General features: G+C 37.4%; 2 protein-coding genes across 5 annotated transcripts; both read right to left on the reverse strand.

Annotated features, from left to right (window-relative positions):
• Positions 1–9,106: 9,106 nt before the first annotated feature.
• Positions 9,107–10,359, reverse strand: LOC137253248 (brachyurin-like). The gene is made up of 2 exons (XM_067789828.1): positions 10,086–10,359; positions 9,107–10,010 (listed from the first exon to the last, which is right to left on the reverse strand). Exons 1-2 carry the CDS (start codon positions 10,355–10,357, stop codon positions 9,446–9,448), a joined length of 837 nt encoding a protein of 278 aa, XP_067645929.1. The 5' UTR covers positions 10,358–10,359; the 3' UTR covers positions 9,107–9,445.
• A 96,502-nt stretch (positions 10,360–106,861) lies between these two features.
• Awh (Arrowhead) lies at positions 106,862–225,065 on the reverse strand. Of its 4 annotated transcripts, none has more exons than XM_067789853.1 (6): positions 224,231–225,065; positions 137,796–137,977; positions 124,205–124,418; positions 113,198–113,431; positions 109,610–109,735; positions 106,862–107,575 (listed from the first exon to the last, which is right to left on the reverse strand). In XM_067789853.1, exons 2-6 carry the CDS (start codon positions 137,961–137,963, stop codon positions 107,514–107,516), a joined length of 804 nt encoding a protein of 267 aa, XP_067645954.1. In that variant the 5' UTR covers positions 137,964–137,977; positions 224,231–225,065; the 3' UTR covers positions 106,862–107,513. The 4 variants fall into 4 exon arrangements, with proteins under 4 accessions (XP_067645954.1, XP_067645953.1, XP_067645952.1 ...); XM_067789852.1 differs by having other exon boundaries at positions 113,210–113,431; positions 124,205–124,422; XM_067789851.1 differs by having other exon boundaries at positions 124,205–124,422.
• Positions 225,066–288,358: the final 63,293 nt, after the last annotated feature.

The raw sequence follows: 288,358 nt of genomic DNA on the forward strand, positions 1-288,358 counted from the left end.
GATTTAAATGAAGCAGTAAAGGTCAAAAAAGGGCAAAAATAAAAAAATTATAATAAAATAAAATTTAACTAAATGTAATAAAATAAAAAAAAACGAAATAAAATAAAATAAAATAAACAAAAAAAATAAAAATAAAATAAAAAAATAAAATGAAACGAACAAAAATAAAACAAACATAAAATATAAAAATTAAATAAATAAAACAAACACAAAAATTTAAATAAAACAAAATAGCATAAAATAGAACAATATAAAATAAAACAAGTAAGGAAGGCTAAGTTCGGGTGTAACCGTACATTACATACTCAGCTGAGAGCTTTGGAGACAAAATAAGGGAAAATCGCAATTTGGAAAACCTGGAATGTGTTTATGTGACATGTGTATCAAATGGACGGTATGAAAGAGTATTTTAAAAGGAGTGGGCCTTAGTTCTATACGTGGACGCCTTTTCGAGATATCGCGATAAAGGGTGGATCAAGGGTGTCTCTAGAATGTGTTTTTAGAATATGGGTATCAAATTAAAGGTATTAATGGGGGTGCGCGGCCACCGTGGTGTGATGGTAGCGTGCTCCGCCTATCACACCGTATGCCCTGGGTTCAACTCCCGGGCAAAGCAACATCAAAATTTTAGAAATAAGGTTTTTCAATTAGAAGAAAATTTTTCTAAGCGGGGTCGCCCCTCGGCAGTGTTTGGCAAGCGCTCCGGGTGTATTTCTGCCATGAAAAGCTCTCAGTGAAAACTCATCTGCCTTGCAGATGCCGTTCGGAGTCGGCATAAAACATGTAGGTCCCGTCCGGCCAATTTGTAGGGAAAATCAAGAGGAGCACGACGCAAATTGGAAGAGAAGCTCGGCCTTAGATCTCTTCGGAGGTTATCGCGCCTTACATTTATTTTTTTTTAATGGGGGTTTTAAACGGGAAAGGCCCTTAGTTGTATATGTTTTTCATTTTCTTCTACTTAATATGGTAGGTGTCACACCCATTTTACAAATTTTTTTCTAAATTTATATTTTTCGTCAATAAACCAATCCAATTACCATGTTTCATCCCTTTTTTCATATTTGGTAGAGAATTATGGCATTCTTTTCATATTTAGTAATATTCGATATCGAAAAAGTGGGCGTGATCATAGTCGGATTTCGGCCATTTTTTGTACTAAGATAAAGTGAGTTCAGATAAGTACGTGAACTAAGTTTAGTAAAGATATATCGATTTTTGCTCAAGCAGTCGTGCGGAAGGACGGACGGTCGACTGTGTATAAAACCTGGGCGTGGCTTCAACAGATTTCGCCTATTTTCACAGAAAACAGTTATCGTCATAAAATCTATGCACCTACCAAATTTCACAAGTATTGGTAAATTTTTGTTCGACTTATGGCCTTAAAAGTATTCTAGGCAAATTAAATGAAAAAGGGCCACGCCCATTTTGAAATTTTATTTTATTTTTGTATTTTGTTGCACCATATCATTACTGGAGTTGAATGCTGACATAATTCACTTATGTACTTTACTGTAAAGATATTAAATTTTTTGTTAAAATTTGACTTTAAAACATTTTTTTTAAGTGGGCGTGTTCGTCATCCATTTTTGCTAATTTTTATTTAGCACACATATAGTAATAGGAGGAATGCGCCTGCCAAATTTCATCACTATATCCATTTTTGGTAATGGATTATGGCACTTTTTGTGTTTTTAGAAATTTTCGATATCGAAAAAGTGGGCGTGGTTGTAGTCCGATTTCGTTCATTTTAAATAGCGATCTGATATGAGCGCCCAAGAACTTATGTACCAAATTTCATCAAGGTACCTCAAAATGTACTCAAGTTATCGTGTTTACGGACGGACGGACATGGCTAAATGAATTTCTTTTTTCGCCCAGATCATTTTGATATATCTATATCGATTAGTTTATGCCGTTACGGATTACCGTTATGCGAACAGAGTTAATATACTCTGTGAGCTCTGCTCAGCTGAGTATAAATACATGTGACCCGGTCTATGAAAAGGTGGCTTATGACCAAAAAAAACAGCTGTTTACAGCTGTTTCTCGCAATTTCTTTTTTGAGTCGTAAGCCACCTTTTCATAGACCGGGTCACATATAATTGGAACGGATTAACCTCATAATAATGACTTTAGAATAGGGACACGAATTTTGATATAATACTTTACTATATCGATGATTTTGACGTCCGATACCGATACTTTATACTCCATACTTTTATGGCGACTCTTTTTGGCATCGACTACTTCAAACGCGCTATCGTATTAAATTTCCCTATAAAGTTTCGCCATTCATGCAAGGAAAGAGTTAGTCGATCAAATTGACAGTTGAATATGTTTTAACCTCTCTCGCGCTGAAGAATTTGCATTATGCTTATTCAGAAAAAGCTGCACAAAGTTACCAATCCTCGCTTTGATAGATGATTTGAATGTATAGTTTAGGTCCGTATAGTTTAGGTCCTGTCCCCTTACACAAAGTGTGTGAAAAGTAAACCCAGCCGAAAAGTACCAAAGTTTGAATCTCTTGAAGCGTTTTTTGTAAATCCAACTCTATGCAATATGAATTTTACACATCCAAAGATACATTTAGGTCTCGTTTCGAAGTGCATTATTGATCCGCACATTTTTCTTGTCATTACTTTGAGTATCGTGTCTTTTTGATTCGATACTATCGGGTACCCGATACTTGATATTTTCCGTTTTCGACACGATGTCTCTACTTCAGAATCTGGAAAAGACATAATCCTAAAAATTTTCAGAAAACCCGACCAAACGCAGTCTAAACAAGCCTAAATAAAGATACAACGAAATAAGTAATTATATTTTACTCAAAATTTTTTTTTCATTAATCCTTAAAAAACTTAAGTAAAATTGAACGCACCATTAAACATACAAACATATAATTATATTTTCTAAATTTGAATTGTTTTTTCTTGACTTGCATATTTCTGAACTAATTTTGCACATTTCTGAATTAAAAATGGAAATTCGGAGTTTGCGTTGTGATTTCGGAATTTAAATTGTAATTATCTGAGCTTCAGTTGCAATTTTCTGAATCTTAATATGAATTGAAACTATATAAATTCAAACTAAAAAGTTTGTTGTACCATTTATGATTCAACGCCAACAGTTGGGAAATTTTTTTCTTAATTTAAATCAAGGTTCGGTATCATCATCTATCTGTGATCTAAGTAACTGATAGAAAGCCAGTTAACGTCAACTAGAGATTGTGAAAACGGTGGTAAAACGGTTTAATATTACAGCTGTTGAAGGGAACGCGACGGATGTATATCCAGATTAAATGTTAATGTGGACGGTTTTCAGAGAGGGGCTTCGGTCTTTGTTATACTACTCGAGGTTCAATTGAAGTAAAATTTCTTTCCATTATAATTAAAAATAACGTTGGCGGTGCTGAAATTGTACCATTTGTCGCTTCATTAACATATGAACTCCAACAAACAAAGACTAGCCCTAGTATCGTACGAATACCCTATCTTACAAAGTTGATGTGGCGAACCAAATAAATAAAATAAATAAATGTAAGGCGCGATAACCTCCGAAGAGATCTAAGGCCGAGCTTCTCTTCCAATTTGCGTCGTGCTCCTCTTGATTTTCCCTAGAAATTGGCCGGACGGGACCTACATGTTTTATGCCGACTCCGAACGGCATCTGCAAGGCAGATGAGTTTTCACTGAGAGCTTTTCATGGCAGAAATACAGCCGGAGCGCATGCCAAACACTGCCGAGGGGCGACCCCGCTTAGAAAAATTTTCTTCTAATTTAAAAAGCTTATTTCTAAAATTTTTTGATGTTGCTTTGCCCGGGGTGCGAACCCACGGCATTCGGTGTGGTAGGCGGAGCACGTTACCATCACACCACGGTGGCTGGCGAACCAAATAGCTCTTTAAAAAACGTAGTTGTGGGTGACAGAAAAAAAAGTTCAACCAACTATACAACCCATTGGCTATTTTCCGCACATCTGTCAATTTCAATGAACTGTCAAATCAAAGTGTAAGTTCATCGTTTTTGGTATAACCGCGTTAAGCCCTCTGACTCGTAACACAACAAACCACCCTATTACATGGGTATTAAATACTATTAAGTAAAATGCTCTGGTGTAAATTAAGCCCAGCGGATTAACGCCCCGTATTTTCTTATTTTATTGTAATTGTTGTTGGTGTACAAATTTCCATATATTCATTGGTGTTTATTATTTTATTGCCCTTTTACAGATTTACGATTTTTTTATGTTTGTGTACATTGGATTTTGCTTTAGGTGGCCCGTTTATTGTCTACTACATGGTACCGCTATAGCTTTTGCTATGAGACTCGCGGTAATCTCTTTAACATATATTTGCATCATTTAACATTTCTATTTGTTAGATTATTTTTGGGGGTGTTATGGGTGAATGTTGTTTTTGACCCTCATTACGTGTTGTAAGTCGACGGGAGTTATGACTTTCGGGTATGTACAAATTCTGCCACATTCTTAGAAATCATTTTCCGTGACGAGTAGTTGCTAGAATAAAGGAACCTGTATCATAAGAGGGTTACAGTGTCACCAAATCAGCCTTTTTTTGTTGGCGCCTCCAGTCCCTCTCCAGATAGTAAGGTGACAGGTACAATTAAAAAACCCTGGTTAGGCAGACAGTGTGTTGATAAAGTACCAACTTCAAAACAACAAAAATAGGAAATCAAGTAGTAGTTAAAATGAATTTAGGAGAGTTATGTCTATACCTCCTTCCTTGTATGGGTATTGATAATGATTCTTAAGGTCGCATTTCCTTGTATGACGGCCACATTTTTCAAAAGACTTTACATTATTGTGAGCCTCATTAGTGCAGTACAATCCTACTGATCTGTCATCTCGTTTTCCAGTATTCCCAAATTAGAGAAACAGAAAAAAATTAGAGATAAAGCGTCGAAGAACTTTTTTATTGAGTGAGTCAATGGCCTTTCTGTTGGGCGTTTAATGTTTTACAAGAAAATCTTTACGGGATGCTCCAGAAGAAAAATATCTAATCTTTTGGCAAGATAATTTTTGTTGACCCGTAATTAAACTGATCATATGAGGGTGTTTCTTAAAAGCCTCCGGTGCCTCTTAACCGATTTTGTTCAAATTTTATGCATAGCCTCATATTAACCGGAAGGATATTTCTGTGAAGTATGTTTTTTTTCGGTAAGTGGACCAAGTATATTTTCAAAAAAAAAAAAAACAAAAAATCCGAATACTTCGCCGCGTCTAACATTGAAAACTTAGCTACTTTTTTGCCAATGTTAAGAGAAAGAGAGCGATCGAGAGAAATGGAGTCGGTACCATTTTGGGATCATTTCGAAAATAGGATTGATAATTGGGAATATTTCAGTGTTACTAAGATATTATTTTTGCAATAACTTTGGAATTTTTCGGGACAATTGAAAAATATTTTGTTCTATTTCGAAATTGTTTCAGCGCTCATTTTTAAACCGGTTCTGTAAGGATAATAATTGAACAACTTCAAGATGTCTCTCGGGATGTCTCTCGGGATAACTTGAAATCATTTCGAGAATATTTCACGTAACATAGCGAGACTTTATCGGAACCACTCAAACTTGTTTTTAAGATTATTTCGGAATTTTTTCCGGGGTCATTTCACGAATGCTTTAGGATCATTAAAAAATTATCTCCTGAACATTTCGTTAATATTTTTATACTCAGCTGAGCAGAGCTCACAGAGTATATTAATTTTGTTCGAATAACGGTACCCGTAACGGCATAAACTAATCGAGATAGATATAGACTTCTATATATCAAAATGATCTGGCCGAAAAAAGAAATTCATTTAGCCATGTCCGTCCGTCCGTCTGTCCGTAAACACGATAACTTGAGTAAATTTTTAGGTATCTTGATGAAACTTGATACGTATATTCCTGGGTACTCATCCCAGATCGCTATTTAAAATGAACGAAATCGGACTATAACCACGCCCACTTTTTCGTTATCGAAAATTTCGAAAAACCGCAATTGTGCGATAATTCTTTACAAAAGATGGATAAAGCGATGAAGCTTGGTAAGTGGGTTGACATTATGAAGCAGAATAGAATATTAGTAAAATTTTGGACAACGGGCGTGGCACCAGCCACTTTAAAAATAAGATAATTTAAAGGTTTGCAAGCTGTAATTTGGCAGTCGTTGAAGATATCATGCTGAAATTTGGCAGGCACGTTACTCCTATTACTATATGTGCGCTAAATAAAAATTAGCAAAAACGGATGACGAACACGCCCACTTTAAAAAATATTTTTTTAAAGTCAAATTTTAACAAAAATTTAATATCTTTACAGTATATAAGTAAATTATGTCAACATTCGACTCCAGTAATGATATGGTGCAACAAAATATAAAAATTAAAGAAAATTTGAAAATGGACGTGGCTCCGCCCTTTTTCATTTAATTTGCCTAGAATACTTTTAATGCCGTAACTCGAACAAAAATTTACCAATCCTTGTGAAATTTGGTAGGTGCATATATTCTATGACGGTAACTGTTTTCTGTGAAAATAGGCGAAATCGGTTGAAGCCACGTCCAGTTTTTATACACAGTCGGCCGGTTGTCCTTCCGCTCGGCCGTTAACACGAAAATTTGAGCAAAAATCGATATATCTTTATTAAACTTAGTTCACAGTTATCTGAACTCACTTTATCTTGGTATTAAAAATGGGCGAAATCCGACTATGACCACGCCCACTTTAGAGATAATGATTCTTAAGGTCGCATTTTCTTCTATGACGGCCACATTTTCCAAAAGACTTTACATTATTGTGAGCTACATTAGTGCAACTCAAGCCTACTGATCTGCCTTCTCGTTTTTCAGTATTCCCAAATTAGAGAAACAGACAAAAAATTAGAGATAAAGCATGGCAGGAAAACTTTTCATGGTATTATATATATAAATAAATTAGCGGTACCCGACAGATGATGTTCTGGGTCACCCTGGTGCACATTTTGGTCGATATCTCGAAAACGCCTTCACATATACAACCAAGGGCCACTCCGTTTTAAACCCCTCAATAATACCTTTAATTTTATACCCATATCGTACAAACACATTCTAGAGTCAGCCCTGGTCCACCTTTATGGCGATATCTCCAAAAGGCGTCCACCTAGAGAACTATGGTCCACTCTCTTTTAAAATACTCTTTAATACCTTCCATTTGATGCACATGTCATACAAACACATTCCAGGGTTAGCCTAGGTTCACATTCCTACATGGTGATTTTCCCTTATTTTGTCTCCAAAGCTCTCAGCTGAGTATGTAATGTTCGGTTACACCCGCACTTTGCCTTAGTCTAGAAGGATCTACTAGCAGTATTTTTATTAAAATGGGGGAAGTCCCCGCCCCTTTTTCGAAAATGGAAAGGGGGAGTCCCACGACCCTTCGAACAATTATTTTTTAATAATTTTTACACCTTATAAATTTATCTTTACTGACCTCCACCAATATTACAAACTCAATAGGTCAAATAAGTCGAGGGCTTACAAAGTAAAAAAGTGTAAAAACGCGGTATGGGTAAAGCTTTTTGGTTTCAATCTTAAATTTTTCATCGAAAATCAAGATGTCTTAGAAATTTCTCAAAATTATTTAGTGGTTTTAAAAGTATTATAAAAAAGCTAAAAATCAGCAGTAAACTTTGCAAGGTTTAAAAAGTAAACAACTATTCTTTACCGTATAAAATAAGTTGATTACATTCATAATAACTTTTTTACCAGCATAACAAAGCCTCGAGTACTTTTTATTTAAATTATTAGTTAATCTAGAGTTTTGATAGGGATCGTTTAGTGACGTAAGTTTTTAATTATTTTCAGACAATATGTACTTAAACAAATTACCACACAAAGATTTTGCTGATTAGATATATCATGTTTTTTATTTTCTAGCCCAGCGGTTAAAACTATCTGACAGGTGCTTCAAAAATAGGGGAACTACAGTATTAAAGTACCCGGCGGACTTGGTTCTTCCCGCAAATTGGTTAACCTATGTTTAAAACGTGAGCCGCTTCCATTTTTCTTCTTAACTGTGCATATCCCTTGTCACATTTACCTTCTCACCACTCCTTTCCCAATTCTAGTCCAATTTTGTGTCCCCGCAAAATGTGTACGGCTGTACAAAGTGAGTTTGAACAACACAATCAGCTCAGTCAGACTTGGGAAGGACCTATACAACCATTCGAAACTAAACGAAATTTCAAAAATTGTATCCAAAAAAAATAGTTCTTTATACTTTGCGGGACAAAATAATGTTCAAAACCGTAGTTCCCGTGTTATTTTTATGACAAAACTTCAAGTTCCATGGAAGACTTCTTAAAATTAAATTTAAGAGGTCAGCCTCTAACAGAATATTTGTTTGGCCATATTCTCTGATGTTTTCGGGTGTGAGCGAAAAAAAATATCTTTATTTATTGCCACACCCTAATGCTGATAACGTTAAGCTTTTTTTGACATAGAACCACTCAGCCTGCTTCCTTTTCGATTAACAATCATAACTTGGAGCAAGTATATGAGCTTGCTGACTTAGGGGTTGCGATGCTTAGCAGGCTTAGATCCAAACTTCATATTAATGTCAACGCCTCAGCATTGGAAAGCGTTGGTAAAAAGAATTTAGATATTCTTACATTACGAAAACTCTTTTTATAATATTGGTTAGACCGATACTAGAATATGAATCGATAGTCTTGATTCCACGTTATCAAGTTTATGCAGATAGATTAGAATCAATTAAAAAATAGTTAACTTTTTGCCGTAAGATACTTTTAATGGGATTCCTTGTATAATCCACCCTCTCATACTAACCGATGAAACTTTTTAATCTTCATACCATTGCCAGCCGTCGAGAGATGCTGTACGGTGTGGTTTCTAGACTTTCATTTACTGTTACTTCTCGACCAATTATATCTCATATATTATTCCACAATGTAGAACCGATTTTAAATTAAATGAGCTCTTCCGCAGACAGTGTCATGATTATAACTCTTACTCAAGCTCACTTTACCGTTCGGACTTGCTTTTTTTATTTTCTTGATAATTAGCGATTCATTTATTTTGCCAACCTGATGATTTTTCTTTACAAACTATTTTTATATAGATGTGTCAGTGATACTTAATCCAATCTTATTAGTGTTTTACTTAGCTGTGAGTTCAAAATGATGCCAAGACGAAATACTTACTATCATCGAAGAAAGAAGCAGCGCAGCCATGTCATTGTTGATGGATATAAATTCGAGACTGTGAATAATTTCGTCTATTTGGGTACCAGTATTAACAACAAAAACAATTTCAGCTTAGAAATCAAACGGAGAATAACTCTTGGTAACAAGTGCTACTTTGGACTGAGTAGGCAATTAAAAAGTGAGGTCTTATCTCGACGAACAAAGATCACAATCTACAATTAAAATTATGTTTGGTTTTTTCAAACATTCAGTCCAGTTTTTTGCTGAATCCAATCTAAATAGAAACTGACGCGAGTATATGCATCGGGTAATCCGACTTCACAACCGTCAGCTGCACCAAATGATGATATACCAATTTGCATCTTTGAGGAAGCCAAAACCAATGGGCCACCAGAATCGCCAGTGCAAGTTGCTGTACCATTGGGGGTAGCAGTACAGAGTTTGCCAGAATAGATTGAATCGATAACGTAGACATTTGCACATGCCGAATTGGAGATCACTTTAAAATCGGCAAATTTTAAAATATCGGAGGGGATTGTTGCCGTATCAGATGTAATACCCCATCCAGTAGCAATAACGGTCTCACCAACATAATCGGGATAGGTTGAGGCGCGCTTCGGCAATACAACCGGTTGAATGCTGTTTGTAAATTGGACAGCTGGAATTTTGATCAAAGCAATATCGTTTACCACTATCTTCAAATTGAAATCGGCATGTACAATTATGTCGCTTTGGTTGACCGCATATATTACAGTAGGATCTAAACGAATTACACTACCAAGCAGCACATTCACGCTTTCTATACTGAAATTTCGAAAAACGTTGCACTTAATTAGTTACAAACTTTTCCAAAGCACTAGAAGTATGCACAAATCTTACTTAAAAGTGCAATGAGCAGCAGTGAGAACCCATTGATTGCTTATCAATGAACCGCCACACCAAAAATAATAAGCTCCATCGAACAAGGACAAACCAACTTGGTAGGGGAATTGATTTACAGCAGCTATTCGTCCATTTGTAATACGTCCATTTAATGTTGGCTCACTCAGTATAGGCAAACGTGGCTTATTATTTTGTGGGATGTTACGTCCTCGCAAATTAAAAGCCGTCACAAAGAAAAATAGAAACACGAAAATTATTATCGACTTCATGTTTCGGCTCTTAAAACAAAATTGAAAAACTGTTAATAAATTTAGGCGTGATAAGGCTATTTATAATTGAATTGTGTGCTAAGTACTTCCGAATTGAATTTATATTATATAGGCTACATTGTTAGCGGCAGCCATGCGTGTGGCGATAGCGTGCTCGCCTAGCACACCCATTTTTATACCCAGCTGTACTTGTACACACGGTATTATAACATTTATTGGATAACGGTTGGTTGTACAGGTATAAAGGAATCGAGATAGATATAGACTTCCATATATCAAAATCATCAGTATCGAAACAAGTAAGGAAGGCTAAGTTCGGGTGTAACCGAACATTACATACTCAGCTGAGAGCTTTGGAGACAAAATAAGGGAAAATGACCATGTAGGAAAATGAATCTAGGGTAACCCTGGAATGTGGTTGTATGACATGGCTATCAAAAGGAAGGTATTAAAGAACATTTTAAAAGGGAGTGGGCCATAGTTCTATAGGTGGACGCCATTTCGGGATATCGCCATAAGGGTGGACCAGGGGTGACTCTAGAAAGTGCTGGTACGATATTGGTAACAAATCAAAGGTGCTAATGAGTATTTTAAAAGAGAGTGGGCCTTAGTTCTATAGGTTGACGCCTTTTCGAAATATCGCCATAAAGGTGGACCAGGGTTGACTCTATAATGTGTTTGTACGGTATGGGTATCAAATTAAAGGTATTATTGAGGGGTTTAAAAGAGAGTGGCCCTTAGTTGTATATGTGAAGGCGTTTTCCAGATATCGACCAAAATGTGGACCAGGGTGACCCAGAACATCATCTGTTGGATACCGCTAATTTATTTATATATGTAATACCTGCCAAGATTTTAAGGGTTTTTTATTTCGTCCTGCAGAACTTTTTCATTTTCTTCTACTTAATATGGTAGGTGTCACACCCATTTTACAAAGTTCTTTTCTAAAGTTATATTTTGCGTCAACAAAGCAATCCAATTGCCTTACCATATATCATCCCTTTTTTCGTATTTGGTATAGAATTATGGATTTTTTTTTCATAATTTTCTATACGAAAAATTGGGCGTGGTCCGGATTTCGGCCATTTTTTATACCAAGATAAAGTGAGTTCAGATAACTACGTGAACTAAGTTTAGTAAAGATATATCGATTTTTGCTCAAATTGTCGTGTTAACGGCCGAGCGGAAGGAGCGACTGTCGACTGTGTATAAAATCTGGGCGTGGCTTCAACCGATTTCACCCATTTTCACAGAAAACAGTTATCGCCATAGAATCTATGCCCCTATCAATTTCACAAGGATTGATAAATTTTGGTTCGAGTTACGGCATTAAAAGTATTCTAGGCAAATTAAATGAAAAAGGGCGGAGCCACGTCCATTTTCAAATTTTCTTTAATTTTTGTATTTTGTTGCACCAAATCATTACTGGAGTTCAATTTTGACATAATTTACTTATATATTGTAAAGATATTCACTGTTTTGTTAAAATTTTACTTTTGAATATTTATTTTTAAAAAAGTGGGCGTGTTCGTCATCCGATTTTATTAATTTTTATTTAGCACACATATAGTAATAGGAGTAAGGTTCCTACAAAATTTTATCATGATATCTTCAACGACTGCCAAGTTACAGCTTGAAAAACTTTTAAATTACCTTCTTTTAAAAGTGGGCGGTACCACGCCCATTGTCCAAAATTGTACTAATATTCTATTCTGCGCCATAAGGTCAACCCACCTACTAAGTTTTATCGCTTTATCCATCTTTGGTAATGAATTATCGCACTTTTCGTTTTTTTGAAATTTTCGATATCTAAAAAGTGGGCGTGGTTATAGTCCGATTTCGTTCATTTTAAATAGCGATCTGAGATTAGTGTCCAGGAATCTACATACTAAATTTCATCAGGATTCCTCAAAATTTACTCAAGTTATCGGGTTAACGGGCAGACGGACGGACGGACGGACATGGCTAAATGAATTTCTTTTTTCACCCAGATCAGTTTGATATATGGAAGTCTATATCTATCTCGATTAGTTTATGCCGTAACGGACTACCGTTATGAGAACAAAATTAATATACTCTGTGAGCTCTGCTCAGCTGAGTATAAAAAAAATTTGATTGAGCCATGTCCGTGTGTCCGTTAACACGATAACTTTAGTAAATATTGAGATATCTTCACAAATTTGGTACAGGAGCGTACCTAAACCCAGAATATATTGGTATTGAAAATGAGTGAAATAGGATGATAACCACGCCCAATTTTTATATATATAACATTTTGGAAAACACAAAAAACCAGATTGTTTAGTAAATAATACACCTAGAATGTGGAAATTTGACGTGTGGACTGATTTTGAGACTCTTGATAAAAATTTGAAAAACAATTTTTAAATGGGCGTGGCACCGCCCACTTGAGATAAAATCGATTTACAAATATTTTTAATCATAAATCAAAAATCGTTAAACCTATCGTAACAAAATTCGGCAGAGAGGTTGCCTTTACTATAAGGAATGCTTGAAGAAAAATTAACAAAATTGGTTAAGGACCACGCCCACTTTTATATAAAAGATTTTTAAAAGGGTCATGTACGAATAAAATAAGCTATATCTTTGCAAAAAGAGCTTTATATCAATGGCATTTCATTTCCTATGTGGATTTATAACAATAAATAGGAAAAAATTCAAATTTAAAAAAATGGGCGTGGCACCGCCCCTTTTATGACTAGGCAATTTTCTATGTTTCGTTAGACACCTTTACTTCTTTTTTTTAACTTCTTATGAATTTAAAGTTAAATACAAATTTATTCTTCTGCTTGCCAACAAATTTGAAAATATATTATTAAAATTTTGTTTTGAAGCAGTCTTGTTAATGTATTTCAAAACTTTTGCACATCTTGAGGACATCTTAAATATTTCACTAGAATCGTTGTGTGCTTAAGCCATCACGTTTGAATTTTTTTCTTTAAAAGTTACTTAGTTAAACTTCAACTATTTGTGCGAGTTAAATAGCAATTGTGCTTTGAATTCTGCAAGCTTACCATACCGAAGATATTCTACATTAAAAGTATATTGCTGTAAGAGCTTTTCATTTTATGAGCAAAAATGGCTTAAGTCGCTTTAGTGATTATTGTTGTATTTGATTCAAAGTTCATACATCCGCGCAAGAGCTTACTTGAGAAAAAAATATCTATTATGACTTAAGCTTTTGATGCTGTTCAGCTAAGATATATCCCCAAAATGCTATACCTATGCGGACGATAGCTATTTAATACTGAAAATATTGTTTAAACTCTCGTACATCATCATATGCCAACTTCTTCTAGCTCTACTTTAATAATATAAGCTTACATATAACAAAGATACTTTTACATTCCATGAGCGCTAAGTAAATACGGGAACGCCTGACATGGCAAGGCTAATGCACAGTGTGATTTTTCTTACACATGTTTCAGACTTCTTTAAAGCTTTTTCCTCTCTTTTAAAATTCTTATGAAAAAACAGGGCATAAAAACGTTGCGAACTCGCTATTAAGATATCGAGGATTTAGTTGAGTATGGGTGTCAAGGGAGTAGCGACAGCGTAACGAAGTATTTCACTTATTTGAAAGAACCTGGATACAACCGTCCACCTGGCGTTCAAAATGTGACTTCCTTATCACGAAATGAACAGCTACATACTTACAAGCGTTTATGCAAGGCAGTTGTTGGTTACCGCTCGCATGAAGGATACACAATGCAGTCACCAAGATATTCTTTTTCTAGCCTACTACCCTACCTCAGCATCGTATTGACCGGCAAATAGAAACATCGATAGAAGGAAACCCCATGACTCATGGGTTATCTGCGACACTCTCATTCTTCTGGATCCGCTACTGATATGCAATCCATCGTCACGTTGCCACTCAGTATTAGTTGCCCAAATGTTACCGCTCTGATAGCCCGCAGTTGGTAGCGAAGCTGTTACCGCCCGACCAATATTATATCGCTGCGCTACTTTTGATGTTACAATACTCCCCCCTTGCTTACTACGATCGTTGGTCGCCGGAGTTGTGTAAATATTACAGTGGCAGTTTATTTACATATTGCAGCCCATCTATCAACTCGTTGTGGGACTAATCTCAGACACCATCTTCTCTCAACCACTCCATCCGTCGCATACTGCGAAGCCACGTCACCTCGTCTTCTCGCTCCCCTCTCTCTTACTACGGAAAGCTGCTGGGCTTCTAACATCTCAAACCTTTGAAAAATCCCATTCCTTAAATGGCCAAAACACCTGCTTAAGCGAAGGATCGAAATATGGCTTAATCAGTTAATTTTTTCTGCCTTCTCGGGAAAAAGAGATGAAAAAACGCGTTAATGCGTTGACAGTCACTTTACTGTTCACGGATATAAATTCGGAACTGTGAAGGACTTCGCCTATACGGAAATTAACGGCAAAAAAATGTCACCATAGCAATCAAACACACACTCTTTTTGTAGCGATAAGGATTCCTCTTGAAAGGTTTATGAAGCTTCACGATGTTCATGATCCTGTGTCGAATATTGATCCAATATGCTCCAACCAGTACGGGAACTATTTTATATGATCACTTCGAAGCTTCAAGGTCATTCAAACGCCTCCTGCCAGGGATTAGCCAGAGCCTCGCCTGCTGAATAAACAGACTTAGCCACGGTTAGGTGAAATTATAAATTACGCTGGCAGCCCCTTGAAAAGGTTGCCCTACACAACCCCTTCAATCCCAAGAATCATTCCTGCCAACCAGTGCTACTTTGTAGTTAATTGAGAAAATCACGCTCTATTAGTTTCTTATCATACCTGTCCTGCATGGGAATATCTTTGGATTATTCGATAGAAATGTTCTCAGCAAGATTAATGGTCTTATCCGTGCTGAAAACGGTGTGTATGAAAGGGGGTTTAAGGATGAGCTGTATGAGCCTTACGCAGGTATGAAAATACTTCTCGTAATAAAGGCCCAAAAGCTTCGCTTTCTAGGTCAACTTATTAGAATAAAAGAAGATACTACATGTCAGAAAGTATTCCAATCGGCAGTCGTGGTCTCAATTAGAGGAGAGATGAAACAAACAATTGGCAGGGACAGTTGGAAGAGGACGTGAGCTCTATGGATGCTCTTAATTAGTGTTAGTTATTACAAAATGGAATATATGAAGTGACTTTTTACATAACGCTCAGAATCTCCTAGGCGAATGAAGCGAAACGAAAAGTCAATAAAAAGTACCACAAATCGAGAAAAAATTGTATTGAAATATCCCAGGTGCGAAAATGGCAGATAGTTACGGAGAGCACCAGATTCGACCAGTAGATTTAATGACTACCTCTGAACTGATGCTAATCGGATGCAGTGTGGGACAAGTAGTAACCACACTTGTATCAACAGCGCTTAAGTCTGAGCTAAATGAAGTTAAATGAATTCCTCAAAGGCAGCGACTATTTCAGAATCACCGACGACTGTACCAATTAAATCCGCGTTGAAAAGGTTTGCAAAGGCGGACAATTGTCATTTCGTTTCATAATGCTAAAAGCGTAAGTTCGAAGCATTGTGAAGGAACATAATTAGAACTAGAACAGTCTTTTAGTGAGATAGTGCTGCGCAGTGTTGCCAGGTTAGCCTTTTCGAGGCTAGATTTAGCCTTTTTTTGCCTTTAGCCTCGAAATTTTGTGTTTAGCTTCGTAACTTTTTTCTAGCCTTTTTTACTCCGAATGTATTTTTAAAAATTTCTAAAATAAAATAATTTCAATAGTTCCTGTGAGCACCTAATACCTAGTAATATGAGTTTTCTACAAAAGATTAATTCATTTTCTGCTGAAAATTCGTTGAAAATTTCAAAGCCAGATGTATTTTCTTACTTTGAAAAAGAGAAGTATAGTTATTCTTCAAGTCAAATAGCATTAATAGAGCTGCAGTGGCGAAAACTTATAACTATACAATGGAAAAATGTACAATCCACCATGGAATTTACATAAAAATGCATTAAACGAACCTCCTTTTTTAGAACTTGTCGAATTCATATTTAGTTTTTTAGTACTACCACTCAGTAACGCGGAGTTTGAAAGAGTTTTTAGTGGCATGAAAATTTTGAAAACTAAATTAAGGAACAAACTAAAAATTAAAATGCTTAATGCGCTGCTTAATATTAGATGCTCGGTCAAACGCTTATCTAAATGTTGTAATGACTTTGAAATTACCGATGATCTCATATCTATGGTAAATAGCCAAACTTTAACCCAGACTTAAGATCTTCTGATTCTTCAGACGGGGAATATTTTATATAAATAATTAGTTTGTAATATTTTTTTTTTATGTATATACACATATGCAATCATTTAAATTAATTCCATGTGCTAGTCAAAGAAAATGTGCCTGATATGTTTTGAAACAGGAAGTTATGCTTAAATTATGTTTATATGTTTTTATTTACAAATGTGTAAACTAAAATATAAAAAAATTTAATGAATTAACCAAAAAAATTCTGGCTTTTTTTAGCTTCTTTTTTTTCTAAATTTAGCCTTTTCTAACCTTTTTTTTTTTGCCAATCTAGCTTCTTTTTTTTGCATCACCTGGCAACACTGGTACTGCGCAAGCTCGAAAGTAGTGTGATTGGCTGCAGGAATGATACGAATTTGAACACTGTGCCCTACGGCATCGAGTTCGAACAACTCAACCGTTAAATATATTTGTGTGCATAGGATTTTGTAAGAAATTTTCTCGTTGAATTGTTTTTAGCGCAACTTTTGTTGTTTACACAAAAAGTTTGGAATAGAAACTACTACGCGCGAGTGACGCTGCTGCCACTTCAGCTAAATCTCGAAAAACATACAAAAGAACAAAAATTTACCAGAAAAGTTACAGCTAAAGTGCACACCTCATCCCGCTGTGTACAAATAAGTTGTGTTCTTTGTTTTTTATTGTTTTGGTATATTTATCCGTTGCCCTCCTACCGTTATGCCATTCTAATCCTTGCTATTACAAGAACCTACATAGTCACAGTCATATTGAGTGCTTACAAATACACAAAAAAAGGCATACACAAATACATTCAAATAGTTACGTGGAATTTCTATTGCACTACTTCTGTGGCCCCGTGTCAACTTCACCCCAAAAAAAAAAGTTTAGTTTGTTAGGAATGCGTTGGGTAGTTTGTAACAAAACAACGCTGCAGGATTTGAAAGTTATATGTAAGTAAGTGAGTTTGTGTGTGTTTAGGCAAGGCAGCGCTGTGAGTTTTTTACAGTTGAATTCACAAAATTGTCACGTCTGTTATTTTTCGTTGTCGAATTTATTTACTCAACTGATTTTGATAACATTCGTGTACATGCAAAGATTTCGCAATTAATTGCAATACAGCGACTATATTTTTATTTACTAATGTACACAAAAACTTTTATACAAACAAAATCGACCTATGTATGTATGTGTAACTAAACAAAAAACGTATTGAATTGTTATTTGTTGATTTTGTTTTGTTTTATGATAACGTTTTTTTTTTATCTATGCGTTCTTAATCGAGTGCAAACTGGTATTGACGCTACGGGTGGCTCAACAACAAATAAAAGTCAAGTTGTTCGATAATAAAAATATATACATACATATGTACATGCACAAATTACATGAACATTATGTGGTTAAAGTTAAGTGCTTTTCATTATATACATAATGTAGCAGTTCCGGCAGATGTTGTCCTGCCAGATCATACTCTTGCGTGTAATAAAATTTGAACTATTCTGCAAGGAGCACTTATACTGTTAAGTATATTGTGGCGAATATTAGCATCACTATTATGATAGTAAATAATCACAACAACAAAAAACTCAAGCAGCCACACTTATGCACAACGAAGAATATTCCACACACATAATGAGATACTCGAAGCGAAGAGTTTATTTCACATACACATATCTATGTAGTCATCAGCTAAGAGCAGAAGTTGTTACTCACACATACACACGCATATAGCTAAATAACCAAGTATGAGATACAACTGTTCCAGAAGGCATGTTTGTGAACGGTCTAGACCAGACATCGGCAAATAATGGCACAATTGTGCAGACTCAATTCACATGTATTCTTTTTCTCTTTAGTTTAGTTGTCGCTGACCATTTGGCGCAATAACATCGATTGTATTCGTTGCTCGCTATGGTGACGAATGTTATTAGCAAGCAACAAGCAAATATCGTTTGTTAGTTTTTTCAATGCGCACAAGCGATCTTGTATAGTTGCGTGCTAGTAAACATCAAGTTATGTGCGCGATTATCGCGCTCTCACTACCACATCTGCATTTCTAATTTGCCGATGCCTGGGGTAGACCTTAGGAGAAATATGCGAGCAAGGCAACAGGTATAAAAGCAGCGCAAGCTGAGGAATAACTAGTCAGTTTAATTTTAAACACGCTATGAGTGAAGTATAATTGTAATACTCCCAAAATAGTGTAAATAAAGACAATTTTGCCATACTGAGTATTGGAGTTCTTTATTCGACAGTTCAGCGATTCGAATGTTAACAGAAGGTGCATAAATATAAGGAGTATTACAAAATTAGTTACAAATTTGTAACGAATTTTAGTTAAATTCTCCTTATTTGCAACCTTCTACTAACGTTCGTATCGCTAAATTTTTGAATAAATAACTCAAATATTCAATAATGCAAAATGGCCTTTATTAAAGTACTTCACAATAACACTGATACTTCACAACCAATAGCTTTCTTAAATCAACTGATTCTATGATTGGTCAGCTTGTGCTCTTTTATACTCTTCGATTTCCTTGCTGGCATATTTCTAGGCGTTTCTATTTCTAGAATTTACTACTTGTTTACCAGCTATAAATTTCTCAGCTATAATTACAGATGCACCATTATAGCTTCTCGCATAGCCATATGCGCGTGTATATGGGAGTGCTACTTCCACCGATGATTGCCGACTTTTGGGAGTATCTCAGATATATGCATGTGTTTGTGCGTTTATTTCCGCTGCTTGTATGTGTAGACATAATGGTTGATTTGTTGATGTGCATACTAGTCACGGCTTAGTATCGGATTAGAGATAATAGTATCCTTAGTGTTGCTAATATTCGTCACAATATGAACTTTTATTACACTCGTCGTGCTTTGTACAGATTATTAACTTTGGTAACGTAACGGTTGGTTGTACAGGTATAAAGGAATCGAGATAGATATAGACTTCCATATATCAAAATCATCAGTATCGAAAAAAATTTGATTAAGCCATGTCTGTCCGTCCGTCTATCCGCGCGTTAACACGACAACTGGAGCAAATATTGAGATATCGTCACCAAATTCGGAAATTGGATGATTACATCAATTATTTTCCTTTTTTCAAGAGGAATTATAACAAGAAATGGGAAAAATTCAAATATTTGAAAATGTGCGTGGCACTGCCCCCTCAATGACTAAGCAATTTTCTATGTTTCGGGAGCCATAACTCGAAGTAAAATTACCGGATCGTGATAAGATTGGGTACATATGTATATTTTCTTTATAGCAGAATTCCTAGTATAAATGGACGGAACAGATTAAAGACCTCGCCTACTTTTATATAAAAGAAGTTTAAAAGGGTCATAGGGTAGAATAATAATACTGATTTGATAACTTTTAAGCCCTTTTTTGCACTATTTACTGCACTTTTCACTCACCTTGAACTCGAGCTTTGCGAAAATAACAAAAATAAACTTCTATAGAAAAAAGATAAAAATGTATTTAATTTGCAATAACGTTGGCACGTAAATTCGGCCGTAGCGTTCGAAGTTTTACAAATTGTGTTTTATGTTTAGATATGAATGTATATGTGTGGTGTGACAATTTATGTGTCTGAATGCGTTAGTGTTGAGGTATGGGGTGTTAAGTGGGTGGCACGGTTGCACCCGACAATGTGCCGGTGTTGTATGTGGCCACGCTCGCTTAGCCACTGATATTTCATTTACCAAGTTTTATTGTAAGAGGAAAATGGGAGAATTTTTTTTTTTAAATTGGCTGTGCCACGTATTTTGTAGAAAAGTAATTTATCTGAAGTAAACTATACAATTGAAGCTTACCCTGAGTATATAATGTTCGGTTACACCCGACCTTAGACACACTTACTCATTTTTATTTTGAAATAGCGTACCCTGCAAACGTTCTCTTGTTCGAAAAGTGGTTTGTATACAATTGAGAAGCGGTCCTTCATTCCCTTCTCACTCTCTATACAATCCTCACCTACTTTATTTCCATATCTTCTCCTTGTTCCTTTCCTTCTCCCATTCCTTTTATTTCCAATGAACACTCCCTGCCAGTCTCACTTCCAACCCCGCTATCTCACCCAATCCCACTCCCACTCCCGTTCTCAATCCCACTTTCACTTCCATTCTAACTCGCACTTCCTCTCAAATTTATCAATTTATCAAATATTATTGATATATAGTTGTCTTCTTTTCCGTGGCTTTATTGGAGTGTGGTTTGATATGGCGGGTCCCAAGCCCAGCGTACAACCCACTCAGCGTGGATGAAAATATTACTTGCATTTTAATATAGCCAGCCCTTGATCCAATACAGACGTCCGCTTGCAGCCTTGTGTCCTTGTGATGGACATACGCTACCGATGAAAATCTCCTAGCTAGCCCCTTAACCATATATGTCAGTAATTCGATGCTGGAGAAAATTATACTAGCTGCTGCACTTAACTGATCTGTAACAATACTGTATAAAAGCGTGCAATTACTGGCGTATGCTGATGACATTGATATCATCGGCCTAAACACCCGCGCCGTAAGTTCTGCTTACTCTAAATTGGAAAAAGAAGCGGAAAATATAGGTTTGATGGTGAATGAGGACAAAACGAATTACCTGCTGTCATCGAGCAAAGATTCAGCGCATTTGCGCCTTGGCAACCATGCCACTGTTGGCAGCCATTATTTCGAAATAGTAAAAGGTATCCTGAAATCAATCGAAAATATTACCACATGTTTCCAAAAACAATCTCAGTGTGCTCACCAATAAAATTATACGATGCCAGCTCGAAATAAACCCTGGCAGTGCCTCAAAGGACCCCAAGTAGTCTCGGGTAGGGGTGTGCCTACTTTTCTAAAGTTGCGCCCCCTTGCAAGGGGCTGCCAGCGCAATTTATAGATTCTCCAAACCAATTGGCAACCTCACCTAAACCTAGGGGTGGAAGAGCGTTATGGCCTAGAAGATTTCATGTGATCATACTGAATCATTCCCGAGATGGCCAGAGATTGCTACCGGTACGTACCGGATCTGTATCCGTCAAAATCGATTACACTCCCCAAAACCTTCGGGGAGCGTCTTTGTCGCTACCATAACAACAACAACGAGGCATAAATATCTCGGACGGGAAGTATTCGACTTTCATGAGAAAGTCCGAATATCAATTCGTGCCTTATTCTAAGCTTAATCGTTACCGTGCAACGACTCACTAAATAATTGAAAGCCACTTTCACCGTTAGAGTATGTGGTAACACAATGCACCAACATAAAAGTGTCAAAGTGAACTGTTCCTTAACTGGACCGCTGGTACCCAACCTTACCCAATCTACACTTACGTTTACATTAAAGATTTGCACATGCAGTGAACAAAGTTATTTACACATCAAGCTTCGTATACGAGCTATGTGAACATTGATCTTGCGAAATAGCCCTCCTTAAATTTTCTTGCCTTAGTGCACAGTGAACTTTGGGCATGAAGAGAAAACTCTATACAATTTGAGTACTTTCCAAAACATTCTCTTCGCCGGCATCATCGATATAAAGGACTTGGCGTGCGCAAAGTTGTAACAGTTTACCTTCCTGTATGATCCTGTATGCTGTTGTTACTCCTGCTGTTACCGCTGTTGTTCATGCATGTAGATATGTTGTTCTTTTACGCCATGTTGCTGTTTATGTACTTGCAATGATCACAGCTACTGTTGTTGATGTTACATGTTGCTGCGTTGTAGTGGTTGTTGTTTTTTGCTGTACAAGTAGTTGCTACTTCTCGCATAGTTGTTTATGAAAATTGTTGCTTTATTTGCATCATGTTGTTTGTTACCTTGTTTACTACTTTGCTTTTGCTCCTACGCCAAGTCAGCCAACAACAGCAGTGAACATTATGCAAATTTTGATGTGTTGTTGCATGCTGTTGCTGTCGTTGTTTTATGTGTATATGTTGCTGATGCTTGAGTGGTAGCAATGTTGTTTTGACGCACCAGTGGCAATTGCTTGGACACATATGGCGCAAGTGAATATGTATATGTATGTTCGTACGTAAATCACAAACAAACGAAACTCAAAAGTTGAAAAGCTGTTGGCTGAAAATGTTGCTGTTGATGTTTTACTGTTTGCTGACGTTGCTGTTTTAAGGTGTTGCTCTGCCACAGCATGCGTGTCAACACGTACACAAACTGCAAACGACATGCGTGCCGTACGATGCCCAAATATCACCCATACATACACACTCACATATTCATAAACAAAAACTGCGATAAACAGATAAACGAATACCGAGAAACCCTGCAATAATCCTTCAATATGCCTGTTGACTATGCCTCTCGATCATTCTGACTTATTGCAATCGGCAGTTGAGTCAGCACAGCGGGTAGCATCAGTACTTATCAAGAATTTATTACAACAACTAATATAACAGAGTATGGAGATAAACGAAAATAATTAGTAGGTTTGAATACAAGCTGAGGGCCTTGAAGATTGTACACATTTTTGAACTAAATTAGAAGAATAGACTTTTACAGAAAACTGTTATAGGTGGTTATATATGTATGTAGATCCATATCAAGGGTTGCTAAGCCCCACCTCATCAGTAACCTTTAACCACTGCTGCGGTAACCATTCGGGTACCACAGCGGAGACTTGCTTGGTTGGGAACTCCAGCCGCAGTTGCCTTGAAGTTGATATGCGGTTGTGAAATACTGATTGCGGTCGGACCTGATACATTATTAAGGGAAGTAAATTTCGCCTTTAGTTATCAATCGGATATGTAATGCCAACTTCTTCATATGAAGGCTTCATAGATAACCGAAGGCCGCTGAAAAGCTTTCGATTAGAGAGGATTGTGTACCACCGTAATTTATAGCTTCTCCAACCAAATGGTCAACCTCACCTATCTGTGGCGAATCTTGTTTATTTAGAATGCGAAGCTTTTGCGATCCAAAGTTCCTCACGGAAAAAGAGGGCTGGAGTTCCCAGGAGGTTCAACGTGGTCATATCAAATCTATAACGAGGTCGTTGGGTTTGTACCTTAACGGTATTTTTTCCGGAACGTGCAGCTTCCATAAGCAGCAAAACCGTGATTGTCGATGGAAATCCTCATAACCTTGGGTTTTTTAAAATTGCATGCTTCTTAAGGTCTCGCGAAAGTATGATGAAATTTTGTTGGCATCAAAGGAGTTAACAGCGCCCTCTATAGGGTTAAATTATTTAAACCGAAGTATAGAGGCCAGAGTAGAATAAGTACGAAGTGTCTGCCGGTGCTACGGGTTTTGCTCGTTACCAACCAAGTCTAGCACCCTGAATCTAGGGTCTGCCTAATAGTAGATCATGCCTATTATTCTTGGGAAACCTGCCCGGCTTGCTAGAGATTTTACTGAATTTGGTGACAAACTTATGCCACAGCGCTCTCGAAATCTCTGTTATGTCAACAACCTTTCTTTGTATTTCTCATGTGGTCGGAAACCTTTTATTTTAACAGTTTCAGTGGTATTTCTACGGTGGCAGTTATAATTGTTAAGTTAACAGAGCTATAGCTTACGTATGATGCGCATTTTGTTTTGTTGATTTGACTGTTGAAACAGTCAATTCAGAATCAAAAAAAAGTTGATTCAACAGATATTTTATACATAGATCGCTTGATTTTACTATATTTTTTTCCTTCAGTGCATTCAATGTGATTCCTTGAAACGGAACTACCGCATTAATTTGTCTACTCTGTTGTACTTTGCTTATTTGCTTACTCTGCCCTTAGGTTAGTACCACAACCTGTCGTTTTCTACGCTGTTGCAATATCCCAGTTGCTCGTTCAAAAAAAAAAAAAACAGTTACATAGACAAACTGCTGCAGACATTACAATTCAATTCCTGCCAGTCTTACACCTTTTTGACATGATGTACACGCATAGGCTGACCAACCGGGCAGAGGTGACCCCACCAGTCAAATTCAACTGATTTTCTTCATTGGCAAGTTTCTCTTTGGTGGTGGTCAAGTTGTTGGATTAGTGATGCTCGTGTTAATGTTTGCAACATATGGCGCGCCCACTCATTTTGTATGCAACACTCATTGCAAATTTGACTCTTTCGCAAAACATATCCACTGCAATGCAATTGTTGTTGTTATTGGTACTGCAACAAGATAAATGCTACTTGTGCGTATTTATTGCTAGTTGCTGCGTGTTTCCACAAAGTTGGGAAGTTCTTCGTTGTAGATTTCAAGTTTGACAGAACAAATTTGTAAACTTGATAAACTGCTTCACTCGTACTTTTAAATGTTGTGGCTGTCAAGAGATCTTGAAAGGTAAACTAATGTAGAATGTAAAGTTAAATTTATAGCAGTAGAACTGCTCCTTTTATTTGATGCAGAAGTAGTCTTGTTGACTTCAAAGAAGGTTTAAATAGTAGAAGCTCCCGGTGGCTATGTCGAAAATAGAGCTCCATGCGAAACTTCTAAGGTTTTGACAAATGGCGTTGGCCAATATCATCAGTTCCGTAAGGATTGACAAGGACTTCACCTGCCCATTCGAAACTAATAAAAACTTCAAATAAAGCGGCTACACCTCGTGCAATTTCTGTATTCCAATCCTGGCAGCAGCAGATCGAAACCGCAATATTACAATCTGTTATAAGAGCATACTATGCCGTTGATATTGATATCATTGACCTTAACAAACACACCGTAAGTTCTGCCTTCCGTATATTGACAACAAAGCCAAAAAAATTCGTTATGTGGTGAATGAGAACAAGACCAAATACTTGCTGTCACAAAAAGAGAGTCGGGTTCGTCAGTCACGTAACTGTTGGTGGAAACAAATTCGAGACTGTGAGGGACTTTGTTTAAATTAGCAGCGACCGCATTATCAGATTAGAAATCAAAAGGAGATTCACTTTTTCCAGCCAAAAGTTCTTTTGATTAACTAGACAATTGAAAAGTAAAGTCCTCTTTGGACGAACAAACATCACGCACTATAAGTCCCTCTTTATAACTTTTCTGATGTAGGAATCGGAATAAAGAACGGTGTCGAGAGAAAATCGAATGGTTCTTTTATAATTCGAAAAAAAACGGCTTGTATTGCATAGTCTGGATTATTTTCTGCGAATGGATGGTGCCGCTCAGCTCAGAAAGCATTCATATCGGCTCTCATATTTGGAGACAGAGGAAGGGACAGACCTCCATTGAGTTGGGAAGGACAGGAGGAAGATGACTTGATAACACTCGGTGCCAGCGTGACTTGGTATGTTAAGGTCAAAATCGCGAACCCAGTTAAGCTACTATTAATGATGATCATTTTCTGCGAATTCTTAGATAGGAATCTTCCCTTCCGTTTTAAGGTGAGCGACAGGCAAGAGAAGCATGTGAGGAGTGTTTTTAAGCTGCGAAATATCGTACATCGCCAGGAGTATTAAGACAACTATATGGGTCTGTTAGTAAACATCGCCATCACTTCATATAAGTATGGAAGTGTACCTTAAGGCGCTTATCGATCCACATTTTCCACAGGAATACAGCTCGGCAAAACCGTCCGACAGTTGGTAAAGTTTTTGTTATACCACAAAAGGGCCGGCCTATCGCCCTCCCTATCAAATTGGGTTTAAATATCGGTTGTGAAGCTTATTCTTATATCAAAAACAAGTAAGGAAGGTTAAGTTCGGGTGTAACCGAACATTACATACTCAGTTGAGAGCTATGGTGACAACATAAGGGAAAATAACCATGTAGGAAAATGAATCGAGGGTAACCCTGGAATGTGTTTGTATGACATGTGTATCAAATGAAAGGTATTAAAGAGTATTTTATGAGGGAGTGGGCCATATTTCTATAGGTGGACGTCATTTAGGGATACCGCCATAAAGGTGGACCAGGGCTGACTAGAATTTGTTTGTACGATGTGTGTATCAAATTAAAGGTATTAATGAGGGTTTTAAAAGGGAGTGGTGGCAGTTGTATATGTGAAGGCGTTTTAAAGATATCGACCAAAATGTGGACCAGGGTGACCCAGAACATACCGCTTATTTATTTATATATGTACGTAACACCACGAACAGTATTCTTGCCAAGATTTCAAGGGTTTTTTTTCGCCCTGCAGAACTTTTCCATTTTCTTCTACATAATATGGTAGGTGCCACACCCATTTTACAAAGTTTTTTTCTAAAGTTATATTTTGCGTCAATAAACCAATCCAATTACCATGTTTCATCCCTTTTTTAATATTTGGTATAGAATTATGGCATTTTTTTCATTTTTCGTAATTTTCGATATCGAAAAAATGGAGTTCAGATAAGTACGCGAACTGAGTTTAGTAAATATATATCGATTTTTGCTCAAGTTATCGTGTTAAAGGTCGAGCGGAAGGACGGACGGTCGACTGTGTATAAAAACAGGGCGTGGAACCGATTTCGCCCTTTTTAACAGAAATAAGTTATCGTCCTAATTATTGTTCCAGAATCTAAGCCCCTACCAAATTTCACAAGGATTGGCAAATTTTTGTTCGACTTATGGCATTAAAAATATTCTAGACAAAGGGCGGAGCCACGCCCATTTTGAAATTTTCTTTTATTTTGTATTTTGTTGCACCATATCATTACTGGAGTTGAATGTTGACATAATTTACGTATATACTGTAAAGATATAAAATTTTTTTTTTAAATTTGACTTTAAAAAATTTTTTTTTAAAGTGGGCGTGGTCGTCCTCCGATTTTGCAAATTTTTATTGAGCATACATATAGTAATAGGAGTAACGTTCCTGCCAAATTTCATCATGATATCTTCAACGACTGCCAAATTACAGCTTGTAAAACTTCTAAATTACCTTTTTTTAAAAGTGGCCGGTGCCACGTCCATTGTCCAAAATTTTAGTAATTTTCTATTCTGCGTCATAAGTTCACCTCACCTACCAAGTTTCATCGCTTTATCCGTCTTTGGTAATGAATTATCGCACTTTTTCGGTTTTTCGAAATTTTCGATATCGAAAAAGTGGGCGTGGTTATAGTCCGATATCGTTCATTTTAAATAGCGAAAAATTAGCAAAATCAGTATATAAGTAAATTATGTCAACATTCAACTCCAGTAATGATATGGTGCAACAAAATACAAAAATAAAAGAAAATTTCAAAATGGGCGTGGCTCCGCCCTTTTTCATTTAATTTATCTAGGATAGTTTTAATGCCATAAATCGAACAAAAATTTTCCAGTCCTTATGAAATTTGGTAGGGGCATAGATTTTATGACGCTAACCGTTTTCTGTGAAACTGGGCGAAATCGGTTGAAGCCACGCCCAGTTTTTATACACAGTCGTCCGTCTGTCCTTCCGCATGGCCGTCAACACGATAACTTGAGCAAAAATCGATATATCTTTACTAAACTTAGTTCACGTACTTATCTGAACTCACTTTATCTCGGTATAGAAAATGGCCGAAATCCGACTAGGACCACGCCCACTTTTTCGACATCGAAAATTACGAAAAATGAAAAAACGCCATAATTCTATGAAAAAAGGAATGGAATATGGTAATTGGATTGGTTTATAGACGCAAAATATAACTTTAGAAAAAACTTTGTAAAATGGGTGTGACACCTACCATATTAATTAGAAGAAAATGAACAAGTAAGGAAGGCTAAGTTCGGGTGTAACCGAACATTACATACTCAGTTGAGAGCTATGGAGACAGAATAAGGAAAATCACTATGTAGGAAAATGTACCTAGGGTAACCCTGGAATGTGTTTGTATGACATGGATATCAAATGGAAGGTATTAAAATGTATTTTAAGAGAGAGTGGGGCATAGTTCTATAGGTGGACGCCATTTAAGGATATCGCCATAAAGGTGGACCAGGGGTGAGACTCTAGAATTTGTTTGTACGATATGGGTATCAAATGAAAGGTGTTAATGAGTATTTTAAAAGAAAGTGGGCCTTAGTTCTATAGGTGGACACCTTTTCGAGATATCGCCATAAAGGTGGACCGGGGGTGACTGTAGAATGCTTTTGTACGATATGGGTATCAAATGAAAGGTGTTAATGAGTATTTTAAAAGGGAGTGGGCCTTAGTTCTATAGGTGGACGCCTTTTCGAGATATCGCCATAAAGGTGGACTAGGGGTGACTCTAGAATTTGTTTGTTCGATATGGGTATCAAATGAAAGATGATAATGAGTTTTTTAAAAGGGCGTGGGCCTTAGTTCTATAGGTGGACGCCATTTAAGGATATCGCCATAAAGGTGGACCAGGGGTGACTCTATAATTTGTTTGTACGATATGGGTATCAAATGAAAGGTGTTAATGAGTATTTTAAAATGGAGTGGGCCTTAGTTCTATAAGTGGACGCCTTTTCGAGATATCGCCATAAAGGTGGACCAGGGGTGACTCTAGAATTTGTTTGTACGATATGGGTATCAAATGAAAGGTGTTAATGAGTATTTTAAAAGGGAGTGGGCCTTAGTTCTATAGGTGGACGCCTTTTCGAGATATCGCCATAAAGGTGGACCAGGGGTGACTCTAGAATTTGTTTTTACGATATGGGTATCAAATGAAAGGTGTTAATGAGTATTTTAAAAGAAAGTGGGCTTTAGTTATATAGGTGGACGCCTTTTCGAGATATCGCCGTAAATGTGGACCAGAGTGACGCTAGAATTTGTTTGAACGATATGGGTATCAACTGAAAGGTATTAATGAGAGCTTTAAAAGGTAGTGGTGGTTAGTTGTATATGTGAAGGCGTTTTCCAGATATCGACCAAAATGTGGACCAGGGTGACCCATCTGTTGGATTCCGCTAATTTATTTATATATGTAATACCACGAACAGTATTCCTGCCAAGATTTCAAGGATTTTTTATTTCGCCCTGCAGAACTTTTTCATTTTCTTTTACTTAATATGGTATATGTCACACCCATTTTACAAAGTTTTTTGCTAAAGTTATATTTTGCGTCGATAAACCAATCCAATTACCATGTTTCATCCCTTTTTTGTATTTGGTATAGAATTATGGCATTTTTTTCATTTTCCGAAATTTTCGATATCGAAAAAGTGGGCGTGGTCATGGTCGGATTTCGGCCATTTTTTATACCAATACAAAATGAGTTCAGACAACTACGTGAACTGAGTTTAGTAAAGATATATCGATTTTTTCTCAAGTTATCGTGTTAAAGGCCGAGCGGAAGGACAGACGGTTGACTGTGTATAAAAACTGGGCATGGCTTCAACCGATTTCGCCCTTTTTCACAGAAAACAGTTATCGTCTAGAATCTAAGCCCCTACAAAATTTCACAAGGACTGGTAAATTTTTTTAGACTTATGGCATTAAAAGTATCCTAGACAAATTAAATGAAAAAGGGCGGAGACACGCCCATTTTGAAATTTGCTTTTATTTTGTATTTTGTTGCACCATATCATTACTGGAGTTAAATCTTGACATAATTTACTTATATATTGTAAAGGTATTTTTTTTAATTTGACTTTAAAAAAATTTTTTTTTTTAAGTGGGCGTGGTCGTTCTCCGATTGTGCTAATTTTTATTAAGCATACATATACTAATAGGAGTAACGTTCCTGCCAAATTTCATCATGATATCTTTAACGACTGCCAAATTACAGCTTTCAAAACTTCTAAATTACCTTCTTGTAAAAGTGGGCGGTGCCACGCCCGTTGTCCAAACTTTTACAAATTTTCTATTCTGCGTCATAAGTTTAACTCACCTACCAAGTTTCATCGCTTTTTCCGTCTTTGGTAATGAATTATCGCACTTTTCGAAATTTTCGATATCGCAAAAGTGGGCATGGTTATAGTCCGATATTGTTCGTTTTAAATAGCGATCTGAGATGAGTGTCCAGGAATCTACGTACGAAATCTCATCAAGATACCTAAAAATTTACTCAAGTTTCCGTGTTAACGGACAGACGGACGGACGGACGGACATGGCTCAATCGAAATTTTTTCGATAGTAATGATTTTGATATATGGAAGTCTATATCTATCGCAATTCCTTTATACCTGTACAACCAACCGTTATCCAATCAAAGTTAATATACTCTGTGAGCTCTGCTCAACTGAGTATAAAAAGCTTTGCAGGGCGAAATCAAAAGCCCTTGGAATCTTGGCAGGAATACTGTTCGTGGTATTACATATATGAATAAATTAGCAGTACCCGACAGATGATGTTCTGAGTCACCCTGGTCCACATTTTGGTCGATATCTCGAAAACGCCTTTACATACACAACTAAGGGCCACTCCCTTTTAAAACCCTCATTAATACCTTTAATTTGATACCCATTTCATACAAACACATTCCAGGTTTACCCTAGGTTCATTTTCCTACATTGTGATTTTCCCTTATTTTGTCTCCAAAGCTCCCAACTGAGTACGTATTGTTCGGTTACACCCGAACTTAGCCTTCCTTACTTGTTTCATATAAGATTAGATATTCGTTTCTTTAATACAGTTCATATTCTTGGTTAAGCACAGTACAAATTCCGTTGATTTCTTTTAATTAAACAGCAACGGTTTCATCTTTTTGCAAGCATCCATAGTGTTAAAATCCCATAACTGTGATCATTAAAACTGAATTAAAATTTCAATTGTGAGTGACCTTATCCACCTCCAGCCCACTCCAACATGAGCACATGACACTTTTCAAACCAATAACTTGCGGCTTATATTTGCACGCTTAAAGGCATCTGTCATTGTATGCAATAGCGCTTTTGAGATTTGCTACAAGTTGACACACAACGACAATGACGTTTATCATTGAAATCCTTAAATTATTGCAATCGTCATTTATAAATTTCAACAATAACAAAACAAGACAGCAACATATTAAATATACATAGGTGCGTATGTGTGAAATAAACGAAATATATGGAAAATGCTTGCAAGTTGCAACATTCAGTGCAAGAAAAGAAAACACTTAATACATCCTGTGCGGCTCTACACACACACACACACGCACTCACACAAATGTGTGTATGAACGTTACTGTTTGGCACACCATCAAATAAATGAATTATGCAGCGTAGCGAATCAACTTAAAGTGCAACCTAACTTGATATAGTACCTACATACATAAATACATACATATATAAATACATCCATACGCATGCGCAATAGCGCAAGAAGTAAAAACGGAGCAACTTGCACAATGTCAAGCTAGAAAGAATGAAGCTTTCGTCGCATTGGAAGAAAAATGTCTTAAATTTTACTTAAGAGCAAATGCCATGAGCATTGTTGCAGGCAATATATGAATATGGCAGCAACAGAAGCAATGACAGAAGCGAAAATATACACGCTTTTATTTTTTAGTATACCAAAAAAAAAAAAATGTTTCACCAACAACACCGACACCACATAACTTTTGGCAAGCATATGTCGGACACACAGCCAATAACCATTCACACCTTTCCATGGCGAAGTCAACTTGCGCACAAACATTCGTGCCCTTAAAGCTTCACACCACCGCCACCATTCATGCCAATGGCCAGTTTGTTGCAAGTAATAATTCATAACGAAAATTTGTTTTATGAACCGCAACAACAGCAAAAATGTTGCTGATGTCTGTAGCGTTGAGCTCCCGTAGCTGCTCCAGCGGCTATTTTTGTTCAAAACCATACTACGCTGCGGCGTTGAAGTACTGAATCGTTTGAGGGCGCGTGCGCATGCGCGACATTTACCCGTAGCGTTTTGTTCTTTATGCGTTTGTGCCAGTGTTCGGACTTTACAGTAATTGAAGTACATCTATATGAAACGAGAGCATATCTTAGGTGTATGTGTGTCGGTGACGCTTGTATGCTTCGAGGATTTGCAGACAGAAATAGACGGCACCATTAGATAGGCCAGTTTGAATTTGTCATTGTCTACCGCAGACTGGCTAGACTCACCGGCTTATTCCATGGCCGTCGAAGTGCAGGTAAGCAACATTAGATTACTGAGTTATTTATCAGTCGTGATGAGATCCTCCCCTGGCCATCGAATCACCGAGTTTGCTAGTATTGCCGCGAAAAACGGGTGTTGTTGTTGTTGTAGCGATAAGGACACTCCCCGAAGGCCTTGGGGAGTGTTATCGATGTTGATGGCCCTTTGCCGATGCAGATCCGGTACGTTCCGGTACCAAGCCGGACCATCTCGGGAACGATTTGTTATGACCAAATGCGACCTTCTCGGCCATACCGCCCTCCCACCATCTATATCCATGAGGAGTTGGGGGTCGCCAGAGCATCGGCTGTTGATGAAACAGGATTCGCCACGGATCCGTGAGGTTGACAATTGGGTTTGGAGAAGCTATATATTGCGCTGGCAGCCTGAAAGGGTTGCGCTACATAACCTCTTGAATCTGGTATTTTAGTCACCTCTTACGACAGGCATACCTACCGCGGGTATATTCTAACCCCTAGCCCGCTGGGGTAGTGAAAACCGGATCATAAATAATGGTGAGTACAAAGAAATGAATTGCTGACGTGGGTAGATAATGGTAGTATCAATCCACGTCAGCAATTCACTTCTTTGTACTCACTAACTCTAGCAAATGCCATAAATTTCATCAGCTACAATATTTCGTAAGTCTGTTCATTCTCATCTTGTGAGCAAAGCCACCATCGGTGATACTTTACGTCCACCGGCAACATAAACTCACTTCAAGCACTCAATGTCTTATGCTGGTCGACTTCAACAAATGTGAGCACATCCTCCATCGTATTTGTCGATGTGTTTTACCTACTGATTCTACCAATTGTTTTCACATCAAAGAGTGTAAAACAAATACGAAATGATGGAGGAAGTAGATTAGACCAGAAATAAAGAGAGAGATATGAAGAGAGAGAGTGAAAGGGGACGAAAAGAAAGCGAGGAAGTAAAAAAAAGTGGAGGGCGTGAGGCAATAGGTGGCTGATAGAGAGATGGGGAATGAGACAGGGAGTGTTTACAGAGAGCATTAATAACACAATAAACAACGGAACGAAAATTTGCAAATGTTAATTGTCAGTTAGCTTTCCGGCGTTTTTTATCAGTTTGATACTCAACGGTTCCTGTTCCATCTAGGTACAACTGTGGCGTGGTTGCAAAGACGCTGAATATTTGCTTGTTGGCAGAAAGTGCCTCTGTTTGTATAAACTACCCTCAATTTTGAGTAGGCAGAACATAGCGGGAAATTGGCAGCTCTCTTTCGAACTGTCTAAAGTGACGAAGAGTGTGTAACTTTTTTTTTGTAGGTTTTTTCCAAAATTTGGGGCATTATTAGATTTACCAGGTCTGAAGCTGCACTGGTAAGGTCCAAGCAGCCGATTCTCGGTGGACCATGATCTTTCACCTAATACGCTTGAAAGGACCTTATATACGATGCTAAGAAGCCTGGCTCCACAATAGTTGGGGCAGTTTGCGGGATCATCCTTCTTGTGGACTGGGTAAAGAACACTTATATTCCAATCGTTAGGCACACACTCCTCCGACCATATTTTGCATAGAAGGTGATGCATGTGCCTAACCAATACTTCGCCACCTTATCTTCGCAGGCAATTTATCAGTGGACGCGCCATGTAGTTTTTTAATCCGATTATTGCTATTCTGACTTTGTCACAAGGGACATAAATTCCATCATCATTGACTGCGGATTTGGGTATTTTCCCTGGGCCGTACATCGCTGTCTCCATTTGTATGGCAGAGGTGTGTACTGTCCGGAAATCCTGCAGGCATGGAGAAGTAAACAAATCTTCTACGAAAAAGTTTCATCTCCAATAATGCTTGTGTTGTCGTAACCGCAAAAAACTCCGGGTGTCGCCTTAATCCGATTACCCAGGGAATGTTTTTTGCTACCTCTTCAAGCCTGACCTGCTTGGGAGGCTCTTCTGCTAATTCTAAGTTTATTTTGGCATAACTGATCTGGTTCCAGGAACATAAGCTTCGACAGCAACCAAGTTTCATGTTCAAATCTAGCACAAGCTTACCGATAATCAAAGTTTTCAAGTCCGAACACTGGCAACGGCAAAAGTGTCGATTTGGTCGCCAATTTTTGAAACAGCTTACCTCCAGCTGTCGTTTTTTCTCGCTGGTCGAGATTTGAGGATGTGTGGCCGCAAAGTTGGCAGCCGCAATTATTTGATTTATAGAGCGTGTAATATAACACGCTGCCAAGTTCTAAAACATTTTCGAATTGGATTTATGTGTTTGATGCATCGATTTGGAATCTTTTTTTTTTCAATTTTGAACATATACCTACTACACCTGAAGTGTCGGTGAACTTCTTACCCCTGAGCAATCGCGCGTTCATATTGGTTATAGCGACAAAAGCGACGAAAATTCGATTTACTAAAAGCGTTACATCCCGCAGTGAGACGATTAAGGGAGATACTATTTGTAGTCCATTGAAATGTTTTTTTTTTAAGTAGCGGTAAGTGCCGCTTAAAAAACTTATCACCCAGCGAATCTGTATTTCGCAAACTTCAAATTCAATATCGTTCATGCTTTCGTTCTGGTATAAACGAATGCATCTTGTCTTACTTAAATAAACACATTTATGTAAGCTGGGTTGCCATTGCCCTTACAGACTTTTGGTTTCTTTTTCGCTTAGCTCAAACCTGCCAAGTACGTTGCGTTACTGCATTACCACCGCCGCTCCAAATAACTCATTTTGACATTATTAAAGCGACGATTTGTAGCTGCGAATAAAATAAATGCGGATTAGACTCCATAAGGGACAAATGCTCAAAGGAAATTTATGTTTACTTCGGCGAGTATTGCAAAGGCGGATTATATAGCTCACATAATTTGCCTTACCTTCAAGCGTATGTAGTTTATGTGAGGGCAGCCATTATTTTCAGTCATGGATCATTCGCTTTCTTCCGCTTTCTATACTCAACATATTTGAATCCAAATTGGGCCACTGTGCATATTAAACCACTTCAACAGGCGACTTTGGAGCTTGAACCGATGAAATTTTTCACAAATGGTTCGATTCCAGAGGAGATGTATTGCTTTGACAGGTTGTAGTATGTTACTTAACTAAAGTCCCAAAAAGTATTAGGTATATATAACGCGCAATATTGTATTCAAGCAAACTTGTTATTCATTGCTTTAATAACTGCTTATATCTAGAAGCTATGTTTATCCTTGCTTGTGATAGAAGGCTGACGGAACTAGCGTTCTGACGCCAGGGATTGGAATACCGGGTGCGTTCTTTCTTCACTATGTAGAAATGAGAAGAAGAGGCCAATCCGTGTAGTTCCTCCAGGAATTTGCAACGGTTGTGAAGCCTTTCGTTATTCAGAGGACTTGATTTTTAACCTTGCGTGCATTATTTTTATATCCAAGCCAGTGTTCGAAGCTCTCGCTATTCTGTCTCATGTTTGTTCCTTCTAAGTAGACGAAACTCTACCCTATTTGCATCACAATAATGAATGATTATGTACTTCGTGCGATGTTGCCCCTGTACACGGAGTGTTCTTGTACTCTGCCTTCCCCTTTTATGAGATGACGTGACATTCTTTATCTTGCTTATTGTTTCTTCGCACTTCTCGTTACATCGTCATGTAGAAGATGGCTCACAGAGAGGAGGTGTGTACGCTGAGTAGAGTCATCATTAGCTGCCTGTTTTGTGAGCACTTTTCGATGCAAACTTTTCGTGTGTCACTACGCTTCACAGTGACGTGTGCCTTTCTTAGAAATTTGGAGGTCATCACTGCGAACATCGCGGCACTGGCAGGGGGATTCAAGGGGTTGAATCCATCTCACCTACGCGAGGGGAATCCTGTTACACATATGAACGTATCATACACATATTTAGCAGGCGAGGCTCTGGTGACCCCAAGTGCCTCATGGCACTGGCAGGTGAGGGGCGGGATGGTCTAGAAGGTTTAATGTGGTCATAAAAGTCGTTCGTGAGATGGTCGGGCTAGTACCGTAATGGCGCTTTGTTACCGGAACGTACCGGATCTCTATCCAGCAATGGACCATCAATATCAATAACATTCCCCAAAACCTTCGGGGAGTGCCTTTGTCGTTAATGCAAGAACAACAGCAAGCAGCCTGTTTAGCAAGTTTGTCTGAACAGATCAATGACGCTTTGGTGTTAGTTCAAAATTGAAAGAATAGGGGCAAGAGATTTGATAAACGCTTGGATGTCTTTATTAATAAATATTTCCATGCCAATAGTGTGTTTTTCTATACAAACCGCTGCTTCCATGATAGCTGATACTTCTGTCTGGGCGCTATCGTGTTATACAATCACGTATCGAAAAATAAAAACAAAACAAACAAGTAAGGGTGTTTAAGTTCGGGTGTAACCGAATATTATATACTCAGCGTGAGTTTCAATTGTACAATTCATTTCAGATAAATTACTTCTTCGAATTTTATTACTAGGAATTTATTTTTTTTAGGCTCTAGAAATGTTGCGTAATGCTTAATCGGAATAGCGGCATGGCACCGCCCCTAATGTAATATATATGCGTGCCATACATGGTTTTTTATTATAATGAATTAGAGAGCCCCCGGCGTGCTTTTACAAGGGGATTGCCTACTCTGGTAATGTTTACTTACAAGTTGTCTTCCTGACAGCGGGAGCTGCAGCCTTGCAGCTTGTCTCCAAATACACCTGCTGGACTGTAGCCGGCACTCAATAAACGGAAAGATGGTTTTTCTGGTTTCGTTGGGATTTCAACTAGGTTGCTTTATTTAACACTTTTTATTCAATTTTACGTTGAAGCACTCTATGCTTTTATTGTTTTAAATTACAATTTGTTACAAGCTAAAACGTAAGTTTAATAATTTGTAAAAAAGATGTGTCCGCTCTAGCTGCCGAAAATATAATGGCCGAGCCACTCACGCACTGGGTTGCATTTTGCCCGTGCTCGCGACATCAGCTGATGTGTGCTTGATGTGTTGAGTTTGAGAAAGGTGCCATTACACTAAAAAAAAATGTTTCCCTTACAATAAATTGTGATAAGGGAAATATTATTGATACAAAACTTTTTTTGCTAAGATATAGCTTATTATTCTAGTCTACGACCCTTTTAAATACCTTTTATATAAAAAAGGGCGTAGTCTTTAACCGATCCGTCGTTACTAGAAATATATCCTGCTATAAGGAAAATATGTGAATCCAATTTTATTAAGATTCGATATTTTTTTTAGTTATGGCTCCCAAACATAGAAAATTGCATAGTCCAAAAAGGGGCAGTGCCACATCCATTTTCAAAAATTTTAATATTTTCTAGCTTTTTGTTATAATTCTATTTAGAAAGCAAAGGTATAGCTTATTATATTCGTCTAAAAACCTCTTAAAAACCTTTTATATAAATGTGGGCGTGGTCCGTAACCGATTTCGTACCTTTCTTCTAGAAATATTTCCTGCTATTAGGAAAATATATGTACCCAATCGCATTACGATGCGTTAATTCTTCGAGTTATTACTCCCGAAACATAGCAAATTTTTTGGTCATAAAAGGGGCGGGGCCATGCCCATTTTCAAAAATCATTTTTTTTATTTTTTATTGCTATAATTCTCCTCACTAGGGTAGGCACCTTGTCGTTGGTGTGAGGGCTTAGCCGAACTCCATAGCGCCCGACTATGAGGCGGAGCAGTTTAGGACTGACATCTACGCCGTTTCGCCTCATTCGAGGGCGGCGGGATGTCGGTGACCAAGAACTGCCAACCCCCTAATCCAGGGTGTTATGCGGACCGTGCCTATTGGACGATTTGCAGCCAGGGGATAAATGCGGCTGTATTCGAACGGAGCCTTCCCGATACCGGGCCACCTCGGGAAGTATTAATGGCCTTACCACAGTAAGGGGTGCTGCTGTGGTGGACGGTTCTTTCCCCGTATATAATACTGGACCGCTGAGCCCGCCTTGTCGGGCAGGTGGTCGTACGACCAAGATGAACGACTCATTACCTAACTGTAATAAGGACGATGTAAAGAGGAGGACTGAGTCGCAATGCAAGGACGACAAATACAAATTAAGGGATGCGTCGGACTCGGGGAGCGAGAGTAGTGCTGATTCAATGAACTCCGTGTTGGAGAAGCACACAAATGAAAACGGAGTAGAAGAGTGGAGAAGGGTACGGAGCAGAGGAAGTAAAAGAGTTATCTCGCACTACCGTGCAGCACTAAGAATTGTACAACGCTTGGGAGCAGTGGTCGACCCAACAGAAGTGGAGATCGAGCGCTTGGAATGGGCCCATGAAGCGGTAGAAGTAGGTCGAAGGCAGTTCAAAAGGTTTGCTGCGAGAAACCCTCGATTCTGCAACCGGTACAAGGAGGAAGAAGCGTCGAATGGCTGAATGAAGACGCAATGTTCGACGGAAGGCGACAAGCCTGCTTTCAAGAGGCAGTAAGGACCCAGTTCTAGAGCCGCGAGGCAGGGCAGTCGCATAGACAAGACAAGTAGGCCCAAAGCTGTAAGACAGATGGGCTCCAATAGCGAGGTAGCAACTACTTCGAAAGCTGCGAGTCAGAGGGAAGTTCCAATTAAGGAAGTAGGAGATAAGCCAAAGGGAGATAACGCTAAGACTCCGGCTTTCTCGGAGGCGCTAAACGGAGATAACACTAAGACTTCTGCTTTTCCCGAGAAGATGAGTGATGTGGCAAAGCAGTCACTGACTGTGGCGCTGGTTGATCACAGCAGTCCTTTCGGACAAATGACTACTGAAAGGTGGAGATCTGTGGAAAGGGAGCTGATTAGCTTAATGCTTAAGATGATGCGGGAACAACCAAGTAAGCCCCTTCCAACCTTTGATTCGGGGGGATGGTATAATGGTGTGAAGATGATAGCGTGCGACAACATCGCGAGCTTGCGGTGGCTGGAGGAAGTGGTTCCAAACCTCCAAAGGCAAGGCACGAACGCACGGTTTGAGGTGGTGGATAAAGCGCAAATCCCCACGGTACCCAAAGTTAAGGTATGGATACCATGCGTGATGAAGTCGGAGGATACACTGCGACTTCTGCAGAATCAGAATCCGAACATACCGACACAGGATTGGAAGGTACTTACTGTATCTCGGCCTACCGAGGATGGTCAGTTCTACATCTTCCAAATAAACAAGCAGGCGGGGGATATTTTGTACACGCAGTTTGGTAAAATGTCCTTTGGCACTGGCAAAATTTACATGCGACTCATCAAAAGAAGCCCCGAGGATAAAAACCCTAACACGCTAGAGGTGGGCGAAGTCGAAAAGGACCTCAAAAGCTTAAGGGAAAAAAGACAGGTGGAGGTCCCCGACGTCACCACGAACGTGCTAGAAGAGGACCAACCGCTAAATGGTGCTGTGACTCGCACAGAGGAACACCCTGCACAACAGTCACGAGAGGCTGAAGGGGACTCGAATATTCTAAACCAAAAGGGCAAGGGGAGGACGACGAAGGTGCTGGAGGGGGACAAACAGCCCAATGGTGCCGCGAGTCCTACAGATAAACCTCCAACACAGTAAAGTGGCGTCGAGCGAACTCCTCCTAACCCTTGAGGAGGGTTCGTTTGACGTGGCGCTGATCCAGGAGCCGTGGCTCTCATCGGGAGGAAAGGTTTCTGGACTTAGCGCGCGCGGGTTTGGCGTTTACTACGCGCAAACGGAAGGACGGGTGCGAGCTGTAATAATGGTAAGGAAACACCTGCATTCAAATATGCTGCCTAATTACACCACTGAGGATCTCGTAGCGGTGGCCGTTGAGCAAAAGAATAAGCAGGCATTTATCCTGGCGTCCTGCTACGTGGCCCATGCTGCGGAGGTCCCACCGATGGAGTGCAAAAGGCTAGTACAGGAGGAAGGGCGCAAAGGGCGGTTGGTCATAGGCGCAGATGCAAATGCGCACCACAATGCGTGGGGAAGAGCAGATACGAACGAGAGAGGCAAATCTCTGTTTTGTTACATCCTGCAAACCAATTTGCAGATAGCCAACAGGGGAAATGTCCCTACATACATTGGTCCAACATCCAGCAATGTTTTGGATATTACATTGAGCTCCGAACGTGATATATCAAAGTATGATTGGATGGTTCTTGATAGACCATCCTTCTCCGACCATGCGTATATCAGCTTCAACATCCCCCTAAAGAGGGTAGAGAAGGGAAGAACGTTTAGAAACCCTAGGTCAACGAACTGGACTAAATTCCAGAAACATGTGGAAACAAAACTGGGACAACCCAAAGAGGTTGCTAAAGTAGAGGAACTGGAGGAGTCGAATGAATTCCTAACAAGGACGCTTATGACTGCGTATAACAAAGCTTGCCCTCTAAGAAGATTCAGAGGAAAAGCAAAGCCGCCATGGTGGAGCAATGAGCTGAGTCTTCTAAGAAGACAGTTAAAAGAAATGTTTAAGCTCGCAAAGACCGCGGAAAGCGAAGCGTTTCGGGACGAGTACAGGGATCTACTGAGGATCTACAAGCGTGAAATTACCAGGGCGAAGAGAAACTCATGGAAAAGTTTCTGTACGGACATAAAGTGCTCCAGCGAAACAGCACGGTTGAAAAAAGTCCTAGCAAAGGGAAACATAGTCCAGGGACTAATAAAGAAAGAGAACGCGGAATAATCACGTAATAGTGATTAATCCCTTGAGGTGCTTCTCGACACACATTTCCCATCGGGAGACGGTTTAGAGGAGCCAGCAGACATCACTCACACTTCGATCACGGAGCTAGTAGTGCCGGGCTTGGTGACCGATACCAAGATCGAGTGGGCAGTGAAGACGTTTTCTAAGTTTAAATCGCCGGGCCCAGATGGTATATTCCCGGCCATGCTACAAGTCTCAAGTAGGGCGGTCGTGGAATGGCTTAAAATAATATTCGATGGGTGCATACGACTGAATCATGTACCGCACTCTTGGAGAACAGCTCGTGTAGCTTTTCTACCAAAGGCGGGGAAGATCGGTCACGTGTATCCCAAAGACTATAGACCCATTAGCTTAACATCACTTCTGCTCAAAACCTTTGAGAGGCTGATAGATGTGTACATAAAGTCCAACGTGGATGAAAAGCTGCTCTCCACAACACAGCATGCGTACACCAAAGGCAAGTCGGTAGACACCGCATTGCATAGGGTGGTTATAAGCATAGAGAAATCCCTGTAATATAAGGAGCATGCTCTATGAGTCTTCTTGGACATTGACGGGGCTTTCAATAATGTTGCAAAATGGGCGATTATGGATGGTCTTAATTACATTAAAGTACATCCTGCCTTAATTAGATGGATTGGCTGCATGTTAAATTGCAGAAAGATTACATCACAATGGGGATTGTACGAGGCCACAAAATCAGTGGACAGGGGCACGCCGCAGGAAGGGGTGCTATCACCTCTGCTGTGGACGCTGGTCATCAACCGACTGCTCAGGCAATTCGATGAGGGACCCGTAAAACTTACGGCTTACGCAGATGACGTTGCAATTGTCATAAGTGGAAAGTGCCTTCCAACGATTAGTTCTTTGATAGATCGGGCGTTTCGCGATATTCATACCTGGGCATCTAATGTCGGATTGAAAGTCAATGCGGAGAAGCCGGATATGGTCTTGTTTACAAAGAGGTACAAGGTCCCAAACTGGACCAGGCCTAAGTTAGGAGGGGTGACCTTACAGGAGAAACCTTGCACAAAATAGTTAGGAATCATCCTAGACAGTAAGCTGTCATGGAAGCTCAACATGGAGGAAAGGGTCAAGAAGGCCTCAGCGGCACTCTATGCATGATTCTTTTACATGGGGTGTACGTGGCGCCTATCGCCCTCTCTTTCTCATTGGGTTTTTACAGCGATTGTAAGCCCTATTCTATACTATGGAGTTCTTGTTTGGTGGAAAGCCACACAAGAAACAACATCCCTCAAAAAATTAGAGGGGGTATGCAGACTATCGATGCTTAGCATTACGGGAGCGCTGAAAACAACCCCGACTGCTGCACTGTATGCCATTTTGCACATCCACCTGTAGACCTGGTAGCAAATAACAAAGCGTTAACGACCGCAACCAGGCTCGGTGCTTCGGGGCAGCTTGAGCGCCGACCATATGGCCATAATAGTATAGCGTCATCAATCACAAGACGAACAGACTACATGATTCCCTATCTGCGCTTCGAGGGAGATCTTAAGGCCACAATAGAGGTGGACGGTTGGCGCAAGGGTGTGCAAATGGCGGATGAGGCGATACATGTGTACACCGATGGTTCCAAAGTAGTGGAAGGAGTAGGGTCTGCGGTATACTGCGCTGATCCGGAAATAAGCAGATCCTACAGGCTGCCGGATTACTGTAGCGTTTTCCAAGCGGAAATATTAGCCGTAACCAAAGCAGTAGAAACCCTGGAAGAGAATAGCTTAAGCTGCAACCGTGTTAACTTTTATATTGACAGTCAAGCAGCAATTAAGGCAATAATCTCGCATAGCACAGCATCTAAATGCGTGTTAGAGTGTAAGCAGTCTCTGGAGAGAATCGGGACAGGAAGAAGCATACATCTATATTGGGTCCCAGGGCATATGGGAATAGATGGGAATGAAAAAGCGGACGAACTAGCTAAAAAGGGCGCATCACTTGAAGCTTGCTCCGTAGATGTCCCAATTAGATTGGGCGAGATTAAGCGAAGTCGAGAGGTGCACATGATCGACCAAGCGGGAAAGGCGTGGGTTCAAGCGCGTGACTGTAAAGTGTCGAAGATTATGTTTAGGCCTTACAACCTTAGACTAACACAGTTGCTCCTATCATTAAAAAGAGAGGACTGTAGACTCATGACGGGTATTCTGACTGGACACTGCCTGCTGGCGTCACATGCCTTTAAACTACGCTTGGTCAGTGATAGCAGATGTAGGAAGTGCGGGTTGGAGGAGGAAACGATCTAGCACGTTCTGTGCTCGTGCCCTGCACTTGCCAGGCTAAGACTCCAGCTATTAGAAGTGATACATCTGTCAGATCTAGAAGCAGCAAGTGGCTTAAATCCTAGATAGCTTCTAGTATTTGCCAAGAGGATGGAGTTATTTTCCAACATAGGTCCTGCTTTTTGATAGGGTTTTTCAGTTTGGTCGTTAAAACAAACTTCTAGTAACACTCCGGCTCAATCAGTCTATGTGAGGTCTTCATGGACCGGCCAGTTCAACCTACCTACTTTGCTATAATTCCACTTGGGAAATAAAACACTATTGATATAAAGCTCTTTTTTTGCAAAGGTATAGCTTATTTTATTCATACACGACCCTTTTAAGAATCTTTTATATAAAAGTAGGGGTAGTCCTTAAGCGATTTCGTTAATTTTTCTTCGAAGCATTCTTCATAGTAAAGGCAACCTCTCTATCGAATTTTGTTATGATAGGTTTAACGGGTTTTGATTTATGATTAATAATATTTAAAATTGATTTTATCACAAGTGGGCGTGCCACGCCCATTTTCAAATTTTTTTGAAATTTTTATCAAGAATCTCAATATCAGTCCACACATCAAATTTCAACATTCTAGGTGTATTATTTACTAAATAACCAGGTATTTTTGTGTTTTCCAAAATGTTATATATGTATATAACAAGTAAGAAAGGTTAAGTTCGGGTGTAACCGAACATTACATACTCAGTTGAGAGCTATGGTGACAACATAAGGGAAAATAACCATGTAGGAAAATGAACCGAGGGAAACCCTGGAATGTGTTTGTATGACATGTGTATCAAATGAAAGGCATTAAAGAGTATTTTATGAGGGAGTGGGCCATAGTTCTATAGGTGGACGCCATTTAGAGATATCGCCATAAAGGTGGAGCAGGGGTAACTCTAGAATGTGTTTGTACGATACGGGTATAAAATTAAAGGTATTAATGAGGTTTTTAAAAGGGAGTGGTGATAGTTTTCGAGATATCGCCATAAAGGTGGACCAGGGGTGACTTTAGAATGCGTTTGTACAATATGGGTATCAAACGAAAGGTGTTAATGAGTATTTTAAAAGGGAGTAATCCTTAGTTCCATAGGTGGACGCCGTTTCGAGATATCGCCATAAAGGTGGACCAGGGATGGCCCCAGAATTTGTTTGTACAATATGGGTATCAAAAGAGAGGTATTAATGAGGGTTTTAAAAGGGGGTGGTGGTAGTTGTATATGTGGTCGCCTTTTCGATATATCGCCATAAAGGTGGACCAGGGGTGACTCTAGAATGCGTTTGTACAGTAGGGTTACAAAATTAAAGGTATTAATGAGGGTTTTAAAAGGGAGTGGTGCTAGTTGTATAGGTGATCGCCTTTTCGAGATATCGCCATAAAGGTGGACCAGGGGTGACTCTAGAATGCGTTTGTACAGTATGGGTATCAAACGAAAGGTGTTAATGAGTATTTTAAAAGGGAGTGGGCCTTAGTTCTATAGGTGGACGCCTTTTCGAGGTATCACAATAAAGGTGGACCAGGGGTGAATCTAGAATGTGTTTGTACGATATTGCTATCAAATTAAAGGTATTAATGAGAGTTTTCAAAGTGAGTGGTGGTAGTTGTATATGTGAAGGGGTTTTCCAGATATCGACCAAAATGTGGACCAGGATGACCCAGAACATCATCTGTTGGATACCGCTAATTTATTTATATATGTAATACCTGCCAAGATTTCAAGGGTTTTTTATTTCGCCCTGCAGAAATTTTTCATTTTCTTCTACTTAATATGGTAGGTGTCACAACCATTTTACAAAGTTTTTTCTAAAGTTATATTTCGCGTCAATAAACCAATCCAATTACCATGTTTCATCCCTTTTTTCGTATTTGGTGTAGAATTATGGCATTTTTTTCATTTTTCGTAATTTTCGATATCGAAAAATTGGGCGGGGTCATAGTCGGATTTCGTTCATTTTTTATATCAAGATAAAGTGAGTTCAGATAAGTACGTGAACTAAGTTCAGTAAAGATATATCGGTTTTTGCTCAAGTTATCGTGTTAACGGCCATGCGGAAGGACAGACGGACGACTGTGTATAAAAACTGGGCGTGGCTTCAACCGATTTCGCCCAGTTTCACAGAAAACGGTTAGCGTCATAAAATCTATGCCCCTACCAAATTTCAAAAGGACTGGAAAATTTTTGTTCGACTTATGGCATTAAAACTATCCTAGATAAATTAAATGAAAAAGGGCGGAGCCACGCCCATTTTGAAATTTTCTTTTATTTTTGTATTTTGTTGCACCATATCATTACTGGAGTTGAATGTTGACATAATTTACTTATATACTGTAAAGATATTTAATTTTTTGTTAAAATTTTACTTTAAAAAAAATTTTTTTTTAAAAGTGGGCATGGTCCTTCTCCGATTTTGCTAATTTTTATTAAGCGTACATATGGTAATAGGAGTAAGGTTCCTGCCAGATTTCATCATGATATCTTCAACGACTGCCAAATTACAGCTTGCAAAATTTTTGAATTACCTTCTTTTAAAAGTGGGCGGTGCCACGCCCATTGTCCAAAATTTTACTAATTTTCTATTCTGCGTCATAAGTTCAACTCACCTACCAATTTTTATCGCTTTATCTACCTTTGGTAATGAATTATCGCACCTTTTCTGTTTTTCGAAATTTTCGATATCGAAAAAGTAGGCGTGGTTATAGTCCGATATCGTTCATTTTAAATAGTGATCTGAGATGAGTGCTCAGAAACCTACATACCAAACTTCATCAAGATACGTCAAAATTTACTCAAGTTATCGTGTTATCGGACGGACGGCGGACATGGCTCAATCAAATTTTTTTTCGATACTGATGATTTTGATATATGGAAGTCTATATCTATCTCGATTCCTTTATACCTGTACAACCAACCGTTATCCAATCAAACTTTATATACTCTGTGAGCTCTGCTCAACTGAGTATAAAAAGTGGGCGTGGTTATCATCCGATTTCGCTCATTTTAAATAGCGATGGGAGATGATTGCCCAAGAACCCATAAACCAATTTAAATAAGATATCGCAATTTTTACTCAAGTTTTTTTTTTTTTGTCGTGTGCACAGACAGACGGACAAAAGGACAGACTTACGGACATGGCTAAATCAATTCCTTTTTCATCCTAGTCTATATTTATCTCGATTCGTGTATGCCATAACGATCAACCGTTATCTTACCGCAGTTAATATACTCTGTGTGCAAAGCACGCTGATTATAAAAATGATAATAAGTTATAGATCTAACGTGTACTGGTAATCACCTTTTCACGTCTTTCTCTAATCCGATTATCCATTTCAGAGCTATTTCGATTTCAAAAATTGATTTCGATCACGGGTCGTATAAAGCGATACGTGCCCCGGAAGTCACTATCATGACGAAGTAGTTTGAAGGAGAGTTGGATGGATGTCGCGGTCCTTTGAACAGATCATTCCTCCCACTCTGACATTCTTCTTTCAGTTCAGCTTTTCAGACATAACTACACCTAGGAATTTGACCTTATCGGCCATATTAGGGCGCACATCATTTAGTTCCGGTTAGTGCCCGTTACCAACTGAATACCTTGAAAGGTGTAACAGGTACTCCACACTCGATGAACTTAAGTTACACTACGGATTCCTATGATTGATGCTAACATTATTTTTCTTTATACCCAACTGCACATATTTATGTACATTTACATAAATATAAATGAATAAATAAGTTCTGAATTTTGAATAAAAATTAAGTGATTTCGTTCACGGTGGATATACTGATTTGATTACAAGCTAAGACAAGACAACCTAAGAAGCTCCAAAGCATTTACATTACATTTCAATAAATATAAAAGTTGATGCGATGGAAAAAAGTTGTTTAAAGCATAGTTTAGATAGAATTATTTAGGTGTCTACATTTTAAAGATTTTACCGCAGAACACCTGCTGCGATTTTATGAAGCTTAGAGCTGCAGTCCATCAGCTCATGGGTAGCAAGAGATCAATAAATGATATATAAATTACTATCAACCAAGACACTTGAGCATTGAAACTTGAGCGCCTAGGTGCACATGAGTATGAGCATATCTTTGACAATATAGTAGGATAAATAAATGTGATGATGAGCATAAAATAAATTTTGAAATCAAATGGGAGCAGATGCTTTGTGGGTGCATTAGAGTGTATATAATAATGGGAAAATGGTAACAAATTAATATTTTAAGAATCAAAAATTCAACCAATTTTTTTCAAAAACTTTAATTTAATTGAGCATTTGGTTTGACTCCAACTCAAGGCACTCACGTTCAAAATTCTCTTACTGCAAAATCCAAATAATAATTGTTTTTGATAAGCAATTTCACATAAAGAATACCCGGGCGGCCAACGTATGTAAGTTATTTCAATTATACCGCGTTCGAAACTTCACTTTTGCTGGAATGTTTTAGATAATGTACCGCTATCACTAGATGTTGTCGTAATTTATTGAAACCAAATGAAGTAGATATCTTCAGATGAGAGGTGTTATAACTAAGTTGTAGTAGCTCAGTAGAAACACTTAATAGAGTTCTTGCAGATAAAAAAGGCGCGGTATATGTATGTACACTGGGTAGGGTCGATTTGCATGGACGAAAGCTAACCGATATCGCGCCATCAATTTTTCGATAGGATTTGGGCTCAGCAAAAAAAGTTCCACTACGCAAACCCAAAAAAATAATTTTCGAGCCTGCGAAATTTAATTTTTTTGACTTTTTTTCGACTTGGATTTTTAAGGTTTTCTCATGACGTATTAAAAAAATTTTCATATGTATACCCTGTCCGACCCAAAAATGTCCGCTAAAATCGTTGTCGATAACAGCTTTTTGAAAAAAAAAAAAAAAAATTTTTTTTGGCTCGGACAGGGTAGGGTATACATGAAAATTTTACAATCATAGTAGGTCATGAAAAAACCTTAAAAATCAAAGTCGAAAAAAATTAAAAAAATTTATTTCGCAGGCTCGAAATCTATTTTTTTGGGTATGCGTAGTGGAACTTTTTTTCCTAAGCCCAAATCCTATCGAACAATCGATGGCGCGATATCGGTTAATCCTCCTAAGAAATTTAGGCCGAGCTTATCGTTCATTTTGCACAGTGCTTCTTTTTTAATTTTTCCTAAAAACTGTGGTACTGTTGAGGGGCGACCTAGCCTGAAAATGTTTGCTGTGTTAACATATTAGCTTATGGTATGGGGAGTCCGGAATGTAAACGTAAACAAAGTGTAAACGTAGGCGTAGTCTTTAGAAACGGTATGCTACTACCCTGCAGGTTAATGTGGGAACAACGTGGAGTTGATATGAGCGACACCAAACAACAAAACAAGTAATGGAAATTAACGAAGACAGAAAAACAAATCAAAGTTATTTGTATAAAGAAAGAAATGAAACGACAAAGGAAAAGAATTAAAAGTAAAGAAGATGAAACAGAAGAGGTGTGAGAAAAAGAACAGTATAAGAACAATGTTCATAATGATTTGTATGATAATTATGGTTATCATGATGGCGAAGCCATGCAAAATACAGGGAAAAAACAGGAAGTAAAGTAGAGGAAAGGAAGGAAAGTAAAAGAAAAAAGTAAAGGAATGTAGATGAAAGTATAACTTAGAAGTCAAAACCGGTACTGCTAACTAGGACGCTGCCGAAACCGAACAGCGTGTTATTAATTAGTTATTTAACTTTTACCGGTTTTTTTATAGATTAATTACACTACTCAACAAATTTTGATCAACTTTAGTCTACAAGAATAAAATAGGCCTTTCCTAAAGTGACATTTTCTCCTGATTCCGAATATAACTTCCATTTTCCTGTGGCAGATCTGAACCTCAACGAGCCTCGGATAAATACACTCTCTATTGATGACGACCATGGCAAACGTTTGAAGGACAATGAATTGAGGGCATGCACCTGGAACGTCCGCTCCCTGAATGGGATTGGTGCAGATGCCCGGCTGGTTGATGCCCTCGTCAAAGCAAAATCTGACATCACCGCCATCCAACAAATGCGCTGGACGAAGCAAGGAAGAAAGAAGATCAAAAATTGTGACATATATTGGAGTGGCCATACGAATAAGCGCAGTTTCGGCGTCGGATTCGTGGTGGGAGAGAGACTTTGTCGCCAAGTGCTGTCGTTCACGCCTGTTGACGAGCGTCTCGCAGCTATCCGAATAAAAGCAAAATTTTTTAATATATTATTCATCTGCGCCCATGCGCCGACAGAGGAGAAAGACGATGAGGTGAAAGACACTTTTTATGAACAATTAGAACGCACATACGAGCGCTGCCCCCGTCATGATATAAAAGTCGTGCTTGGCGACTTTAACGCCAGGGTTGGCAAAGAAGGTATTTTTGGCCCTACAGTCGGAAAGTTCAGCTTACACAATGAAACTTCTCCTAACGGACTGAGGCTGATTGACTTTGCCGGTGCTCGAAACATGGTCATATCCAGCACGAGGTTCATGCATAAAAAGATACATCAAGCTACATGGCTGTCTCCTGATCGAAATACTCGCAATCAGATCGATCACGTTGTGATAGACGGACGGCATGCCTCCAGTGTTTTAGATGTGCGCACGATCCGAGGACCTAACATCGACTTGGACCATTATCTCGTTGCAGCCAAAATACGCACCCGCCTCAACGCGGCTAAAACCAAGGAACAAAAAACACAAGGAAAGCTAGACGTCGAAAAGCTTCAATCACAACAGACTGCCAATGATTTCGCAACTCGACTCTCACACCTGCTCTCTGAGAGCACAACTCATCCTGAGCAGGAGCAGTGGGAGCATATCTCCAAAGCACTTCGTACTGCCGCCGAGGAAAAAATTGGTTACCGGCGGTCACGAAAAAACAACTGGTACGATAAAGAATGCCGCGTTGCAACCGAAAGAAAAGACGCTGCTTACAGGGCTACGTTAAAAGCGAGCGCGACAAGAGGAGTGTGTGAACGCTATCGTGAGTTGAAAAGGGAAGCGAGACGCCTTTTCAGGAAGAAAAAGCAGAAGCAGAAAGGCGCGAGTGCGAGGAGCTTGAGCTGCTAGCCACCAGGAATAACGCCCGAAAATTCTACCAAAAAATACGGCGACAGACAGAAGGTTTTAAGACCGGGGCAAACTCCTGTGGGAATGAAAAGGCGACCTTGTAATTGATGTCCAGAGAGTGCTTAGATTATGGAGGGAATACTTCTCTGCTCTCCTAAATGGAGGCAGCAATTCGCCGCGCAGAGATGAAGAACCCGATCCCGCAATCGATGATGATGGAATATATGTCCCCCCGCCCGATTATGACGAAGTTAGAATAGGAATAACCAGATTGAAAAACAACAAGGCCGTGGACGCTGATGGATTGCCTGCGGAGCTATTCAAGTTCGGCGGCGAGGAGTTGGTAAGGCGCATGCAGCAGCTTCTTAGCAAAATATGGGCGGACGAAAGCATGCCCGACGGTTGGAATCTAAGTGTTCTTTGCCCAGTCCAAAAGAAGGGGGATACTGCAAAATGCACCAACTATCGTGGAATCAGCCTTCTTCATATCGCATATAAGGTCCTTTCAAGTGTATTTTGCGAAAGATTGAAGCCCACCGTGGACCGGCTGATTGGACCTTATCAGTGCGGCTTCAGACCTGGTAAATCTACCATCGACCAGATTTTCACAATGCGCCAAATCTTGGAAAAAACCCGTGAAAAGAGAATCGACACACATCACCTCTTCGTCGACTTTAAAGCCGCCTTCGACAGCACGAAAAGGAGCTCCCTATATCCCGCTATGTCTGAATTTGGTTTCACCGCAAAACTTATACGGCTGTGCAAAATGACGTTGAGCAACACCATCAGCTCAGTCAGAATTGGGAAGGACCTATCCGAGCCGTTCAAAACTAAACGAGATTTCAGACAGGGTGACCCCCTATCGTGCGATTTCTTTAATTTGATTCTGGAGAAAATTATACTAGCTGCAGAACTTAACCGCATTGGAACAATATACTATAAAAGCGTGCAATTACTGGCATATGCTGATGACATTGATATCATCGGCCTAAACACCCACGCTGTTAGTTCTGCTTACTCCAAACTGGAAAAAGAAGCGGTAAAGATGGGTTTGATGGTGAATGAGGACAAAACGAAGTACCTGCTGTCATCGAGCAAAGAGTCAGCGCATATGCGCCTTGACAACCACGCTACTGTTGGCAGCCATAATTTCGAAATAGTAAAAGACTTCGTTTATTTGGGAACCAGCATCAACGCTAGCAATAACATCAGCACTGAAATCCAGCGAAGAATCAATTTTGCCAATAAATGCTACTTTGGACTAGGTAGGCAATTGAAAAGTAAAGTCCTCTCTCGGCGAACGAAAATCATACTCAACAAGTCACTTATCGTACCCGTCCTGCTATATGGGGCAGAAGCATGGACCATGACAACAGCAGATGAAGCGGCTTTGGGAGTGTTCGAGAGAAAAGTTCTTCCAAAGATTTATGGACCTCTACGCGTTGGCGATGGCGGGTACCGAAGAAGATTTAATGATGAGCTGTACGAGCTATACGCAGACATCAACATAGTCCAGCGAATTAAAACGCAGCGGCTGCGCTGGCTAGGCTATGTTATGCGAATGAAAGATGATGCTCCGGCCAAGAAAGTGTTTCTATCGGAACCCGCCTATGGAAGCAGAGGTAGAGGGCGGCCCCCACTCCGTTGGAAGGACCAGGTGGAAAACGATTTAAACTCCCTTGGTGTGACCAATTGGCGCCGGTTGGCGGAGCGAAGGAGCGACTGGCGCGCCTTGTTGGACGGCCATAACCGTTTAGACGGTTAAGCGCCAATTAAGTAAGTAAGTAAGTAAAATCTGAACCTCGTTCCCATTTTTGCAGAACAATACTTCATATAGGTACGGCAAAAATTTGTATTTTTAATTTTTTCGTTTTAAGCTGTTGAATTATACATTATACCAATTCCCATAAACATTTCTTGCCTTCACCTCCTTTCAGTATCTTCAGTAGTTTGGCCACTATGTCAAAAAACGTTGAAAAATTTTGAGAAAAAAAAGAAATTTTTTACAAAATTTCAGATTTAACCACTTTAAAATCGGAAAAATTCTATGGACGAAAAAAAGTTAGCCCTCCTATATTGTAGGTAATTTAACTACGAAAATTTCAAGCATACCAGTACAACAATCGGACGTGCCGTTGAGACTCTAGCCCCGCTAACTTGCAAGCGTCTATCCTAAAATTTTAGTATTACTTTGATAAAATTTGCGAGACATTTCATTTAGTCACTCTAACTTAGGGTCTAATAAATTTAAAAAGACATCAAGTATTTAATTGCCACTACTGTTTGTTGTAAATTTTGTTTTGCAAATTGTAGTGCAAATTTATACATACTATATCGGTAGATGTGTTTACGAAATGGCTTGTTGCAAAAGAGATTTTAACGCCCCGATTCTAGTGTGGTAACAACATTCTTCGCCAGGGTAACGAAATCATGTGGAAACTTTTACTCCCTTTTGGTATTCTATCCGCGAAATTAGCCGGATAATTTTTTACCCACAAAAGTAGGTGGTTACATCGAAATAACCACACAACAGCTGTTGTTTAGAAAAAGGCAAAACTGAAAAATAACGAATTGTAAGCGGAAATAAGTAAAGTTAATAGTAAAGAAGTAAGGAACGCTAAATTCGGGTGTAACCGAACATTACATACTCAGTTGAGAGCTATGGAGACAAAATAAGGAAAATCACCATGTAGGAAAATGAACCTAGGGAAACCCTGGAATGTGGTTGTATGAAATGTGTATCAAATGGAAGGTAATAAAGAGTATTTTAAGAGAGAGTATGTCATAGTTCTATGGATGGACGCCATTTAGGGATATCGCCATAAAGGTGGACCAGGGGTGACTCTAGAATGTGTTTGTACGATATGGGTATCAAATGAAAGGTGGTAATGAGTATTTTAAAAGGGAATGGGCTTTAGTTCTATAGGTGAACGCCTTTTCGAGAAATCGCCATAAAGGTGGACCCGGGGTGACTCTAGAATATGTTTGTACGATATGGGTATCAAATGAAAGCTGTTAATGAGTATTTTGAAAAGGAGTGATCCTTAGTTCCATAGGTGGACGCCGTTTCGAGATATCGCCATAAAGGTGGATCAGGGGTGTCTCTAGAATGTGTTTGTACGATATGGGAATCAAATGAAAGGTGTTAGGTACTGAGCATTTTAAGAGGGAGTGGGCATTAGGTCTATAGGTGGACGCCTTTTCGAGATATCGCCATTAGGGTGGGCCAGGGGTGACTCTAGAATGTGTTTGTATGATATGGGTATCAAAGGTAAGATGGTAATGAGTATTTTAAAAGGGAGTAATCCTTAGTTCTATAGGTGGACGCCTTTTCGAGATATCGCCATAAAGGTGGATCAGGGGTGTCTCTAGAATGTGTTTGTACGATATGGGAATCAAATGAAAGATGTTACTGAGCATTTTAAGAGGGAGTGGGCATTAGGTCTATAGGTGAACGCCTTTTCGAGAAATCGCCATAAAGGTGGACCCGGGGTGACTCTAGAATATGTTTGTACGATATGGGTATCAAATGAAAGCTGTTAATGAGTATTTTGAAAAGGAGTGATCCTTAGTTCCATAGGTGGACGCCGTTTCGAGATATCGCCATAAAGGTGGATCAGGGGTGTCTCTAGAATGTGTTTGTACGATATGGGAATCAAATGAAAGATGTTACTGAGCATTTTAAGAGGGAGTGGGCATTAGGTCTATAGGTGGACGCCTTTTCGAGATATCGCCATTAGGGTGGGCCAGGGGTGACTCTAGAATGTTTGTACGATATGGGTATCAAACGAAAAGTGTTACTGAGCATTTTAAGAGGGAGTGGGCATTAGGTATATAGGTGGACGCCTTTTCGAAATGTCGCTATTAGGGTGGGCCAGGGGTGACTCTAGAATGTGTTTATATGATATGGGTATCAAATGTAAGATGGTAATGAGTATTCTAAAAGGGAGTAATCCTTAGTTCTATAGGTGGACGCCTTTTCGAGATATCGCCATTAGGGTGGGCCAGGGGTGACTCTAGAATGTTTGTACGATATGGGTATCAAACGAAAGGTGTTACTGAGCATTTTAAGAGGGAGTGGGCATGAGGTCTATAGGTGGACGCCTTTTCGAGATATCGTCATTAGGGTGGGTCAGGGGTGACTCTAGAATGTTTGTACGATATGGGTATCAAACGAAAGGTGTTACTGAGCATTTTAAGAGGGAGTGGGCATTAGGTCTATGGTGGAAGCCTTTTCGAGATATCGCCATTAGGGTGGGCCAGGGGTGACTCTAGAATGTGTTTGTACGATATGGATATCAAATTAAAGGTATTAATGAGGGTTTTAAAAGCAAGTGACCTTTAGATGCATATGTGAAGGCGTTCTCGCGATATCGACCAAAATGTGGACCAGGTGATCCAGAAAATCATCTGTCGGGTACTGCTAATTTATTTATATATGCAATACCACTAACAGTATTCCTGCCAAGATTCCAAGGGCTGTTGATTTCGCCTTGTAGAACTTTTTCATTTTCTTCTACTTAATATGGTAGGTGTCACACCCATTTTACAAGGTTTTTTCCAAAGTTATATTTTGCGTCAACAAACCAATCCAGTTACCATGTTTCATCCTTTTTTTCGTATTTGGTATAGAATTATGGCATTTTTTTCATTTTTCGTAATTTTCAATATCGATAAAGTGGGCGTGGTTATGGTCGGATTTCGGCCATTTTTTATACCAAGATAAAGTGAGTTTAGATAAGTACGTGGGCTAAGTTTAGTAAAGATATATCGGTTTTTGCTCAAGTTATTGTGTTAACGGCCGAGCGGAAGGACAGACGGTGGACTGTGTATAAAAACTGGGCGTGGCTTCCACCGATTTCGCCCATTTTCACAGAGAACAGTTACCGTCATAGAATCTATGCCCCTACCAAATTTGAGAAGGATTGGTAAATTTTTGTTGGACTTATGGCATTAAAAGTATTCTAGACAAACTAAATGAAAAAGGGCGGAGCCACGCCCATTTTGAAATTTTCTTTTATTTTTGTATTTTGCTGCATCATATCATTACTGGAGTTGAATTTTGACTTAATTTACTTATATACAGTAAAGATATTAAATTTTTTGTTAAAATTTGAATTAAAAAAATTTTTTTTTTTTAAATAGGCCGTGTTCTTCATCCAATTTTGCTAATTTTAATTTAGCACATATATAGTAATAGTAGTAACTTTCCTGCCAAATTTCATCATGATATCTTCAACAACTGCCAAATTACAGCTTGCATAACTTTTAAATTACCTTCTTGTAAAAGTGGGCGGTCCAAATTCTTACTAATTTTCTATTCTGCGTCATAACGTCAACCTATCTACCAAGTTTCATCGCTTTAGCCGCCTTTGGAAATGAATTATCGCATTTTTTCGGTTTTTCGAAATTTTCGATATCGAAAAAGTGGGCGTGGTTATAGTCCGATATCGTTCATTTTAAATAGCGTTCTGAGATGAGTGCCCAGGAATCTACATACCAAATTTCATCAAGATACCTCAAAATTTACTCAAGTTATCGTGTTAGCGGACAGACGGACGGACGGACGGACGTACATGGCTCAATCAAATTTTTTTTCGATACTGATGATTTTAATATATGGAAGTCTATATCTATCTCGATTCCTTTATACCTGTACAATTAACCGTTATCCAATCAAAGTTAATATACTCTGTGAGCTCTGCTCAACTGAGTATAAAAAGTGTTGCCTCTTGCTATATATTATATATTTGTTTACATTATGTTCTTTTACAGAATAAATTACAATATAACTATACAAAATCTTATGCATGTATGTACATATATACACATCGTCTCGTTTATTCGTTAAGCTGGAGTCATTGGTGCCGTATGTCGTATCGCTGTAACCGTATCCCCAACGTAATCAGCTGTTTATCGTTACGACGGTAAACCAAAACCGAATTGGTTGGCTACGATACGGTTACGACCTTAGCGGCACCAATAATCGATTGCATTGATTTTCATAAGTTTGGTCGAATCAGCTGTTAAAAGGTTACCGATACGGTTACCTATAAAGCACCAATGTCTCCAGCTTTAACCTCGTATCTACGAGTGTCACATTTTCGGTAAAGCCATGGCGGAACCATACAAGGTGGCAGCATGGTGACATACATACAAACATAAATAAAAATTGCATGTACTTTGTGTTTGTAAATTCGATGGACGAATGTCAAAATCGTACTGCGCCGGAAGTTGATGTATCAAATCAAATAAAAAATTTCAGCTGTCGCATGCTGCCACTTTGTATCGTTCCGCCATGGACAAAGCGAAGAAACCCAACTTTCAAATTTCACCACAGACATTGGTGAGTTCTTCGGTGATGACAGCGTTTCCACTTTGGCCAGAATAGCGAATAAAAGAACTGGTAACGATTTTCGGTTACATAATATTCTGGGTACTATTTTACCGGTAACGCTCAGAATCGGCGCGTAAATGTAAAAATAATCCGGATAATTTTTGCTTTATTTGCGAACATTATATTTTCGGAAACTCAGCTCGGAAAATAACTAATTCTGTCAAAGATGCATACTTTCATTATTTCGGTTTCCGTGTAAAAAATCTCGATAAATCTTCGACACCTCATTTTATTTGCGCCTCCTGTAGATTAACTTTAATGAGATGGGTATCGGGTAAAGATCATAAAATGAAATCTGGTGTTCCAATGATGTGGAATGAACCCTTTAACCACGACCAGTGCTATTTTTGCGTGATAGACCTCAAAGGTAAAACGAGAAAAAAGAGGAAATTAAAAAGTTATCCAAATGTGGCATCAGCTAAAAATTCAAAACTACATGACCATACCTTACCCATACCTAGGCCGCCTATAAGTTTTGAATCCTCAAGCGAAAGTGACTCCGAAGCAGATAATTTTGACAGTAAACAAGAAGGAGAGATCCCACATCGAGTCTCACAAGCCGAACTTACTGACTTGGCCAGAGATTTGAAATTATCGAAATTTGATAGCGAAATTCTAGGATATCGTTTGCAGCAATGGGGAAGCCTGGGCCCTTCGACAAGTACTTTCAAATTTCGAAATAGACACAAGACTTTCTCTTCTTTTTTTACTAAAAGTGAAAATATTTGCTACTGCAAGGATGTTCAAGGTTTATTTGAAGCACTAAAATTAGAAAATAAAGTGGATGATTGGCGCTTGTTTATAGACAGTTCAAAGCATAGCTTAAAAGCATCATTACTCCATAAAGGAAATTCCTTACCGTCAATACCAGTGGCACATTCTGAGAATACTAAAGAAACTTATTTAAGCATATCCAATTTACTTGAGCTCATTCAATATAAACAATTTAATTAGAAAATTTGTGCGGACTTAAAGGTAAGCAGTTTCGGTGGTACAATTTAAAATAAATAGTATATGAAATACATCCCAGGTTGTAGCTATAATTCTCGGACTTCAAGAAGGTTTCACTAAATATTGCTGTTTTCTCTGTCTTTGGGACAGCTTTGCTAGAGAAACCCATTATATTCAGGAAAACTGGCCACCAAGAGCTGAGTACGAACCAGGTGCCTTCAATATCGCAAGCCCGCCTTTAGTAAATCCCGAACGAGTTATTTTTCCAGCACTTCACATCAAATTAGGATTAATGAACAATTTTGTAAAGGCTTTAAATTAGGGCGTGCCATCCTTCCAGTACCTAAAGAAATTTTTCCCTAAAATAACTCAATCCAAATTAAAAGAAGGTATATTTGTTAGTCCGCAAATTAGAAAGTTGCTGAGAGACGAAAATTTTGCGAATCATTCATCATCAGTAGGAGCAGCGGCTTAGGACAGCTTTAAGCAAGTCGTTAGTGGATTTCTTGGCAACAACAAAGATCCCAACTGTAGAGAGATGGTCAAAGCCTTGTTGAAAAACTACAGTGCTATGAAATGCAACATGTCCCTCAAAATGCATTTTTTGCATTCACATTTGGATAACTGTCCCGCAAACCTAGGTGCTGAAAGTGATGAACAGGGTGAAATGTTTCACCAAGACCTCATGATTTTTGAAAAGCGTTACCAAGGTTTTTGGAATGAAGAAATGATGGGAGGTTATTCCTGGACAATAATACGGGAGACAAACCAGAAAATTATAAACGGGTAGTTAAAAGTACCCACGTACCTTACTATTGACCACCACGGTAAAATCGCTCAATTTGTCTTTTTTTTAGATGTAGATATGTATGTATTTAATGTTGTTGTCGTTGTTGCTTTTTACTGAATTGCTAATTTATACTCATATTACTCAATTGAATACAGCTTAACGTGCAAACATATGTCTATAATAAAACGTTATAAAAAAATAAAAACGTAGTTTGAATAAAAATTGTCTCTATAAAAAATTGAAGGATAGACGATTGCAAGTTAACGGGGCTATAGTCTCAACGGCACATCCGATTGTTGTACTGGTATGCTTAAAATTTTCGTAGTTACATTACCTATAACATAGGAGGGCTAACTTTATTTCGTCCATAGAATTTTTCCGATTTTGAAGTGGTTAAATCTAAAATTTTGTAAACAATTTGTTTTTTTTTCTCAAAATTGTTTCAACGTTTTTTGACATAGTGGCCAAACTACTGAAGATACTGAAAGGAGGTGAAGGCAAGAAATATTTACGGGAATTAGAATAATTATATTTCAACTGTTTAAAACGAAAAAATGAAAACTACAAATTTTTGCCCTACCTATATGAAGTAGTGTTCTGCAAAAATGGGAATTTTCATATTTTCGCCGATATCTCGGAAACTAGATCTGCCACAGGAAAACGGAAGTCATATTCGGAATCAGGAGAAAATTTTACTTTAGGAAAGGCCTATTTAATCTTTGGATATTTGTTTCGTCGAGTAGTGTTATCGGTTCGTTAAAAGTGTGTTATAAATTTGCTATCGATAGCAAAAGTTGCCAATGAATTAGTTATTTTTTATCGAAAATTTATCGACTAATTATCGAAAAGTTATCGTATAATTATGGAAAGTTTATCAATATGTTGCCAAAAGCTATCGAAAAATTATCGACTTATTGTAGAAAAGTCATAATGATACTGAAGTTTTAAAAATTTTTTATAGGTGTTTTATCGATTTGTTAAAATAATAAGAAACCGATGACGCGACGGTTCTAAGTTTCAAGTGTCTAGCCTACTAGAACATAATTTAAAACTTGATTGTCAAATTTCTAAATTCGAATTAGCTTTGTAAATATCTTTTTCCCCGTGATAGCTAAATTCTTTTCCTCGTATTGCATTGTCACCGTGTTTTGAAGTTAGTTCACCGTTTCAAAACTCTAGTTTAGGTTAGGTTAGGTGGTAGCTGCCCTGATAGTGGAAGTTCACTTGGCCAACATGAAGGTCCGTTGGGATACCACATACAATAAAGCAGGCATGCTTAACGAACGAAACGATATCATTTCGTTACGATAATCAACGCTAATAAACGAAACGAAGTCACTTCGTTTCGTTTATTAACGTTAAGATCGTCAAATTAACGTTAATTTGTCGTTCTTAACGTTAATAAACGAAACGAAGTGACTTCGTTTCGTTTATTAACGTTGATTATCGTAACGAAATGATATCGTTTCGTTCGTTAAGCATGCCTGCAATAAAGTAATGGTGACGGAACTTTAGGTACTTAAAGAATCGTTGCGTGGGAACGATATAGTTTCGACTGAGACCGATCTCAACTATTGGGCAGGGCCCTGTCAAAACCCCAATAACAATTTATAGATAAGCCCAAGTGCATCCAATTATTTCGGCACTTCTGCCGCCAATCGAGGCTCTAGCACAGGAAGTTACTCAAAAATTGATTGCAAGATTCCACAATGTTGTATTTAAATTTGCGGACAAACATGCAACTTACCTAAAATAAGGGAATAAAATGAATCCGGATCATGCCCAATTACAAAACTATTTTAAGCTCGACTAGATCATTATTGAGGTAAATCATGTTCAACGGAGGACAACGCCTCTGTAAAATTGCAACATTGCGCCTATAACTGCTTTGATTCAAGTACGGCTTACAAAACTTTAGAGTTTCTTTTATTACATGTTGGCTGTGATAGGACAATATTCCAAAAATTTTATACATTTGCAACTTTCCTGCAGCAAGTATGGAGGCAGAGTCGCGTAAAGCTACAATATTGAATTACTGGTTTAATGACTACATCTGAACTGGCTATAGTCAGAGAGAGGAAGTATACAGAGCAACATCAAAATTTAAGAAACAAGTTCTTCCAAGCGTATTTTTGCCATGAAAAGCTTCTCAGTGAAAACTCATTTGCCTTGTAGATGCCGTTCAGAGTCAGCATAAAACAAGTAGGTACCATCCCGCCGACTTGTAGGAAATTTTAAAAGGAGCACGACGCAAACTGGAAGAAAAGCTCGACCTAAAGTCTCTTATTAGGTTATCGCGCCTTGTATTTATATAGTTTTATTATTTTAAGCGACTTTCTCGGAGCCACCTTCGACAACTAGTTAAGAACGTGTTCCAAAAACTCTACCAGGGAGTGTGGGGAGACAAATTTCCATTTCGAAGGACAACTCACCAGCTAGTTAAGTGTCTTGAAATATTCCCACTATAGGCATGTCTGTCGTAATAGCCATGCGATTAAATTAACCACTACGGACCAATGAATTAACGAATCAGTTGTTACCGCTTAAAATTTCTGTAATACACATTTTAAACAAATTCTGTTTTCTTTCCAATAACTGAGAAGCATACAAAAAGGCTAGATTCATTCCGTAATAAAAATTTTACATTCATGTCAATTTATTACAATCGGCAATGCAACAAATACTGTAAGCTGCAATCCTTCGACACAATATTATTGCTGCTCATGTCGACGACTTGTTACTTAAACTTCCTACAACAAATCTTCTTCCTGCCATAGCTTGTTGTTTGTCACATTTACACCCCCCGCAAACATTTGTTTCAACACGAAAGCGCAAATGAGACGACATGCGGCGAAGGACTAACAACACATTGTTGTAAAATAGCTACAACAGCAGCGCAAGTAGAAATGTTGCTGACCATTTGCATTTTAGTGTGGAAGATATTTCGATTCACTTGCAGTTTACCTGTAGGAAATTAAATCTCATAATACGGATCTTACTAAATCAAAGTTGTGATTGAGACAAATTCTGATATGGCGAGACGAGAAATTCGTAATCGCATTTGTGGGTGCATGGCTTTTGGCAGTCTTTCTTCATATGGGAAGCAAGTGGTTTTTTGGAGACTAATTAGGAACTAAATGGTTGGATAAACGTGCACCATCGCACTTGGCGACGGCATTCACGATTGACAAAATGTGTTCGAGTGTAAGTCTGGGAAGCTACCACGTACGCCCTCTTAACATAACCTGTTCTAACCTAAGCTGTTCCTACAGGGTGCGGTTATTCGTTTCAGAAATTGGTGATGTGTAACCAATAAAATTAAATGTACAATGGAAGCCACAAATAATAAGTATATATATAAATACTTGATGCAACGTGTGGCAAATGCAAAAATTTGTTTATCGTCTGCAACATTACATTACAAGCGGCAAGCAATAAGTACCAACAACAATATTGTTTAATGAAACAATATAACAATGACCACACTTCGACAAGGGATGCCAGTTTAAAATGAAAATCGATCAGTTTCTTGAGACTCATCGGAGGGCATACATTGATGGATCGATTGGCATGAAGAATAACTCTTGCCGACAAGTTCTATTTTTGACTGAGTTGCCAAATGAAAAGTAACTTCCTCTCTCGATGAAGAAAATCACGCTACACAAGTCGCCCATCATACGTGTCCTGATATATGGCTCGGAATGATGGACGGTGGTGAGGGAAGATGAGATGGCCCGTAAGTTGTATGGTCCTGTTTTTCATGCAGACGGCCAGTATTGAAGGAGGTATTATAATGAGTTGTTTGAGCTTTATGCATATATGAATATAGTGCAACGAATAAAAGCCCAAAAGCCCTGCTGAAAGAAAGTATTTCAATCACCACGGCTATTTGGAAGCAGAGGGTGACCTCCACTGAGTCAGGGAAAGCTAGTGGAGAAAGAATTAATCTCCTTTGGTGGATAGCTGGTGTGTCTTGTTATGCAACGGCCAAAATTGCATATGATGTTAAGCGACAATAAATGATAAGACTTAGGGACCTCTATCTTCGTCTCCCAACCGCCTTTTATCCAAGGTGTTATATGGACCGTGCCTATTGGGAGATTTTTGCCGCCAGAGTGTGTATTCAGCTGTTTTCGAATGGATCTTTTCCAAAACTGTGCTTGAACGAGAATTGACAGTTGTCTTACCACAGCGAAGGGCACTGCTACGGCGGACCGTTCTAAATTTACCAAATTGTTTAACTCAAAACCTTTCAACGAATATAAGGATGAGGAGGGTTAGAGTATGGTGTCTTAAGTCGACGAATAAGATATCATAATAAGACGCAGAAAGTGTGGGAGGGATGAAGGAGTGAACTCGGGGAAAAAGCGACGAATATCGAAAGCGAATATAGATATTGAGTTGTGAAGAAAATGGCTCATGGGGGAAGCCCTATTATAATAAATTAACAATTATCAGTCGATTCAGGGCCGTAATCGCCAGAACGTTATGCGAATGCCGGTCCGAAACAGTTGTCTGACAAAAAAACCGTGGTAAACGGTTTGTGGAGAAAGAAGCCACGTGTGGGGAAAAGTGGTAGCGAACGACAGAAAACGACAATTCTGCTTTTAAGAGGCGGAAAAAGCAGCCACAGTCCTAGGATGTTCCCATAGCTTGGGAAAATGTTCTGGGTTATGGATAGTAGTCTTCTGCTCTTTAGGAAGAGAAGTACTGAGGACAACAATCATACTACGTTGGAAGCAACGGAGTTATAATGGGACTTTTAGAGCCTGTAATTAGCTTGAAAAATTGAAGACGAATACGAAAAGTGCGTAGATATGCTGAAGGGTGACAAACAGCACAATGAAGAAGCCTATTTGAGGTCTTTATTTACCGTCCAAATCGATTTCAACTTAAAGTCTTTAAAACGAAATTTTGTATGAACACCGCATTTTATTTTAATGCAATTTCATTTCGAATTTATTTTCAATTATGGAAGCGTTTATATTTTATGAAATGTTTTGTTGACTTTCGCGATCAATAAAGCACGTCGCGACTGGCGACTGAACGCCAATGTTTGTGGCAACACGTACGCATGCAGCAATTTAATTTTAATTAACGCGTTCAATACCTGCCTGCACATATAATAAAATATACAAACCCATGCAAATCGGAAGTACGAGTATTTTAGAGTCGCCAAAAAAAAAAAAAAAAAAAAATGCGCAAAACATGTTGCAAGGTGTTAATTGGCGAAATTTCCATGTCACAAACATAGCCAATACACGGATATAAATGTGTAGGTATGAATGATGCAAAAACAACAACAACCAATACATTTGGTGCCAAAGTGTAAACCACCCTTCGGATCGAGATACAGGGTGACATATACATGAGTTTGACTTTCAAAGATATAGCGTTGCAGCATAATGTTATATTTGTTGAACTGCTTTAATTTTTTCAAATGCATACACTTTTTATTATTCATGTATATGTTTAAGTGACTAATGTTTTTGTTGTTTTATGTTCATGTTTTCGATACGAAATCCAATAGTGTAAGTGTTTCTTGTTAAACATTTTTACTCATTTAACTATCTTGTAATTTTAACCTTTGTTTGTGGCAGGGATTTTTTAAAATAAATACCCCCTGAAGATGCTAACAAAGATTAGCGAAACGTTGGGATAATAGTGGAATAATCTAGTTTTATTTGCACGCTGGACTTAGATCAGAAAAGCCTGTTATTGATAAATTTTATTTTATAAAGTTTTTATATTGAAAGGCCCATTCAGTTTTGCTTCAAACTTATCCATGTTAACTAATACGCTGCCTCAGATGAGTCTGTGTTAGCCCAAAATACAGGTTACGAGATATAAAACAGTACAGACAGTACCAACAAACTTGCACACTAGAGGCTAATAAAAACTTAGAGATAATGAAAGGTGTTTTGAAAACTACAATTAGGCTGTTTGACTGCAAATGAAGGTAAATCTTCAGACTGTCCTGAAAGGTAGCCAAGAGTTTGTCTTTCGAATTTATAGTTAGCAGAGCTTCCACTAGTAATACCCTATTCTCAAGATCCCGAGGCACGTTCTTAACAACAGCACCAAACTTAACAAAAACTATGTACATATATTTGGCGCTATTTACCCCGAGGATATCTAGGCAGAGTTTTTCTCGCAATCCGCGTCGCGCTTCTCTTAATTTTCTTTTAAAGCTGGCGTACTGAATGTACATGTTCAATGCTGACTTCGAACGGTAGCTGCAAAGCCGATTCATTTTTACTGAGAAGTTTTTTATGACAGAAATACACTTGCAGTGTTTGCCAAACCACTGCCGTGGGGCCATCCCGCTTAGAAAAAATGTGTTCTAATTTAAACAACTTTTTTCTAAATTTTTGATGATGCTTTGCCCGGGCCCTTCAGTGTGGTAGGTGGAGCACGCTACCACCACATTACGGCGGCCGCCAATCCAAACTTCGGGTTGAAAATATGACTTTGGGGGCGAACTATTGATTATCCTTTTCTTGGTTGTGGTCGTTATCTGCTCCACTTTGATAGCTCTATAGCTCAGCAGTTTATAATGTTCAAAGGCACTGCGAGTGCCAATTTTAACAAACTCTTTATTTTTAACGGCAGGACGTTGCGAAGTCTTATTCGACTTTATCCAAAATGGCGTGCGGTCGAGATATTCCTCTATCACTGTGAAAGTATCTCGACTCCTCATTGACTTCGAACTTGTTTGCCGGCCCTACGCCGGAGTGCATATTTAACGGTTCAACCAATAATCTTCTGCCCAACTGCAAGTACAAAGCTATACCTCCCGAATGAAATTTTTGTTATGACAAACTTCCCTTGCAATCACTTTTCCATTATTGGCAAGCCCTTCCAAGACATATTGACAAGTAGAAGTCCGCGTCAATCACGCCGATCTTTAAATCTGGAAATAAGAATGATGTCTCTAATTACAGACCCATTGCTAAGCTCTCAGTTTGCTCTAAGCTCTTCGAAATAATTATTAAGGAAAAACTTTTCTTTGTTGTTAAGAGGATTATAGATTCGCACCAACATGGGTTTGTTTCTGGTCGCTCTACAGTCACTAATTTGACTTCTTTTTCGGACTTTTGCATATCAGCCTTTAAAGTCAGTTCGCAGGTGGATACCATATATATACTTTTCCAAGGCATTTGGCAAGGTGTCTCACCAGCTTCTACTGAAGAAATTGGATTTCATTGGTTTCCACTCGGTATTCTTGAGTTGGTTGAAGTCTTATCTGTCTAATATCTGTTGATATGAAGAATTGTAAGTCGCACACTTTTGTGGCATCTTCTGGGGTTCCTCAGGGTAGTATCTTTGAGCCGCTCTTGTTCGTTCTCTTTATCATTGGTGCTTGCTTTCAGTTTTCCAATTTTCTACTTTATGCTGACCACCTGAAGATCTTTCGTAGGATTGATAGTCCTTCAGATGTTTTCCTTTTGCAGCGTGACCTGGATAATCTAGTTGACTGGTGTAATACTCATAACATGCTCTGCCTAAACGTTAAAAAATGTTTTCACATGTCTTTCTCGAAGTCCAGTAATAATTTTGTTTCACATATCTGTTTAGAAAGCAGTCGCTTGAATGCAGTCAATGAATTTGTTGTTTTCAGTTATTTTCTTCCAAAAGCTTATAGAAACCTTGCTTTCCTTCGTCGTTATGCTAAGGACTTTAAGGATCCCTATACCAGGAATACTTTAAATATTTTCTTGGTTCGCTCAAAGCTCGAGTATGCTTATATTATTTGGAACCCTATTTACAGCTGTCATGCGGATAGAATTGAAAGGGTTCAAAGGAAATTTGTTCGGTTTGGGCTTGGATCTCTTCATTTCGAGGATCCGCTGCCTTCTTATGTGTCTTGGTGTACGTTGATTAACCTACAACCCCTGCACTCTAGAAGAACCCTGTACGGGCTTATGTTCGTGTTTGATCTCGTGGCGGTTCGGTAAACTGCCCTGACCTGCTCGGGAAAATCACGTTCAATGTGCCCAGTAGATTACTTCGTTTTTCTCTACCTTTTTATTTGACCTCTTTCAGAATGAGCTATGTCCTTTTCGATCCTATTCTTCGCTCTCTAGCAGAATTCAATAAACTTTCGAGATGGCTAAATATTGATTTCTCTCAGTCGAGGGATGTTTTCAAGTCCCAAATACTTTTACATTTACATTTAGATATATAGTTTAACTTTTATCTATTATTATGCATATATTTTCTTTAGCTATTGCCTATGCATATTATAATTTTTTATTTTTTTTTTATAATTTCTATATCTAGTATGTAAGATGTAAATCATAGACTGAATAAACTGAATAAACAATAGACATAGATTGCCTTATTCATCAACTTCGTAAATCATTCCCGCCACAGAGGAATCCCACGTATATATCCGATTTTGAGTATAAGTTTCCATGCCCCACAACTATTTGATTTTTTTCCTACTGCGTGCCTGAGGAACGGCATGCCTGTTCTAAAAGACGACTAAAGTCCCAGTTAATTGGTATTGAGTACGATCGCATACTCAACTGGGAGTAAGTTTTGTCCCTGAACTGTCTTTATTTTTTTTTTCGGAAAAGGTGATAGCTGAGCATTTTCATTGCACCTGCACGCCTTTGATATTGTGGTGAATGTTAGCAATTTCGATGCGTCACTATGCGGTTAGTAAATATATGCTATACAACAATAGTAAGCCATATGTATATAACATTGGTCGTCAGCTAGTGAAATAATTATTCTACCTCACATCACACATATTATTATTCTCTTTCCTTTAGTCGTCGCAGAACAAGCATAGTAGCAACATCGGATTTGCGCATTTCTGAAAAGATATTTGGCAAACAAACGCCCACCTTTTCAATTTTGGTGACCACTGATATACACACATGCATAGAAGGAAATGAAGAATATTTCACGCACATAACCGGCAGCTTGAAGCGAAGAGAATACTTCACAAACGTAGACGTCAATAAAGCATATGCCTATGTATATTAGGGTGGAGTGATACCCTATGGATTTTTTTTGTTTTTGTTTTTTTTTTCTGTAATGGCCAAGCAATGAAAAATTATCTTTATAAGAGTTAACCAAAACCACCAAATATTATTTTCGTAGGATGGCGTTTTGAGGTGCCCCCATCCCCAAGAAGTTGAGCAAAATAAGCGCGATTTTGCAAAGCTCATTATTTACATAATTATTTTATTTCTTTTATAGTATACATAACTTTAGTAAAATTATATATTATAACTAAAAGCGACAAATTATGGTGTTTTACAGTTTTTTGTTGATAATAGTATGTTTCTAATCAAGTGTTTAAGTAAAAGTTTTACACGCACATAGCAGGCCATGAAAATCAGTAGGCTTTGAAATCAATGAGCACAATAACAACAAGCGAAAGTAAATCAATGACAACAAAAAAAAAAAAATAAAAATGTGTACCTATCTATCGTTTTCAAAGTTTAGTTGCGTTGGGGCACCTCTAAACATACGATGAGTGAAATAAAAATTTTCAACCTTATTTCTGGTCTAGAAAGGCAACTTTCTGGAGGTCACCCAAAAGCTAAATAACCAAGATGAGACAAAACTGTTCTAGAAGGCATGTTTGTGGCCGAGGTAACCGAGAACATAAAAATAGGGCAAGCTGAGGAACAACGAGTCACTTTGATTTAAACACGCTATTAGTGAAATACGCGATAATTGTAATTCTGAAGTACTACTGCCACAGTAGAGAACATTTTGCCATACTGAATATTGGAGTTATTTATTCGAGAGTTCAGCGATTCGAGCGTTAACAGAGGGTGCAAAATAATCAGGAATCTCGCAAAATTCGTAACAATATGATCGCATAAGAAGCTTTGGCTCTGTAGTCTAACTTCTGCCCTTTCTAGATAAGACTACAGAAAATTGCTTGGGCCTTGGGACAGCTGCATTAGTAGACTACAATCTGAGCTCTTTCGCAACTAAAAATGTACTTTTTTACTACTTAAAGGTATTCGAATTCGGTTCGAATTTATGAAAATTGTGGAAATTTGAAATAGGAGTTGAAATCCGAAACAGTTTTCTAGAAAAAGACTGTGGGCGACGGTAGTGAAATTGCAATTGAAAAGCTCGGCCAGTGGACAGAAATATTTTTACGGGATCCGTAGGCTAACATAATGGTACTCATTTCCGGAACATACCTAATCAATATCTGGCAAAGTACCCTCTTCATTGATAAACCTTTTTGTAATATCTTTATCCCTAGAAGAACAAGAAAAAGAAAGCCAACTGTTTCTGAAAAGGAAACATTTTAGATACTGTTTGCAATACCTTGTAAATCGTATGTCGTTTTATTTTCTTCCTTCAACTTTCAACTTGTGGTTACCTTTAAAAGTCTTTTTTGTTAATAAACTATTTTTATTGCATGTTTTTGCTATTGTTGCAATGCCTGTTGGCGTCTTGCTACTGTTTGTCGCCTTGAAATGTTGTCAACAAGATTTGCTTTATTAGCCTCTTTCGGGTGGTTGCGTATGTTCCATATGCAAAGATGCACCTCCATCAGACCAAATACAAACTCTTTCGCCAGAAACATTACTGATTTGTTCTTGTTGCCTGCAAGTGTGTGGCATTTTGACATTTTGGCCTGTTCTTCTATGTTTTCTTTGCTCTTCTTGTTGTGTATTATTCGCTTTTGGTTTGTACGCACCACTTGCTGTTTGATTTGTTATTGTAATTTTTTAATGAGTGTTAAAGTTAACCTTCTTTTTGGCAGTTAGCAACATGTCGCCACACATTGTCATTGCCCACACATTAATTGGGTAATTAAGCATTCAAGCATTTGTAACAAGCGAGTGTTGTGTTTGAGCAGGCCAGAGCTTACAGCTTGTATGCGACCAAGCCTGGAATATGAATAAATACGAAGACCCTTGGTATACGTTTACTATGTATGTTGAACCCTTCTAAACATGGAAGCCAGGGAATGGCGTCACATGCGTTACTTAACGGAAGTGGTCGTAGTATTCGATTAACATGAGTCTCTACCGATTATTTTATCTTTTACCCTAAGTGTGCGTCATCGCTTATCACATCATACTGTGCTAATTTTTTGTGTCATTCTATCGAAAGCGCTTAGTTTGTTGTTGGTAGCTATACAAAACTAAAGTGATGTTGTTGTAGGCCATAGGGAGCCATTAAAACCATTGAACTGCGTCTTCGTTCCAGAACCCTCTGCCGATCTTTATAAAATTGTCAAAGATCATACGGCAACTTTTTTCTCGCCGTTGTTGTGTTTAGTGGTCGCATTTGAAAAAGGAGTGGCGTTCGCCGTCTATGAGCCTACAAAAAGCCAGTTCGGATTTTCAACCTTGCCCATTCTGTAGAAGCGCAAAGCCTTGTTGCAGCCCGGGTTATGGCCAACAAACCTATATACATAATTGATAGCTCTATTTTTATACCCAGTTGAGCAGAGCTCACAGAGTATATTAACTTTGATTGGATAACGGTTGGTTGTACAGGTATAAAGGAATCGAGATAGATATAGACTTCCATATATCAAAATCATCAGTATCGGAAAAAAATTTGATTGAGCCGTGTCCGTCCGTCCGTCTGTCCGTTAACACAATAACTTGAGTAAATTTTGAGGTATCTTGATGAAATTTGGTATGTAGATTCCTGGGCACTCATCTCAGATTGTTATTTAAAATGAACGATATCGGACTATAACCACGCCCACTTTTTCGATAGCGAAAATTTCGAAAAACCGAAAGAATGCGATAATTCATTGCCAAAGGCGGATAAAGCGATGAAACTTGGTAGATGGGTTGACCTAATGACGCAGAATAGAAAATTAGTAAGATTGTGGACAATGGGCGTGGCACCGCCCACTTTTACAAGAAGGTAATTTAAAAGTTTTGCAAGCTGTAATTTGGCAGTCGTTGAAGATATCATGATGAAATTTGGCAGGAACGTTACTACTATTACTATATATGTGCTAAATAAAAATTAGCAAAATTGGATGAAGAACACGCCCATTTTAAAACAATTTTTTTTTTTTTAATTCAAATTTTAACAAAAAATTTAATATCTTTACTGTATATAAGTGAATTAAGTCAAAATTCAACTCCAGTAATGATATGATGCAACAAAATACAAAAATAAAAGAAAATTTCAAAATGGGCGTGGCTTCGCTCATTTTCATTTAGTTTGTCTGGAATACTTTTAATGCCATAAGTCGAACAAAAATTTACCAATCCTTCTTAAATTTGGTAGGGGTATAGATTCTATGACGGTAACTGTTTTCTGTGAAAATTGGCGAAATCGGTGGAAGCCACGCCCAGTTTTTATACACAGTCCACCGCCTGTCCTTCCGCCCGGCCGTTAACACAATAACTTGAGCAAAAACCGCTATATCTTTACTAAACTTAGTCCACGTACTTATCTGAACTCACTTTATCTTGGTATAAAAAATGGCCGAAATCCGACCATAACCACGTCCACTTTATCGATATCGAAAATTACGAAAAATGAAAAAAATGCCATAATTCTGTACCAACTAAGAAAAAAGATATGAAACATGGTAATTGGATTGGTTTATTGACGCAAAATATAACCTTGGAAAAAACTTTGTAAAATGGGTGTGACACCTACCATATTAAGTAGAAGAAAATGAAAAAGTTCTCCAAGGCGAAATCAACAGCCCTTGGAATCCTGGCAGGAATACTGTTAGTGGTATTGCATATATAAATAAATTAGCAGTACCCGACAGATGATTTCCTGGATCACCTGGTCCACATTTTGGTCGATATCGCGAAAACGCCTTCACATATACATCTAAGGACCACTCGCTTTGAAACCCTCATTAATACCTTTAATTTGATATCCATATCGTACAAACACATTCTAGAGTCACCCCTGGCCCACCCTAATGGCGATATCTCGAAAAGGCGTCCACCTATAGATCTAATGCCCACTCCCTCTTAAAATGCTCAGTAACACTTTTCGTTTGATACCCATATCGTACAAACATTCTAGAGTCACCCCTGACCCACTCTAATGGCGATATCTCGAAAAGGCGTCCACCTATAGACCTAATGCCCACTCCCTCTTAAAATGCTCAGTAACACCTTTCGTTTGATACCCATATCGTACAAACATTCTAGAGTCACCCCTGGCCCACCCTAATGGCGATATCTCGAAAAGGCGTCCACCTATAGACCTAATGCCCACTCCCTCTTAAAATGCTCAGTAACACCTTTCGTTTGATACCCATATCGTACGAACACATTCTAGAGTCACCCCTGGCCCACCCTAATGGCGATATCTCGAAAAGGCGTCCACCTATAGACCTAATGCCCACTCCCTCTTAAAATGCTCAGTAACACCTTTCGTTTGATACCCATATCGTACAAACATTCTAGAGTCACCCCTGGCCCACCCTAATGGCGATATCTCGAAAAGGCGTCCACCTATAGACCTAATGCCCACTCCCTCTTAAAATTCTCAGTAACAACTTTCGTTTGATACCCATATCGTACGAACATTCCTGGCCCACCCTAATCGCGATATCTCGAAAAGGCGTCCACCTATAGACCTAATGCCCACTCCCTCTTAAAATGCTCAGTAACACCTTTCGTTTGATACCCATATCGTACAAACATTCTAGAGTCACCCCTGGCCCACCCTAATGGCGATATCTCGAAAAGGCGTCCACCTATAGACCTAATGCCCACTCCCTCTTAAAATTCTCAGTAACAACTTTCGTTTGATACCCATATCGTACGAACATTCCTGGCCCACCCTAATGGCGATATCTCGAAAAGGCGTCCACCTATAGACCTAATGCCCACTCCCTCTTAAAATGCTCAGTAACACCTTTCGTTTGATACCCATATCGTAAAAGTATTTGAGTTATTCATCTTGCCCGCCAATACAGGCTCAGTGGTCTATTATTAAACATAGAGAAAAAAACTTTCTCTACAACGGCATTGACCTAAAAAACTGTATACTCCAAAAATGTGCGGGAACTTCAAATAAAAGTTCGAAATTTTCGTAAAATTTTCTTGTAAAATTTTTTCACCGTTTTTGTTACGAAATTCATGGAATTCATGGATCGAAAATTACGAAAAATGAAAAAAATGCCATAATTCTGTACCAACTAAGAAAAAAGATATGAAACATGGTAATTGGATTGGTTTATTGACGGAAAATATAACCTTGGAAAAAACTTTGTAAAATGGGTGTGACACCTACCATATTAAGTAGAAGAAAATGAAAAAGTTCTCCAAGGCGAAATCAACAGCCCTTGGAATCTTGGCAGGAATAATGTTAGTGGTATTGCATATATAAATAAATTAGCAGTACCCGACAGATGATTTTCTGGATCACCTGGTCCACATTTTGGTCGATATCGCGAAAACGCCTTCACATATACATCTAAGGACCACTCGCTTTTAAAACCCTCATTAATACCTTTAATTTGATATCCATATCGTACAAACACATTCTAGAGTCACCCCTGGCCCACCCTAATGGCGATATCTCGAAAAGGCGTCCACCTATAGACCTAATGCCCACTCCCTCTTAAAATGCTCAGTAACACCTTTCGTTTGATACCCGTATCGGAGAAACACATTCTAGAGTCACCCCTGGCCCACCCTAATGGCGATATCTCGAAAAGGCGTCCACCTATAGACCTAATGCCTACTCCCTCTTAAAATGCTCAGTAACACCTTTCGGTTGATACCCATATCGTACAAACACATTCTAGAGTCACCCCTGGCCCACCCTAATGGCGATATCTCGAAAAGGCGTCCACCTTAGACCTAATGCCCACTCCCTCTTAAAATTCTCAGTAACAACTTTCGTTTGATACCCATATCGTACAAACATTCTAGAGTAACCCCTGGCCCACCCTAATGGCGATATCTCGAAAAGGCGTCCACCTATAGACCTAATGCCCACTCCCTCTTAAAATGCTCAGTAACACCTTTCGTTTGATACCCATATCGGAGAAACACATTCTAGAGTCACCCCTGGCCCACCCTAATGGCGATATCTCGAAAAGGCGTCCACCATATACCTAATGCCCACACCCTCTTAAAATGCTCAGTAACACTTTTCGTTTGATATCCATATCGTACAAACATTCTAGAGTCACCCTTGGTCCACGTTTATGGCGATATCTCGAAAAGGCGTCCACCTATAGAACTAAGGATTACTCCCTTTTAAAATACTCATTACCACCTTTCATTTGATACCCATATCGTACAAACACATTCTAGAGTCACCCCTGGCCCACCCTAATGGCGATATTTCGAAAAGGCGTCCACCTATAGACCTAATGCCCACTCCCTCTTAAAATGCTCAGTAACACCTTTCGTTTGATACCCTATCGTACAAACATTCTAGAGTAACCCCTGGTCCACCCTAATGGCGATATCTCGAAAAGGCGTCCACCTATAGACCTAATGCCCACTGCCTCTTAAAATGCTCAGTAACACCTTTCATTTGATTCCCATATCGTACAAACATATTCTAGATTCACCCCTGTTCCACCCTTATGGCGATATCTCGAAACGGCGTCCACCTATGGAACTAAGGATCACTCCCTTTGAAAATACTCATTAACACCTTTCATTTGATACCCATATCGTACAAACACATTCTAGAGTCACCCCTGGCCCACCCTAATGGCGATATTTCGAAAAGGCGTCCACCTATAGACCTAATGCCCACTACCTCTTAAAATGCTCAGTAACACCTTTCGTTTGATTTCCATATCGTAAAAACATATGCTAGAGTCACCCCTGGTCCATCTTTATGGCGATTTCTCGAAAAGGCGTTCACCTATAGAACTAAAGCCCATTCCCTTTTAAAATACTCATTACCACCTTTCATTCGATACCCATATCGTACAAACACATTCTAGAGTCACCCGTGGCCCACCTTAATGGCGATATCTCGAAAAGGCGTCCACCGATAGACCTAAGGCCCGCTCCCTCTTAAAATGCTCAGTAACACCTTTCATTTGATACCCATATCGTACAAACAAATTCTAGAGTCAGCCCTGGTCCACCTTTATGACGATATCCCTAAATGGCGTCCATCCATAGAACTATGGCCTACTCTCTCTTAAAATACTCTTTAATACCTTCCATTTGATACACATGTCATACAACCACATTCCAGGGTTACCCTAGGTTCATTTCCTACATGGTGATTTTCCTTATTTTGTCTCCATACCTCTCAACTGAGTATGTAATGTTCGGTTACACCCGAACTTAGCCTTCCTTACTTGTTATTTTTTATTTTTTGAAATGCTATACAATCATTTATGTATTGAAGGTTCCCTCGATTAATTCGACATAAATCACATTCAATAAATATATGACCACACCGCCATCAAAGACAACCGACCGATCAATATTGTGCATAAAGTGTGCGATAACAATAACAATACCTCTGATCACAAACGTCCAATCTTAAAAAATAAGTGTGTAACCAAATCAACACCTACGCATTCAGTGCGCAGGCGTGTTGACTGATTCAGGAATCACTCATGCGCATGCACTTGAGAGCCTCTTTAAAACGAGTACAATATAGATATGGGGCTGTAAGTATATATGTCCCCTACGTGTTTGTCGACTACTGGGTTAGACTTTGTACACATCTTGAGACTACTTGCTGGCGTCAATGCTTAGGAGCCGCAAAACACTTCCTATCTACTCGTCCTGCAGTTGTGATAGGAGTAAATCATCATGATTCTTATAGGCCGGACTCCCACTCTTATCAGATGGTGCCAGTTAAAACCCCAACTAGTAGAGATGGGGACAACAATGGAGCTTAATTTGGGACTTGCTTTTAGCTACGTGTTACGGCGTAGAATTTACTTGATCGACCCCCTCTTTTCAGTAATTTTTTTTTTTGGTATTTCTAAGTAAAAGCGGCCACAAGGCTTTTCTTGTATATACCAATAAGTGAAGCAATGTTTCTCGACTGTTGCTCGCAAATTTAAGGGTACGGGTAGGACGATGCCAGGATACTTGCCTGATCTCGATGACCACCGAAAGATATTAAGTGCTGAAATCAGACGTTATACATGAAACGCTATACAGATATTTATAATAACTGCAGCTCTCCCAGGACACGCTTAGTAGAGAAACTTTTCTTCCAGATAAGCGCCGTGCCTCCGTAATAGTGAAAAAAGCTTGTTTGACTCCACTTTACAGTGTCGCAGGTTAATCTGTGCAATCCCGGAGCATCCTTAGCTACCTGTTCCCCTCCAATACCATCTCCATTGTCGCCATGTCTTCATTTTGTGCCGCCGAATACATGTTCTCGAGTTCCCTTTCTACGTCTTTTGCTTCCAGCACCAATACCGTTGTCCGAGCTATGCGTACAATGCTTCGTTCGATTCCTTGTTTATTTGGTGGATGTAGCGCTGACCTTCCTGCCTGGGTCCACATACTCGATTTACCTTCAAATCGCTATATTCTGGTTTTGATGACGGGACATATTTAACACATCCTCCACAACACATGGGTTTCACTTTACCATCATTCATTGTACCATCCTGCTGAATCAAAGTATGGAAACGGTGTGATTGCTTCGTCCGAAACCATCTGATTATGAGTATTCAGCTTCTTTCTATAGATCTCCACCTTTTAGTAGGCATCTACCTGTAGGGAAACTTTGATTTTTGATTTATTCGAGCCACGGCAAACTGGAGTCTCATCGATAGTATCTTTAACTTGCCAACCAATCGCTATCTCATTGGCGGCCACCGTGGTGTGATGGTAGCGTGCTCCGCCTACCACACCATATGCCTTGGGTTCACACCCGGTCAAGGCAACATCAAAATTTTAGAAATAAGGTTTTTCAATTAGAAGAAAAATTTTCTAAGCGGGGTACCCCTCGTCAGTGTTTAGCAAGCGCTCCGGGTGTATTTCTGCAATGAAAAGCTCTCAGTGAAAACTCATCTGCCTTGCAGATGCCGTTCGGAGTCGGCAAAAAACATCTAGGTCCCGTCCGGCCAATTTGTAGGGAAAATCAAGAGGAGCACGACGCAAATTGGAAGAGAAGCTCGGCCTTAGATCCCTTCGGAGGTTATCGCACCTTACATTTATTTATTTATTCTAATCGCTATCTCATTTCCATCGTGTAGTGTCTTCATTTTCAATCCGCTTGCTGAAGCAAGGACTGCAAGTAGCAAAGTTCTTGTCAGCTCTGGCCGTTGGGTCAACTACGGCTTCCAAGCACTCAGCTTCCAGTTTTCACCTCTCTATCTCGTTCTATTCTCAGCTTTAGTTAAATTTCTGTTCCCCCAACGATCTCACAAATCCCACGCTTATCTCGCTGTCCAAGCCACTCCTCGAAGGTTTTGGTGAGTATTTTTAATGTTAATAGTACTTACCGGATCATTAAGGAAATAGCCGGATTATTTGGGGAACGATTATATGACAACGTCGAGCATCCCAGTTCATCCCCTTTGACAGAGACTCGCCTGCTAAATATGTACAAGTGTACGTTCAAATTTTTAACGGGATTTACCTCGAAGCAAATCTCCCTCTCTTCATCCTTAGTGTTCCTAAAAGTATTTGAGTTATTCATCTTGCCCGCCAATACGGGCTCAGTGGTCTATTATTAAACATAGAGAAAAAACTTTCTCTACAACGGCATTGACCTAAAAAACTGTATACTCCAAAAATGTCCGGGAACTCCAAATAAAAGTTCGAAATTTTCGTAAAATTTTCTTTTAAATTTCACCGTTTTTGTTACGAAATTCATGGAAGTTCTTTCTTAAAATAAAATATCGAAGATAGAAAAAGAAGAATTTAGCTAAAGAAATTTCATGGGAATTGACACTGCCATTTTCCTTCTGTTCTCTGCTGTAAATCGTTCCGTTTGAACACCAAATTAACTCGTAAGTCTCAGCAACCTCAATAAGGCGTTTCTATGGAATGCACTAAATGATGCGTGGAATTCGTGTGCCATCTTCGTCAATGTCCTTTTATATGAAGTTAAGACTTCTTGCGTAAATATGGATGTGTGTGTGGGCGTTGGTGTGTGCCAAAACTCAAACGAGTGTCACTCGCAAATTCTAAATTTGTTTTTAATAAATTTTGCACGCTTATAATAGGTATGTACGTATGTATGTATGTTCATATGTATGGATCAACAAATTCGAATAAAGTGCAAAGGTAAAATTGTTTGAGTTGCCTTGGGCTTTGTCTTTGTCTTCTCCAAATATTCGCAGTGGTGTTGAAAGCATTTTATTTTTCACACTGTTGCTGACCTTATTTCTTGGACTTTTAAGCTTTTGTTAACAGTGGCGTTTTGTATTTGGGTTTTGTTGCATTCTCGCTTTTGAGTTTTGTTGTAATCGATCATCCATCATATAAAAGCATTCAATCAATTTTTCAGTTTCAGTTTTCGGTATTTGAAGCAGGCAGGCACAATTTTTGTTTGTACCTACGTTTTATATGAGCCCAGTAGAAAGAATTGCAGTTTAGGAATTTTTTTTGGGAATCGCTTGTACGGTTTGTTATCAACTCAGTGTGTTTACTCCCTGTACGGATGTTAAAAGCTTACATCAATATTTCTTACCCCCAGCGGGTTAGGGGGCTTAGAATATACCCGCGGCAGGTATGCCTGTAACATTAAGGTACCGGCCGGACCATTCCGGGAACGATTTGGTATAACCACATTAAACTTTCTAGGCCACAACGCGCTCCCACCCCATAGATCCATGAGGAAATTGGTATCGCTAAAGCCTCGGCTGTTAAACAGAGTATTCACCACGGGTAGGTGAGGTGGACAATTGGGTTGGAGAAGCTATATATTGCGTTGTCAACCCCTTTAAAGGGCTGCGCTACACAACCCCTTTAATCAATTTGGTGTTTTAGTCGCCTCTTACGACAGGCATACCTGACGCGAGTATATTCTAAGCCCCCTTCTTCCCATTGTCCTATAGTTGCTGCAATTCGTGGTTTTAAAAACCTCTAAAGCAATTGTTGGGGTAAACCTACGAAATAAAGTTAAACACGCACTCAAACATTAGATGTGCATCGCACGATTTATTAACAGCAACTAACTCATATAAAATGTAAGGTGAAATATAGAAGAGAGAAAAGTGTTACAATTTTGTCAGTGTTGTCGAAGTAAATCAATTCTTATAATTGGGAATTTTACTAACAATCCTTCTCTCAAAATTAGTTAACACTTTTTATTTAAAAAGAAAACTTGGACAATTCAATTCATATGCTTCTTATTTCATTAAAGATCATATAAGTTTATGTTCACTCGAAAAGAAAAAATATATAAATACGTACCTATATGCATATGTACATATATCTAAATTTACATTTTTATTTCAACCCTAATTTTGAGGTAAATTCATTATGTTTTATTTTCTTTAAATTTTTAGTTAAAATATCTGCAACCATTTTTTCTGTTGGCAAATATTTTATGTTTACAAGCGCCTTCTCTGCTACTTCTCTAACGTAGTGAACCTTAATGTCGATGTGTTTTGTTCGAGTGTGGAAAACAGGATTTTTAGCCAACTTTTGCGCACTAATGTTATCGCCATATAAATCTGTAGCATTTTCGACGAGTTCATTGAAACCCAACTCTTCTATGAAGCGCCTCAAATAAACCAGTTCTTTACAGGCTGCAGAGAGAGCGACGTACTCGGCTTCAGTACTGCTGAGGGCAATGGTGGCTTGCTTTTTACTCTCCCATGAAATCGGTGCTCCTGCAATAAAGAACGCAAAGCCCGTATATGATTTACGGTCAACGCAATTTCCACCCCAGTCGGCGTCAACAAATCCTTTTAATTTTTCACGACTCTGGAAATAAGTAAGGTTTAAATTAAGGGTTGTATTAAGATACCTTAATAAATGCTTCTGCAGCGAGCGCTAATACCAAGCGAATTGAAGAATATCTCGCTACTGGTGAAAAGACTTCTTGAAAATCAACGCCATATTTTTGGTTGCAACCTTTAGCTACTAGGCGTGCCTTGTAGCGAACAGCAACGCCATCTTTATCACGTTTGACATTAAACACCCACTTTGATTTTATTGCTTTACGACCACTTGGCAAATCGACTAACGTCCACGTGTTTTTGTGTATAAGGGATTGAAATTCAGACTGCATAGCAGACTTCCACTTGTCTGCATCTTCTCGTTGCATTGCATTTTCCACTGTCAAAGGATTATCAGTTTTCATTAAATTTACTTGTGGGCTTAACGGCTTCCGTGGTCTTAGTTTCATTTTTATGTTTTCGGCTTCAGTGTAACTTGCCTTTGGAAGTACTTCATCTTTATTTTCAGTATTCTCGGCTTGGACGGTCGTATCGCATTCTTCAGAATTTACAAAATCTGTGCATACTGAACTATTAGCGTCGTTTGTGCATTCACTTACTTCCTTTTTGCTATTTACTGCTGGTACTTCGGTCGTACTGTCAAACACATATACATCTTCTGGTGTGAAATCAGCTACCGCCTCGGAACGCTCACCTTGTCAAAATTTTACATCACGTGCAATCACTACTGTTCGTTGCTTCGGGTCATATAGCCTGTATGCCTTTGCTTCACTTGCATAGCCCACCATGAAACATTCTCTTCCTTTTGCCGAGAACTTAGATTTTTGCGGAAATTTGTTCAAAACAATGCCTTTTGCGCCAAATATCTCGAAGTAAGAAACAGCTGGCTTACGGCCAGTCCATGCCTCATGTGGTGTAATATTTTGCAATATTTTTGTCGGCGAACGATTTCGCACGTAAACAGCTGTATTGATGGCTTCTGCCCACAAAAATTCTGGCAATTTCGAATCAAGCAACATGCAGCGGCTCATCTCAACTAACGTTCGATTTACTCGCTCTGCTATGCCGTTTTGTTGTGGCGTGTATGGAACAGTCAATTGCCTGCGAATCCCTTCTTTCTTTAGGAAATTGCAAAAATCATTATTCACGTACTCTCGGCCATTATCCGAATGAAATATTTTTATTTTATTGCCCGTCTCGCGCTCTACAGCAGATTTAAATATCTTAAACTTTTCAAGCACTTCACTTTTTTGCTTTATAAAGTACACAAAGATTGTTCTGGTGAAATCATCGACGAACGATACAAAATATTTAGCACCACTGAGCGATGGAGTACGCATAGGACCACAAACGTCGCTATGAATGATTTCTAAAACACTTTTACTATATTTATCATAATTTTTTGCAAACGGCAATGAGTTTATTTTGCCTTTTAAACAAATGTCACATTCAAATTTTTCCAATGGTTTTATGCTCATTCCGCGCACCATATTGTTCTTTGACAACTGCTCCAAGCTTTTAATATTCAAATGCCCATACTGTCTATGCCATTTAAAAGCTTTAATGTAATTATTTGTTGCTGTCGCAAAGCACAAATTATTTGATTGCATTTCATATATAAAGAGATCACCATTTTTGTTCGCTCGCAATACTTCTACACCTTGAAGTGTCATCACTCTTGCAGTCTCTTTGCCAAATTCTACTTTACAGTCATTCGCCGTAAACTTGCTCACTGATAGGAAATTAGATTTGAGTTGCGGAGCATAAAGTACATCATGTAAGATAATTGTGCTAGACTTCGTCTCTACGCGTACAACACCAATACCTTCGGAGTAAATGAACTTATCTCCTGCTAACTCTATCTTCTCACGATGCTCGGAAAATTGAGTGAAAGACGATTTTTCACAACTCATGTGACACGACGATCCACTGTCCAAAACCCAAACAGACTTGTTCAGCTTATTTCGATGCTGAGAGGCATTGAGCATAGCGCAATTAACACTCGGTTTGCTTATGTTACTTGATTTGCAAGACGAGGCACAATGCCCTCTCTTATGACATTTATAACATTTGCCCTTGAATGTTCTGTTTTGTTGTTGCGCTTGCCGTTGTTGATGAGACTGATTGCGGGACTTATTCGCAAAAAATGCAACCTCATTGGATTCGGACCTCACACACTCAGATTTTCGCCTTTTTTCTTCTTCTAATAATTTGGTTTTAAGTACAGTTGTACTTGGCAAGCTGTCTCGAGACTCGATCGCAACAATGAAATTTTCATAGCTTTTCGGCAGACTGGAAAGCATAACAATTGCAAGTAATTCGTCTTGCAACTTTATGTCCAACTCAACAAGTTTCTCGAACAGATCAAAAAATTTGTTTAAATGCTCTGCCATGGGGTCTTCCTCACCCATTTTCAAGTTGACCAACGACTTGAAAATTGTAATTTTCCGCGCTGGACCGCTAGGTGCATGAACTGCAGCCAATTTTTCCCATGCTTCTTTCGAAGTTTTAGCATTTTTCACATTCAGTAATTGACTCGGTTTTATGCACAAAAGCAATGTAGCTAATGCTTTTCCGTCCAACTTTTTCCATTTTTCTGCAGCAACCTGCTCAGTTGGCTCGACACTTTCACCGGACACATAGCCCCATAAATCGCAATGCACTAACACGGATTTGATCAAAATTTTCCATCCATCATAGTTGCTTTCATCTAGTTTTTCAATTTGATATAGCCCGGAACTCATTTCGGTAGTATTACAAAAAACATTTACCGCGTCAATAACTTTAAAACGCTTTTATTGAAACAGAATCCCGTCTGGGCCCATAACCATTGTTGGGGTAAACCTACGAAATAAAGTTAAACACGCACTCAAACATTAGATGTGCATCGCACGATTTATTAACAGCAACTAACTCATATAAAATGTAAGGTGAAATATAGAAGAGAGAAAAGTGTTACAATTTTGTCAGTGTTGTCGAAGTAAATCAATTCTTATAATTGGGAATTTTACTAACAGCAATATTAGAGCTCTGTCGAGCATGCATAAAGGCCGGTATGTAGTGACCCCATATACCCAATGCATAAGAAACATAATACATTGGTTATATGAGTACTTTATAATTCTAATGCACGGGGTGTGTAAGGTATGCCGACGAAAAGTTTGATACCCCTTGAAAACTAACACTATCTGTTGCTTTTGCCATGTGTTAGGGAATAACCAATTTGTCCCAGATGTCAGCTGACCCTGGGGCTTTATTGTTTTTCAAGACTCTTGAACGAAATCTTCTGCAACAAATGGAGGAGCCTCTTCATGTATGTCGGTGTGGTATTTCCCATCTTCCCTAATTTCCTAGCTGAGTAAAATGTTTTTACGTGGATTCATTGTGTTTTGATTATTTTCTGACAGGGTGCATATATTGGAACGATTTTTTGACATTCTTTACCAAATTTGGTTTAGGATCAAACCGGCTTCGGCGTTATGCTATCCAAAGTGTAATTTTTGTTCTGTCTTTACTTTGTTAAAAATTCTAGTTGTAACAATCAAACTTTGGTGTTGGCACTCCTGGCCCTGATCCTTTTCAGTACTATTATTCCCCCCTTACCCCATGAATCCCTATTGACGACTTTGCTAATTTCTTCCCATTTGGCATCTTGCTGCACCTGACAATGGCCTCTGATTGGTCTTCTTCTTTTTTGTATGCCTCGTCTTAGGCTAAAGTACCTTCGTCTCATCTCCATTTTTTCCTCCGACCATCTACCAAGGGCCAACTAATGAGGTATATTTACTATCGCTGCCAGTGAAGTGTCAAAAGGTATATTTACAAAAATGCTTTCACATACTTTTGGGATATCCGATATTGTTTCTATGTAGCTTGGTGTTCATAAGGTGTTCGATGAGCCGGAGTGTAATCTGACAGTGTAGCTACCATGAGAATCACCAGCTCTTGATCCCGTTTTTGCTATTCCCGACTCCTTCGCTCCGAAGTTAAAGTCACCAACGATAATAAACGCTTGGCTTACTTACATGTCAAGCCGTGTACTTGATATCATCCAGCTTTTGACACTATGGACACATTTAGTCCTTACTGACCGGCCAGTTCAACCATCCAGCTTTTGTTGCAACTCCAGGGTTTCAGGCAGCAGATTATGATTGAGACTAATTAAGCTCTGATGTTTCGGAAGCTCTCCCCGGGTTTCAAATAACAAAATTACATATTCAGGCACTTTAAACCACATCGCGGGTGTACTTCAATAAATTAACTTTTGTTTAACTACTCCATTCCATTTCAGATTTGGACTACATACTTCCTAAAGTAGCACAGATACCTAAATATTTGAACCAACACCAACTGCTGGGTTAATTGACATTTTCGGCACACAGCCAAATGCCAAAACAAAAAGTAGAATGAAAAATGTTACAACATCTACAGTAGTGTTATGCCCAGCTATCGCTCATCATATCAGCATCCTAGCAGGCGTTGCATTTGAAACAATGAAGATGAGCGACCATACATTCTAAGAGCTATCAGTTACGAATGTCTTTCCACACTTATTATTAAGTCCATCGCTCACACACAGTCAAACCCTCCCGAATACTATATTGACTAACTCTTTCGGCAGTCAATCGTTCACACAAACTAACATGCTGAGTCAGTCAGTTTGTTAATTAGTTAGTTCGTCAGTCGGTTTGTGAATGAACTACGCATGAAATACAAATCATAAATTATGAATCATTGCCTTGATGCAAAGCGTCGATGATGAAACATACAAATGGCTATCAGAATAAAGGGGTTGTAGGAATGTAAGTATAATTGTACTAGGGATATCACTGAAGTGACTTTAAGGAACCGAATGCTTGTCACAATCTGACCTGAAATAGTGTGTCTGGTGGAAAACTGTAGACTTAAGGTATAGTTAAGGAAAATAATGACATATTCGAAAAGTCGAACTAGGAAGACAAGAAGGAATTGAACCCAAATTTTTCAGCCGGCCGCCAACCAGTTCCGGTCAGATGGATATCATAACCCTGCAATGCCTAGTGTACGACCAGCATTTGCTTAGCTAGCCCATCTGTACAGGCGGGCCGGAGCATATGTTTTAGCGAAACGTACCTGGAGTTAACCATACAAGGCTATCGGGTGGGGGTTGATCACAACTTCCTAAGCTTTTATGATTAGTGATGGAATCGCGTCTGACAGTTGCACTCTCGTTATCCGTAGCATAAGATACGTCTTAAGGTCGCCACGTACTGCACATTCATTATGTTTAACTTGGGACCTGACGCTGAATAGAACAATTTCAGTCTTCACAGGATTGTGGCCACTTTCACGGCGCCAGTAGCTCACCTAGAGTTAGAAGATGTTTTCCGAATGCTGTTAAGGAATAGTACAATTTCAGTCTTCATAGAATTGCACTTGAAGACAATTTCACGAGACCCGTCTGCCAAGAGTTTCAGTGCGTTATTCAGTACTTTCAATAGACTTCAAGATGATTTCCAAATGCTGTCCAAGTCCAGTCCAGTGCAGTCGAGTCCAATTCAGTCCAGTCCAGTCCAGTCCAATCTAGTCAAGTCCAGTCCAGTTACCGTTCTTTCTAGACTCATTAGTAAGGTATTCTCTGCTAGATTCCATAGTTCAAGGTAGCAGGGTGGTTCTGGAAAATTAACAAGCTGAAAAGGAGTCCACATGACTTTACTCGATAATCCTACTAGTTAGAGTTCCAGAATTCTACAAGTGGCGGATCTTGCTCCAAAGGACTATCAACGAAATCGATGAACGGGGAGCGACCAAGCGGGTATGTGTGTTATAAGAGACTAATGAAATGCACAGGGCCTAAGATATGAGTGGTCAAAATATATTGTTTCCGAGGTATTTGGGCTAGCAGCAAGACATTCGAGTACCGGGAACTGTGTTTGCGGTTAAAACGACAACAGCAGCATGTGTGATAAGCGGAGAAGCGTTTAATGGTTGGCTCGCACCGAATCGACCAATGGAATCGACCAATGCAATGAAATTTTCGAATACGAGGAAGTTGGAAGTTGCGACCTTTCAGATTCGGAATAAAAGTTCCGTAGCTTCCCTATTTTAACCAAAGCCATGGCAATTGTGTTGCGTTTTTCATGATTGTGCGTAAAGTAGTTTTAGTCGTACTTGCATTTACATATACTATGTAGTTGCCCATCTGGTACTCGCAGCAATAATACTTAATCAACAACTTCATCTGCAACTTCAACTTTAACTACAACATCATCTCCATCCACATTATCATCATTCATCCATATCTATATTTTGCTTCAGCTTTGCAATCACTTCATTTTTGATGTTGATCGTTTGTGGCGTGTTCAGCAACATAAAGTCAAACCAATAACACAAGCGATATGGTAAGATCAATAATAAGTATATGTGTACATATTCAAATACGCACATACATACATATCTTTTATTATTGGCAGCAACAGTTTTTTCTAGGTGCAACATATTTAAAAATCTGTTCGTAAATTGACTTGCATGGACAACGAAATTTTTATTTGTTTTTTGTTATTGCTTGACACGGCATATAAATATTTTTGTTGTGTTGTGAATACAACTCAATCGGTTAAGAAAATATTTAACAAGTGTTTGAATGATTTTGAAAAATGATGTACTTCGCGCGTTCACTCTTATTCACGGTTTATTGAGTGTGGTTGCACTATGGGACAAAAGGTATTGAATATTTGGTAAAAAAATACTCATTAAAAGCGAGACGGCTTTCAGGAAGAAGTGGAGGTAGAAAGGCATGAGTGCGAGGAGCTCGAGCCACCTGGAATAACGCCCACAAAATTCGTGAACAGACGGAAGGTTTTAAGTCCGGGGCGCGGCAAACTCCTGTTAAACCGAAAACGGGGACATTTGAACCGATGCCCAGGAATTACTTAGATTATGGAGGACACACTTCTCTGCTCTGCTAAATGGAGACATCGATGTATCACACAGGGATGACGAACCCGATCCCGCAATCGACCATGATGGAATTTATGTTCACCCACCTGATTATGACAAAGTCAGAATAGCAATAACCAGACTAAAAAACAATAATGCTGATGGTGCTGATGGATTGACTGCGGAGCTATTCAAACACGGCGGCGAGGAATTGGTAAGACGTATGCATCAGCCTCTTTGCAAAATATCGTCGGACGAGCACACGCCCGACGGATGGAGTCTGAGTATTCTTTGCTCAATCCACAAGAAAGTGGATTCTGCATACTGAGCCAACTATCGCGGGATCAGCCTTCTTGATATCGCATATAAGGTCCTGACTAGTATATTGTGCGAAAGATTGAAGCCCAACGTAAATCGACTGATTGGACCTTATTAATGCGGTTCAGACCTGGTAGAACTACTATCGACCAAATTTTTATATTGCGCTAAATCGTAGAAAAACTCCGATACACATCACCTCTTTCTTCGTCGATTTTAAAGCCGCCTTCGACAGCACGAAATAGAGCTGCCTATATGCCGCTATGTCTGAATTTGGTTTCCCCACAAAACTTATACGGCTGTGCAAAATGACGTTGAGCAACACCATCAGCTCAGTCAGAATTGGAATGGCCTCTCCGAGATGTTCGAAACTAAACGAGGTTTGAGACAGGTTGAACCTGTGCAGAATTTAACCGCTCTTGAACCATATTCTATAAAAGCATGCAATTACTGGCGTATGCTGACAACACTGATATCATCGGCCTGAGTATTCGCGCCGTGAGTTCTGTTTACTCCAAACAGAAAAAAGGAGCCGAAAAGATGGGTTTGATGTTGAATGAGGACAAAACGAAGTACCTGCTGTCATCAAGCAAAGAGTCAGCCCATTTGCGCCTTGGCCACCACTCCATTGCTAGCAGCCATAATTTCCAAATAGTACAAGACTTGGTTCATTTGGGAACCATAATTAAAACAAATAGCAACATCAGCTCTGAAATCCAGAGATCCGCACTTGACTTAAAAAAACAACTTTACTTTATTTGAGAAGTTTCTGCTCTGCTTCGGAGATCCTTTGTCATATTTTTTTGGGTTGTGAGGGATAATCCACCCTCTTTATCACTCCAGAATATGATTGTTGTGCTCTCCACTTCTCTGATGTCAATTCTCTAGAGAAAAATTTATTTTGTTTAATAAATTCACCAACTTGCACCACTGTTCATCCCATGGCAATAATCAGTCATTTTAGAATGATGAAAAACAACAAAAATATGGACAGATCACATCGCTAAGAAGTTAAATAAATATCGGCAAAAATCAACAGAGGCAGGTTGGAAGGTAAAGGGATGAATTGTAGCATTTTGAGTTGTAAATAAAATTGCAGATGTTGATCTGAGATATGAAAGAAAGATTGTCGCATTCCCGTGACGGTAAATATTGTATGCATATATGTATGTACATACATCGGATTGGCAAATATAAGACATTATTCATTATTTTAAACGACGAACTCCATTAGATTGAATTGTACCTATATAAATAAATATAAATTGATTTAATTTGTGTTCCAACAGAAACAAAAAACTGTCTAACATAAATTCAGCAAATCAGCAACGAGAGCAAAAATATTAAAAATTTGTTTGAAATCGCGGATATTGGTGCAATATTAGGTATGGAAAGTATTTAACCTTAATAATGTCTTCGGGTAAAATTTGACTAATTTTAGGATGAAATTTGCGAAAACTTTTTATTTTGTTTATTTTTTATGACTTTTATTTATAAAAGAAATTACAAGAGCAGCAGTGATTTTGGGGTAACATATTGTCGACTTTTTAAACGGTTTTATTTAGCTTGACTTGACAGGCTGGCCCGCCGGCACGAATTTTGTAATTGAAATTTAAGTAACTTCCCGATAAGCTACAAGCTTGAAACTTGGAATATAGTTCAGAACCCGATGACAATGCAATAATGAGAAAAAAACTCCAATAGGTGGCGCATGGATCGATAGTCATATATAAGACCAACTGAACTGGTTATGTTACGCCTCATATTTTTAGAAATTTCACGCACCCAACGCTTTTATTTAATTGTCTGATCAACGCCCTAGACTGATGAGGAGTGTGATGACTAGTACCTAGGACCTACCTAATTATTTTCTAGCTTTTAGTATTATTATTACTTCGTGTAAGTATTGTTTTCAATAAAACCGTTTAACTTAAACAATTTTTTTTAATTATTTTATTTTGGGTAAACTTTTTTCAAAAACTTGTTTTTGCGTAAAATTTCCTTGCTCAACTATCTTATTGATCAGTTTTCGATTTCTTCAATGTTTGTTATAAAATATTTTAGTATTGTAGAGATTATTAGCATCAGCCACAAATATGTACGTGTAAACAGCAATGCTTAGAACGAAAAGAATATATCGCATACATGTAGTCAGCAGCTAAGGGCGAAGAAGAAAGAGAAACAGTCACACATACTTGTAATCAGCTAAGAGGGAAAATGAATAACAAACTATGTGATACAGAAAGAAGGAATATATAAGCAACTATTCGAGAAGGTGGTTCGTGAAAATTCTAGATTCTAGGATACATAAGCAAACGAGGCAACTAAGAGTATAAAAGCAGCGCGAGGTAAGAAATAGTCAATCAATTTGATTTTAAAGAATTTCCCAAAATTTGCTACAATATGTTAAATTAGTTGTATACTATAAATTTGCATGGGGTCAAATTAGTTCCGACGAACTTAGAGACGTTGATTTCGAAGAAATTACAAGGGTTAAGTTAAGAATATATATGTATTTGCATTAGACCGCAGTAAAATCTAAACTTTATTAGCATAAGAACACTATTCCGAAGAAGACCTCGAAACCAAATTATGCTGGCTCTCTTTTGAACTAATAGTTGACCAATATTTAGTTCTTAGAATCTGCACCCACCTCTTTTGTTGTTCTCGCTGTTTCAATTGTTGTTGTTGCTGTTGCCTCACAGCAAAACCTTAACGAATTAGTAAAGTCCTCTCTTGTCAAAGTGCTTTTCAAGTCACTTGTAACGCCGCAACCGGTTTGTCACGAAACCAAATTTGACAAGGGATGACGGAAAATCGTTCCAATATACATCATTTATCCACCCTGTCGGAAAATCAACACAACAAAATAAGTCACTTGTCGTACTCGTCATGTTGTATTGTGCAAAAACATGGACTCTGACAACAACTAATGAGGCAGCTCTGAGAGTTCTTCGAAAGATTCATATACCTCTAGGCGTTGAAAATGGCGAATTGTTTCTGTTTTTGTTCTTGCAGTAGCCTAAAGGACACTTCACCAAAGGTTGGATAATGTTTACAATGTTGATAGTGGTTGGCCTGACATAGAACCGATTCGCTTCCGAACAAGCACGCTCAGGAAGGTGGTAGCACGAACATTTCAGTAAAAAGGTTTACAGCTGGGTAGAAGATGAAAAGCCAAAGAGTTTTTATTTGTTAAGAGCCGTCACTCGATACTTTGGCAACAACAAGGCAACCAATTCATACCGAATGTTTTCTCAAGGAAGTTGTGGTAAGTTTTGGTTAACAGCATTCTATATATTTATGCGGTCTAGGGATTTAGCTTAATTGCGATTTTTGGAAAGAGAATTACTCAACTATTTTAATGCAATTATTAAAATAAACCTAAATATGACACGAAAATATGTAGAAGGCAATTTTATAAATATGTCTGGAAAAAGAAAAAAAAAAAAAAGCAGCGACTACCTTGAGAAAACATCGAGTAATTTACCAAAGTATTGAGTGACGGCTCTTAACAAATAAAAACTTTTTGGTAAAGCTATAAACCCTTTGAGTCTTCAATTTGTAGGTATGTGGAGGCCCTTCGCATTTCTGAAAGGGACTTCATCCGCTGAACTTTGCGTTTTCCAGGCAACCGTCCGTTCAAATGATCATCATTCTAACTTACGGTCTTTGTGGTTAAGTTCTACAACTTCTACCGTGTCATCAGGTCGGTCACAGTTTTACCACGTCAGAAGCCGCACTAATAACGTCCAACCTAAGGACTTGCTGTAATCTCTCGAATATAAAACAATTCATGAAACCTAATGTAAATTTTTCGTCATAAATTTAAAGAAATTTAATTTCTTTCTGAAAACTTGGCTGGGTATGGAATTTATTTCCTATTTCCAAGAACGCCAAGGAAGAAGTGCAAAATATGTGAGCTACAGATGGCTTACAATAGCTGCACAAAATCTAAAGGATCCCAAAACTCGTTAAAAAATACAAAAAAAAAAAAAAAACTCGCATAGTCGAATCTATCACTATTGGAGGGCCAACAATTAGTCGATTTGTGATATTCGATTATTTTAGCACACAACTTTTGTTAACCGATTAGTCGGGCTCTAGTCCAATAAGCCTGTTCGTACAATATGCCTGATAGGATCTTACATGAGGTACTAAGAAAGCTGATACTACGAGAGTTGGTGCCTTTGCAGGATCTCCGTTCTTGTGGATTAGGAAAACAAAGATTTCAATAGTCAGTTATACACTCAGCCTCTCAGCCGCCTTCGATTGTGTGTTCTGTATCAGCATCATATGTGCTTTATCAAACCCTTCTTTTAAGAGAGAAGAGAAATCGAACCGAATATTTTAGATTGACCATAAACAATCTATGCACTGACAGTTTCAGTATTTTTTGATACGGTCTAATATCAATATTCGAGTACATTGAAATGCATTCAATATTCGTGGCTGACGCAGCAAGTGAGGAGCTTGTCATGGGTTTACTGGCGATTATTATTAATGATGACGATTTGTTGATGTTTTTATAAAGTCCATGATAAATGTTTGCCCGCACCCCTGATATGTAAATTCCTTGTTAAACGAAGTGGGAATGTTGAAATGATACAATAAAACATTCGCATATGAAGATCTCGTAAGATCAAAAACTTTAAATTTACGAAATGAAATTGTCAAATCACTGGTAACTTCGACTTACAGAGTTCATAGTGGTCTGGTGTAAGACTAGTTATAGGATCTTTTATACATAAAGGAAACAAGTTAAAACCAAAGACGGGCACGCAGTGCTTGTTAGGACAAGCACTGCCCGCTGTCCTTAGCACAAGAACTGTTTGCAGGCAATAAAACACTTTTTTATAAATGCACTACTTGCCCTACTTCGTATCATTTAAGCTAAAGTCCCTCAATTTACATATCAAAAAAGCCTAGAAAGCTCATGTCGGCTGCCACTTAATTTGATAAAATCAGTTAAAGCTGCCGGCTTAAGTAAAATTGTAATAAGTTACAATTCTATTTGTTGCCATTGACGGTCATTATGAAACAACACACAGACAGTCAGTCAGCCGCCGATTCGCATTTCTGTGCTGCCCTGTGTGCCGTGGAATTCACTACGTCAGTCTAGTTAAGTGTTCGCTTGGTTAAACACCAGATGATATCATGCGCATGTCCTGTCCGACACGGTTGCAATTCATGCAACGCGTCACGTGATACGCGCCAGTGGTAGCATTGCGCGACATGAATATCGCCACTCAGCAAATGTGCACTACACAAAAATATAAAAAAGAAAGTTGTTTATACCCTTCATGATGCTGTTATTAAAACTGTAGCCTCACTAGTATGGTGGATGTCAGTTTACGCACCGCTGTACTTCTTGGTTGATTCAGAATCCACTTTAAAACCAGCTTTGTAAGAAGGGCGAACTGAATCAGCATGTAAGATTGCTGCTCATTGATTATCTCAAAACTGTCGCCGCCGAAACATAGAAAAATCGACAGAATTGCATGACACAGGAAGTTGCAAAACGAGGTACGCCATAGAAGAGTATTTATGATACCTAAAGAATATACATATTGCTAAAGTTGCCGATCGGATATGGGACCAAATCCTAACTTTTCGGATAGCTAGGCACACATGGTTGGCGATTGGAACCATACATTTACTTTAAAAGGAAGATATATATTTTAGAATTTTCATAGTAACAGACACTGTTTTGAAAGACCAGACGTCGAACTGGTAGGCGTGGGGGCTTGCACAAACTGCTAATATGATGCATTAATGACACCTTCTCTTTAAATAAACACACTCTATCTTACTTACTTTCTAAATAAGCGGCTAACTTTTAAATGGGGTTGGGAGCCCAAAAAAGTGCGTCTCGTGCTTCCATCGGATTGGGGCAGCCCTCTTTCTTTGCTTTCATAAACGGGCTCCGATGCGAATACTTTAGCTAAAATATCCGCTGTTCTCAGGACTTTCCTTCCTGAGGCGCACTTAAGTTCTGTTTATTTGGAGGATTAAGTGCTATTTTCCGTGATTCTAGGTACTCGAAGTACCTTTACAGTACGGGTTGGCATATTCGGGTTATGAAGCTGTAATAGAATTAACGTGTCGCTTGAGTTTACCACATGATATGTGAGTTTTGTAGCCCCAAAAGTACTCCTCAAAAGTTTGTGGTGGTTTTGCGGATGTGTGCAGTCCCTTACAGAATATAACTCGGGTACGCTCCGGTGCTATCCGACTGCTTTGGTACGATTTCTCGGATCACTCGAACCTTTGGGCATGTAAATATGAGACGTCGCATACGATAAGCATTCATTCATTCATTATTCCTAAGCTCTTTACCTCACATGGGATCTATACAATGGATTCCGGTATCTGGAAAATCAGCGCTATATACCTACTGCAATCTTGCGTATTGACCTTGCCTTTGTAGGTCTAGAATAACTTCGTATAATTATTTCATGCTCATGCTAGTATTGCAAGTATTGAAGCGGTGTATTGTGTTCGGCCTGCATCATTTTGATCATGACATAAAGTAACTCAATTACAACAGATCGCTTGCACGAAGTCACATCGCCAGTTTCTTCTTGAATCTCCCTATTAACTGGAGTCTCGTCATTGCTCCCTTTAATTTATCAACCACTTCCCTCCTTTTTTTCTCTACGAATTTCGAAGTAAACGTTTCCTTGCTATTGGTGAGCCATTCCTGCTGTTAACGCTGGCTGTCAGTATAATTGACGGAAATCGTTCTGTAGCTCGCGACCGGTTACCGCTAACTTGACGTTAGGAATTCGGCTCTTGCAAGTGTTAGCCATCTCATCGTTGTTAGTTTGTTTCACGGTCCGGAGACTGGGCTGTTTCCCCTTGCCCTTTCCACTGTTTAAAAGCAATATCAAACCCTTAAGACGATCCCTTCCTCTTCTTCCCGCCAAAAGCTTAATTTGACTAAGCCCCAAGCGCAAATCTTAGTGCAGTTTCTTTTGTCAACTCTATTTCTTTCTCTATGCTCCTAGATTTGAGGTTTTTGTTGAAGGACTACAGAACTTTGAGACAACGTAAATAGTATGTCGGAATACCACCACTCGCTGCCTCATCTTGTACACTCCATTTATAAAGATAAGTCACTTATGCAAAACCTGAAGGGCATAACCGTACCTCGCAAACATAATTTACACTCACCCACCAGTCAGTCGCTTTTATTCTTTTTACGGCATTCACACTGGACACCGGTCTGTTGCAATCTGTTGACTGTCCGTTGCAGCGAGCAATGATCAATTATCAATAATATTGAAGTTGATGATTGTGCGATTGTGTTGTTTATTCACAAATTGATTCACAAAAATTCAGTATCCGTCCGTCTGTTCAGAGCGCGAGATTGTTTTTATAATTTGTTGTTTTTTATTTTCTTCATAAACAAAAACATGCCTTTTAAATACGAGTATGAATGTGCAGGTCCGTTTCAATGCGCTGTTACAGTTTGCCGTCTTCGACTTTTTAAATTTTCTTTTTTATTGTTGTTTAAAGTCACTCGGCGCAACGAACACGATGAAGTTGCCTTTATATTTGCCCTCTAAATATTGCATTTGTATAAGAATTTATATCCAACATATTGCACTTTGGGCACCTACATATCCGCTCGTTCAGTCAGCAGGAAATCTTCATATAATCTAGGCTTATAATTCAATTAAAATAAAATAAATATCAGCCTCCGCCTTGACTGGTCTTTCGCTTCTTGTAGATCGCATGCAGATCGTTCGTCGTTATTAAAGATCTCACCTGGGCTGTTTAGTGTATTAGAATTCATCTGCATGACTTGTAATTTAAGAGATACTTTTCTTTAATATTGCCACTTTTGTAAATTTGTTAAGAAGACACCAAGTCTGCGATGATTGAAAGAGTACGACGCAATGTTTTTTTTTTTTTTTGTGAGTAATGATGACTCATTGAGAATACCAAATATGGACAGTAATAACCACAGATATTATGTACAATGTACAGTTGACCAGAAATGAACTGATTTTTTTGCACCTTTTGTCACGCTATTGTCCAAAAATATTTTCGAGCAGATTAATTGTATTACAAAGTCTTCCAAATTAATAATCTGTTATTCAGTGATTTTCTATTTTTGGTACAAAAGTATTGGCTTCCTGGGTTTATTGAAGAAAACAACTTTTAAAAGTATATGTAGAAGGACCCTACACGAGCTACTAATGAAAAACGACCACGGCCGAGGTTTTAAAAATTATGACTTGATGGAAATCCCAAACCCTTGCAGGTAAAGGCACAGTTGCCCGGCTGGTTGACGTACATATGAAGGCAAAGGCTGATGTCACCGCCATACAGGACACCGATGGACGGCGAAAGGTAGGAGGACTATTGGTCCCTTGAGACGTAAACCGCAATGGCCAAGAAAAGGGAAGTGCAATTCGGGGCCATGCTCTTGGTTTTGGTGGTAAAATACCACGCCACGTAGAAGATGAGAAAGTAACAAGGGCTGCGTTCGACACGACTCAAGAATCATGCTTGGTGACTTAAACGCAGACAAGAAGAGTGTATTTGGTCCTATTGTTGGAAATATCACCCCACAGGATGAATTTGCTTGACTTCACAGCTGTTCAGAAAATGGCCATCAGCAGTATCAGGTTCCAAAATTGATAGTGAAAAGGGATTAGAGACTTAGAACAAAGAACGGAATATTTCTGGGCATGGCGAAGGAAAAAGTTCTGTAGGAGCGATAACGGTGACCTGTAAGCTTATGTTAAGGGTGGACGACTGTCTAATTTGCTAGACAGCGATGGGGATGACGAACTCGATAGGAATATATGTTCAGCTTTCTCACTGTGACAAAGTAGGAATATCAACATTCAAGTTAAAAACAACCGACGTACTTCCCGCCACGCTGTTTATACACGGAGGTGGTAAAGATCTTCTAACTAACCTGCACCCGCAACGCCGCCGCACTCATTTGTGACAGTTTTAGCCTCATAGCTTCCCAGCATCCGCAGCTCAATTGTCAACCTCACCTACCCGAGGGGAATTCTCTTACAAATATGAATGTATCACAAGCAGGCGAGGCTCTGGAAGTGGGGGCAGGATGTCCTGAAAAGTTCAACGTAATTTATAAGATTGTCCCCGAGATGGTCAGGTACTACCAAATCTGTGCTGGAGGTGTCTTTATCGCTGCAGCAATAATAACACCAACGCCGGTCGCACAAAAATATAATAACTAAAAATTCAGTTTACAACATTTAGAAAAAATTTTCCCTGGACGAACAACAATCCAGAAACAATCTTGAAAACGTTTTGATGCGATCCTAAAAAAAAATTCCGAAATGGTACTGAAATCGATTTCAAAATAGTACAGAAATGATCTTGAAACAGTTGTGAAATTGTGCCAAAACGAGTAAGGACGGGCTTTGCCGAAGACCTCACCTCACCATTCATGAATGCTGTTGAACAATAATCTAATGAAGTTTTGAAAATTTCGTAAGATCTGAAAAATCAGTTGAATGGCTTATATACATATATATACAAGAGTACCCCTCAGACTTTGTGCTGCCCGAAAATTGGTTATCCTACATTTCAAAATTGAGCCTCGCCGACCCTCTTCATAATCTTTTTTTTTTTTTTTTTGCGGGGAGGCTGAAAAATGCCTCATGCACCATAATTGCTGCCGTCGCAGCAACCGTGTGTCCGTAGAATAGCAAACAGCCCTTTCTGGAACCGTCGCCCACCCCGGCACTACTATCGCATTACTTCAGGGTGGCGTTCCATATTTCTCATTTTTTAAGAGCCTACTGTTATCCCTGCGTCCAGGTTCCCGCTATTTGCTCTGAGTGTCCATTTAATCGCCACTGCTTCGCATGCGCATTTCTCTGCGCTCCCTCTCAGCATCCATCAGGCGTGTCATTACTATAAATGCCATTTTGCTCACTGCAGTCCAGCACTCTTTTCTGTTGCACATATGTGATACTAAATTTCTCGTGGTAGGTTCCTCCCCAAAAACTCCATGCAAGGTGAGTCTTTCTTCGTGGAAACGGGGGCAGTGGAACATGACGTGTTCTGCGTTTTCTAACTCCGTGGTAAACATTGGGCAATGAGGATCTTCCTCTATCCTACGCTTCCATAAATACTCTTTCAAACCGCCATGTCCACTCATTATCTGCGTGAGATGGTAGTTCGGTTCGCCGTGCTTCCGCTAATTCCATTGAGATACGTTCCAAACTTGTGTGAAACGCCCTTTACTCGAGGCCTCCCACCGTTCTTGCCACTTAGCTATTGTTTGTATCCTTGCTCTTTTCTTGTCTTCTTCACATGGTCGCTTGATATTAGTGTTATACAGATCGGCCATTTCGCTTGCCAGTACGTCCACTGGGATTTTCCGGGTTAGAACCAGGATCGTGTCGTCGGACACCGTCCGATAAGCACTTGCTATTCTTAAAGAAGCAATTCGGTACGCTGCTAATATATATTTTTGATGGGTCTTTTTAGATCCATACCACACTGGTGCTGCGTATAGTATTACTGAGCTGGTTACTGTGGACAACAGCTGACGTGTAGCTTCGCTCGGACCACCAATGTTAGGCATTATTCGCATAAGTGATCCATTAACTTTGGTAATTTTCTCCCCCTCCGCTCTGAAGTGCTCTTTGAAAGTTAACTTAGAGTCAATGTGCACTCCTAAGTTTTTTAAGGAATCCTTTGAGGTGATTTGATGATCCCCGACAGTTAAGATTAACTCGTTCGCCGACCGTTTGGAGCTTACTAATACCACTTCCGTCTTTTGGCTAGCCAACTCCAGTCCTGTATTGGTCAGCCATTCCTTTATTCTTGCTACGGCGTCATTACATAATGCTTGAAGCAGGTCCAGTTTCTTGGCCACTACTACCACTGCAATATCATAAGCATATCTCACAATTTGCGTGTTTTCTGGTAGATCAATCTTTAGCACCCCGTCATACATTACATTCCAAAGCGTTGGACCGAGAACAGATCCCTGTGGGACGCCTCCTGTGATTTTGTACTCTTTTGCTCCTCTTCATAATCTATCACATTATCTTCTACTCTGTCTTCCATTTTTCTTATAATTCTTGTCCACCCCTAATACCATTTGTCTGCCTCCCACTCCCACTCCCATATCCCACCTCCACTCCCATACCCAATCCTACTTTCGCTAAACTTCACATTCCCATTCCCACTTCCAGTGCTAGTGCTACTCCCACTACAATTTTAACTCCAACTCGCATTTTCCCTCCCTCTCTCACCCCAATTTCTTCATATATGGACTCCATACAAAAAACGAGTATCTGTTTCAATATCTTCGTTTGTATAAACCTTTACAAAACTATATGAAACTAACGCAATTTTTGAAATCGCTTTTATTTTTATAAATGGGGTATATTACATAGCTAATTGACCCGCTCTACCAGTAAACAGAGACATTTGTTATATTGTAGCTTTGCTTAAATAAAAATTAACTTCTTGCCTCTCCCTCCTTCTCTCCATATTTGATGCCTCTCTTTCTTACGTTTCTTCTCCCTTTTACATTCTCGATTTTCTCTTTTCTACTCCTTCTTTCTTTCATCTCCTTCAACATTCATCTATTCTTCTTCATCTCCTTCCATGCTTCCTCTCAGTCTCATATTCCGCTCGCTCTTCATTTGTATCTCCTTTTTCTACTCACACTTTCTTTCTCCTCCCTAGCCCTCTTTATGTTTCTCTTAAATTCCCACTCCGATCTCTTATTTTTCTTTTCGGAAAGGCTGCCTTAACAATACATTTCAACTAAATTGTACCAAAAATAAGGTTTTTTGCATTACATGTCGGAAAGAAAGCTAGCCAAGTATAAAGCTCTTCGAAGAGGAGTCCCTGTACTAAATTTTAACAGAATTGCACGCTAAATAACATTTTTTCAAAAAGGTCGGTTAGTAGTAGCCCACTTCCCGGAAAGAAAAGTTTCTCACATGCTAAACAAATCACAACATGAATACGAAATATTACAATGCGGCTCAACCGATTTAAATGAAATTTGGCACAGAGATAATATATGACATTCTAAGACTTTCTACCTAGGTGTTGCCACTCAGAATGTTTCACAAGGTTGCCACCTATTCGAAATTTAAAAAAAAATTTCATGAGATATGCCGATATGGCTATCAAACGAAAGGTATTTCACTCCGCATTACAATAGGAACATTTTTGAGTAGTGCTGCCATTTAGGGTTGCCACCTATTCGAAATTAGAAAAAATTTCATGAGATATGCCGATATGGGTATCAAAGGAAAGGTATTTCATTTCGCATTACAATAGGGACATTTTTGTGTAGGGTTGCCATTTATGGTTGCCACCTATTCGAAATTAAAAAAAAAAATTGCATGAGATATGCCGATATGGGTATCAAACGAAAGGTATTTCACTCCGCATTGCAATAGGGACATTTTTGAGTAGGGTTGCCATTTAGAGTTGGGGTAGTTAGACGAAATAGTACCCTACTTACTCATACTCTATTAAAGCTTTAAAGGAGAACATTAAATTTGATAATTTTAATTGAAGTCGAAATATCGAACAAATAAATATATTTTCAATACTACTAAAAAAGAAGTTTTATTCAATAAACTGGCCTAAAGCTCAATTAAAATTATCAAATTATATTAAACAAGGCTATTAAATTTACCAATAAAATGGAGAACATTAAAGATAAAATTCTTCTTAAAAAAATCTTACACGTGATTCGACTTAATTTTCTTTCACACACGCTAATAAAATTGAAATGCAATATCAAGGCACCGTGGCAAATTCTAGCAAAATATATTTAAATGCATGTTTTTGGCAAATATGAAATAAATAATTGCAATTTCTCACAGATTACTATTAGAAAGATTTCTCACCATAGTAAAAATATATCTCACCATGGTAATTTGCTACCGTTGAACACTGGATGAACACTAGAGGCATATGTTCAATTTGAAAACGACATTTAACCATTTAACTACTTACCAACAGATTGCCCTTAGGAGTAAGTTGACATTTAATTAAAGTAACTGATAGTTGTCATTCGTGAAATTTACAAGTTTTTGGAATGTAATAAAATTGTAATACTTTCATAGTGTATAACTAAAAAGATGTTTAAAATTAATAATTCGGCGCATGAAGATACTCGACCTAAATAACTTAGTTCTCGATTTCACTAATTATCATAACAATCCCTTATGTAATAGGCTGTAATTACCCACTGAAAATTTTACATTCCAGTTCATTTTGCGGTTAGTGTTTGATATGTTTTTAAAATCTATTTTTAAGGAAATCAAAAACTGGTAAGTAAGAATATATAATATATTGTAACGAATTTACTGTAATTCCTCTTATTTGCAACCTTCTACTAACGTTCGAATCACTAAACTTTTGAATAAATAACTCCACTATTCAATAATGCAAAATGGCCTTTATTCAAGTACTTCACAATACTACTAAATCTCGACAGATAGCGTGCTTAAATCAAACTCAATGCTGATTGCTCAGATTGCGCTCTTTTATACTCTTCGATTTCCTCGTTCCATACTTCTAGGCGATTCTAGAATTTACTTAGTTACCAGCTATAAAATTATAACTACAGATGCACGTGTATAGCTTCTCATATGCGCGTGTATATGTGAGTGATACTTCCCTGCAAAAATCGTTGGATCATGTGGTCCACTGGAGTACTTAGCATTATACTCCACTGTAATGCAGCAATGGACCAATTCATGTTTCTACAAGAACATATTGTAAGTCGATCATTGATTTTAACGATTGTAAACAATACACGATGTTTTTTGGACTGTGGAGTACCCACTCTGATGTAATGCAGAGCTGGAGTATATGGTCCAGTCCTAGGACATCGCAATGTTAATTGCACCATATTTTTTATATGAATTGTGGTTAATTTTGGAACACTCGGTTGGTCCATAGCGAATACTTCATACGCATGCATGGAGTACTCGCGATTTTTGCAGGGTTGCACAAATTATTGCCTACTTTTGAGCGCACCTCATATAAGATATATTCATGTGTTTGTGCGTTGCTCTCCGCTGCGTGTACGTACATATGTGTAAACATAATCAGGCCTGTTCTGAATTCCGACTCGGAATGAAAAGTAAAACGACATTGATTTCGACTCGGTTTCTATTTGGTGTTCTCAATTCCGATTGTAAAAAATCGATTCGAAGTCGATTTCGAATCGTTTTCTTTCCGATTCGGTAACCAGTTTAATCAGGTGTTTTTGTTTATGTGTTTTGGTTTAAGTATCATAAAATTTTATTTTAATTAAAAAATGCCTGCAGATATGGTTTTTGATGCGCAGACGCAAGAATACGTGCTATTGTGCTTGCGAATCGTAAAAATGCGCTGGATCGGAATTCAGAACAGGTCGACTTCATTTCGATCAGCATCGATTTGTTTGCCTAATAGATTTCTTGATAGAAGTTTTTAAAGAAAGATTTATTATGCCAATTTAACTCAAATTTAAACAAAAAATACACACAACTCTTCCAAATAAAATGAAGAATTAAAAAAAAATTATTTGAAAGACAAATATCGCAACATTTGTGTATAATCTGCCAATTAATTTTCATTCCGACTGCTCAGAGGCAATACTTTGCAAACCGATAGTTTTTGGTCGGAATCGAAATTGAGAACACCAATCCATTTCGATTCCGAATAAATTGGTCGGAATCGAAATCCAGAATAGGCCCGAATGACTGATTCGTTTATGTAGATACAAGTGACTGCTTGCTTTATTGTTGTTGTGGCTTCATTTACTTAGTATCAGATTAGTGATGTGAGTATCACTTAGTGTTACTAATATTCGTCACAATATGTACATAAAAAAAGTAGAGTTTGATTAATGATGACATGTAGAACAAAGTATGTTATGCGGCATACTCGAAGATCGCCGAGCAAAGCTCGGTCGCCCAGGTACTGTACTATAGATCTTGACGATTGTTTCAGAAAACAATGTTTACCATAGATATATATACGCTTCTGTTGAAATTTTAAACTTACGCTTTTAAAACGATTTAAAACATGGTTTGCATGGAAGATATAAGCTATAGTGGTCCTAGTATCTGAAGGATTTAAGGACTAGTGTGCATTCAAATAGATAGACGGACGTGGCTAATCAACTATTTTTTGGTGGATCTATCGCTTCTCCTTCAAGGATTTACTGTTTTCGGGAATCGAAACAGCTTTAATATACCATATCAATTTTAATATCACCAAGCCATTTCGAACTTATCCTGAAATAGTCCCGAAGTGATCCCTCATACAATCTCTAGATGGTTGCAAAAAAGTGGGACCCCGATAATACCCCTCCCTGCCTTCCTCTTCAACTTTCCAAAAAAAAGTTTTGCCAGTACTTCCTCCCATTTGTCTGCCAAATTTTATCATTGATAATGAATATCGCTCCATCCCTTCACGTGAGAAATATACTCTCCAGTTCCTGTGCTTAAGCACGACTGCCGAGGGAGCAATACTTTTCTGATAGGTAAGCTGGGGCTTATAGTTTCTGCTGCGTTTCCAAAAGAGGTTTCTTCAACAACGTCCACAGAAAAACTTTTCGTAAATAAATACACAAACATTTAATATTTCATTTAAAAATTGTTTTTTATATTTTTTCACTATTTTAATTTTGTGTTTATAATTTGTGTTAACTAGCATTTGATTTGTTACAATTTATTTAATTTCAATTTAATGCTGACAAGTGCTTAAGTATTCGCTCATAAATATTCTATATTTACATTTTGCAACTGAGTTTTAACCTACGAATTTTATTTGCTTACTTAGTTACTTTTACAAATTTAAAAAACAAGAAATATGCAATAACAAGTTTGATATTAAATAATTGGCATATAGTTTTTATACATTTAGGTTTACATTAAATATTTTACAATAGCTTAAGTATATATTTTATATATTATTTATGAGAAGCTTAAAGACACACATAAATATATACATACATACAGAAGGCCGTATGGTTGAGAAAAAAACTGTTATGCGCAATTTTGTCGGTGGCTTAACTTTGTCAAATAAGTTAAAATAATTATAGCAGTCAATATTGATAAAGATTTTACTTTTTTTTTTGGGAATTTCAAAAAAATTCTGGGGATTCATATTATTCAATTATATTTTTTTTTAATTTATTTGAAAAACTTTCATAAAACGTCCTGTGTAGGAAATTTTCCACTCACTCCTGAAGTAAATAATTTTAGTACACAATCAAATTGTAGATTCCTTTGTCAAAGTATTAATAGTTTGTTTAATTATAAACACCAATGTCACAAAGACGATTATTATAAATGGTAAACAATAAATCGAAAAATATGTGACGTGGCTGACGTATGTCAAAAGTAGAAAATCGCTAGAGTATGACGGATGCGACGAATTATACGTTGCCTATCTGGCGTTTAACATTATAATAACCACAGCCAACTTTGCATCAGTTTCTTCTCTGTCCGCCAAGTAAGTGACGTATTGTATCTGCTTAAGCCATAACATGGCGATCAAAATCAAAAGCAACGCTCCATTGAGTCATCGAGCTCTGGATCACGATCAAATGTCATTGTAACGATCAGGATCAGTGCTATGAGAGTTGGCAGCACTCAATTAATGTGTACATATAATAGGGTGCCTTTTTTTTTTCAAAATTTTTTCCAGAATCGCTCCACAAAATTTTACTAAAATAGTTAAAACAAATTATCAAAGTAATAAGTAGTATTATTAGTCTTTAAACTAAGTCGCAAATGCGATATATTTTCCATAAAAGATTCGGTGGGATTTTTCACATCCAAAAGTGTCGGGAGAGGTACCAAAACAAGCGTTTTGAACTAAAAAACTATCGTCCCAAGGCTGATATTAAACATTTTACTTCTGTCAGGTGCTTTGTGCAAAAAGCAATTGCACATTATGTTGTGGTTCTCTGATTTTTCAAATAAAAAATGTATAGTTTTTTTTTATCATGATTTAAAGTGAATATAATAGGGGATCAGGATTTTGTGCAGATGGTCTAGCATTATTAAAGGAGTTCAGAATTTTGCGTATTTGACGTTGGAAACGTTGCTATAGCAAATATAAGCTACAGATATTCATATATATAGATTCAATATTGAAAAAGTAAACAACGGGTTTTTATGTTGAGTTTTTGCAACAACGTAGCAAATTTATAGCCGTGTATTTTGTTAGTATACTCTAAAAGATATGATACGGAAGTTTTCAATGCAATGATGCTCAACCATTAGCACAAAAACTTATTGTATTTTTAAATTGGTATAGTATTTTTACACAAAACGCCAAAAAATTATTCGGCTTTGCATTTGCTACGTCATGGCAAATAAGCAACATCAAAAACCGTAGTTTATTTTTTCAATTTTGAATAGCAAATTATCAGCTGTCAAAAGAAAACAAAATATGCAAAGAAAAAATTGAAAACGAAAAAAAGTTCTGTACTCCCTTAATGTAATTCTTTTATGGCCTTAATAATTTGTTTTCGGACTTAAAGTTAAAAAATGGGTTGTCAAGTGGAAAAAATAGTTTAAATATAGGTTGCCCTAGTGCATATGTGCTACCAAGTACAGAGGGTTTGCTGTCAAATGTTCCACAAAACCAAACCAACAGAGCCACTCTGTTGAACCGAAATTGATACAGATAGATATCAGGATCACAGCGTTGTTGCATTTGCATATTAAATTTCTACCCGTATCTGTATCACGTTTCATTGGAACGCAATTAATGAGTGAAACTACTGTATATTATAATGTGTAAACCAAAAATTAATTTAATGTCCAATCCGTGTGAAGATATTTTCAGATGTCCGAAATAAAATACGGCGATGGAGAGCGGGTTAGGGGGCTTAGAATATACCCGCGGCAGGTATGTCTGGCGTAAGAGGCGACTAAAATACCAAATTCATTGAAGCGGTTGCCAGCGCAATATATAGCTTCTCCAATCCAATTGTCAACCTAATCTACCCGTTGCGAATCCGGTTTCTTCAACAGTCGAGGCTCTGACGACCCCAAGTTGCTTATGGATCTAGGCTATGTGAGGGCGGGATGGCCTTGAAAGTTTCATGTGGTCATACTTAATCGTTCCCGAGATGGTTGGGCTAGTACTTTGATGGTGCTTGTTACCGGAACGTACCGGATCTGCATCCGGCAAAGGACCTTCAACATCGATAATATTCCTCAAGGCCTTTGGGGAGTGTCCTTATCGCTACAACAACAACAACGAACGACGGTTTTTCCTAGCGGGGCGTTTTTGTCGGCCAAAAAACAACTTTCTTGAAGTAGAACTTTTATCACTATAAAGTTATTATAAGGTCCTGAAGTTTGTTTGTGGCATTTAGAACAGCCCCAATTGATAATTAAAAAAATCCTACGTAAACTGAGTTTTGAATTCGTACATCCGTATCTCTTTAGTGCTACCCATTAACTGAATGTTTTGAGCGCTTTTTCGGGGTGTTGCTGTGAGGTATTTTTTTCGCTTCTACTTTGAATTGATCTGCAAAGCCTTGAGGTGACCGGTAATACATTTCGCTGGGAATGACTTATAAATAAAACGCCAAATTTTGCATAACAATTTTTAAATTAATTTTACACATAGGAAAGAGTATAGAATAGAGTATATACAGAAGTTTATATACAATTTGGAGAAAGAGGAATTTGCGCATTTCTCTATAATAAATTAATATTTTATTTTTTTTATATTGTTTATCTAATAATTTCCACGTGCTAGCTTATATATACATACGTACTATGGTGGGTCGATTTTCCCCCAAAAAATCGCATATTCAAAAACTTCTCTAAGCTCTGTACTAATAAACTTCTTTTCGCAACTATGGGTCTACAATAAATCTCGATCCAATGACTGAGGGAGATTGTCAGCGTCTTAAAGCTTGCACTCCATTGCAATAACATTATGATTTATCAAATTCTTTATTAAACAGCCCTTTTCAAGTTAACAAAAAAAAAATTTGCAAAAAAAAAATTTAAAAACCTGAAAAGTTAACTTCATAAAATTGAAGAAGAGTTTTAAGAAAATATGCTATTTTTTGCGAAAAATTCACCCAGCCTAATATACAGGGACTTGTTTAAAAGCGGTTTGTTTATTTTGCTAAACTTAACAATTAAAATTGACTTAAAATAAATTATAAATTCTAAAATTAGCTTAAAATAACAAAATAGTAATAACTAAGGAATGTTTGAGTTAAACTAACCAAACTTTTTACTTGATTAGGATATCGCTAAACTGGCGCGCATGAATTAAAAATCATAGTTTGGCATAGTGCACTTAAAGTTTAGTTGTAATGGAAATTAAAATAAGTGCACTGTGCTCAACTATTTACAGCAGCGAGCAGAAAAATAGCAGTGGCTATTTATTTTCGTTATTTAAAAAAAAGCTTCTATGAATTTTGTAAATGTAACCGTGTCTTGGTGATGATTTCAAACAAAAAAAAAACACGAAAGTTCGAGAAAATTTTGCGAAAATTTCGTACTTTTTATTTGGAGTTTGCTGAACTTGTTTGAATATGCAGTTTTGTAGCCCAATCAATTTTAGTCTATCAAAGTACAAATTATAGGTCACGAAATATTCGTATTATTTATTTTTGGCCATTTTTTTTCCGAAAGGTGGCCTATTCGTAAAATTTTCTCAACTTTTCGAGACCCTTTTGAGATTAGTTTTGCAAGGTACCAGTTAAAAAATTCATAGAAGTTTTTTCTTAAAATAACGAAAATCAAAAAATAAACAAGAAATCAATTGACGAAATTTGACAAAAATGGCCACGTCGATTATTCTGTTCGCTGCTGTAAATAAGTAACACTTAAGCATTTTGACAACGCAAAGCGAATGAACAAACTGTTGAGCCTAAAAATTTTCAAAAATATAAATAAAAAAGTATTCCGGTTTTTTCAATTTCGTGACAGCCGGATTATCAAAAGCAATTTATCTAATATCAAGGCGAATTCAGTACCGGGTGTTGTTATCCCAACTGATTGCTTCTTCTTGATTATTTTCCATACATCACCTTGTACTTTAATATGTCAGTTAATCGAAATCAATGAAAATTTTCTTTGGACTTGGCATTCTTCTGCACGGCGAATTGATGACAAGGTAAAATAATTATTTTACACAACTCGCCGTGCAGAAGAATGCCAAGTCCAAAGAAAATTTTCATTGATTTCGATTAACTGACATATTAAAGTACAAGGTGATGTATGGAAAATAATCAAGAAGAAGCAATCAGCTGTTGGGATGACAACACCCGGTAGTGAATTCGCCTTGCTTGTCATATTTAATAATTCTCAAGAGCAGTTAAGGAAATTATAAATTTTTCCTCAAATTGCTACAGCGAAACTATCCGTAAAACACAAAAATATTGTTGATTTCACTTAAAAAAAAAAACAAAAAATAATATTTTTTTATAATACTGGCAACTCTGCAGCAAAAATATTTTCATCGTACCTTCTCGAATTAGTTCTAACATATTTTAAAAATTTATTTTATTAACTATTTAAAAATTTTTTGGACGTTTTCCCATTTCATACAGACAAATAAATATTAAAATTTTTGTTTACAATGTATATTTTTCTCCTTTTAACGAATTTTGACTAGGTTAGGACGTTTCTGATTTTCTAATCTTTTTTTATACTTTTGCATAACTGGGTTTTTGTTTCAAACTTGTTGTTTGTGTGCTTAAGTCACAGATCCTTAAATACATATATATGTATAGCTGAAACTTAACTTTGCATATGTACGTGCTTTAATATGTAAATTTGTGTGTGTTTTACATATGAATATAATTTTATGTTATTCCGATACCACCAAATATAGCCAGATGTCAGCTCTAATGATGGTTCAAATTTTCTAGTCACACTTCACTTTGCATGCAATGCACACTGGAATCTTGTGAGAGTTCGTCCATGCAGGACTCTGGAAAATAGATAAAAAAGCCAACATTGTTTGCATTAAAAATATGTTTAAATAAAAAAAAGTTACAAATTCGTTAGCAATTAAAGAAGCTATATCATATGTTATTACACCCCCCACGCTACACACGCCCACAGTGTAAAAGCGACGAAAAAGAGAATGAGAGACATAAAATGTTTTAGTGAACTCTTGCAGGCGTTTCTTTCGCGAGTGAAACATGTACCATGAGTGTACAAAATTCTCAAATAGTTTAACATGACTTTTACTTAAGTGCAAATAATTTGCGTAGTGCTTCTTTTTAATTTTTCCAACAAATTGACTAAACGGCTGACTCCAAATGGCAGCTGCAAGGCAGATGAACTTTCACTAAGAAGCTTTTCGTGGCAGAAATACACTCGTAGTGTTTGGCTAAGCGATGCTGAGGAGCGACCCCGCTAGGAAACACTTTTTTCTAATTGAAACAAATTTTTTATACATTTTCTTGTTGTTTTGCCCTTGACTTGAACACTGAACCCTCGGTCTGGTAAACAGAGTACGCTACCACCACACCACGGCGGCCGTTATTTTGCTTAAGGCAAAAGAAGTCGGTGGTTTTCATGAGTTTTAAAACGTCGTTCGTTTGTATTAGTTATAGGACAATTTATTAGTTCACTAGATCGCTAGCGAAATAGAGTTCGATACTCATAAGCAGTGGAAAGTGCTGACTGTATTTTTGAAGGTAAAATGTGGCTTATTGGCAATGTTTAATATGCCTGCTACCCAGATGGCAAAAACAACATCAAGGCTGCCGGTAAATAGGTTACAGTTTTGCAATCGACCTCTGAACAAGGCACTGTATGTTGCATGTACTAAAGCTGGGTAACACAGCACTGTGCTCTGTTATTGTGCCAACACTCATACGAACTTTCGATAATAAGCTGTAACACAATTGTGTCAACACAGTGTGTGCTAGTGCTACTGTGTCAAAAAATAGTATCATTACTCACCACTAGCATGTATTGCAATACAGCCATCGGATTTTTATTTATGAAAAATTTCACAATTTTATTCCACCACAAAGTCAAAGTTCCTTGAAATTTTCAAAGCTTGTTTAAACCATTTAGCCATTAGTCAAGTATGTCATCAACGACATCATTAGCTTCTCCACGCTATGGAAGTATCAACCTCAGGGGTAATAACTCTGCTCTCTATCTTGTGATTTGTAACTGAGCCGTGTGTACACCGTTGAACTCTACATGCATCAACCTCTGTGTGAGTCACTAGTATTGATTTATCAAAATTATGACCGTCATTCGGTAGATGCCTTGATGCTGCCAAAACTCACAGGCGACTTGCATGAGTTGCCTCATATGAGAACTAAGGTGTTGCTCTTGCAATTAATAAAGCCCGGTCACCAATTTAAATGGAATTGACTTAATAAGTTGTCACATCTGTCCGAAGTTCGTAAAAGTCCCGCTGGGCGCAACTACAGCGCAAACAACCATGTTTGGATTGTCTTTGTATAAATGAGTTTTTGCTTTAGAGTTCAAACCTTAAGGTTCAGTCGCTGCAACCCGATTGAGCTCTAAATATGCCGTAGGAATTTGGAAACTTCTATGCAAACCACATTTAGCGTACGAAGAGTGCTTCTGCAAAGATCAAATTTCGAATCTACGAATCAAAGGTTTCCCGATGATCGATTTCCAGTGCAGTTACCGCTGAAAGTTGACCTAGCGTGGTTGAGTCATGTTATGTCGCTGTCCGCAGACATCAGTCCATTATACGCCTCTATGTCAAGTTTCAAATACTTTAGCACTACGACTAAGTTAAGGACCGTTTTCCGAATGCCTCCGCTCGCATCAGCCACGGAAGTTGGGATGATCTACAGCCAAGTATGCACATTGTCGAATTTCGTAGACTTGCAACGACAGCGAAAGGGAAAGCCCAACTATGCTTGAAGGAAGGTTAGTCGATCCGGTCATTGATTAGATCTTGCGCCTTGTGTTTAAACATAATTCATTCGGAAAATTGTTTTTGTTTATGATCTGTTGAACTCACCATGTGATGGATATAATCCTTTTGAGTTGCCATTCATATGCATGGCATTTTGAGCGTTATTCTGGAATGAATACGTTAACTGTAGGTTAATATGGCGGGCATATGAGCTTCCTTCGGGTTCACGCACTGAAATAGAGATATGAGAAAATATTTCACAAATTACATTATTTAAAGGCTATGTTTGTATGGTATGGGCTAGTTTCGTTAGTTAGTTAGCTTATCGACGGTTAAGTGAGAGAGCGCTGCCCCAGAATTTGTTTGAAGAACGCCGTTCCAAAGCGGAGGTCGATTCAAAAAGATCTTCCCTGATTAAAAATTTTGTAAACTTTTCAATGAGATAGATCTTTTGAAAGCCGGTAAAGCGTTCCTCCACTGAGGAGACGATCTTAGGCACATATGTAGATTCCTTTGCATATCATACATAACGGCTGTTAGTATACTGTCTTAGAAATGTCATTATTTTAGTAAAGGCATGCAATGGAAAAATGATAACAATTTACTATAATTAGTCCCCACATAATTTATTTGTCTTTTAAATTTTTTTAACGAGCCTGCACACGCCGGATACTATTGCGTTTAGTTTAGTAATTTCACGCAGCGCCTTAACAAGATTGCATCCTCGGCGGTGCCACTGAAAATGGCCTTAAATATCAGCACCAAACTACTTAAATTTCCATCAGTGATATTGATTAAACTACCTGAAACCGCCAAAACCACAGCATGCGAAAGTGCTGCACATTTCATTTAGCCAGTTTAAGAGATAACCAAATAAGCTTGGCGCCATACCGTTATAAGTGAGGTCAATTAGACAGTTAGAATTTCAAATCTATGGTAAGAGTAAATTGAAATTGAATTGTTAATAGAAGACACCATGAACGAAGTATTTCCTGGACTATTAGACTGGGTCGGCCTCTGTGGTGTGGTGGCAGCGTGCTTCATCTACCACACCGAAGGTTCTGTGTTAAAGTAATGGGCAAAGCAACACCAAAAATTTAGAAACAAGTTTTTCTATGCGGGGTGGCTCCTAGCAGTAGTTTGGAAAACATTCCATGAAAGGCTTCTCAGTGAAAATTCATCTACCTTGCGGCTACCGTTCTGAAAAATTAAAAGGAGCACGACGCAAACTGGAAAAGCTCGGCCCAAATCTCTTCAGTCGAAACTTTCAAAATACTCGGAATAAAAAAATCTTTATTTGTTTGAAGTTTTTCAAAGCGACTTAAATTGGTTTTGATGAGTAAAAATGGGCAGGAAAGTGGAAATGAAAGGAAATGGGAATAGAAAAGGGAGATAACAATAAAAGCAAAACAAAAGGAAAAGGAAAAGAAAATAAAAAAGGGAAATGATATGTAAAAGTAAAGGGCAAAAGGAAACATAAAAGGAAATGGAAAAAGAAAGGGGGAAAAACGGAAAAAGTAAGGAAAAGTAAAAACAAAGGAAAATAAAATTGAAATGAAAAGGAGAAAGTAGATGCAATGAAGATGGAAGAGAAGAAGAGGAGGAAGCGAAATTTGTATAAGTATCAACGATACCATTACGGAACGGTGGGGAAATCAAAAAGGAGATGAGATACGAAATGAAAAAGAACAAAAAAAAAAACGAAGCGAAAAACGAGTGAGGAAAGAAAGAAAAAGAAAAGTAAGAAAACTAACTCAAACACAGAACCCAAACCGGACTGAAACTGGTACTAAAACCACAATCACAATCGAAATCTGAATGAAAACGGAATCGTAAACTCCAATGATATCGGAGAAGAAACTGGACTGACCCGATATTGAAATTGAACCCAAAAACGGAACAGAAGCATAGACCGGAATCGTAACCGAAACAAAAACTGGAGGATAAACTTGAACCGGCAATGGAATCGGAAATGGAAACGAATCGAAATATGTAACTAAAAAGCAGAGTCAGACTTTATAACCGGAATGGTATCTGTGACTAAAACCGAAACTGAAACGCGAATTAAAATGGAAATGAGCAGCTGGAACCATCAAAAAATATCAAAAACCAAAATCGGAATGGAGCACGGAATTCGTAGCCTCGACCCCAACCAAAACCAATGCCGAAACCAGAACTGAAACGGGAAATAAAACAGAAACGAGTAATTGGGATCGCACCATAAACCGAAATCAGAATGTAAAACGGAATCTGTAGCATGGACCATAACTAAAACCAAAGCCGGATTTAAACAAAAAGCAAAACTTAGACCGGCACCGTGTCCAATACCGAAACATGAAGGAAACCAAAACCGAAACCAGACCGATGTCGGAAACGAAAACGGAACGAAATCTGATCTGAATCTCAAAACGGAGCAGAGATCGAAATCATAAGGAAACCTGAACTGAAACTGGCAATAAAACTATAATGGGAACTGAAACAGAACCCGTATAAAAACCGAGATTTAAATTTGACACGATTATGTAACGCGAGCCGGGATAAAAACCATGCGGAAACCGAGAGAAAAACTGTAATGGAGACTGGAACAGAACCTGGCCAAAACCCGATATTTAATCCGAGTTTGCAGTCGGAACTGGAATCAAAACCGGGAATAAAACTGTAGTGGAAACTAAAATAGAACACCGATAAAAACCGAGATTTAAATCTGACCAGAATTGAGGGGAGAATAGAAGGCACAATAAAAGCCGGAGTGGAATCGGGAACCGGGGCCGAATCCAAAAAAGAAGCCGAAATTCAAAACGGGACTCTTACGACAAATATCTCTAAAATAAAAGTTCGAAACGGGTCCCATTATATGAGAATAAACTCCTCAATTGGGCAGGAAGCAAAAATATTGATCGAAATCTGCTTAGCCGAACTAAATTGCAAAACAAAAGAGAGTGTGATTAAAAAACTAAGTTCTACAAAACGGAAACTGAAGCCGAATAGTTTTGTCTACTAGTCAAGTTGTTTGTACATAAAGTATTTTCTTGTTACCAAACTAAGCAAATGAGTTAAAACGAATGGAGAGCTGAAAACAAAATTAATTAGATGTAATTGAAAAACTATTTTTTGATGTATCGAAAAAATAAAACACATTTTGTTCCGAGGTCCCCCTTTTCACTTTTTTTTCGTATTTCAACCGACCCAATCTAACATCTAATCGTGGTTAGTATAGGTTTTTTCAATTTTACTTGTACCCACTTTAAAGCAGTGGTGCAGTAGAGAGCTTCGGAAAACTATTCGGCGTTCATTTACATGCCGTGTGAGCGCAGCCACAAAGATTTCGTAAAGCAATCAGACAATCAGTTTTAGTTTGTACTTCAAGCAGTTAACATCTCGTGCGTCAATTCTATGGCCAAACATTCCCCATAGTAACACTTATTACCTACTACAAAAAAGTGGCGTTTGTATTCGAAGATCTGCCGGCGTTGTGCACCACTCCGTAAAAGCTTTTTTTTTTAAGTATCTTATCTTATAATAATAAAAACAAACACAAGCAAGCTCTAAAATGAATACTTTAACCAATTGTTAGCCTTTCTTATGCTAAGTGCTTTTCATGTACGCATGCGCAAAACTATTCATACCAATTGCATATAGTTTTTTTTTACTAAGTAATATTACAATGCAACTACAACTACGACAACTACTTACTTTTACTCTTACCAGCATGTATATGTTTTTTTTGTCGCGCTCGCGAATTTTGAAACCAAACTTGCGTTACACGCTTACTTAGACCAGTCACAGATGCGATGCGCTCCAAATCTTGCCCATCCGGATTACTGTCTATTTGAAAGTTGGCTTGCAGCACCTGTAATTGTTCCTCGGTGAAGGTGGTACGTACACGTTTCGTTTTACTTTTATGATAACCATCACCATCACAGCCGTCTAATGTACGACGTAATCATAAAAAGAAATTTCATGAAGTGGTAGTCAGAACGTGGATGAAGTTTTGCCAAAGCGCCATAGTAATATTATCGAGATAGGCAATAGAGTTATCAGCGCAGCAGCAACCGAGGTATCATCATTGCAATTGAGGATCATTATGATTGTAGTAGTCAAAAACGAAATAACGGTAAAAAAAATAAACGATAAAATATAATTGTTATTTCCATAATAATGTGATTGCTAAAAATATTTTTTGTTTGAAAAGTAGCTATGGAATTTGCAAATATTTGTGGAGATTATGTGTGGGTACTTAAGTGGCGCCACCCAAATTTGCTGCTTATAAGCAAATGGTTTAATAAAATAAGTGGATTTAAGCATTTATGTATATACATACGTATATAAGTCACGTTCATATTTACAGCAGCGAGAAGGAAAATAGCACTATCTATTTATCTAGGTTCATCAATTTAACTTTTTTTTCGACTACATAAGAAAATCTGCCATGAATTTTATAACTGAGCTATGCAAACTAATATCAAAAACTTTTTTGAGAGAATTTAAAAATTCGAAAAAATTTGACGAAAATTTTGAACTTTTTAGGCCGTTCTCAATGGAACGATTCGGATCAGTTCTATAAGAGTTGGCAGCACTCAAGTGTACACATAATAGGGTGCCGGTTATTTACAATTTTATTTCCGAATCGCCCTTAAAATTTAAGTTTAGTATTCAAAACAAGTTATCAAACTAATAGCTAGAAGCATTATCTCTTTAAACCACCCCATAAAATTGTCAATAAAACAGAGTTTTGCACTTAAAACTAAAAAATGTGTACCAATTCTTTACAACCAATGTCGGAAGTTGAAACACGTCCAAAAACTTTGGTAGAATTATGAAAAGACTGCATTCGAACCAAACACAATCGCCCGAAAGTTAATATTTAAAATTTTACTCCCTTCAGGTTTCCCTATTTTTCATATTTTGTTGTAGATTCTGAAAAATTTATCGTTTTCTAGCATGGTTTGATATGAATACAATGTAATTATTTTATGACCTTAATAATTTGTTTGTAGGCTGAAAATTAATATTTATAGTGTCGAGTGGAAAAAAATTGTTAAATAAAGGACGCCCTAGTGCATATATTTGTAAGTCCTGCCAAGTAAAAGGGGTTAGCTGTCAAAAATATACTACAAAAAACGAAATCAACAAAGCATAAGAAGTTGATGAAGATAAATATAAAGATCACAACGTTGCCGTTGCATTTGCATGTTGAACTTTTATCGAAATCTGGAAGAGTGTTCTTTGGAACCCAGCTTTTGACTTAAAGCTTTCGAAATCAATATTAGGCCAGCAAAGTACAAGTTTTAAGTCTCTTAAAATTCGTATAGATATTTGTTTTTTTTTTTTTCGGAGAGAGTTTTATGTTTTCTTCCATACGAAGGGCGAATTGTTTTTATATGGAGGAAACGGTGAAGACGGCCACCGTGGTGTGATGGGTAGCGTGCTCCGCCTATCACACCGTATGCCCTGGGTTCAACTCCCGGGCAAAGCAACATCAAAATTTTAGAAATAAGATTTTTCAATTAGAAGAAAATTTTTCTAAGCGGGGTCGCCCCTCGGCAGTGTTTGGCAAGCACTCCGGGTGTATTTCTGCCATGAAAAGCTCTCAGTGAAAACTCATCTGCTTTGCAGATGCCGTTCGGAGTCGGCATAAAACATGTAGGTCCCGTCCGGCCAATTTGTAGGGAAAAATCAAGAGGAGCACGACGCAAATTGGAAGAGAAGCTCGGCCTTAGATCTCTTCGGAGGTTATCGCGCCTTACATTTATTTTTTATTTAAACGGTGAAAAACCCTTGCCGAACTCATAAAAATTCAAAAAAAAAAAAATCTAAATAAAAAGTATGCAATTTTCGTAAATTTCCCTCGAGTTTTTGAGTTCTATTGAAAACGTTTTCGATATTTATTTGCATATTTTCAGTTACGAAATTCATAAGAAAAATTGTTCATAAATTATCGAAAATAAAAAAAATAATTTACTTGCTAAATTTTATAAAAATTCCCGCTTCTATATTCGTGCTCGCTACTGTATATATTTTATATCTATCTGAAAATTGTTTGGGTGTTCACGTTACCTCTTTATTAACTATTAACTAGCTTTTTTAAAATTACATATTTGTCGTTAGTGTATTTTGTTTTTTTTTTTTTAACTATGTAAAGCTATAACCACAAAAGCCGATATGCCTATAACCAGGGTTACATGAATTCCCAAAATCGGCATTATTTTACGCCCTACGAAGAAGAACTCGAGATTAAACCCTCGAAGTGCCCGTTAGAGAATACCTTGTCTCAGCAAAATCCTGAATCCTCTTTTTCAAGAAGCAAACCCTGAAATAAGGAGTTTTTAAGTCGATTTCTGAGGTTGGGCGTTTTTGAAAGAAATCTTAATCAAATGTGCCCCCCCCCCCTTTTTTTAATTTTAAAATGGGTTTATGCAAATTTTAATATAGGCCTTTCTTTATTTGATTGCTGAGAAAGTGTATTTCTTCGTTCGATGACTGGCAGAGCGTGCTTTCGGTCCAGCAGTCAAAATAAGGTGATTTTCAACTCAGTCGATGATATGTTATTGGTGCCTTAGCCGAATTGGAGACCAAATCACCACTAATGCGCAGCTCCGCCCTCCTTAGGATTATTTATAAATGTCTCAGCGCCATAAATTTCATAAGTGCAGGCACCAACCAGTAGAATTGGGCGCACTATGCCTTATAGATTCAGTCAAAAGCGAACCCAGGAGGTCGCTGGGGGGCTATTTCCAGCAGACCTATTATAGAAGTATTTACTTTTTTTCTTATAATTGCCTTATAAAAAACTCAGAAATTCTAAACAAATTGATCCCCCTCCTGGTGAAAGGCTGTGTACGTCCTTTGTCCACGGAACTACTTTGGCAGCAAATTCTTACAAGGCACCAATTTCTCTCATGGGGGAAAAACGCGGTTTCTGCTTTTTCAATTGCTCAGCTTTATTGTCACACCAGGGAAATTTCCTGTCAGGTACTTGACTTTTTACTCCATTAGGCTACCGATTACCATGAGTCATAATAATAACATAGTGAGAGTCACCACCCAACATAGCGAAGCAATGTCACCACATTTTGGGAATCAGATCGGTGCAGGCTGGTGAATTGAGTTCAAGAGTTACGTTTCCACCACTATACTTTATAGCCCGTTAATGTCGATGAATTGCCTCCTGGACAGCGTACTAAGCAAATGCATTTTTTTTACTAAGCACTAGGGAAAGGCCACACTGACCTACCTTCGCTATGTTTCCCGAAATATTACATTAATTCAGCGGAATCTAATGCATTATTTTAACAGCTGATGCTAAATACTTGTTAGCAAAAAAAACCTAGCACCTTGAAAGATTTAGTCCTGAGATGGCTGAAAACTTTAACATAGCCCAAGGTACTGCCCAAATTATTATTACGTAACTGAAAAATTGGCGGACACCGTAGTGTGATGATAGCGTGCTCCGCATACCACACCGTATGCCCTGGGTTCACACCCCGTGCAAAGCAACATCAAAATTTTTAGAAATAAGGTTTTTCAATTAGAAGAAAATTTTTCTAAGCAAGGTCGCCCCTCGGCAGTGTTTGGCAAGCGCTCCGAGTGTATTTCTGCCATGAAAAGCTCTCAGTGAAAACTCATCTGCCTTGCAGATGCCGTTCGGAGTCGGCATAAAACATGTAGGTCCCGTCCGGCCAATTTGTAGGGAAAATAAAGAGAAGCACGAAGCAAATTGGAAGAGAAGCTCGGCCTTAGATCTCTTCGGAGGTTATTGCGCCTTACATTTTTAACTGAAAAATTGTCTCATTTAAATGATCTTAAACCACTTAAATCACTTTAAAAAACTTTTAGTAGCTGTACAGAATCGCTTGAAACAGACAATCCCCAACGATCACATAATCATCAAACTAACAATCAAGTTCACACCAAAATAGTAAATGACATAAAGCTAACACTTTTCGAGGAGAGATTTTCTAGCCTCAATGTGGGTATTTTATAAACAATTTTCTCATATGCAGTACATGCAAATGTCGAGGGAACATAGAGGCATAAGTACTGCAGCTAGCCATGTAAGCATGGATGAGGTTAAAGTGGCTATAAGCTGCATAGCTACAACAGCACCAAACAATGCACAAAAAGCTTTGAATGAGTAGCACTTTCAACAATATTATTCTTTTGATTCGTATATGAATGCTTGTTGCTTTTGTTTTTGCTTAGTTAAAAACCATGCAATCGCATGCGATTTAAGGCTTAAAAGTGTGTGAATGGAGCGCAAACGTCAAAGTGCATCAAAAGCTAAAGGGTAAAGGGAAAGGCTATAAGTAAGTTATGCAGCAATGTTGGTAGGTTAAGCGAAAAAAGGTGTCACAAGAGCTTTTGTTAAAGATTATTGCTCCTGTGCATACAGGGTGTGTCAGGTATTGCAACGGTAAATAAACCTAGGTTAGAAGGCAATGACACTCACCGTGTGCTGCCGGCATGACAGTGATTCTCCGAATATAATACCGGTATGGCCTGATACTAGTATGCGACACATCAATCTATCGAATAACCTATGATTGGGAAGGATATAAGCTTAATGATTATTCGCTGGGTGTTATCCATGCTAAAGAGAGGATATATCAGTCTGGAGCCGGGAGGGACAGCTGAGTCAGTTGTGGACACTGAGGAATTGCTTCAAGTGGGTGTACTCCCTGCTTCCCTGAAGACCTTAGTCATAGATGGATTTGACACACAAGGTGTGCAAATTACTTTGTAGTTTGCGACACAGGGATGCACGATGAAACAATATCCAATCGCATGTAAGAATCCCGGCGAATCAACTAAAGGTGGTGTGATGCCAAAGAGCTGTCAGTCAATTCTTAAATTGTCCTAGTGCCTTTTACCCAGAGAAGAAAGCTATCCATGGCCGAACCATCCCTGGGTGGCACCAAAATACAATTTGCAATGGACGCAAAATACAAGGGGGATACATTGGACGGAACCCTTTCATGGAATGCTCATATAGCAGCTACAACATAGCAACAAGAGCTTTATTCGCCTTATTTTCGAGGAGTATCCGCTAAAGCCAAAAACAAGTGAAGATAATGAGCAGGCAGACATTATATGGCCCAGATCCCATCTGTGGACTCAAAAAAGCAAAGTAGTTCAGACAACACGGGGTTGCCTGACCAGGGCAATGACAGGCCAAAGTGTTTAGACTTCCAGCAACGAGAACATCAACCAAATTTATTTATCCAAGTAGAAAGGACCTGCGAAGGTTGAAAGGTCAGAACATGATAATCATTAATTGGCGCCTAGCCGTATATGCACCGAAGGAGGTCAAGCCTGCCTCCACCTGCCTTTCCCAACTCAGTGGAGGTGTCCTTCTGCCTCTCCTTTCAAACTGCGGAGTCGATTGAAATACTTTATCGTCCGGAGCGTCTTCGTCCATACATATAACATGACCTAGTTAGCGAAGCTTTTGTGGTTTTATTCCCTGTATTATCTTTGTATCTGCTAACAACTCATACCTGCTTCGATACTAGCCGCCGGCATAACGGAAAGGTGCCATTTCATCTTTTCGCGCTCATTACACTGGGCCATACATCGGGCGAGGTATGAAGAGCGACTTATTGAGCATGATTTTTGTTCGTCGAGAGAGGACTTCACTTTTCAAATGCCCACTCAGTTCAAAGTAGCACTTGTTGTCCTGAGAAACTCTCTTTTTGATTTAAAGCTGGCAATGTTCTCGCTGTTAATACTGGTTCCCAGATAGACGAAATTCTTCATAGTCACGTGTTTGCAATTAAAAGAATTGCAGGAATGGCTCGGAAGCGTCCTTCCCAATCCTAACGGAGCTGGTGGTGTTGTTCAACGTCATTTGGCAGAGTTTTTTTTTTTACCTCTGAAGGGAACTTAAGTTCAGACATAACACAATAGATCTAAATAAAAGTCGCAGTGCATAGAGGCTTCATACCTAAGGATACTACCTGCCTGTCGTGGGTTTCCGGAGGAATTAAACATAGTTGCAGTTGTCACCTGAAGTGGGCTGCAACTCATTCTATAGGGTGATATGAAAGGCAACGTAGTGATATGGCATGTATTCGTGTTCATACTCGTATGTTCATGTGTTTGTTCAATATTTAGCTCCCTTTCTATGAACATACAATTTATACATAAACACGTGAAGCAAAATTTTGTGACGTCCCATTTGTCATGCGCGATTTTAGAACGGATTTTACAGGCAGTGAGCAAGACTAGCCGAAATACAATTCAACAGTCGACTTATATAATAGTAGACATATATGTATGTATATTAGACTGGGTCGATTTATTAACCGATATCGCGCCATCGATTTTTCGATAGGATTTGGGCTTAGGAAAAAAAGTTTCACTACGCATACCCAAAAAAATAATTTTCGAGCCTGCGATATTTCATGTTTTTGACTTTTTTTCGACATTGATTTTTAAAGTTTTTTCATGACCTACTAAAAAAAATTTTCATTTGATTGTAAAATTTTCATTTGTATTTTTTAGTAGGTCATGAAAAAAACCTTAAAAATCAAAGTCGAAAAAAGGTCAAAAAAAGAAATTTCGCATGCTCGAAAATTATTTTTTTGTGTATGCGTAGTGGAACTTTTTTCCTGAGCCCAAATCCTATCGAAAAATCGATTGCGTGATATCGGTTGACTTTCGTCCATACAAATCGACCCAACCTAATATATATATGAGTAAGCTGGTATTTGGGTCTTCTTTTTTCTCAATCAGCCATCATACGAAGGAATGCAAGTTATTGATGTTACTTATTCTATACATCATACAGAAGTATGTACATATGTATGTAAGTTAGACTGGGCCGATTTATTAACCGATATTGCGCCATCGATTTTTCGATAGGGTTTGGGTTCAGGAAAAAAAGTTCCACTTCACATACCCAAAAAAATAATTTTCGAGCCTACGAAAAAAAATGGCGAAAGGGTAAATTTTTCGACCAAAACACTCCCCAAACCCTAAAAAATATTTTTAGTTTTTATTTTTCAAAAAACTGTTATCGCCAACGTTTTAAAACAGTTTTTTGAAAAAAAAAATATTTTTTGGGTTTTGGGGAGTGTTTTGGTCGAAAAATTCACCCTTTCGCCATTTTTTTCGTAGGCTCGAAAATTATTTTTTTTATGGGTATGCGTAGTGGAACTTTTTTCCTGAGCCCAAATCCTATCGAGGAATCGATTGCGTGATATCGGTTGACTTTCGTCCATACAAATCGACCCAGGTTAATGTATGTGTTTTTTGTACGTGGCTAAAATGTTGAAGCATGCCTAGCTTTATGCCTCAAACTACTGCCACCCACCTTCTCCAACGACAATAAAACTTCGGTAAAATTTTTTTTTTTTTTTTTAATAATTTGGGAAAAATTTTTAAACAACGTGACATCAGGACGGACAAGGCGACAGCTGTTTCGATTATACCTTGTAAATCTCTTCAAAGCCTTTTGAAGAGATTTACAAGGTATAATCGAAACAGCTGTCGCCTTGTCCGTCCTGATGTCACGTTGTTTAAATTTTTCCCAAATTATTAAATAAATTATAAAATTAAAAAATTGCTTCAAATAAATGTTTTCATACATTTGAAAAAGCAATATGGGCAATCCCCGATTATTAAAATCATAAAAATTTTTTTTGTTAATCCATTGCCCATTCGGTAGCAGTCAATAGCTTTTGAAAGCATTTTGACTAAATTCGTCACGGTTGCCATTTGTGACTTTTCGAAGTCTTCCTTCCTCTTTTTTTACGTGTTTGAACGCAAATGCATATGTAAGTATGTCATGTATGCACTTTAGCCATTGCCGCTTAAAATCCGGCCTCAATAATCATTGTATGAATTGGTGTCTACATTGGCAAGTTGCTGCACTCTATGAATGCTCACAGTTCTAAGCCTAAAAGTGAGTGGCAATTACATGACAGAAATGTCGATTTCGCCTGTTGTGTAGGCGGTGTACTTTAAGTGTTTTTTTTTTTTTTTGGTAGTTTAAACGTTTTGGTTATGGTCTTTTAAATGACGCGAAATAAAACAAGTTTAGAAGAGTCTGAAACTTTTGATGGTGGCATTAGAACATTAGCTATATTGTCAACGGGATTGGATGGTTTTGTGAGAATTATTTATAGGTCCCCTCTTAACTTTGTACCCAGATGATATTTTTTTAAAGTCTATATATATTACAACTTCGGAGCGAAGGTGTTGGGTTTGTGGTGGTAAAGAAATTTCACCGCCAAATACTTTCGTTCACGGCTGTGAAGGAGCATCTCCTCGCGATCTGCATTAAGGCAAAGCTTTCCAATATTTCGTTCATATGTGCTTATGCACCTATAGACGATGCGGACGAATAGGACAAGGATTCCATCTATAAAAAAAAACTAGAAAAGTCATACGATTTTTCTCTCGTTACGAACCGCTGCTTCTGCGACATCAAATGTTTCAAGGGAGCCCGCAGAAACAACTGACACGATGTGGAAAAGAAAGATGCTGCCTATAGGGTAATTACGTTGGGCAACACCACCAATCCATAAGGATTGAGAAGGGCGTTTCCGAGCCATTCGAAACCAAAGAGGTTTCAGACAAGGCAACTCCCTTTCATGCGATTTCTTGAATTTGATGCTGAAGAACATTATACTAGTTACAGAGTTAAATCGTGATAGTACAATCTATTATACGAGCGTACAATTACTACGTATGGTGATGATATTGACATTATTGACCTGAATAAATGCACTGTGTATTCAACCTTCTCTGTATTAGATAAAGGAGCAAAAAAAGTGAGTCTTACGGTAAACGATGACAAGAGGAAGTACTTGATGTCATCCAAGAAATAATTGCCCCATTCGCGCAAACACGTAACTGTTGATCGATATAAACTTGAGACAGTGAAGGACTTCATCTATCTGGGAACCAGAATTAACAGCAAAAGCAATGCAAGACTGGAAGTTGAATGGGGAATAACTCTTGCCAACAAGTGCTACTTTTGACTGAGTAGGCAATTGAAAAGTAAAGGCTTCTCTCGGCGAACAAAAATCATGCCCCTCAAGTGGCTCATCATACCTGCCTTGATGTATGCTGGAAATCATGGATGGTGTCGAGAGAAAAGTTCTTCGGAAGATTCATGGTCCTGTCCGTGATGCTGACGGTGAGTATTGAAGCAGGTGTAATAATGAGTTGTATGAGTTTTACGCAAATATGGTGATAGTGCAGAGTTATGTTATGCAAATGGAAGAAGACGCTCAGGCCAAGAAATTATTTCAGTCGACACCGCAGTTTGAAAGCCGAAGAAAGGGGAGACTACTACTGAGTTGGGAGAAGCAGGTGGAGCAATATTAGATCATCCTTGGTGGTCCATATTGGCGAATTTAGGATAGCTTACGTGACTTTTTACGAAACTGCTTAAATCTACTAGGCGGTTTAGCGCCAATTAATGAATGAAATATATATTACAACTTATGGGAAAATCGGGAAGACCTCTGGAACTTAGGCTGATCTATTAAGAAAGGAGTTTAGGACTTTTATTGGCAAAGGGGAGTTAATTTTATATTAAAACAACAAACAGTTAAAACATATTTAAACAGTAAACAAAGAAAAACAAAATAAAGAAATTTGTGTTATAAAATGAGATAGAAACTAGCACTTGTATCAAGTTAAATACGTTTGAAAATGAATTTTTAAAATAACCGTACGAAGAAAATAGAACGTGAATAAATAAGAACCCTTACTTCTTCTTTCTCTTGCCCTTCTTCTTCCTTTTTCTCTTTCGTCTTCCCTAATCCAATCTTTTCCCTCCACAAATCACCCGCTCCTCCCTGATTAAACCCTTACCTTCTCCATCCCAAATTCACTTTCCCCTAGCCCTCCCCGGTTCCCTCAGAACTCACCCTATTTTTCGCTTTATTAAACCCTTTTTTTCCTCCACTCCTTCATTCTTTTAATTTTCAATAGATTTTCTCTTATTTCTCTTGGCTTTCTTCTTCCTTTTCTCGCTTTCGTCTTCCCTAATCAAATCTTCTCCCTGCCGTATTCACCTCCCCCTATTCGTCCTTTTCCTTCTAATATTATGTTACCCCTCCTTCGCACTTCTCTCCCAGTTTTTTTAGCTTCCCCTTTCAGTTTGCATTCCTCTTTTTTCTTCCTGCTCTCTCTATATTTTTATCTTCTTCCAATTCGTTTTCCTAACCGTTCCCTTCCTTTTTCCTTACTTTTTGAAATAGATATGCAATGGTTAGGAACTAGAACGATCGCAAAACATTTTCATAGAGCCCAAAATATTTCAAAAACTATCCCAAAAGGGGCCAAAAATCAGACACCAAAATAGAATATAAGTGATGTGAAATCAGTAATGCTATAGTCACGAGATAATCCCGCACTGATTACAAAATGGTCCGGAGATAGTCGATATGTTAGTAAGAACAATCCCGAAATGGTTCCGATATAACACCTGAATAGTCCCAAACAAATCCCCTAAGCAATCTTCCTCCTGAATCGACTTCATATATCGTTCTCACTGGGAGGACGGTTGTACTGATCACTTTTGCAAAATATGTTAGACTTCGATTATATGAACTTAGTAAAATAAACCCAGAATGCTAATGATTTGAAACAACGGTAATGTATGGATTTTCACTTCTAAAGAATTTGTGTAAAATGCCATGAGCTCCTCTAGACTTAACATAAATTTTAGAGGAAGTTACTTACCATCACTTGATGTGGTGCCACCTTCTATAGTTTCCAGGTAATGCGCCTTACACAGTACCCGATTTTCGACCAAGGCAAATTGTTCGCCGGTGGATAATTGACGCCCGCATTGATTGCACGCAAAGCACGCTAAATGAAAGACGAGATCACGTGCGCGTCGCACCCAATCCGACGCAGATATACCACGACAGCATTTGGAGCATTTGGCGCCAAACTGTCTAAAAATAGAAAAGGTAATAAAAATTACGTACAATTTTTATGAAAGAAAAAAAAATTGAAAAAGATAATAAAAAAATTATTAAAAGAAACTGCGCACAGCCTACATTAAGGCGTTAAGACCAGTATTAAGGAAAAATTACGTCAATAAATGCATTTAGCTCAAACACTAAAGTGTCTAGCAGCTATCGTATGTATGTACTTATGTAAATGAGTGCATTTGAAACGCGTCAAATCATGTCACAGCATACAAATCACGAACGATGAGCGCGCAAAGTGCTCGCACTTGTCACCGGAAGTGATGTGAGCGAGTTTCTGTTTGTCTATATGTGTATCTGTTTGTGTTGGTTCTTCAGTTTACAAATCCAAACATACATAGTTACACATGTTTGCAGTACGTATTGATTTACGTTTGTAACTTCGTATATTTGTTTTTGCTTTTGTACGCTTCGTCACACTTGACACTTTTTCAAAATGAGTTTGCATTTTCTGTATAATGCGCCGATGCCATTAGAATTGCATATCTCAGCTGATATTACAAACACGCATACATAAACTTCGAGGTAGAGGAAAATAGATATTCTTTCTCATTGTGATGAGATGAGATGAGCAGCGGTAACGATTCTGATGCTTTTCATACAACATACTACGTGCACATTACGGTGGGCCGAAAAACTGGAATTTTATTTTTCTTAAATGTGCTACAGAAAAATTAGTATGTGTGAAACTCCAAAATAAAGTATTTTAATTTTGCATAGAATTAAGAATTGGATTGTCTAAAACCATTTATGTATGTATTCAATATTGCCAACTACAAAGAAGTTTTCAGAGATAGTTTTAGTCCGTATCTTGGGCATGGGTTGAGATATCCAAAAAATTTTACTTTTTTGTTAAAGCCCTCATCAGAAGCTTTTATTTTGTATGCATATTGCATAAACAAGAAAGATACGTGGGACCTCAGCGGGTTAAGAGGTTGCGAGCGCAATTTATAGCTTTTCCAAACCAATTGCCAACCTCACCTACCCGTGGCGAATCCTGCTTCTTTAGCAGCCGAGGCTCTGGAAACCCCAATTTCCTCATGGATCTAGGGGGTGAGAGAGCGGAATGGCCTGGAAGGTTTCATGTGATCATACTAAATCGTTCCCGAGATAGTTGGGCTATTACCTTAATGGTGATTGTTACCGGAACGACTGGATCTGTATCCGAAAAGGATACACTTCCCAAAATTTTCTGGGAGTACCCTTACCGCTACAAAAACAACAATAACAAAGATGCACGGGTCCATACTTTGGGTCTAAACACACTAGGCGACTGAAAATTGTTAGACTTATCCTAAACTGTAAGTGAGACCTCGGCAGATGAAACAATGAAAGTTGCACCCAATTATATGCAGTGATTTCTGAGTGCTGCGAGTACAAACATATGTACAGCCAGAAAAAATTCATAAACTGTTGATTTGTTTGTTGAGGGGTCTAAAAAGCACCTCCTATTATTTTTTTAAATATCTTCAATATACAGACATCGGGTTGTTAGAATTTTGTTATTATATAAAAAGATGTGTAAGAAAAAGAAGCTAATTTCGCGTTATAAAATTGTCTCACCCGTGACAACAAAAAAATTTGTATTAATGTCGAAATATATAAAGATATTGCCAGTTTGTTTTACATAAGACTAATCATTGACTACTAAACCTAGAAGCCTGTCTACTAGAGCTTAAAATTCCTTATTCATTTTATCAAAATACTTACAAAAACATGATAACTTGAGTAAATTTTGAGGTATCTTGATGAAATTTGGCACGTAGGTTCCTGAGAACTCATCTCAGATCGCTATTTAAAATGAAGGATATCGGACTATAACCACGCCCACTTTTTCGATATCGAAAATTTCGAAAAACCGAAAAAGTGCGATAATTCATTACCAAAGACAGATAAAGCGATAAAACTTAGTAGGTGAGTTGAACTTATGACGCAGAATAGAAAATTAGTAAAATTTTGGACAATGGGCTTGGCACCGCCCACTTTTAAAAGAAGGTAATTTAAAACTTTTGCGAGTTGTAATTTGTCAGTCGTTGAAGATATCATGATGCAATTTGGCAGGAACGTTACTCCTATTACTGTTTGTATGCTTAATAAAAATTAGCAAAATCGGAGAACGACCACGCCCACTTTAAAAATAATTTTTTTAAGTCAAATTTTAACAAAAAATTTAATATCTTTACAGCATATAAGTAAATTATGTCAAAATTCAACTCCAGTAATGATATGGTGCAATAAAATACAAAAATAAAAGAAAATTTAAAAATGGGCGTGGCTCCGCCCTTTTTCATTTAATTTGTCTAGGATACTTTTAATGCCATAAGTCGAACAAAAATTTACCAATCCTTGTGAAATTTGGTAGGGGCATAGCCACTATGACGATAAAAGTTGTCTGTTAAAATGGGCGAAATCGGTTGAAGCCACGCCCAGTTTTTATACACAGTCGACCGTCTGTCCTTCCGCTCGGCCGTTAACACGATAACTTGAGCAAAAATCGATATATCTTTACTAAACTCAGTTCACGTACTTATCTGAACTCACTTTGCATTGGTATAAAAAATGGCCGAAATCCGACTATGACCACGCTCACTTTTTCGATACCGAAAATTAAGAAAAATGAAAAAAATGCCATAATTCTATACCAAATACGAAAAAGGGATGAAACATGGTAATTGGCTTGGTTTATTGACGCAAAATATAACTTTAGAAAAAAACTTTGTTAAATGGTTGTGACACCTACCATATTAAGTAGAAGAAAATGAAAAAGTTCTGCAGGGCGAAATAAAAAACCCTTGGAATCTTGGCAGGAATAGTGTTCGTGGTATTACATATATAAATAAATTAGTGGTATCCAAAGATGATGTTCTGGGTCACCCTGGTCTATATTTTGGTCGATATCTGGAAAACGCCTTCACATATACAACTACCACCAATCCCTTTTAAAACCCTAATTAATTCCTTTAATTTGATACCCATATTGTACAAATAAATTCCAGAGTCACCCCTGGTCCACCTTTATGGCGATATCTCGAACGGCGTCCACCTATGGAACTAAGGATCACTCCCTTTTAAAATACTCATTAACACCTTTCATTTGATACACATGTCATTCAAACACATTCCAGGGTTACCCTCGGTTTATTTTCCTACATGGTTATTTTCTCTTATGTTGTCACCATAGCTCTCAACTGAGTATGTAATGTTCGGTTACACCCGAACTTAACCTTCCCTACTTGTTTTTATTATTATTTTACATTTTGGATCGATAGACGTTTTACAGAATTAGAATAGGATTGCTCTAAAAAATCAAAACGCTATTTTTTTCAGTACCATCTAATCGAATGATACAAAAAATAATTGAAGATGGCACAAAGCCGAAATTGGTTTGTGTCCAAACCAAATTTGACAAGGCCTGGCAGGAAAATTGTTCTACACTGGCCAAAGATATACCAAGATCTAAGCAACCAACATGTAAATGACCAATATCAACAGGTTCCCTTCCACATTTGGTAAGCACTGGAATATTTTTTTGTTTTTTTTTTTTATATAAAAAATTTGTGAAAACTCAAAACTAACTGCTTCCTGTCCGTTGCCCATGGCTGTATCGAATGTGTGTTGTCTTGTGCGCTTAATAAAAATAACAATATATATTTTTTTCGTTATGTCATTCTTAGTTGGTCGCGTAGTTAGTACGGCTGCCACATTTATATTTGTACAACAAGAAGAAAAATAATAATAACAGCAAAATAAACAACAACATTCATCGGTATCAGCCGTAATAACGACAACAATTTAAAATTCTTAAGTTGGAAAATAAATATTTTTACAACAGCATCAGTCATTCTCATTACTTCTTGGTCAAACAGCAACAACCGACACCAACAACAACAACAAACAACTTGATGCTATAGTCAGTTATCAACCTCTGTTGGCCATGTCAGCTTGTATGAGTACAACCAGCTGGTCTATGGGGACATTGTTGTTGTATATATGGGTGCATACACAAAAAACAACAACACTGACTCATTTTGGGGCACCTTCCGCACGATTCAATTGTAACTACTCATGCCACTCAATAGAATTGAAAATTCAATGTGACAGCTGATAGTGTGTGTGTTTATGAAAAATGAAGTTAAGCAAATATACACACTCAAATAGTGATAATAATAAAATAAGCGATTGAATAAATCAAGTGAAGAAGATGAAATTTAGTGTAGTGTCATCATTATACAGTTCTTTTTTTGTCAGTATTGGCATTTATACGTCGCACAGTGGCATTTTTGCTTGGTTTTGACGTAAAAAAGTAAACATTTTCAAGTCATTTTTTTTTTTAATTTGAATGCAATTTGTTTTTAAAATGTCCACAGTATATAACGGTAATTATCGTTTCTTATAATTATTGTTCTTCATTGAATAATCTGCTGTCAAAATATTAGTTGTTGATGACGCGCCAAATAGTACAATTTACAGAAATGAAATAACGCGTTGTTTAAAATTAAACAAAACTTTGTGGTGAAACAAGAACTAAAATATTTTTTGGTTATTTAAAATCTACATCTATATTATTTTGCAAGTGTTCAAAAGTTATTTGGTTGAGTATTTTTTACGAAATTATGAGTTTTCAATGTGTATTATTTTTGTGCTGAAAATATATAAAGCCATGAAAAGAAACACGTGCCACAAGTTTGAACCACGCTGTACCACAATAATTTTTGAATTTCTACAATAATTCAATATCATTGCATATACCTCAAATGATTCTTGATCCCCCTAGGTCCCCCTTTTGATATAATGACGATCACAAAAAGGGAGGTGTGGATAGCTTAGGGAGGTAGTAAATAGAAACGAGGGATTGTATGATGAATGCTGCAGAAAAGTTCGAATTTTTTTATCAAAATTTGTATGAGATGGATTCAAGTGAATTACACCAAAGTTAATTTTCTTGGAAAGTTTGGTTCATGGCTTGAAGAAGATAAGAAATTTAAATATAGGTATGTTCAATTGTGAACAAAAGAATAAGATAAGGCTATAAGAAAGTTTTTGTTTGGGGTAAATTCAAAATTTTTGGAGGGGGGTCCAACCCCATCCCCCTTCGCCTATGCTCACTGAAGGGGGGTAAGCTATACAAACATATACACTTGGTTTGAATGAAATATATTCATTTTTCAGTGAGTTTTTTTTTCGCATCTAAATCATGCAAAAATGCCACTGTGCGTAGGGTCCCAGCAGTCAAACCAACTATGCAGCTGTAAACTAATCAAGGATTTCACTGTCAAGGATTTCACTGGTCAATATTTAAATCAAAATTTTAATTTTTTATTATTTTCCTAGCGACATTAAATACTATATTTAAAATATATATTATTTTCCAAGCGAAGTACGAAAAAATTACTTTTATTCTCTGAGAAAAATGAAAAAAAAAATTTAAAATAATTATTATTCTGCGAGCGAAATAAAAAGCTCAAAAAATAACTGTTATCTTCTGAGAAAAATGAAGAACTCAACAGAAAACTGTTATTTTCTGAGAGAAATAAGAAACTGTAAAAATAATAATTATTTTATAAGAGAAAGGAGAATCTCAAAAAATAATTACACAATGCTGAGAGTAATGAAAACACAAATAATAAACTATTAATTGCTGAGAGGAAAAGAAACTCAAAAAATAACCATTATTTTCAGCAAGAAATAAAAAACGACTGATTTGCAAGATCGCGGGTTCGAATCGAGCTCAAGGCCTAACAATAATTATTTTATCATTATTATTGTGCTGATAAATTTTTTCTTAATTGAAAAAAATATTAAATTAGAATAGAAGAACGAAAAAATTTAGACAACTGCCAAAGCTCGTTGTATAGATCCATTTCGGGAACTGCTAAATTCCTTCATCGGCAACGTTTAAGCGCCGCTGCTATAACCATTCAGCCATCACAGCGGTTTTTTGTTTGTCTTCATTAATCCTACTTCTATTCTGGTTCTTGCCAATTGCCACTGCGACATCTGTTGCAGAATGGAAAATTTATTTATGAAAATAATTTTCAATTACAAAGAGTTTATATAACAGTAGTAGAAGGTCAAACAATCGTTTATAGTTAATCACCTCAAAATAAAATTATAATAACATTTAAGTTAGGTAGGTAGGTAGGTTGAACTGGCCGGTCCATGAGGACCTCACATAGACTGATTGAGTCCGTAGTGTTACCAGAAGTTTGTTTTAACGACCAAACTGAAAAACCCTATCAAAACCAGGACCTATGTTATAAAATAACTCCGTCCTCTTGGCAAATACTAGAAGCTTCCTAGGACTTAAGCCACTTGCTGCTTCTAGATCTGACAGCTGTATCACTCCTAATATCTGGAGTCTTAGCCTGGCAAGTGCAGGGCACGAGCACAGAACGTGCTCGTTCGTTTCCTCCTCCAACCCGCACTTCCTACACCTGCTATCACTGACCAAGCCTAATTTAAAGGCATGTGACGCCAGAAGGCAGTGTCCAGTCAGAATACCCGTCATGAGTCTACAGTCCTCTCTTTTTAATGATAGAAGCAACTGTGTTAGTCTAAGGTTGTAAGACCTACACATAATCTTCGACACTTTACAGCCCCGCGCTTGAACCCACGCCTTTTCTGCTTGGTCGATCATGTGCACCTCTCGCATTCGCTTAATCTCGCCCAATCTAATTGGGACGTCTACGGAGCAAGCTTCAAGGGATGCGCCCTTTTTAGCTAATTCGTCCGCTTTTTCATTCCCATCTATTCCCATATGCCCTGGGACCCAATATAGATGTATGCTTCTCCCTGTCCCGATTCTCTCCAGAGACTGCTTACACTTTAACACGCATTTAGATGCTGTGCTATGCGAGATTATTGCCTTAATTGCTGCTTGACTGTCAATATAAAAGTTAACACGGTTGCAGCTTAAGCTATTCTCTTCCAGGGTTTCTACTGCTTTGGTTACGGCTAATATTTCCGCTTGGAAAACGCTACAGTAATCCGGCAGCCTGTAGGATCTGCTTAATTCCGGATCAGCGCAGTATACCGCAGACCCTACTCCTTCCACTATTTTGGAACCATCGGTGTACACATGTATCGCCTCGTCCGCCATTTGCGCACCCTTGCGCCAACCGTCCACCTCTATTGTGGCCTTAAGATCTTCCTCAAAGTGCAGGTAGGGAATCATGTAGTCTGTTCGTCTTGTGACTGAGGACGCTATACTACTATGGCCATATGGTCGGCGCTCAAGCTGCCCCGAAGCATCGAGCCTGGTTGCGGTCGTTAACGCTTTGTTCTTTGCTACCAGGTCTACAGGTGGAATGTGCAGAATGGCATACAATGCAGCCGTCGGGGTTGTTTTCAGGGCTCCCGTAATGCAAAGCATCGATAGTCTGCATACCCCCTCTAATTTTTTGAGGTATGTTGTTTTTTGTGTGGCTTTCCACCAAACAAGAACTCCATAGTATAGAGTAGGGCTTACAATCGCTGTAAAAACCCAATGAGAAAGAGAGGGCGATAGGCCCCACGTACACCCCAGCATTCTTTTACATGCATAGAGTGCCGTTGAGGCCTTCTTGACCCTCTCCTCCAGGTTGAGCTTCCATGACAGCTTACTGTCTAGGGTGATTCCTAGATATTTTGTGCAAGGTTTCTCCTGTAAGGTCACCGCTCCTAACTTAGGCCTGGTCCAATTTGGGACCTTGTACCTCTTTGTAAACAAGACCATATCCGTCTTCTCCGCATTGACTTTCAGCCCGACATAAGATGTCCAGGTATGAATATCCCGAAGCGCCCGATCCATCAAAGAACTACTCGTTGGAAGGCATTTTCCACTTATGACAATTGCAACGTCATCTGCGTAAGCCGTAAGTTTTACGGGTCCCTCATCGAATTGCCTGAGCAGTTGGTTGATGACCAGTGTCCACAGCAGAGGTGATAGCACCCCTCCCTGCACCCCTGTCCACTGATTTCGTGGCCTCGTACAATCCCCATTGTGATGTAATCTTTCTGCAATTTAACATGCAGCCGATCCATCTGATTAAGGCAGGATGTGCTTTAATGTAATTAAGACCATCCATAATCGCCCATTTTGCAATATCATTGAAAGCCCCGGCAATGTCCAAGAAGACTCCTAGAGCATACTCCTTATATTCCAGGGATTTCTCTATGCTTATTACCACCCTATGCAATGCGGTGTCTACCGACTTGCCTTTGGTGTACGCATGCTGTGTTGTGGAGAGCAGCTTTTCATCCACGTTGGACTTTATGTACACATCTATCAGCCTCTCAAAGGTTTTGAGCAGAAATGATGTTAAGCTAATGGGTCTATAGTCTTTGGGATACACGTGACCGATCTTCCCCGCCTTTGGTAGAAAAGCTACACGAGCAGTTCTCCAAGAGTGCGGTACATGATTCAGTCTTATGCACCCATCGAATATTATTTTAAGCCATTCCACGACCGCCCTACTTGAGACTTGTAGCATGGCCGGGAATATACCATCTGGGCCCAGCGATTTAAACTTAGAAAACGTCTTCACTGCCCACTCGATCTTGGTATCGGTCACCAAGCCCGGCACCACTAGCTTCGTGATCGAAGTGTGAGTGATGTCTGCTGGTTCTTCTAAACCGTCTCCCGATGGGAAATGTGTATCGAGAAGCACCTCAAGGGATTCCTCACTATCACGTGACCATTCCCCGTTCTCTTTCTTTATTAGTCCCTGGACTATGTTTCCCTTTGCTAGGACTTTTTTCAACCGTGCTGTTTCACTGGAGCACTCTATGTCCGTACAGAAACTTTTCCATGAGTTTCTCTTCGCCCTGGTAATTTCACGCTTGTAGATCCTCAGTAGATCCCTGTACTCGTCCCGACACGCTTCGCTTTCCGCGGTCTTTGCGAGTTTAAACATTTCTTTTACCTGTCTTCTTAGAAGACTCAGCTCATTGCTCCACCATGGCGGCTTTGCTTTTCCTCTGAATCTTCTTAGAGGGCAAGCTTTGTTATACGCAGTCATAAGCGTCCTTGTTAGGAATTCATTCGACTCCTCCAGTTCCTCTACATTAGCAACCTCTTTGGGTTGTCCCAGTTTCGTTTCTACATGTTTCTGGAATTTAGTCCAATTCGTTGCCCTAGGGTTTCTAAAGGTTCCTCCCTTCTCTACCCTCTTTAGTGGGATGCTGAAGCTTATATACGCATGGTCGGATTTAAGTTATTATCAGAATAATTTAATTCACAGTAAAAAGCGTGGGCTGCATTTGACTACATTTCATGTCTTTTCTCTCAGATAATTGCCAATAGAATGATGGTAACATTCAATATCACCCCACGCTTTTTACTGTGAATTAAATTATTCTGTTGATAACTTAAAGGCCAACGGACCCAGGTGACATCCTGGAGCTGCTCCAGGAGTACAACCCGCCACAGGTTTGGAAGTCAACCCGGATAAAACCGAGCTTGTTCTCTTCACGAGGAGGTGCAAAGTACAAAATCTTACACCGCCAAGAATTGGGGGTACGTTCTTAGCGTTTAGCGATCAAGTCAAGTATTTGGGAGTCATTCTGGATAGGAAGCTATTATGGAGTGACCATATAGTGGAGCGATCCAAGAAGGCCGCAGCAGAGCTGTTCACCTGCAAGAGGGCAATTGGCACCTCCTGGGGATTCTCCCCTAAGGTGACCTACTGTATTTACACAGCCATTGTGCGCCCGATTCTTCTTTATGGTGCCTTGGTCTGGTGGCCTGCACTAGATAAAAGTACCTAGCTTAAAATGCTTCAAAAAGTGCAACGGAATTCGGAGCTCTGCATTACCGGGGCTCTCGGCTCCACTCCAGATTCCGTTACATACATACATGGATACATATATACATAGATAGATACAGGCCAAGCTAATAAAAGCAGGGCTCCGGTATGCTCTTTCGTAGATGTGCCATGCATCCACTTCTACCATTAATAAATGAATGCGTTTTTCACATTATGTGCAAGGTTTCAAATCTATGGCAATTTGGGGTGGTCATAAGTTCAATTGACCTTATGTCCGTTAATCTTATGTCACCCCACCATCACATTATTGCATTGTCATCGAGCCTTGATACGTGTGCAATGTTTCAATTAAACTTATGGCCATTCAAAGTTGTAATAATGCCAATTGACTTTATGTCACCGCAACATTACATTAATGCATTGTCATCGACCCTTAATACGCGTGCAAAGTTTCAATCAAACTTATGGCCATTCAAAGTGGTAACAAGGCCAATTGAACTTATGGCCGTTGACCGTATGTCACCGCACCAGCACATTAATGCATTGTCATCGAGCCTTGATATGTGTGCAAAGTTTCAATCAAACTTATGGCCATTCAAAGTGGTAATAAGGCCAATTGAACTTATGGCCGTTGACCTTATGTCACCGCACCAGCACATTAATGCATTGTCATCGGTCCATGATACGTATGCAAAATTTCAAATTAATCAGACTTCTAGAAATTGGTGAAAATTAAGCTCAAAAATTCCGTTACATACAGGCCAAGCTAATAAAAGCGTGTTAAAAACTAAGTATAATTTTTTGGACTAGTTTGGTGTCAATCAAAAAATACTAATTGTTTACTAGTGTATTTTCTTCTTAGCTCGTTGTATATATGGTCGTATTATAAATGTTTATATACACCAATTATCAATACAAATATATCTACTGAAGCACGTACTTTTTATTGATCGACTTTTACAACTTCCTATTTACCTTACTTATTTGTTATTATTTATTTTTGAGCTTAAAATGTTGAATCAAATGCTCTTAGCAACATTATACTCGAATTTCTTTGAAACTACATACATTCATATAAATTTTCGTATTGCTGCCATTAACTTTAAAGGAGTGTGGGAAAATAAATGTTTATTCTACACCTACTAAGTATCCGTAAGCATATGTTTTTATTTCACGGTGACATAAATACAAAAGTAAACACATAAGTAGAAACAGATATTAGGGTGCATCTTAATTTGAAAACATTGCTTCTATAGTGCAAGGGATTTCAGAAATTTCGGGCTGCCAAATACTATATGTATAAATTTTAAACTAAATTTAAAAAATTCGCAACTAAACAAAATTTAATAAAAAAAATGCTTAAAACAATTTTTGACATGCGTCTCCCTTGGAAGTTTGCTCTCCTCTATGAATAGTACTGCCGGCTCACTGAATTTGTATTATGTTCTGCGGACATCAGAAGGCACTCCGTGGCAGCTGTGAAGGCGCTGTTTTGAAAGACCTGCAGCTTCCTCCAGTGTGTGAATGGATATTTTTATGGCTCCGTACTTTAAGTACAATTGGGACTGCATGCTTGGCAAAATGCTGGTCACTATCGAACGTCGCATCCAATATTTTTGGTCGCCGAATTGATAAAATCGGCGTGGATGTCCAATATTGCCAAAATTTGATACGTCCACGTAGTAAATAAGGTCGCCAAGGACTTGGTCGGTGATAGTGTCAAGTTGTACGTGTCGGAAAAAAGTGGTAAACCTAGGGAGATAGTTGTCAGTTCTAAATCACATCTCATCCATGAAACATCCAGGACCTGCTGCTATTATCGTGCAGTAATCAGCGTAGGATACAAGCAGATTCTTCGGGTGCTGAAGGTAGCTTCGACACGTATAAATTAAACAAATTGGCGGAAGGGCAGACCCTTCCAAGTCTTGCAGTTGTTGTTGTTGTTGTAGCGATAAGGTTGCTCCCCGAAGGCTTTGGGGAGTGTTATCGATGTGATGGTCCTTTGCCGGATACAGATCCGGTATGCTCCGGTACCACAGCACCATTAAGGCACTAGCCCGACCATCTGGGGAACGATTTATGTGGCCAAATTAAACCTTCAGGCCATTCCCTCCCTCCCCACCATGAGAAGCTTGTGGTCGCCAGAGCCTCGTCTGTTAGTGAAACAGGATTCGCTGCAGATAGGTGAGGTTGACAATTGCGTTTGCAGAAGCTATATATTGCGCTGGCAACCTGAATGGGTTACGCTACACAGCCCCTTGAATCTGATATTTTAGTCACCTCTTACGACAGGCATACCTACCGACCCCAGCGGGTTAGGGGGCCAGAAGTCTTGCAGTAATGTGCTATGATTGACTATGTCAAAAGCTTTTGATAAGTCAAGCGCTATGAGTAAGTGGCGTAACAATAGGGTGGCAGGGCTGCTAAAATGCCACGGGCCCCGACCCAAAAGAGCCGCGGGCAAGATGCCTTGAGCTGAAAAATATTTTTTTTCATTTTACCAAGTATTTTATTTTATTTGAAATGTATATTTTCATAACAAGTTGCAGGGTTGTGGTGTAATTGGGGGCAAATGTACCGGATACTGAAAACAGGAGAAATATCGAGCGATGTAATTGCCCTTCGTTAGCCTTTTCCTGCACATTTTTCAGGGATGAAAAAATTTACAGGGATGGATCCCGTATTACGTTGTACGATCAGTGGCTGGAATTCATTTTCACTCCAACGATGACTATGCAACTGTCAAACATTTTCTAAATATTATACCCGTATGGGCCTATTACTTTTGATGATTTAGCAATTTGCAGTTAGGTTTCTTCAAACTCTTTGGCGGTGATGGTGATGGGAGGTGCACTGTGTTTGTGTTTATGTGAACTCCTGTAGACCTGCCGTCTGGATTTGTCAATCGGTTGAATACATTACGCATTGCCGGCGGAAAACTGTGAAACTTAACGATTAAGACGTTGCCACTATGGGCATAAGAGACGTGTGAACGAGCTAGGTTACTTGTGCCCTGGGTAAGTGCCGAAGTGCCGGTCTTGTGAGTGCGAGGCTTGACAGCACAGTGCGACAAAAACACCCATCGTGGGAGTACCAACTCGCAGAATATTTAGAAAAGTGGCACCGTACGGGACAGGAACTACATTGGGCAGATGTTGCAAAGGGATATATTCTGTGTTGACAAACGGTGCACAAGGTGACAAGGACTTGGAGAGATTCAAGGGGTTGATAAGCGCAATATAAATCTGTATAGCTTCAAAGCTTCCGCAACCCAATTGCCAACGTCACCTACGCGAGGGGGATCCTGTTACAAATATGAATGTATCATACACATGTTTATCAGGCGAGGCTCTGGCGACCCCAAGTTCCTCATGGAACTAGGGGGTAGGGGCGCGTTGGCCTAGAAGATTTAATGTATGTGGGGTTATACTGAAATGAAATTAGACTCACATTTTTTCTTTACCCTAATGTGCAGAGATCTTACTCTTCTCTATCAGTATCAGAAAGTCGGTTTAAGTGAAAATTAAAATTAGAAGCTTTTACCACCGGGACGATGAAATAAAAAATTAAGTTCACAAAAATATTACTCACTTGCCATAGTCTGCTTTGCAATAGACTTGCCGTTCGCGGATAAAACACGATTGTTGATGATCGAGCGGGCACTGACAGATGCAACAACGCAAACAAGTGGCATGCCACGAACAACCACCAACCTCGAGAAAAAATCGATCCGAGATTGGTTCCCCACACGCCGCGCATGAACGCAGCTCAGTCTGAAAAGATAGAAAGATAAAAAGTTATATTTAATTTAACAGCAACATGCATATAATAAGAAGCTAAATAGAGTTATGCGTGTATGAAGTTAAGCACGTTGTGATATGACTTGTTCTTGAGTTCTGGCGTATAACAAAACAAACAAGTAAGGAAGGCTAAGTTCGGGTGTAACCGAACATTACATACTCAGTTGAGAGCTATGGAGACAAAATAAGGGAAAATCACTATGTAGGAATACGAACCTAGGAATGGAAGGCATTAAAGAGTATTTTAGGAGGGAGGGGGCCATAGTCTATAGGTGGACGCCATTTAGGGATATCGCCATAAAGGTGGACCAGGGGTGACTCTAGAATTTGTTTGTACGATATGGGTATCAAATTAAAGGTATTATTGAGGATTTTTAAAGGGAGTGATGGTAGTTGTATATGTGAAGGGGTTTCCGAGATATCGACCAAAATGTGGACCAGGGTGACCCAGAACATCATCTGTCGGGTACTGCTAATTTATTTATATATGTAATACCCCGAACACTATTCCTGCCAAGATTCCAAAGGCTTTTGATTTCGCCCTGCAGAACATTTTCATTTTCTTCTACTTAATATGGTAGGTGTCACACCCATTTTACAAAGTTTTTTCCAACGTTAAATTTTGCGTCAATAAACCAATCCAATTACCATGTTCCAACCCTTTTTTCGTATTTGGTATAGAATTATGGCATTTTTTTCATTTTTCGTAACTTTCGATATCGAAAAAATGGGCGTGGTCATAGTCGGATTTCGGCCATTTTTTACACCAGTACAAAGTGAGTTCAGGTAAGTACGTGAACTGAGTTTAGTAAAGATATATCGATTTTTGCTCAAGTTATCGTGTTAACGGCCGGGCGGAAGGACAGACGGCCGACTGTGGATAAAAACTGGGCGTGGCTTCAACCGATTTCGCCCTTTTTCACAGAAAATAGTTATCGTCCTAGAATCTAAGCCCCTACCAAATTTTACAACGATTGGTAAATTTTTGTGGCCACGCCCATTTTGAAATTTGCTTTTATTTTTGCATTTTGTTGCACCATATCATTACTGGAGTGGAATGTTGACATTTACTTATATACTGTAAAGATATTAACTTTTTTTTTAAATTTGACTTTAAAAAAAATTTTTTTTTTAAAAGTGGGCGTGGTGGTTCTCCGATTTTGTCAATTTTTATTAGGCATATATATAGTAATAGGGGTAATGTTCCTGCCAAATTTAACGACTGCCAAAGTACAGCTTGCAAAACTTCTAAATTACCTTCTTTCAAAAGTAGGCGGTGCCACGCCCATTGTCCAAAGTTTTACTAATTTTCTGTTCTGTGTCATAAGTTCAACTCACCTACCTAGTTTCATCGCTTTACCCATCTCTTGTAATGAATTATCGCACTTTTTCGATTTTTCGAAATATTCGATATCGAAAAAATGGGCGTGGTTATAGTCCGATATCGTTCATTTTAAATAGCGATCTGAGATGAGTGCTCAGGAACCTACATACCAAATTTCATCAAGATACCACAAAATTTACTTAAGTTATCGTGTTAAGGGACGGACGGACGGACGGACATGGCTCAATCAAATTTTTTTTCGATCCTGATGATATTGATATATGGAAGTCTATATCTATCTCGATTCCTTTATACCTGTACAACCAACCGTTATCCAATCAAAGTTAATATACTCTGTGAACTTTGCTCAACTGAGTATAAAAAGATATGGTGGGAAAAGCTCGAACTGCTGAGTTAAAGTAATAATGGGGTTGTTCAACACCGATGTAAGAATTTAAATAAATTTCAGATTTGTATGCAAAGAAAGTAAAATAATAAAATGCTGAGAAATAATAAATAGCCACATATAAAATGAGTAAAAAAGTAATAAAAATTTTTTTTAATGTAAAGGGCGCCATGGTATATTTATAAATAAAATTCCTAACGTTTAGTAAATGTTGTTTTTGCAGTTGTCTGCTGTTTTTAACATCGCGGAGGTGGTGGTACGTTGGCTTTGATGTTGTTTGCACTGTTACCACTTTGATCAATTATGCACCAAATATGGTTCTCTTTTTTATAAGGCCAACTGGAACATTATATTAAGAATTTATAATTTTAATAAAAGAGGAAAAATGAAAAATAAATAAGTGTAAATCAGTATTTGCCAAGGGAACGAAGTTATTTTATAACATAGGTCCTGGTTTTTGATAGGGGTTTTCATTTTGGTCGTTAACCAAGCTATTGGTAGTACTACGGACTCATTCAGCCAATATGAGGTCGTCACGGACCGCCCACTTTAACCTGAGCTAACCAAGGCTTAGAGTTTAATAATTTAAAAATTGGCCGTTTCGTAACAGGTATGCCTGTTTCGCGATAACTGCTGCTAATTGAGCGCGTTTGGAGTTCAAGTCTTCATCCATGATTTTCTTTTTTCCTGTGAGCTAGGGGGCTTAGAATATACCCGCAGTAGTTACGCTTGTTGTAAAAGGCGACTACAACCCAACTCCATTCCTGAGTTGTGCGCTAGGTTTGGGACATACCACGTAAAAGCACTTTCCAATGAATGATAAAAACAAGCCTAGTATGAGAGAAATTTCTCTCAGCTTCATTAAATGAAGTCACTATAGTTCCAGGCTCGTCTAACAAATTTGCAAATAGGGGTGACAAACCTATGAGTCTTGTTTCGCATGTCGTTGGCATTTTAAAGCGTCATGAATATTTATGAGCCGGAAAAATGTTGCAGAAACTTGAATAAAAAATGAAGTTCAATAAACTGCTGTATTTAGATTAGTTTTTCTGGAAATTACTATAAAAAGAACCCATATACACAGTGGTGGAATAGCTGTAGGGCCAATGCCCCCGACTTTGGAAATGCAAATGTACCCAAAACATACAAATTCCTTCTATCTATATATAAATAGGCAAGTTAAAAATGTAAGACAATCATTATGATCGATAGATCTTCTCAGGGAGCAGTTCAGGCCAAGAAAGTTAAAGAAAGTTAAATATACTTAGTTCTAAAATGTCAATTTAAAAATGATACTACTACATATGTCAACCTAGACGCTGTAAGTGTTAATACATATATGCTGCCGCTGTGTATGTAAGCTCCAAAACAATTCCTTTGTCGTATGCTTAGAAGAGAGTATGTTCTCAGTAAGAGGTGATTGTGTTTTGTTTTTATAATAAACACAAACCTTAAATGTTCTGATCACATGATCAATTTTCACACATGCAAGAGCATGAAAAGATGTATATATTCTGCTCTGTAGTAGGAAATATATAGCCATAAATCGCACACATGACGAAATGAATACTGCAACATACCAACAAGTGCAAGTTTAACCTCCAGTTAAAGTTGAATAGAGTTTAACCCTGCCACTTCGGCCGCTTAAGCTGAGATGAGCAGCAACATTTAATGTTGTCGAATAAAGTGGCAAGGTTAAACTATAATCAACTTTAACTAAAGTTTAAGCTCGCACTGAAAAACCAGGCATAAGTGTCTACAAAATTGATGGACGTGATAAGTATTCAAGTTTATATTGAAATTAATTGGAGGATTTTGTTGGTTGTGGCACTTTTGGGATGATTTATGTATATAAAATTACAAATTCCAAAATTAAAATAAAAAGAATATTAGCTTAAAATAGAGTTTAAAAAAAGAAATAATAATATGAAATAAAATAAAATACAATTAAAATTAAAAAAAAAAAAACAAAAACAAAATTAAATAAAATAATATAAATTAATATAACTAAATTTAAATCAAATTAAATAAAGAAAAATCTAATAAATTAAAAAATGAAATGAAATGGTATAAAAAAAGAAATAAAATTAAGAAATTAAGGAAAGAAAGAAAAAGGAAAGGATCTGAAAAGAAAGGAAATAGAGAGAAAGAAAATTAAAGGAAAGTAAAGTAAAAACCGGAAAAGAAGGGAATGGTAAAAGAGATAAGAACCCTTAAGTTATGATGTTTATTGTTCATCGACTGGGCTTGTATTAATATATAAGTAAACTTGACCGTATTGTCATTTACGATTATTAAAATTATGCAAAAATAAATATTATCGGCGGTCTCTGCCTCTAACTACCAAAATGCTTGACGCGTTGAAGTCCACCATACTTTTTAAATGGTAAATTTTATTTTATTTGTACGTATTTTACCTTTATAGCTTATTTTGTTTTATTTGTTCGCATGCAATCAACATATAAAACTTTGGTTCATAAAAGCTAACACGCCAGACATGGATCACAAAATAAGCAAAGTTGCTATGAAATGTTGTACATATAAACATATGCATGTTGTAAAGTTACAGTGAGTGAAAATATTTTTCTGAAAGTTAATTTCTGAAAAGCTCTAAATTACCTTTTTAATTTTCGTTCAAAAGAAGCAAAAATGATACAGAGGCTTCCACTAATGAACTTGAGTGGGTGAAAATGCACAGTTGTAGCTATGAAAAAATGTTTATGCCAAATTGGAAGATTTTTGTTCGACTAAAGTATTTGGAAAGAGTAACAAAAAAAGAGGTAGGTTACGTCCGTTTTCAAAATTTGTTTCAGTTTTGTTCTTAGCTCAACCATACCACTACTGAAGTACAATATCAGTCAAATGCGATTAAATACCTTAGAGTGATTGCAAACTTTGTTAAGGTTAGGCATTTAGGAAAAGTGGGCTTGGTCTTTAAACGATTTTGATTGTTTTCACTCAGTCTATATAATTGGGCAAGGATAGGGCCTCTGCCAAATTTCAATGTTATATCTTTAACGGCTTGTTAAACTTCAAAAATTTCTTCTTTTAAATGTGGGTGTTGGCAGGCCCATATTCCAAAATGTTTTGGAATTTATGTTTTGAGTCGTTCTCGAATCATCTCATTTTTCTCAATGTCCGATATCGTAAAAGTGGCCGTGGTTAGCGTCCTATTTTCTCATTTTCAATACCAATCTATTATGGGTGGTGCAGATAAGCCCGTATTACGATTATTTTTTGCAATCGAACTTTTGAGTTAAGACTAGTGGCAACCATGACTCTCCATCAGGGCCGCAGAGAGCCGAGCCGGACCCCTGGTACAGTTCGCGTTTACGGGGCCACCCTAAAAAATAAACTCAATCCACTAAAAAAATAACATAACGTACATAAATTTTTCAATTAACATTGTCAATTTTATTTCATATAAAATAAGATTTACTGGAGCACTTACTTAAAGAAATGTTAGATTTCATTGCTTGATTTGTTTACATTAACTTTTTCTAAATATGTATGTACATTTTAAGAGCTTGTATCAGCCAAGGAAAACCTTCCGTGCTTTTTGATCTGCGAATATGGCAACGCCAATTTTCCAAGGTTTGTCAAGCTATTTTGGCTCATAGTAGAACGTAAAAAATTGTTCACGTGAGACAATAGACTAAAAGAACGCTCCCCTTCAGCCACGCTGACTGGAAGTGTGCAAAATATTCTTAATGCTCTGCAGATGTTAGGAAATAATACTTCCATCTTCAAGTCATGAAATTTGTTCTGAAGTTGAAATGGTGGCAGCGAATCACATCCCATATTTGCTAAGTGGATGGCTTTGAGATGAATGATTTCATCTATTAGATCCGTAGAAATATCGATGCCACAAATCGTGCAGAATGCCGCTGCCTTTTCTCTGAGCTCTTCTTCCGTCAGATCCTGATACTTCCAAAAAAAACTAAATTTAATCGCAATATCATTTACGGCTTCGAAACGTCTTGTCATGTTACCAATCAAGCAGTCCAAAAGAACGTAAAAAACTTGCTGTTTGAATTGAGTTTCGGAATCGCACTCAGGTGATTCGCCAGGTAATTCATCGAACTAGCGCATTCTTATCTTCCTTCTTTCTCTAAGAAGGTATTCAGAACTCCTCTACTCCCTGCCAGAACCTTACATTCTTGAAGTATGATTGACCATTGATCCCTGAGCTTCTTCAAATCATCAATCAGGCTGCGTATATTTTCTGTTTCCACGTCCAGTGTGGCATTTCTAGCTTGCAGTACCAGATTTCGATGGTTGATTACCGTCAACACTTTGAGCCAAATGGAGGCTAAGAGGATACACTCAAATTTCCCCAAATATGCTTCAATACGTTTAAAATCCGTTACTGTTTCTGAATTCAGATTCAAAAGCTTGATTTCATCAATAGGTTTCAATATTTGGGGAATGTGAGTTGCGAAAGGTTTCACACTATCCACACGAGCAGACCATCGTGTTTGTGACATGCTGTGCAAGGAGCAATGAATTTTTGCCTTGAGAATTTCCCATCTCTGAGGGCTTGCGCTCAAGATATTATACAATTTCTGCATAATATCGACAAATGTGGTGACTTCTGCACATTAAAAAATTTACCAATAATTGCACCACTGACAAAAGAAATACGAAGCTTGCAACAATTAACGCGAAACTGATCTATGTAAGCTTATCCACGGCATACTCATATGTTTGCACAAATTTGCGCTTCGCGAAACAAGTCAAGTGTACCAATTTTTTCAAATTAACGCTCTAGTTTATTATCAGCCTGTATTTACAGATGTCGCTGGCTTTTACAAAAATAAAAAAGCAATACGACCAAACCGATAGGGGCATAGTTATAATCGAAATAAAATGTGATTTTAAGTTAGTTGAAGCATTTTTGACAGATAGCGCTTATAAAATTGTGTCAAAAACGTTTATCTAACTTCAAATCACATTTTATTTCGGCTATGACTATGCCCCATAGTATTTGATCTTAGTTTAGGGATCTTCAATTTTAAAACAATTTTTTATAGCAACTAAATATGTATGTATCTATGAAATCCTAGTTAGAGTACTGTAAATACTGCTTTGACTTGCCGGGCCCCCAAAAACCTTCCGTGCCCCAGGGCAATTGCCCTGGCTGCCTCCCCCCCCCCCCCTCTCCCTGACCCTGCTCTCCATTACTGAGGAGTAAAAAAGAAAAGAAAAAATCGTCATTGTTTAAAGTGTTTCAATTGCAATCCTGCCGTTTATTATTACTGCTGAGTATTTAATGCGAAAACTTTTTCAACACACTGTATCTACATACACATATGAATGTATATGGCTAACACAAGCGTATTGCGGTCTATAAAACTCGCTGCCGGTATCACATATACCGGGGGATTTTCACACTTCCATACATATACATATATTTTGGCGCAGTACATTGCTGTTGCTTAACTTCCTTGCTTCCTTACTTCCTACCTTTCATAGCGTTTCCCCTATATATTATCCTGAGATGATATTTTTAATGTTTTTTTTTTTTATACTTTAACTGTCTATATACTTTGAAGGGGTCTATCGGACGTTTGTCGCAAATGATTTGGGTTTTTGATGTAATAAATAATTTTGACATGTTTTGTGGGTATTCAAGAGGCATGACTTTAGCATTGACAACGGCATTGTCTGTATCGCCATTTGTTCAGACAATGCATGTGACAATAATGTGTGGCGTGCAAGTATGCGTAGATGTTTGGTTGCATTTTGTTAGTTAATTTTTTCTTTATGGCCGCCTTGCGCATGCGCTCTGATGGCGTCTAACGTAAGAAAGGGACCGATTTGTTGGTATGTTGTTAAATACTAATTGAAAAACCATTTTGTATATGACAATTCGTAAACTGCTGATGTTGTTGTTACTTTGTATGTTGTTGTTGTAAATTTATTTTATTTTATCTTTTTTTGTTATTTTATATGGCATGTAAACATGAACAATTTGCTGTGGTCGCTGGTTGCGGTGAATTTGAACCCTCCGATTTGCCACCAAATAATTATATATGTACATACCTATATACATACCATTGCAGTATATATGTTTGTTTGTATTTATTAAATATTCATATATCCCTGCATTGTAATGTTAAATAGTAGCACTTGTGTATCAACTGCTGAAGGACCTTTTCCATATTGCCGCTGTCAAAAAATGATTTGTGCAATAAAAGATACACATACATACTATGTACGTAACAAATAAAGTTGGCCTTCCTCCTATTCTTGCGCGTTCATGCAAACAGCTTGTCAATCTAGTAAAGGTAAAACCCGCCCGAAACCGTTTCATCTCAAATATTTTAACAGTTGTGTTTCTTTTTGTAATTGGTTTATTTGTTTGTGCTATCACTTTAAATCCAGGGATCGTGGCAGTTATCTATAAGTCTTATTACAAAAGTCGCTTTAGATAAATTTTTTTATACCTTTCATGAACATGAAATGGTATATTAACTTTGGTCCGATGTTTGTAACGTTGAGAATTATAGAAGATAGATTCACCATTAAGTATACCGAATTGATCAGGGCGACGAACTGAGTTGATATAGCCATGTCCGTCTGTCCGTCCGTCCGGCAGTCCGTCCGTCTGTCTGTTTGAACGCAAACTAGTCCCTCAAATTTTCAGATATCTCAATGAAATTTGGCGCAAGGATGTATTTTTGTATTATATTAGAAATTTGTTGGATCCGGTAGGATCGGACCACTGTAAAAATCATTTCGGTTGGATCCATATATAATATATATCCCATACAACCGAACGTTCAGATAAGGGGGTTTTTTGCAATTTTTTATTTTATATTTATCTTAAAAATCGTTTAGGTATGTACATCTGTTCACTATATATTTCTTATTTTATACATCCGATTATTTGGAGATTACGAAGCCTTCGGTACAACCAGTGCAGACAGTGTCGTCCTTACTTGTTTTTTTTTTTCGAAAATAAAAATAATTTTTTGATTTATATTTTATGTTGCTCGCAAGGTATTAACTATTTTTTTCATTTCTCTCAGAAAATAACAATTATTTTTTTATTTCGCGTGAAAGTGAAAGATTTTTTTGAGCTTTTATTTCGCTCGAAAATAACAGTTGATTTTTGTGTTGCTTATTTAACGCGGAAATCAAGAGTTATTTTTGAAGTTCGTTTGTGCAAAAAAAGTTAATTTCAGAGTTTTTTATTTCGCTCAGTAAATAAAAGTAATTTTTTGAGTTTAATATTTCACTCGGGAAATAAAAGTTATTCTTTCAGTTTTTATTTCGCTGAGAAAATAAAAATTATCTTTTGGGTTTTCAGTTCGCTCGAAAATAATAGCCAATTGTTGAGTTTTTATTTCACTCGTAAGATAAGAGTTATTTTTCATTTTAACGATAAAATTAATTTTAAAATTATCTATTTCGCTCGGTAAATAAGCGTTTGGTTAGGTTGAACTGGCCGGTCGACAAAGACGTGACCCAGGCTGAATGAATCCATAGTATTACCAGAATTTGTTTGACGACCAAACGAAGAACCCCAATCAGGTGCCAGAACTTATGTAACAGAATAACTCCGTTCTCTTGGCAAATACTAGAAGTTTTCTAGGACCTAGTTTAATTTCTGCCTAGAGATCTGGTAATTCTGCCACCTCCAAAAGCTGGAGCTTTGATCTGGCGGGCGCTGGATACGAACACAGAACGTCCTCAACCGTTCCTTCCTACAGGTCGCACTTCCTACATCTGATGTGACTGACGAGGTCTAACTTGTTGGCGTTTGACACCAGAAGGCAGTGTCCAGTTAGCATGACTATCGTGAGGCTTTTCTCTTCGGAGTTATGAGGCACGTTTTTAGTATAATGTCGTAGGATTTGCACATAATCTTAAAAATGTCGTTGCTCTGCGTTTCTTTCTATGCCTTTCCTGCTAGATGGATCATATAGATTGCCTTACTCGTCGCCAGACTATCAATATACCTGTATATTGACGCGACTGCAGTTTAAGCACGCTTCTTCCAAAATTTCTGCTGGGTTCTTCACAGCTATAATTTCTGCCTGAAAGACAGTACAGTTATCTGGCAACCTGTTTGATCTACTTATTTCTGTATGTTCCGTCCCATTCCGTTAATTAAGAACCATCGGTATACATGTACACAATATGTTCTGCCATTTCTGCACCCTAGTACCAACCCTCCGGCTCAATTGTTGCCCTAAGATCACTACAGAAACTCAGGCACGGGACCATGTATTCCGTTTACCCGATATTAGATCGTGTTATGCTGCTATGGCAATATGGCCTGCACTCTAGCAGCCCTGAGTCATTAAACCTAGTTGCAGTTGGTAATGCGATTTATTTAGCCAATAGGTCTGCAGGCGGGATACGTAGAATGACATGCAATGCTGCTGTCGGGGTATTTTTTAGGGCTCCCGTTATACTGATCATTGATAGTTTGCATAAGCGTAATTTTTAGAGTTTTTTATTTCGCTCGGAAAGTAACAGCTATTTTTGTTTGGTTTTGATTTCACTAGAAAAATAAGATGAGAGTTATTTTGTTATCATACGTAAAAATCAACTCATTTATCAATTGTCTATGTAAAAATTAACGCATTGGAGTATTTCTTATGTAACTGGCAGTACCACTTCAGTATGTTGTTTGCTTTAAATTTTCCTGAATAACATTATTTTCAGTCCCTGTTTCAAACGCTTAAAATTACATCTGCAGCCTTAAAAGTCATTTTATGTTAATGCTTGACTTTATCGCTTATTTCACTCATATCATCTATGAAGTACCTCATCCCCTTCCGTTTTCACTCCCATCCACTCAACAATCGATTACTCAGATTCGTTATGCCACGCTGCCATTTCATACATATTTATCACATTTTAGATTTTTTTTGTATTTGTAAAGTTTTCTCAGCCCAAAAGACCTCAATTGGTGTCTATTAAATAAGTCGTTGTTTCCATTTGGCAACAGCGTCATCGTCACTGTATTTGAAGAGAATAAGAACGTTTTTTTGATCTTCACCGCTTTAAGTTATTTATTTATCTTAGCAGCTTTTATTCACGTTCAAAGGTAAACACAGTTAAAATTTGTCGGTTCAACAATAATAAGTTTATGTACATATTAGCTAATATACTAACATACACGTGTGGCTATTTAAAGACTTTGATGTTCTTTTTTCACCAAGCATAATTTATTTATTGTTCTCGCCCGCTACTTAGCAGGCGCTTGAGCGGGTTGTACTTGCTTAAGCTGATAACAGGTGTATATATACATAGATATGGCACTGAAGTAGCTTTTACATGTAGAATATGTTCAATGAATATTAGGGTATGGTCACTAAAACAGTTGGTATACTGTATCTACGTCTTAGTGTGTATAAACGCTAAGAGTCATGTTCCGAACCTACCAGTGTATGGATGGTAATTTCCTATCGTCCAGTAGAAAATAGAAGGATTAATAAGCACTTACAAAAGCTTTTCGCTGATGGCCAGCGGCCTTACAACTTGAAAACTTTTTTTCTGAGTAAAAATATAAAAGTGGAGCGCACATTACTTGGATTGGAAAGGTGGTAGGAAAGGAGATATTATTAGTCAATCAATTACGCTCCACCTTTAGATTTTTACTTTTCATAAATATTTTTGCAATACCTATGTCAAAATTGAAAAACAAAGTTTAGCAAGAATGTGTATTTATATAAGGAGACATTTTTCGCTGAGTTTTGTCCATTTATAGAAAGGAAGTGCTTAACATTTTTTTAATTTTTTTTCTCCTTTTCTTACATTTTCTCGGTGTCTTAACCTATATGTTAAGTTTTATGCTTGTAGCTCAATGAGAACTAAAATAAAAATCAATCCCAAAATTCCCGTTCCGTTTGATTTTTCTAAATATCTCGGTCCGTGCGCCTCCTAGCGAAACTTTATGTATTGTGTCATCGAGCTCTGAATTAAGCTCTAAATTTTTTGCCTCCAGCTCATAGAGAAGTTACTTAAAACCCGGTTTCAAATTTCCAAATTATTGTCTAATTTTTGGATCCACGCGACACTTAACGGAATTTTTTTCTCATTTTGTTTCTTTGTCACGGTGTCTTAACCTGTCTCTGAGGTTGCATGTTTGCAGCTCAATGAGAAGTTACTTTAAAATCGATCTCAAAACACCAAATTTCCAAATTCTTATCTAAATATTTCGATCCGTGCGCCACCTACTCCTTTTCTTAAATTTTTTCGGCGTCTTATCCTATCTGTGAAGTTTTACAGTTGTAGCTCAATGAGAACTAACATAAAAATCAATCCCAAAATTCCCTCCGTTTCGTACGATTTTTCTAAATATCTCATCCCGTGCGTCCCCTAGCGAATCTTTTTATATCGTGTCATCGGATGTCATCGACCTCTGAATTAAGTTTGAAATTTCAAGTCTCTAGCTCATCGAGAAGTTACTTAAAAGCTGGTTTGAACATTTTCAAATTCTTATCTGATTATTTCGATCCGTGCGCACCTAACGGATTTTTTTCCTTTTGTTGCATTGTCACGTTGTTCTAACCTATGCGTAAAGTTTCACGTTTGAAGCTCAATGAGAAGTTACTTAAAAATCGATTGCAAGATTTGTATGAAAACCGGACAAACATTCAACCGACCTAATATAAAGGAAGTAAAAAATTAAAACAAAACAAAAAACTTTTTATTTTCCATAATAGTTGGGATCCATTTTTAGAACTCCTAGAAACGCGGTATTGCAAAGGCGTCGAACACTATTTTCATGGTGTTTGGAGAACCTTGAAATATTTCCATGCGGGTTTAAACACTTACCTTACAAGAATTTCTAAAGAAAAGGTAACATAAACTGCAGAAAGTTTGAAAACGTTGTTATTTGGGGATTCGTGTAAGTCTCTATTTTTCTCCCACACCAAAAGAAGTGACGCTAGTGTAAGCAATACGTCGGTCTTGTTGTTCTTGGATTACCCCATATTTGCATTATCGTTAACCACACTAATTTTTTTGTCAAGAAAACAAATTAGTTTAGTCATTCAATTTCAGATTCTCAATAAATCTATTTGATTTTGCTGTAAAAAGAACAGATTTCGTTGGTCATATCAACAACGTACAACTGTAAAATTACTCAAATGCACAAGCTTATTTTAAAGAGAAAAAAGAGAAACGATTTAAACTCGCTTGGTGTGACCAATTGGCGCCAGTTGGCAAAACAAAGAAGCGACTGGCGCGCCTTGTTGGATGGCCATAACCGTTAAAACGGTTAAGCGCCAATTACGTGAGTATGTAAGGATTATTTATATCGCCTTCATCCACCAAGACAAACTTTTCAAAATACCTTTCCCCTATTTCGCCTAAAAAGATTGAACTCGATTAGATTGAAGGTCAATTTCTAGGAGATTGTTGCCAATTAATTAGTTGGATAAGAGCTGGGCGCGCATCGTGTTTTTCGATCCGTAATCGAAATCAATTTTTTAAATCCATATAGCTCTACAATGGCGAATCAGATTAGTGAGTGATTATGAGTAATGCGTACATATTAGATTCACAATTGGTTATCAGTTTTGTAAATAGGTTGACATTTTCGTATCACTTGAGTGAAAATGGTTGTCTATACGTGATCGTATAACACGATAAGGGCCATGTATGCCAAACACCTGTCTTCGAATTTGTCTGTGGGATGTTTAATTAAGGAGATATAACCTTGCAAACTCCTGTAATATACGCATTGTCTGAGAAGACTCAAGAACTAAAAAAATAAATGCACAACATTTTTCTCTTGGAACTTTATGAACAGCTATCTAAGAAGAAATTGTCTTAACAACTTTCTTTATATACTTGCGGTTAAAGTAAACATAAAATTCAACATCAAAAGTTGATGTCTTTTTTTAAATCTGAATATTCTTGGAGTTGTGGTACCAGCTGCCCTTGGTCTGAATGATAAGCTAGGTAACTCACCCAAAGGAATGTTAAATTTATTTGCCGAATATTTTTCAATCGAATTTCACTAATGATAAGTGGTTTAATGAAATTTTGGTCGTAGTTTTGACCATCAAACAAGTTTCCAAATATGTATTCCCCGGTTTTCTCACTTGACGTTAATAAGCTTTAAAAAGTCCTACTCATACTAATCGGTATGGTACCGTCCCCCTTTAAAATTGCCGTGTTGTTATTGCCAGTGTTGCAAGAACTTTTTCAGAAAAAAGGTTAGATTGACAAAAATAAAAAGCTACAAAAGGCTAAGAAAAAATCTAAAAGTTTAAGGCAACTTTCTATGAATTTTATTAATTTTTTTCATAAAAGACATAACAGAATAAAAAATTAAAATTACCTTTTACTCCAATTTCAAAAAAAACTAGTTAGCAGATGCTATCTGTTTTAATTTAAAAGGGATATATTATACGTAAAACTCCACTATAGTCTATAAGTTTTCGTAATATCTTTGAGGTAACTGGTTTTTTTATTTGCAAAATAAGAACGCCAATGAAACTATTTTCAATAAGAAAATTTACTTTTTGTCCTTTGACCTCTACATTCCACATTGTCTGAGAACCTCTTTTTTTCGGTATGTGTTTTACACCGACTCCAAACATGACATGACACTCTCTGTGCTGACCGATCCACTGCCAATGAGTGACCCCCCGGTTAAATAAAGTTTTGAAAAAATTTTGTTTTTGATATAAAAGTTCCTAATACAGCAAGTAGTTTCTTTTAAAAAGGCTTTATGTAATAAGTAAGCCTTATTTTTGTTGGGCCATAAGCCTTATAATAAAGTTGTTATATTCTACCTTATGGCTTATAATAATTCCTTACGTAAGTTTTACTTTATATGAGCTATAAGCCCTATACAGAACGGTATCTTCCAAATAAATATTATGCCTGTAAGTGTAGAAAAACAAGGAGTTATCCCATTCGTGTGGAAGGAAGCGATTTGCAACGGGTCGAGTCCGTCGTTTTACGCAGCATATATGTATCATTGCATCGGTCTTTCGTCTACATGTGGACTTAGAAACCAAGTTAAATGTTTCCAAAATAAAAAACTCAAATTCGCTCGGAAGCGGTTTCGAAGCAGATGGATCGAGTGGCAGACATACGAAATGATATTTGTTTGATGTTGCCTCGATTTCTGCCTATCATACTGCCAAAATTATCGGTTAATAAGCCCCACAAATTTTTTAAAATCTACCCCAAATTCGTTCAATGTTCTTAAAATTGAATCTACATAAAAAACTGTTTATCTATACTTTCTAAAATAAATCTGAAAAAAAGCTTAAAGCTAATCGCAACTTTTCAAGCTAAACGGAGAAAAAGAGCTAAATCTAGCTTGAAAAAAGCTGAAATGGCAACACTGGTTATAGCCCTTGTTAGGGCCATATTTAAAGAATCTGTAAGTATATTTTCGGATGCCTTGAAGCTGGGAGATATTACTCCAATTTTTAAAAAAGGACTGAAATATCGGAACTTTTATTTAGGAAAGTAATTCACCCTACTATGTACATCAATTCGTAAGTGTGTAAATATTTATTTAACGCTTTGTCTTTACTTTTATTCAATTATAAAAAAGGTGTTCTATTTTTATTTTTGTTGCGCTTTCTTACAATTTGCATTTACACTTCTAAGTTAGATACGGTAAAACAAACTTGCAATTACAACACTTTACAAATATTTGTTACACCTGTTGGGTTATTTTACAGAAAATGTAAACATTATTTCTATTCAAGCGTGATAGGCAATAGACTTTGCAAAAACTAAACTAGAGATAAAAAGTACTTAGCAGTTCAAAAAATTAGTTTTTGTTTTATTTATGATTCTTAACTGATTCATTTTATTTTGTTGATTTTCGGACATCCACCCTGTCCGATCGATGTATATAACTCGAACGATTTTCCGTCATCCCTTGCCAAATTTGATATGGAGACAAACCGGTTTCGTCGTTGTGCCATCTTCAGTGTCATTTTTCGTTCTGACAAGGAATGGTGGAAAATCGTGCTTATACACATTATATCAATGAACTTGCCCCGCTGTTTTATAGATATATTTTAGCTGGAGTTAAAAGCATTGACTCCTTTTAAAGCCTTGGTTAATATATCATAGACCACGTTATAAGTTGGCTTATGATACTCGAAGTAAATACACTAATGGCCTTTAGTGAGATTGGACCTTTGTTTCGGAAAAGTTGAAAACCTTTAGTTCAGTATTTGATACACCCATTCAATATAAAACGCCGAGATATTTTGTATACCTCGACCTTGATCTTCCCACGATCCAACAACACCAGGCAGTAATAGAAGAAAAAAAGAAAATCCTGCACGGCTTATACATTTTATTGATTTCAAGCGAACATAAAATTCTTGCACCTTGCAATCCAAGTCCCCTTATCTACAACTTTTACATACCTACAAATATTTTTTCTCGCGCCTCTATAAAACTCACTTTGCTTAGGTGTAACTGTTGTAATAAAAATAAAATTATCGACAAATGTGCAATAAAATTGACAAGCTGGACAAGATTTTCTTGCTACAAAATAAAAAATAAATAAAAAATATAAAACAACACTATTTTAGTAGCAATTAAATTATATAACTATGTACATATGTAGAACATTCACATGCACTAGGGTAGGCAAAAAAAAATTTTTTTTTTGGTAAAGTGAAAATATTGTAAAGCACATCCAAAAAGATAGCCTGTAAAAAGTTTAACATTTTATTTTAACGTTTTAAGGTGCGTCAACGCGGGTTTAGTTTTTCCATACAATTCGTATGGGGAATTTTCAAGTTTTTATAACCCTATATTAAGGATCACTAGACATAAACTTATAGGAAATTGAACCATATACAAAAAAAGTTCTTAAACGACTTTTTGCTTACTTGGCTCGTTTACTAGTTATTGGGGGTTCAAGTTCAAATTCAAATTGTATGACATTTCTCACGTGATTTGTATGGAAAAATTTAAGTCGCGATGAGGCATATCTAAACATTAAAATAAAAAACTGAAATTTTTACAGGCAATTGTTTTAGATGTCCTCAACAATATTTTCACTATATTGAAAGAAAAAATAGTTTTCTTTTCCCATCGCGGTTCTATGCAAATCGTATGGGGAATTACATAAAACTTGAGCATGAAATTTTACCTAAAATAACGACTAAACGAGTCAACTTAGCAAAAAATCTTACAAACCCTTTTTTGTAGACCGTTCGATTTCCTATAAGAGTTTGTATAGCTAGTGAATTGGGATATAAGAGCTAAAGCTCTGGTAAACTTTTTGTAAAAAAATTTAAGATTTCTCATACGATTGGGATCAAAACAATAAAGTCGCGTTGACGCACCACTAAATCTTGAAAAAACAGCTGACATTTTTACAGGCTGTTTTTTTGAATGTCCTGAACAAGATTTTCCCTATACCAAAAGGAAAAAAAAGTTTTTTTTTGGCCCACCCTAATATGCATATTAAAACAATATTTGCGCACGATTGAGTAATAAAATAGATAGAAATAGAGAAATAGTAGTAAATAAATAAAAATAATACACTGAAATGAGACTAAATAGATGAAATTTCTAAGACCGCATTAAACGCGTAAAAAATTAATATCTACATACATACATACAATAATTATATAAATCCACGTTTTTGTTATTTAGTGACGCTTGGAGAAAGAGATAAATAAAAGATAAAGCAACTATGTGTAGTTTTATATAAACGTATTATTTAAGCAAAATGAACAATTGCGTAAAAGCTAAGAAAACATTTGTTAAAAAACATGCATGGATTTATGCTTGTTTGAATGTTTTCTATTGTTATATCTATTTAACTATTTTTAATGAGCCGCATCATTTGCTGATGATTTAGCTCTCATTTTGCACATCGTTGACGCCGTGGTAAAAGCTGTTCGATCCATTCAACAAAATTTTACAATAGAACTTAAAAACTCAAAAAAAGCAGCTTTTTATAATTTTTTCCAAGTTAGTAGTTTTTTTCTTAGTAATTTTAAGCGACTCCAGACATTAAACAAACACTTCATTCACCACCATGTGCAGAACTCTCTCCTTTTACCATCAGCATCAAGAAGTCATTTTGATTGAGTATTTGAATTAGCAGCTTTTACCACGTCATCGACGATATGTTTGCTAAGCATGCACAAGTTTTTTAGTTAATTTACTTTAACTTCTAAAATTAAACTAAACTGAAAGTTAGAGCATACGTTGGGCCACAATTGAGCCGGAGAGTTGGTGCCGGGGTGCAGAAATGGCAGCACATGCTAGACACGTGTATACGGTTGGTTCCAAATTAATAGAAGGGGTTGGGTCTGCTGTTTACTATGTCGACCCGGAAGTAAGTACGTCCTACAGGCTGTCAGATTATGGCAGTGTTTTTCAAGCGGAAATTATGTGTAGCAGTGAAGAAAGCAGCAGAAATTCTGGGGGAAGCGTGCTTAAGCTGCAGCCGCGTCAATTTATATATTGATAGTCAGGCTGTGATTATGGCAATAATCTCACACAACACCTCATCAGGACATGTTCTGGAATGCAAAGAAGCATTAGAAAAACTTCGCTCATGCCGGACCGTATATCTTTATTGGGTTCCCGGTCATAAAGGGATTATTATCCCGAAAAGGCCGATGAGTTGGCAAAGGAGGGTGTAACAGTCGCTGACGATAAACATCCCAATCCGTTTGGGAGAAATCAAAATGAGACAGGAGTTGCATATAATCCATCAAGCAGGAAAGATGGGGACAAAAGCGCGGGGCTGCAAAATTTCTACGATCAGGTGCAAAGCCTACGACATTAGACTCATAAAGTGGCTCATATCTCTGAAGAGAGAAGACTTAAGACTAACGATGGGCATACTGACTGGACACTGCCTTCTGGTACCACATGCTTATTACTTAGGCCTTGTCAGTAACAGTAAGTATAGGAAGTGTGAGCTACAGGAAGAAACGGTTGAGCACATTCTGTGTTCGAATCTTGCGCTCCAGGTCAAGGCTCCAGCTATTAGGGGCGGCAGAGTTACCAGATCTCGGAGCAGCAATTAAGCTGGGTCCTAGAAAACTGCTAGTATTTGCCAAGAGGACGGATTTATTCTATTTCATAAGTTCTCGTACCTGATTGGGGTTCTTTCGTTTGGTCGTCATACAAATCCCGGTAACACTATGGACACATTCACTCTATATGAGGTCTTTATTGACTGGCCAGTTCAACCTAACCTAACCTTAAACTGGGTCCTAAACTGCTAGTATTTTCCAAGAGGACGGAGTTATTCTGTTACATAAGTTCTGGTACCTGATTGGGGTTCTTTCGTTTGGTCGTCAAACAAATTCCGGTAACACTATGGACACATTCAGTCTATGTGAAGTCTTTATTGACCGGCCAGTTCAACCTAACCTAACCTTAAGCTGGGTCCTAGAAAACTGCTAGTATATGCCAAGAGGACGGAGTTATTCTGTTACATAAGTTCTGGAACCTGATTGGGGTGCTTTCGTTTGGTCGTCAAACAAATTCCGGTAACACTATGGACATATTCAGTCTGTGTGAAGTCTTTATTGACCGGCCAGTTCAACATAACCTAACCTTAAGCTGGGTCCTAGAAAACTGCTAGTATATGCCAAGTGGACGGAGTTATTCTGTTACATAAGTTCTGGTACCTGATTGGGGTTCTTTCGTTTGGTCGTCAAACAAATTCCGGTAACACTATGGACATATTCAGTCTGTGTGAAGTCTTTATTGACCGGCCAGTTCAACATAACCTAACCTTAAGCTGGGTCCTAGAAAACTGCTAGTATATGCCAAGTGGACGGAGTTATTCTGTTACATAAGTTCTGGTACCTGATTGGGGTTCTTTCGTTTGGTCCTCAAACAAATTCCGGTAACACTATGGACACATTCAGTCTATGTGAAGTCTTTATTGACCGGCCAGTTCAACCTAACCTAACCTTAAGCTGGGTCCTAGAAAACTGCTAGTATATGCCAAGAGGACGGAGTTATTCTGTTACATAAGTTCTGGAACCTGATTGGGGTGCTTTCGTTTGGTCGTCAAACAAATTCCGGTAACACTATGGACACATTCACCCTATGTGAGTTCTTTATTGACCTCAGCCTAACCTAACCTATTTATTTATTGATTCAACCTAACCTAACCTATTTTCTCGACTGTTTTTGAGAAGAAATTTCTCGCGAGTATCTGCTTCTGGCGTGTTTGTTGAATCCCGAAATAATCGAAAGGCTCGCGAACTTATCAACTTTCAATTTAATCGCTGCGAAGGCAGTATTATATAAGGACTAGATCAATATGGATCTAAATAAAAAATCTGAAATTTCGAAGCTATTAGTATGTTCGTAATTCCCAGTTCAATACCTATGGAACTGTGTACTCGATTCATTAATACCTCCACTAATCTACGAGAGAAGACTTAGAAACAATTTAAAATTAAATTTAAAAAAATATAAATGTAAGACGCGATAACCTCCGAAGAGATCTGAGGCCGAGCTTCTCTTCCAATTTGCGTCGTGCTCCTCTTGATTTTCCTTACAAATTGGAAGGACGTGACCTACATGATTTTATGCCGATTCCGAACGGCATCTGCAAGGCAGATGAGTTTTCACTGAGAGCTTTTCATGGCAGAAATACACCCGGAGCGCTTGACAAACACTGCCGAGGGGCGACCCCGCTTAGAAAAATTTTCTTCTAATTGAAAAACCTTATTTCTAAAATTTTTGATGTTGCTTTGCCCAGGGTTTGAACCCAGGGCATCCGGTGTGGTAGGCGGAGCACGCTACCATCACACCACGGTGGCCGCCGACAACATTCCGATTTGAGTTGATAATTTTTTTGATCTAGCTGTCCGATATAATACTTCCAACGCAGCGACTTAATTGAGTGTCGAGATTTCGCGAACTTTACGAGTATTCGAAATACATAAATTTCTCAACAAGGTGAGGTCACGATTCTCGAGTCCCGAAATTCTTGTTGTGTTCGAGGAAAGGTCGTAGACGCTACTACAAATTCGTTTAGCTACTATAAACTGTGGTTTGCCCATGTTTCCAATAATGTTTTTGCGTAGATATGTCCTCTATACAAAATGTTTTTGGTTTGGGTCACACAGGTAGTGACAACAACTAAAACAAAAAGTATAAGAAATAACTATAAGAATTTATACCGAAATAGTGCCTAACTGATCACAAAAACAAACAAAGAATTATTCACGAAACCACTCTTGAATGTATCCCGAAAAGTCCCGACAATAATTCTAAATGGAAATGAAATAATAACGAAATAATCCCAAAAATAGTTTAGAAATTACAACGGAATAATCTCAAAACTATTTTGAAATAATCCGAAAGCAAGCCCGATATTATTCAAAATAGTTAAAAGTTCCGCCATGAAAATTCTGAAAATATTCCGACATAGCCCCAAAACTATACACTTCTCATTTTTTTAAATTTCTTTCTACATATTTGTATGAGTTAATCGGCGATTGCCCGTATTGCTTTAAATGTATGAAATCATTTATTTCAAGCAATTTTTAATTTTATAATTTATTTAATAATTTGGGAAACATTTAAACTTTCTACATAGATACAAAATATTATTGTTCTCTGTCAAAGAGACACAAGGGCCATACCAATTAAACAGATTTTTCCAAGAGGGTTTGCCGAAGTCTGACTCAATATTTTTGGCCACCCAAAATGATAATGTTCGAAAAAAAAAAATTTTAAAATACTGTCGTCCTCAGGGTCGTGAGACCTCTGTAACTGGTTTTCAAAAAAACATAGTTCATAGGTTATATTTGTGCCATATGTGCGTTTCTGGCGTGATTGGGATAAGCTTTCGAGTTGATTTTTATATTATATGAACATTTTTATACTCAGTTGAGCAGACCTCACAGAGTATATTAACTTTGATTGGATAACGGTTGGTTGTACAGGTATAAAGGAATCGAGATAGATATAGACTTCCATATATCAAAATCATCAGCATCGAAAAAAAATTTGATTGAGCCATGTCCGTCCGTCCGTCCGTCTGCCCGTTAACACGATAACTTGAGTAAATTTTGAGGTATCTTGATGAAATTTGGTATGTAGATTCCTGGGCACTCATCTCAGATCGCTATTTAAAATGAACGATATCGGACTATAACCACGCCCACTTTTTCGATATCGAAAATTTCGAAAAACCGAAAAAATGCGATAATTCATTAGCAAAGGCGGATAAAGCGATGAAACTTGCCAGATGGGTTGATGTTATGACGCAGAATAGAAAATTAGTAAGATTTTGGACAATGGGCGTGCCACCGCCCACTTTTACAAGAAGGTAATTTAAAAGTTTTGCAAGCTGTAATTTGGCAGTCGTTGAAGATATCATGATGAAATTTGGCAGGAACGTTACTACTATTACTATATATGTGTTAAATAAAAATTAGCAAAATTGGATGAAGAACACGCCCACTTTTTAAAAAAATTTTTTTTTTTAATTCAAATTTTAACAAAAAATTTAATATCTTTACTGTATATAAGTAAACTAAGTCAAAATTCAACTCCAGTAATGATATGATGCACCAAATACAAAAATAAAAGAAAATTTCAAAATGGGAGTGGCTCCGCCCATTTTCATTTAGTTTGTCTAGAATACTTTTAATGCCATAAGTCGAACAAAAATTTACCAATCATTCTCAAATTTGGTAGGGGCATAGATTCTATGACGATAACTGTTCTCTGTGAAAATGGGCGAAATCGGTGCAAGCCACGCCCAGTTTTTATACACAGTCCACCGTCTGTCCTTCCGCTCGGCCGTTAACACGATAACTTGAGCAAAAATGGATATATCTTAACTAAACTTTGTTCACGTACTTATCTGACGCCACTTTATCTTGTTATAAAATATGTCCGATATCCGACTGTGACCACGCCCACTTTATCGATATCGAAAATTACGAAAAATTAAAAAAATGCCATAATTCTATACCAAATATGAAAAAAGGGATGAAACATGGTAATTGGATTGGTTTATTGACGAAAAATATAACTTTAGAAAAAACTTTGTAAAATGGGTGTGACACCTACCATATTAAGTAGAATGAAATGAAAAAGTTTTGCAGGGCGAAATAAAAAACCCTTGAAGTTTTAGCAGGAATACTGTTGTGGTATTATGTATATAAATAAATTAGCGGTACCTGACAGAAGATGTTCTGGGTCACCCTGGTCCACATTTTGGTCGATATCTGGAAAACGCCTTCTCATATACAACTACCACCACTCCCTTTTAAAAGCCCCATTAACACCTTTAATTTGATTCCCATATCGTACAAAGACATTCTAGAGTCACCCCTGGTCCACCCTTATTGCGATATCTCGAAAAGGCGTCCACCTATAGAACTAAGGCCCACTACGTTTTAAATAATCATTAACACCTTTCATTTGATACACGTGTCATACAAACACATTCCAGGGTTACCTTAGGTTCATTTTGCTAAATGGTGGTTTTCCCTTATTTTGTCTCTATGTAATGTTCGGTTACACCCGAGCTTAGCCTTCCTTACTTGTTTTTATGTAAGATTGTAATGCTGTATATCTATCGTACACTATTTATGCTTTTTTTGCTACAAATATTTCCTAAAGCCGCCGTAACAAAAATTAATTCGCATTAGTAGCGCTGCTTTCTTAGGTATGCCTCGGTCAACTGGTTAGGGTTCTATTCTCGTTTTGCTCATTTTCCACACTTTCATAAGCCGGTTGCTAGTCTTTCCAACAGCGCAAATAAAAAATTTCACATTTTCAAATTACATTACATAAACTACATATTTCGTATACTTATCAATCCCCTATTACATACATTTGTATGTTTGTATGTATAAGGCAGAATTGTAAGTCTGTTGACATTTTCATAAACCGAAATGTCATTGCACAAATTGAATGATCATCAATACGCAGAAAGTGATTCGTCATCAATAATGTTGCTGTCACAATGTATTAAATGTCGAAGTGGCTTGAATCAGTGATCGGTGACGTGAGAAATCTTTTCTTTTACACTCAAATAATTAAGGCCCATTTTATTTGCACAAATTTTTAAGTTCAGAAAGTTTTTGAATTAATTTAGTATTGTCTTATCCAAAAAGATTTCCTAAAATCGATTCCGATATCTTGAGGATTTCTTGCATTTTGTTTTATTTAAACTCGTTACTTTATACTCTCTTAGTAGGAGAATAAGACTTTTTTACATACTCATCAATATGAACTATATACAAGAAGAAACAGCTACTAAAACGGAACATATGGTAATGATTTAGTTATCGCCATAGAATAATTCCAAAATTGTTCTGAGATTATACTGAAAACAATCCAGACATTAACCAGGAAAAGTCCTGAAATATTCTCGAAAATAATTTCGACGTGATCAGAACGTTGTTCCGAAATAAAAGCGAAATGGTTTGCAAATCGCCCTAAACTTATCCATATTTTCTTGAAAATGTATCTAAAATCATGTCGGAATGATCTGTAGAAAGTTTGAAAACCATCCGAATAATCCCGAAGCATTCCTGAAATAGGGAACGCGTTTTAAAACAATCCCGAAACAGTCCCAAAACTCTCCCGATAACCGCCTCAGTCTCCTCCCAAAAATATTCCCGATATTCCAATCATGAAGAAGTCCCGAAATGATCCCGAAAACAGTTCTGAAATCTTTTGCGAAATATTTCTGATATTTTCATGAAAGGGTCTCAAATATATGCCGAAAAGAGCCCTGATATGATCCGAAAATAGTCTTAAAATCATCTCTGATATCCAAAGAAATAATACCGAAAACTATTCGAGATCATCCCGAGCGCAAAGAAGCAGCCACTGCTCATTTTTCCCAATATGCTTACTTAAGTCACAACGGATAAAATATAAGGAGGAAAGTAAAAAAATCGGCATCAGACCAAGACAACTGAATTCGTTTGAAATTAAGGTTGTTCTGGGGCATTTGGTTTCAGATCATGAAGCTCAATCCTGTTATGGCAGGTAAATCTATGATAACTACTTCAAAACTGCTGCAAAGTTGGAGTAGATTGACGATATGACGATTTTATACCAATATACTATAGACAACTGAAATGTACAAAAAAAAATATTGCAAATAATTATCATCACTGCCACACAAAGGGCTTCCCATAATTGTTTTTTTTTTTCAACTCAATTGTTAATCAAAAGGCTAACGCGGCATGAAATGTTCAAATGTCAACACCCCAAAACATTTGCTGAAAACCCAGTAATTAAAGCAAATCAACTATTATATAATAATACTGTGCTGTGGTGGTAGCGTGCTCCGCCCACCACACCGAAGATCCTGGGTTCACCCCACGGGCAAAGCAATATCAAAATTTTTGTAACAAGTTTTTTTAAAGCGCCCCTCGGCAGTGATTTGTCAAGCACTCCGTGTGTATTTCTGCCATGAAAAGCTTCTCAGTGAAAACTCATCTGCCTTTCAGATGCCGTTCGGAATAGGCAAAAAACGCGTAGGTCCCGCACAAATTTGTAGTAGAAATTAAGAGGAGCACGATGCAAATTGGAAGAAAAGCCCGGCCTAAAATCTCTTCGTAGTTTATCGCGCCTTACATTCATTTTTTTTCTCAAATTTTTTTAAATTCATTAGATATTTCGAAGAGGCAACATGGTACTTTGAAATTACACAAGCATACATACATTACGGATTTTGTGGCAAGCGCCATGGAAGCGAACGACAACAACAACAAACAATTGCAGTAGGTACTGTTGTATTGTGATTGGTCAAAAGCGTTAAAGAATGCTTTGGCTGGTTGGTTGCATTGTGTTTATGTTTAAATATTGTTTGCACCGATGGTGATCTACTGTACACCTAACAACAAATATTTGTTGAATTTATCATTTTTTTTTCAATATAATAAATGCGTTTGCGCCAGTGTGCATTTGTGCAAATGAAAAAAATAAATTAAATTAAATTAATAAACATGTGTATGGATTTATTTACATAACTTAAAATTCGATCATGTATTTGAAGCTAGGCACTAAATGTCTAGATTGAATACGCAGCTTTTAATTTAAATAGTCTATGCATAGATTTTTTGAAGATAAAAAAGCTCTTTACGCCCAAATTAATCGGAGCAGCTTTATGATTTATTGTTTTTCAACGCAAATCTTACACTAACTAATATTATAAGAATGAAAGTTTAAATGTTTGGATGTAGAGATGTCGCGGCGTTTGCTTCAATCACGTCAGAATCACGGATTTTGATAAAATTTGAACCACAGCAAAGTAGTCGGAAGGATATACAGGCTCTATTTTTCTGGAAAAGGTGGGGGTCTACTCTTCCTGGATAACGTTTTTTTTTTATTTTTTTTTTTACCTTTATGAATTAAGTAGCCAAAAGTCTGAAAGGATTCACTGCTTGTATTTCGGGATCGTTGCGAGACTATTTGGGTATGATTTTGGATAGTTTTCGAAATCACCCAGGTTATCTTCGAAGAGTTTTCGAAATCCCTCCATGTTATCTTCGGATTACTTCGGGCCTATTTTGTGAACTATTTCCGGATCAAAAAGTGAAATTTGTCTGAATATTTTGGCGACTATTTTAGGTAAACCTCGGACAAATTTTGTAGTAGTTTCAGAATTATTATTGTTATCAATTTGAACCTCTTTGTGACAATTTTAAAATCATTTTTGGAAATTTTCGGCACTATTTTTGCGATTGATAAGCAAAAAGATCTCAAGACCATTTCGGGAATATTTTTGGCAAATTTTGGTGCTCTCTTTGGTTCATATCAGTATCATTTTTGGGGCGTTTCGTTACTATCTTTGGATAATCCTGGCATGTTTTTCGAATCATTTGAGGACTAATTTCGCTGTCAATTCCGAACAATTTTGGTATATTATTTCAGGTTTGTTTCCGAAATCATTTCGGGACTATCTCGAGATGATTTTAGCGTTGTTTTGGCGATTTATTTGGTTCGTTTAGGGTGCGTTTGGAGATTGTGTTCTGGCTAATCTCGAGATTATTTGGGGAATATTTTCGGGACTCTATAGGGAATATTTGGGGATTGTATTCAGGATTACCTCGCAATAGCTTCTGGATTGTTTCTGTATTATTGCGGGATGGTTAAAGTTACCGATTACGCACTTTCTCGGAATCATTTCGGGACTATCTCAGAAGAATTTCGGAATTATATCCCGATTATTCCGCCATGTTTTTCGGAATATTTTAGAAATTATTTCGGGGTCAGTTCTAGATAATTTGAGATAATTTCGGACTGATCTCGGTATTGTTTTAGGGGTCGATTCGGGATCATTTCAGTATGGTTTTCTGAATTATTTCAGAACTGTCTCCGGAGGCATCCTTTCATGTAGGCCTTGATCGACTCTGCATCGTTTCTGCATTATTTTATAATCATTCTGACTGTCATCGTTATTGCAGTTTACACATAAAGTTTCGCGAGTAAATACTTCCTACTCTCGTCTTTGTTTTAGTTAGTAATTGATATTGTTGTGGCTCTCTCCCCCATCATATTTTCTTCACTTTAATTCAATTCACTGTTTTTATAATATTCTCGTTAGTCACGTACACCTTTTCTTTTACGATCTGTTACTAAAGTAACGTAAAGTGTTAAAAGCCTTTGCAAGTTTCAAGGTTAGGTTAGGTTCAAATGGCCGCTTCATAAAGACGTCGCATAGAGTTACCAGAATTATTATTAGAAATTAAATGCCTGGCGAGCGCAGAACACGAACGCAGAATGTGCTCAACCGTTTCTTCCTGCAGCTTGCACTTCCTACATCTGCTGTTACTGACGATGCCTAACTTTTAAGCATGTGACACCAGAAGGCAGTTTCCAGCTAGTTTGCCCTTCGTAAGCCTTAAGTCTCCTCTCTTCAGAGATATGAGCCACTTTGTGAGTCTGATGTCGTAGGTTTTGCACTTGATCTTAGAAATTTTGCAGCCCCGCGATTTTGTCCAGGCTTTTCCTGCTTCATGGATTATATGGAACTCCTGTCTCTTTTTGACTTCTACCAAACAGAATGGGACGTCTATCGTCCATTCAGGGACGTCTATCGTCGATTCCTTCGCCAAATCATCGGCCTTTTCGTTATCTTCTATCTTTTTATGATCGGAAACCCAGTTTAGATGTATGGTGTGACCTGAGTGAAGTTTTTCTAATAGTTTATTGCATTCCAGAATACTTCTTGCTATAATTTCCACCAGATAGATGCTGCAATAATGTGTAATCCTGTATGGTCTAATTGTTTCTGTATCGACACATTAAACAAGCAAAGCCGGCCCCTTTCATTAATTTGGAACCATCCGTATGTATAGTATGTTTTGCCATTTCTGCATTCTGGCACCAACACTGCGGTTCAATTGTTGCCCCAAGATCTTTTTCGAAGCTCAGGCACGGGACCATATATTCCGTTTGCCCGATATTAGATGACGCTATACTTCTATGGCAATAAGACCTACACTGAAGCTGCCCCTATGCCGTAAGCCTTGTTGCAGTTGCTAACGCGATGTTTTTGGCCATTAGGTATGCAGGCGGGATGTGCAGAATGGCATGCAATGCTGCTGTGGGGGTAGTTTTTAGGGCCCCCGTTATGCTAATCATTGATGCAAAGTTTTAAGCAACTGCAGGCCTATTTCTTCTTTCATCGTCATACTAATTTACCCTTATTAACGACTTTCATTGCAGTAGCACACATGAAGTAAATAAGTATGACAAACAATATAAAAAAGTTATGATAGTAATTCAGAAGACTCATAAAAGCGATAAAACATTTGACCATTGAAATAAAAAAAACTGTTTTCCTTTTTTTTCAAAAGAACAATGTGAAATAAATAGCCTCGCTGCAGCGTATAGGAACTGCTTAATTACCGATTAATGTCAAAGTATGCAACATGTTTTTGCAAAATTTATCTACGATATTAATTTTTATCGCTAACGAGGCAGCAACTATCCTACGTTGTAGAAGGATATATGAACGAGTGCAATAGGGAAACTACCAACTACATTCGAAGAATGGGAATTGCCAAATGTATTTACATATGAACACATAAGTACTTATATACGACTACTATTTACTACTATATTTGCATATTTTTACGGCAGAGTACGGATCTAGTTGACAGGTTAGGGAAATGACTTTCTCACATACTACATAAATTGCTGTTGTAGAGCACACACTGTGTGTTGTTGCTGCAAGCAAATATTATGATGGTATACTGTCGTACGAAATGGGCTATCATTGATAGCAAAAAACAAAAAACACAAGAAAAGATCTCTCAAACAAAGAGTTAGTGGCGGTGTAAGCGATGTGGTAATAATGCGACTACAGTTGGCAAATGTCGATGAATGGCACATTAAAATATTTTACAGTTTTACGCGCCGACCGTCAGCTCACACACATGCACACAGCTTAACAATACAATGCACTTTCCAATGACCATTAATAGGGTATGATTGGGTTGCTTTTCATTTATTTCTTTTTTTGTGTTTCTTTAATGCTTTCAACAAGTGATTCCAGATATCATTTTGTAAGAAAATTTATGTTACAATAAACAGAAAAGCAAAAAGATGAAATAAAATCTTCAACTGCGAACAACTGGCACAAGATAGTAAAGCTTTTGGCGCGCATGCGCATCCATTTCTCGTTATTCATTCATCCTCGCTAGCGTGTTTACGATCAACAACTATCATATTGGCTACTATGCAAAGCTTATTTCAACACCAACAAACAATTCACTTACTTATCAACGGCACTCAAATAGCGGCACTGAAGTTGTTTTGTCGGATTAAAATATTTAACAACCATGCAAAAATGTGTAGTGTTTTTATGTCACAACTCTGGCTTGTTTGACGATTAGTTGAAGTTCGGCGAGTTTGAGAAATTTATTTGTTTTTTTTTTTAATCAGAGTTTTTTCATAAAGCTCTAGGTACTAGCGCCTCGAAGCTTTGAGACTTTGACCACTGTGGTGAGGTACCTCGTGGTGAAAACATTTTTCGGAGCAAAGGCTCTTGTTGCTGATGTCTTTTTTGTTGTGGGTTTTTTGCTCTTGTAGTTGTTTTGTGAAATTTCTATGTTTATAGTTTCCGGTGTTTTGTTTTTGTAGTTGTAGCTTTAGTTCCTGATGTAGTTTTTATCGCTATTCTCATTGAAATTTTTCTGTTGATATTTTCGTTGTTGTAGTTTTAGCTTTTGCCTCAGCTGTAATTTATGAAGTTGTATTTTTGATTGCTGTTGTCCGTGTTGTGGTTTGTAAAAAATTGTTGTTGAAGTTTTGGTAGTGGTTCAAATTTTTTTGTTGTAGTTTCGTTGTTGTATTTTTTTCAGCTATGGTATTTGTTCTTTTGTGTATTTTGTTGTGGTAGTTTCCTTCAATGTTATTTTGTTATTGTAGCCTTAGAAACTGTTTTTAGTAGTTGTGATATGGTTAAGATTTCGCTGTTGTGATTTCTGTAGTTTTAGCTTTGTCTTTGATGTAAATTTTGTAGTTGTAGTTTTTATTGATGTTGTTATAGTTTTTGTTTGCTAAAGTTTCTGTTGTTCAAATTTTGGTGGCAGTATTTTTGTTGTTGTAGTTTTCGTTGATGTTTGTTCTTTCTAGTTTTAGCTTTTACTGTTATATTGTTGTTAATGTAGTTTGCTGTTATTGAGTTTGTTGTTGTAGTTTCCTTTATTGTCTTAGCTTGTTATAACTGTTGATGCCATTCTAGTTTTCCAGTTGCTGCAAATTTTATTGTTTGGTGTTAAATATATTGTTGATGCTGTTTTTATTGTAGATTCGAGCTTTGCGTTTTTTGGCAGTTACAGCTTTTGCTGTTGTAGCTTTTATTGTTGATGTAGTTTTGATTGTTGTTTTAGTTTGTGCTTTTTGCTATATTTTTTGTTGATACAGCTCTTACTGTTGTTGTTGAAGCTTTTAATGTTTTGCATTTTTGTTGATATTGGTTTTGATGTTGCTGGTGCTTTTGTTGTTGGTGTATTTTTTGTTATTGTTGTAGTTTTAATTTCTGTTTTCCCTTGTGGTTTTAATTGTTGCATTGTTTATTGTAAAAGATTTTGCTGTTGGTTTCTCCTTTTTTCGATGTTGTGGTCTTAGTTATAAAATTGTTTATAATTGAATTTTTGTTGTTGTCGTTTTTGTTTTTGATAGATTTTGTTATTGCTTTTGTTACTGTTGTTTTTCATTCCTTTGGCGCGCTTCCGTTTTCCAGTTCTCTACCAACGTTTTAAAGAAAACTTCCGCTACACCAATATTTTTAAAAATCCTGGTCATCGGCCAACAGACAAACGACGATGGCTCTTCAAGCGAAACGGACATTAAATTAAAATGTAAATTCTCTTTGTGTTTTAGCAATACAAGTTAAGATAAATTTTACGACTTTTGCACTCGCTCCTGGTCATCTCGAGGAAGAAAAAGTCACTTAAGCGCACAGTTGCTTTGCATTGAAAAAAACTCGCACATACACTCATACATCGATATCAACATACTTAAAATTTAAATGCAGTGATATCACAACGTTTGCCGCTCGTATTTTTTATAATTTATAACAGTGTCAGCAAGTAGACGCTGAAAGTGTCAAAAGCAGCGACAAAAGAAAAAAAACCAGAAAAGGTGAAAAGGAGGAAAGAAAGAGCAAAAAAAAAATAGCAATAAATATTTACTACAGCATCAACAGGAGCGGCAGTCCGGTCTAGAATCAATGCATGCATACATCCAAGCAACTATTAAAACAAAAAGTGAGGAGCTTTTGTACATTTTAATGGACACATTGGTCGGCTGTGTTGACATGTTATGGCCCCCACAAAAGCATCTCGAATAAATACTTTAAAAATATTGACGATCATCTGATGTTGATGTGATGCTGCGCTATAAGATCGTCAGTGATCTGGTTTACGGTGTGTGTGTATGTGTTAGTCAAGCACTTAAAAATTTACGTATACGTGTACTGTATTTATGAATATTGTTGGTTGAAAACGCGTTGTATTATTGCTTACTTTAGTGATACAGTGTAACTACCGCAATAAGATAAGCACAATTTATTCTTATATATATTATTCGATGTGAGATCATACGACTTAGAAACTGATACTGCTGCGATCATCATCAATGATGCTAGCTGATCGTGCTTTGCTATTGAAGCACCTGTGTGTATTTCGTTTGTATAAGGAACATGACAGGGTACTGATAAGAAGTGCAATGAAAAATGGGAACAAGTGCAGTATACGGACAATGCTGATATAAAAAAAACGAAAAATTGAGATCGATAGGTATTAATAAAAGTAACATGACGATATATTTTTTTTGTTGGGCAAAAAACAACAACAAAAGTTATTAAAGATCAAAGTTCATAATAATCTTTTTTTTAAATCTAAATTACTTCTAAAGTATTGAACCGATTATCAACGTCGTTGGATAGGTATTTCCATTATTTGATGTATATCTTAAGTATATAACTGCAAAGAATTTCCTGAAATAATATAATTTTTTAAAAAACATATCAAAATTTTTAAAAACTTATTTTTTTTTTTTAATTTAATTGCTGTATTAAATATATGAAAATATAGTTTGGTAGATGGGAAATAATTTAAGCTTTCATTTAAAATTATATATAATATCCTTAGTCCCATCAATGCAATACCAACTGTCCTGTTCCTGGTATACCAAAACTTAATTTTGGACAAATTAACAGTAATTCTGTGCAGAACACCTGGTATTTGTTTCCTTTATGTGAAGAACACCTTTCCGAGTTGGCGGCCTTTGGCCGCCCTTATTTAAATAACCCTGGGCTACGCCATGCCAAGTCCGGGTGGTTACCTGAACCGTGGCAACATGCCACGGTACGTACTCTTTTGCGCGTTTTTAGGTACAGCCTAATAAAATTACCACAGCCATGTTTTGAAAATGGCAATAAGGCCATACTGGCTTTATTTCCATTAGCAATTGGAGATAAGGCCATATGGCGTTATTGCGTATGGCTTTATTGCATCCCACCGTTATCCACAGTATTTCTGCGCAGAATACTTTCATACATACATAGCCCCTTAAAAAATAAGTATTTATTTTGTAACTTACGTTTAACTAACGCCGACATATCGACCTCATAATCATCTTCACCTTCCTCCTCTACAAGTCGTGGGTTGCATGGGTTGTAAAGGTTCCCAGCCATTTTAAAAAATGTTGTTAAAGGGTCAATATTAGTAGTCTTGCAATGCCACAAAAAAATAAATTTTGCCAAATAGCCGCAAAAGAATTGCTTTTTGCGGTGGAATTAGGGCATAAAGACCTTGGCATGCCTCCATAACCCTTCGATCGTATTTGTATGCTGGCCAGTTTCGGGGTCTTTAAAGTTGAGCGAGTTGTTCACTTTAAAATGTACATAACCCTCATCCTGTAAGCAATCATATGCCTATAAATGATATACATAAATGTATTTTTATAAATGAATGAAATATATAATTATCAAATCAACGAACCTTCCAGAAATCGGACACAACTATGCTACCGGGTAAAAACCATTCTTTTATGATTTGCAGCAAAGTATCTTTGTCCCTTTTCTCCACAGGTACCATAAAACATCGGTTAGTTCCCCTCTTCACCCCACCGAACACCCATTGCCCTTCTACACGATGACCGCGGTGGTACTTCCGACGACCAAACTTACTAGTCTTATTTATGATCATACCATCAAACACCACCTCGCTCCCATCGACCGCCGTATGTTTTGCTATCGTGATCTCATCCATAATGAAATCGAGGGTGGTGTTTTTAATCCATAAATACGCGAAAGCTACCATTTTGAAAATGGGAAGCTTTGATTTATCGAAAAATGTATTCTTTCTTAACGAGACTTTAACGTTACATCTACGTTTGCCCTTGCCCTTCTTGAGAGCACAGCACCTAAATAATTTTAAAAATTAACTTGTTACATACACATAATCACATGCTAGCATATATAAGCTCTTATTTCCAAGAGTAACCGTCACCGCTATCAGCATTTTCAATTAACTTGAGAACATGGCCTGCAATACACAAATACTCGCCCTCGCTGGGAATCAATCCCCACTCTTGCAGTGTATGCAGGGCTGACTCACTTATGGGACCACTTTCACAGCAGTCAAATATTTGATAAATTTGCAACAACTTTATATTTGCCATAATAATTTGCACTTGTATTTAACAGTTTAAATTAACACTTTTCAATAAATTGAAATAACGGTTATTTTCCAAACATCTGTTAAGGTCCAGCTAATCTTCCAACCAACCTTATAGAAATCAATAAAATCGATTAATGGCGCCTTACCATAACGCCATATATAATACATTTATTTCAATAAAATTGTTGGTTAACGCTATAGAAAATTAATTTAAGCTTTAAATACCAACGTATTAACGCAATATACATACACATACATACATATGTACAAATAAATATGAGTAATTTACTTAGTAAATATAGCACTTTTAAACATCGAATTTTTTAAGTATTTTACGGGAATACAAACAGCATATCAAATGAAATGTAATTTTACTACCTATACAATGAAAAAAAAAAAATTTGAAAATCGGTTCGATACTTAAAGAGAAATTTAGATTTAAAAAATGCTTCATATGAACTTTGACCCTTAATAACTCCTGTTATTGTCATTTGCCCACAAAAAAAATTGTGTAGTTATACTCACCTTGACCATGTCTATCAATTCTCGTACTTCTTTTTTTGATTTTGGAATTGTCCGTATACTGCACTTAAGCCGAAAAATGTTAGAAGTTTATAAACTTTCGAAAAAGAGGAATAAAACATTAAGGCAACTTAGTTTTCATTATCACCAAGAAGCTCTTATGATCTGGACCAATCGTTTCATATGGAAAAAAACAATATCTACTCCAGCTGAATGTAATATTTCCGGGAAAGCTTTCAGGATAATTGTGGGAGCTTCCTTGATATTTTCGAGAAAATTTCGATACTTTTTCGATATCGCTTCAATACCATTGCTGGGCAATGTTCGGATAATTTTGGAATTGTTAGCTGGGTCATATCGGATCTATGTCATGATAATTTTGTGGTATATTTTTCAGGATTACTTCCAAAATATTTCAAGATTATTTCGGTACCATTAAGATATTTTGTTCGAGATAAATTTAGAGTAATTTCGGTAATATTTAAAGATTATCTCGGGAGTACTTCGGGATCATTACGATTTTGGAACTGTTTTAAATAAGGTCATGGAATTTTATCAGGGTACTTTCGGGATATTTCGAGATAGTTGCGAAATTTTTCTTCGGATATTTTCTGTGATATTTCGGGACTATTTTAAGGATAATTTATGGACTATTTCGAGATAACTTCAAAAGGCTGTTGATACAATTTAAGAGTAATTTCGTTAATGCTTCAATTATAAAAACGAGATTATTTCGCCAACATCTGTTTTTTTTTCACGTATATTTCCGGAAGTCTTTTTAGATTCGTTACTATTTTGGTATGATTTCGAAGTTATTTCTGTACCTTGATACTTCGCATGTATTTCTGCGTTTTTTAAGAATTATTTCCGAAACTGTTTTGAATGTGATTTTCACGATTGCTTTTGGACACTATTTTGAGTCTATTTCAGGGTAATTTCGGGATAGCTGCAGCAGGATCATTTAAAGACTATTTATTCCGAAATTACTTTAAACGGTTGTTGGTATAATTTAAGAGTAATTCCGGTATAGCTTCAAGGGTGATAACGAGACTATTGCGGTACATACATATAAATACAAATTTTGGAAGCGTTTCTTCAATTTTTGGGAACTATTTCGGGAATACTTTGGGATCATTACCATTTTGAAACTGTTTTAAATATGAAATTGGGCATTTTTCAGGATTGCCTTTGGGATCATTTTGGGATTCAGAGTTCAGGATAATCACCGGAGCTACAGCATTTGTTTGGTATCATTTTGAAACAATTTTGGAATTATTTGAAAGATCACGTATGGTTATTGATATATTTTAAGTATAAGTCGGAACTACCTATAGTCTCGTTATCAGACTATTTCAATACCATTCAGTGTTTTTATTTTTGAGAATATTTCGGGATTTAGTTTTTCGAAAATTTCTTTAATATTTCCGACCAATTTCCATTTATATCAGAACTATCTCTAGATCATTTTATAACTATTGAAGAGGTCACTTCGGGATTTATTTTGAGATTATTTTGGTACAATTTCGAACAAAAATTTAGAAAACCGAAAATACCGAAAAATTAAAATGTCAGAGAAAATAATTTCAAAAAAGAAAATGTCGAAAAAAACATACGAAATTCGCGTGAATTTTACACATCATAAATTACATAATTTTGACATTTATTTTTATTTGTCCTTCGGCCGCGCTTTGAGAAAATTGCGCTGGGTGCGTCCATCAAAGGCTAAGCTATCCCCTCTTATTTTTGCAGAAGAAGCTGTGAGCATTCCCTTTTTCTTAAGCTTTAAATTTTGTTCTACTCGCTAAGATAAAAATTTCAATTGAACAACAAAAAGGAATTTAACTCGCTTAATTGATTTTGTTTTCTAATTGAAATTTTTTTCTAAGAGAGCAGAAAAGATTTTTGCAAAAGTGTATTTGCTTAAAACAAATTTCTGAAAAATACAACAACACATGAATATGTGCAGCTTTCCTTTGCAAATATCTGCTGACAAGTAAAGAAAAATACTATTTATGGAATTTTTTTCCACCTTTTCGAGATTTTGCCATATTTCTTTGACTTTTCTAATTTTGGCAAAATATTGTTTTGACATTTTTTTTTTTGCGAAATAGGATTTCAATTTTCGAAAAATTAAAAATTTCCATATTTCTGTTTCGACATTTTTATTTTCGGTTTGTCGTACGGGTTCCGACATAGACCCAGAAAACTTGGTAGTTAAGTGGGTCGCACATAGAGATCCCCAAGCAGTTTTTTTTAGTTTAACACATTTTTATGTACTATTTCTTTATTATTTATTAAAAAACTTACAAATTTTTGTTAAAACTCTTGGTCTAGACGTCCAACTATTATATAATTTTTCTTGAGAATCATAAAAGACCCCTTTAAAGATGGTGCTCTGAATATGAATAATTTTTTATTTATGATAATTTAAGTTCTCTAAGGTAAACTTCATGAATGGTATAAGTTTTTCAGCTCAGGCTAAGATAGTATTTATTCGTTTTTAAACTACTTCGAAACAGAAGATCAGTTTTCCAACATAATAATTTAGGCTTGTAACTCTGGCACTACGATCTTAGCTGAGTTACCAATTCTTTATTAAACAACAAAGTTATGCCGTGCTACATTTTAGTTATAGTTTAAACACTAAACTGGGTCATAGTGTAGTAATATAAATCAGGCACTCTATAAACCCACACCATCAGCTATTCATACGACTGCAATTTATCTATATTTTCATTGTTTCTTATTATTTCTTATTATTTTTAACCTTTCTATTTGTATAAAGCAAATGATACCTACTTTCAGCTATTCCCAACTTTAAAAATTTACATATTTACGCTATTCTTCTATTAACATTTTCCCATCGAGCATTTCAATGTTTATTTTTTTCTTTTTGCGCCAGTTTGAGTTTCATCTCAAGATCTCTTAAGAACTTTTGTTGTACTTGATCGATTTAGTAGCCATGTTTTAGTTGATCACAACCACTTTTCATTGTCCTCGCCTATAAAATATTGTCGTTAACTTTGTCTGCCATTGTTGTGTTGTGTTGAAAGTTTGTGTGGTTGTTTGTTTCAACGCGCAAACAGGTGGCAACACTCATTTGCATAAACAACATTTTCATATTAAATTTCGTATAGATTATAGATTTTCTATATTAAATATTTACATACATATGTGCCTATACGATATTCTAGTGTTTTTTTGATATTTTTTAGTATTTGATTTTGTTTCTGTTTCTGTAACTTGGACGGTGTGTCAATGAAGTGGCTAAGCCACAAATATATGTAGTAGTAGTAAATGCATGCATAAATTAAAGTTAGAATTTGTAGGCATATTTTACATTTTTCGAACTACTGTTAGCGTATTTTTGTTTTTACTAGTTGATATGCATATTACTTTATGTAAATTTTTTTCATTTGTTTTACTGGCGCTTTTCGGCAGATAAATAGCTTTTGAATCGCTCGGATTTTGTTTCAAGTTTAGAATATTTTGTTGTTTTAAAATCAGCTCGTAGTAGATTTTTTCGTTTTTTTCTCCTTTGTTTTTACTTAAATTATGTTTTTTATTATTTTTTTGCTATCTGTGTTAAGTTAAAATTAGTCATAAATAAATATCTATATGCAAATTAAAATGTAGTTGACAATAATTCACTCAGCATGCATGAAAGAATCCCCAACTGTTTAAATAATGCAATAAATGTTCGTAAAATATTTATTTGCTTATTATAATTAGTATTTTTTTTTTTCAAAGTATTGACCGGAGGCTCAAACTTTGGTTTCTAAAATGCATTTTAAAAGTACAAAGGTCTTCATTTAAGTCCTACCTCTCCTTGCTTCACTTATCTAACCACGGTTGCCACTTTGGTCCCTTTGGAACAAAAATTGGCCTTTCCAACCCAATTTGGTCCGCTGGTCCATTTTTTTTTTTTTTTTCAATTTTAGTCCTTTTTAAGCTGTAACCAAGGTTTTGGCACTTTTTTTCTTTTTCACTGCGGTTAAAATGTACAACTCTGCCCACAAAATTTTCTACACCTTTAATAATCCTTGTATAATTTTCAATTTACCTCAACAGATTTCTTACCAAAAAATTTGCTGTCATTAAAATGTAGCAGAATAATTTCATTTCTCCTAGCAGATAATTTAGAAAAGTGATCTTGAAGCAAACCAATTTTCGTGAATTGTTGACTAAAGAAGCGGCTAATCAGAAAATATTGTTTTGGTGGCTATATATTTCGATCGGTTATCAAACCCTTTTCGTAATAGATTTTTGTCACTATTTCAGTAAAACACTAATTGGAATAAGTAAGACTAATAGTTCAATAAAATGAATAAAGTGATATCATTCTTCTGACGCTAGCAACACAACGATGTACACGAAGCTAAACTGAATACAGCGCCAAAGTATAACCGATGATAAACGAAGTATACAGTGTATTACACACGAAATCAACGTGCTATTGAGCTATATAGCGACTATGACATCAGTTTATACTCAATAGTGTCATATTATGTATGAGACATATGTGTTACGGGGCACTCGTATGTATTTTCTATTTTATGTGCTGATCACTCATAGTATTTGTCTGTACTTGACTAAGTACATATTCAGACACAATCTTTTGGCTCATGACTAAGGCACTAATTTTATTAGTACTCAAAGCAGATCTCTGCCACGTACCAAACAAAAAGTGACCCTTAAGATTTTTTATAAAGGAATCCTATATAAAAACTTTGAAAGTCTTACATTTCGTTTGGGATGTCGATATTTAAATTTTTCTCACACATCCTAAAGCAACTTATTGATTTTAAGGAATTCCAAGAGTATTGTGGTGTTAACCCACGCAGGATACTAGGAATTTATTTGACTCGTTGGCTCACTCTGGAAAGTATCTTCTTGCGTACGCCTCACACTGCGATGCGGCTATATTTTATATCCTTGTGTCTGGAAGTTAATGGCGTTTCTGCTATAAAGAAATACAAAAAATGGAAGGCGCGATAACCTTCGAGCTTCACTTCCAATTTGCGTCGTGCTCCTTTTAGTTTTGCCTACAAATTGTTTTATGAATTTTCACTGAGAAGCTTTTAGTGGCAGAAAAACACTCGGAGAGCTTGCCAAACACTGCCGAGGAGCAACTCCCATTAGGCAAATTTTCTTCTAATTGAAAAAAACTTGTTTCTAAAATTTTGATGTTGCTTTGCCCGAGTCGTGAACTCAGGATCTTCGGTGTGAATGGCGTTTCTGCTATACAAATGCACGAAAGAGTTCAATCAGAAAAAGTTTGTCGGCCGATATTATACGAGCAATATAAAGTACAATTTGAGACATTTTAGCTACATTGTCTATATCAAAATACTGGATATTTAAAAAAATTTTAGTGTACTTAATTTAGATACAGAATCCCAAATACCCAAGGAATATTTTTATTGGAAGTAACACAGAAATATTTTTTGAAAGCGTTAACTTTACATATACTCAACGTAGAACGCTTTGTGTCAAATTATTCCCGTTGAAGAGGAGAGCCCCAAAACCTTTAATATTATCATTGCTAAATAATTTCTCGTACCTACATAGTTAAATGTCATCAAAATTCCGTTACTACACAGTTGAAGCTTTTAAGACTTTTCAATGGTTAATCTGAGAGCTGTGGCTAGATTCAATAAATGTGAGATTTCAAATGTGTATGGTTATCTAAAACAAATTATACAATTACACGTTGTAACGCCCGAGATCGAATGGATTATGCGTTATTTTTTCTGTTTTGTTTGTTGATAATTTAATGTATTGTTCTGTAAATTGAATTGAATTTTGTACGCATATTTGGTGAAATTTTCTGTTAAAACATTTTATTGTTGTATTTTATTGTATCTTATTTTATATTATTGTATTGCTTTTACCGCTGATGATTGTTGCTTTGATTACATTCCGAAGAAGCATGACTGGTGAGCCAATTTTCAAAGTTGATACGCGCAGGCATTCCTTTCGGTTCTAAGGAGTATAGAAATTCATTTCGATAATTCACAATTTTATCTTCATCTGTAACTGTGTCGATAGATTTATATTTCGTCACTTCACCAGGAAATTGATTTTGAAAGCGATCATTGATTTTGTTAACATGATCATTTTTGGGCGCTAACATAGTTCTTCCGCATAGACAAAAAACAAAAACATTTAAATTTAAAATTTTTAATTCTGAAATATGAAAAACTTTCGTCTTGATCGAAGGAGCCTCAAGCCAAAATTTGGTGATGATCGAAGTATGGCAAACACGTTTTCATAGGGAACACACACACAGAATTTGATTTTTATAGAAGATGTAGATAGACTGAAGCTAAACAATTTTTTTAACAGCGGCAGATTACTAAACGTCCAAAAGGCATAACAGCTAAACTCAACAATGCAGTCAAACTTTAGGTGTTAAAATAACTTAAGTTTGTACGGCAGCCATAGTTTTTCCCCATTCCACATTTTACTGGAGGTTTTAGAACTTAACGTCACATAGCTCCTTACCAATTTTAATTATCCTACCATTACGACATCCAGATATATGCAGTATAATATATTCCATTTGTATGGGAGGTGCCACGCCCCTTTTTCCCAACTCCATATTTTCTTGGTGGTGCTAAGGCTTGACCTCAAATAACTCCTTGCTGAATTTCAATGTTCTGGCATGAATATCTTCAAAGGTATGCAGTACCAAAAATTCCATTTGTATGGGAGGTGCCACGCCCCTTTTATATATCGAAATTATTTTTAGCCTAAAACCTTCCCGTTGACCGAAGGAACCCATAACCAAAATTTGGTGATGATTGATGTGTGGGAAATACGTTCTCATAGCGAACACACACACACAGAATTTGATTTTTATACATATGTATATGGCTAAACCGATTTGGGATTTCAAAATCAACTAACCATCACCTCTCCTTCCTGTATCATTCCTAAAAATTTCATGGCAATCTGTCGAGCCGTTCTCGAGTTATGGAGTGACAATCAAAATGTACACTTCTTTTTATATATATAGACTAGTAGACCCGGCAGACGTTGTTCTGCCCTAAATTTGGCCTATCTGGATACATTTTAATAAGCTTTTTCCGTCTAACACTGCCCTACCCCTCTACACTTTTTCCTAATCTTTTTATTCACTCCTCCCTCCATCTTTTTCGCTTCATCTCCATCTTCGTCTCATTCTATCTCTTTCTCAGTTTCCTTCTCTCTTTTCTCTTCTCTCAAGTTTTTCTCCTTCTTCTTCATCTCTTATTGCCAGTCCCAGAGGGTGATATGTATTTTGTTCCAGTCCCACTCCGAATCTCAGTCTGAGTCCCAGTCCTAGTCCTAATCCCAGTCCCAGTCCGTCTCTGGAATACTTCCAGGAAAAAAGCATCGTAAATACTAATATAGGCAAATTTATATACGAAATTTCAGCAAATCGAATAGGACGTATATAAAAAAGTATGTCGGTATTATTAATTCTTGTCTTTATTTCGGCTTCGCATGCATATTTATCAGTTTTGCCAGGTTGATACGACTAAATCGAATATCACAATGAACTTTAGAGCTCTCAGAAACAGCTTTCATTTGATATCCATAATACACACACATTTTAGGGGTATCTGGGTCCATGCTTTGGCCTATATCTCGAGGCCCTAGTCACTCAGCGGTGTAAAACGTACTCTGTACTAAACACCACAACAACATCAACAGCTTCAAAATACATTCTACGTGTATCCGGGTCCACGTTTTGGGCTATATCTCGAGACCTTAGCCTCTCAGTTGTATTAAAATTATCCTGTACTATAGCACTCATCAACAGTTTTCATTTGATATCCATATTGTATAAACACATTCTAGGGGTACCCGGGTCCACGTTTTGGGATATATCTCGAGACCCTAGCCTCCCAGTTGTATGGAAATTATCCTGTACTATAGCACTCATCAACAGGTTTCATTTGATATCCATATTGTATAACACATTCTAGGAGTACCCGGGTCCACGTGTTGGGCTATATATCGAGACCCTAGCCTCCCAGTTTTTTGAAAATTATCCTTTACTATAGCACTCATCAACAGCTTTCATTTGATATCCATAATGTGCAAACACATTCTAGGAGTATCCGGGTCCACGTTTTGATCTCAAGACCTTAGAGACGTAGCGAAAAAAGAGGTAGACGTTGACCGATTCTCAGACCCACCCAATACGCTCACAAAATTTCGTGAGAATCGGTTCAGCCGTTTCGGAGGAGTTCAGCCTCTAAAACCGTGACAGAAGAATTTTATATATTAGATAAGTGTACTTTTCCAAACTTGCACTTACTGAATCTAGGCAGTAGATGGGAAAATTGAAGCGTAAGGGTGTATTGGTAAACGGGAGAGGAAATAATTAAATTTGCGTATCATTAAAAAATTGGAGCACCCAGGTATTGGAAACAATTTTTTTTTACTTTTAGGACTGATTTTATAATACAGTTGATACAACCAAGCTCTGGAGAAATTTAGTTTAAAAATAAAAGCGTTTAATAAGATTTTTATGTAAATAAAGTTGAACTTATTATTTGGCTTGCGGCACGTGTTTTGGTCTAAGGTTTTTTGTTAAAACAAATATTTATATAAGGCTTTTTGTTTAAACGAAAGTGTATGTGACATTGTACTTTACCAAAGCAGACTAATCCTAGATATGTAGAAACGTGCTAACTAAAAATACACTTTATTTTTTTTTTTTTTTTTTGTGCGACCTTTTGTTATTTTTAACATATACATATTTAGGAAATTCACAAAGTGTTATATTCGTTTAATAAAAATTGTTTGTAGGAAGCCATGGAAGTAACCTGAACTTTATGATATTACAACGAATTCATAAACCAATAAAATAATTCAAAAGGTTGGTTCATTTCTTTGAGATTTGGTTCTTTTTTTCGATTAATTTTGGTCCCAAATGAAAACATGGTGTGGCAGCCGTGTATCTAACACCGTAATTAAAGTTCCCAAGGCGGCCTTAAAGAAAATGCCAATTTCTCGTAGTTTACTTAAATGCATTACGATGTCTTGAGAACACATTGCTTTTTAAAATAAAAGTGTCGATCACATCATCAAGGTATACGACAAGGAGGTTGATTTTCAGCTAGGTGATGAAGACTAGTCGTTAAATAGACAATGTTGAAATAGAGGGAGTTTATACAAATAACTTAGCAGGCTTAATATTAGCTGTAGAGTGCACATTTATAGGTAATATTATCTATTTAAAACAACAACCGAGATATGGCGGAACTAGTTCGTTAGGCTAGGTTGGGTCGCGGCCTTTCCCACTAGGTGGAAGCACCCCACTTGAATACTTTTACAGAGTCTTGTGATTTCATATTTTTACGGCGACACGAATTTGTTATCTTTAAATGAATCGCTCTGTAAGAACGACTCCTTCCGAATGCGGCAAACATTGATCACAGAAATTTCCTCCGGAGATTCGTATTCATACCTACCGAGATATTTATACTTTGTCCTTGAAAAACTTGGAGAGTTAAGCATAAGGTGATGGATGACACTTCGTCATATTCCATGTAACCTTCACAGTTAGAGTTTTCAAGAATACTGAGCCGGACCGCATAGACTTCAACAGGGCTGTGCCCTGATAAGCTTCAGAGAGAATCACAACACCCGGCAAGAGGTGGCGTCAGCCAAGCGCATGCTTTACTCTTCCGAAGCACATCTTTCTAGGAGCAGACTACAAGTGTCGAGTGGTATACCAACTCTGGCTAAGAGATGCGTGTGACAGTTGCCAGGGATGCCGCTATGATCTGTCACCCAAATTAACTTTATTGCAAAGTACTTTGCTGCGATAGCGGGCGATTTTAACCACTCTCCGACTACGTTTCGCCATACAATTTTGAGCTCAGCACTTTGTTAGCCAAAAAAAAACAAAGCTCTCCTGCAGAAATCCACACAGAGAACATCACAAAGTTGGCCAGGAAAATTATTCTTGTAAAAGAGATTCAATAGCAATATCTCTGTGCTCCAACCATGTTAAAACTTTATATAGAAGAGCTAGGACATCGGATAATAGGTCTTAATAACAATATATGATTGGAAGTACCATTTGAGTAGAGCAAAATTCTAGGGACTAAAGGGGTTGTATAGCGCAATACTTTCAAAGCGTTTCTAGCATAATTAGAAGCTTCGCCAACCGACTTGTCAGCCTCACCTACCAGTAGCGAATCCTGTTTATTTAGTTCCAAGTTCCTCACGTTCCTCGCGAAAGGACGGGGTTCAATGATGTGGAAGGCTCAAGGTGGCCATATCAAATTACGCTCGAAATGGCTGGGCTAGTATCTTAATTGAGCTATTTTCCGGGGCGTACTCAGGGCCGGATTAACAAGTAGGTAGAATAGGTAGTTGGCTGGGGCCTCCGATTTTAGGGGCCCCCGAAAAATGAAAAAGACTTCTAAAATTTTCTTACAAACATAATCAGAACTGAAAATAATTTTTACTCAAATAAATAAAACTCAATTGACCGCATTCAAAAGGCGACGACCGACGAACTAGACAAGGTTCCTAAAAAGGAAATTTCCGACTCATTTGACAAATTGTATTAGCATGCAAAGAAGTGTATCGAAGTGAAATGAGAGTATATTGAATAATAAAAAAGAATTATCTCAAAATGTACACTGATTGTTTTTATTTTGAAAAATTTCGGCTATTTTTGGAACATAGGGTGTAGAAGCCTTCAACTCTATTTTGACTGCTACGCGTTCAGTGAGTAAGTCATTGCAAAGTGAAAAAGCAGATTTGCAAACGTGTGCTTTTTTGTACGGAATGTTAGAAGAGAGTTTAGTTCCATTCAGTGAAAAGTTCAATGATTTCGAGGAAAAAACAAAACAAATATTACCTGGTGTAGGTTATACAGAAATCGTAAAACGTACTCGTTGTAGAAAAAAACAACCTAATGACGGAAATGCTCCAGAAGTAGAATTTTCGCCTCGGGATGATTTTAGGACAAAAGGTTTCATCGAAATTATCGAAAATCTTCACAGTGAAATTATATGGAAGTTTCAGAGAGATTTGCAGTTCTCATCAACTTTTCTCTAAGTTATGGATACCTCCACGAAGCTATAAATAACTTAGTTATTTTTTATTCTAGAGATTTGGAAGAATTTTTCTTTAAAATGAAACAATTCCAAAGTTACGTGAACTCCAGATACACTGATGCACAAAAAACTTATAGTCATTTGTATAAGATTCTAATGGAAGATCAATCAGCCGATATATTTCCTAACACAGAAATAGCTCTTCGAATTTTTTCAACATTAATTAAGACAAATTGTTCTTCCGAACGATCCTTCTCGCAATTAAAAAGAATCAAAGCTGCTGAAGGAGCTACAACAGATTTATTGAACAAAATCGATATTGATGAATTTGCCGAAAACAAATGTAGAAAACGACATGGTTAAAATGTAGATAGTAATTTTATTGATATTATTATATTGTGACAATAAAATTTTTATGAAAGATATAAGTTTGTACTTTTTAATCGAAAAAAAAGGAACGGACGTGAAAAAAGCCCCCAAATTGATGATTGCCTAGGGCCCCGTTGAGGCTTAATGCGGCCCTGGGCGAACTGGATCAACATCTAGCAAAAAAACCTTCTGTTATGGCAGAAGTGAAATACTACTATAGCTACAACAACAATAACTAAGCATATCGAAAGGCTGAAGACATGATTAAGCAGAGTCATTTTCATATCCTGAAGGAGGCAACGTAGGAAAAAAATATCACATTAAAAGAATTGCAAAAAACCAAATATAGGTGGTTAGTTAGAATTAATATATTACTTTCTCGCAACCTGCTCTCCCTTGGAAGACACAAACACGAGATGAAGCATGGAGTCACTTCGAAGGCACCCAAATTTTCGATCTCGGTTTACATCTCCACTTTTCCGTGTGAATTCAATTAGAAAGTAAATTGGTGTGCTTGTGTGAGGTTATTCGGTACTTCAATAAATGAAAGCAAGTTAGCTCATCTTACCAACTGAAGCGCTGGCGCCATTTATCATTACAAACCACTTAGCAGATGCGAACTATTTTTCATAAAATTATTATTTCTACGCTTTTTTCTTTTTTGTTTCAAACAAAAACTGATTTTATAGTTCATCCGCATCTTCGTTTCATTGCTTTAAACAAAGCAAACGCCTCTTCGATGGCGCGGACAATTGCAATATGTTTTGCTGCGCGTGCCAATGCGGTCATTCGAAACCAATGACATTTTCACACTTAAACATACACACACACACATACACCCACATGCATGATCATCATTTTGCACATAACAGCTTGCCCAGATGTCATTTTCCAATTCAAATCTCACAAACGTTGTTGCAGACCACAGCTCGCTATTCGCATGATGGCTAATAATCCGATTTTTAAACAAAAGACAACAAACTTGTTTCGTAATTGAAGCGCAGACACAGAGGTTGTTGAGTATTCACAAAAAAAATATCCAACAACAAATAATCATGCACTCGAAATGCAGTCAGTAGTGGAGGGCATGAGCTGGACAAATTCACACACAAGCCTTGCGCTAAATAACAGCCGTCGAGCGGTCAGCCGCTACCCACAGCACGGTCAGCTGAAGGCTGATTTTCTAATTTTCAACAAATACTTGAAATCTTTTCTGTTGTAGTTTTTGTATGCCTTCCTTATTTATTTGTCATGCAGAGACACCAAATCTGTGCTGGAAACAAAGGAACAAAAGAATTGAAGGGCTCCTACCTGGTAGTACAATAAAAGTAGATCCTCAAAGCGTATCAACAAAAAAAAATAAAGAAAAAAAAACAGAAGAAGAAACATAAACATCTTGTCTCGAGTCAATTGGCAATATCGATAAGCAAGTAAGAAAAGTCACACCTTTGTTACGGTGGCTGTCAAAGTGAATGCGTCGTGTGATCGGTCAGTCAAAAAAGGATGGTTGGTGGTTGCGCATGCGCATGCGCCTTCAATTTCAATTTAAGCGCTTACAACGACAGTTAAAACAAATACAACCGAAAATACATAACAAATATTTAACGAATATGCTACAAATAAGGTAAAGAAAAAAGTGAATCCAGATGCATTGCTCAAGAGAAATGAGCGGCCGAATGTATGAATTGATCACAGCGCGATGGGGCGCTTTTTCAAAGTCAGCATGATTTTTAACAGGTAATTGTCAAATTTCTACAAAAGTCTAATAAAGCAACAACAAAAACAACAACATGAGCCGCAACTAACACTAAAACTACAACAGCAACATATAAACCATAAAATTTAAAAGGAACGAGAATACATGAAATGTATAAGGGTACTGCCTAACTGCAACAACAACACGAAAAAACAATAAAAATAATAGCAATGCTAACCAAAATCAAACCCACCGCATACCCTTGTAAATACAATAAAGGTAAACAAATACCAAAAAAAAAAATTCACACTCTCACTCAGTCATTTACGCGTTGGGTTGATTTTGTTGAGTGCGTGTGGGTTTTTGCTTTTTTTTGCTAACAAAGGATATTTGAAGTGGCTTTTATTGTGTGAATATGCATCCCAACAAATTTATAGACAAATGTCATATAAAATATTTCACACACTCATACAAACACACATACTCACACATGAATGTATTTATCAATTTTCAAGTTGTAAACTGTGCCTAGTGAAGCATGAAAATCCACAAAATAGCCTTTAAGGATACTTAGATGGGATACAAATGATGCATGTGATACTACAAAGTCATCCGTAATGCGAAAACCAATAAAAACAAAAGGGCATTGAAAAACTGGAAACTGAACCAAAAAATACATACATATAACTCAATATCATTCTTACGTCCCTTATTCAGCACAAATCATTTAAATCACGAGTGTGTGCAAATCTGTTAATGTCAGCGAATGCCCACAAATCATTAGCCCGGTGAAAATGTGTGCAGTTAGAAAAATCAGGCTAGAGACAAGAAGTTTTTCATGGAGAGAAATTCATAAATAAATTGTATTAGAAAATTATTTCAAATATATATTTTATCTCGTTGAAAAATAAAATACTGCGAACAAAATTATATGTATAATAAATATGTTTTGAGTTAAATGTCATTGAAGCAATATAATCAACAAAAAAGTCACAAGTAAAAAAAAAAAAAAAACAAGTGTATAATGACTGTCCGTACAGCGATTAAGTAAGAATGTCGAGAAGTTCGCAGGATTTACGAGGACTTCGAGACACGATAATCTCGCGAGAAGTCCAGTTCTCGATTTCTCGGGTGTCGAAAATCTCGCTTGTATTCGAGAGTAAATCGTAAGCTCTAGTTCGAATCGAGCTCAAGGCCTAAAAATAATTATTTTATTTTTAAATATGTAATAATAAGATAAAATAAATATTGTTAGGCCTTGAGCTCGATTCGAACCCGCGATCTTACAATCAGTTTGCATTTTTTGTTTTTGAAAGCTGTTCATCTAGAATTTTCTTTTTAAATTTTAATTCCAAAGGCAGGCTAGCAAAAAAGGTTGGACTATCCTAGGCTAACCTAGAGCAAATGAGCCCAGTGTTAAAACTTGAAAATTTTTTTTACAACAATTTCGTATCCGAATGTGTGGGCGCAAAAAAAAAATTGAAATATTCTAGGCTAACCTTGGACAGACAAACAACAATGAGAAAACAATCATTTAATATTTTTGTTTTTGGGGGTTGTTAATCTTAACATTTGGGAAGCGAAAATTAGGGTGGGCTATTGTTGGCTAAACTTAAGAAAACGAACTACGGTATAAAATCAACTAGTTTACATTTTTATTTGATTTTGGCGAATTTCGAACTAGGCAATTTTTTTACGAAAATTTTTTTTCCAATGATGGGATACTAACTAAAAGGATGCACCAACATTGGGCAAACAAACTACAAAGATTTTATTAGAAAACTTGTATTTTGAGGTGGCAGCTTCACACAGCGGAACTTTAATTTGAAATAACTAATAAACGAACAAACATTTTTTGGATTTGTTTTTTTGAATGTGCTGTTTTCTGGGTTTTATGGGTATCAAGTGAAAGGTGCTAATGATTATTTAAAACGTAGTGGGCCTTTGTTCTATAGGTGGACACGCTTTGTAGATGTCGCAATACGGGTGGACCAGGGGTGCCTCTAGAATGTGTTTTTACGACATGGGTATCAAATTAAAGTTATTAATGAGGGTTTTAAAAGGGATTGGCCCTTAGTTGTATATGTGAAGGCGTTTTCGAGATATTGACCAAAATGTGGACCAGGGTGACCCAGGACATCATTTGTCGGGTACCGCTAATTTATTTATATATGTCATACCACGAACAGTATTCCTGCCAAGATTCCAAGGGCTTTTGATTTCGACCTCCAGAACTTTTTCATTTTCTTCTACTTAATATGGTAGGTGTCACACCCATTTTACAAAGTTTTTTCTAAAGTTATTTTTTCGTCAATAAATCATTTCTTTTTTCATATTTGGTACAGAATTATGGCATTTTTTTCATTTTTCGTAATTTTCGATATCGAAAAGTGGTAGTGGTCATTATCGGATTTCGGCCATTTTTTATACCAAGTGAGTTCAGATAATTACGTGAACTAAGTTTAGTAAAGATATATCGATTTTTGCTCAAGTTATCGTGTTAACGGCCAGCGGAAGGACAGACGGTCGACTGCGTATAAAAACTAGGCGTGGCTTTAACCGATTTCGTCCTTTTTCACAGAAAACAGTTATCGTCCTAGAATCTAAGCCCCTACCAAATTTCAAAAGAGTTGATAAATTTTTTTTCGACTTATGGTATTAAAAGTATTCTAGACAAATTAAATGAAAAAGGGCGGAGCTACGCCTATTTTGAAATTTTCTTTTATTTTTGTATTTCGCTGCACCATATCATTACTGGAGTTGAATGTTGACATAATTTACTTATATACTGTAAAGATATTCAATTTTTTGTTAAAATTTGACTTTAAAAAAAATTGTTTTTTTAAGTGGGCGTGGTCGTTCTCCGATTGTGCTAATTTTTATTAAGCATACATATAGTAATAGGAGGAACGTGCCTGCCAAATTTCATCATGATATCTTCAATTACTGCGAAATTAGAGCTTGCAAAATTTTAAATTACCTTCTTTTAAAAGTGCGCGCTGCCACGCCCATTGTCCAAGATTTTACTAATTTTCTATTTTTCGTCATAAGGTCAACGCACCTACCAAGTTTCATCGCTATATCCGTTTTCGGTAATGAATTATCGCACTTTTTCGGTTTTTCGGAATTTTCGCCCAGCTCATTTTGATATATAGAAGTCTATACCTATCTCGATTAGTTTACGCCGTTACGGATTACCGTCATGCGAACAAAGTTAATATACTCTGTGAGCTCTTCCCAGCTGAGTATAAAAATGGCAAAAACCCCCTTATCTGAAAGATCGGCTATATGGGTTATATTTTATATATAGCTCTGATCGAAATGATTTTAACAGGAAATCTTCTATGATATATTAGAATATATATCAAAAAGTTTCACGTTTTTATATTGGAAACTAAGGGAGAAATGGCCAGAAATCTTTCTATCTGAACAATCGGTTGTATGGGATATGTATTATATATAGCTCCGATCGAAATGATTTTTTCATGAAATCTTCTATGATATATTAGAATAAATATCACCAAGTTCAACGTTTTTATATTGGAAATTAAGGGAGAAGTTGCCAAAAATCTTTCTATCTGAACGATCAGTTGTATGGGATATATACTATATATAGCTCCGTTAAAAATCGTCTTATCTGAACGATCGGTTCAATGGGAGATATATGTTATAGTGGTCCGATCCTACCGGATCCGACAAATGTCTAATATAATACAAAAATACATCCATGTGCCAAATTTCTTTGAGATATCTCAAAATTTGAGGGACTAGTTTGGGTTAAAACAGACAGACGGACGGACGGACAGACGGACAGACGGACAGACGGACATGGCTATATCAACTCAGTTCGTCGCCCTGATTAATTCGGTATACTTAATGGTGAGTCTATCTTCTATATTTCTCAACGTTACAAACTTCGGACCAAAGTTAATATACCATTTCATGTTCATGAAAGGTATAAAAATGCGAGTTTTATGAAATTGTCAAAAGTGTGTTGGGGGTTTTTACTTACTTGCGCATTAACCTTGGTTTATAAAAAACACTTCCACCTTGTTCAATTCATTTAATTATAAGAGAAAAAGAAGAATCAAAAAATAACAGCTGACGATCAGTGCTACCAATACTAGTACATATTGACAAGTTATAGATTGATTGACATAGAGATGCCAATTAGGCCCGAACAGTGTGAAGATGTCGCGTAATCGGTAAGAAAAAAAAGATTTAAGCCCATTTTGGTTTGTTCTGTTTTTTGTATATTTTTATTAAAAATAGTTGTAGAAAATTGAGGAACACCAGTAGTGGAAGTGTAAAATCCAATTAAATGTGATTTTCGTTGATTTGAAAAACAAGAACTTTTTTTTTAGTTTTTAACTTTAAATGAAATAATAAGTACCCTAGAAGAATAAAAACGATTTTTCCTATATAACCAAAAATTACTTCCTTTTTCCTTGTGTATGCGCCGAGCGTACTACATGTAGTACACCCTACAACATCGTTTAAAAAACACCTTTTTTAATTTATCTTAATTTCTGTAATATTCTATTTTAAAAGAACGGTATTAAAAAAAAATTGTGGAAATTGCTTCGCCAGGAGGTGCGTCGGCATATCTGGGTTAAACAACAAAACAATATTTTCAACCAAAGGGGAAAAGATATTTTTTTTGGCCAACCCTAATATATATGCATAAAAAATTTTATACATATACCTTTCTTTAGACTGAATGTGTTTTTAAGCAAACAGAAAAATTAAGCACACAGAGAAATAACTATTAGTTTCCAAGCGAAATAAAAAACTGAAAATAAACTTATTTTGCCAACGCAACAAGAAGCCTAACAAATAATTATAATATTCCGGAAAAAAACTCTAAAACAATATTTGTAGAGCAGAAAGAAAAGGCTTTAAAAATGACTGTTCGTTTCCGAGCAAAAAAACCAAAACTCAAAAAATAACTTTTATTTTCCTATTAAAAATTCAAAAAAAAATATTAGTTACGAGCGAAACAAGAAACTCAAAAATAACTATTATGTTAAGAGCAAAATAAAAACTGGCAAAAACAACAACTATTTTCGAGTTTTATAATAAAACTCAAAGACAATCAAAATCTCAGGGCGATTCATCTCCGTTCCATCTAATGTGACCTTCTCAGCTGTCGTATGTTTCCTGTTGAAAATGCCAAATTAGATCGTCATGATAAAAACCTATTTCATATTATACTATTATTTAAACCGCGCGACATGTAACATTAAAAATACCTTATCACAGACGGGGTTGTGGCTTCGAGGAGGAAGCAAATAATTTTTTTTTTCACAAATGACGTTCGAATCGGCATATAATATGTAGGTCCGCCAATTTGTGGAGAGAAGGAAGAGAACACACAAACTCTATACTCACCGCCCTCCAGAACGGGCTTTTGTATTATTTAATTTTAGGAACACTAACAACAAATTGCTAAGCATGTGCTTCGATGAAAGGTGCTTCTTTCGAAAGTCAACATTATAAAGAGGAATAAAATAAAAGAGTTGAAACATTTTGTACAATATTGCCTTCCCAAACATCACAACACATTTATTTTATAGTAATAAATTAAAAAAAATTTTATATGCACAAATGATGCCTGATTTATTTATATTGAAACTATTTAAATATAACAAAAAGATAAGAAATATAAACGTGCATGCTTTGAATGAAAATATAAAATTTCCATTAAACAAAATAAACAGCTGTTTAATAACTAACAACAAATAATAGCTATAAATACATAGTAGTATAAATAGCCAATATCTGCTATTGAAACCGTGAGTTGAACTATGAAATGAACTACTAACCAAAGCGTTCTAGAAGTCCTATGAAGTGCTGTGAAGTTGAAAATTTAACTTATAGATTCACAAATTCATTTTCGTTTGCATTTCTGGTAAAACTGAATTTTTGAAAAAATGGTATATGCTTTTGGAAGAAAATGTGTGTTGTATCTTTAGCTTAATTTTTTGTTGCGAACTTTTTTTTGAAATTTTCAATAAAAAATCTCAGGTATTTCTTAGCTTAGACATTTAATTATTTTTTGTTATTTTTGTGAGCTTTGATTTTATTGTATTATTTGTTTGCTACTTCAAATTCAAATATATGCACATACAAATGACTGCTTAAATCAAATAGATTAGATCTGTATACATTGAAGGCTAATAAATTTTACTAAGCTACAAGCAAATGACAAATTTATTGACGCATTAAAGAAAACAACATTCGTGAAATCAGTTTTAAAATAAAAAGTAGCTTTTTGTAAAATTAAGTACCTCTTCACCAAAATAATGCGGGAGAAATTGTAAATATTAGAGCGAATATTAAGCTGTAGTCATTGGTGCCGTTTGTCGTAACGCTGTAGTCGTATCCCTAACGTCAGCTGTTTATCGTTACGACGGTAAACCAAAAACCAATTGGTTGGCTACGATACGGTTGCGACCTTATCGGCACCAATAATCGATTCCATTGATTCTCATAAGGTTGGTCGAATCAGCTTTTATAAGGTTACCGATACGGTTACCGATAAAGCACCTATGTCTGCAGCTTTAGGTGCTCTGAGTTGCAAAGAAATCAAAGTGGATGTGATGTATTGGTAAGCGATGTGATATGTATCATCGTGATATGATATGGAGTGAAACGACGTGATGTAAAGTAGCGACATGATTTTACATATTTATACAAGGAGGGGCGCTATGTGCAATGTAATGCAATAGAGTGTTCTTAGTTTTATTTCAAGTTTTTAAGTAGTGCTATTGTACGTGATGTAATGTTAAGTGATGAGATGTTTATCCCTGCGACATGATTTGGTACGAATTGATTTGATGCATTGTGATGTTCTATGGCAGAATTATTATTTTTTTTTGTACCGTAAGATGTAAAGATGTACAAATTGATGCAATCAGTAGAGTGTTTTGCGATACGATGTGATGCGAAGAGTTTTAGATATGACACTACACAATGTGACTTATAAAATAAGTATAAAAATATATTATGATAACTTGTAATGTGACAATATTATGTAAAATTTAATTTGAAGGGATTTTACGAAAACTTATCGTCCTAAGTACTTCGTGCCATATTTAAAGTGAAGCGAAGATGACATAAGTATGATGAAATACATTGTGTGCAAAGCTACATAGAGAAGATTGATAATTTGATACGAAATAAGATGTGATGTTGAGAAAAGTGATATGATGATAGTTCAGGGTGATTTGCGAAATCGTTTATTGAAATCTGCATAGACATGACATATCTATACGTGAAGTGATTGGCGTTATCAACAAATTTGAATAACCAATGACGAAAAAATAAAAAATTAATTTTTATTCATTATTCAAGAAAACTTGAGTGATGAATAACAAGGTATTTTTTATAAAAACTTAAATTTTTTTGTTATACCATATTTTTTAAATAATGAATAATAACTCAACTCTTTATTCAAAATTTACAAAAATAAGAAGGAGCGGTTATCATCAATCAGAATATTTTGAGTAACGAGAAAATGTTATTCATTATTCAAGAAATATTTGAATAAAAAATAACTTTTTATTCATCAATCAGAAAATTTAAAATGAAGAATAATTTTTTATTTTGATTTGTTTCATTTCAAAATGACTCAACCCTGCTCCCCAGTTAGACAGACTTAAATATCTGGCACTAACAGGATTCACATTTGTATAGAGCATCGTATCGCTCAATTTAACTACTTCTCATTGCTAGAGTTAGACTTTCAATTGCCGCAGGCCACAAAATTGTTGATGGAGTATTTTTGGCGTTACAGCAACTATAGGATAAATAATACAACAAAAACTAAATGAATGCATATTTCAAGTGATAGATATTAAGAAGGACCGGGATTTTATGATGGTGATTTAATAAGCCGTGATTTGATGAAATCTGGTACGATGTGATCTGACCCAGAGTTTTGAGTCTATTACTTTATAGGAAAAATATTTCGTCAAGACCGAAGAGACAAAGTAACACAAGGACTGGGATGCATATCAGATACCGATCAACGACTCCGGCAACGGTCTAAAAAATATGTTTTGTCTTTGACGTCATATGATATGCCCTACTGGTATGTGAACCGAAGTTGAGGTGTTAGTACAAAGTATAGTCAATTAATATCATGTGAAATGGTGTGAAATGAAGTACCGTCATGTGATGATTAGTGGCATGACATGATCTCCAATATAGAGTTATTACTAGAAAAATATAACGATTTGATTTAGGAAATGATATTCGTGGTAGTGCTCTATTTAAAGATTCGAGATATTTCATTAAAGAACTGTATAAAAGTTATGCGTTTTGTACATGTGAGTTATTCCACAAATGTGTTGTGAAAAATTAATTGAGTTAAGACGAAATGAAAATGTGCGACATGGTGGGAATTAATGCAGTGATGTGATGAGACTCGATATGACGTGATCTGAGTAAATGTGATGTGACTTAATGTCAGGTGATAAGTTATAATATTTTAGGGAATTAATTTTTTTGTTTATGGCGTAGTCCTAAATTACAGTTAGTCGTAGGGAATAAAATTTGTTTAACATATTAACTTATATATCCAATTTTGCGTATTTGAAAGCCTAAATACCTTTATAGAAATATTAATGCTCATGTGATCTCTGAAAAGATAAGATTTGAACTACATAACCACATATATACAAATGCTGCATGGTTTCTAATTTATTTTAAGTCTAAATATATAATAATAATAATAAACTAAAGTGTTTTTTCATAAGCTAAATTGAGAGAGAGAGCAAATGCAGGTCAGGCGCACACATACATAGGTCTGCAAATAAATGACTCTATTAAAATTAATATTTGATAACCATTAGTTCTTAATAGAACAATATCTATTATGCATTTTTTGCTATATCATTATATCATAAATAACTATATGAGTATGTATATATCCATAATTTCTAGCTGGTCTTTTTATTTGATATAATCCAAAATAAATTAATGTAGCAATTAGTAATGGTTTATTACACGCTGAAAAACTGGTAACACTCGGGTAAATAAATTTAAGCTCAAATTTTCAATGACCAATTCCAAATAATTGACAAATTGAGTTGTGTAACATATTTAAAGAAAGAAGCTTATATCAAAATATAAATAAGTTTTAAATGAAATAGAAGATTGAGCGTAATTGTGATGACACTTCGGGTAATGAGTAAATTGTGCTGTACGAGCAATGATGATACGTAAAATAAAATATTTTGATCTAATATCTTGATGGCTTATACCATAAAATTAAGGGCATAAGTAGTTTCAGATATGTTAATAAAAGATTGGTATGAATAGACCATTCAAATCACATTAACTAGTTATTATACCATGAGCGAGAACTAAGCACAACCCCTAAATCACATGAAGACGCATCCCTTGGGCTTGCATATTAAAAAAACAAAGCACAGTAGTATGAAAAAGCTATACATAAGGAAAAAAAATATCTAAAAAAATTTAAAAACGGAAACCTACGATCAAATATACAAAAATAACAGCAAAACAAAAATCCAACATCAATTTGTTTTAAATCGAAGAAGTGCGGCAGCTTTTAACACCAGCTTCTTATGAATTTCTAAATACCAAAGTTGAAAAAGAATATTGGCGACGATAAATGACGCCACACAGCATTGACTTGAAAAATCATTAATCTTTATTTATTGGTACACATTAACAAAAGCTGTTGAACGGTTTCGTTTCTTTTCTTTTTTTCAGGTGGCGGAAGAATCTAAAAGCTAAAAGACATACAAAAGCAGCAGAAGCCGAGAGAAATTTATTCACAAAAAAAGAGGCAGTAATAATAAATTGTTTACCGAAATGATAATATACCTATAATAAGAAGTAACACTTTGACACAGACAATTATACATACGAATGTGTCCTTGAAAGTGTATAAATATAGAAAAATTACATAATCTTATTAGCAACTATTAAGATTGCTTTTGGTAGGGCAATACCTTATCAGAAGGTATTGCCCGATTTGGACAGTTCCGATTTGTTTGTCTGACCCGATCCAAGTGAGCGGTTTGCACCAATTGGATGGGGCAGAGCACTGCTACAACAGAAACAACAGCGATCCGACCCAAGTACTTCAGGGTGCTAAGTCAGAACGTAAGGTTCTTACAGTTCGAAAACCTCAAAAATATCGAGTAAATAAATGAAAGCATAAGCAATTTAAATTTCTATATTAAAAATTACGTTTTGGAGTATTTAATATTTGAATCCAATTTTATTTTCAAGATTATAAATTGGGAGGATAACATCCACTACTTATCCTGAACTTATACATAACTAAATAAATAGCAAAAACTGATATGTTGATTAAATTCGAAATATTCCTAGTTGTTAAGAACATTCGATGTTGAAGATATTGTGACAGCGACGATCTGAAATTCTTGGTTTCCTAAGGGCAACTTTTCTGATTGGTTCTAGACCAGACTGCAACAAGGCTTAAAATCTTGCGGCAGGTTTGGTGCGGGCCGCATGGCCAAAACAGTATAGCGCCATCTAATATATAGCGAACAGATTACATGATCCACGCGTGAGATTCGAAAGAGATCGTGGAGCCACAGGAGAGTCGGAGGGTTCGGGCAAGGCTGTGGAATCGGTAATCGTTTCAAATTAACGGAAGTGGTCGGGGTTGCTGTTAACTGTGTAGTTCCAGAAATAAGTAGATCACCCTGAAATGGAAACAAAGGTTGGATGGACTTCGATCAGGCCGGACCATATATCTATACAGGGTTCCCGATCGTAAGGGGATAGAAGTATACGAAAAGGCTGATGATTTGCAAATGAGAGTGCAGCGCTCAACGAATCGACGGTAGATGTCCCAATCCGCGTGGAAGTAATCAGGCGGAGACAGGAGTTGCGTTTAATCCATCACGCAGGATAGGCGTGGACAGCAGCCTATCATACACAAATCCCTCTACATTAGGCGCCACAAAGTGGCTAATAGTGCGCATTCTTACGTGATACTGCCTTCTGGCGTCACATGCTTATAAGTTGGGCTTCGTCATTAACAGCATATGTAGCAAGTTCGAGCTGAAGGAAGGAACAGTTATCATGTTCAGTATTCGTGTCCTGCGATCGCGTGATTAAGACACCAGCTACTAGGGGGGCAGAGTTACCAGCTCTAGAGGCAGCAATTAAGATAGGTCTAGAAAACTTATAATATTTGCGAAGAGAACGGAGTTAGTCTGTAACATAAGTCTTGGTAAATAATTTCGAGTTTCCGTAAGGTTCTCTTAGCCAAACCTTTCGTTTGGTCGTCTTAAGTTCAACCTAACCTAACCTAGGCTGCATCGTTTTTATTTTTTGTATGGGAATTAAAGTACGCCAAATTTACCATAATTGAACAGTTACACGTGCAAAAAGGGGCCAAGGATAAATGTTCCCTTTTTGCGTTAAACAGCAAATATATCTCTTAAATATCTGAAACTGACTTCGTGACATGGAAAAATGGTTTAAAAAAAATTAGTTCTCTGATATTAAATGCCACACAGACTACCTCCTTATATAACCTAAGAGTGCAACATGGATTTCTTACATATAATTTTAAAAAAGCGTTCTGTTTGTTTATGGTTTAGGAACTTTTTATAAAAGAATTATAGATAGAGAATTTTTCGAAAAAGAAATGACTGGGGCGCTTTATTGAACTCGACCAGACCCAACCATCTATTGTCAATGAAACAAACTGTAAATGAAAAGTTGTAAGCTAGCTTTAAATGTAGTAAAATGTTGAGGTATTGGTCGTAAAAACTCTCTATGATTACCATGGGACCACCCTTGTGTTTTCATTTTTCAGGATTGACAAAATAGGATAGGGACAGAAAATAAACATATGTTAGATATCTGTCACCCTCATTGATTTGGGAGGCTTGGCCTTTTGGGTGGCTTCGTGGACCTTGAGTTCGTGATGGGAATGGGCGCAGCATTGGTTATGCGTTTAATAGCCCATCTATTGGCCTTGTCATTGTTAGATGAAGAATGCGAGGTTGAATACAGTTCCTTATTGGACTTTAGTAGGAATAGAAAGAGCAGAAAAATGCGTGTTCCGTAAGTCCTTCGCAGCCGTCCCAAAAGTTAAATTTTTAAAGTTAATGTTCCGAGTTTGCAGGTTACGAAATGGAATGGTCGATCTAGGGCATTGATCTCCAAAAATGAAAAGTGATTGCCTTTTCGCACACGCAAAGAGAGAATTCAGACCTCTGATCTAGAGTGAGTAGTAAGGTTAAGTGGGCGATGCAGCTATTAGCATCACTCGCTTGTGAAGGAAAATTTTGAGTGTGGTCATTTTAAATATATCTTCCCACTGCAAAGGGGTATTCCGTGGATGACATTTTTTAAACAAGACGCGACAAATTAATTGTTGTAGGAATAACTAAATGACAGACACCAAGACACTTTGGACATAGAACCGGCTGTCATGTGAAACAAAATCTTCAAGATCGGTTCAATAATTGTTTGATCAACTGAAACCCACTCATTTTTTGTGATTTTGTATGTCAGTGCGTTTTATACCTTTCATGAAAATGTGTCACGAATCTCCAAATCGTAAGTTTTTAAAGGAGAAGAGATACACATACCAATAAGTATACGGACCGTCTGTCCGTATGTATGTTCCAACGCAAACTTAACCCTTAGTTTTAGAGATATCTTGATGAAATTTTGATAAGGGGATATATTTGGTGTCGGATAAGACATTTGTCGGAACTTTTGACTACTATAGCATATACCCCCCCCCCCCCCCCCCATACAACCGATTTTTCAAAAAAGAGGCTCCTCTGCAATATCTTCCTCAGTTTATCAGTCAGAAACTTCAAATTTCACCAAATGTTTTCATATATGGCACATATTGTTGCCTAAAAAACCGTAGAAATCGTTTGTATATAATAGCATATGTATATCCCATACAACCGATTTTTCAAAAAAGAGATTTTTTAGTCAGAAACTTCAAATTTCACCAAATGTTTTCATATATGGCACATATTGTTGCCTAAAAAACCGTAGAAATCGTTTGTATATAATAGCATATATCCCATACAATCGACTTTTCAAACAAAAAGCTTTTCGCAAATTCTACCCCCACTTTAACAGCTTGACGCTGCAATATCTCACCAAATGCTTATGTAAAGGGCATATGTTGTTGTCTGTAAATAAAATAAAAATATTCTCAAAGTCGCATCTTGTGAAATGTTTGCTGCTCAAACGAATAATACCACCCAAGATCCAAAACATTAAAATTTTATTTATTAATATGGCCGACATGTCGCCATATTTTTATGCATAAACAAACATATTTACAAACAAAGTGGGGACTACAATCAAAAGGCGATACGATATGCCCGCTCGCAACGATTTCACTTCATACATAAGTGCGTACGTCAACGCCTCCAAAAATGCGTATGTTGACAACCCCTTTCAATTTATACATACACACATACATACATAAATGAACACATATGTGTGTATATAAACCATAACAAATCGATGAAATGGTAGTATAATATATGAATGTAGCATACATATCTCCATATTCATATAGATATGTACCTCTCATATGATACATACATACGTTTGTATTTATATCTACTGTTAAGCATATACATACATACATACATATTACTCTCATACATTTGAGCACCATTAAATTTGTTAATTTAAAGACACCAATTCGTGTTGAATATTTAGTATGCGTTACAAATTTGAAAATAAAATTTCTTTCTTAAATAACAACATGTCAAATAAATTTGCCTTTTTGGTTGGTCAGTCATCATCACCAACCCACTACTGAATAACTTGGAGCACAACAATTTACCGACAAATGGATGTGGAGCAGACACAAAAATATGTACCCCAACTTTCATGCATTTGCATATGCGGCTGCATACAAATGTGCGACTAAAAAAAATGTTGCTCCATTGAGCGATAGTTGTTAGCATGTCTCGTTTGGCCACAACCGGGCTGAAACGCCAACGCTTTAACGTTTTCTATTCCGGCTTTAAAGTAAATTTTTTTTTCGGGAATTTCGATGCGTTACTAAGGACTAACAAAATACTATATTTGACAGCCAGCATTTTTGATTCAAAAAAAAAAAAAACCAAACATCTATCGACATGTGGCAGCCCATACATTAAAAACTTTGCAAAAAAGTTTAAAAAATGCAATGGCAAGATTCCTGGGGATCTCTTCTAAACTCCGCGTTTTGGCATCACCTACATACATGGCAGTCGGAGCACATATCTGTCGAATGATCCACAGTCCACCCCATTCCTTTGATGCATTCATATTCATAGCCATACATTAGGATAAATACGAGGGATTTACACTTGGAACACGAGGTTTTTGTTTGCTTACTTCCAGTCTAAAGCTTTTTTTGTTTTGTTCGTAAGAGTGGTTTTAAGTTGTATATCCAGGCTGATATTGTTTTCGTTGTAAACGTCCATTCTTTATCGTGTCTTTCTCTAGGCCAGAGAAGGCGAAAGTTACGACGCGCATTTTCTTATGAAATATCGCTTAGTTTTAGTTCTGCTGCTCGAATAATCTTCTTGAGCATCATGTTCAAGAAATCGCTTTTCGGACGACTATTTTGGTTTAAATGTCGCGAATAGGTCTTCCCCAATCCTTATGGAGCTACTGTTGATGCTTAGAATGATATCAACTTCAAGTCATTCGGAGATATTACATCGGAAAGGCTTAATTTTCCTGATGTAAGAATAATCATAGCGGAGGTAGTCATCGTTTGTCTTTTTCCAATTTGTCGTAGTCGTTATGCATGTCGGTGCGTACGGAATTTATATTTTAGTCGCCCCTTACGACAAACTTAACGCGGGTACATACTATGCACCTTAGCTCGCTAGGGCAGCTCTGTATGACGGTTATTATGAAAATCAAAAGAAGAAGTTTTTGAAAATTTCTGAGTTCAGGCCTAGAAACTTCGGTCTTCTAGGCCCTTCCTCCTAATACGGGTTCCCTATTGGTTTAAGTGTGTAAACTATATTCCAAAAACTACCAAATTCAAGAAAAATACAACCTAGTTAATTAAAAACAACCGAGACAGTTTGTTTGAAAATTATGTGGACAAATACATACTAAATAAATAGATGCAAGGCGCGATAACCTCCGAAGAGATTTTAGGCCGAGCTTCTGTTCCAATTTGCGTCGTGCTCCTCTTGATTTTCCCTACAAATTGGCCGGACGGGACCTACATGTTTTATGCCGACTCAGAACGGCATCTGCGAGGCAGAATAGTTTTCACTGAGAGCATTTCATGATAGAAATACACTCGAAGCGCTTGCCAAACACTGCCGAGGGGCGACCCCGGTCAGAAAAATTTTCTTGTAATTGAAAACTTTATTTCTAAAATTTTGATGTTGCTTTGTCCGGGGTGTGAACCCTGGGCATACGGTGTGGTAGGCGGAGCACGCTACCATCACACCACGGTGACCGTTTTATTTATTTCTTGTTTTATTGTAAAAAAAATTGGTGAAGAAATGAAAAAAAGTCTACAATAACATGTCAAACTTATTTATTTTGTCGGCAATATTAGTCTCACTTGCTCTTGTTGGAAATTGTTTTTGTAATTTGACTTTCCAATAAAGTTTCGTCAGTTTTTCTATCTTGGAATCCAAGCAATAATAAAGTAATGTCATATAGGTATGAGAGGGTGAGAGAAAAGAAGATTGGAGAGGGAACGATAATAGGAATGGGAAGAGGAAGAGGAGTATAAGCAGGAACATGTTAAGGAAGATAAAATAAAGTGATAGAAGAAGGAATTCAATAAAAAATTAGGAACGAAAACAGGAAAAGGAAATGAAAAAGGAAGACAAATAGGTGAAGAAATTCAAATAGGATTAATTTAAGGGAGAGTAAGAGAAAAGGAAAAATGGACAAATAAAGGAAGAGCAAAAAAAAAAAAAGAAAAGAAAGTGAGAGAAAACGGCGGAGGGAAGACAAGAGAAAGTTTACAAGGGACAGAAAAAGAGGGATAAAAAAGAAAAGAGGCGGGGTACAATATTTCAAGTGCGAGCAAGTCCATTTGCGGAACGAACCAGTCGATAGTAAAAATAAATACCAGGCGAGGCAGGGATTTTTTCCTAATTTTCTGCGGACTACCTTTTAATTATACTCAGTTGAGCAGAGCTCACAGAGTATATTAAGTTTGATTGGATAACGGTTGGTTGTACATATATAAAGGAATCGAGATAGATATAGACTTCCATATATCAAAATAATCAGGATCGAAAAAAAATTTGATTGAGCCATGTCCGTCCGTCCGTCCGTTAACACGATAACTTGAGTAAATTTTGAGGTATCTTGATGAAATTTGGTATGTAGGTTCCTGAGCACTCGTCTCAGATCGCTATTTAAAATGACCGATATCGGACAATAACCACGCCCACTTTTTCAATATCGAAAATTTCGAAAAAACGAAAAAGTGCGATAATTCATTACAAAAGACAGATAAAGCGACGAAACTTGGTAGATGAGTTGAACTTATGACGCAAAATAGAAAATTAGTAAAATTTTGGACAATGGGCGTGGCACCGCCCACTTTTAAAAGAAGGTAATTTAAAATTTTTGCAAGCTGTAATTTGGCAGTCGTTGAAGATATCCTGATGAAATTTGGCAGGAACGTTACTCTTATTACTATATGTACGCTTAATAAAAATTAGCAAAATCGGAGAAGGACCACGCCCACTTTTAAAAAAAATTTTGTTTAAAGTAAAATTTTAACAAAAAATTTAATATCTTTACAGTATATAAGTAAATTATGTCAAGATTTAACCCCAGTAATGATATGGTGCAACAAAATACAAAAATAAAAAAAAATTTTAAAATGGGCGTGGCTTCGCCATTTTTCATTTAATTTGTCTAGGATACTTTTAACGCCATAAGTCGAACAAAAATTAACCAATCCTTTTGAAATTTGGTAGGGGCATAGATTTTATGGCGTTAACTGTTTTCTGTGAAAATGGGCGAAATCGGTTGATGCCACGCCCAGTTTTTATACACAGTCGTCCGTCTGTCCTTCCGCATGGCCGTTAACACGATAACTTGAGCAAAAATCGATATATCTTTACTAAACTCAGTTCACGTACTTATCTGAACTCACTTTATCTTGGTATGAAAAATGAACGAAATCCGACAATGACCACGCCCACTTTTTCGATATCAAAAATTACGAAAAATGAAAAAAATGCCATAATTCTATACCAAATACGAAAAAGGGGATGAAATATGGTAAGGTAATTGGATTGTTTTATTGACGCGAAATATAACTTTAGAAAAAACTTTATAAAATGGTTGTGACACCTACCATATTAAGGAGAAGAAAATGAAAAAGTTCTGCAGGGCGAAATAAAAAACCCTTAAAATCTTGGCAGGTATTACATATATAAATAAATTAGCGGTATCCAACAGATGATGTTCTGGGTCACCCTGGTCCACATTTTGGTCGATATCTGGAAAACGCCTTCACATATACAACTACCACCACTCCCTTTTAAAACTCTCATTAATACCTTTAATTTGATACCCATATCGTACAAACTCATTCTAGAGTCACCCCTGGTCCACCTTTATGGCGATATTTCGAAAAAGCGAACACCTATAGAACGAAGGCCCACTCCCTTTTAAAAATACTCATTAACACCTTTCATATCGTACAAACAAAGTCTAGAGTCACCCCTGGTCCAGAAAGGCCCACTCCCTCTTATAATACTCATTAACTCCTTTCGTTTGATACCCATATTGCACAAACGAATTCTAGAGTCACCCCTGGCCCACCTTTATGGCGATATCTCGAAACGGCGTCCACCTATGGAACTAAGGATTACTCCCTTTTAAAATACTCATTAACACCTTTCATTTGATACCCATATCGTACAAACGCATTCTAGAGTCACACCTGGTCCATCTTTATGGCGATATCTCGAAAAGGCGTCCACCTATAGAACTAAGGCCCACTCCCTCTTAAAATACTCATTAACTCCTTTCGTTTGATACCCATATTGCACAAACGAATTCTAGAGTCACCCCTTGTCCACCTTTATGGCGATATCTCGAAAAGGGGTCCACCTATAGAACTAAGCCCCACGCCCTTTTAAAATACTCATTAACTCCTTTCGTTTGATACCCATATTGTACAAACGCATTCTAGAGTCACCCCTGGTCCACGTTTATGGAGATATCCCGAAAAGGCGTCCACCCAAAGAACTAAGGCCCACTCCCTTTTAAAATACTCATTAACACCTTTCGTTTGATGCCCATATTGTGCAAACAAATTCTAGGGTCACCCCTGGTCCACCTTTATGGCGATATCTCGAAACGGCGTCCACCTATGGAACTAAGGATTACTCCCTTTTAAAATGCTCATTAACACCTTTCATTTGATACCCATATCGTACAAACGCATTCTAGAGTCACCCCTGGTCCATCTATACGGCGATATCTCGAAAAGGCGTCCATCTACAGAACTTAGGTCCACGCCCTTTTAAAATACTCATTAATACCTTTCATTTGATACCCATATCGTACAAACGCATTCTAGAGTCACCCCTGGTCCACGTTTATGGAGATATCCCGAAAAGGCGTCCACCCATAGAACTAAGGCCCACTCCCTTTTAAAATACTCATTAACACCTTTCGTTTGATGCCCATATTGTGCAAACAAATTCTAGGGTCACCCCTGGTCCACCTTTATGGCGATATCTCGAAACGGCGTCCACCTATGGAACTAAGGATTACTCCCTTTTAAAATGCTCATTAACACCTTTCATTTGATACCCATATCGTACAAACGCATTCTAGAGTCAACCCTGATCCACCTTTATGGCTATATCCCTGAATGGCGTCCACCTATAGAACTATGGCCCACTCCCTCATAAAATACTCTTTAATGCCTTTCATTTGATACACATTCCAGGGTTTCCCTCTGTTCATTTTCCTACATGGTTATTTTCCCTTATGTTGTCACCATAGCTCTCAACTGAGTATGTAATGTTCGGTTACACCCGAACTTAACCTTCCTTACTTGTTTTTCCTACAAATTGGCGGGGGCAGCCGTATATGTTTTATGCCGACCTCGAACGGCATCTGCAATCATATGAATTTTCCCTGAGAAGATTGTCATAGCAGAAATGCACTCGGAATATTTGCAAACCTAGGACCTTCGGTGTGGTAGGAGCAGCGCGCTACTATTACAACACGGAGGTTGCCAGTCGATATTATAATCTTGAAAATTGAGATTGAAACCATTTTCTGCACATAGCACGGTTTCGATTTCCATACCCAAATAAAAATACCTAACCTATATGTTTAAGTTACTTATTTGAAAACGTACATAGCTGCGCTACACTTCATCAACTCAACGCCGCACGAACACCGTAAACCAATCAGTTGCAGTCCTTTATTTTAATATTAAAGCATAAGTAATCAAATAATTACATACTTAAGAAAGCATTTGCATTTAAATGCACGCGCGTCACCTACACGTTTTACATTAAGTATACATACGAACATAAACAAGAAATTCGTTTAAAAAAGTACATGTAAGTATGAAACTTAAAGCTTGCGATCAGAACATGAAACAACGGAAACTATATGAGAATGCATATATTACATATTTCATTGCAAGCGCCAACCCTAATATCGGCTATAACCCAGCTGGAAACCGCTCGTTTAAAATGTCTACAATCATCAGCGCAAGCAACATTATATCGCATTTAAGCAACGTTGTTTTAACCAATTACGGCTTTCGGACCAATTTTTAGTATTGAAACAGTATTGTAGGCGCCAAAAGTACTCAACAGGTTTGTCACAGACAACAAATAACTGTTTAAATAAAATTTCAACTTACTTATACCATTTCAGTACGATGATTTTTTGATGTAGAACTTTAATTTTAATTCGAAGCTTGGAACGATTTGTTTTACCGAAAGCATATTTTAATGCTCTTAATACTTAGGTCCCTCATATAGACACCTGAGTGGAATCCTCTACACAATCTCGGCTACCAGCTCGTAAAGTCCACATATTTTTTTTTATAAACGCTCTATCTCTGTTTAAGCAGCCTCCAACAATATTCCGACAGAGGTGAATTTGCTATGCGCAGCCGTGCGCGGCGAGTGGAAAGGCGCCAACACGCTTTCACAACCATCGTCCCCGACACGAGCGCAGTCAAAACAGTCAAGAACTCCCAGAAAACACAGTTTCTTACGTTAGAGAAATATTGTAATTTTACATTAGAATTCTATTGTAGTTCTCTAATGCATTTCGAATCGAAAACTAGGTTAGAATTCGACTGTGAAACGATTCGAATAACACTAGAAATGCGATGTTATGATTATTGTCACAGTTATCGATTATTTGCACGACATGATCACTCATTCTTAGTGTTATACAAACAAAATAAAAATAGTGGAAATATTACAAGTTGCGAAATAAGTTTTTTTTATTTATAATAATAAATACTAGTAAGTGAAAATGAATCAAAAAAAGTTAAAAAAGGAAAGCGAGCAGATTATTGAAGGGCACGAAGAAAACGCTTCCTCATCCGTACCTCAAACCAATGCTGAGCTCAATCTTTAAGTACGGTTTGATTTTTTATTATAACACATAAGATTATAACCAAATAAACGTATTTGATATAATGAAACAATGAAAATTTCGATGATTTTAAATAATTGAACTTAATTGCGCATCACTTCAAAATTCTCATTAGAAACTCATTAGAATTTGACGTTAGAATTCGATTAGAATTCTAACCCTTTTCTCGATATCGAGAACGAAGTCCCGTTTTTGTCGAGAATGCTATAGTTCGCGACAGTTTTGCAAATCGTCCTCTAACCTTCTACCTTAGAGAAATATATTAGAATTCGATTCGCCTTCTAATCGTTTTCTAACCTAAATATTTGTTGGGCTATTAGCCGGCAATAGCGGACGCGATCCTTTGTATAGTTACATATATACGAATACTTTTTATATACATTTATTTAAAGTCTAAAGTTAAAGTTTTTAACAAAATTAAAACATACTTATATAAGTAAATTTCTATCGTGTTAAAGAAGTGAACACAACATTAAACATTTATACCGTTTTAATAAAAAAAACTATGAAACTATTATTGTTGTTTGTTCAATCTCAGTTCGATATATACTGAATTTATTCCGTTTTCCAAACAGATTCGGATATGGGGCATTGCTCAACCTATGTTAGGAAGTTGTTCAAGCAAATTCGAAGAGAGTAAATTTTTGAAAAAAATTTCTGAGATAGAGTCTTCTTTAAACAAATTTTTATATAGGACGTTTTCGTTTCCTGAGATAGGTCGTCTTCGAAAGGCGGTGGTATTCCACCCAGCAATCGATATGCTAATTTTGGGTTTAATGAAAATCTTACTTTGTCTAGAAAATTGAAATTCTCGACACGCCAAGGAAATGAATGTTCGAACGACTGGAAATTCCTTTTCGCGAAGTCTCGCTGTGTTAATATTATTATGGACTTGAATTCGAGGTTCTTACATGGATGTTTTGCCGAATCAGTTGATGTGAGTAGAGAACTTAATAGCTTGGTATAGAGTCTGAAATGTTATTGTTCTTCATTAATATGGGGTTCATGAATACTTTTTTTCAGTCATGTTTTAAATTAATTCATATTTTGGTAAAGCTATTTTATGCCTTTTATACATACTCCGATCATAAACCACAACCATTTTCTGTTTATTTTTGGGATATTTTTCTAATTTCCAATTTTCAAATTAATTTAAAATAATCACTTACATATTCCAAAAAATAATATTACATTATATTAATAATATTAGTAAGAGATCAATTGAAAGTCGAATTATTTGCTTAACATGATTGTTGGAAATGACTTGCGTGCCCTCACAGTGAGTCAAATAAAACTTGAAAAACATTACAACACATCAAAGAGCTTAATATAAAAGTACAAAAATCTTGACACAATATAATCATAAAACAGAAACATGAAAACGATATTGAAAATTTGTTTATGAAAATTGTCTACCCGCTGTGCGTACATACCGAGCGAGCTGTTTGCGTCCAAACACTACGGGATGCGTAACATACATAGTACGCAGACGCAGATGCATACGAATCGTATAAACCCATGCGGGAAAAAATTATTAAAGGCAACACACAAAATGAAATTCTTATTCTTTCGCAAAACTGCCGAAGTAAACCCTGAAATTTTTGTATATAAATTTCAAAGCCGATTTTAGGTCGAGCTTATCTTCCAATTTGTGTCGTGCTCCTTTAAATTTTTCCTACAATCTTGGCGGAACCTACATGTTTTAGGCCGACTCCGAAAGGCATCTGCAAGGCAGATTAGTTTTCACTGAAAAGCTTTTCATGGCAGAAATACACTCAGAGTGTTCGCCAAATCACTGCCGAGGGGCGACCTCGTTTGACAGAATCGACAATTACAGCTGAAGTTTTATGATTCAGTATTTATATTTTCCTGCAGGGAAACAGTGAATTCTTGCATCTTTGCATAATCTACATATGATTTTCATATATTTCCACTATGAACAACAGCGAGGCGATGAAATGCAAGAAATATCTATTAGACTTACAGGAATGAAGGAGCGCTGCAGTGATGATGACTGGGCAGCTTGAGATGGGTACAATGTAGTGTTGCTGAGATGCGCCCGCTGCTGATTGACGCCCGTCCAATTTTATTGTTCACTTGGTAACTTTAAAGTTGTTCAATATATTTTTGCGTTACGGTCATAAAGGCAGTGGAACATAAGTTGCCGCCAAAAGTCAAACAGGGCGGCCGTAGCGGTGTCGACAGGCGGTTGACGTGATGGTGAGGGTGATATATGCATATTAATGCAAGGTATTGAATTGTATATGGAACACACACATTCATATTTTAATTAATATGCAAAATAACAACTTTGTTGAATTTATGAAAATGAAGGTTCTTTAAGCATGAGTGCTTAAGATGTATATTATTAATCTAGTTTTTAGTTGTTGTAACCGCAATAATACTCCCTCAATGTTTAGGAAAATATTACACATATGGGTAGTCGTATGCCAGATATGAATCCGGTACGCTCTGGTACGAGCACCCCCTGGAACGAGCCGACGGCAGAGAGAAGAGTTTTTGTTCTTCGAACTTTCGGTTCATTAGCAGAAACAACAACATAAGCTTGGAAATCCAGCGAAGAATCACTCTTGCCAATAAATGCTACTTTGAACTAGTTATGCAATTGAAAAATAAAGTCCTCTCTCGGCAAAGGCAAATGATGCTCTACAGGTCACTTGTCGAAGCCGTGTTATAGGTTCAGAAGCTTGGACCATGACAACATCAGATGAGTCGGCTCTGGGAGTGTCCAAGAGCAAAATTCTTCTAAAGACTTACAGACCTCTACCCTTTGGTGACGGCGAGTAACGAAGAAGATTTAATGATGACTTGTACGAGCGAACTAAAATACAGCGGCTACGCCATGCGAATGAAAGATGATTATCCGGCTAAAAAAGTCCTTTTATCGCAATCCACCTATGAAAGTATAGCAAGAGGGCGGCCTCCACTCTACTGCAAGGGCCAGGTGGAAAACGATTTAAATTTCCTTGTTGTTAACGAAGCGACTGGAGCGCCTTGTTAAGCGGCCATAATCATTTCAACGGTTAAGCGACAACTAAGTAAATAAGTAAGTAACTTGAATGACGCAAACTGGAAAAGAAGCTCGGTCTAAACCTCCTCGGTGTATAGCAGGCCAACTTACTAAATAAGTATTTTATCTTTGTAATTTTATTTGGAAACATATCCTTTTTAGAGCTAAATGTAAGCAATGCAAGCAGTATATAGGCTGAAGAGGCAAAATTCCCATCCCAGCAAACTTTTGAAAATTGGGTGCCAAATTTTATTTCTTACGCTGTACCTCAGAAAATATTCAATACCATTTCAGCGGATATTAGTCTTTTATAAAGAAAATTCTGAGATAGGGCATTCTTCAGTCGAATTCTGAGATAGATCATTGCAGGAACAAGTTTCGATATAACATGTTTACAATAAAAAAGGGTTGTAAAACGGCGTTAGCATTGAAAAAGATGTTGATTGAGCATGTCCATATCTTCACCAATTTTGGTAGACTGGCTTAACTGGACCCATAAAAATTGGGCCATAAACACGCCCGTCGACATCGAAATATTTTAAAATGTAATCATTCATTACTACATATAAATAAAGCAGTAAAACTCTATAAGTAGTTAGATTGATATATAATAAAAATTATGGAAAAATTGCGTGGCGCAGTCCATATGTAAAAGAAGAAAGTATAAAATTTTTGCAAGCCGTAAATTGAAGAAATCGCCAAATTTTTACCAAAAATATTTCCTGAAAATATGTGCACCTAATATTATTACGATCCGCTAATTTTTATTCGGGTTATGGGTTCCGAAACATAGAATATAGCGGTGCCACGCCCATTTTGAAAAATTTGAATATTTTGCTTTTTCTTGTTATAATTCCACTTGGGAAATGAGACACCATCAATATGAAGCTCTTTTTTGCAAAGATAAAAATTAGGGTTCGGCTTATTTGTATGGAGGAAAAAAAAAGTTGCGTAAAAATTTTCAACAAGTTCTTCAAATTTTTATCAATAGTCCAACCATCAAATTTCAAAATTCTAGGTGTATTATTTACTTAAGAATCAAGTTCTTTGTGTTATATATATAAAATGTGGGCGTGGTTATCATCCGATTTTGCTCATTTTAAATAACAACGGGAGATGAGTGCCAAGGACCCCATATACACAAGTTATCGTGTGCACAGACATGCGGACGAACGGACGGACGTACATAGGCGAATCAATTCCTTTTATCATCCTGAACATTTTGATATATGGAAGTATATATTTATCTCGATTCGTTTATGCTGTTACGATCAACAGTTATGTTACCAAAGTTAATATACTCTCTGTGCAAGGCACGCTGAGTATAAAATGTAGGATTGGATTTCAGGCGATTTCGCTCATTTTCAGAGCAAACAGTTGTAGCTATGAAAAAAATGTTTATGACAAATTTCGTTCGGATTGGGATATTTTTGTTGGTGTTATTACATTAAAGGTATTTTCGAAAGAGTAAACAGCGTGGCGGATCACGCCTTTTTTCAAAATTAACTTTTGTTTAACCAACCATACCACTACTGAGGTAGAATATGAGTCAAATGTAGTTAAATACCATAGAGTGATTGCAAACTTTGGTAAGGTTAGGCCTTTAGGAAAAGTGGATGTGGTATTTTAACGACACTCCGTCTATATAATTTGGCATTTCTTCCTTTAAATGTCGGTGGTGCCACGCTCATATTCAAATATTTTTGGAATTTACGTTTTGCGTCATAAAACCAAATTTCATTAGCTTTGCGGTATTCCTTTTTGAGTTCTCTAATTTTTTTCCATTTTTCTAAATTTTCGATATCGAAAAAGTGGGCGTGGTTATCGTCCGATTTCGCCCATTTTCAATACCATATACAATACTATTCTGCGCACAGATAAGCCCGTATACAAAATTTGGTGAATATATCTCAAGTTATAGTGTTAACGGAAGTACAGAGGGACGGACATGTCTCAATGAAATTTTTTTTCGACACAGCCGATTTTGATATATGGAAGTCTTTATCTATCTCGATTCCTTTATAGCTCTACAAGAACCGTTGCCCAATCAAAGTTAATATAGACACCCTGTGTGCGTCGTGCTGCTCTTTTTTTACCTACAAATTGGTGGGATGATGATATATGCCGAATCCGAACGGCATCTGCAAGGCATTGGAGTTTTCACTGGCAGAAATACACTCGGAGTGCTTACCAAACACAGTCGAGGGGTAACCCCGTTTAGAAAATAGTTTTTCTAATTGAATCAACTTGTTTCTAAAGTTTTTGATGTTGCTTCTCCCGGGGCGTGAACCCTGAACACCTGTATACTTGTATTTTCGCCATAATAAATTTACACCTGTTTTTTCGCCATAAAGTTTGATCGAATTGAGATATTGCCTTAAAATTTGATACACCGTTCTGTTGAAACAAAAAGGATTCTGTATGAAAAAAAAAAAATATATTCTTTTTATTTGGCTGGGCTGTTACATAGTTAAAGGGCCAGACTTTTACTCAGTCCTTAAAAAATAAAAGTCCCGATTTAATTTTTATTTTCGGACTTATGAAATAAAAGTACGGATTTAATAATTTTATTCGGACTGAAAAATTAAGAGTCCGGAAATAATTTTTTCTGAAAGAGTTTTATTATAATACCTGTTATACAGTTAACAGTTTGGGTGCCTGCTCAAACCTGTTAGGCGTAAAAATTCCTGAGCGGTCAATTCATTTGTTTGCTTTTTTGGAATTTTTACAAAATTTCCCATGAATAAAAATTCTTTGAACTAAAACTTTATTCATTGGTAATTTGTATAATGCTTTTATTAGCTACAAATAGACGTCAGCACCTGGCCTAATTTGCTAAGGTAATGAAATTTTTGAAAAGCGTGCTAACAAAAGATGCCAGCGAAGCAAGCCGATAGTACGATTCCATACATAAAACGCTTAAATTGAGCTCAACTCCCATGCAAGCTCGTAAATCTCGATAAATATAACTGCTTTGTTGTATTGTTTATCTCAACGTTAACTACAACTACAACAAGTAAGGAAGGCTAAGTTCGGGTGTAACCGAACATTACATACTCAGCTGAGAGCTTTGGAGACAAAATAAGGGAAAATCACCATGTAGGAAAATGAACCTAGGGTAACCCTGGAATGTGTTTGTATGACATGGGTATCAAATGAAAGGTGTTAATGAGTATTTCAAAAGGGAGTGGGCTTTAGTTCTATAGGTGGACGCCTTTTCGAGATATTGCCATAAATGTGGACCAGGGGTGACTCTAGAATGTGTTTGTACGATATGGGTATCAAATGAAAGGTGTTAATGAGGGTTTTAAAAGGGAGTGGTGGTAGTTGTATAGGTGGACGCCTTTTCGAGATTTTGCCATAAAGGTGGACCAGGGGTGACTCTAGAATGTGTTTGTACGATATGGGTATCAAATGAAAGGTGTTAATGAGTATTTCAAAAGGGAGTGGGCCTTAGTTCTATAGGATGCCGTTTCGGGCCATCGCTATAAATGTGGACCAGGGGTGACTCTATAATGTGTTTGTAGGATATGGGTATCAAATGAAAGGTGTTAATGAGTATTTTAAAAGGGAGTGATCCTTAGTTCCATAGGTGGATGCCGTTTCGGGACATCGCCATAAAGGTGGATCAGGGGTGACTCTAGAATGTGCTTGTACGATATGGGTATCAAATGAAAGGTGTTAATGAGTATTTTAAAAGGGAGTGGGCCTTAGTTCTATGGGTGGACGCCTTTTCGAGATATCGCCATAAATGTGGACCAGGGGTGACTCTAGAATGTGTTTTTACGATATGGGTATCAAATTAAAGGTATTAATGAGGGTTTTAAAAGGGGTGGTGGTAGTTGAATATGTGAAGGCGTTTTCGAGATATCGACCAAAATGTGGACCAGGGTGACCCAGAACATCAATGGGTCGGGTACCGCTAATTTATTTATATGTAATACCACGAACAGTATTCCTGCCAAGATTCCAAGGGCTTTTGATTTCGCCTTACAGAAATTTTTCATTTTCTTCTACTTAATATGGTAGGTGTCACACCCATTTTACAAAGTTTTTTCTAAAGTTATATTTTTCGTCAATAAACCAATCCAATTACCATGTTTCATCCCTTTTTTCGCATTTCTTATAGAATTATGGCATTTTTTTCATTTTTAGCAATTTTCGATTTCGAAAAAGTGGGCGCGGTTATAGTCGGATTTCGTCCATTTTTTTACCAAGATACAGTGAGCCCAGATAAGTACGTGGAGTAAGTTTAGTAAAGATGTATCGGTTTTTACTCAAGTTATCGTGTTAACGGCCGAGGGGAAGGACAGACGGACGACTGTGTATAAAAACTGGGCGTGGCTTCAACCGATTTCGCCCATTTTCACAGAAAATAGTTACCGTCATAGAATCTATGCCCCTATCAAATTTCAGAAGGATTGGTAAATTATTGTTCGACTTATGGCACTAAAAGTATTCTAGACATATTAAATGAAAAAGGGCGGAGCCACGCCCATTTTGAAATTTTCTTTTATTTTTATATTTTGTTGCACCATATAATTACTGGAGTTGAATGTTGACATAATTTACCTATAGACTGTAAAGATATTAACTTTTTTTTAAATTTGACTTTAAAAAATTTTTTTTTAAAGTGGGCGTGGTCGTTCTCCGATTTTGCTAATTTTTATAATACGTACATACAGCAATAGGAGTAATGTTCCTGCCAAATTTCATCATGATATCTTCAACGACTGCCAAATTACAGCTTGCAAAACTTCTAAATTACTTTCTTTTAAAAGTGGGCGTTGCCACGCCCATTCTCCAAAACTACTAATTTTCTATTCTGCGACATAAGTCCAACTCACCTACCAAGTTTCATCGCTTTATCCATCTTTGTTAATAAATTATCGCACTTTTTCGATTTTTCGAAATTTTCGATATCGAAAAAGTGGGCGTGGTATAGTCCGATATCGTTCATTTTAAATAGCGATCTGAGATGAGTGCCCAGGAACCTACATACCAAATTTCATCAAGATACCTCAAAATTTACTCAAGTTATCGCGTTAACGGGCAGACGGACGGACGGACGGACATGGCTGAATCGAATTTTTTTTTCGATACTGATGATTTTGATATATGGAAGTCTATATCTATCTCGATTCCTTTATACCTGTACAACCAACCGTTATCCAATCAAAGTTAATATACTCTGTGAGCTCTGCTCAACTGAGTATAAAAAGTAATAGTAAACATCTAAGCAAAATCAAAATGAAGGAAAAAACAATATTTTATTGTGGTGGGTGGCAGACAAAAGCAGCAATGACGTGCAAACCTTATATGGTTTTGATACAGTGATGCCAGATAAGCTGTTGGAAATTACCTACAAAAATTAAAAAACAAATTCCCTAATTTCCCACATTTGGAATAAAAAATCTAATGAAACTCCCACAGGGTTTAGGTTAGGTTAAGTTGAACTGGCCGGTCCATGAGGACCTCACATAGAATGAATGAGTCCGTAGTGTTACCAGAAGTTTGTTTTAACGAACTGAAAAACCCTATCAAAAACATGGACATATGTAATAAAATAAGGCCGTCCTCTTGGCAAATACTAGAAGCTGGCAAGCGCAGGGCACGAGCACAGAACATGCTCGATCGTTTCCTTCTCCAAACCGCACTCCCTCGTTTGCTATCACTGACCAAGCCTAATCTAAAGGCATGTGACCCCAGAAGGAAGTGTGCAGTCAGAATACCCTTCATGAGTCTACAGTCCTCTCTTTTTAATGTTAGAAGCAACTTTGTTAGTCTAAGATTGTAAGACCTACACATAATCTTCGACACTTTACAACCCCGCGCTTGAAGCTACGCTTTTCCTGCTTAGTCGATCATGTGCACCTCTCGCCTTCGCTTAATCTCGCCCAGTCTTCAAGGGATGCGCCCTTTTCAGTTCATCCTCTTTTTCTTTCTCCATCCATTCCCATATGCCCTGGGACCCAATATAGATATATGCTTCTCCCTGTCCCGATTCTCTCCAGGGACTGCTTACACTCTAACACGCATTTAGATTCTGTGCTATGCGATATTATTGCCTTAATTGCTACTTGACTGTCAATATAAAAGTGCAGCTCAAGCTATTCTCTTCCAGAGTTCCTACTGCTTTGGTTACGGCTAATATTTCCGCTTGGAAAACGCTACAGTCATCCGACAGCCTGTAGGATCTGTTTATTTTCGGATCAGCACAGTATTCCGCAGATCATACTCCTTCCACTACTTTGGAACCATTTGTGTACACAGGTATAGCTCCGTCGCCATTTGAGCACAATTGCGCTAAACGTCCATCTCTACTGTGGCCTTAAGATCTCACTCGAAGCGCAGATAGGGAATCAGATAGTATGTTCGTCTTGGGATTGATGCCGCTAAACTACTATGGCCGTATGGTCGGCGCTCAAGCTGACCCGAAGCCCACAGGGTTTAGAGTGTTTAAAGTGTTTTTATTTCTTCTGTTGGACATTGCGGAGCGCATTGTCCGCAAGTGGCCCAATGAATCCAGCCGAGGTATTCCGAGGTATCAAATGTGTTTGAGTCAGAGTTGAAACGATTCATTGCACGCCTTTTAAAAGGCTTTCAACGGATCGTCTGGAACAGATTCCATAGGTAGTTTTTCTAAAAGGAAGTCCCTTTTTTATACGGAAAGAAAAATTGTCTCTCTTTCCTTTTTTATAAATCTTATAGTGAAATATCCCTCAAAAAGGTAATTTCTCACAATCTGGCACCACTGTTTCGATATTGAAAACAACGCAGTTAAAAAACATGAGCCACAACAAATACTTTAGAAAAAAGTTAAATAAACGTTGAATTAGTACGCACCAATCTATGCGTAAAACATCGACAAAACGCTACGTAGGCAAAAAACTAACACAAATGGCGCAGCGGGAAATCGATGTATTTAAGCGAAAATATCATCGAACAAGAAAATCGATTAGATGCACGAAATTCATACCAACATTTTTTTATAGCTTCAATATTTATATGGTCATTTATTAGATATATTTATTTGCTTGTAATGATTGAATATTTTACGCTTTTTAATTGCAGCAAAAGTAAGCGTTCAATCGGTTTGAATGGTTTGGTAGGTTAGAGAGAAAAAGGGAAGTGGCTGGTAAGATTTTTTGAATGACTTGGATGCTTGGCCTTTAGACTTAAACAGGTAAGGAAGGCTAAGTTCGGGTGTAACCGAACATTACATACTCAGTTGAGAGCTATGGAGGGAAAATAAGGGAAAATCACCATGTCGGAAAATGAACCGAGGGTAACCCTGGAATGTGGTTGTATGAAATGTGTATCAAATGGAAGGTATTAAAGAGTATTTTAAGAGAGAGTAGGCCATAGTTCTATGGGTGGACGCCATTTAGGGATATCGCCATAAATTTGACCAGGGCTGACTCTAGAATTTGTTTGTACGATATGGAAATCAAATGAAAGGTTTTAATGAGGGTTTTAAAAGCGAGTAGCCCTTAGATGTATATGTGAAGGCGTTCTCGCGATATCGACCAAAATGTGGACCAGGGTGATCCAGAAAATCATCTTTCAGGTACTGCTAATTTATTTATATATGTAATACCACGAACTGTATTCCTGCCAAGATTCCAAGTGTTGTTGATTTCGCCCTGTAGAACTTTTTCATTTTCTTCTACTTAATATGGTAGGTGTCACACCCATTTTACAAAGTGTTTTCTAAAGTTATATTTTGCGTCAATAAACCAATCAAATTACCATGTTTCATCCCTTTTTTCGTATTTGGTATAGAATTATGGCATTTTTTTCATTTTTCGTAATTTTCGATATCGAAAAAGTGGGCGTGGTTATAGTCAGATTTCGGCCATTTTTTATACCAAGATAAAGCGAGTTCAGATAAGTACGTGGACTAAGTTTAGTAAATATATATGAGTTTTTGCTCAATTTATCGTGTTAACGGCCGAGCGGAAGGACAGGCGGTGAACTGTGTATAAAAACTAGGCGTGGCCGTCATACAGTCTATTCCTCTACCAAATTTAAGAAGGATTGGTAAATTTTTGTTCGACTTATGGCATTAAAAGTATTCTAGACAAACTAAATGAAAATGGGCAGAGCCACACCCATTTTGGAATTTTCTTTTATTTTTGTATTTTGTTGCACCATATCATTACTGGAGTTGAATGTTGACATAATTTACTTATATACAGTAAAAATATTAAATTTTTTGTTAAAATTTGACCTTTAAAAATTTTTTTTTAAAAGTGGGTGTGTTCTTCATCCGATTTTGCTAATTTTTATTTAGCACATATATAGTAATAGTAGAAACGTTCCTGCCAAATTTCATCGTGATATCTTCAACGACTGCCAAATTACAGCTTGCAAAACTTTTAAATTACCTTCTTTTAAAAGTGGGCGGTGCCACTACCATTGTCCAAAATCTTACTAATTTTCTATTCTGCGTCATAAGGTCAACCCACCAACCAAGTTTCATTGCTTTATCCGTCTTTGGCAATGAAATATCGCAATTTTTCGGTTTTTCGAAATTTTCGATATCGAAAAAGTGGGCGTGGTTATAGTCCGATATCGTTCATTTTAAATAGCGATCTGAGATGAGTGCCCAGGAACCTACACACCAAATTTCATCAAGATACCTCAAAATTTACTCAAGTTATCGTGTTAACGGACAGACGGACGGACGGACATGGCTCAATCAAATTTTTTTTCGATACTGATGATTTTGATATATGGAAGTCTATATCTATCTCGATTCCTTTATACCTGTACAACCAACCGTTATCCAATCAAAGTTAATATACTCTGTGAGCTCTGCTCAACTGAGTATAATAAACGCATTATTGTTATAACCAGTAGTGTTAGCATACAAGGTGCATCCAGTTGTGTATCGTTTATATAATAAGTAGCCTGATTAGAAATTCTTAGCTAGAGGAAAAAGAAGAAACAGATAATGACTTTATTATCAGCATCGGAAAAGATTTTGATTAAGGGGCAAATTATGTATAACGCAACGCGATGCAACGAGTGATCTTTTGTCGTGTGAATAAAGCCACTCCCACATAATCCATATCGAAAATGGAAGCAAATGCTATAGTTCAATATAAAGACGAATAGATAGATACAGTGGTGAAACTTGATAGGTAAGTTTACTATGTAAACGACAAATTTGATAAAATTTTTGCGAATGGGCGTGATAACGTTAATAAAAAGAAGTTAAAGGTTTTGCAAGTTATATATAAAAAAAAACATCTTTGAAAATATAAAATTGAAAAATTGGCATCAGGGTTTTCATTGCATAAGTTTATAAACAAAATCGGTTAACGGCCACGCCCACTTTAAAAAAACTCAATATTGGAATTGCGAAAAATTAAAAATGGGTGGCCAAAGTGCGACAAAATGATGCAACTTGTTATGTGGGTTGACTGTAGGACAAAAACTGAAATTAAATTGAAACAAGTAAGGAAGGTTAAGTTCGGGTGTAACCGAACATTACATACTCAGTTGAGAGCTATGGTGACAACATAAGGGAAAATAACCATGAAGGAAAATGAATCGAGGGAAACCCTGGAATGTGTTTGTATGACATGTGTATCAAATGAAAGGCATTAAAGAGTATTTTATGAGGGAGTGGGCCATAGTTCTATAGGTGGACGCCATTTAGGGATATAGCCATAAAGGTGGATCAGGGTTGACTCTAGAATGCGTTTGTACGATATGGGTATCAAATGAAAGGTATTAATGAGTATTTTAAAAGGGCGTGGACCTAAGTTCTATAGATGGACGCCTTTTCGAGATATCGCCGTAAAGATGGACCAGGGATGACTCTAGAATGCGTTTGTACGATATGGGTATCAAATGAAAGGTGTTAATGAGCATTTTAAAAGGAAGTAATCCTTAGTGCCATAGGTGGACGCCGTTTCGAGATATCGCCATAAAGGTGGGCCAGGGGTGACTCTAGAATTCGTTTGTGCAATATGGGTATCAAACGAAAGGAGTTAATGAGTATTTTAAGAGGGAGTGGGCCTTAGTTCTATAGGTGGACGCATTTTCGAGGTATCGCAATAAAGGTGGACCAGGGGTGACCCTAGAATTTTTTTGTACGATATGGGTATCAAATGAAAGGTGTTAATGAGTATTTTTAAAAGGGAGTGGGCCTTCGTTTTATAGGTGATCGCCTTTTCGAGATATCGCCATAAAGGTGGACCAGAGGTGACCCTAGAATGAGTTTGTACGATATGGGTATCAAATTAAAGGTATTAATGAGAGTTTTAAAAGGGAGTGGTGGTAGTTGTATATGTGAAGGCGTTTTCCAGATATCGACCAAAATGTGGACCAGGGTGACCCAGAACATCATCTATTGGATACCGCTAATTTATTTATATATGTAATACCTGCCAAGATTTTAAGGGTTTTTTATTTCGCCCTGCAGAACTTTTTCATTTTCTTCTACTTAATACGGTAGGTGTCACAGCCATTTTATAAAGTTTTTTCTAAAGTTAATTTCGCGTCAATAAAACAATCCAATTACCTTACCATATTTCATCCCTTTTTTCGTATTTGGTATAGAATTATGGCATTTTTTTCATTTTTCGTAATTTTCGATATCGAAAAAGTGGGCGTGGTCATAGTCGGATTTCGTTCATTTTTCATACCAAGATAAAGTGAGTTCAGATAAGTACGTGAACTGAGTTTAGTAAAGATATATCGATTTTTGCTCAAGTTATCGTGTTAACGGCCATGCGGAAGGACAGACGGAAGACTGTGTATAAAAACTGGGCGTGACATCAACCGATTTCGCCCATTTTCACAGAAAACAGTTAACGCCATAAAATCTATGCCCCTACCAAATTTCAAAAGGATTGGTTAATTTTTATTCGACTTATGGCGATAAAAGTATCCTAGACAAATTAAATGAAAAAGGGCGGAGCCACGCCCATTTTTAAATTTTCTTTTATTTTTGCATTTTGTTGCACCATATCATTACTGGAGTTGAATCTTGAAATAATTTACTTATATACTGTAAAGATATTAAATTTTTTGTTAAAATTTTACTTTAAAAAATTTTTTTTTAAAAGTGGGCGTGGTCCTTCTCCGATTTTGCTAATTTTTATTAAGCGTACATACAGTAATAAGAGTAACGTTCCTGCCAAATTTCATCATGATATCTTCAACGACTGTCAAATTACAGCTTGCAAAATTTTAAATTACCTTCTTTTAAAAGTGGGCGGTGCCACGCCCATTGTCCAAAATTTTACTAATTTTCTATTTTGCGTCACAAGTTCAACTCATCTACCAAGTTTCGTCGCTTTATCTGTCTTTTGTAATGAATTATCGCACTTTTTCGGTTTTTCGAAATTTTCGATATCGAAAAAGTGGGCGTGGTTATAGTCCGATATCGTTCATTTTAAATAGCGATCTGAGATGAGTACTCAGGAACCTACATACCAAATTTCATCAAGATACCTCAAAATTTCCTCAAGTTATCGTGTTAACGGACGGACGAACGGACGGACGGACGGACATGGCTCAATCAAATTTTTTTTCGATCCTGATTATTTTGATATATGGAAGTCTATATCTATCTCAATTCCTTTATATATGTACAAACAACCGTTATCCAATCAAACTTAATATACTCTGTGAGGGCTGCTCAACTGAGTATAAAAAGGAGTAACCACGCCCACATTAAGATTACGATAGTTAATTAGTTGCAAAATTTAAAAAATCGGGAAAATAAGATAACTTATTGCAAAACACCGATGATGGAACTTTATATGTGGAGTTAAATTTAGGACAAAAAAAAAAAAAGAAGTTTGGTAAAATTTTGGCAAAACGGGCGTCGCACCGCATATATTTAAACGAAGATAAATTGAAGATTCTGGAAACCGTTAATCAAAAGCCATTGAATATATAGTGTTTAATTGTAGCAGAAAGGTGTTGCTTTCTATTTTTTATACACTAAGTGAAAATTCTCAAAATCAGTTGAAGAACACGTTTTTTAACCATAATTGTTTCTTTTAAAATCGGCTGGAAACCATGTCCGCTTCTTATACCTAGCTTTCCGCCCATCCGTCAATAAACACAAGCCGACATTTTGATTTCTTCACCGAATTTGGTACAGGAGCTTTTCTGAACTCCTCGTGCATTGGTACTGAAAAAGTCGAAATCAGATTGTAACAACCACACCGCTTTTTTCGATAGCGAAAAAAATATATGGACTAACTACATAAATGACAACCCTTGTACTCTCGAATATTTTAAGATCGCTTGTAAATATGGTGATTTTTCAAAAACGGTTGACTGAAGCCTCCAGTTGGGCTAATCAGAATAACTAGTTGGCCTAAGACTACAAGTAACAACCAATCCTGCCAATGCGGGTTGCGCGAGGAAACTTGTGGCTTCCGAACCATTTAAGCAGATGAAAAATGTCGTCTCGGTCTGGAACTAGAATTGATGATTTAACCCGGGTAATGAAATGTCAGTATAATACCCGGGTAGCCCATTGCTTGTGTAACACCTGTGCACGTTCAATGTATTTTATGCTAAGTTCTTAGGCGGTGATCGAAATAAAAGGGAAATAAGCTAAAATTTTTCTTCCATCCATCCGTCAGCCTATCCACCCTAAGCGTCATCCTCACTTGTACATTTGCACGTACTTTCCTTTCAATAAAGATATCGTTTTGATATTTTTCATACGAATTCCTTTGATCACGAGCAATGTCCCCATTAAAAAGGGGCGTAATAAGAATGTAACCATGCCCTTTTTTGTATCTCCTATAAATATAATCCTTCCATATTTATTAACAAATTAAGCTATTTACTTTTAATTTGACACATTGGTGGCTCGATCTACATACAAAATTTTAAAAATGGGTGTGGCGACGCTTACTAATAAGAGCGATTTGGATCGGCTTATAGTAATGATCTCTTAATTAAGGTAAAGATACAGCAATGAAATTTGGTATGTGCGCTTCTGATTTAGTAATGGATAAAATTAAGAAAATGGGTTTGACGAGCATCAACATCGAGAACACTTTATCACTACAACAACAACGAACGTGCTCACTTTTTATATGAAAATACAAAACTACTTTTTTTAGACACGTCTAATATGATATCTCCGTAAATAACACAGCTTAAATCCCAAAATTGTAGAGGAACTATCTGGTAAGAATGGATTAAAACACGTATTAAGTAAATTTAAAAAAGGGCGTGACACCGCCTACTTATGCAGCTCAAAGTAAAAAAAAAAAAGCTTTTCCTCAATCTTGGTAGCGATATCTCGAGAAGAGGTAAAACTATAGAGATGGAATTTGGGATGCATTTCCATCCTGGAGTAGATCTCGAAATCATGGACGGTGCAGTGTTCGAGAAAAATGTTCTCCGAATTATCCACATATATTATTGTGCGTAATGCCACGGACGAAGGACGTTTAATGATAAGCTGTATGTGTTAGCTCTCATCAGATATGAACATAGTGCATCGAGAAAAAGCTTCAATGCTACACTGGCAAATGGATGAAGGGTTAGGTTAAGTGGAACTGGCTGGTCCGTGAGGACCTCACATAGACTGATGAAGCCCGTAGTGTTACCAGATTTTATAAAATAACTCTTTCTACTTGGCAAGTACTCGAAGCTTTCTAGGACCTATACCACTTGCTGGTTCCAGATCTGGCAGCTGTATCACTCCTAATAGCTGGCGTCTTAGCCTGTAAAGCGTAGGGCACGAACACAAAACGTTCTTGATCGTTTCCTACTCCAACCCGCACTTCATACATCTGCTGTCACGGATCAAGTATAATTCAGTCAGAATACTTGTCCTGAGTTTACATGATAGGAGTGACTTTCTTAGTCTAAGATTGTAAGTCCTACACATGATCTTAGGCACTTTAATGTGCAACTCTCGCTTTTTCTTAATACCACCCAATCTCATTTTTTTAGATGCTGTGCTATGCCATATTATTGCCTTAATTCCCGCTTGGCTGTAAATATAAAAGTGATTGCGGCTGCAGTTAAAGCTATTTTCTTGCAGTGTTTCTACTGCTATGGTTAAGGCAACTACTTCCACCTGAAAAACATCTGGCATACCCCCTCTATTCGTTTGAAGCACGTTCTTTTTTGAGTTGCCGTCCATTAAACAAGGACTCCATAGTATAGAATAGGCTTTAAAATTGCTGTGAATATCCAATTAGAAAGAGAGAGCGATAAACCTTAAATACACCCCGGCATTCTTTTACATACCTAAAGTGCCACCAAGGATTTCTTCACTCTCTCCTTCACAATATTTTGTGCAAGGTGTCTCCTGCAGGGTCACCCCTCCCAGCTCAGGCCTTGTCTAATTTGGGACCTTGTACCACTTAGTAAACAAGACCATATCAGTCCTGAAATCACGTAGACGGTCAAGCGCCAATTAATGATGATGATTGACGGACATTTTTGCAAATATCCAAGAGGTGTACGATAATGACGTCCAACGGACAATTTTTCTCAATCCACCTTCCGATGTAACATAAAACGGCAGAAACGATGGATCGATATTAGTGCAAAAGGAGATATGTGCTTGGGTTAGAGCCCCACACTCCTACACTGACCTTTCTTTGCCATTTCCTCAAAAAAAAAAAAAAAAAACACTTCACTCTGCACCGTCGGAAGAATGACATCCAACGGACAATGAAACCTTTTCCTCAACCCATCTTCCGATGGAATACAAAACGGCAGAAACGATGGATCGGTATTAGTGCAAAAGGAGATATGCTTGGGTTAGATTCACAGACTCGCACACTGACCTTAAGGCTTTCTTTGTCATTTCAACGAAAAAACCGTTTCACTCTGCACCGTCGGAATAATGATTGTGGTTGACTAATTGTTCAATATTTAGCCGACGGCATTTCAACTTAAAAAAAAATCTTTATAAATAAATGAAATTGTTCACTTTTTGTATATCTCATGTTAGGCCAAGTTAATTATTATGTAACTTATGCACAGACAAAATTTTGGGAATTAATGAATATTATTTTAGAAGGATTTCGCTTACCTTCATTATAAGTGCCTCCACAATTTTGACGGTTTTTAGTCTCAGCTTAGGAATAAAATTAAAATTTTAACACACAACTCCGCAGAGTATGTGCGAGTTTGTATTGGACGCAAAAATGGTTAATGTATGTTCGCGCCCTAGTGCGATAAACACCTTTGGTATGTGTTTACTTGTTTTGTTTTTTTAAATGTTACATTAAAAGCACTGTATTTGTTTCTTGATTAGTAAATTTATTCACACTTCTCTGGAAATTTGTGTTTTTAACGTTTCTCACAGTGGGCATTAGCCAAACACATTTTGTAGCAAACTATTCACTTTGCGCATTACAAGGATGGATTTATTATTTGTATTAAAAATAAGCCAGATCGTTTGATACACCATAATGATTCAATTTTTTTTTCATTTTTCTCTCGAGTCAGCTCTATTTTAAAAGAATAGCAAATTGTTAACATCTCTTCGGCTTATAAATACTTGCTTGCGTAATACAAACAAGTTGCCGTCGCTTTCCCACTCTAATCGTAAATGTTAATACAAATCATATCACATGAAGCAACGGTCTATCAACGTACGAGAGCGTTAGAAAAAGTAACGGTGCCATGGCCAATAAGAGCCTATTGTACATGCCGACGGCTGGTCTAGTAAAACACAATCCCCACTTTCATCCATTCAGAAAAACCGTATAAATAAAGCAATTAACTCGACGTCGATTGATAACATACAGCCTGTTCAGAAACACATTCACATTCTTAATACATACGTAAACCGATAAGAATATTATTATTATGCAATGAACACTAAAAACGTAATGAAGTCGTCGACAAAAGAATATTAGCGATAAAACATCACAGCACGTTAATACACCGCAAGACCGCACGATAAACTGATGTGATGCCGCTATTGATAGCCATATTGAGTGGGTTTGAGCTGAGGTATAAGCAAGCTATCGAGCAATAACACCGAATCGAGTACGAAGATGAGTTCTGTAGTGAGAAAAGTAGGCATGTAAGTCGCCAGCCAGTCAATACGTCAACATAACATACATATGTACGCACATACATCACACACACTCTCATAAACTAAACATGCACTCATTCGAACGCGGAGGGCGCAAGAGCGGTCTACTATGGTTGAATGCTGAACCAATTGTACCAACAATAACAGCGAAAGGGCGCTAAAAATGCAAAAACAAAAAAAAACATACGTATATAAAATTCATTCAAAAGTATACATTCAAACGTCAAACTGGCTGTTAAGCATGCCAACACAGTTTCCACCATTGCACTGTGGGTACGACAAATTGGTTTGCTGAACAAAAAATAAAATCGAAGATCTTTAACATCATAATGACTATTTTAATTAGCACAATACAATATTGTTCCACATGTGAACATATCCTAGCATATAGAGGTAGTGTTGGAGCCTACTACAGCAATGGAATCAGTTTAAAGTGACAGGACAATTACCATCAAATTACTTTGGAACACTATTCCAATCAGGGTCGTCATTCTGCGGCTTCTCAACAAAAAAAATAAGGCATCTGCAGGTATTTTGTGCTAAATTAATATAAATACTAACACAGTAAAACCAAGACCTATGCTTAAAAATTTTAATTATACCATACATTTGAAGTCAGTGCACCTCAGATTTTTTCACATATTTCTGTATTGCAATAACATTTTACGAAAATTCCCCAAGCGCTTTTTAAAAAAATCTGCATCAGTATGGAACATCAATCGCATAGCCCTACATGCTTAGAATTTGCAATATACCCTCAAAATCTGGAGCTAGGGGTCGAAACACCCCTTTCCATAGGTTGATTCATATAAAGGCTCATAAATTTATTTCCGTTTAGTCTAGGAAAAAAAGGAAATTGTTGCGCTTCCAACAATATATAATTTGTATGTTGAAATTGAAATTCGGCTGAAATATTCCACTTTTATCACTTCTAGGCAAAAAATATTAGTTCTGTAATGAACGAAGATACATTTTATACTTTTTTTGCTATGTCTCCATATGGAATCGAAGAATAAAAAAATAAAACTTTGCTAAGTCTTGAAATTCGTATCTTGTTGGAAGCGGAATTGACTGTGGATTCTCTGCAATAATCCTTTCTATATACACACGTAGCCAAAATAGTCAAGAAAACCGCTAAACAAAATGACAAGTGATGCACTACGTTGTATTTGGGATATATTCTATAAGATTTATCGGACACTTCTACCTATAAATTTACAAGTTATACATTTTTGGAAGTTCAAAACTCTCCATTTTCAGACATAAAAGTTTTGTTAGTAGACCAAATAGAAATGGAGTTAAAAGCTACCGTGCCCATCAAGAAGTTTCTTCAGTGGATATTTCTCAAAGGCATTTAACTTTCGAAGGTGAAGTTAATGAAATAAAAATATTTAGAATAACTTAAGCAGTTTTAACTTTGGCTGGTATTATAATCGGAAACCACAAACACGTCTTTTGTTCTTGTCGATTTTGGCACCAGAATTCATTTCCTTGTAAATGACTGTACACACAACAACGGCTAAATGCGGCGAGAAAAACGGTTATCTTATAATTACTGTTAAAATGTCATTATGACTTCCACAGAACAGTGATCTATACCGGTGATTTGAATAAATTATAAACCAAATAAATTTAGAAAATTTCTGTTTGACACGTTGATACACCATGTGATACTTTAACACCAAACATAGCAGATTTAACATCTGACGGTTTGAATCTGATTTTTACCAGCGAACTTTTGCAATCTGCTGATCCTCCAATCACTGTAAAAAAACCCTATGGCGATTTCATGCGCAACTGTTCTTTTTATATTTTTGAACTATTGAAATTTCGGGGCTTATCACCTAGGAATTCCACATGGATCCGTTACTGTCTGCAAAAATCTTACATACAATACAGTGGATTCCGATGCTTCATAAAGTGGTTTCATACACAAATTATGCTAAGGTTTTCCGCTAAAGTCTTTGAAATTGTGGTTATAAATAAAGAAAATTGTTCCGTTTTATTAAAATTCGAAGTTGCTTAGTCGTATAAAATACTGCAGATTTGATGTTCTGACTTGTATTCGAGAAAAGGAGAGTTTATATCCAGCCTTCGGCCAAGACTTTTTTGTTGCTTTTAATTATCATTTTTAAAATTAAAGTATTCGATAAATTTTTCTTTTCAAGTTTTCTTTAATTTTTTGTTAATTAAATGCTATACATAAATGAATGAAAGTTGTGTTCGAAAACACAAAAACGGTACGATTTATAAAACAGGCCAAAACGGAAAACTCGATTAGATACTACAACGATTTGCAATTACCATTCGCTCCTTTAAATTAAAAATAAGTCCTATCGAGTTTCTAGTTCAAGAAAACACATTCAACAAGTTTCAAGCAAATCTGAATACTTCGAACTTAATCAAAAATGTATAAGCAACCTTGCCCATTGTACAGTGCTAGTCGCACATGTACCAACAAAATATGCGCTCTTTCAAACCGACTGCTAAAGTTTTCAAAGCTCACACACACATTATTCCATTGATATTACTACTCGTCTGCGTGTGTGTGTACAAATTAAGCAGTTTCTTTTTTATTATTTCTTTGACTCGTTTTGTAGTTAGCCGTCCAACTGGCTTAACAATGCCTGAGGTTATTTGTGTGAGGTTGTATGTGTGTGTTGAATAGCCTTGAGCACCCTGTATTACTAACCGGTAGTGTGATATGGTGATTGGTTGCTATGGCTTCCAACGTATGAGTAACGCCCCTCAAAATATGCAGCAGCTTGATGTTAAATTCATGTGAGAGTGTTTGTAATTATTGAGCATTTTTTGAGAATTTACTTTTTTTCGCTCATTTGAGTGTAAGGTGCTAAGGCGCATGTATGTAAGCAAGGAGTGTTTATGTGTGAAAAGTATGTATGTGTGTGTGTAGTTCATAAACATACCTTCCATTTTGAGTATGAACTTAGGTGGTTTGTATAACTGCAAGAGCTTCTAATTGTTAACGCGTGTTAGTGTATGACGCGTGTCAGTACATGAAACGGTGGGTGTTGCATGTGCGTCGGCGCGTACCATACCAACAAATATAACACTAACAACAATAAGAGCAGATGGCGCTCAGCAATTTAATAATCGCCCGTCATTGTGTGGGTTGATTGAGGTGTTTAGTAAACGCCCAATTTGTGAATTTCGTAGCAGATAAAGCAACTGAATATTCGATTCAAAGCGGGAGCAAATTGTTGGCGCATGAAGTATGCTAAAGCGAGTCAACAATAGTGCTATAACTGATAAGAGTCATAAATTAGAGCTTAGTGAAGCGCACATAAGAAATGTGTTTTTAGCAATGGAGTCTGAACAGCGCAGATGTAGTAATGGCAATAGGAGAGCAAGTGAAGCACTGTTGCCACAGACAAATTATTTTTCCTTCCAAGAATGCCTATCAAAATCAACCAAATGAACTTCCATTTTCTTTTTGTAAGTTTAAGTTTCAACTTTGTTAAAAAAGGGGGCCTTGATTATATCTAATAATAACTCGATTCAATGTACCTCCGTGGAGATTAAAGCCGAGTATCACTTTCAACTTGTGGTGTGCAGAATTTAAATTTCTTACTACAAATTTGCGGATCTTCATTTTTGCTTGGGAGCTTTTCATTCGAAAAAAAAAAACCACTTGAAGGGCTTGCCAAACACTGCTGAGCGGCGACACCGTTTTAGAAAAATTGTCTACAACTATTTTAATGTTAGTTTTCCCGTCTTTGAGTTGATCATTGGTTAGTGAGAACAGCACAGTACCAGGTATTTTAATTAGAGAGTTGGAGGAAGTCTATGTATGTAAATGGTATGTCAATAGGACCTTTAACGGTTTTCTTTCACATCATCATCATTTTAAGTAGTATGTCTGCTTTCGTTTCAATTAATATATTAGGAACGAATTTGTAAATACATTTGGCTTTCAAATTTAAGTCAATATTATTTTGATTATATAACTGGATGGATTGTAGAAAAGCCGGTTTAGTGCAAGAAGAAAAAAATAATACTGAATAATACTGCGATGTGCCATTGCTCAAACAAGTTTGTTCCCAAACCACATTTAACAAGGAAAGATAATCAAAGCGAAACTACTAATTTCGTTCAAACAGAAAAATTACACCGAATGTGGCAAAGGGCGACGAAAATTCGTTCCAATATACATACATACCCAAACAAAATGAATTCGTGATAATTAAAGTTCTAAAAAATTAATGAAATTTGATTGTATGCTATCTTTGGAGCAACTCCTTTCAACGATAACCTCCTTGTGCTGGAAATTCTCAAAATTTCGTGCACTTTTACTGAACAATTCTCCTTTCTTTAAACTCAGATAATTTGCGGAGGTGTCAGAATAAATCATATACATTGTGACGGTTACTAATTGAGCGGAAGGAGCAGCGTGATTATACGTCTAAGCCAGCTAACTTAAAGGAGAAAAAAAGGCTTCTTTGGGAGCCGTAAAACAATAATTTTTATACACATTTCCCTCAGAAGTGAGCTATTTTTAAGCGTTTATATAAGACAAAATTGTTCTACGTGACTTACTCAATGAAGTCCAAAATGACATTGATTCCTTTCTTGAGGCTTTATTGAAGCCTTTTCGGACTATAAGGACTCAACTTCGCTCGCTATTCGCGCTTTTGTGAAACTATATTGGAACATTTGTCTTAGATTTTGCCGGAAATTCATTGGAGTTTTTTGAGTTAATATTTTAATTTGAATAAATAAATATTATTTTGGAATGTTCAAAAATACCATAAGTATAGAAAAAACTTCTTTCTTCGTCTTGATGCGAGAGGGGGGCGGGGGGGGGGGGGGTTCCCAGTGATATCAGCCATTTCGGTAAATTTTTGGCCTTTTTTGAAAAACAGTTATTGCAAGTAACGACGTCTAAGTTTAAACCACACCACGCTTGAAAGATATGAACTTTCAGTAATTTTCCAGAACAAAGAGGGGCTATTACCACCCGATTAGGCACTACAAAGAAAATTAGAAAATGCCCATACACATTCCTATAACATACATATTCTTTTAACAGTTCTGCGCTGTTTATTTTTTTCACAAGTTTATGTACACACACCTTCATAAGAAAGGAGTGAAATTTCAACGCCTAGAATAATTAAAGAGATTGTTTTAGAGGGTGGTGTCTCATTCCCACTTCTGTTTAATAATTTCTACATATCAAAGCTTCCTTCCCCACCAGAAGGAGCTACTATTATTTCCTAGGCCGACGTCTGCACGGTAATCACAACGGGGCCTGGGCATCCAATAGACGAATCAGTTTCTAGAATAAATAGTTATCTTATTATTATTTCTAGTTTCTTCCCCTCACGCGGCATGGCATATAATATCCAGATGAAGCAAATATTTATTGGATGTTCACGTCGATGGGATTACGCTACCTTTAGTCAGTCAGCCAAAAATCTTAAGGGCAACGTTCGATAAGACTCTCGCCTTCAAGGCACATGTAACCGAAATTGTAACTTGAGTACAAGGCCGCAACTAAATCTTTAAGTCGATTCCCGGCAACACTTGGGGAAAAGAATAATAAAAGATAATGAACGTTACCTACATAGCGAAGCGAAGAGCTCAACATAAAAGAACATAACGAAATGCTGAACATTTTTGTTTAATTGTCACAAACAGGGACAACCTAGCAAAAAACTGCTTTATCTTGGTTCGCCTTCAAGAGGGTTAAGAGAACATGACCCCGTCCATTGTTAACCATTGGTTAAAAATGTATCGTATGTCATTTCCACATCCTTTCACAAATTTTGCACATCGGTTGTGAATTCAAGATCTCGAATCTCAGGCATGGGATCGTTTAGCCTGTTCACCCTATACTGTAAACTGCTATGGTGAAGCTGTTCCGAGGCCTTAAGCCTTGTTGCCTAGCAAAAAACTGCTCTACCTTGGCTCGCCTCCAAGAGGGCTAAAGGAACATGACCCCGTCCATTGTTAACCATTGGTTAAAAGTGTTTCGTATGTCATTTCCACATCCTTTCGCCAATCTTGCACCTCGGTTGTGGATTCAATATCTCGAAGCTCAGGCATGAGATCATTTAGCCTGTTCACCCTATACTGTAAACTGCTATGGTGAAGCTGTTCCGAGGCCTTAAGCCTTGTTGCAGTTATTAGCACTATATTCTCCGGCATGAGGTCTGCAAGTGAGATATGCAGAACGGCATGCAATGCTGCTATCGGATAGTTTTTAAGGAGCCCGCTATGCTTATCATTAATAATCTGTTTACGACCTATAAACAAGGTTACTAAAATGATTCTGCTTTTTCAAAAATTACAATTTGACGAAACCGATCAAACCAATCCAATCTTACCTATCAATTGGAAGAAAATGTACCAGTTTTGGCAGAAAAGGCTCACATTTGGCAACACTGAAGTAAATTCTATTTGTAAGTAGAAATAGCTACAGCAGAATCAACGATGGCGCCTTTTTCACTTGCTCAGATATGTTTGCATCTGCTCAGGAGATGGTTGGTCTCTTAGTAAAGGGACTATAATTTTGTAGAAGAAGGTGACATTTTTTTTGAAGTTTTATAAGATTTAACATTTATGGAAAAAAATTGTTTAAGCTTGGACGATTTGTGCAGGTTGCAATTGTTTTAAGCAAACGTCTATTATTAAATAAGTTTAAAGCTTTTTAGATTGTATTCATACTAAAGTAAGTGTACATGTGTGCTTAGTAACACCCCCTCAAATACAGCCCATTTGTACTACTAGGCTGACAATAGAAAATAATAACAAAAAGCAACATACCTAAGTACGTTTATTTCTTTAAAGCACCATGTACTTAGTTCCACTATCTAAATAATCATAGAAGTCTTTGAACAATCCCTTTTTTACTTTCGTTGTTTATTTTTCCATTTTTTTTTTTTTTTTGTGTTTTTTCAATATATCTTTCACACCATACTAAATGGCTGTCTAGCTGTCAGAGTGAGTTAGCTGGTTTATTCGTTTGTTTATCGCTTTACACTCGGCAATTGGCGTGAATGGGTTAAATGCTAACACCTAAAATTTAAAGCTACAATAAATAAACTCACACATACATGCCTATATTTGAACATGAGTGCTTAACCATGCAATAAAACTGCCTTTTCACCACTCACACTTTGTCATGTGACTACCTTTTTTTAGTTGTTGTACCTAGCTACTTTGTTGGCACTTTATGCGACTTTAAGTGGCGAGTGGTGTGAACACTTGCTTATATCCCATGTGTGTTTGGATGTGTGCATATGAGTGTTGCATACACACTAGTGCTTGTCGCTGTTTTCTTAACAAAGGATCGATGTTGTTGTTTTTGTATCACTCTGAAGTGTTATACAGCAGATTAGATGCAGTTATGTTGTTGTGTTTTCCTGCAATTGTTATGCCTGCAAGGCAAGAAGGTGATTCTTGTGGTACTTGGCTGTAAGGATGTAACTTACATACATAATAATACCTGATATAGGGCTCAGAATCATAAACATAGGCCAGCGGATAAAACATTTGGTAGTCTGATAAGCTCATGTTACGCTAATGGACAAAGACGCTGCGGCTCGACCAATTATTCCGAAGCACGAATGACTGGTGGATTGCCTGCGAAGCTATTCATGCTATAGTTGATAATACAACTATACTAGATACTAGAAGCTTTCTAGGCTTTAAGCCACTTGCTGCTTCTAGATCTGACAGATGTATCACTACTAATAGCTGGAGTCTTAGCCTCGCAAGCGCAGGACAAGAGCACAGAACGTGCTCGACCGTTTCCTCCTCCAGCCCGCACTTCCTACATCTGCTATCACTGACCAAGCCTAATTTAAAGCCATGTGACGCGAGACACTTCTATTCCCATATGCCCTGCGACCCAATATAGATGTATACTTCTCCCTGTCTTGATTCTCTCCAGAGACTGCTTACAGTCTAACACGCATTTGGATTCTGTGCTATGCGAGATTATTGCCTTAATTGCTGCTTGAATGTCAATATAAAAGTTAACGCGGTTGCAGCTTAAGCTATTCTCTTCCAGGGTTTCTACTGCTTTGGTTACGGCTAATATTTCCGCTTGGAAAACGCTACAGTAATCTGGCAGCCTGTAGGATCTACTTATTTCCGGATCAGCACAGTATACCGCAGACCCTACTCTTTCCACTACTTTGGAACCATCTGTGCACACATGTATCGCTTCGTCCGCCATTTGAGCACCCTTGCGCCAACCGTCCACCTCTATTGTGGCCTTAAGAACGCCCTCGAAGCGCAGATAGCGAATCGGGTAGTCTGCTCGTCTTGTGATTGATGATGCATACTACTACTATACTAATATTAACATTGATTGTAAAATTGGATTAAAAAATTTTCTTGACAAAAGTTTATACGATAAAATAAAAGAATATTCAAATTAATAAAGTACAAAATTAACAAGTGAAATTTAAGAATAATATAAACCCTATACATGCATCAGCTTCTTTGCAAAATATGATCGGACGAGTGCATGCCCGACGATTGGAATCTAAGTTTCCTTTTGTCTTCTCAGTCCACAAGAAAGGGGATACTGCAAACTGCGCCAACTATCGCGGAATCAGCCTTCTTAATATCGCATATAAGGTCCTGTCAAGTATATTGTGCAAAAGATTGAAGCCCACCGTAAATCAACTGATTGGACCTTATCAGTGCGGCTTCAGACCTGGCAAATCTACCATCGACCAGATTTTCACAATGCGCGAAATCTTGGAAAAAACCTGCGAAAAAATAATAGACATACATCACCTCTATTTCGATTTAAAAGCCGCCTTCGACAGCACGAAAAGTAGCTGGCTATATGCCGCTATGCCTGAATTTGATTTTCCCGCAAAACCAATACGGCTGTGCAAAATAACGTTGAGCAACATCATCAGCCTTATATAAGTACTTGGGCACAGAGATATTGAAGGCAACTGCAGAGCAGACGAGCTGGCCAGAAGAGGCCCCACCGACCATATCCTTCCGGGAAATGATTCAGTAGGTATACCCATGGCCACTTTCAGTCTTCGTGTGAATACAAGCACTATAAGAATTGCAAATGAACTATGGTCAGCCATATCATCGTGTGAGACATCCAGGCTAATCTGGCCCTCATATGACAAGGGACGCACAAGAGCGCTTCTGATTTTAAACAAATCAGTTCTGTCGTCCCTCATAAGGGTTCTTACAGGGCATTGTTTATTAGGCACGCATTGTACTAGAAAGGGGTAACGACCTTCGACTATTGTCGCAGCTGCAGATGTACAGAAGAGGAGGAGAGTGTCCAGTACCTTATATGTCATTGTCCAGCGCTTAGTAGGCGTAGGTTGGCCATCCTTGGTAAACCTTTTCTACATGACCTTACTGAGGTCTCTCGCTATGAAGTCAAGCCTCTAGCAAAATATATAAATTCAATAAAGTGGTTTGACCCGCTTTAGGCAGGGTAGGGGTCCCCTGTGAGACACTATAGGCTATTACAATGGGCCCATTGGTGGCCTAAGTAGTGAGCTGTTACCATACTGTCCAGCTCAGCTGTAGAACTTATCTGCTCTGGAACAATATTCTATAAAAGCGTGCCATTGCTGGCATATGCTGATGACATTGATATCATCGGCCTAAACACCCGCGCCGTTAGTTCTGCTTAGTCCAAACTGGAAAAAGAAGCGGTAAAGATGGATTTGATGATGAATGAGGCAACAAATCTCTTATTGGGGAAAAGATAAAGAAACGCTCATTACCACTTACCAAGCAATTGGCCAGCCGATTGCATGCTACGCGTCCCCGATATGGTCGCCAAGCTTAAAGGCTACTCACTGGAAGAAGCTACAGGTCTGCCAAAATACTGCCCTCAGAACCGCCACGGGTTGTCATCTTATGTCCCCAGAACACCATAATGAGGCGAGAATACTCCCCACTCGGGGAGCGAGAATAGTGCTGATTCAATGAACTCCGTGTTGGAGAAGCACACAAATGAAGAGGGAGTAGAATAGTGGAGAAGGGTACGGAGCAGAGGAAGTAAAAGAGCTATCTCGCAGTACCGTGCAGCACTAAGAATTGTTCAACGCTTGGGAGCAGTGGTCGACCCAACAGAAGTGGGGATCGAGCGTTTGGAAAGGGCCCATGAGGCGGTAGAAGTAGGTCGAAGGTAGTTCAAAAGGTTTGCTGCGAGAGACCCTCGGTTCAGCAACCGGTACGAGGAGGAAGGAGCGTCGAATGGCAGAATGAAGAGGCAACGTTCGGCGGAAGGCGACAAGCCTGCTTTCAAGAGGCAGAAAGGACCCAGTCCTAAAACCGCGAGGCAGGGCAATCGCATAGACAAAACAAGTAGGTCCAAAGCTGTAAGAGAGATGGGCCGCAATAGCGAGGTAGCAACTATCTCGAAATCTGCGAGTCAGAGGGAAGTTCCAACTACGGAAGTAGGAGATAAGCCAAAGAGCGATAACGCTGAGACTCCGGCTTTCTCGGAGGTGCTAAAGGAAGTTAACGCTAAGATTCCGGCTTTCTCGGAGGTGCCAAAGGGAGATAACACTAAGACTCCGGCTTTTCCCGAGAAGATGAGTGATGTGGCGAAGCAGTCACTGACTGTTGCGCTGGTTGATCGAGGCAGTCCTTTCGGACAAATGACTACTGCAAGGTGGAGATCTGTGGAAAGGTAGCTTATTAGCTTAATGCTTAAGATGATGCGGAAAAACCAAGTAAGCCCCTTCAAACCTATGATTCGGGGGATGGTCTAATGGTGTGAAGATGATAGCGTGCGACAACATCGCGAGCTTGCAGTGGCTCGAGGAAGTAGTTCCAAACCTCCAAAGGCAAGGTACGAACGTGCGGTTTAAGGTGGTGGATAAAGCGCAAATCCCCACGGTACCAAAAGTTAAGGTATGGATGCCATGCGTTTTGAAGTCTGAGGATACACTGCGACTTTTGCATAATCAGAATCCGAACATACCGACACAGGATTGGAAGCTACTTACTGTATCTCGGCCTACCGAAGAAGGTCAGTTCTACAGCTTCCAAATAAAGAAACAGGCGGAGGATATTTTGTACACGGAGCTTGGAAACATGTCCTTTGGCACTGGCAAAATTCACATGCGACTTAGGAAAAGAAGTCCCTAGGATAAAAACCCTAACACGCTAGAGGTGGGCGAAGTCGAAAAGAACGTCAAAAGCCTAAGGGGAAAAAGACAGGTGGAGGTCTCCGACGTCACCACGAAGGTATTAGAAGAGGACGAACCGCCAAATGGTGATGTGACTCGCACAGAGGAACATCCGGCACAAGAGATAGGAGAGGTTGAAGGGGGCCTCGAATACTCTAAACCAAAAGGGCAAAGGAAGGACGACGAGGTCACTACGAAGGTACTCGAGGGGGACAAATAGCCCAATGGTGCTGCGAGTCCTACAGATAAACCTCCAACACAGTAAAGTGGTGTCGAGCGAACTCCTCCTAACCCTTGAGTAGGGTTCGTTTGACGTGGCGCTGATCCAGGAGCCGTGGCTCTCATCGGGAGGAAAGGTTTCTGGATTTAGCGCGCGCAGGTTTGGCGTTTACTGCGCGCAAACGGAAGGACGGGTGCGGGCTGTAGTATTGGTAAGGAAACAGCTGCATTCATATATGCTGCCTAATTACACCACTGTGGACCTCGTAACGGTGGCCGTTGAGCAAAAGAATAAGCAGGCATTTATCCTGGCGTCCTGCTACATGGCCCATGCTGCGGAGGTTCCACCGATGGAGTGCAAAAGGCTAGTACAGGAGGAAGGGCGCAAAGGGCAGTTGGTCATAGGCGCAGATGCAAATGCGCACCACAATGCGTGGGGAGGAGCAGATACGAACGAGAGAGACGAATCTCTATTTTGTTACATCCTGAAAACCAATTTGCAGATAGCCAACGGGGGAAATGTCCCTACATACATTGGTCCAACATGCAGCAATATTTTGGATATTACATTGAGCTCCGAGCGTGATATATCAAGGTATGATTGGATGGTTCTTGATAAACCATCCTTCTCCGACCATGCGTATATCACCTTCAGCATCCCCCTAATAAAGAGGGTAGAGAAGGGAGGAACCTTTAAAAACCCTAGGTCAACGAACTGGACTAAATTCCAGAAACAGGTAGAAACAAAACCGGGACAACCCAAAGGGGTTGCCAATGTGGAGGAACTGGACGAGTTGAATGAATTCCTAACAAGGACGCTTATGACTGCATATAACAAAGCTTGCCCTCTAAGAAGATTCAGAGGAAAAGCATGGCCGCCATTGTGGAGCAATGAGCTGAGTCTTCTAAGAAGACAGGTAAAAGAAATGCTTAAGCTCGCAAAGACCGCGGAAAGCGAAGCGTGTCGGAACGAGTACAGGGATCTACTGAGGATCTGCAAGCGTGAAATTTCCAGGGCGAAGAGAATCTAATGGAAACGTTTCTGTACGGACATATAGTGCTCCAGCGAAATAGCACGATTGAAAAAAGTCCTAGCAAGGGGAAACATAGTCCAGGGACTAATAAAGAAAGAGAACGGGGAATGGTCACGTAATAGTGAGGAATCCCTTGAGGTGCTTCTCGACACACATTTCCCACCGGGAGACGGTTTAGAATAGCCAGCAGACATCACTCACACTTCGATCACGGAGCGGGTAGTGCCGGGCTTGGTGACCGATAGCAAGATCGAATGGGCAGTGAAAACGTTTTCTCAGTTTAAATCGCCGGCCCCAGACGGTATATTCCCGGCCATACTACAAGTTTCAAGTATGGCGGTCGTGGAACGGCTTAAAATAACATTCGATGGGTGCATAAGGCTGAATCATGTACCGCACTCTTGGAGAACTGCTCGTGTAGCTTTCCTACCAAAAGCGGGGAAGATCGGTCACGTGTATCCCAAAGACTATAGACCCATTAGCTTAACATCATTTCTACTCAAAACCTTTGAGAAGCTGATAGATGTGCACATAAGGTCCAACGTGGATGAATGGCTGCTCTCCACAACGCAGCATGCGTACACCAAAGGCAAGTCGGTAGACACCGCATTGCATAGGTTAGTAATTATCATAGAGATATCCCTGGAATATAAGAAGTATGCTCTAGGAGTCTTCTTGGACATTTCCGGGGCTTTTAATAATGTTTCCAAGTGGGCGATTATGGATGGTCTTAATTACATTAAAGTCGATCCCGCCTTAATTAGATGGATCGGCTGCATGTTAAATTGCAGGAAGATTACATAACAATGGGGATTGTACGGGGCCACAAAATCAGTGGACAGAGGCACGCCGCAGGTAGGGTGCTATCACCTCTGCTGTGGACGCTGGTCATCAACCAACTGCTCAGGCGATTCGATGAGGGGCCCGTAAAACTTATGACTTACGCAGCTGACATTGCAATTGTCATAAGTGGAAAGTGCCTTCCAACGATTAGTTCTTTGATGGATCGGGCCCTTCGGGATATTCATACCTGTGCATCTAATGTCGGGTTGAAAGTCAATGCGGAGAAGACGGATATGGTCTTGTTTACAAAGAGGTATAAGGTCCCAAATTGGACCAGGCCTAAGTTAGGAGGGGTGACCTTACAGGAGAAACCTTGCACAAAATATCTAAGAATCATCCTAGACAGTACTGTCATGGAAAGAATGCTGGGGTGAACGTGGGGCTTGTCGCCCTCTTTGTATGCCATTCTGCACATTCCACCTGTAGACCTGGTAGCAAGGAACATAGCATTAACAACTTCAACCAGGCTCGGTGCCTCGGGCAGCTTGAGCGCTGACCATATGGCAATAATAGTATAGCGTCATCAATCACCAGACGAAAAGACTAATTGATTCCCTATCTGCGCTTCGAGGGAGATCTTAAGGCCACAATAGAGGTGGACGGTTGGCGCAAGTGTGCGCAATGGCGGACGAGGCGATACATGTGCACACAGATGGTTCCAAAGTAGTGGAAGGAGTGGGGTCTGCGGTATACTGTGCTGATCCAGAAATAAGCAGATCCAACAGGCTGCCGGATTACTGTAGCGTATTCCAAGCAGAAATAGTAGTCGTAACCAAAGCAGTAGAGACCCTGGAAGAGAATAGCTTAAGCTGCAACCGTGTTAACTTTTATATTGACAGTCAAGCAGCAATTAAGGCAATAATATCGCATAGCACAGCATCTAAATGCGTGTTAGAGTGTAAGCAGTCTCTGGAGAGAATCGGGACAGGGAGAAGCATACATCTATATTGGGTCCCAGGGCATATGGGAATAGATGGGAATAAAAAAGCGGACGAACTAGCTAAAAAGGGCGCATCCCTTGAAGCTTGCTCCGTAGACGTCCCAACTAGACTGGGCGAGATTAAGCGAAGGCGAGAGGTGCATATGATCGACCAAGCAGGAAAGGCATGGGTTCAAGCGCGGGGCTGTAAAGTGTCGAAGTGTCTCGCGTCACATGCCTTTAAATTAGGCTTGGTCAATGATAGCAGATGTAGGTAGTGCGGGTTGGAGGAGGAAACGATCGAGCACGTTCTGTGGTCGTGCCCTGCACTGCCAGGCTAAGACTCCAGCTATTAGGAGTGATACAGCTGTCAGATCTAGAAGCAGCAAGTGGCCTAAGTCCTAGGAAGCTTCTAGTATTTGCCAAGAGGACGGAGTTATTTTATAACATAGGTCCTGGTATTTGATACGGTTTTTCAGTTTGTTCGTTAAAACAAACTTCTGGTAACACTACGGACTCAATCAGTCTATGTGAGGTCCTCATGGACCGGCCATTTCCACCTAACCTAACCTAACCTTCCCATTAGGGAGAGAAATGAAATGCTAACAAAACAGCTCCTGTTAAATACCCAGAAACCTGGGCATCCCAACAGACATCTGATTGATGAGCCAACACCGCCCAGGGGATTAAGGAGTCATCGCCGTATGCATTATGAGGAAATACGGAACCTGAGAACACAGCCGTATGAAGCCAAAAACACAAACAGGTACTCAGTGAACTCCACAATTAGGCGTCGAACCTCTATGCCAGGAATTGACCGGTGAATCCTGTACTCAAAGAACAATACCCTAAACTTGCAGAAGAGGAACACACACTCCCTAGGGAAACGGGAGTGGCTCTAGTTGAACTCCGATCTGGAAACTGTAACAGGTCCCCACATGACACCAGCCATCTCTTCAACTGTATTGTGGAACCAACCCCTCAAACACACATCTCATTATGGTCCACCCCTGTTGAAACAGCAAGTTTCCTTGGACTCCCGTTAGAGGATATTGATGACAATTTGTGATCGGTCACACCTATTGGATAGGGCGAAGCACTGCAACAAAAACAACAACAACATGGTGAATGAGGACAAAACGAAGTACCTGCTGTCATCGAGCAAAGAGTCAGCGCAAATGCGCCTTGGCAACCACGCTACTGTTGGCAGCCATAATTTCGAAATAGTAAAAGACTTCGTTTATTTGGGAACCAGCATCAACACTAGCAACAACATCATCACTGAAATCCAGCGAAGAATGAATCTTGCCAATAAATCCTACTTTGGACTAGGTAGGCAATTGAAAAGTAAAGTCCTCTTTCGGCAAACGAAAATCCTTCTCTACAAGTCACTTATCGTACCCGTCCTACTATATCGTGCAGAAGTATGGACCATGACATCAGATGAGGCGGCTCTGGAAGTGTTCGAGAAAAAAGTTCTTCGAAAGATTTATGGATCTCTATGCATTGGCGATGGTGAGTACCGAAGAAGATTTAATGATGAGCTGTACATCAACATAGTCTAGCGAATTAAAACGCAGCGGCTACGCTGGCTAGGCCATGTTATGGGAATGAAAAATGATGCTCCGGCCAAGAAAGTGTTTTCATCGGAACCCGCCTATGGAAGCAGAGGAAGAGGGCGGCCCCCAATCCGCTGGAAGCACCAGGTGGAGAACAATTTAAACTCGCTTGGTGTGACCAGTTGGCAGAGCAAAGAAGCGCCCTTTAAGTAAGTAAGTAAGGAATGACTGGCGTGACCGAAAGTCTTTAGATATCACAAAAAGTCGGAACAAATCATTTAGTGGGTTTTACTATTATAACACCTGCTTTATTATACATACTTCTTCATTTGAGTTTGTGGGATAAAAAAATCAGAAATTTATTAATTTTTAGCTTGGAAACTGTGCGTGTGACCGGAAGCCGAAATTTATTACGCTTTTAACCACAATCTACCGTGAAGTAGCAAACAGATCAATTTACAAATGTTCAATTCATTTTAATGCAAATTACCACTTTATTTAAATAAATGGCTTACATATTGAGTGGCATTTAAAATTTATAGGGGAATTTGTTTCCAAAAAAAAAAAAAAAAAAACACTAACCACAAATATTAAAGAAAGAAACGGATAAAGCATGTTGGTTAAATCCAAAGTCGACTAGTCAGCCAACTATCTTTTTTCATGAAACCAATTGTTACCAGTTTGGTATTTTAACTTGTATTTGTGCCACAAAGCTCAGATTGTGGATTAGCCCTAGCATTCTCGAAACCTTTTCAATTTCCTTTTCACTATTTCAGTGGCGTAGTGAGGGTTTTTTGCGCCCGGGGAAAAATATTTTTTTGGCGCCCCCCCGGAACAAAATCTGTAATAGCAGCTTCTTTTTGGTAAAACCATATTGAAACTGCTCGTTTCTTGGACCTCCGTTAGAGGATTTTATTTAAAGTTTCTTGAGTGTTCTTTTAATCCAGGCGAGGGATTTGTACAACAAAAATAAGAAACATACATGGACGGACGGGAAAAAGAGTACGCCGCCTAGTTCTGTAGATGATAAACAGGAAAATATATATGTGCGCTGCTCTCTGCATGTCATCAAAACAAAATCGGGATGTCCCACTTAATACCAAAGTGGGGGAAAAGGTGTCGGAAAAATTCAACTTCCACAAATTAATATTCCCCAGTTGGACTAAGTGAAACCTTCAGCAGCGAAGACCTGCAACATCTCTAATGATGGAAGTAACCTGCATGGTGGTATGAGCAAATTTTGACCATGCAAGGTTATATCGTACAAAACTATAAAACCGAACTAAAAAAATTCATACCAAATTTTCGATCTATTTTATTTTTATTTTTTTATCGGGCATTTGTAAAGGTCAAATATGCTAAAATTTTTGTTTCTATCCTTTGGTTAGGCATTTCCACAAAGTTTTTGAGAGAGATTTTAAAATTTTTTTAAAAATCAAAAAATCATTATAGCCGCCGAGAAGACAGAATGGTTTTACGTTCTTATATTTTTATCATGGGCTGAAAATATCATCTATAAGTAGACTCAAATACATATTTAATAATAATATGATTATAATACATTATTAATAAAATAATTACTGAGATAGTAAAATTTGGAAAAATATATCCATATTTCGATAAAAAGTTCTGTTCCATCGAAATCTGTATTATAAAAATCACAATTTCGTCGTTATTATCCCTGTTTAACAAATTTCCAACGTCTAAGAGAAATCCAAATCTAAAATTAAGTTCAATTGGTCGTGTAAATCTTGTACGTATTTCTTGTTGGAGACGATCGAGAACACTCTTCATATCGCGAGAAAAATCCAGGGCCAAGACAGTTCGCCCCTGGGACAGTTCGCGTTTACGGGCCCCTTCGGTTCAAATATCTAAGTCATTAGGTATGGCGTGTGATGCTGCCATGCCCAGAAGACGCGTAAAAGTAAATCGGACTCCGGTATATTGGTGGAACAAGGAAATAGCGGAGGAGCTCAGAAAATGCCACAAGGCACGGCGAAGGGTGCAGAGGGAACGCTCGTCGCTACGATATGATGAGCTACACAATACCTACATAGCCCAAAGAACGACGCTTAAAAATACTATAAAAAAGAACAAGAGAGCCTGCTTCAAGGAACTGATGGATAGTGCTGATCATGATCCTTGGGGATTGGCTTACAGAACGGTGTTGGCGAAAATTAAAGGGCGGAAATCAGATCAGCCTACAAACAGAAGAATCGTAGAAACTCTTTTTCCGACACAAGATTACCGGACCTAACAAAGTGAGGTTCTCGAAGGAATGGAAATCCCAGAAATAACAGAGCAGGAGGTACTAGATGCAACACAAAGAGTTGCGGACAGCAAGTCTCCCGGACCTGATGGAGTGTCAAATATAGCTCTTAAATTAGCGATAAGGTCTAGAACATCGGTATTAACGGATCTCTTCAACGCCTGTTTCCAAGAAGGCGTCTTCCCTCGCTCATGGAAACGTCAACGACTGGTTCTATTGCTGAAACCTGATAAGATGCCCGACCAGCCATCTTCATACAGGCCAGTTTGTATGTTGGATTCAATAGGAAAGATTCTCGAACGTATTATTAGTGGGCGTCTGCAGCAGACCCTGGAAAGCCCAGGTGGCTTGTCAAATAGTCAGTTTGGATTTCGAAAATCGAGATCCACGATAGATGCCATACAAACAGTTGTCAACATAGCTCGCGGAGCCATAACCGGAGGCCAAAGTAAAAGAAAGCTCTGTGCACTGATAACTTGGGTATTAGAAATTCTTTTAACACCGCTAACTGGATGCAGATAATGACAGCGCTACGAAACTTTGGCACACCTGCTTACCTGCTCCGAATAATTGGTAGTAATCTAAGCGACAGAGTACTCCTTTTTGATACGGATGAGGGACCAAGAAAGCACAACATTACGGGCGGTGTCCCTCAGGGATCTGTTCTAGATCCAGCTCTTTGGAATGCGATGTATGCCGGGGTGCTACAAATCGACTTTTTGAAGGCACGGGAATTGTCGGCTATGCATATGATATTATCGTAGTAGCAGTGGCCAAGAAACTTGATCTGCTCCAAGCATTATGTAATGACGCCGTGGGAAGAATAAGGGAATGGTTGACGAACATGGGGATGGAGATGGCTAGTAATAAGACAGTAGTGGTTCTGGTGAACTCAAAGCGGACTGTGGCTGAGTTGGTCCTAACCATAGGAGATTATCAAATAAATTCAAAGCCCTCCGTGAAATATTGACTCAAAACTAACTTTTAGGGAGCACTTCAGGGCGGGGGGGGAGAAAGTTTCTAGAGTTAGTGAAGCCCTAACGCGAATAATGCCACACATCGGCGGCCCAAGCGAAGCTACCCGTCAGCTATTATCTAACGTAACCAGCTCTATAATATTGTATGCACCAGTATGGCACGGATCTAAAATGGTCCACCAAAAAGATATACTAGCAGCCTACCCCATTACTGCTATATGAATAGCATATGCTTATCGGACGGTGTCCGACGACGTGAACCATGTTTTATCCAGGAAAATCCCAGTAGATCTACTCTCAGGTGAAATGGCCGATCTGTATGGCATTGGAATCAGCCGACCATCTGAATATGCTAAGAAAAGCGCAAGGCCACGAAAAATAGTTAGGTGGCAAGAACGGTGGGAAGATTCGAGAAAAGGGCGCTGGACCTTCATGCTAGTCCGGAATATAGCGGAATGGTACGAGCGAAAACACGGCGAACTAAATTACCACCTCACACAGATATTGAGCGGGCACGGCGGCTTCAAGGAATATCTACAAAAGCGTGAGATAGAAGAGGATCCTTTCTGTCCAAGCTGTCCCTCCGAATTGGAAAGCGCTGAACATGTAATGTTTCACTGCCCTCGTTTTGACGGCGAAATACTGTCTGTAAACAGAGTTTTTGGAGAGGAGCCTTCCATTAGGAATTTAGTTCCACGAATGTGCGGACAAATAGATTGTTGGATTGCTGTGAGATATGGCCTTTATAGTAATGACGAAATTGATGCATGCTGAAAGGAAGCGCAGAGAAATGCGCATACGAAGTAGTGGCGACTAAATCGCAATGTCATTTACGGCTTCGAAACGTCTTGTCATGTTACCAATCAATCAGTCCAAAAGAACGTAAAAAATTTGCTGTTTGAATTGAGTTTCGGAATCACACTCAGGTGATTCGTCAGGTAATTAATCGGACTGGCGCTTTCTTTTCTTCCTTCTTTTCTCTGCGAAGGTATTCATAACTCCTATACTCCCTGCCAGAACCTTACATTCTTGATGTATGATCGACCACATTGATCCCTGAACTTCTTCAACTCATCAATCAGGCTACGTATATTTTCTGTTTCCACGTCCAGTGTGGAATTTCTAGCTTGCAGTACCAGCTTTCGATGGTTGATTACCGTCAACACTTTCAGCCAAATGGAGGCTAAGATGATACACTCAAATTTCCCCATATATGCTTCAATACCTTTCAAATCCGTTACTATTTCTGAACTCAGTTTCAAAGGCATGATTTCACCAATAGCTTTCAATATTTGGGGAATGTCAGTTGCGAAAGGTTTCACACTATCCACACGAGCAGACCATCGTGTTTGTGACATTCTGTGCAAGGAGCAATTAGATTTTTTTGAGAATTTCCCATCTCTGAGGGCTTGCGCTAAAGATATTATACAATTTCTACATAATACCGAAATATGTGATGACTTCCGCACAACATTCAGCAGCTTGCACTCCACATAAACTTAAACTATGACAAGCAGAAGGTGCAAATATTGCCAGGGAGTTATCCCTCAGGATATGACTCTGCGCTCCTTTGTAATTACCGCTCATATTACTGCCATTATCATACTCTTGTCCACGGCAGTCATCCAGTGAAATATTGTGCCTTTTTAGAGTGCTGCGAATCAGCTTAGCGATAGCTTCTCTTGTTTTTACGTTACAATCGACAAACTCTAAGAAGCGTTCCTGGATTTTCCATTTTGTGCAGTCCTGTCTAATAAAACATAACGCAATATAAAAACAGTCAGCTCAATATGCGCCGAATCAGGGGGTGCATCCACTATTACTGTGTAATACTTGACGGAATTTCTCTCGCTTTCTATCTTTCTAATTACTTGACTTGCACAGATTTCTATAAAATCATTTTGTATTCCATCAGATAAATAATGTGCTTGGAGACGATTCTTTTTCGTTTGAGATTCCCTCACCTTCTCCAAATGTTCATGCAATAGGGGGTCATAATTGCTGATCAGTTCCAAGAAAGTTTCCATTTGTTGGATTTCCGATCAATGAATTATCCTCTCTAAATGCCAATCCTCTTTCTCCAAGAAATAAAACAACATCAAGAATTCTGCGAAGTATCTCTCTCCAGCGAGCTGTCTCATTTTTAAGGATTTCCGCTAACAGAAAATCCACTGAACTTGCATTTCGAACTCTCATTTCATATTGGCGCCACTCTATATAGCAAGTTTCATGATTTTGACTATTTTCATGTTCAGGAATTTTGTCGTGTAACCTCTTCCAACCTTTTTCTTTAGAAAAACCTGAAGAGCACCAAAATATGTATGTATCTATGAAATCCTAGTTAGAGTACTGCCAATACTGCTTTGCCTTGCCGGGCCCCCAAAAACCTTCCTGGCCCCAGGGCAATTGCCCTGGCTGCCCCCCTCTCCGCGGCCCTGGAAATTTCACTTTCCCATTTATCACAAAGATACTTCGCTTTTTCTATTGCTTCTTAACAGAGAGTCTCGAATTTGGGATTTATGTTTGACAGTTTTTGTTAAAGCACTTTTTAATAATTCCCATCGTAATGTTGAACATGAGAAAGAAAGATATATGCTTTCAATTATTCCACAACTTGTCGCAAGTGTTCTGGATATATGCCTGAATTTTTTGGTATGGAAAAAGTTTTCCAGAAATCAGTTATAATAAAAATATAAATTATCCAGGAAGAACTGCTTTGCGGACCATTTGGCGCCCCCTGTGCGTAGCACCCGGTGCAAGATGCCCCTCGCCCCTCACTACGCTTCTGCACTGTTTATAAGCAAGAGGGGCGCTGCAAAAATCGTTGGATCATGTGGTCCACTGGAGTACTTACCATTATACTCCACTGTAATGCAGCAATGGACCAACTCATGTTTCTACACGAACACATTGTAAGCCGAACATTGCTCGTTTTTAACGATTGTAATCACTACACAATGTTTATTGGACTGTGGGTACTCCATGGATTACTCTGATGTAATGCGGAGCTGGAGTATATGGTCCAGTCCTAGGACATCGCAATTTTCATTTGACCATATTTTTTGTATGAATTGTGGTTAATTTTGGAGCACTCGCTTGGCCCATAGCGAGTACTCCATACATGCATGCATGGAGTACTCGCGATTTTTGCAGGGGGACTACTAAAATGTCTATAAGTGATAAGGGGTGTTTTCAATGCGATAAGTAAGGCTCCCGCACCACATGAGATACCATCTTTACCTAATTTCACTTCTCATACAGATATAACCAGATACTTTAAAAGAACGGATGGCAGTAACTAGTAGCTTATTAAAATCATTATATAAAAGTAAAGGTTGTGGCGAATTCCGCGTGTGGGCACATTCTTTAAACCAGATACTTTCTAATAAGTCCTCTGTAAGCCACTTGCTTTGGCATATAAACTAGGAGCGAGTCACGCGTTTCGTCTGACGTATCTTTCTTACCTCCGTAAGAATGTTGAAAACCCGTACGCTAAACAAATCGGAGTCGTCAAGTCTGCAGACCGAATATCAGCAGAGAAAGTGATAAGTCGGTTCCTCATCATTCGTAGAATCGTAGGTGTAATATCACATTGATCTATGATAATGCTCGTTATTTATTTTGTTTTAGAAAGAAAGTTCCATTTCTATATAAACATGGCGATAAAGACCTCGGCAAACCGCAATCATCCCGGTTGTTCCACAGCTCATTGGCATCGAATTGATATTTTTACAAGACGATGATGACAGATATGTGATTGATCACCGTTTAGGGGAATCCAGACTTTCGCATGTGAACTTTGGGAACATTGAGTTCGAGATAGTTTCACGATCATTTTTTCATCATTTCAATATTGTTTCATGATCTTTTCTGAAACTTTTGGGGAATACTTTAACACTTTTAAGGTATTCATTTCAATCAATCAATTAGTTTTCAGTATCATTTATTGATTGTCGGCAGATATTATTGAATTACAGGACAGTATCGGGTACAATTCGGCACTACTATCGATACAATCCTGGACTAGTTCGCGACCATTTTGAGGTTGTATTCATGAATCATTGAGGGATCTTCTTTTGTATCATTTCAGACTGTTTCGGCAACATTTAGAGACTATTACTGAATCATTTCGAAATGATGGCATTATCATTTCTGCACTATTTCGAAATTGTTTCAGCATTATTTTGAAACAATTTTAAGACCATGTTTACACATGCCTTGATCTACAATAAGTCGACAGTAGATACGCGTTTACATGTGTTCCATCTTTGGGAATTAAATTATTTTCTGTCAAATTTTCATGTTTATCTTTTATTATGTCTTTCAAATTAGAGATTACACTCTAGAGGTGGAACTTTTTTATGAAAAAGAAAATCCACATCTCTATAATTTGTTCACAATTACTGAACATTGAGCTACAGTGATTTTACACTTTTCAAGTGACCTAGTGTACGTTGTAGGCCTTGACGAGTACATCATGATAAAGTATTTCAAAATTGTCTAACACCCCCAAATTCCCAAGTTATTGTCTAGAAACCGTTTTTCGGCTACCGCGCGCACTCTAACAATCAATAACGCCGTCATGTTTTAACCGATTTTTGTTTGCTTAACGGTTTTGGAAAGAAGAAGATTCAAGCTTTAAGCTAATATATATTTGTTTATACTTTATACAAGAAAATTGGGACATTTGCCAAAAGTTATCTAAGATTTAGCACTTTTTCCCAGTTTTTCACAGTTGACGTACATATTTTTTATGTAACGTAGCATAAAAAAAATAGTTTTTTACATTCACTCTTATCCCGAGTAAGAAAAGTCATGGTTTATCAAAATCGGTTGATAAATGTTTAAGTTACGACGCTTATTGTAAACAAGAAAATTGATACCTAAAAAAAGTTTATCAATGGCCTCTGCTCTGTTAGTTGCTGTGAATCACATGTATAAATTGAAAATATTTTCATACCTTCCTTGTCATTTAGTTTTGGAAACACGGCTTTCAAGTGCATAAAAGCCTCGCTGTTTTTGTCAAGTCGTTTGACAAACTGCTTCATATATCCCAACTTGAGGTGTAGCGGTGGCAAAATAACTTTATCGTTCTGAACGAGTGGAATGTTAACACGTTTTTTTTTCTTCCTATTTCGAGTGTTTTCCTACACGGCCATTCACTGATTTTGGAATTATCTTTTCCTCGACTGTCCTATTCGCACAGATAACAAGGATAATTTGTGTATCCTCCTTGCATTCCGAAAAGAATTGTCAGAACTTTCAAATCACAAACAATTGGATCCATGGCCAATCTTATCATAATCTATGGAGTGTAAAATTTACTTCATTGTCGCATACGTTTCTTTCATATTGATAGCGTATGCTATTGGAGCTGATGGAAACTGGTTCTCGTTATAAATAAATAGTTCTTTGAGAGTGAATGTAAAACAATAATTTTGTTTTATGATACGTTACATAAAAAATACGTCAAACTGTGAGAAACGGGGGAAGAAATGCTAAATCTTAGATAACTTTTGAAAATGTCCCAATTTTTTTGTATAAAGCATAAAAAAATACATTGTCAGGATGTACTCGTCAAGGCCTACAACGTACACTAGGCCACTTGAAAAGTGTTTTAAATTTTTTTTGTAGCACTGTGTAATCGAAGGGAAAAAATTATATGGGAAATGTAGTTACATATATAATTAACTATTAGGAGTTAAGTATGAAAATGAAGATTATCTCGTTATATGTAAACTAGGTTTAAGACAATCACCAACGTGGACTAAAAAAAGTTGTTCCATTTTGGTATAGTGGAAATATTGTTCACGACACACAAAAAGGTAGCTTGTAAAAAGTTCAGCTTCTTAATTTTAATGTTTAGAGGTGCCTCAATGCAACTTTAGTTTTCCATAAAATTGGTATGGGAGACTTTCATATTTTTATAAATATACTTATAGAAAATTGAACGGTCTACAAATAAGGTCCAAATAATTTGGTAGTGTTTGGCAAGCTTCTGCCAGTTTCTGCCACGAAAAGTTTTCAGTGAAAACTCATCTGCCTTGCAGATACCGTTAGGAATCGGCATAAAACAAGTAGGTCCCGTCCCGCCAATTTGTAGGAAAAATTAAAGGGAGCACGACGCAAATTGGAAGAGAAGCTTGGTCTAAAACCTCTTCGGAGGTTATCGCGCCTTACATTTATTTATTTATTTTTCTCTTAGGAGGTCCTAAACAATATTTTCACTATACCAAAAGAAAAACATTTTTTTGTTTGTCCACCCTTATAGACACTCATATTCTCAACAGCTTTAAATTGCCCAGCATTCCTTTTTTCTTTTCTAGATAACTAAGTACGCATATGTGCACGTTTCGTTTCATCTTAAGTCTTCGAAAATATTCTTTAAAAAAAGTCTAAATCGATTAATTAAATTAAACAAAAGGGCAATGAAAGGTGTACAAAGGACTGAAAGGCATTTAAAAGCCATAATTTAGGGAAAAGTGTCACTATGTCACAATTTAAGAATGTCAGTGCTACGTACAAACATACAAAGGTCTGTACGTGTCTTCTTGAAGCTGTGTAACCACATAAATGCATACAAAATGACATACATATTCCTGCAACCACACATGCATACTTACTTTAAAAAAAAAACACACACACACCTGTACATGTATTTTATATTCAACTTCAAAGTAGGCGTTAACCCGCATTGTCTACGTTTGCTTTGCACCGACAAATAGACACATACATACATTAAAATCCAACATATCTAACAAGCTGACGTTTGATGTGGAACACTTGTTGCTGCCACTGTCTCTTGGCTACTGACCATACACCGCTCCCGATCCTCTACATACATATATACATACGTTCAAATAAATGTTATCCTAAACAAATTTGAGGTGGTAAATGCATGAGGCAGTTATCCGATGTTATGTGGATGCGCTTGTTGTTTTTTTTTAAAGGTGCTGAAGCATATTTGGTCAAATCTCTTTATATCTCTTCATACATATTATCAATGTTGCGGCTGTTATATGTCAGATATTGTATGTGTATATATCGGTTGAAAGGTTACCAGGTTCAATGAGAAATAAGTTAAGATAGATTAATATGTGCATACATACATCCTTACTACGTTTGTAGCTGAAAAAAATTGCCACAAACCCTGTAAGGAAACCTATAGTTGAAAAATGTTCTGGTTCGAAACTGGCACTGCTATGAGAATAACTAGTTCAGACATACATATGTAGCTAATCACCATTTCGAAAGCAGACAGAGTCGAAAGAATAATGCTAACTGAAATATCAGAATAAATGCTTTTTCCTCTTTATCAATTAGTAAAAAAATATCTAAACATTTTTCTTACTACATATTAGCAAAAAAAATTTTAAAATTATATCTGAGCTCTACTATCAAAATTTACACATCATATATAGTAAAAACTTATTAAAGTTATAAGTTGGTAGTTGATGGTGTGACCTCATATCCCTTCATAGCTTCTTCAGGCGTTCCTCAAGGAAGCATACTGGGCCCTATTCTTTTTGTGATTTTCATTAATGATATTGCCAGCTGTTTTGAATCTACGCAATTCCTGCTATACGCAGATGATATGAAGATTTTCAACAAGATTATATGCCCCTCCGATTCAATTAAACTTCAGAAGGACCTAGATAATGTAGTTACTTGGTGCAAAAATAATAAACTTGCGTTAAATATTAAAAAATGCTATCATGTCCCTTATTATAAATCCCGTTTACTCATTCCTACTTCCTACCACATTGGGGGCGCGCAACTAAGCACTGTGCACGAGGTCACTGATCTTGGGATGGTCTTTGATTCTAAGTTTTCTTTTCATAGTCATTTAAACTTTACAATAGCTAAGGCTTACTCCATGTTGGCTTTTTTTCGTAGATTCAGTTCTGATTTCACTGACCCATATACTTTAAAATCACTATATACTACTTTCGTACGTTCGAAATTGGAATATGCCGTATTTATTTGGCGGCCGTTTTATGCTTGTCATATTTATCGTCTTGAAAGAATTCAAAAAGTATTTATTAAGTACGCTCTACGTCCCCTTCATTTTGATCTTCCTTTTCCTTCCTATGAATCCAGATGTTTGCTTATCAATCTTAAGACTTTGAACTGCAGGAGAACTTTTCTCTCTTTAATATTTGTTTTTAATTTAATGCGTGGGGCTGTTGATTGTCCCTACCTGTTAGAACGCATTTTCCTTGCTATTCCACATATATGCCTAAGAAATAATGCGTATTTTTTTGTGGGATTGGGATGAACTAATTATGCTGCAAATGCTCCTCTTTCCAGAGCTCTTAAAGAGTTTAACTTGCTCTCAAATTCGTCAATTTTGGACTTTTCCTACTCTGAAAATACTTTTAAATTGTTACTTAAGCAAATATTAAATTAGTGCGTAAGTCTTTATATACATATGTCATTAGTCTGTAAGAAATGTAACAATTTCAAGATAAATAAATAAATAAATAAATAAAACAAGATCAATATTTCTCAAATGCTTTGAAAACATAGTGGAGGCGGAGGCTGATATTTAATCTCGGTGAGTTCCTATTCCAGCATGGAATTGATATCGAAATAGTTGATTAAACAATATTAAAATTATGTCTAATGGAATTTTGTTCTGAAGAAGGTTCAATATGGTCATACTAAATCGTTCGTACAGAGATGGTCGTGCTTGTACCTTATGGTACTTGTTACCGAGAGGGAGTGCCTTTATCGCTACAACAACATCTAGAACTGCTAAGCTAAAGAGAACACCTCATAAGTTAAGTAAAACAAATATAAATTTAGGTGAACTACCAAACATAAATAATGTTTTAAGCAGACATCATTTTTATAAGGACTGCGCTTTATTTGACTAACCGAGAACTTAAGTTAAATAATCAGTTTTTCAAGTGCTTGATCAATCAAAAACAAACATTGCTTGAACGTTTTTGAAAAGAATATCGAATGCTGATTGGAATATCCGCCTATCTCGGCTGGCCTTTCGAACCCGCCCTTTCTTAGAAAATGTTTGAATAACGCCTAATTTCAGAATTTGTTTCAAAAACGCTCTATTCCAGAATTCGATTAAAGAACGTCCTACTTGAGCCCAGATTGGGCGTTTTTGAAACAAATTCTGAGATAGGAAATGTTTCCTGAGATAGGGCGTTTTCAAAACGGCATCCGAGATAGGGTGATGATATTCCACTCAGCAGTCGATATCGTCGTAAGGAAAGTGAACTGTAAAAAAATAAAAAAATAAAAACACTTTTATTTTTTTAACAAGTAGCAAGAAGGCCCAAGAAACGGATAAATCACTTTACTAAAACTGCAATTAATTAAGAAGTTGATAACATTGAATTAAACAAAAAACTAATTGTTCGAGTAAAGACAGTTTTTTTATTAATCAAAAAGTACAATCAATCGATTAATTGAGTAATTTAAAACATAATAAATAAAATTTTGATTTATCAATTCATCGCACATAATTTTTATGGTAAGGAATGCGATTACCTGATTAAGATGAATGACTTACAAATTATAAAGATTGAAAGGAAAAGGTTTTTTAATGTTGAAAAGAGAATACCAATTATCAAATGTGCTGGACTCAGAGATACTATTTTAATGTTAACATCGCAAGAGATTATTCAACTCAAAATATCATGTACACTATTTCAAGAAAAGAGGCAGTAATAAAGGCCAAACCGAACTCAAGAACAATTTTAAGAATTTACTATTTATACTCATTTGAGCAGAGCTCACAGAGTATATTAAGTTTGATTGGATAACGGTTGATTGTACAGGTATAAAGGAATGAGATAGATATAGACTTCCATATATCAATATCATCAGGATCGAAAAAAAATTTGATTCAGCCATGTCCGTCCGTCCGTCCGTTAACACGATAACTTGAGTAAATTTTGAGGTATCTTGATGAAATTTGGTATGTAGGTTCCTGAGCACTCATCTCAAATCGCTATTTAAAATGAACGATATCGGACTATAACCACGCCCACTTTTTCGATATCGAAAATTTCGAAAACCGAACAAGTGATAATTCATTACAAAAGACAGATAAAGCGACACAACTTGGTAGATGAGTTGAACTTATGACGCAGAATAGAAAATTAGTAAAATTTTGGACAATGGGCGTGGCACCGACCACTTCTAAAAGAAGGTAATTTAAAAATTTTGCAAGCTGTAATTTGGCAGTCGTTAAAGATATCATGATGAAATTTGGCAGGAACGTTACTCCTACTACTATATGTACACTTAATAAAACTTAGCAAAATCGGAGAAGGACCACGCCCACTTTTAAAAAAAAATTTTTTTAAAGTAAAATTTTAACAAAAAATTTAATATCTTTACAGTATATAAGTAAATTATGTCAACATTCAACTCCAGTAATGATATGGTGCAACAAAATACAAAAATAAAAGAAAATTTCAAAATGGGCGTGGATACTTTTAATGCCATAAGTCGATCAAAAATTTACCAATCCTTTTGAAATTTGGTATGGGAATAGATTTTATCACGTTAACTGTTTTCTGTGAAAATGGGCGAAATCGGTTGAAGCTACGCCCAGTTTTTATACACAGTCGTCCGTCTGTCCTTCCGCATGGCCGTTAACACGATAACTAGAGCAAAAATCGACATATCTTTACTGAACTTAGTTCACGTATTTATCTGAACGCACTTTATATTGGTATAAAAAATGAACGAAATCCGAATATGACCACGCCCACTTTTTCGATATCGAAAATTACGAAAAATGAAAAAAATGCCATAATTCTATATCAAATACGAAAAAAGGGATGAAACATGGTAATTGGATTGGTTTATTGACGCGAAATATAACTTTAGAAAAAACTTTGTAAAATGGTTGTGACACCTACCATATTAAGTAGAAGAAAATGACAAATTATTAATGAAAATTAGCGGTATCCAACAGTTGATGTTCTGGGTCACCCTGGTCCACATTTTGGGCGATATCTGGAAAACGCCTTCACATATACAACTACCACCACTCCCTTTTAAAGCTCTCATTAATACCTTTAATTTGATACCAATATCGTACAAACACATTCTAGAGTCACCCCTGGTCCACCTTTATGGCGATATCTCGAAAAGACGTCCACCTATAGAACTAAGCCCCACGCCCTTTTAAAATACCCATTAACACCATTCATTTGATACCCATATCGTACAAACATATTCTAGAGTCACCCCTGGTCCACCTTTATGGCGATATCTCGCCATAAGGCCCACTCCCTTTTAAAAATACTCATTAACACCTTTCATTTGATACCCATATCGTACAAACAAAGTCTAGAGTGACCCCTGGTCCACCTTTATTGCGATACCTCGAAAAGGCGTCCACCTATAAAACTAAGGCCCATTCCCTTTTAAAATACTCATTAACACCTTTCGTTTGATACCCATATCGTACAAACACATTCTAGAGTCACCCCTGGTCCACCTTTATGGCGATATTTCGAAACGGCGTCCACCTATAGAACTAAGGCCCACTCCCTTTTAAAATACTCATTAACACCTTTCGTTTGATACCCCTATTGTACAAACAAATTCTAGGATCACCCCTGGTCCACCTTTATGGAGATATTTCGAAACGGCGTCCACCTATGGAACTAAGGATTTCTCCCTTTTAAAATATTCATTAACACCTTTCATTTGATACACATGTCATACAAACACATTCCAGGGTTTCCCTCGGTTCATTTTCCTACATGGATATTTTCCCTTATGTTGTCACCATAGCTCTCAACTGAGTATGTAATGTTCGGTTACACCCGAACTTAACCTTCCTTACTTGTTTTAGTATAAGGAGGCATATTATTCAAGGCATCCCATTGAACTGGTACCTCGGGCTCCAAATAATGAGGTGTTTTCTATGAAATGCTGTTTACTTTCAAAAAATATTATGGTTTTGTGAAGCGTTGCGAATTTTGCTTCAGTTTCTGAATTCTATCTTCCAGTGACCCATTTTAATGAAAGTTGTGTTCTTAGACGAAAATGTCTGGGTCAAAAAATTGTCCTAGGGGAAAGTTTATGGAACCCAGGGGATTCATGACGAATCATGCATCCTTTTTATTTTTCCAACTTTCTTAAAAGAAATACACAAATAAGGGTAAAATCCGAATTTTAATTTTATAAGTCCGAAAATGATAGTTAAATCCTGACTTTTATTTTTTAAGGACTTTTTACAAAAAGATCATCCCAAATATCAGTACTTGAAACCTGTAAGAATACCTAAAAGTTTTTGGTTATTTATACTAGAAATTTGTCATCGAAAACCTGAACCAATCCTTGCAGTACTATACTTGTACACCGCTTCCTGTTGATACAAGGATTCTGCATGAAAAAAATTTGTTTGACTTGAATGAGCCATTCCATAGTAATACTCGACTTTGTTTTGTCCTTAACAAACAAAAGTTCGGCTTTAATAATTTCTTTAAAACTAAAAAATTAAAAGCGTAGGAATAGTGTTTCCTGAAGAATTTTTATTATAAAATGAATAACAGTTTGGGTCCCTGCTATCTCTGCTTTTTCCCATTTACTTACATAGACATATATTTCGCTGACAGTTCCACAGGAACCACCGTATTATACTTTAAACTTCCAAAATGTTACCATTTTTAAATCTTTGATGTTACGTTTATCTTTGCCACACGGGAACTGACCTTAATTATGTAAGAATTTTTATTGGTTTTAAATAGCCACAACTTTTTTACCATAACCTCACAGACGTTCTGAAAAAGGAGAAAAACAGAATAAATGGGTGCAACGAACCCAATGTTAACAAAACAGCCAATCATTAATTTGAGGCTGGTTATAATTTTTACTTATAGAAATTTTTATTGCAAAACAAAATCCGAAATATAAAATAATCAGCATCTGATCCAATTACCAGTTTAATAAGGAGGCATGATATTTGTTTTGAAGGTGCGTTCGGTATCGCAGTGATATCATTCACTCCATACGATTATACCGGATCTATAAAGATTTTTAGATAAAAAGTTTAAACAACACTAGCTCAACTTCAAACTACATTACTGAATTTGGTTTTAATCGCATATTATCAAAGAAAGTCAAAATATATTATACAGTTTCCAGAAGCTCACAGATCCTTGTTGGCAAATGAGTTTTATATCGCACTAAAATTGCATGGCTTTAAAACGACACCTTTTCCCTACAGGACACATTCTATGCGTGTATTCGTGTATTAGTTTTTGGTATCACAGCATATGCAATACATTTTGTTCTTCTAAAAATGCTTTGTTCTTCTATGGTTTATGGGCCACATTTTATTCCTCTTATTCTTTTATCGTTTACCTTTTGTAGTTACATCTATTTTTTGTTACTTTTACACTATTTCTTTATTTCTCAATTAGTAGGTTACTTACATGCAATCAACGAATAAATTAAGCCATCATATTTTCTTTCGTTTTGTTAGCTAAAAAACTTGGAAGTACAAATGTTTATGTTTAATGGCATAATTTTTCTTTTGTATTGCACCCAGGGCTTGATTAAAATATGATGTGAAATATTTTTCATTCACTGAAGATTAATACGATTAGCCGATGGTGGTATAGATATGAGAATTTAAATTATTGCCTTAGCATTTGGCTGTGAGGCAAATAAATTAGGTCGTGGTCAAACTTGGTATTACTAAAAAAAATGTTATCAAATCGATGTTCCTTTTTATTATACTCAGCTAAGCAGAAATCACAGAGTATATTAACTTTGTTCGCATAACGGCAATCCGTAGCGGCATAAACTAAACGAGATAGATATAGACTTCTATATATCAAAATGATCTGGGCGAAAAAAGAAATTCATTTAGCCAAATCCGTCCGTCCGTCCGTCCGTAAATTTTGAGGTATCTTGATGAAATTTGATATGTGGGTTCCTGGGCGCTCATCTCAGATCGCTATTTAAAATTAACGAAATCGGACTGCAACCACGCCCACTTTTTCGATATCGAAAATTTCGAAAAACAGAAAAAGTGCGATATTTCATTACCAAAGACGGATAAAGCGATGAAACTTGTTAGGTGGGTTGACCTTATGACGCAGAATTGAAAATTAGTAAAATTTTGGACAATGGGCGTGGCACCGCCCACTTTTAAAATAAGATAATTTAAAGGTTTGCAAGCTGTAATTTGGCAGACGTTGAAGATATCATGATGAAATTTGGCAGAAACGTTACTCATATTACTATTTGTGTGCTAAATAAAAATTAGCAAAATCGGTTTGCGAACACGCCCACTTTTAAAAAATTTTTTTTTTTAAGTCAAATTTTAACAAAAAATTTAATATCTTTACAGTATATAAATAAATTATGTCAACATTCAACTCCAGTAATGATATGGTGCAACAAAATACAAAAATCAAAGAAAATTTCAAAATGGGCGTGGCTCTGCCCTTTTTCATTTAATTCGTCTAGAATACTTTTAATGCCATAAGTCGAAAAAAATTGACCAATCCTTGTGAAATTTGTTAGGGGCATAGATTCTATGACGATAACCGTTTTCTGCGAAAATGGGCGAAATTGGTTGAAGCCATGCCCAGTTTTTATACACAGTCGACCGCCCGTCCTTCCGCTTGGCCGTTAACATGATAACTTGAGCAAAAATCAATATATCTTTACTAAACTTAGTTCACGTACTTATCTGAACTCACTTTATCTTGGTATAAAAAATGGCCGAAATCGGAATATAACCAGGCCCACTTTTTCGTTATCGCAAATTACGAATTATTGACGCAAAATATAACTTTAGAAAAAACTTTGTAAATTGGGTGTGACACATACCATATTAAGTAGAAGATAATGAGAAAGTTATGCAGGGCGAAATCAAAAGCCCTTGGAATCTTGGCAGGAATACTGTTCGTGATATTACATATATAAGTAAATTAGCGGTACTCGACAGAAGATGTTGTGGGTCACCCTGGTCCTCATTTTGTTCGATAGCTCGAAAACGCCTTCACATATACAACTAAGGGCCACTCCCTTTTAGAACCCTCATTAATACCTTTAATTTGATACCCATAACGTACAACCACATTTTAGAGTCATCCCTGGTCCACCTTTCTGGTGATATCTCGAAAAGGCGTATACCTATAGAACTAAGACCCACTCCCTTTTAAAATACTCATTAACACCTTTCATTTGATGCCCATATCGTACAAACACATTCAAGGGTTACCCTAGGTTCATTTTCCTACATGGTGATTTTCCCTTATTTTGCCTCCAAAGTTCTCAGCTGAGTATGTAATGTTCGGTTACACCCGAACTTAGCGTTCCTTACTTGTTAGACGTGAGCTGTGGGTATAGGTAGCTTCGATTTCAAGTTCTGGCGGGGCCCGGTTCCATGATAGGAGGGCTTATATCCATGAAAAAATAAATAGCCATGACTCTCTGACTGCAAATACAAAAATATTCGTTGTATGGGTTTCGAGACATAAAGGAATTAAAGGAGGAGGCTCAGCAGCGCCTAGGGAAACGGTCAACAGGAATATATGCAGAAATAACCTGCGTCGAAGGAGTTATACCCTTTTCCCTTATACATGAAAAAGACAACAAAGCTACAAAATTCGGAAAATATCGGTACTTGTGTCATATTAAGAACCACCTGTTCAAAATACAGCATAAATAGGATAAGGGGTTTTCTATATAAATGAAGAGGAAATTCCTTTACATCGTGCAGAAAAAGTATTCCGCAAAATGAACACTAAAGAAGCCTTAAAGTTTTAGCTAGCAGGGGAGACTGACTACTAAGCACTCCCTGTTTAAATTTTAGATTCTGGCTAGGAAATTTCTAAGATACTCTAATGCCAATTTCACTCAGAAGCTTAATGAAATAATTAGTCAAGTTTTCTACATTAAAGCCCTAATCGAACTCAATCGTCCATACAAAATACAAATTCTTAATTATCTCATTATTGCTTTATTGAATGCCTAATCCAGTGAAAAATCCAGTCGGTATTGTTTCTTTCTTCGAATTTTATTGTCAATGTAACAAATGACAATAAAAAACAAATTATTTTCAATAATTTACGAAAAAAACCCGAAAAAATTCAAAATTTAATTTTCGCTGCATTTGGTGCAAAGGATAATATGGCTTTTTCGAAAATAGGCTTAATGAAACAGCTCTGGCTGGCTGCACATTCCGTCTGTTTTAACATACCGCAGATTTTGAGAAGTTTTATAAGATCCAATGGGTATCATCACGTGGTTAAATTGAAAGCGACCAGGCATTTTAGTTAAGACATTTTGGAACATTTGCCGTAGAATGGTACATGTCAGGCTGCATCGGTTGTAAAATTCAGCCCCAGCCTTGTGATTCGGAGCCAGCAGGTACGCGAGTGCCGCCCACTTAAATTACTTCTGAGATCAATACTAAGTGTAGCGTGGTTACGTTACTCCATTATTAACTGGGGCCTAAAACCGTAGACGTCTTTGCCTGTTACGTGGCAAATAACGTTAGTTATCTCTACTTCACGCTAACTGAAGGTAATTTGAAGCACCAAGGGAAATCAAGTCTTCCTGCACCTGCCTCTCTACTTACTGTGGTGACCCGATTTCCTACCTCTTCCGCTGTCATAAAGCGCGTTTGTTAAAGTGCATGCTATAAATTGTCTTCTCTAGCATTAGATTCTAGAATCATTATGTGAAGCCTCGATTGCTTTCGAAAATCTGGAATAAGTCCATCCTATTCTTAACGGAGCTGGTGTTGGGGTTGCTCAACGAAATTTGGCAAAGCTTTATTATCATTGTAGTAAACTTAGGTTTAGACCAAGTGCAACTAAAAACTAACTCCTTTTCGCTCTGTGAAAGCTGCCTTGAAATCATAAATAAGCCTATTCTCGTTTTGTAGGCCTTTTCCAATATTTGGCGAATTTCGAAAAGCAGGTGGTACACTTTCCAGATAACAGGTGCACTCATGAGATCCCTTCAGTTTTTGGACTTTAGATTTCAGCCTTTAAATTAAAGCGAACTGCTTTAGCGATATATACTTCTGAGGAGATTTTGGCCGAGATTCTCCTAGTTTGTACTGTGCTACTTTATTTTTTTTCGCGGGAGTCGACTCTCGTTTTGCGGATCTTTTCCAAATGTTGGCGTATACTGAAAACCTAAAAAATAGATGGTAAAAAAATGCATTGATAAAGTCCAATCAGTTTTTTGACCTTGGGTTTCAGCGTTTACATTAAATATAACCTTTTGCATTAAATAAAATCTTGACATTAAATAAAACCATTTAGGCAATACGTCCTTAAGGGTAGGTGTAAACACTGCTTTACCTAAGTCTTGCCAAGTAGGGTAGGCCTAAAGGCAACCTTGCCACAGTCAGTACGTTCAACCGCTGTCAACCGTATATGCTTTAAGAACTGCAGCTAACTTAATATATATCCTGTATACACTTTGGAAAATACGCAACACGTCGTATTGAAAATAAATTAAATCGATTTCCATCCAAATATACTTTTACTGTATTTACATCTTAGAAGTGAGATCCGGTTTATTTACACGCCCGCTTCAATAATCCGGAATTTTTTCTCGATTTCCAAAGAAAAGCATAAGAAAAACATAAAAATGTCTGAAAGAGCAGAAGAACGCCGTGAAATGTTGGCTGAGTTACTGAAGGCGGGTGTTGAGCCCCAGATACTGCCACCATATCGCAAAATCGCAATTTGTACGAAAACACTTGTAGCCAAACACAAGCAAATACAGGTCAAACTGAGAGTTCTTCGGAAAAGCCTCATTTCAGGCAATATACTATACACTACAAAAACATCTCTACCACAGCTGCTGCTAATGAGAACTAGACTTCAACACTCACCAATGTGCCAGCCGAAACCATCAATAATATGGCTAACGAGGACATTATCAAGAGGAATGATAAACCTGAAGCATCTATTACTGCGGAAACTCCAAATACTGCTGTCCATACCATCACCGCTGCCCATAACGACGCCACCGCTTCTCATTTTGAGGTTGATGAAACTGCTGCCAACACAACTACATTTGCAAACATTGGCTGTTTAGCCGCCGCGGAAAACACTGGTGCTACCTATGCGTACAACCCAATTGCTGTCAACTGTGGCTCAGGTACTTCCAATGCGAGCTCTCTTACAATGGAAGCCATGCTAGCGAAAAGCGATCGCCTTAGAATGCAAAGAGAGCTGCTACTTTTGAGGAAGAAGGTGGAATCACTTCAGATTCAGGGGCAGCGAATTTCACCTGCAGATATGACAACAATTGATTCCATGGCTGTGAAATATACTGGCGAGGATGGTTGTGGTGCCCGTAACCCCCAGCGGGTTAGGGGGTCAGAATATACCCGCGGTAGGTATGCCTGTCGTAAGAGGCGACTAAAATACCAGATTCAAGGGGCTGCGTAGCGCAACCCTTCAGGCTGCCAACACAATATATAGCTTCTCCAAACACAATTGTCAACCTAACCTATCCGCGGCGAATCCTGTTTCACTAACAGACGAGGTTCTGGCAACCCCAAGCTCCTCATGGAACTTGGGTGTGGGGAGGGAGGGAATGGCCTGAAAGTTTAATGTGGCCACATAAATCGTTCCCGAGATGGTCGGGCTAGCACCTTAATGATGCTGTGGTTACGGAGCGTACCGGATCTGTATCCGGCACAGGACCATCACATCGATAACACTCCCCAAAGCCTTCGGGGAGCAACCTTATCTCTACAACAACAACAACAACATGCCCATAAGTGGTCTTGCGATATCGAAGACATGTTTTAGTTGCTGCAAATTGATGAGCGCAATAACCTCGTTTGCGTATGCCGTCTTTTAGACGGTACCGCAAAGCTTTTTGCACGTACAATTTCGCCTTCTACGTACGGAGTGTTGAAGGGTGCCTTATGTGGCGAGTTCGGTCGAAAGCATACCTTATTGGAAGCTTACGAGCAACTGAAAAGCCGAAAACGCAAGCAAGGCGAACATACCAGAGCGCGACGTAGTGGACGCCATCATATCTGGTTTAAATGAAAGAAATCCGCTATTATCAATACTATACCAAGCGACCACTATGAAACAGCTGAAGGTAGAATACGAAAGCTACGACAAACTTCGAGATAGGTTGCATTTAAACACGATTAAACAACAACAACAACAGGCTGTACCTCGTCGGGTAAAATCAAATTCTACAGGGGAAGCAATACGGTGTTTCAACTGCTCGCAGCTAGGTCATTACCAATCGAAATGTACCAAGCAAAGAAGGAAACCAGGTTCGTGCTTCAAGTGTGGGGAGCTTGGGCATTTCCACAAAAATGCCCCAAGAAGAAAGTGGCGGTAGCAGCTATCGATGACATAGATTCCAATGAAGCAGGTTTGGTTGAGGCGGTTGATGTAAGGCAAGTGGTAAGTGTCACTGTTCTATGTAAACAAAGCGAACGCACTGCTCATATATTTTTTCTTCTCGATTCCGGTAGTCAATTGTACCCTTCAACATGGGCAGCCAACCAAAGCCCACCAAGTACCGAGGTGTTGGTAATAAACAAATTTTTACATTTGGAGAAGTTTTATGTGAAGTGCAGAAAATGACACATAGATTTTTAGTTTTGAATGATTCTGATCTCTCTATGCCCGTATTAATTGGGCGAGATCTATTAAACAAATTCCGTATATTTTTATATACATAAATCTAAAATTCAGTATTTTAAAGAAATTTTAATGAACATAAAAATGAAATGAAATTGAACGATATAAATTGTTTTAAAAATAGTGTGCTCGATTTGTTTTGCCTTAAGAAAACTTGTAACTCATGTTCATAGTATCCGATTGGGGGGTTGGTGGGGTCCACCGACGGTTCGATTCAGCCAAGTGATCAAAAAGAGTCGGAAGAGGAAAGGGTTATAGTGAGTCAATACTCGAATCCCTCAGCAGAAGTACAGATAGCGCCCTAGATTATAAAATGAAAATAAACCTAACCGATGACACGCCTTTTCATTGTTCTCCAAGGAGACTTTCCCATTCCGGGAAGGCCGAAGTGCACGTAATTATTGATAAATTACTCTCTGAGGGCGTTATAAGTTATAGCAACTCCCCGTGCGCGTCTGCCACTGTGTTGGTCAGGAAAAGGAATGGCGAGGGACGATTATGTGTAGATTATAGGTTCCTGAATAAAAAAACCATTCGAGACAACTTTCCTATGCCGCTGATAGAAGATTGTTTGGAGTATTTATCGGGTAAGAAAATTTTCACAGTGTTGGGCCTTAAAAGTGTGTTTCACCAGGTTCAAATGGAAAACGATTCTATTAAGTATACGTCTTTTATGACCCCGGGAGGACAGTACGAGTACATGAAAATGCCGTTCGGCTTGAGAAACGCGCCGGCGGTGTTTTAGCGCTTTGTTTGCGAGATTTTTCGAGATCTATTACAGTCGGGAAAATATTTATCTTTATGGATGATATTTTGGTAGCCACATCCGACTTCGAAACCCATTGACAAACCCAACGACATTGTAAGTTGTGTGCTAAGCCGGTTATACATGCGAGGTCTTGAGGATGGAAAAATGTAAATTTTCATATTCGGAAGTAAACTTCCTGGGATAGCATGTGAACAGTAAGGGCATCCGACCAAACGATACACATATTGAGAAAATAAAGAATTTCCCATAGCCACGAAACTTCAAACAGCTCCAACAGTGTCTAGGTCTGTTTTCTTATTTTAGGAAATTTGTTCCGTCCTTTTCTTCAAAATAAAGCATAGTAGTGGCTGTTCAATGGGCCATGTCGACAGTATATGAATTGAAAAAGAAATACTGGTTGAATCGAATCGTTTACGTAGGTGGATAATACCAGAGGCCTTGTCGGATCCTCTAACTGAGAGAGAGGATGGTGACACCGATGAAGTGCCAAGAGATACCCGATCGAGTCGATCGGAATGACAGGAAGGCCGAACTGTAAACACTGCTTTACCTAAGTCTTGCCAAGTAGGGTAGGCCTAAATGCAACCTTGCCATAGTCAGTACGTTCAACCGCTGTCAACCGTATATGCTTTAAGAACTGCAGATAACTTAAGATATATCCTGAATACACTTTGGAAAAGACGTAACACGTCGTATTGAAAATAAATTAAATCGATTGCCATCCAAATATACTTTTACTGTATTTACAGTAGGTTTAGGCCGAGTTTCTCTTTATATGTATTGTGCTACCTTCCTTAGGACATTGGCATTCAGTTTTCACTGGGCAGCTTTCCATGATTATTGTCGGGGAGTCCCCATTTTGAAAATATTTTCTGAACCATTTTCATTATTGTTCGTTATCTGCGCAATAAGCCTGGGATAGTTGAATAATTTCTAGATATTTTGAACAGAGTTTTCTCTGCAGGATTGGTCCTCCTAAGTTAGCTGTAGTCCAATTCGTAACCTCTTACTTACCAATAAATAAGACTGGATCCACCTTCTCCGCGTTGGTGGTCAACCTGACGTCAGATATGTATGTATATGCCTAAGGGGCTCTGGTAATCAGAGATCTAATTGTTGGAAAGTATTTCCTCACCCCTGAGACCATTTCCTTCTCGAACTTATTGCAGAATCAAGGGCTTTTGACGCCGAATTATTTTCCACCTGATTCTACTGCCTTACGCGCCCATACCAGGTACTTACGCTATCAGTCGGTTAGGTCAAGCCCGGCGCCCACAGTACCGTAAAAGAGATAGCTTCCCCTCTCACTTGCTCTTCATATTCTGGCAAGCCGGCATCCCACCGCTTGTTCATTCAAATAACGTTAATGCGATATCGATATGGCTTTCACCTCCGCTATCCTCTTCCCCTCTTCTTTTTTTAAAATATTTTTTATGGAGCTTACGTTGGCCGTACGATCACCTGCCCGACGAGGCGGAACTGTCGTATAAAAAGTAAATGCGTTAGATCAGAGTTGTTGGTAGCCCTTGACCACCAATCCACCTACATCATCCTATGAAGTTGAACAACTCGTATGCATTTTTGGACGTTACGAATTTCCCTGAAAGCCCACACACCAGCGACAAGGAAGGCACGCAGCAAGAATACTCTAAAAATAAATCTAATGCCTGTCTCGGGCCTGTTGCATGCGAGTATCATCTTTTGATAGTAGTTCTCCTGTTCATTTGAGTTTTGTTGAAACAGTTGGTTTAGTAAAATTCAACTTATAAAAATGCTTATCTATGGCTGATAGTTCTGGTCAAGCAATAAATATCTCACACAAGCTAAAAGTACAAGTACTTGTGAAATAAAATAACACATTCGTTTTGGCAAATACTAGAAGTTTTCTTCGATCGAGCTCAATTGCTGCCTACAGTTCTGATGCATTTGGCGACCCTAAGTACACTCTAAACCGAAAATCGTGAATTTACTACCAAAATGGTAGGCAACACTTTAACCACTATATATGTGTAATATTACACATCTTTATTTTTACAAATTTCTTGTTGAATTTTACGCAAAAAATGTGTAATACTTTAGACAAAATATGCCTAAAATTGTACTCACCAGTTGTTTATATTTACACCCTAAGAGCCTGATTTTAAACACAAAGGGCCAATTTTTTTGTAAATAAAAGGCCAGATATTTTTTAATTTAATTTTTAACTTAAATATTTATTTATTCACATTTGTTTATTCATTAAGTTATTAAGATACTTTTTACAAAGAAGAAAACTAAAATTACAAAGTAATATTAATTCATAAATTTCATAAATATTATTTATTAAATAATTATTAAATAGTAATTAATTAATATATTAATAATTACATCAAAATCTGATGGGGTTGGGTTCAATGCATATCGGTTTTGATATGAAATGCATCATATAACAAAACTACATTAATTTCACAGATTTTTTTAATACTGTATAAATATTTCTTGAATTTTTAAGGTATTTTTTTAAATTTAATTTACAGTTGCATCGATTTTTCTCATAAGCGTATTCATTTTTGCTATATTATTAATGTGTTTTTTTTTTCCACGTATTTGGGACGGATAAAATTTGAAAAAATAACGCATCAAAAACTCACACGTTTGCGAAATATTTTTTGAATATTCTAAATTGAATATATAATAATAGCAAAGTAGCTGTAAAACTAAGTCAAGTAAATCTCCACTTGTTTCTTTAAAGGTAATTTTCCTTTCTAAAAAAATATATGATATGTTTTGAGGTACGTCTTCTGGATATGTATCTAGAAAATAATGAAATGAATAAAAAATTAGATAAAAATTAAAATAATAAAATTATTAATGCAAAATTATAAAATTATTATTTTATATTTTCTTAAATAAATAACTTAAATGAACGAAACAAAGCAAAATTTTTAATTAATTTTTAGGATTTCTGGTAGTGCCCTGGAAAGGGTTAAAATACGTTCGTTTAACATATATATAATATTATAATATTCACCTATAATAGAAATGCAGGGCGTTGGCTCTTTTATTTCTTTTTCAACTTCTTCAATTGTCGTTCCAAACTGAAATAATGTATAAAATAATTAGAAAGTTACTAAAGAGTTGAAAAATTGAAAGTTGATATAAATATTAAAAAATATGTATATACTAATGTGTGTATGTACCTTATACAATTTAAAAAGGAGCTCGTCGTTCTCCTTGAAATATTTAGCAATAGCCGTGAAAATAAATTGAGTGCGTTTATCCTGTATTTTAAAAAATGATCTTAATTTTGGTTTAGACAATTCGAAGTTTGAGTTGAAATTTTCAATATCGAGTTCCATTAACGTATTAAAATGGTCATACAGGCAGCTCTTGTGGAATATCATTGGCCATTGGTCTAGTATATTTTGAACAGTTGCAGTTTCTTTAGTGTCATTAAAAAATAATCTTTGTGCAGAGAAGCACTCTGCCATACACTTTTGTACATTTTCTATTTCAATTTTTTGAAGATTTTTTTTCTGAAACATTGATAACAAATAGTTTTTTTTGTTGTTAATATCATTCATGCTTGCGTCTGTTATTTGTGGTTCCCAGTTAACGCAACTTGTGCCCAAAGCGTTCAATGATTTTTTTTATTTGGTATGCATGAATTTAATGCAGATCGCCTGAGCGTACTATTTAAAAAATTATTTCTATTTCTCATTGTTGAAATAAGTGAAATTGGTGCCAAGGACATAGAATTTCCTTGTGAATCTGTTTCGATAAATGAATCAGGGTACTGGCTCTGGTTTTTATACACGACACCGTCATGGTAATCAGAATACAGTTTATTTTTACATGTTTTCTTTTCACAAAAGAGTTCAAAATATTTTTCATCGGTAAGCAAACTTTCCAGCGTCTCTTGTAGGGGTATATATTGATAAACGCACTGTTTGTGATAATTATCTACACCTAAATAAATTTCTTTTGGAGAAACGAAGGAACTACTTTTTGAAAAAAAATTATTTTGCCTGCGTCTTGTGACAATGCTTCTTAAATCATTGATTAAGTCAGAGTTCTGAATGCAACTAATGACCTCTGCTTTTATAATTCGTTGCTCAGCGCTAGCAAATATTTTATTCACTCTTAATACTTGCGAATTTGTATCATTATTTATTATATTAAACAGCTCTTTAAACAAAAACTCTCCGCAGGTCTCAGAAATATTATATTTGCATTTTAACTGTGTTAACATATTCTTTAAGCTATTAACGCGGGTAGAACTAGGACTATTTTGCAACTCCTGGCAAGTAATCGTATTTAGCGATAGTTCATTATTTTCGCCCACATCTTTTTCCAGCGAATAGTCATTATCTTGGCTATGTTTCCGGAAAAAATGTGATCGAAATGAGGACGCATTACTAAATGGTTTCAAACAAGTAATTACTGGACAGTTGACGTTTTTGCTATAAGCAAAATGCTTTAAAATATGTGAGCATACTTCATGTATGCTTATAGCATTGGAGACACCTTCAACTACGGCGTCTTTAGCAGAATGCTTTTTTGAAAAGTGGACTGCATAGACATTGTAGCTTGAAAACTTCTTATTGCATTTTGGAAACAAACATTCAAACAAAATTGAACTCAGTTCCCTATGCGCGTATAAATGCAAATGATAACTTTTTAATTTGTAGAACTGCTTTGCACACACTTTACACACAAACTTTTCCAATATATTTGTAAAGCTTATTCACTTATATATATTTACATATATTTTATAACTTATTCGCCTATTTATATTTATATTTTAATTCTTGTTAACTTCTTTTTCGCCACGACACGACAAACATGACGATTTCACAGAAAATGAAAATTTACAGTTACCTGAAGCAAAATACGATAATAAGTGACCGAAATTTGCACATTGTTGTGTGAAATTATAAGGCATGTGTACTTTTGCACAATTCTTGCGTAAAACTACGCACTTTTCGGGTGTAAATCAAAATATTACACGTTTTTTTTATAGTAATATCATCCATTTTTTGATTTTCAACATGAATACGTACAATAAATGGGCATTTTTACACCAAAAAATTATTTCAACAGGAATTTACCCCCATTTCAATCTTAATTTCATACAAAAGTTTTAGAGTGTAGTACCAAGGCAATGCCCTCTTTGTACGCGGATCATGGGCCTCAATTACATCCCTATGCCTGAACTCATGCCTTCCCTGCTTTATCATATGCAACTTATATCACCTTCTTATATCTCAGAAACAGAATAAGTAGCCTTCCGTAAATTGGTGTAACCAGTGCTGCACCCTTCTTTGCTAACCCATTGGTCTTTTCATTACCCTCTTATGATCGGCGATCCAGAATAAATGTGGGCTCAGGCCTTGAGTTCATTTGAAAAGTTTAGCAATAAAATACGAATTACTGTTTCAAACTTTTGCTTCGTCGAGGTTGGAGCAACATATTTGCATATCCAAGAAACAATATAAAAATAATCCATAGAATAATCTGCAACTGATTGTGGTAAATTGCCTTGCTAATGCTCCTCATCTCATTTTTCTTTGACTTATCACACAGCGAGTAATTGTCTGACAGCTAGCCAGTCAGTCTTTGTTTTATATCTACTGACTACCGCAACATAAAAAAAGCAACAAAAAGAGGAAAAAGAATAATACTAAATTAAAAATTACCTGCTGCATAGCCTCTTTGTCTTTTTCATGTTCCTATGAATCCTCCTCCAACACAATTTCGGGGTGCTGCGCTTGTTACCGCAATAAAGATGTTTAAAGACAAGTTGACGTTTTGATGGCTCAATTCTCATAAATAATCTCGGAGTCGAATGTTTTTGTTTTTGATGAACTATTTTTCTTTTTTTCTTTTTATAAATGTGCCTTTTTTAGTTTCCTCGTGGCATCACATAATAACTCAATTTTTTAGCTTAGCGCCCCTCAAGCGGACATTACTCTTAAAGTTTTTTATTACACAAAGTAATGGCTCATTTAAAGCACTCTCTCGAACCCAACTTATGTTTGTGTTTCCCATCATAAGCTCCACATATCACGCTCGAATTTTTTTATTTCAATATTGACTTGTGGAATTTTTTATTGCTTCCAGTATTGAAGTCATCATGAGTCTTCATCATAAAATACCTTGCAGCTATTAACAGTATCTAAATATAAATGTACATATGTATTTATATAATGTACGTGAATGTGTATATATGTAAATAAGTATTTATATACATATGATAGCCCTTGAGCAATTTCTGTTGCTGTAATATTGTTCATTGGCTTCTGTTCCTTAATTGTTTTTTGTAATTTATAAACGCCCCGAATAAATTTTTTTTAAATATTGTATACGTTTGTATGTACATACATATGTAATTTGCCTAGAAATATGCAAAGGAAATAAATAAAATGAAAAGGAACACATGTTTCATTTCGAAAACAAATTCCTAAATGGCAGTAACCAAAATACCCAGATTGTACAAAAATAGCACTGGCAATTTCTATCAAATTCTGTCAACTAAATTCTTTTATTATTTTCGATAATTTAAGAAAAAACTTCTATGAGTTTTGTAACTGAAACCATGCAAACCAAAATCGTTGTCTGTATTTCATTAGCGAGACGTGCTCATATTGATTTATACAATTGTTTTTGTTATTTATTTATTTAATTTAGTCAATGAAATACAACTTCCTCACAGATTAATGGTACAAAGTTTGCTAACACTTATTACAAATACATTACAAAATAGTGTAAAGAAGATTTAAAAAAGTTTGTAAAATCAATGACTGTAGTTTCTGACAAAATATTAAATCTCTTAAAGAGCCCACCAAAGCTGCATTTCCAGCAAATGTCGTTTTTATTTTGGGTAGATAAAATGGGTAAGATACAGGAAGGTTACTAGGGACATTGAAACTTATTTCATCCAAGAGATATGGGCAATAAACGAAGCCTCAAGTTATACGTAAATGTTAAAGACAAGACAGATCTACGGCTTTCCAGAGGTTGAAAGTTTATCAATTGAAGACGAACTGTATAGGCCGGAACCGGGTTTTCAAAGTTCAGAGACCTTAAGGCAAATTTAGGGAAAACCGTTTGTACACGCTCTATCCTCTTAATCGGAAGTTGATTATAGCTTTTAAATAATAATTTCAAGGTATATGGGTCTGAGAAATTAGTGCTGTTACGACGTACAAACCCCAGAACTGAATATGCTTTCGCGATAATGAAATTAATGTGGCTGTTGGAAGAGAGTTTTGTGTCTTTAACTACATTAACATTGGCAGAATATCATTTGAAATGCTATAAGACGTATTGCGTACGTTCAAAGTTTTCGTAAAGGTCATTTTGAAACACTTCTTGATATTTAAAGATAAATGTGATTTACTACACCATATATAAAGAGCATTAACATCCTGCTGCAGCCTGCCTTCATCGAAAGAATATTTGACTACAGCCAATAACTTAAGATCATCTGCATAAAACAAAAACTTAGCGAATGAAAAACAGCTACCGATATCATTAATAAATAGGACAAACAGTAAAGGTCTAAGAAAGGTAACAACGCAGCGTCTATTCGATAAATAGGATTTAGTCCATTTCAAGAAGAAGGTATGAAAACTTAAACAAGCAAGTTTTTTAACTTGAATTGTATGCGAGATTTTATCGAAAGCTTTTGACAAGTCTGTATATATACAATCTACTTGATGACCGTCAGAAAACGTTGTTATGCAGTAGTCACTAAAAAGCGCTAAGTTCGAAACTGTAGACCTTCCGGGAACAAAGCCATGTTGGTTATGGCATATGATGGACTTTGTAGCAAAATAAAGTTTCTCTTTTACTACACACTCAAATAGTTTAGATATACTTGCAAGTTTTGATATGGGCCCAGGCCCGATGAGAGGGGAGGGGAATGGGGGATTCCCCCGGGCCCGGGGTTTCTCAGGGGGCCCGCGATTTAAAGGTACTAAGACATTTTTTTCTTTAATTCAGGAGAGTCTTTAGTTGTTCCATGTGCAAATTTTAAGCCGAATTTCAAAAGCAACGAATATTGATAATGATTTTTTGCCTGAGCCTTCGAACAGTGAGGAGACAATAAAAACATCAAACAAAAATGTATGTTTACATGAAAGTTTTCGTGGTGACACTGGTTCATCTTCAAACAGTCGTCCAACAATACCACCAACTCTGTATCAAAGTCCAGATTATTTTAACGACTTTGATATCGGTACCGTGAATAATGAGTTTTTGCGATCTGAAGAAGTCAACGAAATAATTCGTCGAGGTCATCAAAAGTGTCCTGTTATTTTTCCACCTGATTGTCATGACGAGACATTTCCTACGTCGTTGTTAAAGAGAATTTTGCCAAATGGAGAGAAAGTGGAGCGTGACTGGTTAGTGTGGAGTGCCAGTAGCAATGCTTTTTATTGCCTACCATGTTGTCTGTTACGCACCAATACTTTAAATCGACCTAAAATTTGTTTTCCTGGCGGATATTCGAAACTGGAGGTGGGAAGAAGCTATACGATAAACTGCCAGCACACGAAAATACTCAAGATCACATTAAATGTTATATTCAATGGCGATCTTTACAAAATCCAATTCAAAAGGAGGCTACAATTGATACACTTATCAATGAACAGCTAATCACTGAAACTCAAAAGTGGAAAGAAGTTTTATATAGAATTTTGGACACTATTTTATTTTTGGGTGAAAGTGGCCTAGATTTCAAAGGCGAAAGTATATATCTTGGTTAAAGAAATAATGGACATTTTTTGGCCATCTAAGATCTCATAAGCCGTCATGATCCGATACTTAGAGATCATTTGGAGAAAGTTAAGATTTCACAACAGCAGCACAAACGTTTACAAGTTCACTATCTTTCCCCAGAGACATTCAGAACGAGTTTATAAAAATTTGTGCAAAGTACGTGAGGGAAACTATATTAGATCAAGGCAAGGAAGCCCAGTTTTTTTGCTATTATCGTTGATGCTATGCCTGATCCTAGTCACGTTGACTACGTTCATTGTGCTAATTCCATTCCAATTCGAAAGCAACAAATTTTATAATTCAAGAACGATTTTTGGCTTTCGTGAATTGTAACCAAAAAACTAGTCAGAAAATCGCTGATCTAAGTTGCCATACTCTAGGTAAACATGAAATCCCATTAAAAGATTGTCGTTCACAAGGATACGATAACGGCGCCAATACGAAAGGAGTTTACAAGGGAGCACTACGTCACATTATCGACAAAAATTCGAATTCTGATTACTCGCCTTTTGCAACCCACAGTCTAAATTTATGTGGTGTTGATGCTGCAGAATGTTGTACGGCTGCAATTACTTTCTCCGGAGTTGTATAAAAATGTTTTACTATTTTCAGCAGTAGTCCACAACGATGGGACATCCTCAAAAAAATGTACCGAGCTCTCTTCATAGTCTTTCAAACAAAAGCCAAATTTCACTGCGCAAGCATATGAAGATGTTATCGGCATTCTCAAGTACATCAACAAGTTCGAATTTATCTTGCTGTCCTCAATTTGGTTCAAAATACTGACTACCATTAATGAAAGAAACGTGGTACTCCAAGCTAGAAACGCCACCATAGATGTTGAGGTCCGATATCTAGATGCCTTATTAGCTGATTTGAAGGTGATCAGGAACCAATGGGATACAATTTTAAACGAATGCAAAACAGTTGCTATTCAATTGAACATCTCGCCAAAGTTTCCGGACATTGGAAAGAGAAACCCCAAAAGACGTTCTGAAGATAATTTAAATGAGATGATTGCGGATGATTCAGAGTCTGATTTTAAGAACAATACATTCCTGGTGATCGTTGATTCCGTAATCAGTGGAATTACTGAACGATTTGCGGCTATGAGAAATTTGAGCGTAACGTTTTCCTTTTTGTGGCAATTTGAAGACACGGTTCGGGCGAGCGCAGCAAAATTTGTCGAAAAATACAAGTCGGACATTTCTCAAAGCTTAGAATGCGAAATAATTCACTTGAAACACATTTACGAAGCAAATTTTGATAAAGGTCTGTCACCATTGGAATTGCTAAATGCCATCTACATACGTTCAAAATCTGTATACAATTTTCCCCCACATTTGTGTTGCTTTACGTATCTTTTGCACTATACCTGTCACTGTAGCTAGTGCAGAACGTTCCTTCAGCGTCCTTTCAAGAATCAAAAACTTTCATAAATCGTGTTCATCTCAAGAGCGAGTTTCAGGACTTGCCACGCTTTGTGTTGAATCCGTTTTGGCAAGACAGTTAAATTTTGATATTATAATAAGAAATTTGCAGCGAATAAAGTAAGAAAAGCCACTCTTTGATATCCGAACCTTCTATATTGAATAATTAAAATTTATAATCATCGTTATGTTTATCAGAAATGTACTAAAATGTTACAAAATAATTAGAAAAGATTATTTGAAACAATATGTGGCTGTTAAAAGAGAATTTTATTTCTACGTTACAATAAAATAGTATAAATAGTAAATATTCTGTGTTAATTTTATTTTCAGCTCTTAGTCCAAAAATCATTTAGTTGATGGGGCAACAATTTTTTTTTTGATGTAATCCATCAATAATGATTCATGAATGAGACGTTATTAATTCAAGTTAATCAAATGTATTAGTGTATTTTTTTATAGGGGGCCGTAAATTGTTTAATCCTGGGCCGGGGTTTTCTCTCTACGGCCCTGTATGGGCCTATAGTTTCTAACATCATTTTTCTTACCACTTTTTAGAATGGGAGTTACAGAAGTGACTTTGAATTCATCAATGAATATACCAGACGCCAGCGACTTATTAAAAAAGATTTTCAACGGCTGAACAAAAGCTGGACAACTTTTCAAGAGGACCGCAGACAGATCATCGACATCAGTTTCCGAAGAGGGCTTCAGCAACGATAGCCCGTTCGAAATATATTCAGAAGGAAGTGTGAGGAAAACGAAGTTGAAGCACGTGTTTTCGTCAGAAGAAAAGCTTGGTAAAGCATCGGTATCATCCGGTTCGAAGTTGGACATAAGTTTGAACACGATCTCTTGGATTTGATTAAGTCCAAAAGAATTTAGGGTTATGTTTAATGCTGGACTCAGCAGATCGAGTGTAATTTTTTCGAAGATGTTTATTTATCCTAGTGAATTCTTTTGAGTACCGCTGATAGATGAGAAAAAAATTCTGGCATTTAGATTTCTGAAATTTTTTATAATAATTATTTCTAAGATTTTTTAGCTTTTTTAGCTTTAATATTTATTTCTAAAATTTTTTTAATTAGAGGAAAATTGCAAAGTTTACAAACGGCGATGGTTACTAGGAAATATTTCTGAATATCACTTCTTCATCATCTAGCTTCTCGGGAGCTGAGTATTGAACTCGAATCTCCAACATTCGTGCCAGTGTAAAGGCAGATGCCTTTAACCACTCAGCCATATGAATGCCCGCTGCTCGCATTGCAATTGGTCTCTAAGTGTTGCTTTTTTTTTGCTATTCCTTTATACACCATTAGGTACCTACTAATTCTATATATGTACTAGCAGACCCGGCAGACGTTGTTCTGCCCTAAATTTGGCTTATCTGCATATATTTTAAAAAGCTTTTTCCCTCTAACTCTGCCCTACCCCTCTACACTTTTTCCTAATCTTTTTATTCACTCCTCCCTCCGTCCTTTTCGCTTCATCTCCACCTTCTTCTCATTCTATGTCTTTCTCAGTCTCCTTCTCTCTTTTCTCTTCTCTCAAGTTTTTCTCTTTCTTTTTCATCTCTTATTGCCAGTCCCAGAGGGTGGTATGTATTTTATTCCAGTCCCATTCCGAGTCTCAGTCCCAGTCCCACTCCGAGTCTCAGTCTCAGTCCCAGTCCTAGCCCTAATCCCAGCCCATGTCCGTCTCTGGTATACTTCCCGGAAAAAAGCATCGTAAATAATAATATAGGCAAATTTATATACGAAATTTCAGGCAAATCGAATAGGACGTATGTAAATAGGTATGTGGGTATTATTAATTCTTGTCTTTATTTCGGCTTCGCATGCATATTTATCAGTTTTGCCAGGTTGATGCGACTAAATCGAATATCACAATGAACTTTAAAGCTCTCAGCAATAGCTTTCATTTGATATCCATAATACACACACATTCTAGGAGTATCCGGGTCCATGTTTTGGCCTATATCTCGAGATCCTAGTCACTCAGCGGTGTAAGTCTGTATTATAGCACACATCAACAGCTTCAATTTTATACCCATAATATAAAAACACATTCTAGGTGTATCCGGGTCCATGTTTTGGCCTATATCTCGAGACCGTAGTCACCCAGTGGTGTAAAACTAACTCTGTACTAAATCATACATCAACAGCTTCAATTTGATACCCATAACGTAAAAACACATTCTAGGTGTATCCGGGTCCACGTTTTGGGCTATATATCGAGACCCTAGCCTCCCAGTTATATGAAAATTATCCTGTACTATAGCACTCATCAACAGCTTTCATTTGATATACATATTGTATAAACACATTCTAGGGGTATCCGGGCTCACGTTTTGGGCTATATCTCGAGACCCTAGCCTCCCAGTTGTATGAAAATTATCCTGTACTATAGCACTCATCAACAGTTTTCATTTGATAACCATATTGTATAAACACATTCTAGGGGTACTCGGGTCCACGTTTTGGGCTACATCTCGAGACCCTAGCCTCCCAGTTGTATGAAAATTATACTGTACTCTGGAACTCATCAACAGCTTTCATTTGATATCCATATTGTATAAACACATTCTGGGGGTACCCGGGTCCAGGTTTTGGGCTATATCTCGAGACCCTAGCCTCCCAGTTGTATGAAAATTATCCTGTACTCTGGAACTCATCAACAGCTTTCATTTGATAACCATATTGTATAAACACATTCTAGGGGTACTCGGGTCCACGTTTTGGGCTACATCTCGAGACCCTAGCCTCCCAGTTGTATGAAAATTATCCTGTACTCTGGAACTCATCAACAGCTTTCATTTGATATCCATATTGTATAAACACATTCTAGGGGTACCCGCGTCCACGTTTTGGGCTATATCTCGAGACCCTATCCTCCCAGTTGTATGAAAATTATCCTGTACTATAGCACTCATCAACAGCCTTCATTTGATATCCATATTGCATAAACACATTCTAGGAGTATCCGTGTCCACGTTTTGGCCTATATCTCGAGACCCTAGTCACCCAGGGGTATGAAAATTATCCTGTACTATAGCACTCATCAACAGCCTTCATTTGATATCCATATTGCATAAACACATTCTAGGAGTATCCGTGTCCACGTTTTGGCCTATATCTCGAGACCCTAGTCACCCAGGGGTATGAAAATTATCCTGTACTATAGCACTCATCAACAGCCTTCATTTGATATCCATATTGCATAAACACATTCTAGGAGTATCCGTGTCCACGTTTTGGCCTATATCTCGAGACCCTAGTCACCCAGGGGTATGAAAATTATCCTGTACTATAGCACTCATCAACAGCCTTCATTTGATATCCATATTGTATGAACACATTCTAGGGGTACCCGGGTCCACGTTTTGATCTCAAGACCCTAGAGACGTAGCGAAAAAAGAGGTAGACGTTGGCCGATTCTCAGACCTACCCAATATGCTCACAAAATTTCATGAGAATCGGTTCAGCCGTTTCGGAGGAGTTCAGCCTCTAAAACCGTGACAGAAGAATTTTATATATTAGATGTGTATTATTTTTCTTTTTTTGGAAAAAATTCAAACAAATAACGAAATTGTTTAACTTTTTATTCGAATTTCTCAGATTTTTTTCAGTATGCAGTTCTATATCCCAATAAACTTCAGTCGAACAAAGGACATGTTTTGGGGCCATTTTAAAATTTGTATTGATTTTTGAAATTTTTTTTCCGAAGGATGTTTTATATTCTCCCCCATACGAAGGACGCATAGTTTTATTTTTTATATGGAAGAAATTCTGAAAAACCCTAAATTAATACGAATTTTGAGGCACCTAAAATATGTCATTTGATCGACTTAACTTTATTGTGATATAGAAATGAATACTCAAAAATAATGTGGGGAATCCGAATAGGAAGTTAAAAATTTTGTTTAAACGCTGCCTTCTTCAATAATTGCCACTAGATGTGTCTCTTTACGCTCCTAGCCTAGAGAGTTACAAACAAACAGGTGAAGCTAATATAAGCCCGAGTTAAAGTTGACATAGTCATAACGCCATAGTCATAACAATATTTTTACTTATCCATATCAAATTGGCATCAGTTATTGGTGACTTAACCTAAAAATCCAGAAAATTTCATAAAAATGAAGAAAACGCAAAAAATTACAAACATATACCACAAAAAATAAGTCTCTTAGTCAAAACGTATCCGAAACAATAAATAAAATCTACAAAAATTTAATAAATTCTCCAACTCAAATATTTTTAGGTTGTAGATATGGCGAAAAACCAAAAACCAATTGGTTGGCTATGGTATGGTTATGGCTTTAGCCTTATGGTATGGCACCAATAATCGATTACATTGATTTCCATAAGGTTGGTTCGGTCAGCTGTTTTATCTGGTTATGGTTGAGTCACCATTAACGGGCCCTATAAGCGTGTTAAAAACAGGCTTGAGGGATGGCATTGCAATGGCCCTGGTTGTGAACGGGTGAACTTGGGGAAGGCAAAACATCCTTAAGCCTGTCTCAAAAGTTTGAAAAGAAGACTGAATGGAAGGAATTGGAGCGACTGTGAATAACGAAAGAACATATTATGTACTGATTTTATGCCCGGCGTGGTACCATTTAAAAACCAAATTTTACGACAAATATATTTGACTACATATAAATGGATAAGGACTTATGAATTTGTGCCTGGCATACTGCCATTAAAATACTTAATTGAACATTGAAATTGCAAAAAAAACTTTGAATTTAAATTAACATTTTTACGAGAAATAATGGAATTTAAAGATAATTAAATAATGGACCTACTGTACATAACGGAGCTATTGTGAATAAAACATGAAGACCATTTCGATTTTGTACCTAGCACTATGGTCATAGAACCACTGCCGTTAATCCAAAATCCCAAAAAAAAAAACAATGTCGGTGTGGACGATGTAATAAGTACTCATGAAGTTCAATTTGCAAACATACGGGTGTAGGTCTAGAAAACTAATCAGGTAGCAACTTGTACGGCCAAGCTATTGTTTTATTATCGGCTTAGTATCGATAGTGAATTGTTATCGCCAAGTAATCGGCTTTTTATCGACGTATTACAGATGTGTCATAGATTTCATTCTTTTTGCGAACGAATCGCAACTTTTCTATAGCAGATCGAGAACTTTTTGATAAAGTATGTATATATAAATTTTCGATATACAATGGATAACTTTTAAATAATAAATCGCTAACATTTTGACAGCAAACCAATAACAAATCAATAAAAAAACAATAGTTCATCGCTAATCTTTGTTATCGATAGAAAATTTATAACACTTCGATAACAAATTGATAATTCGTCCATACCTCGTCAATAGCACCCCTATAACAAACTTTTCCCAAACAAAATCCATTCTCTTCCTATGCTTTTTTTAAATGCGCAATAATCCTGGAAGAGATTTTAGGCCCAACTTCACGTCCATATTGCGTAGTGATCCTTTTAATGTTTCCTTCAAATTGGCGTGACAACATGTAGGTCTCATGTTTTACACCGACTCCGAACGGAATCTGCAAGCCAGATGAGTTTTCACTGATAAGCTTTTCATGGCATAAATATATTCGTAGTGCTTGCCAAATAACTGCCGAGGGGCGAACCCGCTTAAAAAACCTTTTTTCTAATTGAAAACCCCCAGGCCCTTCGGTGTGTTAGACCGAGCAAGCTACCACCACACCACGGCGGTTTTCCTAACCATTCCATTTAACTAAGTCCAAGGGTTCCGCATTTTTCTTTAATAATAATCAATCACCTATAATCCTATTTATTTAACTCACTTCGTTGCCGCCTTTTATGTTTCTTAAAATGGGCTACATAGATTTCAACCGGACTAAGTCCAACGTACCCAAAAGCGACTAGAGGGGATCCATTATGCCCAAATGTTGACTATAGAGATAAATCGAAGACCGCTCTCTTTAGGGATTAGTCGCACTATTTTTGCTAGGTTACTATAACCCTCCGTATTTGTTAAACCTCTTATGCACTCACATATCTACACTTACAAACATATACATATGTATATTTGAGTATTTATTTCGAACTTTGCGTACTTACCTCATGTTTACATTGTTGCCTAATGCGATTTCATTGGCCCATAAATCATACGCTTGAATAGAACTTCAAATTTGCCATGTTTACGTGGGTTTTTATTGTTAATATTTTTTGCTCATTTGTATGTGTAGTTATATAAGCATTTATGTACATACATATAACCGCAAAGCACATCCAACTCTGCACGGCATGTGTTTTAGCCACGTTGTTTATTTTTGGGCGTATTTTCTCCATTTGATCGACCGTCTGTTGGCTCATTATATACCTACATACAAAGTTAATATGTCTAATTACATATTTACTTTAACCATAATGCATATAAGTATGTACATAGTTTTAAGTACGTGTGCCTGTTAGCCGTTTGTTTAATATTAAATAATATTTCATGTGCCTAATTGGATGTCATAATTTGTCATTCAGCCATCTCAATTCCTGTTTGTCTGATATTTATCTGGAGCGTAGTTTTGTATGGTTATCAAGGTGCTTAAGGATTCATGAGCTTAGAAGCGTGCAATTTGCGGTTTGATATTATATATGCCCTCTTTTCTTAGTACAACCTAAAGACGATTGCCGATTAACGCACCTTACATGAAGCGCAATACGGACCCAAGAGCTTGGTTTTGTGGAGGGAAAAAGATTTCGCGGCTATGAACGAGCGGCGGAAGGTTAGGTTAGGTTGAACTGGCCGGTTCATGAGGACCTCACATAGACTGAATAAGTCCGTAGTGTTACCAGAAGTTTGTTTTAACGACCAAAGTGAAAAACCCTATCAAAAACCAGGACCTATGTTATAAAAAAACTCCGTCCTCTTAGCAAATACTAGAATATTTCTAGGACTTACGCCACTTGCTGCTTCTAGATCTGACAGCTGTATCACTCCTAAAGCTGGAGTATTAGCCTGGCAAGCGCAGGGTACGAGCACAAAACGTGCTCGATCGTTTCCTCCTCCAACCCACTCTTCCTATATCTGCTATCACTGACCAAGCCTAATTTAAAGGCATGTGACGGCAGAAGGCAGTGTCCGGTCAGTATACCCGTCATGAGTTTACAGTCCTCTCTTTTTAATGATAGAAGCAACTTTGTTAGTCTAAAGTTTTAAGACCTACACATAATTTTCGACACTTTACAGCTTGAACCTACGTCTTTCCTTGGTCGATCATGTGCACCTCTCGCCTTCTCTTAATCTCGCCCAATCTAATTGAGACGTCTACGGAGGAAGCTTCAAGGGATGCGCCCTTTTTAGCTTGTCTGCATTTTCATTCCCATCTATTCCCATATGCCCTGGAACCCATTATAGATGTACGCTTCTCCCTCTCCCGATTCTTTCTTGAGGCTGCTTACACTCTAACACACTTTTAGCGAGATTATTGCCTTAATTGCTTGGTGTCTGTCAATACTCATAAAAGTTAACACGGTTCCAGTTTAAGCTGTTCTCCTCCAGTGTTCCTATTGCTTTGTTTACGGCTAATATTTCCACTTGGAAAACGCTACAGTAATCTGGCAGCTTGTAGGATCTGTTTATTTCCGGATCAGCATAGTATACCGCAGACCCTACTCCTTCCACTACATTTGTATCGCCTCGTCCACCATTTGAGCACCCTTTCTCCAACCATCCATCTCTATTGTGGCCTTAAGATCTCCTTCGAATTGCAGATAGGGAATCAGGTAGTCCGTTCGTCCTGTGATTGATAACGCTATACTACTATGGCCGTAAGTCGTCGCCCAAGCTTTTTTGTTACCAGGTCTACAGGTGGAATGTGCAGAATGGCATACAGTGCAGCCGGGTTTGTTTTCAGGGCTCACGTAATCCTAAGCATTTATAGCATGCATATCCCCTCTGCTTTTTTGAGATAGGTTGCTTTTTGTGTGGCTTTCCACCAAATAAGAACACCATAGTATAGAATAGGGTTTACAATCGCTGTAAATGCACAATGAGAAAGAGAGTGTGATTAACCCCACGTACACCGCAGCATTCCTTGACATACATAAAGTACCGTCGAGGCCTTAGTCACGCTCTCCTCCACGTCAAGCTTTCACGACAGCTTACTGTATATGATGATTCCCAGATATTTTGTGGAAGGTTTCTCCTGTAGGGTCACCTTTCCTAACTTAGGCATGGTCCAGTTTGGGACCTTGTACCTCTTTTTTAACAAGACCATATCCGTCTTCTCCACTTTGGCTGTCAACCCGGCATTAGATACCCAAGTATGAATATCCCGAAGTGCCCGACCCATCAAAGAGCTAATCGTTGGAAGGCACCTTCTACATATGACAATTGCAACGCCATATGCGTAAGCCGTACGTTTGCGGGTCCCTCATCGAATCGCCTAAGCATTTGGTTGCTGACCAGCGTCCACAGCAGAGGTAAGAATACCGCTCCCTGCGGCGTTTCCATGTTCACTGATTTCGTGGCCTCATACAATCCCCATTGCGAGGTAATCTTCCCGCAATTTAACATGCAGCCGATCCATTTGGTTAAGGCTGGATGTACTTTAATCTAATTAAGGCCATCCATGATCGCCAACTTAGAAACATTGTTTAAAGCCCCGGAAATTTCTAAGTAAACTCCTAGAGCATATTCCTTATATTCCAGGGCATTCTCTATGCTTATTACCACCCTATGCAATGCGGTGTGTACACATCTATCAACCTCTCAAAGGTTTTGGGCAGAAATTATGTTAAGCTAGACCCATTCTATAGTCTTTGGGATACATGTGATCGATCTTCCCCGGCTTTGTTAAGAAAGCTACACGAGCAATTCTCCAAGAGTGCGGTACATGATTCAGTCTTATGCACCCATCGAAATTATTTTAAGCCGTTCCACGACCGCCATACTTGAAACTTGTAGCATGGCCGGGAATATACCGTCTGGGGCCGGCGATTTAAACTGAGAAAACATTTTCACTGCCCATTCGATCTTGCTATCGGTCAGCAAGCCCGGCACTACCCGCTCCCTGATCGAAGTGTGAGTGATGTCTGCTGGCTCTTCTAAATCATCTCCCGAAGGGAAATGTGCATCGAAAAGCAATTTAAGGGACCCCTCACTATTACATGACCATTTCACTATTACGTGACCATTTCCCATTCCCTTTCTTTATTAGTCTGGACTATGTTCCCCTTGGTAGGACTTTTTCAACCGTGCTGTTTCGCTGGAGCACTCTTCGTCCGCACAGAAACTTCCATGAGATTCTCTTCGCCCTGGAAATTTCACGATTGTAGATCGCAATAGATCCCTGTAAGGAAAATAAAAAAAGGGGGGGGGGGGGGAGAGGAAAAGAAATATAAGAAGTAAAAACCGAAGACGCGTTATCAATTTACTTAAGTTTTATCGACGAAGCTTGTTATCGAAAAGTTGTCGATCACTTATCAAAAAGTGATTGATTTTTTTATCAAAGGGAGTTATCATCAGAGTGTTATCAATTTATTATCCTTTTGTTATCAAAGAGTTATCGACATGATATTGAAAAGCGATCGTATTATCGATTGTTACCGACAACTCAACGGATTGTTATGAAACTTACTTACTTAATTAATTGGCGCTTAACCGTCTAAACGGTTATGGCCGTCCAACAAGGCGCGCCAGTCGCTCCTTCGCTCCGCCAACTGGCGCCAATTGGTCACACCAAGGGAGTTTAAATCGTTTTCCACCTGGTCCTTCGAACGGAGTGGGGGCCGCCCTCTACCTCTGCTTCCATAGGCGGGTTCCGATAGAAACACTTTCTTGGCCGGAGCATCATCTTTCATTCGCATAACATGGCCTAGCCAGCGCAGCCGCTGCATTTTAATTCGCTGGACTATGTTGATGTCTGCGTATAGCTCGTACAGCTCATCATTAAATCTTCTTCGCTACTCGCCATCGGCAACGCGTAGAGATCCATAAATCTTTCGAAGAACTTTTCTCTCGAACACTCCCAAAGCCGCTTCATCTGCTGCTGTCATGGTCCATGCTTCTGCCCCATATAGCAGGACGGGTACGATAAGTGACTTGCAGAGAAGGATTTTCGTTTGACGAAAGAGGACTTTACTTTTCAATTGCCTACCTAGTCCAAAGTAGCATTTATTGGCAAGATTGATTCTTCGCTGGTTTTCAGTGCTGATGTTATTGCTAGTGTTGGTGCTGGTTCCCAAATAAACCAAGTCTTTTACTATTTCGAAATTATGGTTGCCAACAGTAGCGTGGTTGCCAAGGCGCATATGCACTGAAACAGGTGCCTATAAAACTTCACAATAACCTCGATGACACAACCAAACCCATAAGAATCCGATGATTCGGCGATAACAAACTGATAGCTCGACGACAATAATTCGCTGTCGATAATAAGCCGATAATAAAACAATAACTTTTCGTTATCGATTGTCACAAAGATAAACTAAAACAAGTAAGGAAGGTTAAGTTCGGGTGTAACCGAACATTACATACTCAGTTGAGAGCTGTGGAGACAAAATAAGGGAAAATCACCATGTAGGAAGATGAACCTAGGGTAACCCTGGAATGTGTTTGTATGGGTATCAAATGGAAGGTATTAAAGAGGATCTTAAAAGGGAGTGGGCAGTAGGTCTATAGGTGGACGCCTTTTCGAGATATCGCCATAAAGGTGGACCAGGGGTGAATCTAGAATGTGTTTGTACGCTATGGGTACCAAAAGAAAGGTGCTAATGAGTATTTTAAAAGGGAGTGGGGCTTAGTTCTTTAGGTGAACGCCTTTTCCAGATATCGCCATAAAGGCGGACCAGGGGTGAATCTAGAATGTGTTTGTACGATATGGGTATTAAATGAAAGGTGTTCATGAGTATTTTAAAAGGGAGTTCGCCTTTGTTCTATAGGTGGACGCCTTTTCGAGATATCACCATAAAGGTGGACCAGGGCTGACTCTAGAATGTGTTTGTACGATATGGGTATCAAATGAGGGTTTTAAACGGAAATGGCCCTTAGTCGTATATGTGAAGGAGTTTTCGGGATATCGACCAAAATGTGGACCAGAACATCATCTGCCGGGTACCGCTAATTTATTTATATATGTAATACCACGAACAGTAGTCCTGCCATGATTCCTGAACTTTTTCATTTTCTTCTACTCAATATGGTAGGTGTCACAACCATTTTACAAAGTTTTTTCTAAAGTTATATTTCGCGTCAATAAACCAATCCAATCACCATGTTTCATCCCTTTTTCGCATTTGGTATAGAATTATGGCATTTCTTTCATTTTTCAAAATTTTCGATATCGGCAAAGTGTGCGTGGTCATAGTCGGATTTCGCCCATTTTTAATGCCAAGATAAAGTGAGTTCAGATAAGTACGTGAACTAAGTTTAGTAAAGATATATCGAGTTTTGCTCAAGTTATCGTGTTAACGGCCGAGCGGAAGGACAGACAGTCAACTGTGTATAAGCACTGGACATGGCTTCAACCGATTTCGCCGATAACAGTTACCATCATAGAAGCTATGCCCAAATTTCACATGGATTCGTAAATTTTTGTTCGTCTTATGGCATGAAAAAGTATTCTAGACAAATTAAATGAAAAAGGGCGGAGCCACGCCCATTTTGAAATTTTTTTTTATTTTTGTATTTTGTTGCACCATGTCATTACTGGAGTTGAATGTTGACATAATTTACTTATATACTGTAAAGATATTAAATTTTTTGTTAAAATTTGACTTTAAAATTTTTATACTCAGTTGAGCAGAGCTCACAGAGTATATTAAGTTTGATTGGATAACGGTTGGTTGTACATATATAAAGGAATCGAGATAGATATAGACTTCCATATATCAAAATAATCAGGATCGAAAAAAAATTTGATTGAGCCATGTCCGTCCGTCCGCCCGTTAACACGATAACTTGAGTAAATTTTGAGGTAACTTGATGAAATTTGGTACGTAGGTTCCTGAGCACTCATCTCAGATCGCTATTTAAAATGAACGATATCGGACTATAACCACGCCCACTTTTTCGATATCGAAAATTTCGTAAAACCGAAAAAGTGCGATAATTCATTACCAAAGCCAGATAAAGCGACGAAACTTGGTAGATGAGTTGAATTTATGACGCAGAATAGAAAATTAGTAAAATTTTGGACAATGGGCGTGGCACCGCCCACTTTTAAAAGAAGGTAATTTATAATTTTTGCAAGCTGTAATTTGTCAGTCGTTAAAGAAATCATGATGAAATTTGGCAGGGACGTTACTCCTATTACTATATGTACGCCTAATAAAAATTAGCAAAATCGGAGAAGGACCACGCCCACTTTTAAAAAAAAATTTTTTTAAAGTAAAATTTTAACAAAAAATTTAATATCTTTACAGTATATAAGTAAATTATGTCAACATTCAACTCCAGTAATGACATGGTGCAACAAAATACAAAAATAAAAAAAAATTTCAAAATGGGCGTGGCTCCGCCCTTTTTCATTTAATTTGTCTAGGATACTTTTAACGCCATAAGTCGAACAAAAATTAACCAATCCTTTTGAAATTTGGTAGGGGCTTAGATTTTATGATGTTAACTGTTTTCTGTGAAAACGGGCGAAATCGGTTGATGCCACGCCCAGTTTTTATACACAGTCGTCCGTCTGTCCTTCCGATCGGCCGTTAACACGATAACTTGAGCAAAAATCGACATATCTTTAATGAACTTAGTTCACGTACTTACTTGAACTCACTTTATTTTGGTATGAAAAATTAACGAAATCCGACAATGACCACGCCCACTTTTTCGATATCGAAAATTACGAAAAATGAAAAAATGCCATAATTCTATACCAAATACGAAAAAAGGGATGAAACATGGTGAGGTAATTGGATTGGTTTATTGACACGAAATATAACTTTAGAAAAAACTTTATAAAATGGTTGTGACACCTACCATATTAAGTAGAAAAAATGAAAAAGTTCCGCAGGGCGAAATAAAAAACCCTTAAAATCTTGGCAGGTATTACATATATAAATAAATTTGCGGTATCCAACAGATGATGTTCTGTGTCACCCTGGTCCACATTTTGGTCGCGATCTGGAAAACGCCTTCACATATACAACTACCACCACTCCCTTTTAAAACTCTCATTAATACCTTTAATTTGATACCCATATCGTACAAACACATTCTAGAGTAACACTGGTCCACCTTTATGGCGATATTTCGAAACGGCGTCCACCTATAGAACTAAGGCCCACTCCCTTTTAAAATACTCATTAACACCTTTCTTTTGATACCCATATTGTACAAACAAATTCTAGGGCAAGGGTGACCCTACCCCACCTTTATGGCGATATCTCTTAAAAGCGACCACCTATACAACTACCACCACTCCCTTTTAAAACCCTAATTAATACCTTTAATTTGATACCCATATCGTACAAACAAATTCTAGGGTCACACCTGGTCCACCTTTATGGCGATATCTCGAAACGGTGTCCACCTCTGGAACTAAGCATCACTCCCTTT

Source organism: Eurosta solidaginis, chromosome 5, assembly GCF_040869045.1.
Source record: "Eurosta solidaginis isolate ZX-2024a chromosome 5, ASM4086904v1, whole genome shotgun sequence".
NCBI classification, from domain to species: domain Eukaryota; kingdom Metazoa; phylum Arthropoda; class Insecta; order Diptera; family Tephritidae; genus Eurosta; species Eurosta solidaginis.

Coding starts and splice junctions, on each gene's coding strand:
- Awh (XM_067789851.1), bottom strand. Junction 113,432..124,204: donor TGGCACCACATCAAGTGATG/GTAAGTAACTTC, acceptor GTCGTACATTAG/ACGGCTGTGATGGTGATGGT. Junction 107,576..109,609: donor AGGATTATATCCATCACATG/GTGAGTTCAACA, acceptor TCTATTTTCCAG/AGTCCTGCATGGACGAACTC.
- LOC137253248 (XM_067789828.1), bottom strand. CDS start 10,357: ATGAAGTCGATAATAATTTTCGTGTTTCTATTTTTCTTTGTGACGGCT. Junction 10,011..10,085: donor GCTGCTCATTGCACTTTTAA/GTAAGATTTGTG, acceptor TCGAAATTTCAG/TATAGAAAGCGTGAATGTGC.